Source organism: Numenius arquata, chromosome Z (genome assembly GCF_964106895.1).
Source record: "Numenius arquata chromosome Z, bNumArq3.hap1.1, whole genome shotgun sequence".
Lineage (NCBI taxonomy): Eukaryota > Metazoa > Chordata > Aves > Charadriiformes > Scolopacidae > Numenius > Numenius arquata.
The window spans coordinates 27,409,599-27,697,956 of NC_133616.1; the positions used below are offsets into that span (position 1 = coordinate 27,409,599).

A 288,358-nucleotide genomic window follows, 5' to 3' on the forward strand; every position below is an offset into this window, starting at 1 on the left:
GGTGAATTTGCCAGGACCTACACTCAGCAAATCCACTCTCCACTTTAGTTTCTTTCATTATTGATCTCTTTGAAATCCCAGGAGGAGCGCTGACAGGAGAACCCTGGACTGGGATTGTCCAGGATGAAATTGCCTGCAGAGTGAAACTGCCCCCATGCTGTTCCTGGCTAGGTGGTGGAAAAGGATGAGCTCTGCTAGTGCCCATGATAGAGGAGAGTACACTCAGGTATCCAAGGCTGGCCCTCGACCACACCATGATATTTTTCTGATTTGTTTGGTGCTCCCTAAGAGGGTAGCTGGAAAAGTAGCAGCGTCCCTCCTCTGCTGTGGTGCACAGGCAGCTCCTCAGATACCACAGGACTGCATGCCACATCACCAGTGAAGGGGCAGTCAGCTGCACCATGCCTCATTTGCCTCCTTGGGTTAATAGCACTTTCCTTCCTCTTCATCGTTTTTTGGCAGCTAAAAGCTAAAAGGGACTCAGACATGCCCAAATTTCCCAGATTAGGACACAGCACACTGGGTGTTTTCTTAAAGAAGCCTGTTGCCCCTTCCCAGGCTCTGCCCTGTCCCTATCTTTAGCATTTTTTAGAGTAAGTCCAGTTTATTCGTGAGACTGCCTTTGTGCTTATACTAGTGCAATATTATTGTTACCACAATTTTTCTGCCTCTTGCTTTCTAATGCTGCAGTGTGGTGTGGGGCTGAGCTCTGATTCTCTGTGCGCATACATTTTACAAAATCAAATTAGAATGATTTCCCAAAAGCTGCTCCTCTCTGCCACATGTAATATCAACTGTGGCAGAACTGTGGCTCTGATTAAGTAGTCTTGCTGTTGAGCAACTGTTCAAGCTCTTTCTGGCTTGAAACGTATATGCACTTGGATTCAGTCTAAAGAAGACAGTCCCAACCCTATGGGTTCGGCTGCCTTCTCCTGCTTGACTTCTGCAATTAGATCGCAGCTAGAATTTGTGTCCTTGCATAATACAGCAACAGCTGCTGCTGGCCGACAGCACCTTGTCCCACTGCCCATCATGGAGACTGTGTTCCTACTGGCCAAACCTTGCTGCGCAGGGTCAAGCATGGCCTCTCTGGTGTGTCGTTGGTAGAGGGAAGAGTAGGGACTGCTGCTGCCTCATCTGTGGATTCTGGAAGGAGAAGCTGATACATATGAGACAAAGGGCAGGAGAGTGAACACAGGTACGTTTTGGGACAAAGTCCATCTCTTTCTGTGAGCTGGATGGCACTCTCACTCCTGTTACTGGTTATCAGCAGTGGCATGCGTTTCTTCAGAATTGTATGCTAATGTGAGATTTTAAGTCATCAGCAGCTCAAGTTTATTATAGCTAGGCATGGGCACCAAACTGACTGACTCTGCAAGACGTTCCCAGCCGAGATGACTCGGCATATCAAGGACTAAAATGTGGTTGCAGCTAAAAACTCTTTGCTGGTTTTGTTGCGGTTTTTTTGTTTGTTTGTTTTGGTTTGGTTTTTTTTTTTTCATTCTCGTTTAAATGAGTTAGGGCTGAGGCGACACGTCTCTGAATCAGTTTCCTTTAAAGCCAGATCCTGATGCTGCTACTTCTGTTGAATTGACCTGGAGTCAGAGGGGCGACACAGGGAGTAAAGAGTGACAAAGCTTCAATCAGATTAATCACAGATTATTAATTGCTCAGGGATTGATAGTCTCATATCATTTACTTGTGAAGTGTCGTGGTGCTGTATAAACAAGAAATAATTTTTCCTTTCTAATTTTTATTGTCTTACAGACTCGGATAAAGCAGGATTTCCCTGTGTTGTAAGCAGACTCTCTAGGAGTTACACAGACAATACTATGCACCTCATTTAGCTAATTAACAAAGGAGAAGCCAGATTGTGAATGCAGTGCTTGCTTCCCACTGACTTCTTACATGCTGTGCCTATCAGAAAAGAAAAGCAGACATGCAGAAAAACAGAAGCAGCCTCTTTGATTGTGTAGAATTTCTAATAAGTGGCACTATGCATTTTGTATATTAAGGTCTGGAAATAGCACTGGCAGTAATTACACACACGCGGCATGTCACCTTGGTGCACTGGTATGGAATTGAAGGGGAGAACAAATTCACATAACTAATCACTGGCAAGCAAGATAAAGTGATTGCCATTAGCAAATTAACTTTTCTCTACAATTACCACCCTGTGCTATCTGAGATACCCCACACTATCTGTGTGAAGAACAAGGAGGGCCTCCCAGGCTTCAGATATCACCACACTGCATTTTTATGGCAAGTCATAGAAAATCCTGTTAATTTAGTTGTTATCCTTGGCTGTGAAACTTGGAATCACCCGTGGGAAGAAGCAGAGAGAACAAGGCTCTCTCCCTCTGGCATACGTGGGCATGGACATTATGCACAAATATACATTGCAAGTCTTGGTGGATGGGAGTAAAAACCGGGACCATTCAGAACACAATACAGGGGGGGCCCAAACCAACAAATTTTATGTTCGTTTTGAAACTAGATTATTTCATTCTTTTCAGGTTTCAAGGGGATACATTTCCATGCTTCCCTCTGCAGCTACTAACCCTGGAAACACTGTGTCTTTAGCACTGGGATTTTCCACTTGGTGACTGGGATCCTAGCTGTTGCGGTGTTGGCATTAAATACGGTGAATGACAGCACGAAACAAGGTATTCCTTGCAGGATGAGCTGCTTCTCTTTGTCAGCTGGATGGCTCCTGGCTCTGTAAAACACACACTTCTTGAGAAGAAAGGGACATAAATCACAGGGCCCGGAACCTGATGTGCGCGTCTCCTTAGATCACAGATGGGATTGCTGAGCTCACGCTGTTGTTCTGTCAGTAGTGACCTCCATATCCCCCTCTGGATACTACTTTACGTGCCTGGCTTTTCATAGTTATACTGTGAAGGGTAGTGCTTTCTGCCCACATACCACCTTCTACACCTAATAGCACCCTGCTTATATATTCCAGTGGTTCTCCTCTTTGATTTTGGAGTCGGGACCCAGATCTGGCTATTCAGATGACCAAGAGCTCACAGAAGTTTAGACTCAGGTAAGGGAGACCCTGTACTCTGCTTAACAGAGGATCAACAAAGCCACTCTCTGGAGGGAGACAGCTGGAAATAAGGCAAGGTGTTGCAGAAGTCACTGAGATGCATGGCAAGATTTGTTAGCCACGGAGAAAATTTCTCTGGAGAAGTTGGCTGCCCACCAGGACCTCATAATCTGGAACAACACTGAGAGGCTGCCAAGCCAGCTGAACCCCACAGGTGACCATCCAGTCCCACTATGCCATGTAGGGTCTAATGATACTGTGATGAGACAACGTAGAACCATCAAAGGAGACCATTATGTTCCTCAGAGCAAAGTTCAAAGGATGAGGAGCCCAGGTGGTGGACAAGGTTGCTAAGCCCCTTTCCATTGTATTTGAGAAGTTGTGGCAATCTGGTGAAGTTCCCACTGACTGCAAAAGGGGAAACATAACCCCTATCTTCAAAACAGGAAAAAAGGAAGACCTGGGGAATAACACGCCCGTCAGTCTCACCTCTGTGCCTGGCAAGATCACGGAGCACATCCTCCTGGAATCTCTGCTAAGGCATGCGGAAAATAGGGAGGTGATTGGTGATAGCCAACACGGCTTCACCAGGGGCAAATTGTGCCTGACAAATTTGGTGGCCTTTTGCGATATGGCACAGCATTGGTAAACAAGGGCAGAGCAACAGACATCATCTACCTGGACTTATGCAAAATGTTCAACACCATCCTACATGACATCCTCGTCTCAAAATTGGAAAGTAATGGATTCGATGGATGGACTCCTCGGTGGATAAGGAACTGGCTGGATGGCCGCACTCAAAGGGTTGCGGTCAACAGCTCAATGTTCAAGTGGCGGCCAGTGATGAGTGGTGTTCCTCAGGGGTCGGTACTGGGACCAGTGCTGTTCAACATCTTTGCCTGAGACATGGACCGTGGGACAGAGCAGAGTTCCACTGCTAAAGACTGAGGCAAAGTAGGTGTTGAGCACCTCAGCCTTTTCCTCGTCCTTGGTGACTATGTTTCCCTCTGCATCCGATAAAGGAGGGAGATTTTCCCGAATCCTCCTTTTGTTGTTAATGAGTTTATAGAAACATTTTTTATTATCCTTAACAGCTGCAGCTAGGTTGAGCTCTAGCTGTGCTTTGGCTCTCCTAATTTTCTCCCTGCATAGCTTCACTACCTCTTTATAGTTTTCGTGAGAGGCCTGCCCCCTCTTCCAAAGGTTGTAGACTCTCCTTTTGTTTCTGAGATCCAGCAAAAGGTCCCTATTTAGCCAGGCTAAATTTTCGGCACACAGGGACAGCCTGCTCCTGTGCCTTTAAGACTTTTTTCTTGAGGTATGTCCATCCTTCCTGGACTCCTGTATCCTTCAGGGCAGCCTCCCAAGGGATTTTGTCTAGCAGTCTTCTGAACAGGTCAAAGTTAGCCCTCCGGAAATCTAAGGTGGCAGTTTTAGTAACCCCTCTCCTTGTTTCTCCAAGGATCGAGAACTCAATCATCTCATGATCACTGTGCCCTAGACAGCCTCCAACGTTTACTTCCCCCACAAGTTCTTCCCTGTTCACAAGGAGCAGGTCCAGGAGTGCACTTCCCCTGATCGACCCACTTACCAGCTGCGTGAGGAAGTTATCCTACACACACTCTAGGAACCTCTGGGATTGTTCCCTCTCTGCCGTGTTGTATTCCCAGGAGATATCTGGGAAGTTGAAGTCCCCCGTGAGAACAAGGGCAGGTGATTGCGAGAGCTCTGCCAGTTGCTGATAGAATATTTCATTGATTTCTACGTCCTGGTTTGGGGGTCTGTAATAAACTCCCACCATGATGTCTGCCTTGTTGGCCTTCCCCTTGATTCTGAGCCATAAACACTCTACACTGTCATTATTAACTTCTAGGCATTCAAATGTGTCTTTAACACAGAAGACCACCCCACCACCTCTCCTTCCTTGTCTATCCCTTCTGAAGAGTTGGTAGCCATTGATTGCAGTGCTCCAGTTGTGTAAATCTTCCCACCACATTTCTGTGATGGCAACTGTATCGTAGTTTTCCTGGCGTACAGTGGCCTCCAGCTCCTCCTGTTTGTTGCCCGTACTGTGTGCATTTGTGTAGATGCACTTTAGCTGGGCTAATTGTCCTGCCACTTTTATGGGGGGCTGAGCCCCAATACCCCCCTGACCATGCTCAGACCCTTCTGTGGTTGCCAGCCTATCACTATCCCTGATGTCATCACCACACGGGTCACCATCCCCGACCTCTACTGAGACAACAAGATCTTGCTAGCGCTTTTACCCACCAGCACTGGTAATCTGCTCCCAGGCTCCTCTTCAGTAATTCTGGTTTCATCCCCATCCCCCTTCAAACCTAGTTTAAAGCCCTTTCAATGAGCCCTGCTAATTCTTGCCCCAGTATTCTTCTTCCCCTTTGGGTAAGGCTTGCCCCCCCGGTTGCCAGCAGGCCTGGTGTCCTGTAGATCATCCCATGATCAAGGAAACCAAAGTTGTGCCGGTTACACCAGCCTCGGAGCCAGGAGTTCATCTGCTGGCTCTTCCCGTTTATCCCCTCATCAATTCCTGCAAGTGGTGGGATAGAGGAGAACACAACTTGTGCTCCTGATCCCTCAACCAGCCATCCAGGGGCCCTAAAGTCTCTCTTCATTGCCCTTGGACTACTGGTAGCTACCTCATCGCCGCCTACTTGAAATACTATTAATGGATAGTAATCTGAGGGCCGGACCAGGGTAGGGAGATTTTTCTGTATATCCTTAATCCTGGCCCCAGGGAGGCAGCAGGCTTCTCTGTGGGATGGATCCGGTCTGCAAATGGGGCCTTCTGTTCCCCGCAGAAGGGAGTCACCCACCACAATTACCTTCCTCTTTTTTTTCTTTATTTGTTGCGGAAGTCCTAAGGCGTGGGGGTGGGTGGCTGGCTCTGGGCAGCTCACTGCATAGATCTTCCTCTCCATCCTCATATGCCTGGCCCTCGATTTCCAAAGCCCCGTACCTATTTTGTAAGTGCAACTGGGAACATGAGGGGGGCCAGGAGGCGTTTTGCTTGCCCCTCCAAGGAGGGACCTGCCTCCATTCTCCATTGTCCTTTAAGTCCCTCTCTTCTGCCTGGTGACAGGCGGAAGGGAAATCATCCATTTCCTGTAGAGCTTCTGCCCGATGCCTTTGCCTCAGGGTACGTCTCCACCGATCTATTTCCCTTTCACTGTCTCTGATGCCTCTTAAGTCTTTCTGCCTCTTCCTTCAGTCCCACCACCTGCCTGAGCAGGCAGTTTATTTGATCACAGCGCGCACAGGTGGTTTCTCTGGCTCCCTTGGGAACAAGTGCCAGGCTCAGGCATTCGCTGCAGCCGGAGACCTGCGCAGCCACGGGTTTTTGCGGGGGCTCGGTCCGAGTTCCCACATTCCTCCTTGTGGTGCATTTTGCAGGTGTCGGGGCCGTGTTCCTGCCTGGCGCCGGGAGGGGACCGGCCACCGATGGCTGCTTCCCTCACGCTCTGCGCACGTGCGCCTGCGCGCTGATACTCCTGCCCTTGCGCCCACGCGCGCCCGGCACGCGCTCTGCCCCTGCTGCGGCCGTAGCCGCTTTTAAATTTGCCGCGGCTCGCCCGCCCCGCCCCGCCCCGCCCCCAGTCACGTCAGCCTCTCGGCTCCCGCGCGAGATTCCCGACTCCTTTCGGGTCTCTCCGCTCCCCCTCGGCTTCTCCGTCTGCGGGAAGCACCCCCCCCCCTCCGTCTCCGTCTAGTTCAAATTTACAGCCGCAGCGCTCACCGCTGCCGCTGATCGCTCTCCGCGTGGTCAAAATGCAAGGTGTCAAGCAGCGTCTCCAAACGTAGCATAGGTCACTTAAAAAAACTACAAAAAAGGCAGTTCTCTCTGACTACAAAAGGACTTTGGAAATCCTCTTAATTGATCTTAGAAACTTTCACGTAGCCAGCGCTGAGAAATGAACTCACTGGCAGAGCACACATGGTTCAGGAAGAATATTGGTTACTCATAAAACTGTTACATCAATATTTCATCTCGAAGCTGCATTTTTAAAAGTGACGAAAAGTTAAAACCAAGAAACTGGTTTACATGCGAGCAACCACCATAAACCAAATCCTTGTTTAAACCAAGCAAAGGAAATATGCAGGGAAAGCGGAAATATCAAGTGTTACCAACGGTGTCACTGGCTCACATGAATTTTACGTAACAATGAACTAGTTTGGAGGGTTGCTTGGAACATGCGGCATAACGCTTCTCCACTTCAGCCTGCTTGCTGTAAACAAATCTGTTTAATTCTAAACTGTGTTTCTTTCAGAAAAGACTTAAACAAAACAAAACAACAAAACAAAAAACCCAGCCTAGGAAAGTGAACACAATGGACATAATGACTAACTCAACGTTGAAAGAAACAACTTCAGGTCAAGGTTGAACAACTTCTTCAACTCAAATTTGAAGAACCCAGTAGGAAAGAAGCTGGTACTGCATATTGTCTTACATCAGAGAAGGAAGTGATGAACTTCTTTGTCCATGAATTTAGGGACATATAACAATGTTATATGGTTAGTCCAATAACAATGTTACACCCTTTGTCTTTCTATATCACCAGCAGGCTAGCAATAGAGTTGTTGAGACAATAACCATGCACATCCCAAACCCCTTTGACTTTCAACTAGTAAAGTAACGGTGATCAGCAAATGAGCTCACAAAGACCTCTTTGTTGGCATTTTCCCATCAAAGTAGTGGTTCTGAGCAAGTACCCACACAGCTTTGCTAGTTGAGATCAGACCAGTCATCTAGAAATGCTGAGTCAATGAATTTACAAGGTCCCATGATGTGACCTTTTTCTAGCTACCTTGAGTCCTGAGAAATGAACTGCTACAGATATCTAGACAGAGAAAAGCAGAACAACAGGTCTGATGAGACTGTGCGTACCCCTCTTCCATGACACACGAGGTAGAGAAATCCATCAACTTTAAAAATCTGCAAATTGGCAATGGTGACTGGTGAGCTCTTAGAACTTTTAGAAAAAATATCCAGTGATTCTTGGCACTGACTTGGAGAATTTTAATTGCTTCTTCCTCTGCAAGAACGAGCAAAATTTCTCATTCTGTCCTTTATACAAGCTCAATTTCTGAGTAGCTGGATTTCACAGTCCTCTGCCATCTTTCTTCTTCCTTCAGGAAAATCAGTGATACTACTGCAGAACCTACTCTTTTAACAAATAACAGCTGGGGACTATCTTTAGTCGACGCTGATAAAAAACAGCACAGAATCTGCAAGTCCTTCTTTCTTCTTTGAGATTTGTTGTGCAGTGTGTGGATGGGATTTTCTTTTTCTTTTTTTCCCAGGTATATGTTAATGTTGCATCTAGTTCTTGAATTTCTGGTACCTTGGCCTCATATTTCCGTTATTTCCTTCCAGTATCCTTTCCTCTGTGCTCTCTCCCACTGTAGATTATAGTGCATTAACATTTTAGCTTCTGAGGTCAGAAGCTAGAGGAAAGACTGGGCACAGAATGAGACTGATGTACCTCCTTTCTGATAAGTAAATGCTACTGAGAAGGTGTTTACCTTACCAAATCTCCATTTGGCCGCTCCACCATGTGAATAAGAATGTTGGAAGAAATCTCTGAAATCTCACCCTTAGCTTCGTCCTAAAAAAGCAATATAGAACTTTAAATACTGCTATTTAATACATTAGTAAATCCTGTTGACAGAATAAATTCAGAATCCAGTATGACACAAATAAAAAGACTTCTCTTATGTGTCACTTCTATATGTTTATTTAAAGTTTTATCTGCGGAAAAGGGAGAATATTTCTGCCTATGTGTATTCATCCAAGCAGCTTGCAGATTGTTTCAAGCAGAAGAAGACTCCCTTTTAGGTAAAAAGAAAAGACAGAGAGAGAGATTGGCAACTGCTTAAGCCAATGCCAAGAATTGTTTAGGTAATAGATTGTGGAGATTGGATCCGAGAGTTACACAGTGAAGAGAACATTTCTACCTGAAGTTGGAGGCAGATGGCAATCTGTTTTCCCTCTTAGCTTACAAAGACTTTTCATGTGCCTGAATCTCTTGAACTTCCATTTCTAGTGTTTTCCTAGTTTGTTCTAGTGTCATTCCCAGCAATACTATCATTGATACACCGTGCACGTACCCAGCAGGAGGCATAAATAACAAACGCCACGTTTATAATCATTTTGGCCTAGTAAACATGTAACAGCAATAGATGAGATTTTAGAAAAACTATGCCGGTGCCACCGGTCACTTGTATGTATTACAAAAATTCTTGCTTTAACGGGCCAAATTTTTACAAGAGTGATGATTTTGACAGGCTGTGCTTCTTGTAAATCAGCTTTGCAAATACAGTTCCTGAATAACAAGCCTATGAAGGTTTTTTGTACTTTCTTATATCTGACTCTGGTGACATCTTGTGGAAAGTTAGCTCATGGTAAATAGGACCTGTTGCTTTTGCTGTCCTTGCTCTGCAGAGACACGCTTATTGCTGTGTGACGAAGTTCTGCAGTTCATAGAAGTGTAGCGTGCAACTTCACACTGGCAATGTACTACGTATTTTAACAAAATTAAACTAGAGTAAAAGTAGTTTAGGTCACTGGCAAGAAAAAGACCCAGCAAAGTGTCTCAGTATGCTTTTTTTGTTACATATGTCAAGTTTCAGCTCTTCCTATTGTCTGTGAATCCTCATAGCTAATTTCAGGTGTCTCTATTACCTAGCACCCTACAGTCTTCTCCGTGGTGGTTTGTTTGTTTGTTTGTTTAATTCCAGAACAAACAACATGGGAAAGAAATTTTAGTGGAAAGTAATCAAAACAGGAACCTCAGATTTTTCTCTTCCATAGTTTGGGATTTATTCAGCCTCCAGTCCAGATTGTCTAGACACAGTATACAAGCTGTGGAAGAGAAAAGCAACAGCAATGTGAAAACTGCTAAGATCTTATACTTGTGATGTTCCTGGACAGAAAACTTATCAGCATTTTGGTATAAGCATATTAACACGGCCTATGTGATTGCTGGTAGACTTGCGTAGATCTCTGTGTTTCGGAAGATAATGAAAAGATTATTTTCTTTTGGTTATTAGCTGACCACGGATGGCATCACTTCAGTGCCACCTTCCTTCAGCTCCCATCTAAGTCAATAGGAACTGCATTTGCTTTGGAAGGCAGCCGAGTCACTCAGCAGTCTGGCAGTCTGTGGCATTTCAAATGCTTGTAGACACCCAAAATTGCCACTGCTGTTCTGCTAGAATTCCTGCTTTTCAGATCGCTAGGAAATGCTACCAAAATAACTTGAAGGGACAGATCACTTGAGGCAGGGGATGATTAAATGAGTTTTTCATCTTTATGTCCTCGGTCTAGGCAAAACTTTTCATCCTTCTGGCTCCTAGTTAATTATTAAGTAGACAGCAGCTACTGGGAAAATATATTTTTTCTCTGCCTGTTATGCGGCTAGATTTCCTTTGGCTTGCCATAGCTCTGTGTAAGTTAAGTGCCAAAAGAAATCTCATACTCCAGCCACAGAAAGAAAGAAGAAAAAAAAAAAAAATCAAACGAGTTATAGCTCTAAGTAGTGCGTACCGGAAAGTTCATGATTTACATCTGGAAAGCTAAATACTTCTTGCTGAGGAGGACTAATTAATAAAGATATGGGATGGATGGAGAAGTATTTCTGTAACTCCCAGACCAAGGGGACTGCAAATGTCACAGTCCTAAGCCTCCTCTCTTGGGTGTGACCTGGCTACAATAAAAGGACTTGGATATTTTGTCCTCCCCAAAGGACAGTGTGAGTCCAATGTTAAACCAGAACTATCGGCATTAGTACAATACAAAGAAATCAGCTGATGAAGCCTGTAAAAATCTAACAGTTTTGTTTGCCCTTTTAAACCAAAATATATTATCCTGATCACTAACAAGGAAGGAAGTGTCACTATAAGGTAAGCAAGTGAGTAGGCCAGATTGCCAAGTGAATTTTGTGATTGCCAAATGATTGCCAAGTACTTTGTGGCTGTCTAGCATGGTCATAGTGACATGGATAGCTTTATCTGATCCTTTCAGGAAATGTAGTTGAGGTTTTTTTGTTGTTGTTCTAGACAATTTTCCCTGCCATTCCATAAGTTCTGTTTAAAGAGAGAAGTATGTGGCAGGGCTAGGAATGGAAACTGGTAGCAAGGCACAGCTTCAAGGAATGCTGGCCAAGGAAACCTGACCCTGTCAGTTGCTTAATGAGGGCAAAAAATGTGTTTTTCAGAAGTGTTTTTAAGAGCCCCACAGATGTGTTACGCTTAGCAAATGTAATGTCTGCAGCACCAGTGTAGTCTTCCATTTCAGTTAGGTGCTGAAATTTTAGTAAGGAAAACTCTGGAGATCCCCCTAGCCAGTCACAGCCCAAGTCACACCCAGGGCAGAATGAATGCAAGTGATCAGTGTTGGTGGGAAGAGCAGTCTGCACTGGTACCAGCAGCATCATAACGTTAAAGAAAGCATCAGTGTATCTAGGGCTGAAACACTCTAGTCTTACTGGTGAGAGAACACACAATATACAGAAACAATACGATGACCAAGCACCTCACTGTACTCTAGGAACACCAAAAGGATTAAGATAGACAGTTACACAAAAGCTTTTGCGTGATCACAAGGAAAAACACGTTAGAAAAGTCAGAGACTCCATATCTTAGAGTTTGTGCGCAGAATACCAAACGTAGGAACTGCCCACGTTTTGAACAACCTGATCCAGGTCTGATAGCAGAAGTAAATTACAAAAAAACCTCTCAGAGGCTCTTATCTAAAATACTAGCCCTCTTGAAAGCAATGGCAGAATTATCTGATAAGGATTTCTCAATGGCCTAATTCTTCTCCCACATATAGCACTGTAAATTTGTTAAAAAGCTTTACCCTGGTTACTACTGGTACTTCACCACTCTAGAGACATTTTCAGCAGGAGCATTAGGCAATTTGTCACCATGTGACGCCTAAGTTTGAAAAAGAAATTGAAGTTATTTTTCATGTCTGTTATCAAGATATATAACTGATTTGCCCTGTGAATCACACAGAATTACTGAGGTTGGATGGGACCTCTGCAGGTCAGCTGGGACAACGCTCCTGCTCCAGCAGGGACATCTAGAACTAGTTGCCCAGGACTATGTCCAGATGGCTTTTGAATATCTCCAATGTGGGAGACTCCACAATCTCTCTGGGCAAGCCATTTCAAAGAACCACAACTGGCTGAAGCTGGTCAGCACCTCTAGAGATCCTTCTGTCCACCCGCCATGGTCAACTACAGCAGGTTGTACAGCAACTACAGCCTTGTACAGGTAGACAGACTCCAGAGCCTCTCTGTTCCAGAGTCTTTAACCACATTCACGGTGAAAAACATTTTACTTATTTCTAATCTGAACTTTACATGTTCCAGCTTGTGTCTCTTGCTTTTCATCCATTGATGTGCACTTCTGAAAAAAGTTTTGCTCTACCTTCTCTGTATCCTCCCATGAGAAAGCTGAAGGTCAAGGAAAGCATATGCTCTGATGAACATGACTGGCAAAGTGGTAACAATGGACAAGGAGAATTCTGAGGTACTTGGTAGCTTTTTTGCCTCGGTCTTCACTGGCTTCCTCTCTTCCCACACCTCTCAAGGGACTGGGGGAGCAAAATCCCTCCCACTGTAAGAGAAGATCAGGTTCATGACCACCTGAGGAAAAACGAGCATATATAAGTCTATCAGACCTGACAAGACACATCCCAGAGTACTGAAGGAATTGTCTGATGTAGCTGCCAAGCCACTCTCCATGATACTTGAAATGTCATGGCAGCCAGGTAAAGTTCCCAGGAAAAAGGGAAACGTTGCACCCATTTTTAAAAACGGTAGAAAGGAGACAGGGTAGAAACGGTAGAAAGGACATCCTCACCACTCTGCCTAGAAAGACCATGGAACAGATCCTCCTAGAAGCTATGCTAAGGCACAGGGAGGACAGGGAGGTGATTTGAGACAGCCAGCATGACTTCACAAGCCTTACCTAACCAGCCTAGTGGCCTTCTGTGATGGAGTGACTACATCAGTGGACAAGGGAAGAGCTACGGATGCCATCTCTCTGGACTTCTGTAAAGCCTTTGACGTGGTCCCCGACAACAGCCTTCTCTCTAAACTGGAAAGATATGGATTTGATGGGTGGACCATTCAGTGGATTAGGAATTATTAGGGATTAGCTGAAGATGACCCTGCTCCTTGCAGGGGAGGTTGGGCTAGGTGATCTTTAAAGGTCCCTTCCAACCCAGATAATTCCATGATTCTATGCAGTTGAAGAAGCAACAGATCTTCTCAAATCTCCCATCCCTTTTCCAGGCTGACAGAGGGCTGGGGGCCTCTGCTGAACTTGCTCCAGTGTATTAATGTCTTCCCTATGACGTTGGGGATCCAAAATTGGACCCAGAAATCCAGAGCCACCTCACAAGTGCAGGGCAGGATAACTTCCTTCAGCCAAGGATGCAGCTGGCCTTCTTTGCTGCAATGCTGTTCTCCCCCATGATCAGCCCTAAGGCTGTACTGCTGCATCGGGTAGTCATGAAAAATAACCATTCACTGCAGCCTGTCTGGATCAGCGAGGAGTACAAATTCTGAAGTAGTCAAAGATACTATGCCTCAGAACACACATGGGAATTAATTTTGTCTCTGGTTTAGAAACTGGGACTGGGACGTGAAGTCTGTGGAGTCATAACTCAATGTTTTCACCTTTGCTTTCTCCCTGCTGACGTTTACGTGAAGGAACAGGTAGACACTTCTGGTCTATTAAAAACGCTCAAGAGGCGCTCAAGAGATCAAAATATTCTTTATCCCACACAAACTCTCTCTGTCTTGCAGGACAGTTACTAAAGAAATAATCCAAATAGGCAGACTGAAGTGAATGTTGTGTGGTTGGTGGTTGTATCGTCCTGTGACAGCTGAGCCAGAACCTGGTTACCAGGGAATCTCTGCTTGCTGTAAACCTTGAAACCTAACAAAACAGGTGGTTTCACAGAAATTATTCTCCAGAAATCTTAGTGTAGTTGCAACTGGTATTTACACATCTGAAGGCTCTTGGGACCAGTAGGGAGGTCTCTACCACACTGCCACAGCAGAGTTGTCAGGCACTTGGGCTATCATGGGCTGAAGGTCAGCAGTGTCTTATCCTGGTATGGGTAGGCAGAAGATTGGCACTGTGATTAAGCTGGAGAAGCTGCAGCTGTGTCCAGCGTGATTATGACTTCCCAAAAGTGAGTCTGGAGCGTGAATGGACCCTGTCTCGCGTCTGTCCTACAGAGGTCACTGCAAACCCACTTCTGAGATAACTGCAAAATGCTGTTTTGCAATACCATCACACTGACACTGAATGCAGGCTGAAGGCTCTTTTTCTGTAAACAGTACTTATACCTCATGCCTGTTTGCACAGTGACAAACAAAAATGTCATATTCTTCATAGACAGATTCCATGTGAGAAAGTGAGAGCAAGACATCAGCAAGCATTGTGTTTTAACTTAACTCCTCTGAGCCAGGAAAAAAAAACAACAAGGACTCCAGGTCATTCTGCTTTTTAAAGATGGACCCTGAACTCTTCAGTTAGAATAAAACTCGCACAATCTCCAGTTTCTGATTTTCTCCTGTCTTAAACTGATCTGCAGTTTCAAAGATGTCTGTGACATTTTGGTGACATTTCTGTGATTTTTGGTAAAAGATTTTTATTGTTTGGTGATACTTAAGAGTGGTGAAATAAAGTGCTTCAGACAAGGAAAAAATGCTGATACTCCCTTTGAAAAACCAGTTTCAACATTTGGATCATTGCATTTTAACAAAAACTTTTGTCAATTGTTAGCCCTCACTGAACAGCGGTGTGGTTATATTTAATAATGGGTTTATTTTTCAGATTAGTGTTTTAAGTGTTTATCTGCGGTGTTGGAGTGCAGTGGTGCTTCTTTTCCCATGACACTGTTTTAGGAACAGTGTTTGAAAACCCCTGAAATAAGCTTTAGGATAAAAGCCCAGTTCATGTTTCTGTCTACAGAAGTCCTGCATCTACAGAAGATATCCTACATTAGTCTTTTAAAAATATATACTACAGGAGCACATACAAGTTCACCAGATTAGGGCCTCGTGGTGTTTGATTTAGCACCTTCTTGATTCATGAGCTGATGAAGCCCCAGCTTTGGCTCTGGTGGGGCTCTGCAGCCAGCGCTTAGAGAGACTCTGTGAACTCTATTTTCCCATGCATAAGTCCTGGGATTAGAGCTTCACCACCTCTCAGAGTGTCCTTGGCCAAACTCTTGACATGTGGTAAAATGTATTCCTGACTTAAAGAGCCAACAGCCTAGGTAGACAAATTGAGCCACAGCAATGTGATTTCCCTGTGGGAATGTGAGGCACATAAATTTCAGAAGCCTGCTCAAGAATAGTCAGAAAATGTATAGCTGATCTCTTGGACGTTTGAGCTTCCTTCTCCATGTGACTTTTTTGGATTCTGGCCTTCTAAAACTGCCACAGACTTCAGTATGTGATGAAATCCAGGCCTTCTGTGATATAAGTTAAAATGGTGTCAAGGACCTGAGTCATGCAGTTGATCTGCTTGAGGGATGGGATGCTATCCAGAGGAACCTTGACAAGCTTGAGGAGTGGGGCCATGTGCGACTCATGAGGTTCAACAAGGCCAAGTACAAGCTCCTGCACCTGGGTCAGGGCAACCCCCAGCATCAATACAGGCTGAGGGATGAAGGGATTGAGAGCAGCCCTGAAGAGAAGGGCTTGGAGGTGCTGGTGGATGAGAAGCTCAGCATGAACTGTCAATGCATGCTTGCAGTCCAGAAAGCCAACCACATCCTGGGCTGCATCAAAAGAAGTGTGGCCAGCAGGTCAAAGGAGGTGATTCTACCCCTCTACTCTGCTCTGATGAGACCCCACCTGGAGTACTGTGTCCAGCTCTGAGGTCCCTAACATAATGACATGGACATGTGGCCTGTCCAGAGGAGGGCCACAAAAATTATCAGAGGGCTGGAGCACCCCTCCTATGAGGACCGGCTGAGAGAACTGGGGTTGTTCCACCTGGAGAAGAGAAGAGGGAGTCTGCAGGAGACTTTATTGTAGCCTTTCAACATATAAAGGAGTCTAATAAGAAAAATGGAGAGACATTTTCCCAAGGCCTGTAGAGACAAGACAAGGGGCAATGGTTTTAAACTGAAAGAGGGTAGATATAGATTGGACACGAGGAAGCAATTTTTTACAATGAGGGTGGTGCAACTCTGGAACAGGTTGCCCAGAGAAGCTGTGGATGCCCATCACTGGAAGTGTTCAAGGTCAAGTTTCACAATCTGATCTAGCTGAAGATGTCCCTGCTCATTGCAGGAGGGTTGGACAACACAATCTTCCAACCAAAACCATCTGATGATTCTGTGACTCTAATTAATAAAGCCCTCTGGTTGTTAATTTGCTGTAGAATATAGAAAAAAAATCTGAATGTATAGTGACATGCAGAATCTTGAAAAAAGATACTTGAATACAGCAACTTTATAACCACAAAAACTGATTCCAGAGTCTGTCATGCTTAGAGTGGGTCCAGAGGAGGGTGACAAAGATGATCAGAGGGCTGGAGCACATCTCCTATGAAGACAGGCTGAGAGAGTTGGCGGTTGTTCAGCCTGCAGAAGAGAAGGCTCTGGGGAGAGTCATAGCAGCTTTCCAGTATCTGAAGGGGGCCTACGAGAAAGTTGGAGAGGGACTTTTTACAAGGGCATGTAGTGGTAGGATGAGGGGTAATGGCTCCAAACTAGAAGAGGGAGATTTAGATTAGATATTAGGAAGAAATTCTCTCCTGGGAGGGTGGTGAGACACTGGAGCAGGTTGCCCAGAGAAGTTGTGGATGGAACATCCCTGGAGGTGTCCAAGGCCAGGCTGGATGGGGCTTTGAGCAATCTAGTCTAGTGGGAGGTGTCCCTGCCCATGGCAGGAGGGTTGGAACTAGATGATCTTTAAGGTCCCTTCCAACCTAAACAGTTCTATGATTCTATGAATATCAGCCAAAAATAAATCCACTGATTTTACCCTTGTTATTTGAGCTATCAGCATCTTCTGTTGTCCATACAGTAAGGGTGTACAGTAAAAACAGATTAATCTCAGAGTGAAGCTGTTGCAACAGCTGCTCTGTCTTGAGTTCAATAATTATAGGAACCTAAGAAAATACCTAATGCTCTTACTATTTCATGTAACAGAAATGATCTTAGGAGCTGTGATTACAATATGGCAATTGAAGACAGAGGTGGCTGGGGGAGGTGGGGTCCATGCCATTTATATTACTAATTTATTAGTTTAATCTGTAATTTTGCAAAGATTCACCACTGAACTTTAATAGTTGGCCAACTTCCAAATACTCATCCAAAGCAGAGAGAAAGGAGAGTAAAATTCCATTCTATTAAGTCCTGAGGTGGTAGGGTCTTTGAAGGTATGGATTTTCGGGAGCTCCAGTAAGACCTGAGTGAAAAAATGTTATGCCAAGCTTTCAGTAAATAAGGCCCAGTGCCTCATTCTCATGTTTGGGTGCCTTTTTCTTACTTTATTTCCTTCCCAATAATATTAAGGCCTGTAGGACAGTCCTGAGTGGGCAAATACATTCCATGGAGTGAGGAACCCAAACCAGCACAAATATACCTGGCAATGGAGAGAGGCTGGCTGAAGAGGCATGCACAAGTTTTTCCTCTCCCAACCACTATAACACTGAGTTGAGAAGCACCTATGAATATATTCATGACACTGAAATGAAAGTTAATGAGCATCTACTTGAGAGGTCAGGTTTTGATTTGTGCCAGTACACAAATACATATGCCCTGAAAAATCATTAACTTGAGGAAAGCCTTTCAGTTCACCCATGCTTTATAGCTAGATTGCATTTCTTTTTGTATTTTCCTTCTATTCTAGCATCTCTACCTTGTGAGGCACAGAAAATCATGGCTGCAGTCCAGCCAAACATTTAAAACTTGCTTAATTTTAAATATTTTTAAATTTTTCTGGTGAAATCCAAACCAATTAAATTACTTCTTTTGGTTTTAGAAACATTTCCCTGTAATAGTAACATGCAGTGCAGTGAAAATTCCAGAAAAAAAAAACCAAACAAAACAAAACAAATCAAAACATATGAGCAATGCAACGCGACAAAAATGTTCATAAGTATTGCCAGTTGTTACTGACATGCAATATTGTTTTATTTTAATGGGTATAGGCTTGCATTAGACATTGATATGATTACTTTTGATTGGATTCTTGAGTGTATATATGTGTGTATGTGTGTACATATATTGCTCTCTAGAGATATGGTACCTCTTCTTGAAAAAAATAGCTTGTGCCAAAGCTCTTGGATGCTAATAGAAAAGAACAAGGTGATACAACGGTTTTTAAAGATTGTTAGTATTTAATTTTCCAGTTTCTCTGTGGTCAAGTTTTTCCACAACACTTTAAGTATCCCTAGGCTATGCAATATTATGTGTTGTCACACTTGCCAGAAAGAAAAGAACCATTTTAGCACATACTACACTTTGTATCTAACCCAGCAACAACAGGCAGTCTGAATTCAGCTGCACAAGAAATAATTTACGTGAGTTTCTGAAGGTCAGGACTCTGCCTCTATTACAGGTGTAACTAGGAACCTAGAAAAGGAAAGGTAGGAGGTGTCATTAAGTATCACAGCACTTCTCTGGAGAACTTGGAATATTTTTCTCCTAAAGCTGAAGTTCACCGATTAGTTTCTCTAATCTTTATATTGTAGAATTTTTCTGAAAATGTCATTTTTCCAAGTTGGCTCCATCTTAAATCTATGAATGCCAGAGGTTTTTGTGGAAATGCAAGCCCCTTCAGTTACAGAGCACTTATGCTTTGAATTAAGAAATTTTTAATGGGATCTTTAAGTCTCCTTACAGAATGAATTAAACACATAAAAAAGCAGCGTATCAGGATGAGAAGAGTATGTTTTTAGCAATGCAGAGAAAATGAATAGATATGTACCTAGATCACTTATGCTTATGAATTTATGGTGCCAGGCTCACAGAAGTTAGTGAAGTGCGTAGGCATATCATAGAGTAGAATTTTGTGTAGTGTAAGAAATAATAAGTAAAAATGCAGCAGAAAGCATTCAAAAGCTGAAGTGACTAAGATATATTTTCAAGTTTGCTGCATGAGCATTTGGTTTCATGCTGTTGCCTGGAAGTCTTGGTATTTTCCACTATGGCCTTTCAGGGTTACAGTCTGAACATAGGTGTAGAAATTTGAAAACAGAAACTAAAATAGTGGGATCTAATCTGCAACATTTGCTGTAACGCGAACGTGCTGAACCACAGTCAAGCTATAAGCCTTTGGGGTTGGAAAGAATACAGAATCTTGCGATAATGGTTTTCTTAAAGTTTCTTGTAGCTTTGAAATTATCATGAAAAAAGACACTTGGCTAATTTCAAGGCTTTTACAGAAACTCTGATTCTGCAGTTGTGCAGTGCAGAATACTACAGTGTTACATTAAAAATACACCAAATTTACTGATGTCACACTAAATAAGCCATAGCTTACTAATAAATTTAGGTGTATTTGTGGATTTTTGGTCACTTCTGAGACACACCATATCTGTAGTAAGAGTGGAGCATGTGACCCTTTTTTTTAATCTTTTCTGTTTAGGGTCCTTTGAACAAGTACAAGTTAGTATAATAGGAAATTAGCAACAGCTACATGTTGTTTGTGTAACGTACACTATTGCAGCTTAGAATACAAAACAAATCAAATTAAGACTGTAGTACTAGATCACCGTGACTGGTTTTGTATCCATTTTACAAATGGATAAAAAGAGAGAAGTTGTTAGCGTTGCTTTACACAAAATCAAGGCAAGACTCAGGGTCTGAGTTTCTAATCCATTATATCCCTGTACTTATAAAGGTAATGGAACATCAAGATACATGTATACAGTTATATGCACAGGGATGAGAATATGAGTGTGTACTGTTGTGGGAATGAAGTCAGGAAAGTCAGTATTTTGATGCTTGGTTAGCATGGAGACATCTTTCTTTTTTCTAACATATGTCTAAACAAAAAATTTGGAGAATACTGTGTGACCAGTCCTGTATATGGAACTTGATTTAACATCACTAAAGACTACAGGAGTCTTTAGCTGACCTCAAGTAGGGAAATACTCTTTTAGGAAGTATATTCAACTGTGCAGAACCAGAAGACATGAGAGAAACAAATTCTGACAGTGAAATACATGATCCTAGGAAAAAGTTAGTCTTCTAATCCATCAGAATGAATTGCATGTGAAATTGAACAACAAAAAAAAAAAGGTAGCATCAAATTATTCCCATGTTATTTTTAAATTGCACGTTTTCCCATGGTGGACACATACTAAACAATGGGAGTTGGGTGATTTTCTTAAAGACATGGTAGAAAGTAAATAGTCAAGACGCCTTTTACTTGGGTTTTGGAATTGATTGGACAAGACTAAGAAATATTTATTTATAATGAGGATAACCTCTCCCTGCCCCTAAACCACCAATTTTTAAATTTGTCATCTACCAGATTGGATGATACAGCATCATGAATTGTAGTGACCCACATGGTGCACACATCTTCCTCTCCTATTGTATTTAAACACAGGAAAGGTGACCAGTCGTCTCAAATCAGTTTACTGAAGTGACAGCCCACCCTTGTTCTCCCTTTTGTGGCTTGGAACAAACCCCATGCTACATGGGCACAGTCAGACTGGACACTGTGTGAAAGGAGCATAAGAACTTTCTTCTGCTGTCAGCAGGCAGACTTCTGAAAATCTGGGGCTACCTCCAGCAGTCAGTGTGCTTCTTCCCAAAGATGACACGGAATTTAGAAAACGGTTTGGGGGAGGCACAGCCATGAAACTGTTGCTGTTGCATGTAGAGTATTGCCACGGGAAGCCCATCACATGGAAGGAGGAAACAGATCTCTCCATGAATAGCCATGCATGTGGGTGTTGCAGGTTTGGGGTCTGATTGATTAAGGACCTACTTTTTAATGTGCTTTCCACCAGTGTTTTCTAAACTACATTAGTTCCTTGGGTGGAAATCCTAAGGTACCATAGTGATGAAGGATAACTACATACATGTTCATTCAAAATCAGTGTTGAAGTGAGTAGGCATGAAACAAGAGTAGCATAAAAATTGCAGTGATATGTGCATACCACAGAAGTGATTAATAAAATACTTGCTCTCCCAAACAAGAAAAGTCAGTTTCAACATTGCATTTATCAGCTGTTCAATCTTAAATTGCTGGGGCCTACAAAAGAAATCATTATTAATATCACAAGGTCTTACTGTAGGACAAACAGTAGTTCCACTTTATCGCAGCATTTTCTTCTAAGGTTTCTGGGTGGACTGTGGGAAATTTCCTTCTTTGTTTCTTACTTCACTCTCAATTAGCACCCTACATATAACGCTACTTCTAGCAGTGCCAGTCATCGGTAGATACAAGGGAGTGGAATGGATGTCATGCCAGCTCTCATTCCTGTAATCTCTTATAGTCTCTGAATGGAAATTAGGCATGCTTGGTCTACTATATTTTGGTCCAGATCAAACTTATTTTGACTTCAAATTCTGTTCAGGCATGAAGACTGAGGTTCCTAGGCAAATGTGGTCCCTCTGTTCACCTATTTGTTGATGTATGTGATGTTCACACCTTGTGCTCTGAACCCCAGTGTATGAAACACCTAGTGAGAAGTGTCAGTTAACTATTGATATGGGACTATATTAGCTAACCTGTATTGCTGCTATTAAGTCTTCTCCCTGATTAAATTTTTATGAGAGTTGGAGAATTTATTCCGATCACCAGTCCCAGTTCCAGCATCTTCAGGTGCGTTGTAGGAACCTAGAACTCCCCTGCAATTAATTTTCACTCAATAATTTTAGTTTCTGACCTTAAATAGTTACATGGTTTCACCACATGTTGTTATACAAAGTGACTGCATTCTTCTGAAACAATTCTACACTTATGTTCTTACCATATATAATTGGTCTACATTTTAGCTAAATGAATCTTTTTTACCAGCACCAGTTTTGTCTGTATAAGAATACTGGAGATTTAAACTCTGTTTCTTTGAGGACGTAAGTAGAATGCATATATTTTAAAATATTTATTCCACGGACAGCTTTGTGTTCACCTGCCAGCTTGCATTTTAAAATCTTCTCTTCATGCAGTTTCTCTCCCACCATTGAATAAGCTCTTTGCAGACATCTTTAGCCGTTCACCATCTCCTTTCAAGGCTCACCCAGAAAGATGGTTTTTCTCTAGGACAAAGGAGAGAAGGATTTATGTGAGCAGGTGTGTCTTTTCCAGCATGTCTGGTAGTAACACTCTTGGACAACAAACCCAATGGCATGATGCAATCAGAATCAAACTAGAAAAAGACTGGAACGGAACTGTTAGAGGCTGTTATTCCAACAGCCTACGAGGGGTAGAAGGATAGAGAAATAGAAGACAGAACAATTTTTCTCAAAAAAATGTTTGGAAAAATGCTTTTGTGTTCGACTATTTGTTAACTGAAGGCTTAATTTAAAGGCTCACTGTACTCTCATGTAGCATGTAACTATACATTTCCTTGAGAGGTAACTAAAAGATTTTACTGAACTAAGAAAATTTAACTGGGACTGAAGTGACAAAACTTCAGTCTTGGCTGGGTGACTAAGTTCACAGATGTTGCTGTGGATTCTGACACAGTGAGCTTCAATGTATCTTTTTCTGAATCCACTATCCCCATTAGATAGATGCTATTAGCTACCGAGGAGAAAAATTGCAATAGAGAAAACCAAGTTTAATGTAATAGAGTAGCAGTTTTCTGTAGGACTAAGGCATAGCCATTTCATCGTCAAGATGGATACTTTGTGTTTGGAATGAGCATGGGCTCATACTGATGGCTATGAACATGCAATGGCGTTACCCACTAAGAAAACTTTGAAGGTACTCACTTTTAATATACTTATTAGTCTTATCTGGTTTATTTTGCATAAAATTCATTTGCTTCTTCAGCACACCAAAAATTAGGGATGATCTTTAGATGTGAGTTGCAGTGTCTTTATGTTAACTTTGGTAATACGAGATCTTCATTCTCCTCTTTGCTCCCTGCTCAAGATAGAATCATAGAATGGTTCAGGTTGGAAAAGACCCTAAAGATCATAGAGTTCCAACCCTGCTGCCATAGGCAGGGACACCTCCCACTACACCAGGTTGCTCAAAGCCCCATCCATCCCAGCCTTGAACACCTCAGGCAGGGATGGGGCATCCGCAGCTTCCCTTGGCAACCTGTTCCAGTGTCTTACCACCCTCCCAGGAAAGAATTTCTTCCTAATATCTAGCCTAAATCTCCCCTCTTTCAATTTAAAACCATGACCCCTCGTCCTATCACTACATCCACAGAATCACGGAATTGTTGGAGTTGGAAGGGACCTTCTAGAGATCATCTAGTCCAACTCCCCTGCTAAAGCAGGATTGCCTAGAGCACATTACTCAGGACTGCATCCAGGTGGGTCTTGAAAATCTCCAGAAAAGGGGACTCCACAACCTCCCTGGGCAGCCTGTTCCAGAGCTCTGTCACCCTCACCATAAAGAAGTTTTTCCTCATATTTGAGTGGAACTTCCTATGTTCCAGCTTGTGCCCGTTGCTCCTCATCCTGTCACTGGCAACCACTGAAAAGAGTCCGGCTCCATCCTCCTTCAACCCACCCTTTAGATACTTATAAGCATTAATAAGGTCTCCCCTCAGCCTTCTCTTCTCCAGGCTAAAGAGTCCCAGCTCTCTTAGCCTTTCTTCATAAGGGAGATGCTCTAATCTTGTAATCATCTTTGTTACCCTTCGCTGGACTCTTTCCAGTAGTTCCCTGTCCCTCTTGAATTGGGGAGCCCAGAACTGGACGCAGTATTCCAGTTGTGGCCTCACCACTGCAGAGTAGAGGGGGAGAATGACCTCCCTCGACCTACTGGCCACACTCTTCCCTATGCAGCCCAGGATCCCATTGGCCCTCTTGGTGACAAGGGCACATTGCAGGTTCAGGGATAGTTTACTATCTGCCAGGACCCCCAGATCCTTCTCCTCAGAAGTGCCTTCCAGCAGGTCCACCCCTAACCTATATTGGTGCCTGGGGTTCTTCCTCCCCAGGTGCAGGACCCTACACTTGCCCTTATTGAACCTCATTAGGTTCTTCTCTGCCCAGCTCTCCAGCCTGTCCAGGTCATGCTGGATGGCAGCATAGTCCTCTGGAGTGTCAGCCAGTCCTCCCAGTTCGGTATCATTAGCGAACTTGCTGAGAATACAATCTGTCCCCTCATCCAGGTCATTGATAAATATGTTGAACAAAACCGGACCAAGTATTGACCCCTGGGGGACACCACTGGTTACAGGCCTCCAACTCAATCCTGCTCCATTAATTACAACTCTGTGAGTCCTGTCACACAACCAGCTCTCAACCCACCTCACTGCCCCCTCATCTAACCTACACTTCCTCAGTTTCCTAATGAGGACGTAATGGGAGACAGTGTCAAAAGCCTTGCCGAAGTCAAGGTAGATAACATCTGCTGTTCTCCCCTCATCCAGCCATCTAGTTATAACGTCACAGAAGGCTATTAGATTGGTCAAGCACGATTTACCCTTGGTAAATCCATGCTGACCACTTCCAATTCCCTGACAAAGAGTCCCTCCCCGTATTTCCTGTAGGCCCCCTTCAGGTACTGGAAGACTACTAGAAGGTCTCCCCAGAGCCTTCTCTTCTCCAGGCTGAACAACCCCAACTCTCTCACCGTGTCTTCATAGGAGAGGTGCTCCAGCCCTCTGAGCATCATCGTGGCCCTCCGCTGGACCCGTTCCAACAGGTCCATGTCCTTCCTGTGTTGAGGACTGCAAGGCTGGATGCAGTACTCCAGGTGGGGTCTCACCAGAGCGGAGTAGAGCAGCAGAATCACCTCCCTTGACCTGCTGTCCACACTTCTTTTGATGCAGCCCAGGATGCGGTTGGCTTTCTGGGCTGCCAGCATGCACTGCCAGCTCATGTTGAGCTTCTCATCCACCGAGACACCCAAGTCCTTCTCCTCAGGGTTTCTCTCCAGCCATTCTCCACCCAACCTGTATTTGATCCTGGGACTGCTATGTCCTAGGTGCATTTGGTTTCTGACATCATCAGTGTTTAAATAAACCAACCTATTTAAAGCAAATTCATTGTTTATTTAGTTGTATTAGTAGATTTGAATTACAATGAGTATTTTGACCGTTTCCTTGTTTTAATAAGCCTTTTTTGTTGGCTAAACCCGTGTTACTCATTTGCAGTGTGAGTCTACCACTATCATTACAGTAGCTACCGTGTCAGTCCAGGGATAATCCTTGAAATTTTTAGTGATGAATTCCAATTAAAATATATTTGCATAAAAAATTCTGGCATATGGTACCAATAAAGAGGCAGTAAACAAAAAGGATAATTTCACTCATTGCGCTCACCAGTAAATTCTGTGCTGTCACATGGTAAAGACCCCTTCTTCGGTTGTCAGTTCTTTTAATATGCTTTTTGAAGTGAGGCACAGCTTACAAATACTTTTGTTTTAAATATGCTATATATAGTAATTTTATCTAGAAGTGACTCACTGCCTAAGCATCCATACACTTAGAAAGAAAAAGACTGGAAAGCAATCCAACCTTACAGGAATATCTGAAGCCTCAACATCTCCATTATGTTTTCTGGGTATGTGAAGAACATGCAACGTTGTCTTCTCATCAACTTCACAGTCACATTAATTTCATGTAGTATGAGTGCATGGTAAAGGAGCTTTAGCTCAAAAGAGCTTATTCAGCTAAGGAGATCAAGACTGGCCTTGAGGATCCCAGTGATCTAGGCACACCATTATGGGTCCCCCTTCCTCAGCCCTCCACCTAACAGCTCTTGCAGCACAGGGATACAGGCTCCCCTTCTCCTGCAGAGAAGAAGCGATCAGGACGGCCACAGTGTCACTCCCATTCTTGGAGAACTGGAATTAACACCTTTTCTAAGTGCCAGGCTGATCTTGCTTTGCGTGAAGGGCCCGAGCCTGCTGCACTCTTCCATTACCCACTTAGGCAGGTGGGCTCCCCTGCTTGGAGACTTCTCTGCTGACAGGGTGCCATGCCATGACATCTGCGTGTTCATCCCCCTTAGAGTCATAGGGTAATTTGCTGCTCTCTGGCTTTTCAGCTGCTAATGTTCACCTTATTTATGCTCTCAATTCCCAAGTTACAGCAGAGAGGAATGAAGACAACCCAAACTGAAACAACCAACACGCTTCAGTTCCTGGGCCATGCCCTCCATGTGCAGAAGACTCCTCCTGAGCAGTGAGTACTAATTGTGGCACATACCTCCGGGCTGCAACTGTTTCTGCAAGAGGCTAATCGTTAGCCTGGGAGCTTAATATCCCGGGGCCTTTCTGGGTGAGGGGATGGAGGCAGCAGGGCTGCCTGAATATTTTCCTTCCATCTTTTCCTTGTCCCGTTTCTACTCCTCGAGTGTTTGCAAGTAGGATCCCCACCTTATAGTAGAGAAGAGCTCCTGCCTTCACACCGCATTTCTGAGACGTGCACGGGAAAGTGCCACCAGGCATCAAGTCCCTCCATCCTCTTTCTCACCCATTAGTTACTGTGCCCCTTGTTTACCCGCTCCTCTGCCCTACCATACAGTTTCCCCTGCGCCCCACGGACAGGCCCCATGCAGGCCCCTTACAGTCCCTGTAACGCCAGCGTGCATCCCCAGGCTCCCCTCCAGCAAGCCTGCAGCTCCTGGAGAGCTCCTGAACATCCCCCCCACAGCCCTCGTGCAGCCCCGCAGCGCCCCCCGGCCGCCCCAGCAGGGTCCCCCACGAAACCACCTCCAGCCTCTGGGCAACCCCCCCCCCCCCCCATCCGCTACAGCGCCGATGCAGCCCCCCCAGGCACCTTCCAGCCCCTACAGAGCCACTCCATCAAGCCCCATCCCTCGCCCCCGCAACCCCCGGCCTCTGTAGAGCCGCCCTCCCACGCGAGCCCCCTCCCAGCCCCACGGAGCCAGCCGGCCCGATGGGGCACGCTGGCGGCGGCGCCTCCCCGCTCCCCCCGACCGCCGTGGTTAAGCGTCGCTCGGCGGGGAGCCCGGCGCGGCTGCCGGGCCGTGCCGGCCGCCCCGGGCCGACCGCGACAAGCAAGGGTTAAACGGCGTGGCCGGCGGGCACATGACAGCCGCGGGGCACGGGCCGGCCCGGCGGGGCTCTGCGCGGGGCTGCGCGCTGCCGGCGGTGCGGCGCTGGCCCGGAGGCGGCGGGAGGTGACCCAGTGCCGCGCAGCGTGTGCGGCGGCTTCGCGCCCCGTCCCGCCTGCCCGTGTGTGCGGAGTCGGGGGAGGTGGTGGTGGTGGCACGTCCCCTCCGCCGCTCCGCTCGCCGTGACCCCCGCCGCCGGCCCCGGGCGGGGAGAGGGTGAGTCGGCGGCTACCGGGCTCCGTGTCACAGCGGGGAGGGGCTGCGGGGTGGGGGGGGGGTGGGGGAAAGGCAAAACAAACCCTCTTGCGGTGAAGTCACTTCGCAGTTACTCACCTCGCCGAGGAGCCTGCCGCGGGGATGGGGGCGCAGCGCTGTCTGGGACGACGGGACGCGCACCCGCCCGGGAGATTTGTCATCTCGCTGATGAATAAGCGGAGATAGGTACCCGCCGGAGGAGGCTGCGGAGGGGACCGCCTGCCCGCCGGCCGCCCCGCCGGCGGCTGGAGCGCGGAGGGCAGCGTGAGCGGTGGGGCCGGCAGTGCGGGCGGGGCGGGGGGGCAGGCAGGGCGGGGAGCCTGGGTCGGCCGAGGGTGCCGGCCGGAGCGATGCGCGGCCCGCGGGGCAGTCCCGCGGAGGCCCGCGGCCGCGATGCCGAGTGGTGTCTTGCCCGGGTCTGGCCGTCATCCGGGCAGCGTCCCCGCGGGCAACACAACCCAGGTATGTCGTGCCCAGTGAGGTGACAGCTCTGCCTCGTCTGCGGGCCTGTGTGTTGCTAGTAACTCCAGCCTCTTAAACTTAACGCGCTTGAAATTAATGGCTTTCAGGTGTGTCCTCAGCTTCTGACACCCTGGTTAGCTTTTGGTCCTGGCTGAAGCTGCTGATGCTGTGAGGTCTGGGATGAGCCATGGCTATGACAAGGGTGGCGGCGGGTATCTCTTGGATCGTCTGCCTGGTAGCATGTGGTGGCTGCTGGCACTGCCCCACGAGTGGCAGTCACAGGGAGGGCAGTGGAGCAGGGCAGGTGCCAGTGGCCCTGTGCCTCTGCCTCTGCGTTGCCACCGGCTCACATGGGGACGCTGTTGGTGGTTTCCCATGTCCTGCTGGCACTGAAGCTCTCAGGGTTGCTGACGCTGCACCATTAGCAATTGTGACTGCACTCCTCGAAAGTCCAAAGTCATTGTAGGCAAAGCTAGCAAGGCAGCAGCATGAGTAAAAGGTGCACAAGACGGGGTTTGCAGGACCCTTTGGTTACTCGCTAAGGATGCTGCAGCAGCTATTGACCACATGTCAGAAAACGTGCCTCTGACTCTAGTACTTGGTGCTGCTAGATTTGTATTGTTTTTTTCAAGCAGCTTGTCCCCGGTTTGTAGCTAGCTCTAATGAGAATAGCATTGCTCCTGGAAAGCTCATGCTGTTCTGTTACAGCAACCACTTGGAGTAGCACAGCTCTGACACGGTCCTAACAGAGAAAAAGCTTAGGAGATCTTAATTACCATAATAAAACCCTGAGGATTTTCTGGCAGAATGGTAAAAATGCTGGGTCCCAACTACACTAGGATATACATCATCCTGTCCACTGATAACGGCTGCCCTTTTGATGGCAGTTGCACCAGTATCGGTGATTGTGTCTTTGCTCTGTGTTTGTACAGCCCCTTGCACAAAGGCATTCCTTTCTGTGACTAATCTCCCTAGGAATTATAGCGATGCAAGTAATAAGTAATTAGTATATTTCGTTGCACTAGCTCCGAGAAACTCAATCACGTTTGGGGGCTGGTTGTCTCATGGTGCTGTAGGGGACCTCCTTTAACTTACATTTGCCTTGCTTGTTATGTTGTATCAAGAAAGCATTCTGCCGATGTTTGAGAACTAGAAGCTCTCAGATTGTGTGACCCTTTTCTAGTTTTCCTTGGCTGACCACCTGGGCCTGAGAAAAATGTGGTATTATCAGAGTACCGCTGTCTGGAATGAAGCCCCTGGTGGTAGTCCAAGACTACAGTTGTCAAGATATGGATTCAAATGACCAAAACAGTGGATGATAATGTGAGGTATTTATTATTCTCAGTAGCACATGACTTCTGAGATGCTGGCTGGCATGTAGGGTGGGGAAGAGATTCTCTACAGACTGAGTGGAAAGCTTATTTTGTAGTTTCAGTTTTGAAGCCACATTGTCTTCCTTTATTGCAGCTGTGATTCTTAATGTACGTGTTGTTCCAAGCCTAATTTCAAGATCTCAGCTATTATTTTTGTTCCTAGTTAAATCTGTGTGGTTTTCCTTTCCAAGAGGAATTTATTACCATGCTTTGGTCTGTGAGCTATAGCCAGATAACTGTACAAAAGCTGTAATACCAGCACTTCCCATGTGTGTGTGCGCTTTTTAGAAAACGAGTTATTAAATTGGTGACTTACATCTACGTTAGGGTGTGTCCTTGTCGCAAGCAGTTGTGAGACACAGAAACCTCAGGAGCCTCCAAGTCCCTGTTTCTGCAGACACTCAGTGGTCAGTGAGACTGAGGTGAGGCATCCCTATAGCTTTTGGTGGCTGTCCTTTCTTCCACTCTGTCCCAGTCTTCGTGTTCACCCAGATTGACTTATCAGGGGTGTGATGTCAGGGGAGGCAGTGACTTGTGAGTATTTCACCATGGTGCCACTGGCAGATGATGCTCCAAATACCCTGGCCACACAAGGAGGGAAGAGCTGGCAGAGGAGAGCAGGGCTTAAGGGGGGAGGTAGCCCCTTTGAGTGGCCTCAGCGTCGCTCAGCCCTGGTAGGAAGTTAATGTTTTCCTTGACTTGTGCCAAGGAGATCGTGGAGGGGAAGGTGGAGGGAGGCTTGGCTGTCCCTGCTTGTGATGGGGATGAGGGAAGGCACTCGCAGCCTTAAAGTGCACAGTCCCAAGGGAGGAGGTTACGGCTCACGTTTGCTTTCTGTGGTGTATGGTAGCTGTTGTAGAAGTGAGGTGTCTGCAAGTGGAAGAATAGAAAGGAGGGACTGTTCGATACATTGTCTTTCAGCCTTCTCCTTTTGTTTGGCATAGTGCTTCCTACGCTGTGCGCAAAGTGCCAGTGCCTGATAACTACTTCTGTAAAAGTGTCCATTGAGCTGGATTTATTACAATTCCTTAAACTGATCTCTGCAGTGGAGTAATTCAGCTTTTATTGAAGTTGAAATGTATCTTACCTCTTATTTCAGTGGGTGAAGCAGTAAGCCAACTCTGATTACTTTGCAAAACTGCATTGTGCAAGTAGACTATATGGCATACTGTGCTGCAGCCACACATTTGTGAATTCTGCTTTTGTTTCACTTTCTGAAGGATTAGTGTTCGGATTTTCCAGGGCTTCAGCTTGAATTTAAATTTTACTACATGGCTTTCTGAAAGTGAATTTATGAATCATTGTTATGGATTTTGAGTAATTATGTTGTCATGATGTTATTGGTAGATGCAGAGTCATAGAGGTTTGAGTAATGTCATCTTAAAAAAAAAGAAACTTCTGAAGCAATGGACATAATTGCATTTCCTTTAACATCCATGGGAGCATGAAAAGGTCACTACACTATCTCACTGATGGGCAGAAATATTTCATCAAACGGTGGCAAGTGCTTGTGTTCCTTTGGTAGAACAAAATAATTTGTCAGCACAGCCATTCACATGCTCTGGGCAATCCTGGTTCAGCAGGGGAGTTGGACTAGATGATCTTTATGGTCCCTTCCAACTCTAAAAATTCAGTGAAATTCAGTGAAAATTCAGTCTCAGGATGGTATTCTTTTCGGAATTTTTCAGTTGTTTGCACTTAGTACATTAAGCTTCACCCTATTCAGGATTTCTAAGTTTATTTCTAAATAAGTCGTTGTAATTGGTGCTGTATTCCTACAACTTCCAAGATCACTTCAGTTAGAAATTTATCATGCCTTCTTACTATTACAGGTAACTAATCAGGAGCTATTTGTGGATCTGATGCAAAAGTCAGTTAGACTCTTAGAATATAATTCATGTCCAATTGACATTTAGTTAGTTATATATACTTTAATGCAGTTCTAGGTAATGCATTGTTTTGGTTTAAATCAGCCTGGCTACTCTGACTTTGATATGAGAAGGTCCTGACATCATGATGGAAGCTGACGCTAAACAAATCTAATTAGTGAAAAGGCACTCATGAACGACTAAGTAATATTGAAAATACCACATAATAATAATTTTTAAAAAAAATGGGAAAAAATACGCTCTCCAAGGTGCTTTAATATTTTAAAGAAAGGAAGTGCTGATTTGCATGTTAATGTAATGTTATACATTTTCACAACAGAATCAGGAAGAAGACTAGAGGAAGAAAATGTAGAGGAATTACCTAACTTGTTTCTGCTTTCTTAAAAGAGGTTTTTTTTGATTGTACTTTCAGATCATTCGGTTCCAAATATAGCTTACTAGCATGAGGAAAGAAGTTACAGGCTCAGAGGCCTTTTTTCAAGTGTAAAAAACCCAGGAATAGTCAGTGATAAAATTGAGACAATGATAGCATAGAACACTGTTACTTATTGTAATATATAATATTACCAGAGGAGAATAGCAAAGGAGACCAACCTACTAACAACATAAGCTATATCTTGGCCTAGATTTTATAGGGCTGGTAGGTCTCTGTGAGCTACGTGGAAATATTCTGTTGATTAAACTAAAGGTGCTTTTGTGGAGTAAAGCTAATGCAGTTGTCATGTGCAATGTTTTCTGGATTACATTAGTACTTTTCTAATGTAGTTAAAATTGCAGACAAGAATTACAGGCAAGAATGATGCTTATTTGTAGCCAATTCATAGTGACATGATGTGTAGCCTTGCCAGCAGAACAACTGCCTTTGTTTCTATGTCCTTTCCTGAGGATCTAGTCCCCTCTGTTAGGTCAAGGTACATTCTGCTTTTAAAACAAACGCTGAGAATTTAAGAACATTCAGCTCTCTCTGTCCTTGGTTGAATCACAGAGAGTGATTTACGCTTCAGCCAGGCATGAAAATAAATAATATTGCTTTTTATTGCTATGCTTTACAGTTTTTATTCCCATAATATAAAAACATAACAATGAAAAATATCACGTAGAATAAATCTGTTATGACCATTTAAGTGTGGTTAAGCATATCTCTCATTAATGTCAGTAGGGATTTTGCTCCTGCCTTTGAAGATAATATGCTTAGGCCTTTCATAATTAGGGAGTTTTAACTGAAGAGTGTGTGTGAATATCTATGCATATATGTCTATGCAGACACTGAGATGGCTTTTACTCTACTCTGGGAGTGTGCTATGAATGCAATTTTGCAAAGTAAATAGGGATGTTTTGGGTTTTTTTAACAGTTCACAGATGGACAAAATTGAGACATTGCAGAATCATAGTAAGCAAAGGGTTAAGTATGAAGGCTTTACATGAAATTCAATCATGAATATACTGGTTATAATCCTATTGGCTTCAGTGTTGAAAATCTCATGAGCTGAAGGTACAAGTTACGGCTCAGTGTTTTGCCGCAGCAAGATCATAATACTTAATTAAAACCTTAGTGTATACACGCACAAAAACCGTAATTGAAGCTGTACTTCAGTTTTATTTCTGTCAACTTAATTTGTTTGTCTGAACAAGTTAATTAGGCACTGAGTCTATGATGGAACAAACTACTTAAACATGTGCTTAATGTTAAACATATGAACCTAGTGATGAAAGTTGGGCATGTGCTGTTCATCTGAGTTAGAGCTGAAATCACCCCATCTGTGTGACATCTTAGCCCTGTGATTTACACTGACAAGTGTGACTTTTGCCTACAAATCATTTTTATGTCAGGAAATGTTTAGATCCAGTCAATTCTGCCTTGGGGTAGGTTGTGGCTGAAAGGATCTCTCAGACCCCTCCCCTTACTATTCTCCTCTTCAAAGATATAAATAACAGGAAAACATAGAACCATAGAATCATAGAATGATTAGAGTTGGAAGGGACCTTAAAGATCATCGAGTTCCAACCCCCCTGCCATGGGCAGGGACACCTCCACTAGACCAGGTTGCGCAAAGCTCCATCCAGCCTGGCCTTAAACACTGCCAGGGATGGGGCATCCACAACTTCCCTGGGCAACCTGTTCCAGTGCCTCACCACCCTAAGTGGCTAGTCACTTATGACCCTAGTCACATAAGTAACTAAAAATCAGAGTTCAAAAAATATTGCTATAATTTGAAAGATACCCTTGAAAATTTGCTACTGTATGATTACATTTAAATTATAGCCTATCTGTAGGCTTACAATAAGCATCCACTTTTGATGTGATTGCAGTAACGTTTATGAATACTTCTGTGCTGTGTTTTCTTGCAATACTTTTCTGTTCTGAAGTGCCACAGAGTTTGAAGAGGCATTTCTATGGTTTTGCTGGTCCGTCTTCATCCTTTATCTGGTATGTCCTTCCTGTTTTGACTATATCTGCATAGTACTGACCTACTGTGTGTACTTTTCAGCACCATTTTAATTAATTAGACTGAGGAGGTGGCAGAAAAATGGGCGATAGCTGTGTTCATCCTAATGGCAACCCCCTGTCAGAGAGTCTTTTTGTTCCTGGCTGCCGCCTTGTACTTGGTCAGCATTCACTTAATTTCATGGCTGGTTTAGCTAATGTGAAGGCAGCTGACCTTATTGCAAACTTCAGCTTTTGAAGGGGCAGGTTTTCTCCGTGTTAGAGCTCTTAAGTCATTGCTTGTCTTTGTTCTTTCTCCCTGACAGACCCTGCAGCGCTTACACTTTGTTTCTTAGAACAAGTAATGTCACAAAGTTAACAGTCAAGTGCAGTCCTCTTTCATGTATTATTTACTGCAATGTCAATTATATTTATTTATATATTTTTTTAAACAGGCGTAAAGCACAATGGATTACTTACTGACTTTGGATTGATATCAGTCATAGCTGTGGGTCTGTAAAAACACACTTTGATTGCATTAACTTCTTAAAAATGAATGGGAGGTCATGCAGTATGAGCCATCGGACAACAGGTATTCCTCATGGACCTAGGATGATCAGTGGACAACAGATCCCACCTATCAGAGTTCATGCAGGAACGCCCTGCCCATCTTCAAATAGCAGCACCCCAGGCCCAGCTATTGGAAACTTGTCTGCCAGCCTACACTTAAAGATGCCCCTTGGAGGAGGGGTAGCTCCTCAGAGCAACACCACTGACAGTACTATTCACCTTCTTGCTCTAAGTCCCAGGAAACAAGTGTTTACAAATGAGAAGCCTTTATTACAAGTCCCACAGCCCCCAGGACTGCCAACCCCACAGTCTTTAAAGCCAAAACAGCAAGATTTTGGAAATTTTTTCTCCCCAGGCACAGGTGAAGGTAAGATTCCTTTTTCTGTTGCTATTAGTAATAGCATTTCTTCTACAATATCACATACCCAGATGGTATTGGTTTTAGTAGATGGAATCAAGTCTCTTCTTTACCACTTTTTTGCTACAATGGAAGAGATACTGAAACAAAATGTTTTGCTATTTTCCACAAAAGCCATTCATTGTTCGATTATTCCCGGGGGCTTTGTACTACATGGCAGTTGCTCAGAATCCCTGAGTTGTCCTAAGATTCTCTATAAACAGCGTAGTTTGACTTTGCTTTGCTAACCTAACCTCTTGACTCAACAAATCCAGATAGTCATTTCATGTTCTGTGGCACCAGAATTTTGTGAGTGCTATCAGAAATACTCCTTCCTGGATGCATGAACACAGCTTTCCACTGTGACTAACAGCTGCTTGCTGATGAAAGCAGCAACGTAGTCATGCTTTTTGGAGTGCTTCGGCTGGACAAGCTCTAAAGTGCTTTTGGAGCATAGATTTGTAATCCATTTTTTGGAACCACTGTTTATGCTGAAGGAAGTGATGATGCATAGCCCTCACAAAATTTGGAGGCTGGTCCTCTCTGAGTAAGTGCTTGTGCATCAGAGATTTACCTGCCTATGAGAAAGTACTTACCTGTCTGCTCTTGGGCCTTTGAAGTCAAAACAGAAGTTTTCAGTACTTCTCTACTCTGCTTATGATGGAGATGGGGATGTTCTTTAGGCATTGTTCTGGTATCATACTTTTGAAACTGAATGTGCATAGACATCAGAATTTAATGTATAGAAAAGAATTAAATGGTTTAAAATACCAAGAAAAGTTGATATCTGAGTGAAAGTGCAGAAAAGGAGACAGAGATTTCCCATTTTATTCCAATTCCCATTTTATGTTGCTTCTCTCCATTTCCTGTTTTTCTCCAGTACTTCCTTTTGAAACCTGAGGAGGTCCATCCCTCTTGAGCAAGGCTTGCGAGCTTGAAACAAATACAATTTCAGAACAAGCTAAAAGTTAACTGCATGCTTGAGTGCTCTGCTGAGTCAGACCAGTGGTAATGCATATACATATTCATTGGGTGACCTCTGAGTCACAGGTCTGGTGTTCGCTTTGCTTTGGTGGTGGTGGTGGGTGTAATTCACAGCATAGCATATAGCTTTAAACTTCTGCTACAGCAAAGAGAGGTGGACTTCTCACATGGTCTTTGGAAGAACTCTTCTCTCTTTCACGACAGGTAGAGCCTGATTCCTGCTGTCTTCAAAATTACATGTCTAAAACCAGGGAGTCCATGATGGGATCTCTAAAATAGCCCTACACAGCAGCTAATGCACCTGCAGTATGTGTTGCAGAGCAGCATCACGGGGTGAAGAGCGCATCACCACTTTTAATGTCCTTGGTTTGGGGATTTTGATCTGCTGTGCCTGACTGCCCTGTTCCTAGCTGCTGTCATTTCCATCTTTCTTTCTGATTAGCTCTCACATGTGCAAAGTAGTCTGCTATTTTGTGGGATTGCGAGTAGAGAATCCAGCTGAAGAGCTGGTGTTAGGGAAGTTCGTGTATAAACAGTGCAAGTTAGACAACGTACGGTGGATTTCAGGTACAATGGACTTCAGATTATATGTTTCTATGGATTGGGACTAGTAATTCCACTTTCTTTAAAGTTCTTTTTATTAGAAGCACCACTTACAGAGTTGAAGATTATGTGTGCTGGGAGTGCACCCACTATGGAAGAGCTAAGTCTCATTCACTTTGTCATGTCCAGATAATTTTCTTAGACTTCGAACATTGCTATGCTGTATAAAGCATAGCATGTATGTATATAAGACTGTAAACCTTATAAAACTATTCATGTAATTTATGCTTGTGCAGCTCTTTCATATTTTGTCCTTTTCTAGTGGCAGGAACATGGAGGGAAATGTCTTTTATTAGGTACTTATTTTAGTTAAACCTTCGCCTCAAGACAACAGTTTTCCTTTCACAGTTGTCTCAGTATCAGTTATCAAGGTTTACACTATTAAAAGTTGGGGTTTGATGGTTTTTTTTGTTTGTTTGTTTTTATTTGTTTTGTTTTGTTTTGTTTTCCTTTAAAACACACGGGATAGTAAAAGCAGCAAGATGCACAATGAAAAGACTTGTTGGTGGTTTGGGAATAATTCCCCTGCATTCTTTCAATAATGGATAAAACAGTTTATAAAAAACCCGTGAGCTTCAGTTTGGAATGGAGGAAAGAACAGAATATTTTTGGGAAATCCAATTGTGTGCCTTTTTTTTACGGAGGGTTGCTTTTTTGACAGGAGGTGGTGCTCAGTGCACAAAAAGAGAATAGTAATAATCTACAGTAACCACGGCAGAGTCTTTCCTTTGCAGGAAGGCTTTCTTTATCTTGTATAATGTTACAAAACTTTGAAAGGAGATTATTTTTAGAAAGGATGCCACCTAAGTCACATCAAGAGAAACTGTTAAGCTTTTGTGTATGATGAGAAGCTGAAGCACATTTTGCTGTTTCACTGTATGGAGAAAAAAAGAAAGTCTGAACATGTGCTGGTGTACATCTCTGACTTCAGTTACTTTACTTGCTATGTGGTACTGATGCTATAATATACTGTCTAGCGCTATGTTGTGCATATGAAAAAGAAAATAGTACAATGGTGGATTTTTTTTCAGTACAGAAAAATGTACTAGTACAGTGATTTTTAGGTTTTTTCTTGCTGGGAGTGTACACTTTTGTGTACCCATATTAGATATTTTCACATAGAAATTAAGTGCAAAATGCAGGCATAACAGTACATGTATTTGGCATTGGAAATCTAGTCTCTCATTTTGTTTGGTAAAAGTTATTTGACCACTTCTTGTGAATAATTGGTTTCGCACCTTTTAGATTTACTCAGGCCTAGAAAGAGATGTTTACTGACAGTATCTGCTAAGTTGAAAGTGAGATAGAGAAACATCAAGCAAGAACAAGCAGAAAGGGGAAAAGGGTGAGAATGGTGAAGGAAGACACAAGACTATAACCAGGACAGCGCTGGTCTTCAACTTCTCTCATCAATGCAGATCTTTTGACAGAAGTCTTGTAAGGAAAAATAATATAATTTTAAAAATCCAGATTTCTACCAAATGTTCTATTGAGAAGGTATTTTTTTTTTGAAGTGTGTAAATTTCAAATACTTCAAATTACAACTGTGTTCTAAATGTAGTGACTCATAAGTTATGTATTCAAAGATTTATTACCAGCGTATCTGCACTTTATACATATCTGAATAGTATTTTGTTTTCTAGAAAACCTAGTAGCTGTTCTTATTGCTTGTCACTCCTCTTTGTAGGCAATGGACTTGCATGAGTTGGATTATGTTGAGGCATATCCTGAGTGTTCTCACGTCTCATGTACTAATAAAAATTCCAAATCTTTCTGAAAACAACATATGTTTTCTGGGAGGACCAGTATGCTCAACACCTATACTGGTTTCTCTTACTCAGTGAATGACAAGTTTTTTAAGTCCATCAAGAAGTATTAAAGATAAACATATCCTTGCTGGTGTAAGTAGTTGTGGAAGGTGGCTGTGGGAGTTCAGGAGGACACCCTGTATTTTCCCCTCAGCATTATTTGTGAGCATCACTGGGATGAGCGTCCTGCTGGGGGAGTTGGATCCTTGGTCTGAATCGCTGTGATCATACTTAACGTGCTTCTGGCAGTACATTCAAAATTTAGGAACAGATCTTCCTGTCCTGCATGACAATATACTGTAGTCTTAAAGCAGCTTGGGTTTGGCTGATGGAAAATTTCCACTGTGACTGAAATTCTGTGCTGAGGGGCTGTTGGTAGAGGTGGTGCAGCTGCTGCACTTCCAGTCACCATGCCCATAAGCTGGTGGAGAGGTCCAACGTGGACCTGCGGAAGGGAAAGACAGCCTTTCAGCCTGGCTTCTGGTCTTCTTTATTATGATTGCCATTTGAGCTGCTATGCCTGGCAAGACTTTCTAGAAGTTGTGAGCAGCTCTCAGTTATGAGAGCCATAGCCATCTCCTCGCATCCTCCATTCTCCCTGGCAGCAGGTGACACTGCACATGTGGGGAGTTCAAGCCTTGGAAACCAGTCTGGCTTTTAATTCACCCTGGCTGCTCAACATGTGGGTATGTGGCTACACTATGTTATAGTTGTCATGAGTTGACATGAAAATACTTTAGATGGGACTTGAAGAAGGAAATCTGGACATTATCAGTAAGAAATGCAGAAACTTGTGCAGATAGGCGTGGACCCCTTTTGTTCTTGTTTCCAGGCCCATTGAAAAGACAGCAGTCATCTTCCATTTCTGTGGTTCTTGCAGTGTTAGGATTGTATCTTGACATGAAAAATCATTGTGTATTTTATTTTCTTTTTTTTTTGCAAATGTTGCTGTAAATTTTATGCTTAAATGAGTCATTTAGCTAATGTTCTTGTGTCAGATGAGTGTATTTCCTGTTGGAGATCAAGGAAGCTCTTCCCTATCCTGGGAATAGTTGTCAGGCATTAAGTCTTGGGGTTGGGACTTATTTTTTTTTTTCCCAGAGGCTTTGGAAGAAGCAGCAGCTCCGATGCCGCTAAGCTGTGTGAGAACTGTGAACTTGGTCAGGGTCATTTGTCTTCAGTTGCCAAGAGAGCCTTGTTTCACTTTTGAACAATAACTGCACAGGTCTGTGAGGAGTGTTATATGCAGAAGTGTTAATCAGTAAGCAGCTTGAGCCACACTTGAAAACTCTTTAACATACTTATTTTGCTCTCTAGTACTGTTGTTTTTATGTGTCACTTGGCACAGTCTGAAAAAAGATGTTCATCAGTATTCCGTGCAGTTCTTTACGCAGAAAACTTGACTCAAGCCTTATTTTCTTTTTCAGTTGTTTTCTATAATCAATTGTCAGCAGTTTTAAAGCCTGGTTATTGATGATGTTTAGGTACAGCGAAGTGATTAAGTGATAATGATCTTAGTTTTATCCAGCATAACACATTTTCCAGCTTTGTATAAGCTTCTGTGGCCTTGATGTACTTGAAAAACACCACAGGATCCATCAAGGCATGGAAATCATTACTTGCAGCTCTGGCAATTGTTGGGGAAATCCATTCTCAAGACAGATAGGTCTCAGTGGATGCTTTTGTCTGATCTAGGACTTTCCAAAAGGGCACAGCTGAGAACGTGAGACTCCCTGAGTTTAATTCAGCAATCTGTTTTAGGGCTGGATGACCAGCAATCCTGGTTGGGTTTGAGAAGGTTCACAGTGGCTCTTGGTATACCTCTCATAGAATGTACAAGAGGTTTACTTCATTTTTATGTAAAAGGTGCTGCACAGATTCCTGTTGCAAGATACTCCTTTGGAGTGCTTATTTCAGGTTAATTTTTTTTTTCCTATCTGTCATGTTTCAGGCATGGTTCAGCTCCTGAACTTCAATGATGTTCAGGCATTTCTTGAACACAAATGATGGAAGGCAATGATTTACATTGACTTTGACTCTGTACTTTTACAGTCTTTATCTTAAGCATTCAGAATTTTGTTTAAGAACAAAATGTTTAAGAAAATAAAAACAGCTGGTGATACCAGAATGCATGTTGGACTATGTGTTATAAAGGCCCCAGGCAACTTACAAAAATTCCCTGAAGAGTGTTGGGGTTAACACCAAAAAGGATCTACTTTACACAGGAGCTGTAAAAATCCCTCAAGAGTATTATGCATATTGCCAACACTTACCCATTCTGTGTTAAGAATGTAATTTAACTTCTCTCATACACAGCCTTATACCTTTATCCTCTGCTTTGTGGGCCTGGACAGTGAGCTTTAAGATGAATTGCAGCTATCCAAATACTGTATAGTGAAGGGGCAGATTTAAGCAAAGCTCGTATCTTATACTTTTCTTAGACCAAATATTATTCTTTCATGCTGGGGCAAATCTGTTGAAGGTGATGGGGTGTATTTATCAATAGCTTTATGACACCTGTTTTCACTAGAATGACAGCTTGCTGTTGTCAATAGCATCCAAAGGGTACCACCATCTGGAAGGCTGCAAAGAAAGCACTGGCAAGCTGGATGAAGGAGGCTACGCCAACCTCACGACCCCATGGGCTACCTCCAGCGGAGATCTCACTATGCTTTTGAATGTCCTCCCCTGCGAAATTCTCAAAGGATAAAATCAAGGCAGATGTATCTTCCTGAAAGGGTAGCACTTCCAGAAATGTAGCTTTTCCTTTTTTTTCTCCATTGTCATTGAGTAAAGAATGCTTATGCATCTGCACTTACAGCATTCTAAAAACGGCTAATGAGTTTCATATCCCCCTTCAAGTTTGCAGAGAGGAAAATTTGATGCCTCAGGCCAAGCCTCCATAAACAAGCAGCCCAAAACAGGCCAAACGATTATTTTCACTTAACTTTGTTTGGGAATCTTCAGCTTAGCGCAGGATTTTTCATTTTTGTTTTACCACCAGGAGGTGGCACTAACAAAATCTGTTTTCATACAGAGAGATGCATGTTTCAGCCACCTTTTAATAGGGGAAATTTGGAATAAAAAGTCAGTTTAAATTTGAAAGTTCTGGAAGTTTGGTACCTGAAAATTCATGAAAATTGCATTGAGGCCACCTCTCCCTCTGAGTGAAGTAAGATTTGAGTATTTTGATGTGAATATGGATAAGTCACTTAAATGCACTGTGCTTTTCATTGGCAACTTTTGGATAAGTTATTTTTACAATTATAGAGTCCTTTGAGATCTCCACCTGAAGTGCAATTTACTGATGTCAAACACAAAATTGATTTCAGCGTGTGCAGCTACAGAGAAAGAACAGGTCGTTTGTGCCTTTACATGGAGGAGGTGGGGGCCAAAAAATAGCCTGGTGCACAGTTAAGCACAGATGTGTGTAAGTACCGAATTTTGCAGATGGATTTTGCTTTTTTGCAGATTACCATTGTGTACTCTTGAATTACACTGCCTTTCCTAGCAGTGCAATAACATGGTCTTCAGCATGGTAATGTGTTCCTTCATTTGGTTGCCACTGCTGCAGATCTGTTTGATGGTGGCAATCAGAAAGCACACCCGCTGCTTGCTTTGGTTTAGCTGCTCTCTCTCCTACCCCTCGCCCACAGAAAACAATGAGAAGAGGAGCTGCTCTTCTGACATTTGTTCTGTACATAAAATACAAAAATGGTCTTTCATTTACTTTTGGGGTTCACACATAGTTGTAAATACCTGCAGTAGTCCTGCAAGGAGAAGGGAGTTGGACTCAGTGATCTTTATGGCTCCCTTCCAACTTGACTATGATTCTATTAACTCCTCTGTGAATAAAAGCAGGAATTGTCTGCATCAATGAGATTTTTTTCTTTTCTATTTTACTTACGGCTGGTCTTTATGAAGCTGAGTTTGACAATTAGTTCTGCCTTAGAGTTCAAGGGAGCTTGGGGAATCAGTATGATTTTTTTAAAGGGCTACGCTTACATGCTTGAACTTTGGCTTAGCTTGGACAATAAGCTCTCTTAAAATGTGTATATCTGACCTGTTTCTAACTGGGTTATAAATAGCCTGTGTGTGCTCCTTTGTCTGTATTTCTGTACCACTTATCCCTCTCAGGGTAAATTTCATCTCGGTACAGTGAGGTGTTTGCAGGCGTTGCATGTCACCTTATACTTGGCATCTCCTTCACTGGTAGTTGTAAGAGTGTAGATCCTCTTTTCAGCAGACTTGAGATACCGGATCAATATGTGTTGGGCAGCAGATGGGGCACTGGCAGGGAATGCAGAGATATGGATGTAAAAACACGGCTTGGTTGGTGGTGGTGTCAAAGCCGAGTATTCGCGTGTGGCAGAATTTCATTTTGGTCTCTGCTGTGGTATTCGCTGCTGGAGCTTCTTGAACTATTGTGTCCCATTTTAGCTCTGTGTCCCCCTGTTCTCACTCTTCCTGTTTGTCTCTCTTTTCTGTTTGGATTCATGGTGCAGAATTTGTTTATTTTATGTTTGCCCAGTAACAGACACAACCGCTACTGCAGCCTCTGGGCATTACTGCAATGCAAGTCTTAATGACAGTGATGAAAATACAATACATAGTGATGGGTGTGATCTGAATGTCTACAGTGAATAAGTAAATGGGGAGATTATTCTCTCTTGAACAAAAAAACAAATTTTAAATGTGGTTTTAACTGTAAGGTACCAACCCAAATATACTGCCATTAAATACTTACTGTAGTCTTTGCAACTGTAATAATATGAACTGCAACAGCCAAGTGTGTTTTTTATCTTATAACTCCCATGGTAAACTTGTTCGGTCAACAGAATTGTGGCAAAACAGTCTTTATTGACTGCTGTGATTTTACCAGTGAAACTTTTCGATGGTGAAGTGGTACTACTGTGTTTTAGCAAAGAAGTATCTTCAGTTCTGGTGGCTCTAGAAAGGTTTTTGACCTCCTAATTTATCTTTGGTAGTTGATCTTGCAAACCCAATAAACACTTTGTGTTCATTGTCTTAAAATAAAAAACTAGATTATTCATAAAGGGGGAAAATTTTTGAGACTGGGTGGACAGCTAGGTAACTTGTCTCCATTTAACCATCATATTTATGGGGCTAAGTCAACTATTGCCATTTCATACCAATGTTTGTGAAATTCTGCAGGTGGGAAGCATGTTTTGTGGCTGGTGGTTCTAGAGAGATTTGGGAGGCAGGTCTAGTAGTGTTTGGGTGTCACAGGGCTACATTTGCGGCTGAAGCTGGTTAACTGTTGAATTGTTTCTAGAAGTTGGAAGTCAGGTCCATAGTCTCCTCAGAATGGAAAGGGGATATAGGGAACGCATCTCACATCATGAAAGGCAGGAGGGCCTGTGGCAGAAGCAGGGAATGAACTCTTTTGTTCTCTGAGCCCTTTCCCTCAGTCTCTTGATACAGGATACAGCTGATACATAGGCCCTTGTGAAAACAAAACAAAACAAAACAAAATGCCTCACCAGGCAGTATTCTCCAGCTGTGTCTCTAAACAGATGAAATGGAACTTTTTCTTGTGATAAAAATCTCATTTCATTGGGGTTTTATATGGTCAAATCTACAGATACCATGCACTTGATAAAATCAGTGGTTCAAGCGGTTTTCCCTGGGCTGTATAGAGACATCTATCTCCATGTAGTCTAGCCATTTGATGCATAAATAGGCTAAAAAGGAATACAGATCTCTTTTGCTACTGCGGTCTTCTCATGAAAAAAAGGCATTTTAAAAGCCTTCATGACAAGATGTTCAGAAAGAGGAATTCCTTCCTGGAGCAATTACCCTGTTCTGTGGTGGAAGTTGTTCCATTCAACGCCTATAATGAATTTTATTGTCTGCTCAGGCAGACATTTGGACACATTTGGACAGCTAGGACATTAGCAAATGTTTTGTTAGTTGAGTATCTTAGACTTTTTTTTTTCTGTTGTGGATATATATCATTCAGTTTTCAATGAATAAATGAATGAACGAGAGCACTGCGGTACATTTCTTCTGACAGGATATTTTAAATTGCATAAATTGGCAATCATTGCAGTTGATTATCCTACTGTTTTATGACAAGGTTGTACGTTTGTGCACATGACATTTCTAGAGACTGACTTTCAGGACTAAACAGTTACTGAGAAGCTGCTGAAATAATGAAAAATGTTTGCATCTTTGATTGTTTACTCTTACAACTGTGTTCACTGATTTAGTCCTGTGTTTTTGAACTTATGGTCTTCCTACATCTGTACCCAGAGATATCCCTAAACTGTTGCAGTAATTTTTTTTTAAGTTGGAGCTAGGTTTCAGATGAAAACTACTCTTGTGCAAACTTACAGCTGTTTGCTTGCAAACTACACTCAGATGATGTGTGTGCCAGCATGTGATTGATTCAAATTTCATATATGGATGCAAGTTCAGCATGGCACGTGTGTTTTTTCATGTGCAGGTATTGTTTCACAATACAAACACACAGTTTGGATACTTGAGCATTTGCTTGTTCTGTTTTTGGAAGCACGTGTCTAGAGTTCTGTAAAATTGCACCTTAAAATTGGACATCTTTGGGCCTTTTTATGGGCATCTGAAAGTAGAAGAGGGCTGGTATGTGTGAGAAATGTACCATCAGTCAGTCACTGTAGCTCTGGCTCTCATGACAGTAACACACATTTGTCATGAAAAAGCATACAAGCATGTGTAATACTAATACTGGTACTGGTTTAAGTGACTCACTGCATCTGTCTCTGGTACAGACCTGCCAACTTTATCTTCCCGTATAAGAGGTTTCAAATGGTAATGAGAAGAGAGTCTGTCTACGGTGTATTATTATGCTTTCATGAGCAGAGACCACCATCTCTTCAGGTTTGCCAGCTTAACTGTGAGCCTGACGTTTTGTCTGAGGACAGCGTGGGCCTGAGAGGTCAGCGGAAGAGATGTGCCTTCCCCAGCTTTAGTTATTATAACAAAGCAGCTGCTGTGTAACGTTTCCCTTGTAAAAGCTCTGGAAAGAATTTTGGCATGACAGGTTGCCCTGCAGGTGTTCCCATGCCCAGCGAATTGTGTCCAAGGAGACATTTCCAAGGCATGAGTCTCCTCTTGGTGCCTGGAGTGGCCAAAGTTCAGCCAGTGGGAAGAACTGGTGTCCTGGCTAATCCATGGTAGCTGTGTGCAATGATGAGGAAACTTCTGTTTTCCTACTACACTTTCCCCTTGCATATGTGTCCAAAAGCCTCATGAATTTGGTTCCCTGAAATGACACCAATTTTGTGCTGGCCAAATTCCAAATGAAATCAGTGGTGTACTCAGAACTTCAGATTTGGGTTCTAATAAACGATTACTTTTCGCATTGATGTAACTCTTGGCTGCATGGTCAGAATTATTTTGCAGAGCTTCCCACTTTTTGGGGGCAGAACAATAGGGTAAAATGTTATTTTCATTCAGGAGGCATTCCTTTGTGTTCAGGAAAGGCTGCTTTGACTGACTTTGCCTTAGTGCTATTTATTTTTTAATGAAATGAAGCCTTAAAAAATTAAGATTTTTATTGGAGATGAACATGAAGAAGAAAAGATATTTAAACAATGGTGAGTAGATGCAATCTCATGGAACTGGTATTGTTTCATCTGCAGGAGAATCCAGGCTCTTCTGCTTTTACAAAAAAAATTTGGGGTGATTCCTACTTTGTAGGAGAGATTTGAAGAATTAATTACTAAAATATTTAACAGTAGAATAAAACTAGTAGATTAAAAAAACCCAGTAGATTAAAATTTGCAGTGTGGCTAAAAAAAACACTGACAAGTATTAAGAGCTTGCAAATCGGAAGTGGCAGCTTTAAGGTCACTTTTACCCCAAAATGTTCCTCGCTCTTCTTACTGGTCAAATATAAAACTAAAAATGTAAGTGATTAAGTTTGGCAGATGTGATTTCTGAACTGGTGGTCCATAAGTGGTACAGCTCTGCTGACTAGTTCCAAGAAGGTTTCAGGAATGCTAATGTTATCAACATTATAAAGTATTCAGGTTTTGTTGGTTATGAACACCAGGAGTGATGGTCTTGTATGAGCAGCAATGAAATTTTACAAGTTCCTCTGTTTAGATGATATTTATTATTGACTGGACTGGAGATGGAGGTGCAGAGATAAAAAAGTTCTGCCCCCTTTTCAGTATCCTCAAATCTTGGGGTTTTGAATAATATTTCTCTTTATTTCACCTGAATGGCTCTTTTCTTTATTTTGATTCTTTTCTTTATTCTTACTTGAATAAGGGGTCTAAGGCTAGACAGAGTGCTTTTAACTGATGTTATATCTTGCCTTTTACACAAAAAATTTAGCTTTACTGTACAGTTTAGGAATACAGTTTGTCTCAGTCTCTCTGTTTCTGAGACTTGAATGAGTCACTTTCGGTCACTGAAAAAGCTTTAGAGTTACTTAGAATTTTACCATGAATGTTTTGGAAACATCCTAAGTAAGTGTTTTCAGAACAGAAGTTTAAAAAAAAAATAAACTATGTACAGTTTAATAATTTTTTCTTAAAAAGGTAAAAAGAAAATAGATACTTTTACTAAAAAGGCATTTGAGAAAACCCAGAATAAATTTTAATATTTGCCTGAATCTATAATTCATGCATTATTCAAATATCAGTATAGTATGACAAGCAGTTGTCTTCGTTGCTGACTTTGGTGGCTAAATATAGTTCTTAATTGCATAACATACACTTTAACATCCTTGTTCTGTCCTACTGAGATGTTCTCAATGGGTTGCTTCAGAGGATAAGTCAAGAGTTCAGCAGTAGCATGTCTGATCTAGATTGAACTTACATTTATTGTATTCTACTGTTTGAACATCTGCAGTTGGCTTTCACATTCCAGCTAACTAAACTGTAATTCGTCCATCAATCAGCATTCCCAAATAAATGCTCTTCTAAAAAACTACTGACCCAGCATTGGTGTCAATTAATTAGTGAAATGTATCTTCTAACACAATCCGCACTGTTTCTTGTGAGTATTTTGATGCTTTTGGCAGTAAGAGAGGGCTGCTTGGATATTTATTTGCTTAAGCGTGTCGCAGAAAATGAGTTGGCTTTCAAGTAAGATGAAATGTTTGAAAAATGTAAGAGAAATGCTGTTCATTTTGGGACCTTGAGGCCTGCTGGAAGACCACTTTTGGTATCCTGTGTACCCTTCCTGGCCAAATCTTGAGCAGTGACTCTTCTTTGCCCATAGAGGTATAAGGCTGGTAGTTTTTGACCACTTAATCTCTACTCAGATTCTTGCTAGCTTTGCTGCACCACCTAAAGAGACTTTCTGTCTTGACTTACTGCTGCGTCGGCATGTTTCCTGTCTTGTATATACTTTCTCAACTACTTTCTTAGTTGGTGTGAAATACAGTTACACGTCTTATTTCCATGTGAAAAGCCACTTATTTTTGAATGCATCATGTGTGTTCAGAAGAGAATGGGGAAATTTCTGCCCTGAGCAATGAGCATTTATCTCTGAAATTACTGGGGTTCATGTAATGGGAATATTGTTCCTGCGCATCTCAATTGGTTGCAGTGGAATTGATTGTTGTTTAACTGCACTTATTTTGGTGTGAAGGTGCGAGAAGGATCAGAGAAGTCATAATGAAAGATTTTTGGATCATTGCATTCACTTCAGAAATGCATGGAGAGGGAAAAGGAATGAGGAAGTTAATTTTACATGAATTTGTATATTCACATCTATTCATTCATTTCTGATCACACAAACTCTCAAAACCCAGTGAAACTGTCAATTTTTTGTCATTCTGTTTATTACCATTAACTTGGATGGAGAAGAGAAGCATTTCTTACTTGAGAGCTGGGCTTATACAAACTGCATGAAGTTCAGCCAGGCCAAGTGCAGGGTCCTGCACCTGGGACGTGGCAATCCCAGGCACAAATACAGGTTGGGCGGAGAAAGTCTAGAGAGCAGTCCTGAGGTGAAGGACTTGGGGGTGTTGGTGGATGAGAAGCTCAACATGAGCCGGCAATGTGCACTGGCAGCCCAGAAAGCCAACCGCATCCTGGGCTGCATCAAGAGAAGTGTGGCCAGCAGGTCGCGGGAGGTGATTCTACCCCTCTACTCTGTGCTCGTGAGACCCCACCTGGAATACTGTGTCCAGCTTTGGAGTCCTCAACACAGGAAGGACATGGACCTGTTGGAACGGTTCCAGTGGAGGGCCACGAAGATGATCAGAGGGATGGAGCACCTCCCCTATGAAGACAGGCTGAGAGAGTTGGGGTTGTTCAGCCTGGAGAAGAGAAGGCTCCGGGGAGACCCTATAGCAGCCTTCCAATATCTGAAGGGAGCCTACAGGAGAGCCGGAGAGGGACTCTTTGTCAGGAGATGTAGTGACAGGACAAGGGGTAATGGTTTTAAATTGGAAGAGGGGAGATTTAGATTAGATATTAGGAAGAAATTCTTTACTGTGAGAGTGGTAAGGCACTGGAACAGGTTTCCCAGGGAAGTTGTGGATGCCCCATCCCTGGAAGTGTTTAAGGCCAGGCTGGATGGGGCTTTGAGCAACCTGGTCTAGTGGGAGGTGTCCCTGCCCATGGCAGGGGGATTGGAACTCGATGATCTGTAAGGTCCCTTCCAACTCTAACCATTCTATGATTCTATAAAATGGCTTTGTGTAGTTAACAGCCAAACTGCTAACTCTGCCTGGAATCTTGTGGAAGATCAACACGATTAATTTTTTACATTTTTTCCTATGGCTGTTTTGAATTCCTTTCTCACAAAAGAAAAATAATTTTCTTGCTAAATATGAAAGCCTCTGAAGGCTTTGAAACTTTTATTGACCTAATGACAAGTCCTGTGCAGAAATTAAGTAGGGTTGGTATCTCAGTGGGCCGTTTAACTTACTGGGTGTTTCAAAGGTGGAACAGCTTTGAGTCTACCCCAGGAAATACTTGAAAAACAAATGAGACAGACCATGTGTCTAGTTAGCTTCTGGAAAACTTTTCAACCGTGCCTTTTCCACATAGCCCTCTGACTGGTGTTTTCCAAAGGCCACTGGTCCCCACCAGCTGGGATGGTGGGTAAGCCCTGGTGACCCCAGCATCACAATTCTGTCTTCTTTCCCTCTACATCTACTCTGTCAGCAAGCCTTTCTAGAAACCAGCACGCGTGTGCAAGGTGTGCCTCGGGAGCTTCATTCTGTACCTCAGGTAACTATGTCTTCCTTCTTTTTCATATCTCCTCAGTACTCCTCTTACCTTCCTGCAGCTCAGCCTCTACCAGTTATGTTGAACAGCAAGGATGGAAAAGGAAAATTTGCTTATGTAAAGACCAAGTACAGTAAATTGTCATTTTGTGAGGTGGAGAAACTGAAATTTGGGACTTGCAAGAATTCTCTCTCTTTCCCTTGTGTGGAAGAAGACCAAATCGCCAACTCCAGTGATGCATCTAATATGAAAGATAAGACTAAATAGATCTTGATTTTAAATTTTGCCTTTGACAGATGTAATTAGTATTTGATATACAGAAAGTGGTGACAGATTCTGAACCCCTTTTCACCTACTAAATACTACACTGTGTAAAGTTAAGGGCTAATGGGAGTAAAGGATCATAGTCTGGACCACATAAGATGAAAATGTCAGTGTATGTAGGGCAACTGGGATTGAAATTTAAAAGTGTAAGTCAAATACAGGATGATTCTGTTATGAGCACTGCTTTGATTCAATTATAGCAAATGCATGTGTACTTTTGTTGATTACAAGTACACATTCAGATTGGCTTCAGTTCTTGTGTGGGCTTGTAAATATATTTTCACAGAATTGGGTCTTAATATTCTGTAGATTGAAGGACCTATTTAGACTTGTGGATTTTCTTATCATGCACTGATTTATAAGGGTAAAAATTAAGATCTTTTTTTCTTTTGGAAGGAAAATGGCTGAAGTATTCTCAGCCTTCAAACCTAAAACACCATGCACAAGTCTTCCTCCCGTAAGAAGGAAAAGGACATTCTTTTGTGTGCATTTTTGAGAAGACGGCCACAATCACTGATAACTATGGTACTAGGAAAGGGGACCGAGGAGAAAACATGGACCTTCTTGGGTTGGTGACTCTGCATAAAGCCTTGTGATTGGAAAGATCAGCCTCAGTGCTGTCTGAGAGAGTTCTGAAAATTTGAGCTGGAAAGTTCTTTCTACATGTCTGTGTCCCCTGTTGGTCATGAAAACAGGACTTTGTACATTCTTATTAACAGAAAATGCTGCGTGAACATTCCCTGACTCCAACATGAGTTCCTTCTTTAATCTGGAGATCTTTTAAATTAACTTCTTCAATTGAGAGAGGTGGTAGGGTCTGTGCAGCTGGAAGGACATTTCTTTTAGATGGTAACAACTAATGGTAAAGTTGAAACTCAGATTGAAAGGTTGCTGGAGCTGTCTATTTTTTAACCTTTAGGGACAAGTCATAGAAGTTTCATGAGAAAATGCTAGAATTTTATAGAATCTAATGGAAAACTACATATCTGTACTGGATAGTTCTGCAGAAGTGTTGAAAGTGTAGGAAAAGCTCTATGTTAGATTCTAGAGGTTTAGACTGATTTATTTATTTCACTCCAATTAAATTCCATAATGTGGTGTTCTTCATAGGGGAGATTGTGTTGAAATTAATGTGGTAAAAATAGTGTTGAAAGAAAGTTAATTGAGTTTGGATTGCAAACTGCCAAAGATACGTCACTTACTAAGGAACAATAATAGCTTTGACACATAGGAGAAAAAGATTATATAATTGTTTGGGGTTTTTTGTTTAAGAGTCTTCTCTCTAAACATTTTGAAGCCCTGGATTATTTTAGAACAGAAAAAAACATACTATTAAAGAAAAAATAAGGTTTAAAAGACTGGCAAAGCATCTGATTTTCTAACTGCAAAAAACTTTTAAATACAGTTTTCAATTATTGAAAGAAAAAACTAAGCATCAGTATTTTCAGTTGTTCATACCTAACACTTGGTTGCAAAGGATGCAACCTGAATTTCAGATGACTTCATGAAAAGAAGTGAATTGCTGCTCCTAATGCAGTATGGTAAGATTTAGGGTTTGATTCTTAGCATCTATTTTCATCTATTTTCATCCATTTTTCTGGTAAATTATTCTGGTAAATATTGTAATTGTTTACAGTATTTCTGCTTACTATCTGTTTACACAGTAATTTATGCACCTGTCCTAAATCTATATGCTCATGACTAATGCAACACAAATTCAAAATTCAAGATGCAAACATACTTTATTTCTATGTACAAGTTAATCAAATAGTGTAGCTATTTCACTTGTGACCAGAAAAATATCAGGCACTGATTACTGCTGTGTATTAGTGATAATACTCTCATTGCCAAAGAGAAAAAACACAAGCTGCTTGTTTTTCTATTGCAGTAGGACATGCCAGATTTTCCCACTTATATTGAAAAAGAAACCCGAACCCACACATGAAGTGACATATCTGTATTGTGTTTCATGTCTGTTAGCTTTTGTGGAAATCTGCCATTTCTTTCCCTGATCTCCAGTTTTGCTGCTTTCTCGTTAGCAGTGCCTCTTCTAGGTACTCTGAGTCATTGCTGATATGGTATTTGCCAGTCTGCTGCTGTTACTGTACAAAAAATGTACAACAGCAAATTATAGAAGTGTCTTAATGTCTGAACAGTGCCTGTGGCCATACCTCTCAGTTACCTGTTGTATGCCTTCAATATGATTCTTTTTGTCTGAAATGTACTTGGGCTATGAATATTAATAAACACTTTCCAGATGCTGCTGAGTTCTATTCAAAATTTCACAACAAGATTCTTTGTATTAGGCTTGTAGTTGTATGTGGAGGGTGAATTCCTGGCAAGGATGAGTAATAGCACCTCTAAACTAGTGCCCATGGCAGGCGTGATAACTTGGTAAAGACACAGGTTGGTAGTTGTCGTTTCCCCAAACCGGTAGTACATGTCAGAAGCTCCTTTGGGGAAGTGGGCCTTTAACAGATGCAATGAAATCAGATAAGATGGAGAGCAGTGGTAAGTGCAACTCTTGCTTTTAATCTCTCAGTGATGGTGTTTTTGCTTCCAGTCTGTTTTCTTCCATCCTCAGTGTGCTCTGGTTATTTCCCCATCACTGCTACCTTTTATTTTTGGACTTTTCAAAGCACTGTTCAAATTCCTCTCAGTCTCCAGCTGCTTTATAGAGTAATGAAGAGCTACTGTGACAGCATTCATGATAAGCAGCAACATTCTAGTGTTAAAAATACATACTTTACAAACAGTGACAGAAGACATAGATACAGAGCAGGTATAGCTACAGTGTGAAACATCTGCCCTGTAAATAATTTATGTCTTCTTGCACAAGAAGGTAATGGGTTTCTTTCTTGGAGATTTCATTTATTATTTTGCCTTTTATTTCTGGTAAGACCGATACTGATTGAAATTCATTTGGGTGTTAGAGCTGAAAGTGTGTGAAGGGATACCTGTGGGAGAAAGAGGGAGAACAAAGTGTACGTGCTCCATGTTTATTTAACCACAATATAATTCTGCCAGCTTGACAAAGGGAATACGCTGCTAATTGCCCTGCTGCAAGCCAAGGGGAACACCAAGGACCAAATCTGTGTAAATGACATTCAGGTTACTTGAGAAGTTTTGCAAAGCTGTACTTTCTGAGTGAGAGACCTGGGGAGCATTGTGCCTCAAAGTTCACAGGTTTCACCAGGAAGATGCAGTTTTGTTTTGCTATCTTTTCTATGCTTTGCTCTCTTTACTTTTACTTCATTATTGTCTGCCTTTGTCTAGACCAAACACTGTAGGGTCAGTCTTGTTGGACTGTTTGTTGTCCTGTTGTTGGACATTGAGAAGAGCATAGCTTTGTTAGTCTGGTACTGCTTGTTGCATCTTATCTTTGCTCCTCTGAAATACAAATTGTGATTGTCTCATATACGAAAGGGTAAGACAGGCCACTGAAAACAACATTTCCAGACCCAGCTTACCGCACTCTGATCCTCTGTAGCCTTCCAAAAAAAAAGGATGACAATTTCTATATGGAAGCCAAGAGTAAAGGAAAGACAATGACATGAGCTAGAATCTCTGCATTACAAGAAAACAAAACAAAACAAAACAAAACAAACAAACAACAAAAAAACAACCCTGCACTTGATTTATTCCTTTTAAACAGCATAAAGCACGACATACCCTGCAGAAAAAAATCAGAGTGTTATCACACATCGTACAATTCTTACTTTTATAGTGTATGGGGTGTAAAAGCAGCTAGAAAGTATTTGAATTTTTCTTGTTTCTTGTGTTTTCACAAAAGCCTGTCAGAAAAATGAAGTCTTAAAACACTGACCGTGGGATAATGAGCTTGAATTTGCTATAGCTGCTTGCACATTTCACTGATGAACTTTTTAAAAACCTTCAGCAGTGGTCTCACTTTGACTGATCCTGAGTTCTGAGTGCTCAAAAAGAGGCACTTTTTGAAAATTTCATTTTACATTTGCAGAATTAGTGGTGGGGACTGAGCGCAGTGCAGGTGTGAGACAAGTTCATACACAAGTGCTGCTGAGAGCCGCTGTAGGTAGGGACCTCGACTGAGCAAGCTCCCTGCTGTTGTAGGCAACACGTGTGTCCTGATTTCAGTCAGGATCATTATCTTTCTAGTAGCTGCTGTGTTTTGGATTTAGTATGAAAATAATGTCAATAACAGATACTGTTTTAGTTGTTGCTAAGTAATGTTTACTGTAAGTCAAGGACTTCTTCAGCTTCCCCTAGAAGCTGAGAGGGGGTATAGACAGGCCAAAGGAATATTCCATATTGTAGAGGTCATGTTCAGCATATAAATGGGGGCTGGCTGGCAGGCAAGGATCCACAATCGCTGATCAGGACGGGCTGGGTAATCATCGGATGGTGAGAGCAATTTGTGTTGCATCACTTTCTTTTGTACAGTCTTTTATCATTCTTATGATTTTTCTCTTCCATTACTGTTCTATTAAACTGTCTTTATCTCAACTCACGAGTTGCTTTTTCCTTTTTCCCCTCCTTTTTCTTCTTCTTCTCCCTGCCCTACTTGGGGAGAAGGTGTGAGTGAACAGCTGCATGGTCCTAGCCACTGGCTGGGGTTAAACCACAGAAGCATGTCTCCAGTGGTCACATTTAGTTGGATTCTTGCACTGCAGAGTGCAGCTGAGACACCCTGATCTTGGCTCTCTGACATTGCCAGCTGATGAACATGAGCAACTCTTGAAAAAGAATAATTGTATACATTAAAGCACTGTGAAAACATCAGCTAATTATATAATTAGTTTGTATAATTGTGTATACAAACAAATGGTCTGTTTTGCTACTGTTGGCACCATGCAAAGCTGTGTAAAGGTACTGCACAGACTTTTCGAGTTTTAAATATGTGATCATCAATTAATTATGAGCTACCATGGAAAGAGGATTTTGTGAATGAGGGTTTGTGAATGAGGTTTGTGAAAGAGGGTTTTTGTTGAAACCCTCAGCTTTTGAGGGTTTAGGTAAAGAAATTAGGAGTAAATTCATCAAAATAAGGTTTGCAGCTGCCATAGTTTTTTAGGAGGCTTCAGATTTTTTCCATGTCTACAGATGGGAAGAACAGTGCTGACATTTGCTTGCAAGAGCTAGAACCAAAGAAATTTTTTTGTTTGTTTGTTTAACTTAAGGAGCCTGTTTTGTCCAGTGGCTTGTCCATATTGAGCACCTGCAGATTTGCAGTGTGCTCCAGGGCTGCATGTGCCTGGTGAGTCTAGACCCTCCCTGTTCACACAAGTGGCTCACCATGTAAGACCCCTTTCAGGGTCCCCTTCTGTTTTGCCTCCTGATGGCAGGTAGGGGACAAGCATGAGTAAGCTGGCGAATACCAAGTGGCAGTTCAAAATGTATAGGACTGGGTGCCTCGTTTTGAGGGTGGAGGGCACAAAGGGTCTTCTCAGTACCCTCACCAGTCCCTCTTCACTTGACTATGGAAAGAAAATGTACATGAGTACGTTTACAGGCAGCTCTGTGGTTGAGAAATGTTGATAAATATCGAGTCAATACTATTTGAGGCATACTGTACCTTCTATCACTCCTTCTATGTGTAATGAGTAACTCAGCAGAATCATCAAGAAAAAGGTGTGTGTGAAACTGTGTATGTATTTTTAGCAAAAGGGCATGCTTCTGACCTAATGTTTTACTGCAGGGAACTGTGCAGTGACTGTGATCTTTAGCTTTTTTTTCCCCATTCGTGTTTATAAACATTGACTTTTATTGAGAGGTATTGATTTATAAATAGAATTGGGAGGGTTTGAGAATACAAGAAAATGCATTCCAATTCTTGATTAATAAAAATGCTTTCTTAAATGCTACAGCAATTAGTCTAATTTTGTACAGTCTTACATCAAACATTAGGACATGGATTCCTGGCAAACAATAAAAAAAAAAATCACTGTTAATCTTTTCATTCTCCATTTCTTCATATAATCAGTTTGGGGGATTCCGGTTCAAGAAAGATTCCGAATTCTAATCTCTGGGGAGACTTAAGAAACTTTGTAGTATGTTAAACCAGAAAGAACCAATCCGTGTTGATTGGATTAAAAAAAAAAACAGTTCTGCAAAACAAGAACAAATAGTCATGAGCAGATTCTTTCCACATGATTGCTCTTGTCATGAATTCCTTCACCATATACTAACCTATACGTTCATTAATGGTCAAACTGAATGATTTGAATAGTTCTTTACCCACAGATCACTAGAATGAGTCTTTTAAATTAGATGCTGGAATCATTTGCAAGGGGTTTGTTAAAACCAGACTTGAATGTAATGATAATAATCTTTTTTTTCCTTTGTGACTACCTAGCATGTTCTAGCTGGACTAAGATTTTTGTTCTTTTAAAAAATTCATGGAGAAAGAAATAATTTTGTTAGAGTTGCAAACAAGAAACCAGGGGCTGAGTTACAATCATAACACACTCCCAATAAAGCATCTTTCATTATTTCTTTAAAGTAGAAAACTTGGGTGTGGCTATTGAGATTTATATGATTTAGTTGTTTAGGTTAATAAAATGTGTAGGTTTACTCTGATCACAGCTATGATCCAGTCCCAGAAATACTTAAGGGTTTACACACCTTTATGATGTGAGATACCCTGCTCCAGAGGATTTACTTCAGTGCAAGTGGTCAAGCTGTTGGGTTGTTTATCCGTTTGGCTGATCACATTGTACCTTTTCAAACTAATATCACAAAGATTGCATAGTGGGTTCAGTGAAGCAGCCTACCTTGGCCCATTGATAACCTTAGAAATTTATTATTTTTTTTTGGCCCCTCAGCTGCAGCCCTTTAAAAAACATGATGACAATCTACTTAAAAGTTTTGTAATGATCGTAACAGGATTAGAAGAGTAAAAAAGATCTAAGTATAGTCAGTGCTGACCTCGTCCTAGCTTTTACCCCTCTTGGTAAATTGTGTGAGATAGGCTGTCACCTTACAGTCTGTGCCTGTGTCTGTGGTACTGAGCTGAAGCCCTCCTGGAGCAACCAAGAGGACAGGCTGTGGTTGGGGTCTTCCTCTTAGTCCTGGGGGAAGACCAATTTATGTCACAGGTTTTCATCCCAGCACTACATTTGTCCCAGTTCCCTGATTCTGCAGAAGGGAGCTACTGTCCCGCTACCTAACTGTTTCAACACATCTTGGGTAAGTAACTCTTCCTATGTATCCAAGTCATACCTGCCTGAGAAGAGCAGGGGAAGGAATTGTGGTGGTTTAGTCAATATAATTTCTGGAAAGGATGTGCATGAGGAAACAGGACCACTTCTGTGGTGCCTGCAACACTTAGCTGACTTTGCTCTTTTGCTTGGGCCTTCAGGATTCCTCTTTGCTTGGGTTTCTCAGGCAGAAACATCCTTTTGAAAAAAAATGCCTGCTGATTAAAAAAGCAACAACTTTTGTATAATGATGATTTAAAAGCAGAAATTGGCTTTCAAAGAATTATTCAGAGTGAATAGGAAAGTATTCATATTCAAAGTTCTTGCTGTTGTCTGAAACCAATGAGACATCTCTGGTTATGAAACTAGAGACTTTCTTTCCTGAAAATGCAAGTCTTGTGAAATCCTACAACTAAATTACTTGCATAGAAAAACGAATGTTTAATACCTATTTGGTGTTTGATTTTCCTTTTTCTCACATATTTTAAAATAAAATCATTATGGGAAAGTATTCCTCTTTTCAAAATGGACTATGATAATGTGTTTTATAAGTAAATTTGAAGCCTGGAGTGATGCCTGAAGTTGAAGTGCTTCCCTACCCTGCTGAGCTGGTTCCCCACATGTTTACCTCTCCCAGAGACATTTCTTTGAGTTTCTTCCATATCTAGTATACTGGGTCTGGCTGGCTGGAGTTTGCTTTCCTCATAGCAGCCCATATGGTGCTGTGCTTTGCATTTGTGACTAGGCAGTGTTGATAACACACCAATGATAACACACCAATAATAACACACAAGTGATAACACACCTGTGTTTTGGCTCTTGGTGAGCAGTGCTTGCAGTGTCAAGGCTTTCTCTCCACCACCCCACCACTGAACAAAAGAGAGGCCACTAGGTTGGGGGTGAGCAAGAGTTTGGGAGGGGACACAGCCGAGACAGCTGACCCAAACTGACCACCAAAGGGATATTCCATATTGTATGACATTGTCCTCAGCAATAAAAGCTGAGGGAAAAGACGAGGCTGCAGGGACACTTGTGGTGATGGCATTTGTCTTTCTGGGCAATTGCTTCATGTACTGAGGCCCTGCTGCCCGTGAAGTGACTGAACACCTGCCTGATGATGGGAAGTAGTGAATACATTCCTTATTTTGCTTTGCCTCTGCACATAGCTTTTGCTTTTCTTATTGAACTGACCTTATCTTGACCCAGGACCTTTTCCATCTTACTTTCTTCCTCTGTGCTATTAAAAGCAGGGTGGGTGGGCATCTGTCAGCTAGCCAAGGTCAATCTGCCACATCTAGGCATTGAAAACTCTCCTCAAACCAGACTGCAAATCCACACTCTTTCTTCATTCAGCCTGCCTGTGCAGACTTGTTTCTTGAACGTTGGATGAAGAAGAGCTAAGTCATATAAAAGGAAAAATAGTATAAGCATTATTCTGGTTATTGTGTTTTCTTCAATGACAAGGACTTTAACTCTTCTCAGTTGGCCTGATTTAGTCTTCTGGAGTCTGTTGGAAGTGGAATGGGCTTTGTTTTGCACCTTTAGCATGCAGTGCACATCAGAAGGACTTCAAAAGCAAATATTTTTTTTTAACAAAGTTTTACAAAATGCAGAATAGACCTTGGATTTCAGTAATAGTGAAACACAACTACAGCTGACTGTAAGAGGTGCTGATTTATATTTATAACTTCAGGGAATTGCAATGACTAAATTGCAGGGAATCAAATCCCCAAAGTTTAATGAAAATCACACCAGAATACTAAAAAAACACACAATAAATTTTATGAAGAGGAATATGTGAACAACTGCATATGACATAAGTTTGAAAGATTACTTAAGCAGCTCATAAGACGAGGTTCTGTTTGTAAAAATGACTTACGTACTTGGGAGTTTAACTTCCCTGAAAGTCAATAGGATGAAGTCCTCAAAACTCACATAATCAGTTTTGAACATTTTGCTCTTACCTGTATGGCACCTTTGCTCTAAGTAAGTAATGTAAAGATGGTTATTGCTTGATTTTTTTAGAGGTATGGAGGAGGGACACACAGTTGGGATGACCAGCTTCTTAAAAAGGTTGCAGACTCCATCAGGACATTTGTGTGGGTTCCCACCCTTTAACAAGGGTGCTCAGCTCAGCAGAGCACGCATACATTTGCCTTTTTTGTGCCTTTGTCCGTGAACACATCTTTCCGCCCTTCAGACGGCCCTTGCAGACACGCACACACACCATTGCGTTGGTATGCCAGTGTGGTTTCCTGTGTCTTCGCATCAGACCTTACTCAGTAGCCAACTTTGGATGCCAAACCCTGCCAACACCGCAGCCTCCTCTTCACAAAGTAATAGCTGTGGTTAAGATGTCATTCTCCGTAAATCAATTTTGGCAAGGATGACGGCTAAGGGCAGGAGCTGAAGTTGTCTTTACAGGGCCTAAGCCATTCAAGTGGCCTTAATCCTCCCTGTACTACCCTGGCTTTGTGGAAGGTAGATGGACTCACTTTAACAAGATGGAATGAGCTTTTTATTTGGTCTTTTCTTTTTGGTTACAGCAACAAAAAACCTTGGAAATTCCAATTAATTAGCACGTCTTGGGCTAATGAAAGACTAAAATTGAAAGAAAAATGTCTAAAGCTTTAGAGAGGAGTGGAAGCATGTAGTGACAATACATATTTTAAATACTTGTGGCTGTTTGTATAATTTTCCCAGGGTTTGCCTCTCATTGACTTGAAGAGATAAGAGTGGAAAGACAAGTGGAAGGTTTTGTTTGGACCATGATGTGATAGCATTTCACTTTTAAGGAATCTAAATAGGTGATAACATGAAGGATGCTGATAGTGGCCTCCTCTAAAAATCAGTTTAGATAATAAGAACCGCTGTTATTTTATTATTGCAATGCACTTTTGCTGACCATATATTTCATAGAACAAGATTGCATATGAAGATAGCAGTAGATTTCTTAGTCTGGAAAATGTTCTTCCAAACTGCTCTGAGGTTATCTTATATCCTGAATTGAGAAAATGCATACTCAGCATAAGTAAGTAAACCTTTATAGTAGAAAAAAATGTATGCTTAACCACAGAAGTTTCTCTTTATGAGTCGCACTTGGCTTTTGGCCTCTGTATCTTTGCAACTATTAGTTTCATCTTTATGCTTCCTTAGGGACATGACTTTCTGACTTTCTGAACTTGAGGACTTCTGACAAAACAGCTACAACTACTGAATCCAAGGTATGTTTGAGCTGAGTTGTGAAGCTGGAACAACCAGAGCTCAGTGGAGAAACTTTTTTAATGGTGAAAATAATGTGTCAAAAACATTTTCTTTTTCTCAACAAAGTACTTTTGTTCCAGGCAAAAAAAAATCTTTCCATTGTGTGTGGAATGAGATTCACATAATGCTTTGAGATACTGCTCCTGTAGCAATTCAGACTTTGATAGTGTCTGATAGACATGCTTGAAATGTATATATCAGTTAACAAGATTATCACTTAAAAAGACAATTGTATTTTTACTGAAAAGTTTTTTGAGGTGATGAAATATATTGATATTTAATGAAGCATGAAACTTTTAAATGAACCATGAAAGCAGTAGTTAAACTAATTAACTGAGTATAAAGCCTCTTAGAATACATATGTTATGTGGGCTGTATCCTTGTTATTTCTGCCTGGTTAAACTGACAACTAGGATAATGTTCTCATATTATCTTTTAAGGGAAACAACATTAAACAGTACCTTGTTTTCAATGCAAGGAAAAACAGAAAATTGTTTGTTTGTACTAGTCAGAAACTCAGGGACAATCAGTTTAAAAAATACCTTTCAGTATCCTTGAACAATGGACTTTATCTGGGAAACAAAAACATACTGAATGTGATTGAAAGTTACTTACATTCCTGCTTGCGTACTGCAAAAGCCAGTTTCTGCAGTTCTTTCCATGTTAACATTTGTCACCTGTTCTTAATTAGTATTAAACAGGTTGGCACTTACTATTGTTTTATCCTGCTTGTGCATTTTGGTCTCTAAAGGAGGAAAGATGCCTTTCTGAGAAGTGGTGGTCAAATACCTTGGGTTACCTGTAAAGGTTTAGAAAGAGAGCCTCGCATGGGATTACAGTTTAACATTGAACAAAGCCTAATTTATTGCATGCTTTTTGCTGAACATATGTCTCCTGCTGGACTACGGCATGCAATGCAGTCTGGCACTGATGTGTTGCGGTGCAAAGACTGAAACTTGGCCCATGCTAGAAGTAGAAAGTAACCTGCTTTCTCTTCTATCCTCTGCTCAGAACTTCTGCACAGCTGGCGGCAGGTTTCACTAGGGGGGAGTTGTCATTCGAGTTAAAGCAGCCTAAAGCTGCTGAGAGTTTGTCCCCTTACTCTTGGTGCTCCGCTGGATGGAGCTAGCATCCCTGTGTCTACGTGGGTAAAGGAGACAAAAGATAATAGAAGAATCATAGACAGGTTAGAGTGAAAAGGGACCTTAAAATTCATCTAGTTCAAAACCCCTGCCATGGCAGGGGCACCTCCCACTAGACCAGGTTGCTCTATGCCCCATACAGCTTGGCATTGATCACTACCAAGGATGAGGCATCCACAACTTCCCCGGGCAACCTGCTCTAGTGTCCCACCACCCTCACAGTAAAGAATTTCCTTGTAACATTTAGTTAACTCTTTCAGTTTAAAACCATTACCCCTCGTCCTATCACTACACTCCCTGATAAAGAGTCCCTCCCCATCTTTCCTGTAGGCCCCCTTTAGGTACTGGAAGACTACTAGAAGGTCTCCCCAGAGCCTTCTCTTCTCCAGGCTGAACAACCCCAATTCTCTCAGCCTGTCTTCATAGGAGAGGTGCTCCAGCCCTCTGATTGTATTTGTGGCCCTCCTCTGGACTTGCTCCAACAGGTCCATGGCCTTGTTATGTTGAGGGCCCCAGGGCTGTATGCAGTAGTCCAGGTGAGGTCTCACCAGAGCAAAGTAAAGGGGCAGAATCACCTGCCTTGATGTGCTGGTCACGCTTCTTTTGATGCAGCCGAGGATGCAGTTGGCTTTCTGGGCTGCAAGCACACATTGCTGGCTAATGTTGAGCTTCTTGTCCACCAACACTCCCCCCTCCTCAGGGCTGCTCTCAATTCATTCTCCACCCAGCCTGTATTTGTGCTTGGGATTGCCGTGACCCAGGTGCAGGAGCTTGCACTTGGCCTGGTTAAACTTCATGAGGTTCATACTGGCCCACCTCTCAAGCCTGTCCAGGTCCCTCTGGGTGGCATCCCTTCCCTCCAGTGTGTCAACCATGCCACACAGCTTGGTGTCATCTGCAAACTTGCTGAGGGTGCACTCTGTCCCACTGTCCGTGTTGCTGATGAAGCTGTTAAACAGCACTGGTCCCAGTACTGACCTCTGAGGAACACCACCTGTCACTGGTTGCCACTTGGACATGAAGTCGTTGACCACAACCCTTTGAGTGCTGCCATCCAGCCAGTTCCTTATCCACCGTGTGGTCCATCCATCAAATCCATGTCTCTCCAGTTTAGAGACCAGGATGTCATGCGGGACAGTGTCAAATGCCTTGCACAAGATCTTCCCTTTTCCTGGGGCCTGGAGGAAGGAAGTTGTCTGCTTCTTTCTTCCCAACGTTACTTCATTGCCTATACAACCAAGCTGGCAGGAGAAGCAAGTATCGGGTGTGCACAAAGAAGTCTTCCTATGTGTTAGATAGTAGTTAAATGAAGACAGCAAGAAATTAGAAATTACCATGTGAACAGGGTGGTACATTGCTATGCTGCCTTGCTTTGGTACATAGACTGATATAGTCATTTCAGTAATGGATCTGCACGTGCCCATGGTTACAGACAGCAAAGTTCCTACATGGCATTTTCTAAAACACTAAGGATATTGAGATAAGATAAATTGTCTGATCTGAGCATCTTTTAATTAAAATTGAGGAAAAAAACTTCAGGTATTACTGGAAAAAATGCTGACTGTGTATCTAATGTGAAGAAAAGAACAAATGTGCAGTTGAACGTTACTGGAAGTTGTTGTGGGACATTAAGTGTTACAGAGTCCAGATAATTATTTTTCTAAAGTGTTTTCTTACCGCCCTTCTGCCAGAATAGTTGGCTGTTCTGCATTGCAGTCAGGTGGTAACAGCAAGGAAGTATTCCGACAGCACTGCTGGGATCGATCCGCTTATTTTGCAGTTGAGTGTAGCACTGTTTAATGGGCAAAGTGTTTCCCTATAGATTTCATTTGAGTCCTACCATTCATAATGTATGAGGAAGTTTCAACAATATTATTTTTTGCTTTGCCCCTCAAGTAATACCACTTGCAAGTCAGTTGAAATAACAGTCTGTGCTCTCACACATATATAGATGTGTGCTCTGTGTTCATTTAGGACAGATTCAGACAGTAATTTCGCAGTGGCACTGGAAGTAAAAGGTATTCTTTCTAATTCCAATACAATTATATTTTGTTCTTTCAAATATCTGTGTATTTCCATTTTGATTATAAGAGTAATTTTCTCTCTGTCTGTATTGTGATGGTATTTTAAGGGGCTGGCCAGTATTGTGATGGTATTTTAAGGGGCTGGCCAATACTGAAATTTAAAACGTGAAACTTGTTTTTTTTCACCTGGTATTATTCAGCATTAGATTAATTTACCAGTACAGTAATATATTACATTACTTGTAGAGTTTCTCTTGATTCGTACAAGTTATTTGGGAAGAATGTAATGCTTGCACAATGTATTGATTTTTCAAAAATACAAACTAAATGGTTAGGCTAAGTTTTGAGTTTTGTAGATAGAAACTTACCAGAAGCTGGTGTGAGTGACTAATACTATAGAGAAGTGGTAGCATAAACCAAAGATGTAAAGCTGCATGTTTTCTGCAATAGAAGAGCACATACCATATATTATCCTAACAAGGACAAAAGCAGAAGTCATCTAATGTCACTGATAACAAATAAGAAGTTACCCATTGCAGCTAAAACATTTATATTTTAATTCAGTTAAACATTTACTGGTCTGTGCAGTAGTTAACTGATAACTTCTTAGTTTTTATGCAAAGTAAGAAAACAAAGCAGCTTTCAAAATAGCTTTTTAATAAGTGGGAGGCCTTCCTGATATAAATAAAACATTCAAAATTAACGTGGGATATTATAAATGTCTGTAGGTCTAATTGAAAATCCTTATTTTACAGTATGCGCTTTCTCCTGGAAGTTTCCTCAACCTGACCGTTTCATAATATATTCCTAGTTTAGTCATTAAAAGACCACTGTTTTCATTTGTTTAAATTCAGTGGTTAAAGTGTTCCATAGAAATAGGTGATCTCATTGCTGTCTGCTTTAAACCAGCTAAGTTAATCACCTGTGAGGTATTGTTTTCACTGGTCAGTTCTGGATAATTTTTTACCTTGGTTCCACTTGAGGGGAGACATTGTTTTTCATTGTGCTTTGTCAGTCTCTTTTGTCTCACAGTAGAGTTGCTGAAAGTACATGCTTGATTACTTCATACAATGAACAGCAAATAGCATTAGAAATTAGTGCGAGCTAATTTACCAAGTGGACTCTTATAGTGAGGAAACTGCCTTTCCAAGATTCAAAGCATTGAGAGCTTTTAAAGTGCATTTATAATGTTTTCTCATAATACAATGTGGTCATATAATTCTGTTTAGTGTATTTCCTCCAGATTATTTTTCTTGATTGTAAAGATTACGTCTCTGCAAACAGTCAAGAACATGGGAATTGCCAATACTAGTCAGTTAATGGTCTGTCTAACTCACTGTTCAGAGTGGACACAGCCAGAGGCTTTGGAGGAAATTTCTTACTAGCAAGGCATTGCTATTTGTAAGTGTTAAGAAAATCATGAGCTAAGATCATAACCATGAGGTTAAAAACAGTGAGGTTTTAGGATCACAGAATCATAGAATGCTTTGGGTTGGAAGGGAACATAAAGATCATCTAGTTCCAACCCCCCTGCCGTGGGGTTCCAACCCCCCATGCCAACCTCCCTCTAGAGCTGGTTGCTTAAAGCCCCATCCAGCCTGGCCTTAAACACTTCCAGGGATGGGGCATCCACAACTTCCCTGGGCAACCTGTTCCAGTGCCTCACCACCCTAATTTTATTTCATAAAACTTGCAATAAAAATCATAATTTGGCAACTTTTTGAGACATAGGTTAGTAATTTTCTTTTACTCTGAAAAATTTCTGATTGCAGGCCATACAAAAATTGCTCATACCTAATGTAATCTTGAATGAATTTTTTGTTTAGTTCACCTACAAGCCTCAAGGTGTCCCAAAAAAGACTTGGGCTCCGAGAATGATACCAGTATGAAGAAGCCCAGATTCCCAAACAGAAAAAGATTTTGGCTGATCCTATGCTAGTAGAGGCAAGTGGCAATCTCTCCCCTATTCTGTCTTTTTTTTTTTCTGCTTTTGAATCTCCAGTTTAACACACTTAAAGAGGGCTTCAGGGGGTCTGATATCCACTGCCCTTTGGCTGGTGTCTCTGTATACGCAGTTGCTGTGCAATAGTGTGTCTTAGCTGGCTATAGAAACAATAGAAAAGTGGCCGTTGTGTTTAAGGACAAAGGGATAAGTGCTAGCTCTCTAGTAGTGATTAATAATACGGCTAAAATTGGTGGAGGGAAAACCTGAAAGGTTTGGCAGCCCCAAGGTGAAAGGAACTGGGATAATATTTCCAAGTAAACCTTTGAGTTTGTGCAGTCAGTAGCTGCTGCGAAGCCTGTCCAACTAGGGTGCCAACAAGCCCACAGATACGGTGACGCACAGCAAAGATGTACATGGCCGCTGGGGACTGTGTCATCCAAAAGGTTCATCGTGTTGCAGGAAAAGACCAAATTTCGTTTGAAATGGTCTTGGTGGCTAATGTCTAATCTACATGAAGAATACACTAAGACATTCTTATTGCTTTGGACTCTGTCCTTGTTAATATTCATTGTCTTACAATACACTTCTTTGGGTATGCCCTTTTGTCCCCATTTTGCTGAATATAGAATCCACAGGAACAAGACTGGAAGCCAGTTACAAGGGAAACATTAAAACTGACAGTTTCCAAAACTCTTAATTACTGTATGTGAACAGACAGAAAATCCCCTAGGGAAATTACCCTTTGCTCTTTTGTTGCAGTTCTTTTATTTCTAGCTGTTATTCTAACAGTAACTAAAGGACACATTTTCCAGTAATTTTAATAGCTTTCTGTCATGCTGATTAATTCAGTTATTGCAAAATGTATTGATTGAAGAGATGATTGAATTTATCTGGTGTCATGTGTTTGGTACGTTGTGTGCTTCAGAACATCAAACAATTAAGACTGGTTTAGCTGTTACATGTTTTTGTTGTATTATCATTTATAAATGGAAAGTATAGTTTTCAATTTCAAAGGTTTGATGAAGCAGTTTCATTTCATAACCTGAGTTACTTGGCAGAATTAAAAAGTTGCTACTCTTGACTTGGAGAGGTAGGCAAATAAATTGGTTGGTTTTCAATCAATATCTGATAAAAGAAAATGTGTTTAAATGGACTCTATTGGACTCTGCCTCCAAAAAGTATGAGAGTGATCTGAATTAAGAGAATCTTATCTGAAATTCGGTGCATCTAAATTAAAGTAATTGTATTTTTCTGTATTCTTTGAATGTTCTTCAGATGGCAGTGAAATATTTTTGCCTGTCAAGGATGAGTGAAGCTTAGCTATTAACCAACTATAGAGAATAAACAGGGAAAATAGGCAAGCTAACGAATGAGGAAGTAAATGCATTAAAATATTTCCATAAAATATTTTTACTGTTTATACTTATTAACTGTTACTGGTAGTTATTGAGAAAGAGCAGTTTTGATTAATCTGTAATGTGTTTATTTGGAAGAAATTACATGCTAATCAACTGTAGCTCTTCCTGTGAGCCATCTCAGGACTGATGCTACCTCTTCAACTATCATTGCCTTTATTGTACTATCTCCTGATAGACATCTTCTCTCCTGATGAAATTCTTCTCTTAGTATGTAAGAAAATAAATTGCTTCTCTTGCTGATTTAAAATATTAGGTCCACGTATTTTTCTTAGAATCTACAGCCTCATTCAAAACCCACTGATGTCCTCCAAAGAGGCTCCCATTTAGTGTGGCTGATGTGGATTCAAGACATTAAGGAATCCCTGGTTGTCCTTTCACTGTGCCAAAATTTTCGGGCTTTGGGTCAATGTTACAGCAAACCTGGACTGAGGGCTCGTCTTGCACTGTGGGTATAAGATGCCAAATGCTGTTGTGGGCCATGGTCATTCTTCCAGTTCACATTTATTCACTGCTTTTAAATGCATTTTCTGACAGCTTGCCTTTTAGCGGCAGGCTCCTGCCCAGTCAGATGTCCATGTTGCATCCATTCAACCTTTTGCTAGATCAGATGTAGTCTGTACTCCTGCAGCTGGCCCAAAGTTGGCATAAACTTCCCATCTTGTGCTCTGACTTAGCTCAACAGACATGCGATTGTACACTCACATCTGATTCAGATCAAATGAATACTGCTCAGTGACCTGCAAGATCACAGATGAGGTATTAATGATGATCTTTTGATGCATTGGCACCTGTATGAAGCAGTGGATAAAATGTTGTGACTTAGCCTTTCATAGTAGTAGTCTTTTACTTTGCAGCCTCTTTGAATAGGGGGAACTGATGATAGCTTCTTTCTTGATAATTCATCTCACACCTTTTAAGTGGAAGAATTGTCATTGCTCTTTCCATAGCAGCAAACGTCTATCAATGATAAAAAGAACAAAACCTTTTCCTTCCACTTCTGCATCAGAGAAACACCCAGGCAAATGTTTATTAAGACCAGAGTCTCGCATTACTTCTGTCTGTCATCCCAGTAATACAATCGCTCCAAAGCACTCCTTTTCTTATTTTTTCCTTTCAGTGACCACAATACCTTTGGCCTTCATCCTCATACAACAAATTCTCTTAGCTGTTCTCGGCATCACTGAGGTGCTGTTTATGCACAGAGAATAAGAGCAGACCCTATAATTGCAAAGGAAACCAGGATCTTTTGAGGAGGCAACATTCTATATTTAATAGTACTGGTTTGACAGTACTCCCTTTTCTGGTTCTGCTTTTGGCATATTTTTTTTCTGGCATATAAGTTCCAAGCAGCTCTGGTCTAGTCATGTATAAATAGCATTTTCACTGTATGGTTGCAGATTATTATTTGAACTGACTAGGTGACATATGGCCCATCCCTAAACGAAAATCTTGATTTCCTGGATATGATAATATAGATGTGATCGTTACCATTGAAATTTGTTGAAAGTGGCTTATAAGTGAAGGGCATTATGGTGTCATCCACAGAACAATCAGTATATATTTGGTACATTTTTGTGGTAGAGCTGCTCTTCTCAATGCTAAATATTAGGTTTATATCTTACTAAGTAGTCAGTACATATAGGCTCTACAAGCATTACAACTGTGTCAAAATCAGTTGGATTTCTCATGTTATTATAGCACACTTCCGTGTCTTTTATATTCTTTGGTGCAGAAAGCCTTTGGTTCTATGTACTAAAGACACTTTTAAAAAAAATATCTGACTGAATATACGTAATACACACACACACACATAGGCATATTAGGTAGTATTATGTATATTATATGATATGAATGTGTTGTGTCAGTTTTTAACTTCAACCCATCCAGCCTTTTGGTAAGAGTAGTAGCATTCATATTAATACCAGGGGTAACTTATGCTTTTTTCACTTAATTTTTGCTTGCTGGTTCCATTTTAGCACTCTGTAACATTATAAAAGCAATTAATTCAGCTGCAGTAAGTTCAAAATACAAACTCCTTCAGAGGAAAGAAAATAAAATGCCTTCTCTTATTCTTTTGATTTAATTGGATGTCTTCAGTGAGAGCAGACAGTAATTCTACAAAGCTTAAAAGCTTTTTTTCTGGTACCCACAATGGAGTTGAGTGCAGTACAAGGAATTCTCCTGACATGTTTGTCCTCTGAAATTTCCAGCCTTTCTAGCTAAATTTCAGTGAGGGTTATTAAATGTTTTCTTCTTTCCTTGCCCTTGAGTTTTCAGCCAGATCTATGTTCTTCAGTTACATTTCAAAGTAGTAGCAGTGAGTAAGTTGTTTTTCTTAAAAGGCTACTGTATTTCATCCTAAAGAGTACATTTTGGTGGTGGATTGTGCAATCAACTTGTAGCATCTGTACATGAATTTACAAAGCACTTAGGATCCCAGTGGACTGAGAATCATGCATGTGCTCCTCACATATGTGAGATATTACTAATTAGCCAGAGAAAAGAAGAATAATTTGAAAAGAAGGCAGAGACCTCTGAAACAGGAATAAGCATATCTATTTGTTCTCTCTTTATTTAAAAAAAAAACCAAAAAACCAAAAAGCTATAATTTGAAATTTCTAGGGTGAATTGCAAATTTTTGAGATAATCCTATTTGATCTGGAGGAGACTGCAGGATCTGGATTTTCATCCTATGACTGTGAGGGCCATATATGCCTTGATGTACTTCTTTGTGAAATTCACAACCCATTTGAACATCCTTGAGAAAAACAAGTATAGAATTGTACAGTCAAAAGTAGATTTAATTTAAAAATGGTTTAAATTGAAGTAATTTTCACTATTTGTCCTGATGTTGCTGTCTTGCTTTGGGGAGTAGTTTGAACACAGGGAAGCAGCTAGAAATGTGAATAGTACAATTATTAATTTCCAGCTGTGATGAGAATTCTCCAGATACCCAACAACTTCCATACCATGACCTACATTTTAACCTTTTCATCTTGATATGTTTTAATGTAGGGAATCTTGTAAACCACCATCTGTGATCTAAATCAGAACACAAAGTACACAGAGCATTTTGCAGATATAACCCACTTGCCAGCTACCTCTGGAATCGTCTCGTGCTACTGTGTAACAGCCATCAGTTTTGAGTCATGGCAGCAGTGATTAAGAGCAGATTGTGGCCTTTTAAAGAAAGTCCAGAATGCTTCTCTGCTTGATCCAGCTTGAATTCCTCTCCCCAGGCCTTTGAGGAATGCTGGGTTCCAGCTGTAGCTCTCTGCTGCTGAGAAAACTATGCAGCCTGTGTCTGCACTTCGCCACACCAGAACTATTGCAGGCGTTGCAATTTGCATGTGTGCCTGCAGTCCCCTTGCTTTTTGGTTGTCTCATGGTAGGAATGATGAAGCGGCTTGCAGTGGCTCGGAACTGTGGGGTTTGGTGGGATTCAAGGCATGGTGGTGTTCCTGCAGACTCCTTGGGTTCTCTCTTCCCTCTTTCTTCAGAGAAGGGTGTGCTTACGACTTGGCTGTCCCTCAGTGGAGGGCTGGTCTTTTGTTCGCACTCTTCCAGTGGTGTTTTTTTCTGATGTTTATCTATGGTGCCTGGTCTTTAGTTTATGTACTTCATCACATGTTTTAAATGTACAAAATTGTTAATTCCCCTTTAGAATATTGCTTTTTGTGTTTGGAGAAGTTTGCAAATTGTTGTATTGGTCCCATGTTTCATCCTCATCTGAAGATACTCAGTTCCAGTTGCATCTCCTACTTTGCAAAGTGATGTGAGTTCTGTGGCCTCATCATGGGTTCATGGGAGATGAATGCTAACCTGCCTTGTTTATTTTTAGGAAGTCTTGGTTATGGACCCCAGTGCAAGTCCATTGGAAAAGGCAGCTGCAACAATGTAAGAGTCACCAGCAGTCCCATGACAGTTCAACAGCTGGGACCTGTTTCACCTCTTGCTAATCAGGTGTCAACAGCATGCAACCAGATCAGCCCTAGCTTACAGAGGTCTATGGATGCTTCCAGCCTGAGGGCTTCTCCATCAGATACAAGGTCCTGAGTTACTTTTTTATATTCAGTACCTTAGAAAGAAGGTATTTTAATTCTCCTGTAATTTAAATGCAACCTTTCTGATCATTAAAATGGCCTAAATGATGCTCTGTTATGCCATGGGAAATTTAATTCAATGTAATTTAATTCACATCAACTATAATCATATTGCTTGGATCATTCAAGCCATGGGTGAAATTTGGCCATGCATTTTCTATGTCTGATAGCGCTTTTTTGTTAGATAAAGATTTTTTATAGTCACTTAACTATATTTTTGTAGTAAGGACAGGAAATGTTATGGAGGATGAAAGCACAAATAGTCCACGTTACACCTACAGGGCCAGTGACCTGTTTTAAGCTTACCGTAGTGCTGAGTGTTATGTTGGTGCCTGTAATACTAAAGTCAGAAAAAATAAACTTAAATGTCCTGCTAATGTTCCTCTCTCCTCAAGAGATACCTTTGCTTTCAAATTGTTTAATCTTTTACATAATTAAGTTAATCAGACCAATTGTTCCCAGTCTGCGCTGAGCCAGCAGTTAACTTTATCTGTTAGACTTGTGTCCCTGAAAACTTGTCCATTTTCCTAGCTCTGATGGGTAGTTTAATAAAAACTGTGGCCTCTTCCTGTAAATGTTGCCTTTTTATATCACTACACCACAGATAAATATTTATTAATTATTTTTTAGTTACTTAAATAACTTTTGAGACTGTGGCTATTAGTATTGTCAACAAACATGAATGAAAGGAAAAGAGGGTGCCAGAGCACTGGAACAGGCTTCCCAGAGAGGTTGTTGAGTCTCCTTCTCTGGAGATATTTGAAACCTGCCTGGATGGGTTCCTGTCCAGCCTGCTCTAGGTGATCCTGCTTTGGCTTGGGGGTTGGACTAGATGATCTCCAAAGGTCCTTTTCAACCCCTACCATTCTGTGAAAATAGTTATTTGACAACCTCCATACAAATACATTAAGCGCATCCCTGGATATTGGTTAAACATACTGTGAGAAAACATTCTGGTGTGTTATTTCAGAAGCTATGTTCCCACTTTTGTAGGTGGGACTCGTGCAGCAGTTGCCTACTGAGTTGAAATGTAACTGTTCTTATTTACGAAAGGCCACAAGAGTCTTTATTCTCAAAACAGTTTACATTTTACTATATTGCTTCATTACAAGCCAAGGAACATTCTTGAAATAAATAAAATTGGTATTATTTAACTGGAAGAAAGCCTTGCTTTACTCTACTATAAGAGAGTTTGTGACATTTATGTCATTTCAGTTGTGGAGACTGAGTCCCCTGGAGAATTTACAAAATTAAATGCGTCAGGGACAGTTGTTCAGTGCTAAGTTGATGACAAATCCAGAGATGTGCCTTTGAAACAGAACAAAACTGATGATATGAAAATATCAATAGGTAGTTATTACTTAGTAAGTTTTAGGTGTGCCTGTATGGTTCCAAACACTCTTATTTTTATCTGAATGTGTGTTTGGGTGTACTATGCCAGTACTGAGTTATACATTTTTGGTTTTATTTTAAAGAAACATTTACTAAGGGCAAACTGAAGTTGAAACTCTGGCAGAGTCAAGGCTCTAGTGTCCCTAGAGTATCTTTTAATGATTTATCAATGAATATGTTATAAAATCAGTTGTCACACAAGGAATGTCCATTTCAGCAATTGACTCAATTGAATATTTGATAGGGCAAAAGGAGTTTAAAGCCAGATTTTAATTTACAGATTATTGAAACAATTTTTTTTTTTTTTTAATTACTTAAGCAATAAAATGTAGTTGCCTAAATTGGTTGCCTAAACTGACTCTATAATCCTTCTTGGGCTGAGTGCCTTCACTGGATTGTATCTCTCAGGCATCATGACTGTGCTCTGGCAGCTCAATCCAGTCCAGAATATTTGCTGAATTGACCCAAACCAAAATGACTTGTCTATTTTTACTGATGGAAGAAAGGAAAAAGTTGGCAAAATTGGAGTTTTCCTACAGATAACATCAGATTTTGATATGTAGACTGTGAGGGATAAAACCTTCCCCATCTTTTTTGAGAGTTTCCCAAAAACTTTTTCAGTGTTCAGTTACACTGCTTGACACCAGAGGTAATACTGCCTTTTACTTCGATTTAAGTCAGAAAAGGAAAGCGTAAGGGATTCTTGGCTACTAAAACAGAAGACCATGCAAAAAGATGGCAAAAACATAGTTTTCACTCTTCACGTTTAAGGTTCTGGGTTATACTTGACACTGTGGCCTCTGCACACAGAGGGAGAATAGAAAGTAATTGCAAGAATCTCTTGTAAATGTTCATAGAAGATCTGGTCCAAGCTTAAGCTGGTTTAGATTGCAATACACAGATGTGCCAATTAATACCATCTGAGAACCTGGCTCAGTGGTATAGCTGGCTCTTGATTTTCATATTAGGTATTTTTTTTTCCCTAGAAAACTACTTAGTCACAGTGTGGGCTGGCTTAAAAGAAATGTTCTTTGTTTTGGAAGCTGGAATCTTTGTTACTTTTGAATTTAGAGGCTTAAGTGAGAACCAAACTTCTTTGGATTATCTAGCTCTTACTGTGTACTTTAAATTCTCATCCAACTTTCTATTTTTGCCTAGTTATGAGACTTTTAAAATGCAGGTTTTCTTCATCTTCACTGATGGGTATGTTGCTTTATGTCAGGCATTAGTAGCTTTTTGAATGACACTGGTCTTACTATGCATCTGAGTAAAATTATTGACATTGCAAGAATAACTTGTTATATTGATACATGATTTTTCCCCCCCTACTTATAAAAGAGAAAATAAAAATTTAAGTAATCAAACTAGAAAAAAAACCCCTTATTTATATTTTCCAGATATAAATATATATAGGCTAGCATGAAAAATCAAACCTTACTTACTTTTCTCGCTCTGTTGAAGAGTGTGGATCTGTATTTGAGGTCACAGGATACTAACAGGATTTAATTACCTTACTTTTACTACCTTACCTTATCAATGTGCTTTAACAAAGCCCATTGATAACAGACCCAGCAGCCTGAATCCATTTTTTTCACAAATAATTTTCCCTTTAGATCTAAATCCTACACAAGATTGACCTGATAGAGCAATCCCTTTTTTCTCATTTCTCTCAATGCAGATTGTAGTCAGGACATTAATTGTGCTTTTCCTCAGCGCTCTGTTTTGAAAGTACCATTTAAACCCTGATGGAGTAATATAACCTCCATAACAGTACCCTATACTGACATTCAGTCTGAACAGGATGTTTCTTATTCTGATAGAGCAAATCAACCATCCGTTACAAAGCGAGTATCTTGAGCAAAGGAGCATTTATCCATCTATCCCATAGGTCACCACTGGAAGGCTGGGTGATATTTAACGCTACATTTCTGCTGTTCGTTAGCTATCTCATTGCACAGACATAGCCATTGCAAACTGCTTCCTCTCTCCCTGAGCCTGTGCCAAGCTTCCCCTCTAGACAGAAAGGGTCTGAGGGGGCAGCCACAGTGCCCGGAGCACAAGTTCCCCTCCTCCAGCTCTTTGACAACAACTAGGCTGTGTTCTTCCAGCACGATCCAGCCCTTAAACCAAAGGCACTGCACAACAGCTTTTCTTTCTTCATGTTGGTTGACTCTTAAGTGCTGGAAAATCCTGTAATATTAAGTAGTGGGAAAAAAAAACATCACTCATTAAATGCTCATGTGGTGGGCACGATAAGATAACAAAGACACTGTGATTTTTCATCTTTAATCTCCAGAATTGAATGTGGAAACCTATATACATTTCATAGAATCATAGAATGGTTAGAGTTGGAAGGGACCTTAAAGATCATCGAGTTCCAACCCCCCTGCCACAGGCAGGGACACCTCCACTAGAGCAGGTTGCTCAAAGCCCCATCCAGCCTGGCCTTGAACACTTCCAGGGATGGGGCATCCACAACTTCCCCGGGTAACCTGTTCCAGTGCTTCACCACCCTCACAGTAAAGAATTTCCTCCTGATATTTAATCTAAATCTCCCCTCTTCCAATTTAAAACCATTACCCCTTGTCCTGTCACTACATTTTCTGACAAATTTCTCTTGCCTGAATGGCTTTACCTAGTATTTTCATATATTCTTTCAACCACGCTGATCTAGTTGAAAGATAATCCCCAGACCTTAGAGAGGAAAAGTTGATTTACCAAGAAAAATCATGGAAATTTGGTAAATGTTGCCATACTCACTGCAAATGTCTCCAGAGCCATTGTTTAGGATCTGGTCTGGCTCTGTGTTGACTGATGTTGTTTTAAATGGGATTCAGATCCCCAGTTTTAGCCTACCAGCAACTCTTAAAGTAAGTAGGTTCATGTATCTCCATCAAAGCTGCAGTCACTGCAGTAAGGCTGTGGTGCAGACATACAATGCAACTATGAGCCTTAACAGATCTGTCCCATGGATCCTTGTTTCCTGAAGCAGTGTCTACAAGAAAATCTTGCAGAACTCAGAAGGAGCTGTGATATTGCTTTCTCTGAGTAAACTTCAAAACTGCTTCCCTATTAAAAAACAAAAGAAGCAAGTAAAATAGACAGAAGTGCCTCCTCAGAGGTGCTTGCTGTGACTGTGTCTGTATCAAGATGAGATTTGTTTTTGTTAATTTTCTTTATGGTGCATACTTTCTCTTTTAGAAATCTGAAGTTTGTAGCAATTTAAAACCATGAAGTAAAATAATTATAAATAACTGACTATAGGAATATACCTTTGTAAATAAGAAAACCTTATTCCTTGCCTACATGACAGTTCCTTTGGATTACTGCATGCAAATATTTAATATATTGTTTACTTAGAGCCTTAAGAAGTATTTTTCAACACCTGTTATTTAAGGTACTTATTAGCACTTATTACCTGTCTTTTTTAAGTTAATTTGACCTCCTGAAATCTTTGTGGTGCAGACTAGGAGGAACTATTATGTGTCTTGTTTTTCATGTGAGAAGCTGAGATGCAGTGATGGACATGACCAGCTTAAAAAATGCATTTTAGATTTAGAAGAAAAACCATATTTCCTACGTACTTGATCCACCATTGAAATTCTGTGCTTCTTTGAAAGTATATTGTGGAAGTAATGAACCCAGGAATTAACCCCCAAAGCATAAGATGCAGAGGCTTCGGTGTCTATGAGATCTCCAGGTTTTACCTAGATACATACCTGGTTCTTCCTACTGTTAGAGCCTCTTAAAAATAGAAATTAATATACTGATAGCACCACTGGCTGGCAGGAAATCCAAGACTGCCCAGATGTGAACTGGAAACATAAAGACATAAATCCACTTGACCTCTACCCAGCACTTGCAGCCATGAATCAGGGACCCTGATGTCCTTATATTTCCTTCTAATACCTTTCTGTAGAAAACAATATTACTAAGAGCTTACGAGTTCTTTTCTTAAGCTACCTGTAGGACATCTGTAGCATAAACAAGGTTCATAGTATTTCTGTGAAAAACTAATGATAACAGCAAGATTATGCTTTCATGAAAAATTTTGATTGCTGACTTGGAGGCAGGTACATCATCAAATCAAAACTAAATAAACCCCTTCAACCAGTTCTTCTACATTATTCATTTATTTTGTTTGTTTTGTAAAGTTAGATGTTATCTCTATTTATAAACTTGAGCTCTTTCTGTAGATAATACTATTTGTATGCATTAAAAATGGCAAAGTCATTCAGGTTAAATATTTATTCTTTATTAATCATTTTTCTTCCCGTTCTTTGACAGCAAAAATAATAGTCAAATCAATGTGGGTTTCATGCAAGACAGAAGCACAATGCTTTGTCTTCAGAAGCCCAAACATATTTATACCACAGCTGATGAAAAAATCTGCACTGATTTCTACAGTGATGTATTGAGAACCTTTACAGCAACTTTTCTTCAAAATCTTGAAGTTTTAAAGTTGGTTTCCTAAGTGACCTTTTTACATATTTATCACCCGTGTATGCCTACTGGTACATTAACTCAGAGTGCTGAAGTTGAGTAACTAAGATTAGGAAGAACTTTTCTCAGATGTAGCGTTTCTTTAATTTTATGTGTGTCTGAAGACAGAAGAACCACTGCTGAATTGTCTAACTGCCCACTTACTTTATTGTGCCTTTGTTCCAGGTCGCTCTTGTCACGTGAGTCTTTGACCTCTACAACATTAAGCTTGTCAGAAAGTGAGTCCACTTTGAGTGTAAAGCAAGAGTGGTTGCATGGGTTTAGGACACATCCTTCTGTTCCTCCTGACCAAGGTTTACAAAACAGCAGTGAGCTGGGGGACTTATTAAATTTTTTGCCTGGAACATCTGTGTCCAGTAACTGCGTCTCTAACTCGTTACCATCCTACTTACATGGCATGGAAAATAAGCATTCCCCTTACTCTAGTCCTCACTGTTCCTCAGCCTGGTCCCAATCAACCCGCTCCAAAAAGAGAGCACACTCTTTGTCTCCTCTGTCTGACGGCATTGGGATTGACTTCAATACGATCATCCGTACGTCCCCAACCTCTCTGGTGGCCTATATCAACAGCTCCAGGACATCACCAGCAAACGTCTCCCCACAGCCTGAGGTCTATGGACATTTTCTGGGAGTGAGAGGAAGCTGTATACCCCCAAATTGCTCTATTCCAACTGCCCAGAAAGGCCTTCTCATGGCTAATGGCAACGTCACCTTCCCAGGGTATGCTGAGAATGGGGCTGCTGAGTACCAGCAGATGCAACAGCTGGAGCAAGCCAGCTTGGAGATGGCCACCACAAGCAACATGGTGATCCAGCAGGGTGTGCCGCACATGGACAATCAGGTGGTGGCTGTCCTGAAAAATGAACGGCTGGATGACTTCTCAGACCATGCGGTTGATATGCCTCCTCCACCCCTGTTGCCACTGCCTCTTCCACAAGGCCCACCCCCACCATACCACGCTCACCAGCAAAGGCATCCACACAGCCTCCCCACTCACATTCAGCCACTGCCTGTACCTCCTTCTGCTCCAGGCTCCCTGCTTGATGAAGATGGTGAGATAGATGATTTCAATGGCAAGCATGGCTGTCGCTGGGTTGACTGCGGTGCGCTGTATGACCAGCAAGAGGAACTTGTGCGGCACATAGAGAAGATCCATATAGACCAGAGAAAGGGAGAGGACTTCACTTGCTTCTGGGCAGGGTGTCCACGAAGGTACAAGCCATTTAATGCCCGTTATAAACTGCTGATTCACATGAGAGTCCACTCAGGAGAGAAGCCGAACAAATGCACAGTAAGTCTGAATAAGTCTGTCTCTCTTAGCAATAAAAGCCTGTTACTTATGGAGATATAGAGAAGTTGTAATTCTGCCTTTGTTTTTTCTCGTTAATGGTGTGCTTTTGTAACTAGTCTGTGTGAATGAATGACTGCTCCATCTTTCTGTTTTGACAGAAAGGAAAGGTATTCTTTAATTTGATATGTACTGACAGATAGGGTTAGACAACATTTTATTTTCTAAATTTATAAACTTTTACTGTAGACTGCAAAAGTGACATGGTAGACCTTCATATATAAAACAAAACTTAAGTACCATGAGTACTTAAGTCCCTGTGTGAATGATACATGTGGGAAAAGTGCTGTAGAATATATGGCACACTTTATCCTGAAATATTTGTGCATCGTGTTACTCTTTTTTGACTTGAGAAATTTTCAGGATCTTGCATAATGTTACCACGAGAAACTGAGAATAGCTGGGTATTTTTTAAAGCAGTTGTTTGTTTCATTACTAACAAAAAACAGACCCACAGCCCTGTTTCAGTGAATACAGTAGGAATAAAACACATAAAAATTTCTCTGTTCACAGATTCTAGCAGTGAGCATTCAACCCCTAAAGTCATGTTTTTCTTACGGTTTTTCTTAGGGGCACTTTAAGTCAGTCTCACGCATGTGTAATCACATGGGGTAATGATCTAGCCAGTAAACTTTAGAGTCAGTTTATGTTTAGTCTCCAGTGAACCATCTGTAATCTCCATAATTCAGATTCTTTATTGGCCTTACATATAGTCCATATTTTGGATGACAATTAGCTTACCCTTACTAAGCACTTATTTAGTGTCAACAGACAGCAGCCTTTCCAGTGCTGTTTTCAGTCCTCAGCGTAATCTAACAAAACAATGAATATATAATTTCTAGGAATAAATGCTGATTATTATTCACTTGAAAAAAAAAACCACATCTGTTTATAGGCTGTGAAATATAAATTGGGGCTAGGAGTCTATTTCAGTGTGTGCCTAGTTGAATCATTTTTTTACCATGTTGTAGATGTTTGCTTGTACAGTAGATGGAGGAAATTTTTTTAGCTTTTTATAGAATCACATAATGGTTCAGGTTGGAAGAGAACATAAAGATCATCCACTTCCAACCCCCCTGCCATAGGCAGGGATGCCTCCTGCTAGACCAGCTTGCTCAAAGCCTCGTCCAACCTGGCCTTGAACACTTCCAGGGGTGGGGCCTTCACAGCTTCCCCGGGCAACCTGTTCCAGCGCATCACCACTCTCATAGTGAAAAATTTCTTCCTGATATCTAATCTAAATCTACTCTCTTCTAGTTTGAAGCCATTACCTCTTGTCCTATCACTACATGTCATTGTAAAAAGTCCTTCTCCGGCTTTCTTGTAAGCCCCCTTCAGATACTGGAAGGCTGATATAAGGTCTCCCTGGAGCCTTCTCTTCTGCAGGCTGAACAACCGCAACTCTCTCAGCCTGTCTTCATAGGAGAGGTGTTCCTGCCCTCTGATCATCTTTGTGGCACTCTTCTGGACCCTCTCCAACAGGTCCATGTCCTTCTTGTGCTGAGGACTCCAAAGGTGGACCCAGTAGTCCAGGTGTGGGTCTCAGAGTGAAGCAGAGGGGGAGAATCCCCTCCTTCGATGAGGACCAATCCCCTTTAAGGAGAGCAAATGTCTTCCCAGATTTCTCTCTTGAATTTAAGGGACCCAGTAGAGATTGTGTCACAACACTAGGAAGACTCTTTATCCTTCCCTTTTGTCACACCTGAGCATGAACTCAGGCTCTCATCTCTGAATATTTTTTAAAAATTCCCTAATATTCTCTTTTCTGCTCTCCAGATATATTGGATCAGAGTTTACCATCAATTTCAGTTCCTCCTCCTCTTTCAGTTTCAGTCCTCCTCAGGAATTTCATATCAGCTTTGTGGGGAAGGAGAGAAGGAGAAAAAAGAATTATTATGAGTCAAGAAAGTAATTTTTCAAGAGAATAGCAAATGGGAAAAAAGACGAAAAGAGACAGAGACAGGTATCAGCAGATGAGTGCAGACAGACAACAGTATGAAGACAGGGGGCAGGAATGGTGAAAAAGCACTGAAAAAAAGAGTAATGCAAGTACCCAGGGTCTTTCTAGTAGGATAATTATGATGAGGGATCCAGTAAGACTGGGGAAAAAATCATGTCAGTAGCACTCTGTACTCCCTGCCCTGCCTGTTCAGAAAGGAGGCTTACAGTTAACCTTCTCATGATTATGAGGCCTCCTTGAGGAGTCCTTAGCTTTGAAGGAATTATCATTCAGTAATGGTAGATATGTTAAAGTGGATAAACATATCATACTTCATATGATAATGTTTTTGAGATTACTAAACCTAAACTAAAGCATGTGCCAAGTCATGCTGTGTCACAAAAAAATGGGAGGAGTCTATACTAGCTTCTCAAAGCGCGATTGCTTTCATAAACATTTAAAAAGGGTGATTAATTTTACTGAACTTCAGGAAGTATTGCTGGGTAGTGCCAAGGAGTTTGTGTATCAGAAGCAGCAGCCACATGCTTATCTTGCTTTCATGTTTAGTAGTGTAGTGAAATGTAGAAATATTCAGGGTGATGTGATAACCCTCATAACATGGGGGTAAATCCCCTTTCTTGGGACAAGCATTCAGAAATGGCATCCTTTAGCAGAATTTGAGTCAAACAGCTTGCTGTTTCCTTCCTTTACTATTTCACAAATGGTGTGAACTTGGAAAAATGTATTTGGCTTTCTGATGCCAAGGGGCCATGGTCTGGAAATCTCTCAGTATCTTTAGGAAACTGTACTTCAGCCAGACTTCATACCTTTCTCACCAAGCAGTGAAATTTACAATCGTATCACTGCAATTTAAGGTTGTAAACTGAGGCCTAAGTGAGGTCTTAGGGAGAACACTTTGGGCAAGATGATAATGAAGTATGATTTCTGTAGTTAACAAAAAATTACACAAAAGAAATCTGAAACTTTTCACCAAATCTGTATGAATTTATGCATTTAAGTGATAAATCAAAAGAATCCATTCATAATCTTTGTTTTTCCACCTAGGGCTTTTCTATAATTTATTTTCTGGCTCTACATGTAGGATACCTCTTTGTCTGAAATCATTATAACATAAGACGCTATGTCCACTGCAGTTTGCAGACTAATAAGAGGTAGTCTAGTAGACCAAGCAGGGAACGAAAAATGCCAAATACACATCTATTATGTGAACCAACCAGATTTACTACTAAGACTATAGCAGAAATAATACGTCTTTGGGAGGAACTATCTTAATGTAATGTATCAAAGCACCCTATAATGAATGGTAGCCAGTTATACTAGTCACCTTAGTGACATCACACACTAGTCATTGTGTGAGCATTGTATGCGTTGATGGTTCCTAACTTTTTGCAAGAGACAGTCTTCTCATTAAGCACATAATGCAATGGGCCGTAGTTAGTTTATTTATCATGCAGCACTTGCTTCTGTGCAGCTGATTGTTGAAAGTGTATCATTATATACTGTGTTGTATATCCCAAAGGATTGCTGTGATACTTCAGCAAGTTCTGCAAGGTTTTAGTAATACAAGGTCAGGGTTACTTCTAAGTTGTATTATTGTAACTGATAATGCATTGGAGATAATATGGAATCTGATGCACAACTAATTATAAGCTGAACTTCATAAAATCATTTTATTCTTCTGCGCTATCACTCTGTGATAATGAAATTATATATTTGAGAAGAGACTTGAAGAACAGCAAGGACTGCAGTACTCGATGTGCTTATAGTTAAAATTAGAGCCAAGTGGAATATCCTTTTGACCTCAGCATTTGTCTTGCCACTTCTGAACTACTTTCCATTTATCTATGTAACAAAAATTTCATGTGATAAACTATAGCTACAAGCGATACTGTAGTCATTGGTTCCTTCTCGTTCTGGATGAGCAGTCTTCTCTGATTCTGGAAGATTAAAGTGTTGTAGGGTGAGGATTAATCAGATAGGAGCACATAAAAACATGTGACGATCACGATAATCAGATCCAAACTTCAAGTCAAGCATTCTTAAGGTCAAAAACTCAGAACATATTTGTCTCTCTGTACAAAGGTAACTAGGGTGGAGTGGAGAATAATTGCAGACTGGTCCTGATAGATTTGTTCCATATTGTTGTTTTTCCATGATTTGGGCTCTTTTTTTTCCAGCATTTCCCGAATTTGCTGCTGACGCTGCATGTTCAGATTAGGTCTTGGCAATTTAATCTAATATGCTTTCTCTGTGTCCCATTTTTAAAAGACTGGTTCTTGTTCTAGAAAAATTTGTTAATTTTAAAATGCTTGAATTTCATGAAGTCCTGCATTTTATTTTACATGGGAAGCCAAAGTAGGTGACTGTGCTCGGCCGTGCTTTATTACATGGAAATTTGTGAAGTTGAAGAGTACCTGAATGTAGGAGGCCTCACCTGAAGTTGACTTGTTTGGAATAGGAGTTCATTAAATAGGTGTTAAAATGTATTGGGCTCCTTTGCTATCCATTAAAACATTTTTCAGGTTCTATTCCAACTTACTGCATCTGGAGTGCATTCTTCTTTTCAGTAACCTGGTTTAAAGACTAAAAACAATTATTCATGACATGGTAATATATTTTTAGTGTCTATTCCTAAACTTCATTTTATAAAGTAGGTATGGCAGTTCAAATATGTTGTGTTTATTTATTAATCTATGCGTTAGTTTGTACTTCATAGGAATAAGTTAAAGAAGAAAAAGTTGAATGAAAAATTGATGTTGAAATGCAAGCTGTTAGTATGCCAGTGGCAGAGATAAGATCTGTAATGTTTGCCAGCAGTTACCACACAATGGTATCTGAGGTTCCCTCAGATTTCCTCTGGATTAGAAAAAAAGAGAATTCCTGGTAGCTGTGGAAACTCCACAGTAGCAATTGGCAAATGCTGACCTTTTGCTCTTTTTGGCTGCACCTGTGAGCTTATTTTCTGCTTAGTGTTCCTTCTTGTGTAGTGCGTATTTTGGTATTTTACAAGTTCAGCTGCAATAAGAGGTACTTGATTAGCTTTATTGTCATGCTATGCAAACAATAAGCGTAATATATTTATTCTAGTGTAAATAGCAACAACATGTTGTTAGAGATAAATTTTAGGCTCTCTCTTTGTAGTTTCATTCAGGTACACTAGGAATGCTTCCCCTTTTGAAACTGAACTAAATCTTTTTGCTTTCTGTAAGTTCTGAGCTATGCTTCAGCACAATGCCATTAGTATTTTAAAGTACGGGATAGTAATACATATACTGCTTGATGTGATTTAAACTAATAAAATTGCTAGTATTCCTGTCAGATTTGAAGCAACATCCATTTAACATCTGCTAAATATCTGAAATTATCCCACAACACATCAGTCTACAAAGCACATAAGACAGAAGGTATGGTTAAAAAAAAAAGAACATAAATCTTAAACCACTTGTATAATGCTTTTTTGAGACAAAAGTGAACATCTTTGGGTGAGCATGAGTATTCAGATAGATGAATGTGTGTGCTATTTGAAGAACATTCATCTTGGAAGATGGTGTCTGAGATGAAATTTTTATTAAAACCCAGAAGTGCATTCTGTAAAAATGAATGGGAATGTTTTTTCCATCTTCAGGCTTTAGCAGTGTGTCTTCATATGGTGTCTTATATATGGCATATACTATGTATTTTATGTATAGCACATGCCACTGTTTCTTGATGATAAAGAAAGATGATACCAAATCCTACATTGCACTGAAGTCTTGACAAAATAGAAACCATAAACATTTTTGAATTTGTTTTTGCTTACATGCTTGCAGAAGAATTTTCCACTATGCTAAAATAGCAATTGAGCACCTAGTCTTAAACAATGTTAAAAGAACAGTAATTTAATTGTGGAGTCAAGTTGCTGAAGTTAGAAAACTCCAAGTTTATAGTTGCCTGTTGCCTGTTTTTTTTTTCACTAATTCAGTAAACTAACTGAAACAGAAATACCACAGAAAAGGCAAAGATGTATGAGTAATTAGACTATATCATGATGTAGAGACACAGATAAGCTGAGTTTTAATTTGCAGCCATAAAGCTAAGTCTTCCTAACTCACAAGTTTGTGTAATCTTAGTAACCTGATGGTTTTGGTTATGATATTTTAGCTGTTTAAAGGAAAAACAAATTATGAATTGTGGGTGTGCCTCCACAAATAGCTCAAATGCATGTGATCACATCAGATGGCATTGAGCCCAAGCTAATAAATCTTACCTCTCAGCAATGGTACTAATGCTCTTTTAATATTATTCTTTTAGTACGAAATACATAATGCATCCATAGTTCAAAATGTAATGATACGTGCTCTTCCTGCGGCTGCTTAAGATGCACAACTTCCACTTGAGTTCAGTGAGCAACTGAAGGCTTATGATATCCAAAGTACTGACCTTTAATATCAAAATATCTCTTTATGCATTCAAAAATGCAAAGCAAACTCTTTCTACATGCAGATGTAGAATCAATGATAGTGGTAGCCAGAAAACCATATTTTATGTTACAGAATAAAGCTTATGAAACCTTTAATTTTATTCTTTTTCTTCTAATGAATAATTTGATTTTCCTGTTAAGTATTTGAACCAGCTTTTCTTTCCTTTTGGCTTAGATATTTGAAAAATGTAAGACAGATTTTTAATGAACTTTTTCAAACAGGCATCTTCTAGTTTCACTGTAATTCAGAACGTGACTGTGAAGTATCCAAAAATAACATTGAACATTCCTAATTGAAGGAACACTTCTGTTTGTGTGGAAAGGTTTCTAGTTTATTACCTCTTTGTGCTGGGGATAGGCACAAAGATTATATTTTATTTATTTTTATTTCCCTGTAGCAGGATTTGAATGGAACATTTTTGAGATTTTTTTCATTGCTGCACCAAACTATAAGTAAATGGTAAACTAAAAACATGAAGCACTCTTAAAAATTTCACCTATTTGAAATGTGGAATCCCAAATCAAACTTTGTTTCTGCCAGAATTTCAACTGCAGAAAATTTAGAGGTTGAGTTTATGTTGGGGGGGGGTTTACGTTTTGTTTGGTTTGGGTTTTGTTTGTTTGTTTGTATTTTGGTTTTTTTGAATACTAGAGTTTTAAACTAGAAAATTAATTGAATTTAAATCTGGGGGGATAATGCTAAATTTGGTGGTTTGGAGCACATCTGTGTGAAGTATTTGGAAATTGGATTATTCTCCAAGCTGTAAAATCTTTCTAGATAACTTCTACTCTTTTCTGCCAATTTTAATTTGCGTTTTCATGATCCCTATTTGGTTGATGGCTGGACCTGTATCAGGAGCAGAGTAAGTAAATTATGAAGCTGTCCATTCACTGGTGGAAAAGCCTAACACTATCTAAAAACAGAAAATACAAGTTATGATACAGTCACACCAGAAACAGACAGCAACCATTCCCAGGACACATGATTCTGTCTTAAAGAAAGAAAGAGAGTACAGGGAACTAGTTAATAGATTATGCTGTGCATTGCAATGTTACTTCTTCAGAAAGGAAATATGGTTTTAAGCAAAGGTGAACACACTTCCGGCTTTTATTCAGGTAATTGACACTGAGTATTTCCTGAGTATTAGAGGTTTAATTAATGCTTCTGGTGCTCTGTAGAGAACTTCCCAGACATCTAAGTCTGATGGTTTATTTGTGAACATAGCTTTAAAAATAAATGTTGATAATCAAGTATCATAGAACAGTCATTGGATCATTTGTACAGAGCAATTAAGAAATGGAAAAATGCCATATATCTTTTTGTGCACATATGATTGCACTACTTAAATACATTGCAAACCAAATGCAAATATGTACGGAAGCATTTGGACATGCTAAAGTGTTCTTTGACATTTTTTTCAGCATTCAGATTTAGTTTTAGATAATTTTACTGACTTAATGTTTAATGGAATCAATAGAAGGGACTAGTCCTGTGAATTTTTAAAGGGTAAGTTGCACAGCAATAGTCTCGTAGACTTTAGTGAGATTTTTCCAGGCAGGATCCTGAAGTCAGTGACACACAACTTGGTGATTCCATTTATTTCAATGACATGTCTTGAATGCAGGTTTATACACATATTTACCTAGAAGCATAGAATCGTTTAGGTTGGAAAAGACCCTTAAGATCATCAAGTCCAACCACTAACCTAACACTGCCAAGTTACCACTAAACCATGTCCCTAAGCACCACATCATCTTTTAAATGCCTCCAGGGATGGTGACTCAACCACTTTCCTGGGCAGCCTGTTCCAATGCTTGAAGACATTTTTCCTAATATCCAATCTAAACCTCCCCTTGCACAACCTGAGGCCATATTCTCTTGTCCTGTCTTCTGTTAGTTGGGAGAAGAGACCAACACCTGCCTCGCTACAACCTCCTTTCAGGTAGTTGTAGAGAGCAGTTAAGGTCTCCCCTCAGCCTCAGGCACAGTAGCCCAAACACCGAGGACGACAAGAATCGGCTCGATTCACTCTGATCCCTGAAGCAATTCTGTTTTACTGCCATTGGAGTCCCAATTAGCTGAGGTGGCATTTAGCAGATGCTATAAGCTTATGTACTTCTACAGATAGGTACTTGCAGGGTAGGTTTCCAAAGGGCTTAGACAATATAAGGATTAAGGACTGTTCAGAACATGATTATAGTGGACTTGCCCTGTAAATGGTTGAAATAGGCTTCTTGGACAAGGATATTACCAATACAGCCAGTGCAGTGAAGTCCTCTGTTACAGAAATGCAGTTGCTGTCAATCTTATGTTAACAGGGCTTGAATAACTGCTGAACAAACCTTTCTGAACAAGGCTGCATGGAAACAGGGAGGTCTTTTTAGAGAGGTCTTTTTAGTAGTCACTGTCTGTCTGTGTAGAGTGCAGAACTAGCTGAGAAAAGGAAATTCATAAAGAGGAACTTGTCTAGAACTGCTGTGGGACTCGGGTAGCTGTGTTTTTCAATGCATCTGGGTTTGCTGAACGTTGGTAAAAAACACATGGTGATTGTTTTCTGACATCATCTTTATCTACTCAAAGTACTTGCTTTTCCTGTCTATTAAAGACTGGTTTGATTTAGGTTTGACACTTTCTTACCATTATTTTTAAGCATATATAGCAACTTTATTCCATGAGTACTTGGCCCTTGAGAATTAACACATATTAACATCATTACAAAGTTCAAGATCACAAGTGAATCATTTCAGAGAGATGTCACTGTGGTAAGAAATTCTTTTTTAAGAGCTGTTTCTGCATGAAATGTTGAAATTTAATATTCCTCATCTGTCCATGAAGCAGTGTGCTTGATACAAAGAGTTGTTATAAATAATTTCCCTCCCTTTCTTTTCCCCCTCTTTGAATGCTTTCTATTGGTCATCAACTGGCACAAGCTCAAGGAAAAGATGACAGCGTGCCTTTATGGGTACTCTTGGTACATTTCTATAAATACATTCAAACAAAATGAAATTGTTTTGGCTCTTCACTATATTATTTACTGTTTAACATTAGCAGAATTGCCTCCAAGGTTAATCAGATGTAAACATCAAGCAATGCCACTGTTCTTCTTCAAGGTCTGTTGTACTGCTGATGGATGTATTTTCCTAGTAACGTTCAGATTTCTGTTTTAAGAAATCGCAGCTATGCAAACAAGCTTATCTGGGCCGACAATAAAAAATCATTGATTCTAATTAGGAGTCGTCACATAATAGAAAAAGACAAGGCCTCTTTTGTTCCATGAAAAGCCTGCTTTGCCTGCTTGCAAAAACGCGTGGATTTCTTTCCAGTGGCTTTACATAACTGGTATGACAAAGTTTCAGTCCTGTGATCTTACAGTTTCCAAGTGATTCAGACACACTAGTCGAACCTTGTCTAGGTATTTGAAGGTAATCTGTTACAGAGGTTGATAGAAGGCATGAATGTAAGGTCTGCTTTGTTTGTTAAAAGGAGTGGGCTATACATAAACTGAATTAAGGAATATTTATGTTGAGAGTGCTGAGGTTACTGAGAGTCCTTTTTTAAAAATGAGCCACTGTAAGAAACAAGGTTGGTAAGCTCTGACTGACTCACAAGGACTCTTGGTTTTTTGATGCCTGGACAAATGTGGTCTGCATCCATTGTGTAAATTAACAATGTGAGCTGCTAAGTTGTGACACTGATTTTATGTCTGCACCAGTGAACTTGTCAAGTTTTTTTTTCTTGTTATCTGAAAGAGATACAGATTGAGCAAATACTGTGGAAATCATTATAACTGATAGCTCTACAGGGAGAGTGAGTGAAAATATACAACATATCACTAGTTAAAATCAGTTAAATGAATCTCTGAATGAATGCCTGGGTTGGGAACATGACATTTCAGTGAATCAGTGGAAGGTTTGGTTCCAAATTTAAAGGAAGCCATCTGTAAGGTTGTTGATCTGCTTTAGGTGTGTTAAGGTCCTCAAAAGTCTGTCATGTATATTTCTGAGAGCTGACATTTCCTCTGAAGGCAGAGGTCGTCTACTTCAGCTTTTGGTTGTCAAGAGTTGCTGAATGGTCACCAAATTCAACACTGATCTCAAATACTTAGTCTGAAACATCACACATCTTGAAAAATAGTGATGGCCTCTTTGGAAACTCATCTTCTCCCCTTATCTTTCAGTCACCCACAGTGAAAAGCTTTGGAGTTAATTTTTTCATTTCTTTTATGTGTATCAGCGCAAGATGCATAGTGGTCATATGTTGCAGATAGTGTTTGCAAGGTTTAGAAGACAGAAAAAATCAGCTCATCATCGCATGTTCTGTTCATAAACTTTAGTTCTTATACTTCTGTCATTATACTGGTATCTGGGTACTTTATTTTTTTTCCATTGTGTAGGAAGAGATGCGTCACTGAATCTATCACCGTGGGTTTTGCAGATGAAGTGAAGCTAAAATATTAGTGTCCTTCTAGTTTATGCTGTATTTTGCTGGTGGGACAGACCCTTCGTCACCATCAGGCAAAAATGGTATCTGATCAGCAAGGAAACAGTGTACCTGACTGCTCTCTGAACCTGAGGGAGACTGAGAAGACTAAAGTGAGCTGAATAGGGAGAATTCTTGATTGCTTATAGGAGGGAGGACTGTGTTCATCCAGTCTCTGGAGACTTCCATGACTGTGAAGTTCTGATACAATTTTAGCTTAAAGATGTTAGCAGTTTTTGAAGGGGAACAAAAGATGGCAATGAACTGCTTTGGAAAGGAAGAATAACTATCAAAAGTTGTTGCATAAAAATACAGTCTTTGTAAAGGAAGGAGAGTGAGACAAGGCTTTGCTCTATTTATATTTCCAGAAAATGAGAAAAGCTAGTAGGTTATCTGTCTCTCAGGCCTTACCTTGAGATAATATTTTTCCCTTCAATAGTATGTAATAAAACTGAGAACCCTGAGGCCTTTCATGGCTCAGAGCACACGAGGCAAGGTAGCAGCAGAGTGAGGGAGCTGCACGTTCCCTTTTAGATGTAATGGGGGAATCATGTCTCAGGTGTGGATACAGAGAGCATGTGTATGGACGTAGCATATGCTATGTGCATGGACATTTCTGTAACAGATTATGCGGATGGCAGAGACTGGAAACAGACGCTGTGGTGTGTCTTTTTAGATAACCTGCTGCCTGTGTGGGGTGTTTCTTGCTGCTGCTGCTGCTTGTTCTTCTGGAGGATGGGGAGGAAGGACATGGGGCTGTAATATGACTTTGACATGCTGTCACAAAGCAGAAAATAAAATTAGGCTAGCAGGCTTAACATCATATGTGATGAGGACAATAAACCAGTTTTGGCTATTCTTGTTTTGTGCATACTTGCAACTTGCTTTTTTTTTTTTTTTTTTTCCAATTGTCAACCTTTATAGACAGGACTAAATCAATTTTGTATTAGATGTGAAGATTTCTCTTCACGGTCCTTGTGAAAATCTGTGCAGTGGTAGCAGTCCACCACACTAATCATGGATATGTGGTATTTGGTTCTATTCTGGCCTGTACTCAACAATCTCGTTCAGGCAGAGTCAGCTCTGTCTATGTAAGACTATACAGGTGCAATCTTAGTGATCCTGAGAGCCTCCCTCAGTGGACTAGTGACATAAGCCATACAAACAACAAGGACATCTTTATTAAGGTCTGAAGGAAATCACAAATTCTGTTATTCTGTGACAGTGGGAAAGATACAAGAAACCTTCTGTCTATGGTGCTATGTATTCCATGAGTTTTCATCTTTATTGGAAGGCGTTTTAATTTTTAAAAACCCTAGTTTTTAAAAATTCCTTTATAAGGTAAGAGTAGAGGAAAATTAAATAGCTTGAACTCTTCCAATTTTTGAATGGTATTTGGAGTTCTTTGCATTAACTAATTCAGTATTTTGGCTTGCTTGAAAGTCAGTAGACTTTCCAGAAACTGCATGTTTTTCCTTCAGAAGTTAAAAGTTTAGGCAAAATTCAATTTCTCTGAATAAACCATGGACCTAATTTATTAACAGATAGGCTTTTCTTTTTAAGTTGATTAAAATCTTTATGAAGTCAAATGTTTTGACTTAAGTCCCAGAAAAATAATTGTCCATTCTGTAAATTTGCAGTAATTTAATTTTTTCAAGGCTATGATCTGATAAAAAGTTGTAGTTGTTATTGCCATAACACCCTTGTCCCCAAACAGTCATCACTTCAAAAACAAATGCAGACAAAGAAAATAATTAAAATGTGTTACCTAAAAGTTACACAGGAAGTTGTGAAGTATTTGACTTGTGTAGAAAAGACAGGTATGTTTTGGGAAAGTTAAAACAATAAATGAAACACATCTGTCCCATGTAAGGAGCAGGCTCAGTGTGTTGGGTTTATTTATTTATTTATCTAGCTATCTACTTTATCTATCTATCTATCTATCCATCTATCTATCTATCTATCATTTTCTTTGCATATTTTTCTTTATATTAGCCTGTGGGATAAGATAAAATGCTCAGTTCTGAGGTTCTGTCTTCTGGTTCTGATCATACCAGAGTTGGTAGCAGTGTTTGGCCATCTAAGCTTCTTTGAGTTTTTGATATGAAGAGCTGATGAACAACTTCTCAAGTTAGGAAAAAATAGTGTGGTTTTCTTCATTTGCTCATATAATTATATACAAGATTTTGTATTGTCAGAAGACAAGCTAGTCTACGGATATGAGCACTCAGTTTCAAATTATTGCATTTCCAGAGCTTTGCATGTTACTGGCCACCTGCAAAGCCATGGTAAATCATATTTTCTGAACACTACATCTCCTGAGGTCAGACATGCATTTTATTTTGCATTTGGAATAGACTGGTTACCTGCATATGGTATACTACAACTGAACTCACTTCGCAACTGATTTGCAAAGTGTTAGTATCATGATGGCTTGCAAGTATACCTGTTGACTGCATATGAGAAGGAACTGTCAGAATCATAAAACATCCTTGGTGGTTTTCAATAAGCCTGATTTTTAAAATGCTTGGCAATTTTTGTAGATTAGCCCCATTTTTTGTCTGGAAATTCTGGAGCATATTGTAATTGCTAGAAAAAAAATCTGTTAAAAAATGAAAGTTTTTTTTTTCTAGTTAACCATTACCTTGTAAAATGCCCTTGAATCTATTATATTTATAAATTGGTTCCCATGGTGCAAAAACTGAACCTTGCTATAAATCAACTGTTGATCATGGGTAAGGTCTTTGCAGCTGAAGTGAGAAATGAGATGGAAGGGTGGATAAGGGAAACAGTAAGGAGCTTGATCACTGTCCTTACAATGAAGATACCCAGGGTGTTTCTGCTGCATTTTCTGTAGGTTGTTGAGTACTTCACAGTGAAATATATGACCATCCTCAAACGTGGCCTCCTGGGGAAAATATCATTAGCACTTGCAACAACTTATTGGTGGTATTCACAAAGTCAGTTGGATTTTAACATGCCATTGTTTCATTATTCAAGAAAAGTTAATGAGATGCATCCTGACAAGCACGTAGGTGTGTCTGTAGTAGATGGCCCATACACCTATCTCACAGGGTATCCAGTCCAGGAAATGTGAAGTTTGGCCTTGTTGACTTTCCACACAAGTGCACGTGTTAGAATTTGGAGCTAGTTATGAACACACTCTCAGGTAAAGAAGCTGTTTAAAACCCGTTTTGCTTAGTTTTGATTCATAAGATGTGTGTAAACAGACATTTTTATTTTTAAGAACTGCAATTTCTGAAAGTTCAATTTTTGTTTCTTATAAATATCTCTTCATAAAATATCTCTTGGGTAAAATGCACTGGCTCCGTTTGCTGCCTGTTAGAACAGCAAACAAAATATCTCAGTCTTGGCTACTCAACACGTATATGGTCTTCATGGTTTGAGGTTATAAAAATATGCCTTAGCAAGGATGCCCTTTGGTTGAAGTGGTGATGTTTCAGAATACCCATGTTGGGGAGTATCACAAGTTTTTCTGTCATCTATTTGAGGAATTATACCATCTGGTGTATGGATGTCAGAACATTAATTAGATCGCTAGAGGTGTATGGAAAAGTAATGCAGGTTTAGCCCACTACAAATAACTAAGTTTCAAGACACTAATTATCTCACAGAAATGACAGTTTTCTTTTGAGAAACTCGGGTGATTCAGAAATATTTGAAATGAAGTCCCGAGTATCACCATACCCTCTAAGAATAACTAAAGCTGACTGTGCTACAGCTGTGAACAAGACTCTCATCTTGCTAAACTTGCGTTGCAATTCCAGTTGCCAGCTGGATTTGTACATTTTGAATAAGGCCAAAATAACAGAAGAGCATATGCTGTCCTGTCATTTGACTTTTTCTAATAGAAATGGCTGTTATTGCTTAACAAAATCATTAGTTTTTTATACTAATCTCAGTGTCTGCTTAAAACCTCTTTGTTCTATTAAGATATCAAACATATATTTTTCTTTTTTTAATATAAGACCTGCCCTCAGTGATACAAAAGCATTCTTTAACGTGGAAGCTCTTTCAGTGCTGTACAAGCCCATCAAATGGTAACCTTCTTTTAAAATGCATTTTTCAATTAGTTGTAAGTAGAAGAAAATACTTCTGTGTTTTAAGATCAGATAACCTCAGAGAACAAAACTGTCTTCTCACTTGGGGCAGGAGACCATCAATGGGAAGGACAGCAGCATGGATAAGTGGCTTTTCCTCACCTGCCAGTATACAACAGTAACCACAAAACTCAACTTACTCTGGAGTAGTATTGATTGCTGAGATTTTTAAAAGGCATGCCTACATTGTGCTCTGTCTCTTGAAAGAAGTGCTGTAAAGGCCTTAGTCAATTAATCTCCTAGAGTAATTTGTTTGCCTGATTCTGTTGCCAGATGTACTATCCAGGTACAAGCCACTTTTTGTGGCAGATAAAGAGACTTAGCTGATAAAGCAGTTTATTATGTTTCTCTGCTGTAAAATACATTGATCTTGCTCATGGAAAATGTTAGTACCTTCTCCTTTGTTTGAACCGTACCTCTATTTTTCCAGTAATTGTTGTCTGTGACTTAGATCTCATTAGGATTATGCCAAGGTCACTGAATGGCATGTCAGCTTAATTACAGCGGCTTTCAAGCTGAACAGTTCTGACTCACAAATAGGAATTCACAGTTAGGTAAATGAACAATCTGAAGTCTCTGAGCTGCATACCATGCGATGCTTAGCTCTTTGCAGTAAGATGCTGAGCAAAGACAGTGTTCCTTGACTCCAGTGAACTGAAGCTGAAGTTCAAAAGCCCTTGACTTCAACAGGACTGAACCACCTGAAGGGTAGGCCATAAAGTGTAATTTTTATCTGTCTAATTTTAAACAGTTAAGAAATGAACAGGCCTCTGTTATCCCAGCTGAAAGTTTGTATAACAGTGGTGGGAGTGTGGACATCTGGTACCCTAAAGGAAAGGCAGCTGTTAACAACAGAGTGACTTGCCCATTGCAAGCAACTAAAGTTGCTTTTAGTTCTAAGCCCTCCACAGGAAAAAAAAAACCAACAAGATGATGTGCAGCCATCAGGTTAAAAGTCCAATTCTTAAGGAAAGGCATAAGCAGCCTGCACTCTTTTGCCCCAGAAGTTTCCATGTGTTGAAAACAACCTTATAATTATGTCAGGGCATGTGTCATTGCATGTGTTGTTGCTCCAAAATCTTAGATCTTTCTGCAGCTGGATGATGTGACCCACATAAGAATTCTGTTTGCAGTGAGAGGCAGCTCCCATTTTTAGTGGTCTCTGTTTCTTTTTAAACTCTGTGTTTTACCAAACTGACATCCACATATCTTATAGATCAGACTGCCATGTGCTTCTATAATATAATTGGCTTTATTTTGCACTTCAAAGGTCTTTTGCAGTGGTGCTTATCTACACAAACATCAGGTGGATCTAATAAAAAATGTCAGAATACAGAGGAAAGCAGAATACAGCAAGAAACAGAATCTTTTTTCATGCATTCCTGAGTAGACACATCAACAACATTTATCATTTATGCTTATAATCTTAGTGTTTATTCAGATTTGAGCAGAATTAATCAAGGTGTTTTTGAGTACTGGGAAGGCAAGAGAAAAGTGCATTTTTCCCTAAAAAAAAAAAAAAAAAGAAAAAAAGAAAAAGGAACTTCCATATTGTCCCTAAAGTTAAAATAACTGAAGTGCCTAGGAAATCTCTGTTGGCAATAAACATAGTCAGTTCTAGTGGTCAGACCGAGGCAACGGTCAACAGTAGAGTTTGGGTATCATGATCAGGCTAAATTATGGTCCAGATCAAAGAAGCCAAGAAATGCACTATTTGAAGAACTTTGTCGAGAGCCTCTGGCATCTGTGAAACCAGGAATCTGGGGGGCCTGTGCTGCAAATTTGGATTTGGGCTAGAAAGGAAACTTATGCAGACCATGAACAAATGGTTAAAAACCAATAACTAGAACAGAGCAGTAAGGACAGGCAATTCCTCTCCAGTACAGGACAAAGACTAGTGCAGGGGAAGCAGGGATTAGGACTGAGCAGTGAAGGAGGATCTCTGCTGTATCCTAGGGGCTGTATCCTATGAGCTGTGTCCTGGTTGTTCCAGGCTACTCTTCTCAGCTTCACAGTCTTGCTCTTCATCTCCTGGAATATTGATTTATGGGAGCACAGCTGTGGCTAGCTGTATCTTGGTTATTTTATTTAGGTTGGACTGTTCTTAATTGAAAAAGAGACATTGTCATGTGGCATCATGTAACTGATTGCCTGGCTGGGACAGATAAAACACTGACAGAGAAAAGAACTTCTTGAGAGGATCTTAAGTTTTCTGAAAAACATAGCTTTCACCTTGGCCTCAGTTTCTCAGGATGACAGAGAACTGTGCTTTGCTGCAGTGGTTTGCAATCTCTTAAGTGCCTAGTCCAGGGAGAGGGAAGATATGCTACAGGACTCGTGCCTTACCCATTTCTCAAGACTGTTTGCACGGGTTTGTGTATTCTCAATGTGAGGTATACAGTAACACGTTGTAGGTACTAGACCGAATATAATAAAAATACTGGACCATTTTAATGGAGGGAGAAGAAGGAGATTGGTAGATGCAGGGTTTTTTTTTTAATATTTCATCTGTTTAATTCATTCTCAGTAATTAAACTCATAGGCTGACTATGGAATGGAAAAGAAAGATCACAAAATAGAAGTATTGTGTCTTCTAATTTAAAAGGCACATGGCTGTTGACTCAGATTTTTAAAATACAAAAATTTTCCAGCTGGTTTCAGATAGGAGTTCGGAGCTTCTGTTATGAAACCAGCAACAAAATGAACTCTCAACATACAAGTCATTATGGTCTCTTTTGTCAAGGTACTATGCCTTGATTTCATTTTCTGTGGAATTAGATTGATCAATGAAAAGTCTCACAACTACTTCAGTACAAGTAGCTAAACTCCTAGTTATCTCATCAGATATGAATGGTTATTACTGAATATATTTTGCTATGGTTGACTTGACAATCAACAGCAGCAGTGCTTACACGAAGACTGATGATGGTCGACCCTAATCAGCTTGTACAGTTCATTGTGACCTGATGGTTCCTGGGGCACTGATCAAATTCCTGTGAATCTTTCTAATGCAAAGAGTTATTCATTATACTTTTCAGCATATTCTTTGAGAGGATTGTCAGAAGATTTGGGGTTTCTATAGTAAATCTGATGCACGTAGAATAATCCCTGCTCAGAGGTGGTAACCTGGTATTTCTGCACGATGGTTTCCAGGACTGTAGTGGCTAGTGTTCCACAGAGATATGGAACATTTTCATTACTGTATATAGCAATCTAGATTTAAAAAAATTCTTTTCAAAACTTTCAAAATCTCTTAGGAGTATCTTTCTGAGTAGTCCACTATGCAAAGGTTTAAGAGGCAAAGAGAAGTAGCCAAGTGCACTTGCAGGATATTCGTTGATGTTTTCCTCTTCAGTGTTTCTGGCTCAGGGTTATGAAATATTAAAACAGGAGCAACATGGCTTAAGACAAAAATCTGAGTTCTCTGAAATATTTTCATCACACGTGTCCAGTTTAGCTCTATGATTTTTGATCTCCATAAACAGAATAATTTAGGACTCACAATGCAAGTGATGCAACGAACAGGATATATAATTTTCAGAATATGTCCCAAATTTTTAAAGTACATGAATGTCCTGTACACTGAATGGCAGCACCAGGTTATGTCACTTTAAGGAAAAGTTTGCTGTACACCTCACATCACTGCAAAAGTTGGGTAAAATTAGGTAAGTTTCTAGCATATACCTTCTTTGTCACTGTTAGAATTTTATATTCAGAGAGAAAAGAATATGTTCTCTCCAAGGAAGCAGGGGAAAGGAAAGTCTGTGTGTACTTAATTTGAGGTTTTATTCTTATGGGCAAAAGTGATGACATTACAGCTGCATTGGTGTATGCGGTAGTCCCACCCTGCTGTCACAGCTGCTCCTTGACAACAGACCATGCCTCTGAGGACAGCAGTCTTCCCTGTGGAAAGACTCAGAAAAGAGGTCTGTAGTCCTCAGTGAGCTCAGGGAAGCCTCACAAGCACGACTCCCTTGAATGAGTTGTAAACAGTATAAGATTTGCACCCAGAAGTCATAGTCTGTCTCTTTCGTACTGCTTAGTTCTCTGGGAGGCTCTGACAAGAGTCTGCTGTCTGCAGTTACTTCTTCTGTGTACCTCACAACTGAAAACAACAACACCACCAAAAGCTATGCTTTAAGGCAAAATCCTACTCTCGTGCTTAAAAGAACTTGAAGACTATGTTTATAGTGCCATCTGGTGACATTTCATGTAACCCTATGCTATTTCTGAGGCAATGCTATAATTTAACGTTAATTTTTTACCTATGTATAAGAGAGTGTCTTCTGCCATGTTAATAAAATAGCTAATGGACTAGATCCTCAAGCATCTTTTGCTCTTTGATCTCATGAAGTGCTTTTGAGGCCGTTTTTTTAGCTCGAAGGCTGTTCTTTAGACATGCTGAATGGAGGAAAGGCCTGCAATTTTCCCTTGGCTGGGGATTCCCCACTGTAGAAGTGATCTTGGATGCTATTGAATTGACAGCTATTATTAAAAACAAAACAACAACAACAAAACCACCAAAAAAGCAGCTTCTTGTAACTATTGGCAATAGTATTCTTCACTTCTACAAACACCTGGTTAAGTAATGTATCAGCTGTGTGAGGAGGAAGCCTACTTTAGTGGGATACATCAGTAGAGATGCATATGTAATCACACACTCCCAAGAAGATCATACACAGCACTGGAAAATTTTCAATGCAAATTAAGCTGCAACATCAAATTAGAAACACATAAACTGAGAACCTGGGTGCTTTTAGCACATTTTTGCTAATGTGGCTAATGTGCTTCTAAAGGTCTCACTTAAAGCCGCAGCAGCATTAAAATTAATGTCTGCAATAGTACATTAAAGTAGGGAGAAACCAGAAATGCCTGAACTCAGCAAAACAGGAGATGACTGTTGAATTGCATTCCTTAATGCCTAACGCGTTTGTTTTTAAAAGGGAACACACCAAGTTAGATTTCCAGAATGCTTAGTGCGTAGTATACTTCAGCGGTCTAAAAAAAAAATACTTCATCAGGCAGCATAAAAGCATAACAATCTGAAAGTGTGGAGGGGGTTGGAAATTAAACCCTATGTTTATATGTCCCCAATACTTAAAATTCTTACTCTCCTTAAGTCTATAAGGAAGAGTATAAATCTTTACCATGTCATGAACAGACCCATTCCTGTTAACAGTCAGTGAAACCTGGAAACAGTCAACAAATGAGGATTTTTAGTGAGATTAAGAGTTCAGCTGATGTGCAGCAGATGTGTTGAATAGGTGCTGTCTCTATGATAGAGTCACAATTCACAGGTGCAAAGCAATACAGCAGACTCTCAATGAATGAGTAAATATTTAAAGACCATAGGACAATAGGGACATAACTCTGTTTTTGGTGAGAGGAACTTTATTTTATAGTGTTAGTGGGACAGGGGTGAAAAAAGCCAGTCTGTTACACAATCTGGACAAACCATCTACTGGGGATTTTTATATAGTTAAACTTTGACCAGTAATTTATGGATAATTGAAATAGCCCTTCCAGAAAGACATTTAATCTTGAAAACCTCAGGAAGGAGGAATCAGTAGTTGTGCTGGTAACTCGCTTGCATGGTTAATTACATTTACTGTTTAAAATGTGCCCTTTTTCTAATTCTTTTCATACAGTTTCAACTGTTGGACATTAGATTAATGCTTTTCTACTAAGTCAATCAAATGAAGTACTAAATTAAGTGTACTTTAAATAGCAAGTAAATACTTCCAAGAACATAAGACCAAACTGTAAGCATTGTATTGTGTTACTAGTCCTGTATAATGTAGCTGAAGAAAAATATTATTCAGTCTTGCTCAAATAGAGACATAAAATAAATTTTCCTGAAGAAATTAAAATTTCAAGCAGTTAAAAAGCTTCAATCAAATAAAATATGTGGGCTACAGCTGTTATTAAAAAGAGTGTTTCAGTCATTCAGGAGGTATAACAGCTTTCTGTAATCTGTCACTGCAGATATTCATGCCTGATTCTTTTTATTTACAGTAGTATTCTTCTGAAAATATTCTAACACCTGTGTAAATATCTTCTTAAGCACAGTTTAATGAAGTTTTATCATTACCTAAAAGGTGAAGTGGCAGTCTGATAATTTTAAAAAGCTCTGACTTCTGAAACAATGTTTAAAATAGATTCTAAATGTTCAAGGAAAAGCTAAATGATCCTGAGGTATATGTGTGAACTGTGTCAAAGATACCACAGGCTGTGTTACGAAGGCCTATTGCGAGTTATTTTTCTTCAGTCATATAATTGACTGTTTAGCTTTTTAACAGCATGGAACCAAACTCTAAATGCTCCTGGTAAACCCATTGACTTCAATTATGGTTACACAGGTTTGAGTGATATATGGCTCTGATGTGACATTCTTATTTTGAGTGGTTAAATTTACATTAAAAATACCACACTATTTAAATCGTTTGAGGTAAATGGTGGTGAAGCAGCAAATCCAAGGCAAGAATTTGGCTGTATGTTTACCATGCAAACAAACTAAAATCATGTGCTGTTACATCAGGGTTTTTTTTAATTGTTTTCATGTTTGCCTTGTATTAGGTTATGTTCAGTTGTTTGAATCACATGGTTTCTGTTAAGGATGCATGATGACGATGTAGAGGGGTATAAAATCTTCAACTGATGTATACTCTGTTGTCATTTGATAGAACTTTATATAGACACCATGACCTTCCTTATTTGCTGACAGACTGGACAGAAGGTTTGCATATCAAGAGCTTTTTTGTAGGTGTAATCACTAGATATATCTCTAACTGAAATTATAACACATCATCATGTATTATTCTGTTTAATTTAACTGGTTGTGTTGCTGCAAAGTCCGGACATACTGAGTAAATATAATTCAGCTGAAGGATATGTTGCTTATTTGTTCTGCTTCTTGGCAGTAGATGGAAAATCTTGCATTGTTTTTGTTGGAAAAAGAGTTTTCTCCTAAGAGGGTATGTAGCTTAGTGAGATTTGTCACTAATTTAGGAATGGGTGATTACAAAATCTGACTTAAGAGGCTAAATATGTTGATTCTCTTAGTCAAAACTCTAATATGATGTTAATTGTTCTTGTAGAAGGTTGGTGCTGTACTATGAGAGGAGATGGGATTTATCTGACTGAGGACAAAGAGTCTTATTCTGCTTTGCTTTAGCATCCTGTACATGGTGTTAGTTTGGTTTATGGAAGGTCTTTCCAGGGCAGGCTGCCTATAGGATGGCTGGATCAGTACAGGCCCTAATTGCCTGTACTTTGCTTAATGGTTTCCTGATAATGTTCTCTGTATCAGTCCGTTTCTAAGGGTGTATGTTGTATCCATTGAGCATCTTCCCTGAAACGTGTTGTGGTGTTCCAGTTGTATTCTCCTTCACTGCCATTTCACTTGACAACTAATTCACCCACAGCTTCCATGATACTTGCATCCATAAGCCCCACAAATGTGTTTGGCCCAGTAATGTGACTGATTATGCATTTCAAACTCCTTCTGTACAAATGGCATCATGAAGCAGAGTGTAGGTGCATAGTTCTGTCCCTTTTTATGTCCTCTTGGATTGTGAGTGCAGAACTCAAAGGCACCTTCTTCGTGTACCATCTGCAACATTTTTCAGTGCCTACCTGTAATGATGGCAAAAGTACCATCAACAAACCCTGCTGTGGGAAAGTGGGCTCTGACACTTTCACATCTTTGCTGTGGCACATATCCAATGCTTTAAGTCAATACTAGATAGCAAATAAATAACAAAAACATATGCCATGAGGAATCCTTCCTTTTTTGAAGTAAAATTTATGCTTCTACTTCTAAAGTGAATTAATTTGGAAATCGAAGGGGGAAATTGTTTATTTATATGATTATTTAGGTTCATTTTCCCTTGCTTTCCAACATCAATACGGACATTGGATGTCTTTTAAAAACATATTTTCTACTTGAATCATAAGTTAAAATTTGACTTAAAATGTGAGCACAAATAATTTCCTATATTCAAGAAATTACTGGTTGTGGAGTGTGTTATTCAGAATGCCAGCCTAGAGACAGGTGATGGTCCCATCATGCTTTAAAAGCTAGGAATTGCTCAACTGATATTGAAGTAGTGCTGTGAACTTTATAAACATTAGTCTTTGCTTACGTCTATTCATGCACCCATGAAAGAAGTTGGCTGGGTCGGAAAATGAACATTAAGAATACTAATATTTGAAAGTTTATCCCCATGTGAATTATGAAAACATGCATATAAAATATATAAACCTCAGCCCTATTTTGGATACTCTAAAATGTTTATACTGAACACCAAAGTGTTTTGTAACTGTACATCTTCGGTTTGTTTCCTCATATGTGATGGAATGTACTGGCAGCACAAGGAAAGGAGAGTTTTAACATTACTGCATATTAAAGTATTTGGTAAGAATAAATGAGACCACTGCCTGACAACATATTAACAAACTGAGAAGTAAAATTACAAATGAATGGACAGTAAATTTTGCAGAGCAGCTCAAGCTCCCAAATCAGTTATATATTTCGCCATTGACTCCAGAGAACTGAGATTTCAGCTTGGACCGCTGCTTGGTATTTCTACCCTGTGCAATGGGGAGCAGTAAACTGCCACATCTCCAGCCAGTTTTGCCACATCAGTTCAGAAATAAGATCATGCTAATAAACCCTGGTTCTTAAATTTGAGAAATTTGATGTTATTGCTGTTGTTGTTACAGGTAAACTGGGAGATGTTTTAGCTTTTTCCCATTTAGAGAACTTTCCAGGCTCTCCTCAACTGAAATTACTATTCTGTGTAAAAGAACCTCACTCCTAACAGTGTTACCTCGTTGAATGGGAAAGTAATGTTAATAGAACTAATCAATATATGTCAGAGACCTGCTGATATTGCACACAGTTGAACAAATATTTTTTAAAAAATTAAACATTATTTATACTGTCATACCAGAAAAGGCTAACAAGTTTCCAAGCCAGTTTGTCCCTGACCCCTGTGTGGTGTGTGCTTTTGTACGGGAAGATCGTGCTTTTCTTTTGTGTGCCCTGTTTAAGGGGCCAGAACCACTGTAATCCCAGAACAACACAGGCCTAGTGAATGCAGAAAGAACATTTAAAAGGATGGAGCAACAGCTGTATATTCTCTTTCTGCCCAAAAATGTGGTGGACAACAGGATGCTCTGAGAGACGGTTCTCCTTTCAAAGTTGTCCAGGCCACAGCTGTCTGTTCTTCCTATCCAGAGCTGACTCCTGTGTGCATAACACTTCCCATCTCCTTCTAGCTGATCCTGGTGAGCTATACTGTAGGAGAGCAGGATTCAACTGGAAATAAGGTTTGAGGACATTTTGACTTAATTTGTGCAGTTTCAGAACAATAAATGGGTCTTTGAAAGTATATCCTGTCATTATTATCTCAGAATATCTGGCTCTGCTAGAACAAGGAAGCGATAATGGCTCATGCTTAAAAATTACTTTTCATTTAGAAAAGTCTTAAGATTAGTTTACCAGTATTACATATAGGAATGGTTTGCTACATACCATACAAATCACATCTTCATGATGCACAATCATAGAGAAAAACTTTTTCTGGGTTTGCTTATTTTCCAGACATCCCTGATAACACATTAGGCAAGAATTATAATTTTACTTCTGTTGTGGGACTGTTGTGTTATTTTTAGCAGTGTGGTGAATCATGTCTTTATTACTCTTTTTCAACTTTCTATTACTAATTAAACTTCTATTTCTAATTAAACCTACTGCCACAGACCCTATTCAGATATTATATTTCTCTGTTATATTTTGCTTATATTATCTTAGAAGGTGTCTTCTTTTTTATCAGTACCAGGGAGACAAAGTATAACCATTGCAGTGAGTCAGAAAGTTAGAAATAGTAATAATTATGTGCTTGCTCATGTGCAAATAGATAAGTATTTTTCTATGGTTCGGATTCAGGGAAGAAGCCCTGTTCAGAAAGGATGCTGAGGCATGTGAGTAAAGCACATGCTTAAGTGTTTGTTGCACCAGTATCAATAAGCTGTGAGGGAAAAGTACTTGTTTTCAAGCTATTTGTACACCTGCAGCTCTGTGGAATTGAATAAATTGTTCAGGTGCAAGAAGAGCAGGCCATTCTAGCCTTATGTCACCATCTCTATTTAGTGGCTTGGGTTTTTTCTCTATTTAGTTTTCCCTTCTACTTTGGGGGTGGGATGAGATTAGCCCTATCCTGCTGAAAACCAGAAGTGCAGCTGGCTCCTTGCAGTCCTGTGTGTCCATAATGCACAGTACAAATATGATTGTCTTCTAAAAAATAGATTTACTGCAAATAAGTGTTGGTGCAGACATCAGGATCCCTGGAAAATATTTAGCCATTCAGCCCCACCTTTTCTCACCTTTCTGGTGCAGTATTGCTGCTACTGCTTGGTACTGGCCATAAATACTCAGATTAGTCTGAAAACTACTGTAGGAGCTGCTGACTCACATCTCCCTATCTTCAGTTAAGTCTATGTGTGCAGAATTACAAACACATTGTGGTGTCTGTCTTTGTTACGTTGATTTCTTCAGTCGCTCCAGTGCCTGTTGTGCTAACAGCTATGGAAATAAAGAATAATTCTGGCAGAGTTATTATGCTGTTTTAAGCAGAAGAGAATTTTATTACTCTTTACTATATCTAGAAGAACTTTACTCCTTTTGCATGCATGCAAACAGAAGCAGGAGGAGCTGAAAAGGAGGAGTGAACATGATTTAATCAATAACAAGACAAGGTTTTTCTGAAGGTAGCTGAACTTCCCTGACTTCAAGCCCTCTAGGAAACCAGTGTAGTCTTTTGGTTGATCAGATGGAAGCTTTACAGTCAGGGCTGATAGAAATGAATATGTCAGAGAAGAGGTGACCCTCATGGCTTTTCCTCCTAAAGGAAGCTAGTTCAAATATGAGGAGACAGTAAAATAATCACGATAAAGATCATCAGTGATCAGAATATACCGAGTCTTGTGAAAAATACAGTCTTTTAAGTGTCTCGGTTTCTAATTTTCTATAATGGGATTTCTGTTTTCTGTGAGGATTTTTTTAGCATAAAGAAATTTTTTTTTTATTCCTTGAGCGAGGAAAAAGATCCTGGTACTTCACAATATAACACCAAATAGAGGTCAAGAGATATTTCTTCAGTTATTTCTGCCATTAACACAAACACCATATCTGGTCCTTAAGGCCAAGACTAGAAATATGAAGAAATAGTGATTCAGCATAACAGTAAAAGCAACAGCTCACAAAGTAGCAAAACGCAGATTTCTGTGTGCAAAAGGGGGCTTGCTTTCTGATCAGAATATGTCATTCATTTTTGTAAAACCTCAAAGGATGCTTTTGTTTTTTTAAACCCCCTTTTTTTTAAAGATTGTTCAATACAATGCTATTGATGGATGTACCCAAACAATGCATTATTGGGTAGGATCTTCGCACTTTTACGTTCCACCATTATTTCCTTTGTAAATAAATGCTTCATGTAAGACATGAGTAAATGGCCAGGCACCAAACTTTTCATCAGAAGTTATCTCTTCTGTAACAAATTTTTCCAGTTTTCTTAACTATTTCTTCAGTTGTAAACCTCCACTGACTCATGTAATAAGAGGTTTCCATGAGTGTCAACAAAAGTAATTTTTATTGCTTGGTAACAAGCTGCGTAACTCTTTTGAACTTCAAGAGAAACAATCACTGAAGGAATAATATTTATGGAATGTCAAAACTGGAAGATGACTGCATGTTAATCACCTCAAAAGAAAATACTCTTGCTCATAATTACATTATGAGGGATCTCTTTATCTATATGATTTATTAAGTCTCATTTCCAGATTTGGAAAGCCTGGAACACTTCTCAAGGCTCTTCTTGAGTCCAGCAGTCCTATAGCTACTGTGATGCTCCAGCTGCCCTTGCTTTCAGCTAGGGATCTGAGCACCAGCAATTAGGCTTGAGCTTCTCCAGTCTCTATAAAACATGGTTAGCATCGCTGGGAAGCAGACTGGATTTACCAGGAAACTGGACTCAATTGTGTGGTAACCAGTCTGAGTGAGTGCTGTGCCTGGCCAGGCTCCTGCTAAGTTACTGTGTCTTTCCATTTAAAGTGAAGCAGAACTTGTTCAGTTCTCAAGTGCATGCAGAAGTGTACCAGCATGTCAGCAATGACTGCAACAATAAAGTTTGTAAAATCAACTACCTATATGGGTAGGGATGTAAAAGCCCAAAAGCTGGATTTCTCTTTCATTTTCTCAGGAGTAAGTGAAGAATATCTGCACTAAATTTGGGTTCTCAGCAGGGCCACTCAGCTGTTATAAAAGGAAAGTATGTCTATATACCTTTATTCTTGCCTAAAGTATATTTGAAGCTATGAATAATAAAGAAAACAGGATTGCTTTCTGAAATTTTCACCAAAGTCTAGAGTATCAAAATTATATTACATTTTAAAAAATGAAGAGAGGGTTCAGAAGGTACTAAACATTAGTGGGCCGTAGCAGTTTTTTCACAGTGTGACTTGAAATTAATACACAGGTTCTACCATATTAGGCTTTTCCTGTTAGGTAATTTAAGTTTTAAACACTTTTTCAAATTTGAGTATATTTGTGATGTATCAGGCAACTTAAAATAATACTTCTCAAAATACCTTCTGAATAGCAACATCATGTGCAAATAGAAGCAATACGGATATTCTTCCTAAACTACAGAAATATGTGCACTTTGGCCTTTCTCCAAAGCAAGTAAAAAAGTATGGCGACTGATTTTTGAAACCCCATTTGGATCACTGTTAGTAGATGAACCTTTCCTAGAAACAGCGTGTGTAGCTCAAAAATCTGTGGTTGTTAGCAACCAGAGCCCTTGTATTACACAGATGCTGAAAAAAGCCACTGCAAGGATGTGGACTGTGTCATACAGCTCTTCGCATTTGTTCTTGCCGTGTTGTAATTTCTGCGCTCCAGAGGTGGGATTTGTTTCTACTCAGCAAGTTGTCTAGGCTCTCCAAATTTGATGGAGGGAGACACATGGGCAGATGTGGACATTTCTGAAGGGGCGATTTGTCTGATCCTCAAACACATATTGTTCGGTACATCTTGAGCTTTCTGCAATGTCTCTGCTAACTTTTTGCAGTGAATAAGCGGGCAGAGGAGATGTTGGCTGCTGTAAACTTTTTGAGGTCACCTGTTGCTATAGTTTTTTGTTTTGTGCACAGTTTTGTTTACAAAAATAACTATCCACAGGATGCTGCTCCTGCACGGTCCACAGGACTGTCCAGGCTCTTGTGACTATTTAATCTGGCTACTGATCCTCCAGTGTTTTAGCAGAGAAACTGAACAACTAAGGGGAAAAGAGTCCTTAACGTGCTTTTTCTATTCTAGATTCTTCTTCTTCTGACAAAATTCTCATCCAAGATGGGATAAAAATACTCAGCCATAGGTTTTTCTCTGCATCTTTTCTTGTTCCTTGTTTGCTGCTGCTGTGATGCAGCCATTATTAATTTGCTGGTACTGCCAACTTGTGAAACTAGTTTCATACTAATTAGAACAACAGATTTAAAGTGCTGGAAGGCTCAGGCTGGCATTTATGCTTTTCTGAGGGCTGCCATCACTTGCAACAAGGGCGGATTTGGGGAACGCTGCAGCACAATGTGAGTCTTTACAGCTTGTCACAAAGCTCAGTTCTTTAATTCCGAATCACTCTGTAGAGGGAGGCACAAAGGGAACATGCAACCCATACTGACCAGTTGGTTACTTCTTCGTGATAACTGAATGGGGGCCCTCCCTCATTAAAAGGCATGAGCTCCCACAGAACTGGGTAAACATCCAGTTCCTCAAAGTAAAGGCTTGATGGTCCTATGTCCTTTCTACTGCAGAAAAAGGATCTGTAACTGCAATGAGGCACAAAACACTTATTTTGGCTTGTTTTACAAGCATGTTTCTGACTTAAATTGTAGTTTGTGTCTCAGAAATGTGGAAAAAGAGAAACATATCTATAAATAGTAAGTTAAATGAAATTAGATGATATATTCATTTGAAAAGGGAAAGTAACTTACAGTAATGAAGCTAAAAGGTTGAGATAAAGATTTTGAAAAAAAGAAAGTTAAGTTTTTTGCACTCAAGACAGATTAATATAATTAAATAAATTAAATTAATGCTGAAACCAAATAGCTATATGGGTTTTTTAGAACGTTAAATCATTTAGAAAAAAAATAATCTGTTTTTAATAGTTTCCAGTTGTCCAAACAGTATTTTATAAATAATTGTCCCCTCTTGAAAAATTTCTGATAGGTTGGTTGTATATTGTCACTTTTTATGTTATCTTGTTTAATGTGTATGCCTTTTGCAAGTGTTTGTGTACATTTGGGAAGGGTTATGGTTTCCCAAAGGATTTGTTCAGGTTTTTTCAGGGGCATTTCTGATAAGTTAGCTGTTACAGAATTTTTACTCATTGTACTCAGTTCAGAAGTAAAAGGTTTTATCTAGGTAAGAACACCAAAACCTTTGTTAAAAACTATGTGTAATCTCTTTTGTCCAATTGCTGCTTCACTTCTAAGTTTAGGGAGATGATTTTTATTTTGAACAGCTTCTGTAGTCCCCCATCTTCATGTACATTTTGGTATCCACCTGCATTTTCGATAGCTCAGGTGAAAGGACAGATTGGCATGGAAGGATAGATTTGGAAGATAATTTGTTGTAGAAGTTGGAATTTTTTCTTCAGGTAGAAGTAGCTGAGAGTTCTGTTGCTTTTTATTAGGGAAACAGTGCAGTTTTGCTATTCTTGGTATCACATTGTGTAAACATAATTGAGTCTTTTACTGTTTGTCAATGTAAAGTAGCCAACATATGAAAGTTTTGGGTTTTTTGTGTGCCTCTTGCCATTTCTTTTCTATGTGTGGAAAAAGTTTCCTGTTTTCTTTATGCATGACTTCTTCAGTTCTAATGCAGTGATAATACCTCATTCACGGGACTGGGTTTGTCTTCTGCCTGTCACCGTGTTATTAGATAACTGGAGAGTTAACTCCTAAGCCTGACTCCTGAAATGTCAACTTTAAGCACTGGAATGGAGGAAAAGGCAGGAAGGAAGCTGCTTGTCTTTATGGGTTGGAAATGCCATGTGACCCTTCAGTGCAGCTGTGAAGCATTTACTCGGTGGCACAGAGCATTATTAGAGGGCAAGTCTTTATCTGTTACAGAGGGAGGGGTGGTCACAAGTGGCCCAGACCCGGGAGAAGAAACACAGTGTCCCTGTTGGCATCAGAGTCCTGAAAGCCCTTGGTAAACTATTGCATAGCTTTGGGCAGGTCCATAGGCATACAAATTCTTGACCTTGAAGTCCCATGGGTACCTGCATTTCTGGTTTAGGATGTGTTGCAGGTACTTGGTGTTGACAGAGCTGAGTGACTCAGCCCTGCTTCCATTCTTGACTCCTGGTAAAGTCCAGAAAAGAGATGTTTTTCTGTCTGTTACTTGAGGGCTCAACCGAGCTGGCATTTTTGGGAATACCAGTCATATCTGTGTAGGAGACTGACAGAAAATGCAATGGTAGCTGCTGCTTTGTCTCCCTTCTTTTCCCTGTGCATTGCATGCAACACAAGTCCAACACTTAGCATTGAAATTGTTAAGGTGTTTATGTGCCTGGCTGGATTTAGTACTAAGTGACTTGCTCAGTGTCCAATAACATTCTATTTGCAAGGCTAGGATTGATGACATTTTGACTTTTGGCGTGTGCTTTCAATATCTGATCATGTTGTCTCTGACTAACTGTTCAGATTCAGCTAATAACTATTTCTGCTAAGGAAGAAAATGCTACAGAAGATCTGAGATCTGATTAGTTTTAACGTATTAAAAGTGCTGGTGTATCTTATTTATAATCTTTATGGCAAATGGTCATATTATTGAAAAATAGTAATCGTTCAAAGATAGCATGATTCTTTATTGTCCAGGCTAATGTATTGCTCTCAGGCACACATAGTCTTAGTAAGAGAGTATGTGACTGAAACACTCAAAGAAACGCTGTTTGAATGGCACAGTGTTCCCTGAAGAGAGAGAAAAAGCTGTGGTCTGTGTCCCTCTTAGCACTCAAGACTAGATAACATGACCGTAAGAGCAAGCTCATGTGTGCTATTTCTTCAACAACAGAAGTGTTGCTTGTTGAGAATTGTAGCTGCAGGTGATATACCAGAAAATTTCCTGAGCTACATTGACCACCACGGAGACCTCAATCAATCCAGTGTTTAAGTGTTTCTGTGTGGCGGTGGTATTATGTGACCGTCTGCCATCTGGTGATGGGATTGTAATGGCTTTGTACAACAGCATAATCATCAAAAACCTCAAGAAACATGACAAATAATGAGTGGCAATATTCTTCAATGTGTCACTTAGTAAGGAGAGAGTGATTTAGCACAGCCTTGTGTGGGAGTTTTAAAGTATGTACAGAACCGCATAACTTTCAGGAAGGACAGTCTGTGCTTAAACTGAGGGCTGCAATATAATGCTGCAAGCCCACATTGTAATCTTTTACAGCCTGGATTTTGCTGTCTCTTTGCGGAATACATAAGCACTGATTTCTTTAGAAAGGCTTAACTTTGTCATCCAGCTCCCCTGTGTTTTATTCCTTGAGCACAGGAAAAAAAAAAAAAGCAGTAACAAGAGATCTTTATTTCATTTATTTTGTACCAAAAGGTAAAATGACCAGCTAATTAGAAGATTGTTTCCCTGACTCTCAGGGTGAACCTGCAGATCTGCTAACAGAGCACCTTCTGTGTGAGGACTTAATGTATAAACTGAGTATGATCCCAGAACATTCCTCCCAACTGCACCTTGGGTTTCCCATAGGGAAGGAAGGAGTGGCTGAAAGCAAGACCTAGATAGCACACAACTCTTGAGCTGAGGCCCTTATTCAGCTAGCTTTGGGGTGGGGTTTTATTTTGTATTTTAGTTAGCTTTGATTCAGAGAATGAATGGTTGAAGGTTGTTAGTGTGGATTTAGTACAGCCTGGCAAAGAACAGAGCTCGGAGCCCAGCACTCCAAGATAAAGAAATGGCCTTGTGTATAAGATAGCGGGAACAGCCTGCATGCTAAGGAGGAACCTAACTGTCTGGGTAAAGTGTCCATCTGGTCGGGACCAGTTTCGCGGTTTGGGGTCCAGCCAACCCAGCATTCTAGGACAAAGGTAAAGGTACACGGTGAAGAAGACTGCGAGTCTTCCTCCAGAAGACCCCGGCCCACGACCACCAGGCAACAGTACGCATGCGGCAAGGGGAGGAGACTTATGATAATGAGTTCCTAGAAATAATTAGAATAGTAACACCTTTTCTTAGAATCAATTATAATAACCCAGCCCACATTAATGAATATGTATGCTTTTCATCATAAATAGACGCTTGTTTTACAAACCGGTGTGCAAGTTTGGAGGAGCAATCCCCCTTGCACCCGGTGCCGCAATAAACATACCTGCTTTATAACTCTCTGCGAGTTGTAAGGTTTGTTTCCGCGTGTCAGCTTTACAAACACATACTGTTTGACTTAATTTCATATTTTATATATGGTGAACTGTAAGGCTTAACAACAAATAAAAATCAGTAATTTACTACATACATGCATGCATGGAGTTGAACATTAGATATTTAATAACAGATGTTCATTAAAATGAAGATAAATTGGTGAAGACTGGTTAAAAAGTCTGACTTACTGGATGCTGTTGAAATTTAAATCTAAAATAAAACTTGACATCTTCTACACATGTATAAATTGTAAGTACAGTGCATTAATTTTATCTCTTGTGCCCTATCCAGGATTCTGGAAAATCACTCTTAACTTTATGTTAGAACTATAGGTTCTAGAGGTTGAGTGTTTCTTTATGTCTATCAGGAACCTAACAAGTCTTTGTGTGTCATGAGCCTGGTAAGCACATCTCTGGCCCCCAAAGTAAATAGAGTAATGAGATTTGCAGGCTCAGACTTATTTGCCAGAATTGAAGAAAGCTGCAGTGTAACAGTAACATGCAGCAGTGCATTCCTTTTTTATGTGGAATTTCTTTCCTCATCAGGACAGCACTTTCTTAAGATTTTTCTAAGAGGTTTTTAGTGGTGTTCTTTTCGTGTAGGATGAAGCAGCATCGTGCAAACTTAGTGAAGGCTTACTTTTCAATCCATGCTTGCAATTTATGTAGCTCCTATTGTTTAATCTGTTTTGCAATCCAGTAAGTCATGACAGTGCTGCCAAGCTAGGGGAGCCTGGCATTTGCTTTTCCTCAGCAAAGTTTGCACAGGTGGAAAAAATGCTGTGAGTCTGGGCACAGCAGAGCAGCCCAACCTCTTCAGATGCACTCCTCCTGGAAACTAGATTTGAGCAGAGAGATCTGGCTCAGGGTGGGGTTCTTACGTCCACATCTTTGCCAAATATAGTTAGTGGTTAAGCTAGTGTTTTGGTCCACACCTACGTCGGGGTAGTGGCCTGTACTTAAGTCAGGGATGGGGGCTGTCTGTCTGCTCTTTGATCCCTCCTGTTGACTTTCCAGGCCAGAACTGGCTTCTTAGTCATGTTCTCTGCCAGACATAACCTACAGCAGCACAAACACTATGATTAGCCTACTCACAATTTGTGGCTGAGATGACAGATCTTACACAGTTTAGCCAATATTATGTATGACTCGGAAATGTAGCTTAGAAGCCAAAAGTGTATATTCTTTACACAAACAGTTCAGTACAAAACCCATTATGGTCTATATCTGACCACGGTGGATTATATGGTTTTGCCGTGCAGCTGCATCTAGAGCTTAGGTGGAACATTTAAAATTCAGTAAATTGAAGTGTTCTTAAACTTTTAAATATTTCTTCTGGTATTCCAATTTACATGTATAATAATTTAATAATAAATAGATTCAAACCAAAAATGGAAGAATGCTGCATGAGGCTATAGAAACAGTATACATACAACTGGAAAACAAGGTTTTCCACATAAGCATATAGTCAGACCTGCTTATTCTTGTGAGAATTTTTTATTTTGGCTAGTTTGTGTTGTCTGACTGATTTTTTGTTGGTAACGTTCCTGACCAGCCTGGTTGAAGCATGAGATACAGCAGCAATGTTCAAAACTTGCATCTCAGCATGCAAGGCTGAAACACAGAAGGGAGAACACCTTTGCTGAAATAGCCTTTTCGACTATCCCATCAGTGACTGTTTTAAACCAAAATGTAACTGACTATAGTGAGTCCATATTTTAGAGTCCACTACCTGAATGAAAAGGTCATGCATCCACCCACCCACGCAGTAGAAATTTTGCCCACCCTAGACGTGAAGGCTGTATTCGGATTCCTGCCTGAGGAGGCTGAGAGAGGCAGCTATCCCACCACAGCTGGGGCAAGCTGTGCTGCTTCATGAGGTGCCCCCATGGGCTTTCCATCCTTTCAGAGGATCCAGGTATGCTTTTGTCCTTCCCTCACAGTCTCATTTGAGATTTCATTGAAAAAAAAGACAAAAAAAAAAAAAAAAAGAAGACAAAACCACCCAAACAACAGAAATAGAAGTTGGGTATTTTGAACGTCTGATTCACTTCAGGGAAACCAGCGCTCCTCTGTGTTGCTGGCCGGGTTGCTGCGGTTGCTGTAATCACAGGCTATGGCATCGCCCCAGGGACCGCAGATCCCGGGGCCCCTCCCGCAGTCACCACATCCCCATGCCTGGGTGGTAGCTCTGGGGACGGCTGGCATGTCCCTCAGGCTCTCCAGACACTGCAGAGGGTCAGTCGCTGTGACATATGCCGCCTGCTTGAAAACGCCCACCTTGTTCTGTACCTCTGTATTATGGTATAACCTGTGGGTGCTTAGGGCAAAATTTTGCAGGATTGAGTATGGGTAACAGGTGCATTACTCCTTGCTGGGCTCACGGGCCGTGTGGTAATGTAACAAGTATAAATGTATAAGTTTCTCAAAATTATCAGGACAGATCCATCAGTGAGAACAAATTACAGTGCAGATTTCAGGAAAGTAACTAGAAAGTGGTTAACTTGTTTGTTAAGCAGTGTGAAGAACTCACAGAGTTTACATAATGTGGTCAGGAAAACTCTGAAGATTGCAAAGGCACAGTTAAGCAGCCTGCACGTGTGTAGTACTGTTTGTAGGATTTCAATCCTTTCCTTGAACTGCATTTTCAATGCTCAGAATTTATAGACAATTGTTATGGTTAGCAGTCTGTGCATTGTGCCATCTGGTACCTTTGCTAGGCATTTTTGCCCGTTTAAGATTTTTGGTTATTTTTTTCCCCTTTGGTTGTTCATGTTAAATGTGTTCAACGTCTCTTGCCCTAGTAATAATTACAGCTCAATGACTGCTTCAGTCATTCTTAAACATTATTTTATTTTTGTTATGAACTTCCTTCTACCCCTGTCAGTTTTTTAAACTAACTTTATTAGCATTTGCTATAAGCTCTTTCTCTTTTATGCCTTTAGATCTGGACTTGTCCAATAAGATCATCTTGAACATATGCAGTTCTCTGCAATTGCTATTCCTTAATCCATGGTCTACTATGATTCTGATTTCCGCTAGCAGTTTTCTTTAACCTTTGAGAAATCTTGTATCTGAGCTTGGGCTTTCTTCTTACGTTAACGTTGAGGCGAATAATTATTTAATTCTCTAGAAATCTACAGCCTAACTTCTTGGTCATCGAATTACCCTTTTACTGTTAAATATACAGGCCTCTTGATCTTTGAATACGTAAAAATAATGGTGTATTTGAACCTCACAGGCAGATACAGATTTCTAGCTGTTATACAGGGTCTCCTGAGCTTTGTGTGTGCATGGTTGGTAGAAGATCCTGTTTAGGTCTGTTGAATATATGGCTCCTTACTTCACTGAATCAGGATGTACTGACTTCAGCTGTAAGCTGTCTGCCGTAAATGACAGGTGCTGCTCAGCAGTAGTCAACTGCAGGTTCAGTATCTCTTCACTTCTCATGGTGTGATTCACAATACATCGTAACATGTGAAAAGTGCCTGGATCAAACCCCTAATACCACAGTTTTAGCCACAGTCTTAAAGTAGACAGGAACAAGAGGTTACTTCGTGCGAGGACTGCAGTGTACAAAATGGGGCTTTAAGCCTTGCAGTCAATTCTGGACAGTGTCAGTGCTGGACTTCAGGTGCGGTCAGTTTTCATATGAGGCAGGGCTTGCTGGCGGCACCAGTGTTTGACCAGGGAGCACCAAAACTAAGGAAGATGAAAAACAGTTTTGTTTTTACACTTTCAGGCCACGTGCTTTTGAAGCTTCAGATTAAATTAATTAAATTAAATAAAAAAAAAACCAACCCAAACACCCACAAACCAAACCAAAAAAAATCCCTATGCGTCAATGAATGCAGGTTTAAAACTGTACATCATCACATTCACTTATGCTGAAACGTGACTAAAGACAACCATTCCAGTCTCATATACCATTGTAAGGTCCCATCAGAGGCAATAGACATGGACATACTTGCCACAGAAATCTTAGTTGGCCAATCGGATGACATTTTGCTGTCCACAGAAAGTTTTCTTTGACTGGTGTCCTCAGTACATAGTGTTTGGTATTTCGAGTAGGTGTTAAGCAGTTGAGTTTTTCATTAAAAAAATTCTTTCTTAAAAACAAAACCAAATTGACTGAACGTGTATGGGGTCCAAAAACAGGTAGTAATTTGACACTGGATAGGTATGCTTGACACCAAGTGAAAATAGGTTTGGGGAACTTGACTCATACACTTGGTCACTCTGTATTTACTCAGGCATTTGATGTTGAGGTAGGAAAAAATCCTGATGGCATGAATAATGTGGTAGCCGACTAGACAGACAAGGGGGCAGTAGAGGTTATCACTACAGACATGTAAATACAGTTGAGCTGAGACTTCAGGAAAATACAGTGAGTAGCTCCATGGATGATGCTGAGTCAGGCTGCATGATTCAAGTGATTCCTCCCTTCACAAATTCCTTTATCTGTGAGTCACTGTGTGCAAATAAGGACTGCAGTCAGACAACTGAAGAAATAATTTGAATTCTCTCAACTGAGCAAAAACTTGTCCATGACATCATCCTTGTTCTCAAATATCTGCTCTATTATTAAAGGCACAGCTTCATTCTAAAGAGCAATTTTTAGTTGTGCTAGTTTGCTTTTTTTTTCCTACGCCCAGTACCACCTGTGAGAGAACACTTAAGAGTTCATAGATGCTGTGACTGTTCTTTATGAAAGCTTTTGATCCTTCCATGTGATACATATTGTAAGCATTGGAGAAATGTAATCACAGAGCTGTTGAAGGGTGAATGCAAACAGACTGAGTAATCCTGCCAGAGGTACGCTGTCAGCAGACCCCAATGATTTGTGTCAGAGAGAGGGATGTATCTTGAGTGGGGTTTCACAGTGATCTGTCATGTCTAGTCAGTAGTTTACTTAGGAGTCTGACATGTTTATTCAGTTTGCAGATGAAGCTGGAAGACTGTGTGTATCTCGAAGGATTAGGATCAGAATACAAAGCTATCTTGATTTTTTTTTTTCAATTGGTATTCTGTAAGAATAAATATAGGGAATTGTAATTAGGCAGGAATAATGAACTGTATGGGTGTCTGCTAACATTTGGCCATGTAACAGATTTTCAGGAGAAAAAAAAATAAAAATACAATAATAGTCCTCAAACGGAATGTCATTAAATAATGCTATTCAGTTGCAAATGAGACTCTTAGGACACAGGGACTTGTAGGTAGAAGTACTGTCTGTGAGAAGTGGGACAACATGCTTAGCTTATTCTTGGTCCAGTGACATTTTTCCATTTTCATGCTTCATTTCAAGTAGACATGGACCAGCTGAAAAGTGTCACCCCTGGAGTCAGGAAGACCAGTGTGAATGGTCAGAGATTTAGAAGACACAACCTAGACTACATGCAAGGGCTGTGTTAGCTTTAGCTAAGGAGTGGAGAATGGAGGACTGAAGAAAAGTGGAAAGCAAGTATAAATTCTTTAAGTGCATAAAATGTTACTGAAAAGGATCAATCCGTTGTTCTGTCCCTCATGGATATAGAGACTTCTTTACACGAAAGGAGATTGTTAAACAAACCTAGTATCAGTAAGAACAGTATTGTGGTGGATTTCTGGACTAGATTGCCAGCGGAAGCTATGAAATAGTAGATCTGGAGGGCTTTGAGAGAAATAGCTAAATGCCAGTCAGCAAATACTTGCAGTGGAAGCTGCAAGTTCATGCTCTCTGGCGGGGTCATGAACTAAATGCTCTCTGTAGGCACCTTCCATATTTCTTCTGCCACCTGTTCTGTCATCCCCAGAAAAGGGCACATTCCTTGAAATAGCGTTTCCAGGCCAACCCTGGCTGAAGAAATCTAATGTGCCACTCGTTATAATGATACAGAGCTTGAACATGGGATGAAAGAAAATGCTTGTGAAATGCCATACACATTTCTGAAAAAACGCCTTGCAGTGGAGAGACTGAGGCAGAGCATGGGACTTCTTCACAGTGAGAAAGGAGACTGAAAGAACACAGCTGGAAATAATATTAAAATGTTGCAAAATCACTTCCTGCAGTTATCCATACAAATAAATATTTGGCATTACTCAGCAAGTAAAATTTAGCTGACAAAGTAAAAACCTCATTTAGGTAAGCTGAACCTATGGAAGCCAACCTTAAATGAGTCCCTTAATATGACTGTGAGGATATATAAGTAATGAAATATTTTGTCAATGATCATTGTAGCTTCCAAGAAATACAGAGATTTTAAACCACAGTTGGATAGCTCCATAAAAGAAATGCCTGTTTCAGTTTATAATTTTCTGGGCTTGATACAGAGGATAAAGATCTATAGACTGCAGGTAATCAAAGTGGTTTTAAGATGTATACAGCCTAAATATAGGAGGATAGATAGATCTGATACATATACAATGTGAAAATTCTGATACATATACAAAATGGAGTTTCCTGAATCTGAGACTGAACTTCTGATCTGCACTGTCTCTGAACTAACTTTCTTTCTTTTTCTTTCTTTCTTTCTTTCTTTCTTTCTTTCTTTCTTTCTTTCTTTCTTTCTTTCTTTCTTTCTTTCTCTTTCTTTCTTTCTTTCTTTCTTTCTTTCTTTCTTTCTTTCTTTCTTTCTTTTTCTTTTTCTTTCTTTCCTTCTTTCCTTCATTCTTTCCTTCTTTCCTTCTTTCCTTCATTCTTTCCTTCTTTCCTTCTTTCCTTCTCTCTTTCTCACTTTCTCTCTTTCTTTCTCCCTTTCCTTCTCCCTTTCCTTCTTTCTTTCCTTTCCTCCTTCCCTCCTTCTCTCTCTCCCTCTCTCCCTCCCTCTTCTTCAGTAGAAGAAAAGCTTCTCTATTGCAGTTTCTGCACATCCAGAGAAAGACCAGGGAGGGCAGGGGCTGTCCTGAGCATATCTGACATTCCTGTAGCTTGTGTGAAAATTGGTGACTGGACACATCAGGAGCCCAAACTGTTACTTCTGTCAAGGGAAAGGCAGTTATAAAGCATTCAATCAAAGTGGTGGAAACACCTTGTCCAGTCAGTGCACTTTATTCCAACCTTCCTGTGCCACAGGTTGCCATTTGTCCCACCAGTGGTGAGGGCCAGGTCATGGGAAGGACGTGAAGTGGTAGGAAGGCTGAAGGTGTGAGGCAGGGTAGAAGGTAGGTAGAAGGGGTGAGGCAGGTAGCACCTGAAGTGCTGAGAGGAGATGAGGAAAAGAAAAAAATAAAATCTGGGTGGAACATCTTGGTGAATAAGGATGCTTATTTACAAGGGCACTCTACTTACTGGTCTGCCTGTATGGGCAATAAATTTTTGTGCTGTGCTGTTCACTCCACATCCCGTACTCCTGTGGTCTAACTGGACACTTGACTTTAGCACTATAGCAATTCTAATGTCTCCTTCCTTGGATTTATCTAAATCCAAGCTATAGTGTTTAAAATCGAATGAGGACAAAATTGTGTAAAACGATAATTCTAAGCTGAGATATGACAGTGGATATTTAGCACTAAGCTAAACTATAGAAATTCATTGCATTATTTACTTCAGATTACAAATTATGCTGCTAATTGGAAAACTTCTTACTTCTAAGCAGAGTTATGTATTCATAACTCTTGCAGTTGACAACCTATTTATTTTTTTAACCAGAGACTAGACCTCACAACACCATTTTAGAAATATTATCTTTAGTTTTTCTCTTTACTTTTTTAAAATGTTGAGTTGTGTATTTGTAGCATGAACAAAATTAAGCTGAAGAATGCAGTTGTTTTTTTTCATTTTATAGACATTAAAAATATGAAACAGAAGGGCACCCTCAGCATAGAAGTGAGAAGAAGGTGATGGCACTGAAGCAGATTAGAGTTTGGACTAAAGCATTCTTAGCTATGGGTAGTGACTGGAGAAATTCTTCATATGCTAACAGTATTGTGAATCCAAACCTGATGCCTTCAGTACTTCAAACTTAGACATATTATGTTCCGTCAGCAAAGTCTGTCCAAAAAGGAATTCCTCAGCTGCTTGGAGCTTTTGTATGATTTATGTTTTTATTATTTCCTGAATCAGTTTTGTAACATCAGTGGAACGTGAGGCCCACAGAGACAAAAGAAAAGATTATCTTTATTCTGTAGAGGGACACTGAAAAAAAAAAGAATGGAGTAAACCTATTAGTGTTAAAGACTATGTCAGCATGTAAAGGTTTAAACATCTCACTGCAAGAACAAACGGCAAATAGAGATGCTCCTGGAAGGGGGCTGTAATTTATATGCTTCTTTTTTTATCCATCTGGATACTATAGTAAACATTCTTATTTTGTTATTTATGCAGTTGTATTAAAATTCAGAGTAGTCTTACCACATGCTGTTAGAGGCAGAACAAATCATGGGAAAGAATGCATTTTGGAATGTCATGTTCTTTTCTGTCTGCATTAGCAAGTGAATACAATAGCTCTGCAACAAAACAAAGGAATTAAAGTGTGCTATTCTGTAAAGTAGTAATGAACTCACAGAAGACAACTCAGAATAACTTTTAAAAAACCACCAAACCAGTTGTATTGCAGTTGAAATAAAGATTCAGGCTTTTACATGAGCCTAGTATCACTGATTTAGAACAGCAGGGTACTGGAACAAAACTCCTGAATGTTTAAAGGCTGATCCGTGCTGGATACCAAGTGGAAAGCTGTTCTCACACATGGTATTTTGAGAATGACTAAATGTAGAGTCTGTTCTTGTAATCATTCCAGGTCTGATTCTGCTAAATCACAGTGTCCAAATGTAGGATGTTTGTACCAAAGTTAGACCTGTATCACTGACTTTTTCCATCCATGAAGACAGTACTCCATTCATGTGGACTGTTTGCACCCTAAGTTGGGTTTATATTGACCCTCTTTTTCCATGAATGTTTCATAAATATGCCAAAAATAAAACCACAGTGTTTCTCTTTCACTCTGTCTCAGCTATACTCTGAATTCTGTTAAAATGAAGAAGCATCCATGATGTATGATCTCATTATCCTATTAGGATAATGACACGGGAAATACACTGCAAGTCTGTAAAGATTATTTTACTGAACATGACTGCAGAAGCTAGATGTATTTAGCCTCTCAAGGAGTCTATATATCCAGACCAAAGAGTAACTAAACTCTTTTCCTCAAAGAACTCAGTACTGAGTTACAAATAACAATAATAATTATCTTTTTATCAGGTTTATCCAAAACATCATTTGCAGTGAAAACATTACTATGAATTGATAAGGTCTGCATGATAAATTGCTTTTGCTAGCAGTCATATACTTTGGGCAGCCCAATGTTAATAAACCTGTTGCTTTCATGTGCAATACGTTAAAGAAAGAAAGACTGCAACTTTGCAAGTTGGTTTAAAAATTATGAGAATTACAATAAGGAACATGAGTGAGTGTTTCATGGCAGCAATACCGTTAAAGTCACTAATTTTGTCTGTTCGGGAGCATGGGAGCTCTTTTTAAACAGCAAGGGTGATAGAGTATCTGCATAACAAAATGCTCACAAGCAGAGCATGTGCAAAAATTCATTCTGTAACTCAGGTATTTATTTAGAGAAGCTGTTTAAAGTTATATTTCCATTCCAAGGAACATATCAGAGGAACATTGTTTAGTTGTATTGCGAAGAAGAAAGAATTTAGGCATTAAGATCTCATTTGCTCAGTTCCAAAATGACTTGTATCTAGACCTTAGTCAGAAATGTTAAAATTGGAGCCCTGGAAATGGCAATATGTACTTTCTGACTGAGAGGATTCTTGTTTGTGAATTTTAAAGTTGTGGTTATTCCCTACTTGTACATATGCCCCTGCTGATGCCATACAGAGCGTCTAAGTGTTATGCTTTTGTAGTATAATAACATACATGGAATTTCAGCATTGATTATTTGGAAGAACCATGTATCAATTTATTAGAAACTTGAGAATAATTTAACTGTAGAGTGTTTTGTTTGTGTTTTTAAGCTTCATAAATATGCCCAGGAATCTGACCAAGAAGTTGAGAGTGGGATGTGGTTTTTTGTCTTGATTATCTTATCTCCTTAAATTCCTGTTTTCCTGCTGTTTTAAAGATTTACAGAGGTGCTCTCAAATGGTACTGTTGAACACCCAAGTCACACCTAAAAACTGTAGGCAGCCTGTCTGGTTGGGTGTATCTGTGATGCTACTTTATAAATGGCATTGGGTATGAACACCTCCCAGGGTTTGAAACTTAGAAATCTGATATCAGAGGGCTGCAGGGTTGCCAGGTAAATCTTATCTAGGTCTTCCACCTCCTTGTTGACTGTGGGAATAAACCACGGCTCAGACAGGGTGGTTTTGCCTCAGTTTTGTCATCTAAACCCAAGTTCTGCAGTAGACATACATCACCACTTTGGCGACACAAAGCTGGGTAACAGTTTTTGTCCAAACCCAGTATAGAAAACAATTTAAACAAATCTAGTTCAGGAAGAAGTTACATTCAGGTACTCAACCTGTTAGAAGCATCTGCTGAAAGCTAAAAGAGAGAATCTTCTCATGGATAATTTTCCCTGCGTTTTCTCTGCCCTGCATAAATCGAGTTTCTTCCAGTCTTCCCTTTTTTACCTCCATTGTTCCTTTACATTCTTTGCCTCCTCCCTTCACTTTTCATTCTCTTGGGCTTATCCCCTCACTGAAGCGGTTTCATTAAATGGAAATCGTGACATGGACATCTTTGCAACAGTGTTATTTTTCATTCCATGTGCAATATTTCATTCATTCTTTACATTTTCCTTTATTGCTTATTTTCTTTATTGCAAGTATGTGCAGGGACAATTAGCTACCCTGTTCATACTGTGTGTAGTATAATGCCAACCCATCTTTTACTGGGTCAGTAGGCAGTATATGCAGAAACACGACGAACTTGCTTCAGCTGAACAGCGAGAACTTGACTGTTGGCTGAGCTAGGAGGCTGGCGAGAGTCCATGGAGTAATCACGTAGTACTCATTGAAATTCACTGTCACCACTGTGGTATTTAATTAGCTGATTTGCTGGAAGTGGGTTACAGGGAAGCAAGAATAAAATTCTGAAAGAAAGCAAGGAAGAAACAGAAGAACAACAGAGCCAGACAGTCTGTACCGATTCAGACAGAAGATAGGGTCAGTAGTACTTTTTCCATGAGTCCATTTTCAATAGACTTGATTACAGTACATGAATTAAGAAGAAGTATTTCTTCTTGAACTGACACACACCCCAGTCTTTTACAGAACCTTTCTATTTTCTGATACCAAGTACAATCATGTTATGATCACAGGTCTAAATAGCACAGATACTATATCCTGTTAAAACAATTGACCCTCATTTTTCACTGGTGGCTGAGGTGAGAGTTAAACTGCTGTTGAATAAGATGTCCCTATGCTAGAAGTCAAAAACATACTGTGCTGGAAGCAATTTGTTGTACACTTCAAGCATTTAGCTTGCAAGAGCACAAGAGGGCCAAGATTATGTTCTCTTATATAACTGATACTTTGAAGAAACTTTGCATAGTGATGTTCTTGAGGAATAGGCTAGACTGAGTTCACTTTAGCTCCATGCATTCAAAGGTCACAGAGAGTTATCTCACAGACTCATACATCTGTGAAGCTTCTGGAAGATCCTAGAAAATGAGAGAGGGTCTCTTATCATTCATTGTTATTCCCCAGAGAAGTCTATGACATCTTATGTGTTTCCTAAATGTTTATTTTTCATTTGAATGGGAGAATGTGCCTCTCAGCACATTTGCATGTTTTATAATTTTCTGAGATACTTAGTTATGTGAGCTCATGATCAGTAAATTTTGCTCTTATTTGTATCTGATTCAAGTTATTTTGTTGGTTGTAACCTTAACTCTGAATTTACTAGGTTTTTAGTATATATTTTGTGAATAACACTGTTAATCATTTAGAACTTCACTTATTCGCATGTATCGTTTACATTTGACTGATGATAACTATCTAGGAATTTCATCTTCAACTCTGTGATATAGTATGGGTAGTTATTGTTCAGCTACTGTACCAAAGTATCAAATTCTTCATAGCGAGGGTAATTTTGATAATTTCAAAAATAACAACTGTTAGTATGAATTTACTGAGATTTCTGTGTCCTTAGGTTTTCACGAGTTTGAATGAAACAAACAAGCAGGCCATAATTTCTGAGAAAGGGAGATTTCTCTGAGCAATGAAACAGTGAGATAACTGAATGTAGTACACACAGCAAGGAGCAGGGGTGTTAGCACCTCCTTCTCTTTCTGTGAGACTCTCCAAAAGCTGAGCTGTTTACAAAAGCATCCTTTGCTGCCAGTGGTAGGCAGCAGCATCACAATGCAGAGCACAACAGATACAGGTTAGTCATGGGCATCCTGATGTTGTGCACCATTTTTCCCTACCAAAGGTGGTGGGGGGGGAGGGGACTGTTTCAGCTCCTGATTCCTGTAGCTGCAAGAAAGGAGGCTTAAAACCTACAGAAAGCTGTAGGCTTGTTTGTTTCCTACAGCATCCACCGATGCTGTAAACTTTCTTGAAATGTGTGCTCAATGTATGTTTTCTACAATGCCAAGCTTATACTCATTCATGTGGAAAATGCAAAGCATGCAGATCATGAAGTTTTTTATTGCTAAAAAATATTGTTAATGTGGCTGCAAGCACACTGTCTGCCCTGGGAGGAGGTTTCCTGCCTCATGGTGGGCTTTTTCTGCAACAGGTAGGAAAATGGTGATGTTATCAGCCTCCTTTCATTCTGGTTTATGATCATGGTCGCCCTCTTTACCAGATGATGAGTTGTTGTCCCTCCTCATTCTGGGGTATTTACTCTTTGTCCTTTGAAGGCTTAGAGAGTTCACCTCAATTCTTTTTGTCATAAGAAATAAGGTGTTGCAGTAATTAAAAAACAACAAAAAAAACCCCACCAAGAAATAAGTATAAAATCAAAAGCTTGTAAACTTTTTGTAAGAAGTAAGTTAAAACAATATAAAATAGTCTTTAGTAGCAGAAATACACTTTTGGATTGTTGCTTTCATCACATTCAAGCTTGAGAATAACATTTGTGGTGTTTTAGCAAAATATGAAACACATGTTCATACTTTTCTTCCCATCAGTGAGGAGAATTTTTTAAATCAAGACAACAATCATGGGGTTTGATCCAGTCTGAACCAGTGTCTGACACGGCCCTGGAACTAAGCATATCATGTTCTTTGAGAGTGTCTTTGTTTGAATTTAAGTGCAATAGAAGTTTCTTTAGTGTTTGCTTTACCTTTCCCAAAAAAATACCAGCACTCTTTACAATTAGGAATTGTCGTACAAATCCATCTCTGCTTGGAAAAACATGGCAACCAAGTTTAACAAACCACGTGAAATCTTACCATAGGCTATGCCACCGTGGAAAAATTTAAGGAGAAATTGTTGCCTCCAAAGGTGGTGAATAGGTGTTTAGAAAGGTGAATAAATTTTGTGTTGATACGAGCTATGCTGTTATGTGTTTCACTGAACTTCCAAGAGGAAACTGGAGAGGAGACCTTTTTCTGTCCTGTGTGTTGCACTCCATACTGCTGCATTAAGTCCGAAAGAATTACAGGACATTGTAACATCTATCCTACTCTCTGACTGGCTCTACCTGTCACTATAAGTATTGATTATAAATTATTGTTCCCATTTTTTATTTCTAAATACCTTTCTTCACACAGGATATTTTGCAGTAACTAACAGGAATGCTGTTTGTTGTTCCTTCCAGCAGTGCCATATAAATGTAATTAAAGATTTCTCAGTTCACTTTTAAAGAAAAGTGGTCTTTTCTAGAGATACTGTCCAGCCAAATCAGGCCATAAACTGAGGCAGGTCTTACAAAATTCAGCCATCTGTTAATGACCTCTGTATCCACAGTCATAGACCTTGGAAGAAGCTTGAAATAAGCTTTTTTTTCAGGAGCAAACTCTTCAAGTATGTCTATGGAGGGTCAGTAAAGTAGTGGCGAACAAGGAAAAATTTAAAGACAAGATTACATGTCTTTTCATCACCAGCACTAGCTTGTTGAGGTATACCCCTGTTTTGTCTGTGAAGTGCTGTATTTTTTCCCATACAGATTCATCCTTAAGGTAGTGATTTTATTTGTTGAAATACACCTCATCAACAGTGCATAACCCTGTCTGTTAGTGGGAGCCTTGCTTCAACTAAATACTCCGTTGCCTCCTCGTAAGAGTGAGAAAACAGTGATTTACAATCCAGCTCTGTGGTCTAAATAGCCATAATTAGAAAATTCTCCTAAGTCTTTATTCTCTCATTTCTTACACAATATAACTGGAGGAAAATAAAATATTTTTAAGTTATTATAACCCTGTTTTTGAAAAGTTAATATTGTTGTTTTAGTCTTAATTTTCCAGCTGTCTTTTGATATTGAAAAGACTGGAAAAATACACACTTTATTTAGCAAGTAAAGAGGCTGCAATTAATTTACCCTAGGGAAGTTGTTTTAGTAAATTAGATTCTTTTGCTATTATGTTCTTGGAGTTTTTTACGTCAGACATATTAAAATCCTGTAAACTGAGATTCCAAGAACTCATTCACCTCCAGTCTGCACTCTAACTTTCCATATACAAAAAAAATTCTGACTTGTTCTTTTAAGCCTTAGAACAATCTTGTTCTAAATTACCTGTGAACTTTCTGACCTCCTCACTGATGAAAAAAAATGTTTTTAACAATGATGTGAATAATGGTGATTGAGTATAAGCCAAATCTGTCTGCTAGTAATAAAATACTATTTTTCACCAAATGCATCAGCTGCATCAACAGTAGCTATTAAATAGTTTTCACTAGAATAACATTCCTTTGAAATTCCCTGTGTGTCAAAGGCAGCCCTTGTTAATGGTAAAAGGTGAATCAAAGAAAACCTAGCAATTTCTTTTGAGTAGAACAGCAACATTTTTTGTTATTTACGTAATGAGGAGGACTGAATTCCTAAATAATAAAGATTAACAAAAAAAACCCTCGTATTTTTGTAGACTAAATAAGCACTAGTAATCCATTTTGCAAATCTGTTCTTGACTTGGAGTGAAACTCGTAAAATGCTATGCTTTCAAATAAGCTGTGGAGAAGATTAGGACATACATTTCAAAAAAAATGCAATTCCAATTAGAGACAATCACAATTTTAACATGAGGCTTTCAGTTTCATGAAATTACGTAATCTTTAGAGCAAGCATAATCTTTTATTACTAATAAATATTTGAAGACCGAAGGTGGAAAACGTCAATGGTTTTCTTTCTAGTTTTGGAATAGAAAGAAGAACTGCTCCTGAAATTACAAAGTTCCAGGGAAGTCAGCAATGCTTGCATCTTTTCTCTCTTCCTCATTGTTTTGTTATTGGAACGCTTGTAGTTGTGCATCGTCTTCATTTCAAAAGAGTAAGCTGTTTGAAGAAATTTTTATTACTGGCTCGTATGTACTTAAATATACCAACCTGCCAAAGCTTTAAAAGATACCAGTCAGGGAGCTCAGGAGCTCTCATTTGGTTGTGTTCACCTCAGAATTTTGCATATTATGTTTGACATAACATTGACATAACAGCATTGCAATCTGGTGTTTGTACATTCAGCAGGCATGAATGATTTCAGTTGGAGACAGGTCTTAATTACAGAGCTGAGGTAATTTTTTTTTTTCTTTTTTTCTCCTGCAAGTAGTGTTAAACAGCAATAACAAAAAAGTTATTTATTAAGGAATGATGCTTAGCTATGGTGTAATCACACATTTGTGGAAATATAATTGACACTTACATTACTACAATATTCAATATACAAGTGACGGTGACCTTAACTTACATCAACCTACTAATACCTTTATAGAGAACACATATACCAAGCTGATGAGAATAATGATTATCAAGTACAAGTTGCTTCATGGAGAAGAGTAACTTGAAGACAGCAGAAATATGAAATTATAATTTTTCCTTATAAACTTGCAGTATATCCCACTTAATAAGGAAATAAAGTGATAAAAATGAAGGATTTAGAAAGGCATGTGCCTTACATAAACTTTTCTCGAATCACATAATTTAGTCTATCATCCAAGTCTCAGGCTATGGAAGATAAAAAAATCAACACAAGGCCCCAGATATCAGTCTCTTGAATATCACTGTTTATGTTGCATTATCAATTTGTTTCACAGGCATGATATTTAACTCAGCTGTGATAATCAGTTAATGGTTAATGGCCCACTTTAAAAACATTACAGAATACTTTTAATTTTACAGAATTGAGTAAGAAAACAAAATTACATTGTTCTGATACGTGTCCTGCATGTTTTTCATGAGAAACAATGGTTTTGTATTTCATCACAGGTGGATAAAATAGATGTTAGGAAGCCCTAACGTGATTCAAATCACAGTAGCACATTTGTTTCTTTTTCTCCCTTTCTTCCAAGGAACCTCCTTTAGGATATTGTTTGCTTGTTTATTTCCTGAGCTTTAGTGCCCAAGCAATGGTTGTATTTAACCTCTTACTGAAAGCCTAAATTATAAATGTTTTCAAGTTACCTCAACAGCATTCTCCTTGTACTTAAAGTAGAAGGAAGCCAAAATTAAAGTTGACTTGATGGATGCTGAAGAAAGAAAGAGAGGGAACGGCTAATTATCAAGCACAAAACCTAAGGTAAAAGCATAGAATTTCAATAGGTAGAGGCAATCTGGTAAATTTTAATCATGTTAATCACTATCAAAACAATTTTAAAAATGAATGTGGAAATTTATACAATTAAAGTGGAAAATAGTGATGAGATGTGGATACTGTAAGACACAATTGGAAAACCAATAAAAGTAATGTTAGCAAATTAATTTCCGTTTACACAGGTTAAAAGTGTATTAGTCTACCACATGCACTGTTATCTTTAGGAAGGGAGGAGTACTGGAACAGCAGAGGTCAGCGGGCATGGTGACTATTGGGCTGAAGGAGGACACTGGGGTTGAATCCTGACCCTACAGAAGTCACAGGCAGTGCTCCTTCACTGTGGCCTGGATTCTTCCACTGCTGTGTGGAGAAATTACATTGTGAAACTAGTACGCAGAAACTAGTAACCAGAAATATTCAAAGAACTCCTAAATCAGACTACTTCACTCTTGTTTGTGCTCAACTTCAAATGCTGAAGACCTGCTTTTCAAAACTCCACGGTGCTCATGTCTGAGGGGTGACGGGCCATAAGTATCTCTGAAAAACTGTCTGGGAGATTTTTCAAGTTGTGTAGTCAAAATGGTAAGCAATGTCTGGTAACTATGCTATGCCACACCTCATTTTGCTACTTTCAAAATTGATGATAACGCTCTTGTTGTCAAGTGCTCAAAATTTACAGCTGGCAGGCACCAGCTAAGTTGTTCCCATACATTACTTGTATAACTCAATACAGCATTTTTTCCTAAGATAGCAAAGCATAGGGCACAACCAAGGCAATAATAAGTCAAAAGTTTACCTTAGCTTTGACACAAAACATTGTTAAGTCATGCAAACTTACATACAGGTGAACTATCACTGTTTACACAGCAGAAACAACACACAAACCTAGAACCATCACTGTCTGTGCCTAGCTGGAGATCCTCTAGATCTCCTAGAGGAGAGGATCCTTGCAGACTGCATTGCTGATGCCCGTTTCCCGCCTTGAGTGAAGTTTCTCTGCTGACATCTTTTTAAAGAAATTCCACTTTGTATTTGGAAGAGTGAAAGCTTAATATCTTGCATTGGAATCTGAGGATGAATTTTACAGTTTTCCTAGAAGTGACATTGGCAGATTTCTCGTCTTCCCTCATTTTTCCTCCTTCTCTTTTTCACTCTATGTGGAAAGATACCTGTCAATGGTCAGACTAATTCCTGTGAATGAAGCTGAAAATTCACACCTGCCAAAAAGTTTATGAATAGCTCTTCTGACTGTGTCATTTGCTTGAGACAGCTCCACTGAGGTTGTTACCACTACTAAATGATTTGATAGTTCTAGAAAATGTAGATTTGGATATAGTTTTTCTTATATAGCTAGAACTAAGTATAGAATATCTTTTAAGTACGTCTATTTTTTTTATATTTGTAGAACAGCACATTCCTATAGCACGTTGTAGTCTCAGATGTGTTTTGTAATATGGGATTATTATGTAATATTCCTTATGTATTTTTCAGATCTGATTCTCAGTGTTCCTGCACTTGTGTAGATATTTATATTTAATTACAGTTAATGCAAAATGACACTTCTTTTATTGGTATTTTTTTATCTTATTCACCTTAATTTCTCACTGCTGACATTCTCTACATAAAAGAGCAGTAGTGACTTACAACTCTTAACTCATGTCTGCATTCTGATCCTAAACTTATTGATTGGGCCCCTTTCTCTACATCTTTTAGTTATGATTCTAAGTGGGTACACAAGCTGTGTTTTATTACTTAAAATTGTCTGTGTTCTTGTATGACTAGCATGAATATGAATATGAATATGAAATATTCAGATGAAAGTTTGGTTTCCTTGCATCTCATGCATGTCACTTTGAAATCAGCTTTTTATAAATCTTTGTGCTAAGGTATATTGACTACTGGAATGTTCAGATTAAATAGAAATGTGATTTAAACTTGACTAGAAATAATACTTTAATACCTAACTCCCCGTGTTTATGTGTAGCTCTACTGTGCTGTCCTTCACAGCTTTGCAGTTTTAGTCAGCTTCTGTCCATTCTGACATTCATGAAGCGGGGATGTCCTATAGTAGTCATATCAAGTAAGGGGATGAATTTCTAGGAATCTGTAAGTTTAAAACTGAAAAATGTTTTTTATCCCCATACAAACAGAAAGCATTGTTTCTGTATTGGAGAATGTTAAGTAGGTAATGGTGACTTAAATTGATAAGTCTAGTTCTGGGACGAATGTCAGGTCTGAAAAGCTACTATCAAGATGCAGTATTTTCGTTACTGCTGATCTGATCAGCTCTGATTCCTTCCTGCTGGATCCTGAAGCTGTTACGTGTTTTGGGCATGTCAGGGGAGTTGCGAGAAGGTGACTGAGGATTGTAGGTGGTTTATTGTGCATTTTTTCCTCTTCTTTCTCTCTGACAGTCACTGACACCTATCGATGACATAAGGTAAATTGTGCTCAGTATGGTAGGAATCTGCATTTAGTGGGTATAGTTCTTTATTTTACAGTGAATAAAAAATATACCAATTTTTTTCTTTTTCTATTCCTTTCTATGGGAATCCTTAACAAAAAAAAAATATCTGCTTTACAGCTTAAGGAGCTGCTTTCCTGACTTGGAACTTTTGTGGAATAGTTCATATGAGCTTAGCCATTATTTTGCACTGGACTTCATCTGCTTTAGGCTGCTGGTGGACAATCATAAGAAATGCAGAATTAAGCTTCACTGATGTAAACTAGGAATACTTGTTTGGGGTATTTATTGGGCCCATCCAAAAACACTGAGTCCGTAAAATTCTGATGTACATCACATGAGAGCAACAGTACATCCAGCTGCTGGTGGATGCTAACCAAATAATGCAATTTGTTTTAAATGAGGAGCGTGTCCCTCTAGAAGTGATTAGTAGCTATGGAATATGAAGGCTGTTGTATCCGTTTCTTTCTCTACTCTTACTTCCCTACCCCCTCTTCTGTTTGGTTCAACCATGCCTGATTTTAACAACAAAACATGCTAGTCAAAGAATGTGCGTATTTTTAAAAGCTTTTGTTTGTGATGCTTGGCAAGTTGCAGTATTTGGCAGTTCCCCAATTATTCATACCACAATGACCATTGCCATTATTTATTTTTTCTGCCAATGAACGTAATAGCCTTTTCAGCCTTTTTTGTAAGATTCTACCCCAAATATAAATTAAAACCAAAATAATTATGTGTATATGTCTTTTTGTAAGACCCTATCCCAAATATAAATTAAAACCAAGCTCAAAATAATTATGTGGCTTTTTAAGCATATTTTTTTAGTTGTGGCTACTCTCTATATCTGGGGGAAGGGATAGAGAGGGCTAGGAACAACTTAAGATTCACATCCAATCTTGGCTTCAAATACAGTGCTTTGTTAATGTTGAATTTGCTTTCTTGCTGAAAGGAGGGAAAAAAAACCCTTCTTGTCACCAGAGATTAAATACTGAATGACATCATTAGGACTCAACAAAATCCTGGGGTCTTGTGCAGCGCTACTCTCCATTTCTTTCTTCTTTGTCTCTTTTCCTCTTCCTTCTTTAGTTTTCCTTTCTTAAATGGGAACAGTGGTGTTCAAAGTCATTACATTGTTGAAGAATCACAAGTCACTCAGTCTTGTTTAAATAAGTGTAATTCACATAGCCAAGAAAACCCAATAGCAGTCATTGTGTCTTCCAACTGGATCCTGTTTGCTGAGGTATATTGCATCTGCCTGTTTTCATTAAAGACGTATCTTTCCAGAGGCTTAGAAGAATACTGCTTTAGAAAAGGTACAGAGAAAAATGATGGCATTTGAAGACTTCTAGGGAGAAAACTGAACACCTCTTTCTATCACTGTATCTACAGAACTTTCTTGTACTGCAGAGTAGTGTACGAGTGAAGGTCCTCACACTGTAAAGATTTATTCATGGGCTGAGCTTATGGCAGTACAAGCCATCTTAACTGAACCAAGTAGGACCTCTCAGAGGTCCAAGTTATGAATTACTTGCTACCAAAATAATTTAGTGATACAGGTAATTAGAAAGGATTAATTCCGTTATAAGACTTTTGTATCCTTCACTGTACCTTCAGTGAAACAAATTCTAGGTGCATGCAGAAAACATCTGCAGGGGACAAATTATACCTCACTGTAGGAAGTGTGGACTGATACTAAGTATTTTGTGGCTCGTATTACATCAGATGAAGAACCTGCCACAGGCCTGATTCAGATGTCTCTCGGGTGGTCAAGAAATCACAGAGGATTATGTGCTAACGATCTGCTGGATTGGGCTCAAAGTGCTCCACTGCCAGCTGCTGCATCTGAGCAGCCTTCCAAAAATGTAGTCTGAGGCAACTGGAAATCTCACAGAATTTTGTTTCAGAGTAAGTGACTTTCATCATTCACTTTTAATTAAAAAGAAAACAACCCAAAACTTTATTATCATCATTGCAGGTCACATACCACCTTTGAGTGTTCTTTCACTTTAGCTGTATGAAGCTTTTTTTACTTATTCTACAAAATGATTAGTAGTGTTGTTTGGTGACCCCATGTCATTTAGCTGATACTGTTTCCACCTCTCGTGGGGTCAGAAGGCCAGACTGTGGCATACGGTTAGGACGCTTGGTGGGCTCTGATCAGTCATTTACTTTCTTGTAATGCAAAGGCCTGTTTAGTTTGACACTTGTGCTGCTGTCAGAGGCAATGAGGGTCAGCAGTTGTGGTGACAAATTAGTTTTGACAAGCTTAATGACCCCAATGAAGAAAAGTCTGCAGCCTTGATAGCAACTGCAGAATAATTGGTTAGCTCAGCCAAACAGGGAATGTGTTTAAATCCTAAATCCTCTCTGGCAGGCCAATTACGCCATTCAGCAAAAGAGGTGGAAGGTTGCCATCAGCTTCTATAGCAATACAAAAGCATCAACGGGCTGTATTTCAATCAATTCAGTTTTGTTCGGTAAGACATCAGGACACTGGAGGAAACAATTGAGCCTTTCAATCAGTGTTCATACTATAAATCGAAGCAGAAATCAAAGGGAAATCTTCATAAGAGCCCTTTAGACCTTTATTGACAATAGTGGCTTGCAATGTTTCAGGTAAGTGTGTGTATATATATATATGTATGTTGAATTAGCTAAATGCAAAAGGCTTATTAAGTTTTCCTCAGATTTTCAGACTGTAGGACAAAGCAAACAAAATCAAGTAATAAAGTAATGTAAGTAACAGAGTAACAGCTGGCATACACTTAAAGGAGAGTGTTTAATGTTTGATCTATACATAGTCTTCTTAAAGAGAATATAATCACTATAGGGGCGTAGTCTTAACATCAGGATCTCATAATGTATGTTGGTTTTGGAGTTACAGTGTATGCTGTTAATAAGCATCAAAAGGTCACTGCTAGCAGGGCTAGCAAAGGTGATTAGATGTGGGGCCTTCTTATGAGCAAACGCTAACAAAGGAAAAAAAAAAATCTGTTGCACTGTTTTCATACCAGCAATGTCATTACCATCATCCTTCTTCATTGCTGTGCTCTGACTAACTATAAAAATAAATAAATGAAACCCTCACTTTTTCTGAAAATGGTCAGTTTCTAGAGGAAGTAAGAAGTTGTCAGTGCAGTACACCCAAAACTTCCACTGAACCCTCCGTGAGTCATTGCTGAGATCTGAAATTCGGGTGATCTTCAAAGATAACTCATGCTGGTTTGAATGCTTTATAGGTACATAGGATGCAAAGGGAGGAACAGAATACAGAGTCACAGATGTTTTTCACAGTGCTGCTGGTGTGACTGAAGTTAGTAAGTGCTTAGTCCAGCAGGATCCATCCTGAGATCGCCCATTCACTTCAGTTTCTTGATTCTTCCAGGTGTCTGAAACCATGCCAATTTTCCTCTCCCTCATCATTCCCTCCTTCCCACACACTCTAACAGAGAAGCTGTTATCTGAAGATAATCAGGGCTCTGTACAAAGCTGTCGATAACAAGTGCCTATCAGATTTACCAATCTGCCTTAAAATATAACACAATACAGATTTGCTCACCCTGCATTTGGACATCTCTCCAGCCAGACATTGACCTTTTCAACAGCAGTGTAAACATAAAATTATTTTGAAACAGAAACTGCAGGTAGATAAAATGCTGTGTTTTCAACTGGTTTTGTGGTGCACATCAACACACTTTTAGCATTGCACTTGATTAGGAGGTGGGCATAAATCCAGGCTCAGAGTTAGTCTTCTGTTTCTATTAGCTCATGTAACTTTCATCTGCCGTTCATTTTCATTTAGTCTTTGTGTTGTGCACTTATCTGTACTTTTTATCATCTGGCTTTGTTTTAATGGTGCAAGCCATTAAAATAGAACATAATTTTTATTGTCAGTTTGAAAAAAAACAAGCACCATGATTTTGGCCAAACATGCAAAAATAGCTCCAATATCTTTTGTAGCTTCTCTAAGACATCCTTTCACAGTGGGAAAAGATTCGTTTCAATCACTATTCAATGCTGTAATGATTCACAGTGAATGAGGTAAATGTTAGGTTGCCAAGAGGAAATACATACTAAGAAGAATGCAATGTCCACGAAGAAGAGGAGAAAAATACCCTTAGCTTCATGCACTGGTGGTATGTTCTAAGGATAGTTATTTACTGAGTCATCCTTATATTTTTCTTCAGTGAAATTCAGAGCTTCTTATCCTTGCCCTCAGAAAATTGCACAGCTCATCCCCTACTCATGCCTCTGAATCTGCAGGTATTTTGGCTTTTGTTCTTTTTTGGCTGTACTCATAAGCAGTAAAAATTAGACACAGTCATTAATCTATTATTATCTAAAATATCCTCTAGGTATTCCACAAACAGTTGTAGTGCCAGACATGCCACATAAATAAATAAAAGTCTTGCAACTCACTCATTGAACAAACACTTCACTTGAGGAATGGGCATATGTATGTATCTTTAGTAATATGCCATGCTTACTAATCTTCTTTTTCTTCCTGTCCTTATTTTATGCATCTCATTCTTTTGCCTGGCTTTGCATGCTCTGGCTTCTGTCATCCTAGCCTTGGATTTATTCCCAAAGTGTTCTGCTTCTGTGAAGTCTGTAAACCCTTGAAGACTTACCTCAAAAATGACACCTGTTGCATGACTGGAAGAAAATTATTAGATTAATCAAGGCTTGTGATTATTCTGTTAACACCCTTCTGAATTCCTCTATTTATTATTTCTTGCCCTTGCTCTATAATGATCACTTAAGGTTAACCATAGCTTAAGCCCAGTTGTGTGGTGAGAACTACTTGTGTGTAAGCTCGATAAGAGACTCATCTGCTTACACATTCAGGGGAAAGAAATCCATTGGTAGATGTATTGGAGGGTCTGTACTATAGAGCAGAGAAACTGGTTTATTCCTAAATTCCATAGTAATTCTCTTCCTGCATCGCTGCCATGCTACTTTTCTTAGGAGCCTCAGGGAGAGAAAAGGGTTCAGCACACCTCTAAGCTGTGCCTGACATGAAATGAGTAGGTGCTTGTTTTATTAAGCTATGTAGATGTCTTTAGTATTTTAAAGGTTGGTTTTGAGATGTAAATGTTGTATGAATTATTTAAGTTTATTAGAGAGATAGAGAATAAAAATAATCAACACCACAGTATCTTTATTAGCATATTCATCAACAACAAGGCTGCTTCCTTAGTATGTCTTTTTTGATGTTAAGAGGGAGGAGGAAGGGAAGGAACAGCAGCCTTGTTTTATTTCCTTTTCTATGCATTTGTACGTATTGATTCTTTACACTTGGGTACATCACACCAAATGGAGGAAAATAACTTCCAGAGTTTTCTCTTGCTGCTGTTTTTACTCTCATGGGATCACATCAAAAATCTTTCACAATTTGATGTGGCACATGCAGGCAACGTGATTTTCTATACTGAAAAGAAGAAGGTCCTTGTTTCTGCTTTTAGCATTCTCTTTTGACTTCTGGGTTTTTTTCATCAAATTTTCTCCATTTTAAATTCAAAGCATAATCATTAGACTTCAGTTAATTCTACTGCAAAGAAGTAGTAGATGGTAACCAACACTTCACCTTTTCCAACCTCTGGCCTCTTCCATTGCCTTTCTCATCCCTGGCAAACTCATACCCATCAGTCAGATCTGTTGGTAATTTTGAAAATTGTTTTCCTTCTGAGGGCACACCTCACCGAACAACTGCATTACCAGCACCTAAACTCTTGTCACCATCTTCTCCCAGTCATGGCTTGCTTGCTTCACATCCATATGGCCTTCTGTCTTGCCCTTTTGAATCTGGAGAGCTTGCTCACCAGGTGGGTTTCTATAAGCTTTCCCAGCTCTCTTTTTAACTCACAGGCTTATAACATGTGGGAGTGTTGTCTGAGTTGTCATGAATTGTGAGATTTAGTTTCAGATAGTCAAAAGCATGTTTTCAGCTGAACAAATCAAACGAAGCAAAAAAGCTTCTTTCTGCCTTTATTCTTATTACATTTCCCAGCAGGGCGAAAGATTAAAGAATGCATACTCCAGATTCAAAAAGAATTTCTAATTTATGTTCTTTCTCCATAAGATACAGGGCTTAATCCTTTCTTTAGAGCTTTTTGTCTTTTTTTTTTTTTTTTTTTTTTTTTTTTTTGTTAAACTAAACAAACAGGACCTAATTGAAAAAAGCTGAGGGTGCTAAGCAGCCAAGAATAGAAAACATGTACTGAGCTGGGAAGTGGGTTTTGAATGTTGCTGGAAATTTGCATATGGTTTACTCCTGGGGTAAGAAGGAAACATCCCCTGGCTGTTTGCTATTGTGATGGACTCCCACTGATTACAATGCAAGCACTTTTGCCTTATTTTCCACAACTGTTCTTTTCTGCAATCCATCTCTCTTAAACTGTGAGGGGAATATTCCCCTGTGCTGCTGTGAAAGGAGAGGTGCCTAAGTGGCTCTGCCCAGAAGAGGGGAAAGCTAGGATTTTACGTGCTGAGTTGTATTACTGATTTCCCTTTTAGCAGGGAACAAATGAGGAAGAAGAGGTAAGGCTATGTTGCTAAACAGCTCAAAATACATTTAACTCTAAACTTTTAATTGCTTAGTTTAATTTACTTATTACAGATGAGAGTGGAGACCCAAGGTCTTGGTATGATTTTTAGACTAAATCAGCAGAATCCTACTGGTAATGCCTTAAAAGAGCTGTTCAGCCAGCAGTATTATGAGTTGAGGCACTATAATTATCATGGATTGTGGCTTGAGGATTAAGAAACTAATTCTACTTTCTTTGCATATCCAAAATTCCCACCGATTCCAGTGGAAGTGGTGCATATTCAAGGAATGCGAAATTGTGACCTGGTTATTATGACAAAACTATTATAGTATGGGCTGGCAGTAATACATCCATGTTAAGATTGTTTAGGCATTCACATTTGCTTAAATTTTTGCTAAATAGTAACTTTTGTGGAGTTTTCTATTCCATATATTTTCAGTAGCTATACAGATGCTAATCTGAACACTTTTTAATAAAGCATCAATTAATCTGATTTAAAACTAGTGTGTTTATTTCTCATTTTTTATTTGGAGGAAGACTATCAGCCTGGAGAAGAGAAGGCTCTGGGGAGACCTCATAGCAGCCTTCCAATATCTGAAGGGAGCCTACAGGAGAGCCGGAGAGGGACTCTTTGTCAGGAAGTGTAGTGACAGGACAAGGGGTAATGGTTTTAAATTGGAAGAGGGGAGATTTAGATTAGATATCAGGAGGAAATTCTTTACTGTGAGGGTGGTGAGGCACTGGAACAGGTTGCCCAGGGAGGTTGTGGATGCCCCATCCCTGGAAGTGTTTAAGGCCAGGCTGGATGGGGCTTTGAGCAACCTGCTCTAGTGGGAGGTGTCCCTGCCCATGGCAGGGGGGTTGGAACTCGATGATCCTTAAGGTCCCTTCCAACTCTAACCATTCTATGATTCTATTTGGCCCACTTCGGTGTCTTTAAGAATTGTTCCTGCTATTTCTGAGCTAGTAATTTTGATTAATATTTTATTTATTGGGAAATTCAGCTCAGGGCTAGCAAAAGCAATAAGCAGATTGATGTTAAAATCAGCAAATTGCCTCAGCTGAATCTGGAAGAAGGCAATGGGAAAAGTCTAAACATGATTTTCAGTATAAAACACTTTCTGTATAAAACTCTCAATTTTTATTTTGCAGTAGTATATTTATTTTGAAAATTGCCAAATTTCAATGGAGTAGTTTTTTAAAGTTCTGAAATTCATAAAATGAATATTATAATAGACTATTTTCTTTTTTTATTTTCTAGTTATGTAGTTTTGGGGTATGTGGTGTGGATTTTAAATACAGAATGTATTCTGGATGCCCCAGACAATTCAGGTGAAACAACTGTAAACTCAAATTAACTACTTGAAATATTAGAAAATGCTGAATGTTTGTTGATGAATATAGCATGAGTGTAACTTCTGTATACTTCACATGCCTCCCAATAGTTAGAAATATCACAAGGTAACATGCTCTTGTTTGCTTTTTATGTAAAACTGTTAGGATTGAAATTTCCTGTAAAAAATCACTGACATTATCATGGTACAAAGTGAGTGTTACGAAACAGAGGTAGAAAAAACTAGTATGTGTTATTTCTGTTCCTCAAACAGATGGAAATTTGAAGTTAATAGTACAGTTAGAGGATAGCCAAGTAATCCTTGTAGTCAAGTATGCAAGTATAGTGGATAGCCATAGCTATGAAGATACACAGATTATGTATCACAAAAAATTCTACTAAAAGGCAGCGCAAGGAATAAAACTTTGGAATAATTTATTTAAAAGGAGATTTATCTCAGAAACACAACCCCCATAATATTTTAGTCACCACTGCACATTTATTATAAAATATTATTACTGGCAGAGGTAAGACTTCTCAGCTTAATTATCATATTCATTCCCACTAGATGACCATATCCATTCCACTATATGTTTGGCCTCAGGTCCGTTGTGTAGGACAAGAGTAATGTTTTCCTTATTTTCTCATATAGACATTGGAGGGATTCATTGATAAAGTAACATTCAAAATGTTGTTTAAAAGGCAAATGCTAAGTACATTGCAAAAGGAAACTATACATTTCATTTAATTAGACATCTGAAGTTCCTGTGCTGGAGCTGGTTACATGCCATTCTCAATTTTGAAAGAGTACTGTTGACAATACAGGTGTAATTTCTTCCGTTTTATGATTTGACAATCAATCTTTGGGGGAAAAAAATAATGTGTGTGTGAACAGATCATTTTAAAAGAAAGCTCTTCCCTCCAGCACACTCACTTTAACTGTGCAAAAGTACTATCTTCTATGAAATGAAATGTTACAACTGCATAGTGATAGACTTTTCCTTCAAACAGCACTGTGGCTATGACATTGCAGCTAAATTCCTTTTTCTGTTTCATACATGAAACACCTGAATTACTCAATGAATAAAAAGAACTAAATCCTCTAACAAAAGCAGAGGAGTTGCGTGCAATGAAAAGGATGTATTTTTCAAGTTTCCCTCATCCTGAAGAAATGAGCTGAAAAAGGTTGGGATGGCTGTTCTTTGGACTTAATGCTATGATAACATATTTGCTTTAAATACAGAAAAAATATATTCTTCTTATCAAAATACAGACTAAAAAGTGAAAAAAATCCAATTTTTAGCCTTAATTTTTTCATAGACTTATGATTCTAATTTTCTTATTTTTTCTTCACCAGTTAAGTGAAATTGGTTAGTTCATAGGCATGCTTTTATTAATAATACAGAGGAAAAATTAAAAATAAATACTCTCCAAAAGTAGGCTCTTCCATCTTTTTGAATATTTCTTGGTTCTGCCAGAGTGTAACAGAAACAGTCCTTTCTAGAGTATAAACTGAGTGGACCACAAATAGACCATGGATTGAGTGGCTTGAACTTCTCATTAATTCAACAAGATGCATTCAAGAAACATTATGTCCCAGATGGAAAAATGTTAAATAAATTCCATCATATAAAATTTGCAAAAAATTCTGTCACCTGATGAGGTTGTTGTTGCATAATGGAGAATCTAAGACTTCTTGGTTCTTGAAAACAAACAGTATGCTTCTCTGTATCCCTGTCAGCTTACTTGGAAGAAGGTACTCCTCACCATACAAATTGGAACAGCAGCACAGTTTAATCCTCTGTTATTTTAACAGTAAAATATTCTGTTCATAGAATTAAATTAAAATTGTTTTTATGCAAGAAGTTACATATGATTGAGCCAATTTGGCAGGAAAAATAAAAGTGCAACAGGTATGTAAATATTTTACTAAAATTAAGATAGTTGCCTTTTCCAGTATAGTGTTAGGTGCATTTTTCCAGTGAACCTTGAACTTCTAAATGCAAGTTAAGGTTTGGCCAAGCATATTTTTTTCTTCTAATGATGCCTCCTCCTGTATGCATTGCGCTTGTCTGTCTCAGGCACTTTAAGTTGAACAGCACTTTACAAGAACAAGCAACTAATTAAATTATGCCTTATGCTTTTGCTTTAATAAAACCTCTTTAACCAGGCCCTTTGATTAACATCAGTGTTGCTTTGTCAATATTGGAGCCATTCAAACTTTTTTTTTTTTGTCCAGGATAACTAAAGTACTTAATTTCTTTGGATACAAAGTTAGTGTTTATGGGCATGTTATACTGTATGTTAGCGTATTTCCTCAAGGCACATGCTGCACCCATAAAAGATCAAATGGCTCTCTCACTGCCTATTTTGCTCTTGGCAGTGATCTATATGGCTTTTTTTTTCAATTAAAAGAAAAATCTTTAAGAAAAATGAATTTTGGCGCTGTAAATAGTACATGAAGTTTACTAAGAGAGCCTATGCCAGATAGCAGCTGGCTTTTTGTATATATGCTGGGGGTAGAAAGAACCTAATACCCAGGTCTGTAAAAAGCTGTGCTAAAAGTTCTGCAGTGTCAGCTGTGTGCTATGTACCATAAGTATGAGAGTTTACCAATACTCTAGGCTGGAGGATCATCCTAGTGCTTTTCTGACTCTAATATCATTGTATCCCTGAAAAATGGCAATCAGGTGATATATTTTCAAATAACTGTAAGAAGAAATAACTTCGGTAGTATTTGTATCTTTCACGTTTGTTTGAATTTTTCAGTCCCAGTTTCCATGTTTATAGGTAGGATAGGATGGGACAGGATTTAATATTCCTATTTGTGTATATAGATTTCTGTTCTATTTCTGTTTATAGAAAATTGAATGAATTGTGAATAAGCTGAATTTAGATACAGAGTTTGGTGAGGAAGAACCCTCTAGACTCATGTTTCTTTCCCATTTGGTCTGTGGTTTCAGAGGTTCCCTGATCTTTTACTCCATTTTTTCCCCTAGTGTAATACAGATCAAAATTTAGTCCTGTGTGAAATTCACAAAGAGCAAAATGCTGTAAAACATCATAATCTTCCCAGTGAGAATGTGATTTACACTCTCTCATCTCCATGTTTGAAAGCCTATGGTCTGTATCATATGTCTGCCATGAGATTCTGTAGAGATCTGAACTATGGAAATGAGATGTATCTACGTGTTTGAATTTGTGTTGGAGGGGAAGCTACTGTTCCTGCATGTATTTTTTAAAATACCTGCAAGGAAATAGCTGGTTTTTTAATATGATGGAAGGTTATTTAGTTCTTGCAAGTTTACTAGAAGGAAGAAGTATTTAAATCTAGATTACTTTTCTGGGGTTTAGCAATAATAATAGCTGCTTTAATAGTGAACAATTTTAGAACCGTGTCGACTTTTAGTAGAGAAAGCTGCATGAATGCAGATGAATGAATACAGATACTTCAGTTACTAGAAGATCAAAAGCAACCTTTGAGAAAAGCCAAGGAGAAAGAGAAAGAAAGGAGAAAAAACAGAAAAAGTCAGGAGCGCTTCTTCCAAAAGGAAGCAAGGAAAGAATTCCCAAATTGTTCATTTTTCCTCTAATGGTTTCTGTACCATATGGTTTTTGAATCAGTAGCAGCTGATGAGTTCAGTAATAGTTTCTTTTGAAGGGACTTGTCATAATATTTACCTTCTCTACAGCAACAGAAATAGCTTCCAAGGCCAAAATGGCCATGCTTACTAAAACTAATGAAAACAAGAGACATTTCCATGGTGAATGAAGCTCTTAACACCATTATTTCAGGGGATAAATAACATTCAATGTACTGTGCTTCGTTTCATCTGAGGCATTTGTGTCTTTAGGCATGGTGTTACCTAGAAAGTAAGAGTGTACGGTGTGGTGTGGATCTTTAAAATGTGAGAAGTGTGAGGACCTCCAGAGTACTGAAATGAAAAGGAGAAATAAGCAGGCTACATTTATCAGGAACACATAAATAATAAGAACCACCTGGAGACCTCTCACAATAAGAGAGTATTGTGGGTGGGGACAGTTCCTTACCTGTTTTCCTACCACCTTTACTGCAATTTGATGTCATCCTTAATCAACTGTTCCTGTTTCTCCTGTCAGAACACCACCAGGCTGTTCTCTGTGAATACTGATCTCCTTGGAAAGGAGATTCAAATATTGAGTTTTATTGATAAACTCAAGTAATCTGTCTACATATGGAAACACTCAGCCAAGCATGAACAGTGTGACTGATAAAGTGAAATGAGATTTTGTTCAAAGAGAATGCAAGAGACCAACCCCTCGTGTGTCTGTCTGAAAAAGTAGCCCAGTTCGATTTCCCATACATTGACCAATGTGTAAATTTTTGCTTTGCGTGAATATCTCCTTTTTTTTTTCCGTTTATTTCATTGCATTTTTCTCTTACAGTAGCAGTATGTAGCTCATAATGAATATGAGCTTAAAATATACCCAAAGAGATGGATGTATTGGAAAACTGAAATTGGGTTAGGATATAGTTTATTAATCCTATTCTATCCACACATACACACAAAAAGCATTATGTGTTCCTTAGTTCCTTAGTCTTAAAATATGAGCTTATAGCCATAAGCACTGAGTAGTCCCCTAAATCTTACATCTGACTCATCTGAACTTTCTTACACATCTATTGAGTATAATAAACCTTTTGGCTTAAAGTAGAAAGTACAAAGAAATAACAATTTTTACTTTAGGCTTTGTCATAGTCTGTAATTATCTTTTGTTTGCATTTATACTTATGCAATACTGAATTGTGAACTTTTAATGCAATCTACCAGAAATACCTGAAGTAAGGATATTGCAATGGAGGGAATCTTCTTTTTTTTAGAGGAGAAATAGGGATTAATTACCTATTGACTTTAATAAGCTTTGGACCACATTGTCATTGAATGATTAGGCCAAAAGTCATCTACTTTAATCACATCCAACACATATAAACATAATCTGTCATTATTTACTGAAGCAAAGAATTCCAGGACATTGTATCATTTCATAAGCTTAACTATAAAAGCAGAAAATAAGTCCCAGCCTTTGCATAGCTTTGAGGAAAATATAGCCTTATATAAGCATCCATTAAGGCATTCAGTCACCATGTCACAAAACTTATTCTGTTCAGATAGAAATGGTTGCACTATAATGAATTGCTGCCCTGAACACTATATTTTTCCCCATTTAAACACTTTAAGGGTTAAAAGCAAAGCACTTATTTCACATGAAATGAACCTGGGCTTTTAAATCTCAGCTGTGGCATGCAGCCTCCTTGTTGGTGAGCACCTGATGTCAGCAGTTTGAATGATGTCTGACACTAATTATGTGGTGTTCACAAGATTGCCAGGCAGGAGAGGCTGGAGGAATAAAAAGCTATTTAAAAGGTTTTCATATGAGGTCTTAGCCTCAATTTTTTGAAAGCCCTTACATCTCTTGCAGAGCTGCTGCTAATGCTAATGCTGTTGAGGAAGGGAAATGCTTTTTAAAAGACTATTAATTAAAGCTTGAAATGCATCATTCCTGTTTGAAAGCCATGTAAAGAACAGCTTTTACATCTGTGCGTGTGATAAATGCAAAGCTGAGGAAAGATACTTTGTCCTTGTCATACAACCTGCCTTGGGGCTTACACAGAAGAACCTACCTGGTCAGCATATCAGAGCATTCAAAATTATTTGAGAGATAGACATAAACTTTTTTAAGTAATTAATTTGCCCTTTAAGTGCAAATAAATCTTTCTAAAATGCTACATGACTACCAAACAATTCCAAGATTTGGTTTGGGGCCTATATGTACACTGGATTTATTTTTTCCTCCATATTTTTTAGGGATACCATTCCCTCCATTTGCATGTATGCATTCATGTATGACAGCATTTCCTAAAAATTCAGAAATGGCTTATATTTTCATTCAGATAATGTTCTCCAAAGTCTAGTATTTAAAACTTTAATTTGTCATGCTTATGGTCAGCTTATGAATATTACCAAAGTAAGCAGGTCAAGCAGCTTGTCAAAGCAATCCCAGACAGTAACTTGCTGTGGTGAATGGGATCATGTCAAAGTCCAAACAGTCTATCTGCATGAGGTAGAGGCAACATTCTATACTATCTTCAAGCAGGCAGGCTCGTACCAGTTTGGATTTTTCAGCACATGCTATAACAAGTTATCTCACTCTGTTTCCGAAGACTCAGAAGGCTATGTGAAACACCTTGGGGTCCTTTTTTGCCTTTGTAGAGTCTCACTTGTTTCATTTTCTTCTCCCATATCCATCAGCTCTTTGAGGGAGCATGTGTTATCAACCTATTACTTCTACAGTCTGGAATGGAAGAACGAAAAAGTAGAAAATTAGTGCTATGCTTGTGTATTGATGTTTTCCTGAAAAAAACCTAAATAAAATTGTTGATTATAAGCACAGGATATTTAAAAATAGTCCAATATTATTCAATAATAATTTACTAATTAAAAGACCTTAAATGGAATTCAAATGTGGAATCATAGGCATATAATACTGTTTCCAAAGAATGTCTTGCACTGAATTTTGTCCCAGTGCTGATGGGGATCAGTGTGAAATGGAATATAAAATACTACTAGTGGAATGCCTGCAGTTCTCTTTTTACAAAAGATAGTATACAGTATAATTGTCTTTCTCTAGGGCTTTTCATGTTTGAACCACACAACATTTTTGAACCTTATGTGGAGATCTCTACAGCTACCTGAAAGCAGGTTGTAGAGAGGTGGGTGTCAGTCTCTTCTCCCAAGGAACAAGTGATGGGACAAGAGGAAAGCCTCAAGTTGCACCAGGGGATGTTTAGATTGGATATTAGGAAAAAATGTCTTCACTGAAAGAGTTATCAAACATTGGAACAGGCTGCCCAGGTAAGTGGTGGAATTGCCATGCCTGCAGATATTTAAAAGACAATGTGGTGCTTAGGGTCGTGGTTTAGTGGTGGACTGGGCAGTGCTCGGTTAACGGTCAGTCGATGATCTTAAGCGTCTGTTCCAACCAAAATGATTCTATGCTTCTGTGAGTTTTTTGTATTAAATTCCATTAGCAGGGCACACACTAGATAAAGAATGCTTCACTTGTTCTCAAAATAGTGGTGCTAAGTAGGTGAACTTTGTACATTTAACAGGGACTAGTAAAGCCACAAATACAGAGGATATCACACTGTTAACAGATGATCTGATTAACTTTGCTGAATTATTGTGTTATAAAAAGGTGCACTGTAAATCAGCCAAATGTAAAGCAGCACAAGCAAGAACGGAGATACATAGCTTTTATGTACAAGATGTGAAATTCTGCCTAGCAAAAAGTGAGTCTGAGTGGGAATTTAATATTACCAACTGTGATGAAAACTCTGTAAAATGCTATGACTTAAGCAAGGCTGACACAGTCCTCGAATGAGTGAAATGAGGGGTTGGCCTCTTCTCCCAAGGGAATAACGACAGGACCAGAGGAAATGGTCTGAAGTTGCGGCAGGGGAGGTTTAGATTAGATATTAGGAAGAATTACTTTACTGAGAGAGTAGTCAAGCACTGGAACAGCCTGCCCAGGGAGGTGGTGGAGTCACCATCCCTGGAGGTATTTAAGAAACGTGTAGACGTGGCTCTTCAGGGCATGCTCTAGTGCCCGGGATTGTTGGTTTGTGGTGGGGTGTTGTGTGTGGGGTTTAGTTGATGGATGCTTTTTTTTTTTTTTTTTTTTTTTTTTTTTTTTTGGGGGGGGTGTTGTTGTTTGTTTGGTTTTGTGTTGTGTTTTTTTGTTTGTTTGTGTGGTTTTTTTTTTTTTTTTTTTTTTAATGTGGTTGGACTCGATGATCTCAAAGGTCCCTTCCAACCACTAAGATTCTGTGATTCTGTGAAAAAGCTTGATTCAGAAAAGTAATGTTACCTGAATGCCTAGCACTGGTGAGACTACTACTGAAATATTGATCCTATATTTCATATCCCAGGTGACTGCAGAAGTAGTTAGAAGGGGACCACAGAAATTATCAATGGAAAACCAAACTGTATTGTGTGAAGAGTTTTTAGAGTATGCATCTATGTGGTCATGTGCAATCAGTCATGGACTTATGTGGGTTAGCCATGGGTTAACTAGCAAAGGAGCACTAGGTCTGATCTGAACTGTACATCTAGAAAATTGCTGGTTTTCCTACCTGTGTGGATGTTGTGGGGAGAGCCCAGTCCCACACTGTTATGGTGCCAGGTGTCCTTGGATCAGAAGTTGCATCCATTGTGCTTAATGAAGAAGAGGTGTGGAAGGTAGAGATGTTGCTTCTTTCAATACTTTTTCATGGAAAGCAAGTTTGCTAGGGTGAAACTTCTTATCTTGTTGACCTTGTAAGATCAGGGAGGAATTTCTCACCTCTGATATGTATCTTAGTTTGTGAATGCACTTTTTTCTTCTCTTTTTGCATCATCAAAGTTTCATCACGGCTGACCAGGTTACTAAGCCAAACAAACTGGTATTCTGCACCTGTATAGGAAAGTATTGGAAGCATCTGGTTAGTACATCCTGGGTGTGTGTGTGGAGTTGAGTTGATTTCCTTCAAGTTCATCTGGCAGAATTTGGACAGTTCTTCACCTTTCCACCAAGCATAGGTCACAGCTAACTTTCTGTGGTCATTTGGATGCATCTCATCCAATCATTTCCCTATATCACAGAGTTTTGGGGGCCTCTTAGTCTCTTCTGCTTGTTGCACAAGGCATGTATTTTGTTTTACTGAAGAATAAAGTGTTTTCTGTCACTGAAGTATCTAGGTTTGTTATTGAGACTCTGCATAGACACTGGCTAGCTCCTGATACACAGAAAGACAGCAGTTGCAATTTAATGTTTATAGGGAAGCTGATGTTTAGCAAAGTCAAATTTAAAAAGGAAAAACACCCTTCCCCCCATAACATTAGAGGGAGACCAGATTGGTTAATGAAATGTATTCATCATAATATCCCATAAATATTTCCCCACACATGGCAACAGACTAGAGAAATGCATATCCTTCACACTTAAAAAATAAAAGATGATCCCCCCTAAATGCAGTGTTGCTGAAAAATATTGGAGGATCGCTATATAAAACTGATTGAAATTATAAAAAAAAAAGATGTAATAAAAAGCTAAATGTGAGAGTATCAGAATAAGACAGTAACATGTATATTGGAGGAAACTACTGTAGAATCAAATACTTCTCAGGTGTCAATACTTCTAAGCGTATTTAATTTTATTTCTTTTGGTTTTAGAGTCAATTTCAAAGTGGGTTTGAGAAAGTGTTGTTTACAATAAGAGAGCAAAGAATTTATATATATATATAAGTTATTTGGGAGAAAGTTAAGTGACTTGATAACAGAAATACCTAGAATCATAAGTTACTTACCAAGTTAATATAGCAGAAAAAGACGAAAGAAAATGGACAGTTTGGATGCTAAAGCAAAACAAATTCAGATAGGAAAAAGTGATGATTTTTAATACCAGATAATATTAGGGAACAGTTGCATTAAGAGGAAGCTGGGCTGTCTGTCATTGACTTTTAAACTCAAGACTAGATACTTTTCTGTGAATGGATCACATCGCAGACAGATGTTGTTTGCCAGAGCAAGGTCTTCAGTCTTTGTTACACTGGTGATCAGCTGAGATAATCAGAGCAGTTCCTTTTACAGTGAAAACTAACTAATTTCTTAAACACTTGGCCACTGAATATCTGCTCCTAATGTTAAAGTATTCACACAGGTATTACTATGCTGTTCCTACAGTCTAAGTGTCTAAGTGTATTTCATAATGAAGGTTGCTGTCTATTTCCAGACAGGGCTCAAAAGTGCATGGTGCATCCAGCAGGGCTTTACATGCTGCAGAGATTATTTTATATAAATCTATGTAATTATAGTGTAATTTTATGGGATTGTTACCTAGTATGCTGAACACCATCTCTGTGTATACAAAGATGAACAGCACACTCATGAGAACACAAGTGTTTTAAAGTCATAGCACTGCTTTTGATTTTTGTTGACGTTTCACTGTAAATATATTATTTATTGCTTTTGACAATTATCCTCATAAAAAGATAAAGTAACCATGGATATGGACATTCCAATGAATACGTTTTAAAAATAACTCCCAAGGTTAGGAAGTACAGAGGGGAAATTTTCTTTACGAGCTACTTAACGGTTTCAATTTTCATGCAACAGTAAAAATAAAAGCTCGGTAACTATGATTTCTGTATTGCAGTTTAGGAAAACATTACACAATTAATTCCACATAATATTTAAAAAAAACTGGTTTAATCAGGAGTATGTTTAGGAGTGTTAAACACCTTCAGAATGCCAAATGCATTCCATGTACTTAAGTGACTTGTTGTAATGAAGGTATTACATCCTCCTTTTCTACAGTTAATAACTTAGAAACTACAAATTGCTCCATTTCAAAATAAAACTACCATCTACCTGACTTTTTCCACCATAGGTAAGCGTGTCTTCTCTGGAATACTTTCACTGAAATCTGGTTATCAGGAAAGAATGTATGTTCTGCATTGTTGGAAAGACTTTCTTTTCTTTCCTTTCATCTTAAGCATCAGAGATTCACAAGGCTTCAAAAAGTCTGGTTTTTAGAGTAAACATTCATTAACTGTTGTGTAAAGATGGTCTTTCTAATGATACAGGCTTGTAGTTCGTGGGTTTTTGTGTCTTGCTAGAAAGACCTTTTCTGCAATACACAACTACATATAGCCTTGTGAATATGACACACAGTAATTTAGGGCTGTGGAGGGGAGAGAGAACTTCAGACTGTCTTCTCTCCATCCAAGTTATGAACAGCAGGGCAGGAGTCTTCAGAAATCACAATTTTTAAATAACATTCCCCAGTTCTTTAAAATATTTTTGCCAAGTTAAATTCAATGGTAATTGTACAATCACATAAACAATTATTTACATATTTTTAATTTTGTCAGTTGCTAGTATCCAAACAAGCCCAGAGCTGACATAACAGTGACCATTTTGCTTTCTGTGTGCTATTGGGAGAATCAGCTGGGTTTCCCAGACAGGCTGAGTGCCATGCTCTGATGGGTCTCCGTGTCCCATGCGTAAAATGGGAGTAGGACATATTTTCCTAACTCAGCCATGTGCACTAAGGGTAAATACATTCTTATGGTGTTAATGGTTCAAACCCTGCAGCAACGCCCACACTGAGAAGCCAGGCTTTCCTCAGCTCCAGAGAGGCATCCAGCCATAGCAGGCTGGAGGTCTCTGCTGGGCCTTTCACCCTCCTGCCCAGTGTTTGCCCTTGCAGTTTGCTGTGTGTGCTTTCCTTTCAAATCATTTCTTTCTCTTTTCTAGTTTGAGGGTTGCAAGAAAGCCTTTTCCAGACTAGAAAATCTCAAGATTCACTTAAGGAGCCATACGGGTGAAAAGCCGTACCTTTGTCAACACCCTGGCTGCCAGAAAGCATTCAGCAACTCCAGCGACCGCGCCAAGCACCAGAGGACACACTTGGACACTGTAAGGAAGCAGAAGTCCCATTGCAGTCCCCTGTACATTAGATGTGCTCCTTTCCTCCAGCTTGATGGCAGCAGGTAGCCCATAACCTTAGAGAAAGGAGGGATAAGTGTCTGATGAGGCTGGCTAAGCTGTTTGAGAAGTGACCCAATACAGTTAGCATGGATGAAGATGGGCCAAACTACTTGATAAAAAGGCCACAGCTCCATGGACTTCGCTGCAGGCGGAGGCAGTAACTTTCTCCCACTTACATGATCTTTAGGGAACCTGCAGTCATTATGCACAGACACAGAAGCCATCTGCGATAATAACTGCTATTCTTTGACAGAAACTTAGTTAAACTTAAGGTTGGGGCATGTACCAGAAAGACAATAGAGGAAGAATAATTTTTTTAGATTGAAAAATTTTCATGCCAACAAATTGTTGCTTGTGAATTTGAGTCACAGCTGAGATTTGTTTAAAAACTTTTGTTTCATAACAAAAGATCATATTTTGTCAGAGACAAGCAGTTTCCAAAGGGCAAAAGTCCAGAAAGAAAATGAGAACAATGCCATTTGAATTAAATGGCTGTCACAAAATTTAAATTATCTATTTCGAACAGTCGATAGTATGGGTGGTAAATTAATCATGTGTACAAGGTGTTTCAGAAATGCTTTGTGAAATGTAAATGGCTAAACTGCAAAATATCTGATTTCGGCAAACAGTTGGACCTCCTACTCATTTAATACTCTGTCTTGTGGAACTACAAGGCTTCAGGGAAGACAGACAGGTTAGAACAGGCAGAAGGAAATATTTATAAAGATTTTTATTTATTTGGTGAGTTCTAAAGTTGGGCTTTCTTCTAAGAAAACTATAAAGGTGTTACAGAACTGGTATCTTTCTAATATGACGTGTTATTAGAAAGTGTGAGCTGAAGGAATTTGTCTTGTACTTCACATTAAAATGTGTATTTTTGTGTGTAATATTTTTGAAATTTCAGTATTCAATGCTTGCTTTGGTTTTTGCTTGTTCTCTTTGTAATGTAGTAAACTAACACTTCTTCTTGTTCTCTTTTTCTGAAGCAGATTCTTCTATAATCCTAACAGTCTATCTGGGCCTTTACTTCAGTTTCTTTACCTGATTCACTAAAGAATGTAATTTCTGATTAAGTCAAAGATTGCTCTGAGGGTGGAAGAATTGTGAGTATAACTAGCAATATTCATTGTACTGATTACAAAAAAAAAAAAAAAGGTAACAATGAAAGGTGCCATAAAGAAAGCTTTCCTTTGGTTTGTCTTCCTTATAAGCCGTACTTTCCTCCTTTCCCTTTCTAATAAATTACCAAGCATTCTGCTTGTTATAACGTATAACATTTGTGTTCTGCAGTATTGTGGTTTGCAGCATCCCAAGGCTCAAAAGGGATTCTCTTGAGTTAAAATACTGTGTGATATAACAGCTGCTTTATCCTTTTTCTTTTTGACTCAGAAACCTTATGCATGTCAGATTCCAGGATGTACTAAACGATACACAGATCCGAGTTCCCTGAGAAAGCATGTGAAAGCCCATTCTTCCAAAGACCAACAAGTCAGGAAAAAGGTAAATTTTCTACCATGTTGACTGGCATAAAGCTTATGTGGAAAAGACAGTGTTCTAATATTAGGTGTTTCAATGCATCTTCAAGTACTTGTTCTGATTTCAGACCAGAAAAACCATTAGTGGGAAATAGTACATATGGTTCTTACATAGATGATAGTTTCAGCTTTGACTTAATGAGACTGCCTGCTTTAATGCTTTCATTTTTTGATGTGATGATTAATCACTAAACATACATAACAAGGCAAATAAAAAAGAATTTTTGAAAACAGAAAGTTCTGGCACTTGGTAAATACATAGTAATACAAAATTCAGTTTACACGGCTAGTCTCAGGTGGAAGGATGGATTTTGAGGGCAGATGAGATTAAGCTCTAAAATATATTTCCATATGCCAGACACTTCCAAATACCAAGAAATTTCACACCACCAGTTCCCTGTGGATGTCAAATCCATGAATCAACAGTTTTTTATATGTATAAGCACATTTGAAGAGCTGAGGTGTGACCTAAGGGAATGATTCTTTTTTTCTGAGCATTTTTCATCGTATCTCCTATTAATCACTGGCACTATTTCATTATATTGTTTAGATAATTGAGAATAAAAATCTAAGCTTTCATTTTAAAGGAAACTGATCCTGATGAAAGGGGAACATGCATGAACTGGTGTATGGATAGATAAACCTTTGAGATGTGAGCCTCATGTAAAACGAGTTATAGTTTAGAAGTTTTAAATGCACAGCCATTCATAGAAAGTGGCAAAAAATTCGCTTCGTACAGCATTGGAAGCACTGTCGGTCTTTAAAGCTGCAGTATACAAATATGAAGAGTAAGTTTTGATTCAATGGTTTGTTGAAGCGGGACGTGGCAGCAGAGACCTGCACGTCAGCTTCTGAGGAACTGGCCTGTAGTATTCTTGAGGAATTTCCTTTAAATTCACGAGTGCCCACTCCTGTATCAGTCACTGAGCATTCATTTTCACCTTAATAAGCAGTGCTTTGGTTCCCTTTCTCCCATGCGTGCTTCCCACAGGCAGGACTGCCAAAGGTCTGTGAGCCCTGTCCTGCCTGTCCTGGGGGCAACTCAGCCACCCAGACACTGTCTTTTCCAAGCATGTAAAGTAAATGCTGGGCAAGACATTGCAGCTGGAGAAATTTGTGTGTGATGCCTCAACTAAAACTGGCATAATGGACCTGAATACAGGAATTAAACTGCACTGTAGCATTACTGTCATTGAAAGTGAAATAATGTGTTATCTCCTACTTCTCGTTTTGACAGATTGCAATTCTCTGTGGGATTTTCCTTCCTGCACTTCATTCACTATTTGATTTTGCTAATTTTTCATTCCTTTTTTGTGCCAAAGTTTAAACCTGGCCCTTTTCCCTCCTTGCTTCACTGTCTAAGGGCAAATTCTAGACTTAAAATGGCTTATTTTTTCATCCCGGTTTGACAGGGATTTATTTATGCCCATTGGCCACCTGAGATACATTGATATATGGAAGGGGAAATAAGCCAAACCTCCAGAAAAAGAAAAGAAAAATTGTGGCATCTATCAAGCCAGATACCTAAAGCATGGATAAAGTTTGCAATGTATAATGTTTACAAGGTACAGCATAGTTACTGGACCTTTGAGAATTTATAATTGCTAACTAACATCATGCTTTGGTATTTGAAATATTTCCTGGCAGTAATAATAATAAAAAGTAAGAAACAATAAACCTTTTAATGCAGAATTAAGGTTATTTATGGCTTTAATTAAAAGTGAAAATTGGCTTAATGTCAAAAAAGTCTTTACAAAAATGTGAATTCATCAAAAATAACCATAAAAATTCCAAGGTGATAAAGGCACAGTGGAGTAATACTTCCAGCCCTAGGGATCTATTCTGTTGAAAAGAACGAAACCCTTTGCTGTCACACCCCGTTAGTCATGGATTCATTTAATATATCCTGCCTGACTGCTTTTAATCCTCCTTTTAACCTCCCTCTACACACCAAGTGACATTATTGTGGTGTCTTAAATTGTTGGCTCTCCAAGGCTGTACCTGCGAATGTGTCTTTGATGTTGAGACTTAAAATAGTAGGATGAAATATATTCATACCAGCAGAATCAACTACCTGCTGTGCTAAACATTACATTGAGTCTTCAGCCCAGATTTTCTAGATCTGTCTTCAAAGCATTGACCCTTTCCTTGGCCCTCTAAGATGGGGCCAGATTATGCAATGTGATACAGATAATTTTCCATCTCTGAATTATCTTAAGCAACTTTTGTTGATACATATTTATGACTTACCATGTAAGGCAAAAATGCTTTTTCTGCAAATCTTGTAAGGCAGCTACTGTTCCCCTTCTCCTCCCAACCCCCAGCCTACGGCTATCCACCAAATATATTTAACTGGGAATCTGTGCAGGTAATGAGATGAAATCCTATAGACCAAGGTGATCCCAGCACAGATACATTTAACGCAAGCAAGTTACTGGATAATACAATAAACTTTCATTTACTTTTCGAAAGAAAGCAGAAGAGTAAAGAGAGCCATGCCTGCTTTAATCACCTTCATGTAATTTGTAAAATTCTTCATAAAGACGAGGGCAAACATGTACACAAATACCATGCAATATCTGGGAACAGATGCTGAAAATGTCTAGCAATTATTTTAGGTATAATCTCTATGCATTGTATTATTCAGTTTGTACTTTATAATATTTTGGTGGGGTAAAAGAGCAGTGCTTCCTATCTTATTTTAAAAAGTAAAAATTGCTGACAGTGCCTGAATTTCATCTTCCCTTGGAGAAGATGGATGAAGCTCCTTCTAAGCAGGGAAGTTAGTGACAGAAAACTAGACAGCACCCAAAATGAGAGCATGAAGTGACACTGAGAGGAATGCTAATGCACAACATGCCCCTGGATGACAATCACTTTTAAAACCTGGCATCTTCTTAGTTGTCTCCTCCTTTCAACTTTGACAGAACAACAAACTTAAAACATATTTTTCTAAATTGAACAGTTCCCATGCAGTGTTTATTACCACAACTTGTAATGGAAACTAAGATCCATGTGGGATTCAAAGGGAACTGGATATTTCTGTGGATAATGAAACAGGGTTAAAAAATACACGAGATCTGCAAGGGATATCAGTGCTTCAAGATCATGCTTCAGGATAGAAGTCAGCATCTAGCTAAACAGATTAGGTAAAAGCATGGTTATTCTGTGCTGCTTATTTACAGTTTCTCACTCTTTCTCCTGAAATGCCAGCCACTAGTGAACACAGTGTACATAAAGCAGTCTGGATGGATCTTGGGCCTGATCTGGAAGAATCATCTGCTTCTAAATTACTTTAAAATAACTTTCAGGCTGCTTATCCTTAACTTATGTATTCTCCTGCTTTTTTCCTTCTCTCATTTCATTTTTATAATCCTTTTCTCTTTCAACTTCCTTTCTTATTCTATCTTCCACCTTTGTAGATTTGTGTCTTAAGGATATGCAACCCAAACTGAACCTCTGTAGGCAGCTGAGATGTATATGCCATGGTAAGACCAGCCCCAGGACTTTCTTCCACCCCAATTACTCTTATATTCTCCTGTCTTTCACCCTGTTTCTCTCCTTCACTTTTTCCGTAGGTAGAGTTCAACTACATTGTCAATTTAGAAAGCGTATTGGTACATACAGGCAAATGACACTTAAACGTTACACATGCTCTGTGTTTGCTAATCTTTATCTAGCTTAGACCCCATATTAATTTAGGATCCCATGAACCATTTACCTTTTCTTTTCACCTCACATCAATAATTACCTAACAAGTGTTCAGATTTTTCAGTCTTCCATGCACTTTCAAGGCAGATTGGAACCAGAAAGGTAAATTAGTGCATATTTTTTTTTCCCTTTTGGGAAACTCTACAAAGAAGAGAAATCTAGTTTTTAGCTGAGTCACTTCCTGAACTAGCAGCTTCTATATGAAGAGGGGCTGTAACCACCTAAACTGATTGATTCCCAGAATCAACGGTAAACATGCAGGATTTTTGAAAGGAAATGACAAGAAAGAAAAATTCATGGGCTGAAATTGCTATTTCATTTCTTCTTTCACTCTTTTATCTGAAAATGCCCAGAAAATTTTCAAATGCCCAGTAAAAACAATATAGTTACTTGGCTTGCTTTGTGTAACTGCAGAGAATCAGAAGAAAAGGTTAGGAAAACAGAAGGATGAGTGAGGCAGCTATTTGCTTGAGCTAATCTTTGTATTATTTATTGTTCTTATGAAACACTAACACTGTTTTCTGACTTCATAATATCTGAAAACCATTTATGCATTGATACTTTTTGTTCTGAGTATAGACTACCTTTCAAAATTGCCAGTCAGGTGCAGCTGCTAACGGTAGAAATATTGTCTATGTGAAGTGAGGGTGAATCATTATGCCTATAGATCCTATAGTTCTCATTTGTAGAACAGTTATAATAAGGAAGGCTGCAGTTGAGCACTTTGCTTTGGTACCTTACCTCAACAGAGCCAAGTAATTTTGTTTCTTGAGTCATCCTGTGGGGTCTCTGGCTAGTCAAAAAATAGGGCACTACGTGACACAAGTAAGCTTATTTTCAGTTGGTTACAGTTTGTGTTTTCACACAGCGAACACAGTAAATGGCAAATTTCTTTCATCTGCAAATTGATGATACTGCATTTGAAAATATGAATCCATAGCTTTTTTAGTTTGTAAGTCTTTTTATTGAAGTTAGTGAAAATGAATATATCATTAACGAAATATAGAGCCTGCACTATTACGTGTCCGGTGATTTGAAAGAAGGTGAATACTACCATACTTCATGAAGATCTATTTCTTGTGCGAGCTAGCACTTAGCCATGTAGAAGTATAAGAACACTATCTTTTTCATACAAGTATATAATGAAAAACAATTTTGTATTTCTGCAGGAGTGTTGCTGAGGAAATCTGTAATTGTAAATCTAAAGAAAATATTTAACTTTTAAGTAATACAGTCCAAGTCCTACACTGAATGAAATGGGCCTTCCAATGGCTTTGTGTAGATCTTGTCATGAACATCTGCAATGTGTACTGCCTTTTTTAAAGGTTTTCTCTTTTTGTTTGAAAAGTGCATTTTCAAACAGATAAGACATAATAAAAAAGAACAAAAGATTGCTTTGATTTCATGCAGCTGTTTGGCAAGGACAAAATCAGTTTGGTAACATGTATCTTATCATCTGAACAATGCAGTGGCTATGTTTTTAGATACAGTTTTAATTTTATCCATAATTATACCAGTGAACAACTGTTGTCATGTGTAATAGTTCTTTTAGCCAGTGTATCCTGCCAAAAAAAAAAAAAAATATTTAAAAAATTATTTCCATTTAATTAAAGGAAAGTGTAGTAGATAAGGATACAACTAATGAACTCCATCTTTGTGGAAAAAAAGGAAAAGATAATTTGAGCAGTTCAGATAACCAAGACCAGCTAAAGGGAGTGTAAAAGTCTTAGTCTGCGCCTTGAACAGAAAGGTAATTTATACCAAATAATACCATCTTTCAGCTGATCATTCTTTGATTCTTTGGGCAGTGTTAACAGCGCCCAGACCATGTCTTTGATCTTGTGTAAATTAGTTATGGATCAGATACATTATACAGACAAGCTGTGAGGTATTGAATGCTTACCTGACAATTGCCTCCAAAAGCTGTCTGTCTCCTGGAAACCTGCATCATCTTAGCTCATTCAAATGGGTCTTGAGGAAACCATGCCCAGATTCAGCTGACCTGATAGCTTAACACTTCAGTAGATGCATAACATAGTACGAGGTCTCTACTAGATTTTTCAATACTTATGCAAAGGAGCATAGATCAGCTAAAGCATGCAGTCTTTAGGCTTAAATGTATTTTACTTATTATTTGATTTGTACTTAGTCTTGTACAGCAATTGTACTTGTGTCTATTTTCCTGGCTTTTTCCAGGACAGAATTTTTGTACTGTCTCTGGCAGAAAGCAAATATCATGGAGGCCTAGCTTTGGGAAAGGCAGTCCAAAGGACATTTCTGAAAATTGTCTACACTTAGTGGAGGATTTTTATAGTGTATATGGTACATCTACCAAACCACTAAGGAATAAAGGGGGTGGTGAGACCTCAGGAGATAAGGTATATGTGGGAGGTGTCCCTGCCCATGGCAAGGGGGTTGGGACTCAATGATCTTTAAGGTCTCCAACTCTAACCATTCTATGATTCTATGTGCACAGACTTCCAGCTTTCATCTTCCTTTTTGGTACAGGTTGGTCCATTCTAAAATGGTGGCTGAACAGTGGCTTTTGGGGAGCTGTCAAAACATTCTCCGAATGAAGATGAACTCTTCCAAGATTTGTTCCTATGGTATCTGGTTGGAAGGAGATATTTTCAGGCGTTGTTGTGCTGAGGAGAAATAAAGGACAGGCAATCAGCGTTACTCTAATACTGCTATTGCTTGTGCATTATTTCCTCTGTGTTGCATTTATTGCTCTTTCAAAAACCAATCAGCTAGCAATGGCTAGAAGTTTTCAGAATACTTTTCCTCATTACAATAAAGAAAAAAATTGCTATACTGCACCGCTGAGATGAAGCAGGCTTTATGGCACCTCAGCCATATCCACTCCTGCTTCAGACTGTAGTAAAGTCTAGTAGAGCAGAGCAGTCCACACTAGGTGTGGAGCATATTTGAGATGATAAAATAAGGATATGGATCATCTGGCCAAAGCAGTTCCTGGAATTACCTTGCAGAGTGGCCTGTGCTGACTTTGACCAGGGTTCCCATCTGAGCCAAGGGGGCTTTACAGAAGCCACCTTGCACATCTAATAATGATCCTGCAGATATTGCTCTTCTGCCACTGTGATCCCCCATATTAGCAAAAAGGTAGTATAAAATCTCCACCTTTAGAGACAGATCTCAATAACTGAATTCTTCTGAAGCCTAGTCATTTTATATACATTTTCTAACAGTTCACCTCTTCCCTCTTAGAGCCCTGTTATGTGTAATCTATATAAACCTGCCTGTCTTACAATGAAAATGTTAAGAGAAATGGGAAAAACTCAAAGTGCTTAAAGACGTGATATCCCCCTGTTGAACACTATTTCTCTGGAAATCAGACATACCGGTGTTTTCATTACAGGTTAATGTGGAGTTTTCTATAAAGATTTGAGAGGTTGTCTACCTTTGTATTTTGTGGGTCATGTCAGCAAATACATTATTCCCTCAGCAAAATAATACAGAGCTCTGGCTTTTTACAGGACTGCACACTTCCTGATTGTTCATTGTTTACTTTGTTTTACAGTAGAAACAGGCTTTTTTGTTGTAAATTTATGTTGATTTTACTGCACAATCGTTGAAGCTACTGGTTTGTTTAAAGCTTTTGGAATAAACAAATTTTTACACCAGCATTGAGATTTAGTGGAGAACACGAGTAGAAAACAATGTCTGGTGACTTTCTTTAGCTAGTATCTTTGGTTTATTTAATTTCGCAATACTTATTTCCCATTTTTTCTTTCATTTCTTAGTATTCGAACCAGGCTTTTTTGTGACTCAAGAAACACAATGCTTACTGTGTTTCTTAGGAGAAATAACTTCACTTTTTTTTTATTTTTTTCTAACTCAGAATGTTTAATTGATGAGGAAGGAGGGAGCCAAGGAGGGTTAGAGCATTACATCATTGGTATTTCAGCAGGTTATTCAGGCACTAAGCTAATTACCAGTCTCATTGTTCATTATGTGACTATATTAATCTGGAGAAACTGCTCTGTTTGTGAACACTTGCCTCATAGGGAGAAAGCAGCCAAATCCTACAGTATGAGCCTAGATTGCTTCTGCGTCTTTCAGGCTTCACTTGCCCTTGTTCAAACTCTTAGTTCAGATTTCACTGTTAAAACTGCAAAAGGGAGAGATTAGATTGAAAGGGAAGCAAATCTATTTTCTTGCTTTGAGAGCAGTTGAACATAAGGATATTTTCTCTCATTTGTTCTCTATGGAGTCCATTTAAAAGATGTCACTAATGCAAAAAGCAGAGCATTCAGGGGCTAAGGGTCAGTAAGCAGTGGCCATGGCAACAAAGAAACTATTCTGCAGAAAAAATGCAGTAAAGAGTAAGTGTTTTAATCCCCAACTTTAATCCCTTTACTTCCTGTTTTCAAAATGAAATATAAATCAGGCACCATGGCGAGCAGCAATTTTTCCTGAAAGGGATATTGGCAAAAAGGGATTAAGGACAGGCAGCGGTGTTTAAGGAATTTAGTCATACAATTTGTTGGAAAACTTTTGAGATTACGAATGACCAGTTCTTTTGAGTATGGTCAGTGAGAAACAGGAAAACAGACCCTGAAAGCAATGGAGGACTGGCTGTGGCTGTCCCCCCTGCCCAGCCCCAGGTGCAGCAGCAGCAATGTGCACTGTGGTGGGATGCACGAGACGTGCCTCACAAGGAAGCTCCAACAGGGGGGACATGCTTTGCCACCGGTGCATGTGGAGCTCTGCTCTCCAGGGAGGAAGAAACATCAAAACCCCTCTATGCTTTTCGTAGAGCTGCGGCAGCTGTGGCAGTTGTTAAGACCAGGGAATTGGTTCACTCTGATGTTAACATTTGCTATTTCACATCATGATTCCTCCTTGCACTTGGTTTCTGCTCTGAGCAGGTACTCCTGTAAACTTCAGCAGCATGGTGTGTTGAAAAGTCCATCAGAAGAAATAAGTGCTGTCACCCTTGTTACTTTTACACACATAACAAAAACAATTCAAATTGTCCCAAGACCTGTAAACAGCTGTCAGTGCATGCCCATAGCATTTTGTATTCTTCAGGTTCATTTTTGGTAGCAAACAATATCCTTTTCTGCGTTTGTGTGTCTTCATTTCCCTGCCACAGCACATGCATGAAGGTGGGCTTGAGAGAGAAAGAACCCTTCTTTCTTTAGGGACCTGGTTGACTGAGTCCCTTGGGAGGCAGTTTTGAAGGGCAAAGGGGTCCAGGAAGGCTGAATATTCTTCAAGAAGATCTTAAAGGTGAAGAAGCAGGCTGTACCCCTGTGCTGGAAGATATGCTGGTGAGGAAGAAAACAGCTTTGGCTGCAACTCAGGAAAAAAGGGGAGTTTCCAACCTTTGGAAGAAGGAGCAGGCAACTTAAGAGGGCTAAAAGGGTGTTGTGAGGTTATGCAGGGAGAAAATTAGAAGGGCCAAAGCCCAACTAGAAGTTAATCTGGCTGCTGCTGGAAAAAGAAATTAAAAATATTTCTATAAATATATTAGCAACAAAATGAGTTCTAAGGAGAAACTCCATCCTTTATTGGATGTGGTGGGAAACATAGTCACAAAGGATGAGGAAAAGGCTGAGGTAGTTTACGCCTTCCATTGCCTCAGTCTGTAATAGTAAGACCAGTCGTTCCCTGGGTGCCCAGCCCCCTGAGTGGGAAGACAGGGATGGGGAGCAGAATGAAGCCCCCATAATCTAGGGGAAATGGTTAGTAATATGCAGCACCACTTAGACACACACAAGTCTATGGGACCTGATGGGATCCACCCAAGGGTACTGAGGCAGCTGGCAGAAGGGCTCACCAAGCCACTTTCCATCATTTATCAGCAGTCCTGGCTAACTGGGAGGTCCTAGTTCACTGGAATTTAGCAAATGTGACACCCATCCACAAGAAGGGCTGGAAGGAGGATCCATGGTACTACAGGACTGTCAGTTTGACCTCATTGTTGGGGAAGGTTATGGAGCAGATCATCTTGAGTGCCATTACATGGCATCTAGAGGACAAGCAGGTGATCGGCCCCAGTCAGCATGGGTGTATGAAAGGCAGGTCCCACTTGACTAATTTGATCTCCTTCTAATGACAAGATGACTGGCTTAGTAGATGAGGGAAAGGCTGTGGAAGTTGTCTATCTGGGCTTTAGTAAAGCCTTCAACACCATTTCCAATGGCATCCTCCTGGAGAAACTGGCTGTTCATGGCTTAGATGGATGTACTCCTTGTTGATTAAAAAGCTGGCTGCAGGTCTGGGCCCCAGGAGTGGTGGTGAATGGAGTTAAATCCAGTTGGTGGCCGGTCATGAGTGGTGTTTCCCAGGGCTCAGTATTGGGGCCAGTTCTGTATAATATCTTTATCGATGATCTGGATGAGGGAATTGAGTGCACCCTCAGTAAATGTGCAGGCGACACCAAATTGAGTGGGAGTGTTTATCTGCTTGAGGGTAGGATGGCTCTACAGAGGGGTCTGGACAGGCTGGATCAATGGGCTGAGGCCAATGGTATGTGGTTCAACAAGTCCAATTCCGGGTCCTGCTCTTCTCTCACAACAACCCCATGCAGCGCTACAGGCTTGGGGAAGAGTGGCTGGAAAGCTGCCTGAAGGAAAAGGACCCGGGAGTGTTGGTGGACAGCAGGCTGAATATGAGCCAGCAGTGTGCCCAGATGGCCAAGAAGGCCAACAGCATCCTGGCTTGTATCAAAAATATTGTGATCAGCCAGACTAGGGATATGATTGTCCCTTTGTACTCGGCACTGGGGAACCCCCATGTTGAGTACTGTGTTCAGGTTTGGGCCCCTCACTACAAGAAAGACAGTGAGGTGCTGGAGCACGTCCAAAGAAGAGCAAAAAGCTGAAGAGCCTAGAGCACAAGCCTTATGAGAAGCAGCTGAGGAATCTTGGGTTGTTTAGTCTGGAGAGAAGACAACTCGGGGAGACTTTATTGCTCTCTACAACTACCTGAAAGGAGGTTGTAAGCGAGGTGGGGGGTTGGTCTCTTCTCCCAAGTAGCAATTGAAAGGATGAGAGGAAATGGCCTCAAGTTGCAACAGGGGAGGTTTAACTTGGATATTAGGAAGAATTTTTACACTGAAAGGGTTATCAAGCATTGGAAAAGGCTGCCCAGGGAAGTGTTTGAGTCACCAACCCTGAGTTATTTAAAAGATGTGTAGACACAGCACTTAACGACATGGTTTAGTGGTGGGCAGGGCAGTGCTAAGTTAACGGTTGGACTTGCTGATCTTAGAGATCTTTTCCAACCTAAATGATTCTATCATTCTGTAATTGTATGATTCTCATTACCCAGTCACACTTCAGTCTGGGCTTTAAATGACATCACCAGTATATGAGCAAGCAAGACTGAAGCTGTGTAAAGGTTGTATGAGAGGGGCAGATGACTGCCTGGACAGCAGCTCAAACACCTTTCAAGTCCTTAAGACTGTCCTCATTGAGTACCCTGTTTCAAGCTGGGACCTCCTCCATGTCAATCATTGACATGCAGATTTCATACTGTTGGAGGTGGGTATTGGCATCTAGTCTGCATTGCCAGGTACGGATTTCAGAATCCTTAGCACTACTCCTGAAGCAATGATATACAGGCTTCACTGGCAGTCCCCGTATGAGGAGGGCCTTCTTCTGCCCAGTTATTTCCTCCTTGTGCTTCAGAGCTCTGCCCTTTCTACTGACACAATTGTTTCTGAGACTGCATTGTAAGCTGAATTAGGGCTTTAGCAGCAACAAAAAAACCAACCTGAAACAGAAGTGTCCACAGGGTTTTTTTACAAATTTTACAATTTCTAAAATTTTTACAAATGGCAGTCTGTGGGAACTCTGAAAGTTAGCAGTGCCAGCCCAGCCCAGCCAGCACATCACATCATCATCTAGGAAACACACTAAACAGATAACTCAAAGACAGTGGATGAAACTCTACGTGGATGTCCAAAGGAATCTTTGCAAGAGTAAAAATCATACGCCTGGAGGCTAATAATTTAGATCTGCTACTAGTAAAGCTGCCAAAACTCTAGTTTTAGGCTCTAATCAAAGTATTATTTTCAACAGTTAAGTGTTTCCTTATAGGAACTGGTACATGCATGAACTTAAGTTCCAGTGGAGTTTAACACAAAATCAAGTATTTAACATGAAGGCCAGTGTTAAAGAAAGGATGCTGCTGAGTTTAAAAAAGGAATGTGAAATCTGAAATTCTTTGTTTCTGCATACTAGCATTTGGTGAAGTTATCTACTTATTTTCATGGCAATTTTTGGTCACCTGTGACAGTAAGAAAAATATGTTTGTGGTAAATGAAGCATGAGGTATACGAGATCCACATTTTTCCACTCATGATGTGAAAATTTGCCAAACAGATGTGTTTTCAGAAAGAGAAGGCAAATCATTCTGCAGTACAAGTGATTTCTTTGTCAGACTGCATTTACTTGGAAAAGATGATGTGTAGCAATATCATATATGATGTGTAGCAATGTCATATACTAGCTATATCTCCAAATCTGTCTGGCACAAAAGAATGATTTTTTCCTGCTTTTTGAGTAGCACAGCTCAGCTCTTACATTGCTGTTCATAAAAAAAAACCCAGCTACAAGCCTCTTGGAACTATGAGAAAAAGAGGATGAAGTGGGAAGAGTCCTAGGTATAATGTAGGTAGCATTTTTTATAAGATAGTTGTGTTTTCAGATTTGATATAATCTGATATAGGGCAGGAAGGAGCTAATGTGTTTGTGTGTGTGTGTGTGCACGCGCATGCATGTGTATGGGTGCTTTCCAGTTCTATGACTAGAGTGAGAAAGAAACAAAGGCAAGATTTGTGAAAGTGTGGACTTCTCCAAGACAGTGGATGTCACAATAAGGATCATCCTTGGGAGCCTTCTACATTAAAACACAGTACTTCCAAATATGTAGAGCAAAATAATAATCAGTTTTCAACAGAAGTACAATGAAACACACTCTTTTGTTTATTTCAGAAAATGGCAACTTACAATACATCTCACTCAAACCATATTCCCTTCTTTAAAGTAAGATTCTCAGTTTGATTTTTTTATTCAAAGTTTCCTTTCAGATCAGTCCCAACTGCAGTTTTTCCCCTTTAAATGGTGCTCTTGGTGTTCTGTATCATTTTAATAAGGAGATAACCCAAACTATTCCTCATATTAGAATGATACCAATCCAAAGAAAACTTTCTGTTCTTTATATAATAAAGGTAGGATTCATTTCTTGTAGTATTGCTTCAAAAGCAGAATTTCTTCTTGACTTGAAACTTGCCAAAGTTAGTTGATTGTGTACGTTCCAGGTCCTTTTGATTTTTAATGAGAGAGGCTGAAAAACACTTTTGGTATGTAAAACTGATTTACACTAGGTCACAAAGATGGAAACCATTTTTGTATTTGAACTCGAAGTTTGTAGTCACACTGTGGGAGGAGGAAAAGTAACTATTTCTTGTACAGAACCTAACATCACTACTGCAAATAGGCTAGTTTAACTTGATTTTTATTGTGTTTTCCTGGCCGAACATGTAATTGAAACAGAATGTAAGTGCAGGTGAAAATAGCATGCATGAATATCTGAAAGATGTGGTAAACAATTAGCAGAATAATGAATGCCATGGCACTCTAAAAATCCTGTCCAGGTGACGCTGGAAAAAAGGTTGTTGAGGAAACCCTTCTGTCTGCATTGTCTCTTTGCCCCGAGATGTCTGTAGCCTCCAGAGGGAAGAATTAGAGCATTTAGCAAGTGTAAACTTTTAGCAAGCATAAACTTCTATTGTCTGTTATCAAAAAAGTTTAGTACTATGCAAGAAAGCACTGGACCTTGAAGCTGATCTGCGGGAGTAAAGGGATGATCTAGCAAGCAAACCTATAACATGAGTAAACACTGTCACATAGCAAGGCTTCATATTGAACTCGTAATTTTCTAGTGGTCACACCTGTGTACTGTCAATGTTGTGATGGTAACAGGACATAATTTTTCTCTAGCTGTACAAGCAAATATTAAATTCTGGCTACTCTTCCAGAAAAACTATTACAATATGTACCTTTATGTAGACAGGTGATACTTTCCTCTCCCAGTGCCAACTTAACAGACAATAAAAATGAGTGGAAGACTACTGGCTTATTCACTTCTTGACAAATAGCACTTAGCAATTAATACACAGACTATGTGAGTAACAGAAATTTCTCCTTAGCTGTATAATGAAAAGAAAAACACATTTGTAAAGCTATTACAGTTCATGTAAAACAATTCCTCACAATGAAACATAGAAGAATTTAGGGGGTTTTTTTTGGCATGGCAGACACAGATCTAACCTTCATAAAAATAAATAGGCTCTAGCCAATGTCTTCCTTACATACGGAAATACTCTACTAGGTGCACAGCGTGCATACAGTCCATTAAATCTGCTTTCACAAAAGCAAGATTTAAAATGCTGTGATTTGATGACATAACTGAAATGTTTGAATAACTTTCCTGATTAACTAGAGTTAATGTGAGAACATTTAGGAAGGTTTTGAAGTTACTGAGATCTAATTTTATGTGGTTTGGAAACAAACTAATAATGTTTGAGAAATCCTAAACTACTTCTGTTCTGACTAAGTGTATTCATAAGCACACATTTCCTATGTTTTCCTTGGTGGTGTCTGATTTCTGTTGAACAGGAATAACGCTGAAGAAACTAGCCTGGTTGTATAAAATCATGCAGATCTCAGATAAAACACGCATTGGTTAGAGAAATACAAAGCAAATTATCTTTTCTTTTAAGGAGACATTTTCCCTGGAATTGTCATGCACGAAATCAACAGCACATCTCTGCTCTTGGACTCAAATATAATGAAATTGAAAATTGAAGAATGTAGATTCTTACTCCCTTCTAATTACTTCTGCTTGTGTCATTTAATCTTGGGTAATTATTTAATCATATCTAAATGTACAGGAGTAGAACTTCCATCCATTGTTCTGAAAGCTGATAAGCATTAATTGATTGTCACAGAAATAAAACAATTGTAAATCATGACTGACAGTCATTTGTTTTGTGTATATAGAAAAAACTGCTACATTGTGATAATGGGAATGTCTCAGATTTCCAGATCCAAAACTTCACAAGTCTACCATGCAACTGAGCTATTAAAACTGAAAATCTATTATTTATAACAAATATTTCATGCAGGGAAGTTATAAGTGAGCCGAGCAGTTGATTGTTAACTTGCACCTTGGTCAGTCATAAATTTAGGCTACATTACACCACACACAAAATTTCTCTGCTCAGCATGGCAAAATTGTCAGTTACTGATTTCATTCTTCAGCAAGGTAACTTTCTAACCTTGTAGTTTTCAAAAATACATTGTCAAGTTTTCAGTCCCAGTGTGTTTCTATTGGTGCTCAGTGGAGTGATCATGAGGGAAGCGAGTTATTGCAGCCAGGATGCTGGGAGATCTGTGCTGGGATATGATTTATACAGAAGTCAGAGAGAGTGTCAACTGTCTTTTACAGATGGTTGATAAATCTACAGTCTAGGCTGGAAAAGGAATGCACTGTCTTTAGAGCAAAGCAAGAAACGGGCTGCATTATTATTATTTCTACTGATTTCCTTATAAAAGTCAGATTTTTTTCAAATTTATTTTCATATTAGATTCCATAGAAATTTAAAGTCACACGATGCTTATTAATAATCTAAATGGTAAGAATTTGTATCTGGATATATCTGGCATTTAATTTCACATGCACTTACTTTCATGAAAAATCCAAGTTACTAGTGATAGCAGTAAAACCAGAATAATTAGCGGATAATAGCAGACAACCATACCTGCTACACTGGAAGAAACATTTGTACTTATAATAGATTAGGATATATTATACTTATAATAGGATAAGAAATTAAAAACATTCGTCAGGGTATTTCTCCCCTTTTTTTTTCCCTTTCCCCCTTTTCTCCGCCTCCCCTCTTCCTCCTCTTTCCCCCCTTCCCCTCCCCCCCAGTCCCATACAATTGCAGAATAACAAGTTCTGGAATAACAAATATACTCACAAAGGTAGTGTACCTTCAGGCGTAATAATGACACTCTAAATTTTTAAGAGAAGGAATAATCTACAGCATGCACAGTCTGTATCATAGGCTGCCTTATATCTCTTTGTTACAGTCACCCTACCTCAGGTGCTTATGATGTGTAAGATCAACTCTTCACTCTGTCACAACAGTTTTATACTAATGCATATAATCAGAAGTCATTTGAATGACTATCAGCATCTTTTGGCACAGCAATGGGTCTTTCTACACTTTTAATTTAAGAGGGAGTGATTAAGAATCACTCCCTCTTCTTTCTTCATTTCTGAGTATAGGATGGACAGAAATTTCTCATTATTCTTCTTCCCATTAGGAGTTTGTTAGAGGTGCTAGGTTACGTTTTAGTTACTGTTACCTGCTCACCTTTCATGGCATCAGAGAGAAGGCAGCTGTGAGATTTCCTTCTTGGGATTCTGATGCATGAGTGCAGCAAATCCTGCTGCAGTAGGTCAGGTTTCTGTCCATGATGCTGCATGAACTGTCTCTTCATCAGCATGGGTGACAGGACAGGATATATATCTGCATCTCAGCCACTGCAGTGGCCCACATGCATATAAGCACAGACCCTCCTTTTTCATGATTTTGGATGAGTACATAAGCCTCTGAGTTGAGCTGGCCATAGGGAACAGGCAAATTTTTCTTATGTATAAAAGTAGCCTCATGCAGGGGGGTGGGACAGGCATCAGTCCCAGCAGTCTGCAGCAGCATCCATCTGCCAGAAACCTCAGGGTGCAGTTTTGTATTACAGCTAGGACAGCCATGTGTCAGGGTGCTGCAGCAGGCTTTCTCCCTTTTCTTTATTTTAGTTTTGGGATTTTTTTTTTCAAGTGTATTTTTTTTATTATATTGTATTGTAGTCTCAGGATGAGACTGTTCATCCAATTTCATCCAAAGGAAAGCTCTTCTTATGAATTCATTTATTAATTGTTTCCAGAGTGAATTTTATGCTGGATCAGCCAGATAGACAGACTCGCTGTTGATGGATCAGGTACCAGGCAGGTGGTCATGCACGCAGCTGGGATTAGTGGCAATGACAGAGCACCCACTTTCAGATCAGTTCAGCCGTAACATGAAACAAATGCAATCCTAGTCACTTTAACAACGTGGTTGCAAGACAACTTTGGACCATATAAAGTGGTACCACTTCCATGCTGGCCATCTTGAATGATACTATGCATGGCTGCTCACTCTCAGTCCCTCATTTCCACTGCCATGAGCTTATGCTTTTCTGGTCCTCCAGTGAGCCAGTTCAGGGCAATAAACCAGGAGGAAAATACATTTTTTATGGTATCCCTCTGCTCATATAAGAGATGTCAGACATTTGATAAGTCTCCACTATTCATGAATTGGGATGCTCTTCTCTCTTTTGCAGTGTATAACAAGAGAACACACCTAAGTCCATCTGTCCAAGGTCCTATCTGTAAAAGTAGCCCTTTTCCTGAGTATCGTCTTGCTAAGCATCTGGAAGAGCTTCCTTCCTCAGATTTGAAAAATACCTGCTATAATGGAAGGATATTAACCAGGATTTAAGAGAGAAGAATTCTTCTTGTGTTCCATTTCTTTCTCTAACCCCTCAACATTTTTTCTTTATAATTTTTCAGTGTCTTAAGGATTTTTATTATTTTTTTCCTTTTCATTGTCCATGTTAAAATCATTTCTCCATTTTTATCTTTTATGTTTCAGTTGCGATCGAGCTCAGAGCTTGGCCAGGACATCTTGAATGACTGCCTCACAATCCAACCCCTCCAGCCAGCCCCATCACCACATGATGCTGCAGATAATACCATGGGACACTCCCCAGGGCCTGCTCATGATATTTACCCAGGTATAGAAAAAGACAGATAAACAGCCTGCTTTATTATTGCTCACTTAAGATTAGGGATGATTTTGCAGAAAGATGTACTCTAAAATCCATATCTATCTCATAAGAAGGATAGAATCTGCAAAGTAATATAAAAATATAGGTTTTGAACAGATTTTTACACGTTTTTTGAAGGGAGGCAGGACAAATTGTATTTTATCCATGAAAAGACCTGCAACAAAGAGCAATATTTTTGCTCTCTAGGCATTTGACTTCTGCTAGCAATTCTCTTCTACCATTCCTTGTAGACATCTGGAATTCATTAAGCTTCATTTAAAATCAAAAGAATATTTTTCCTCTTCCTTATTCATGGATCATATAGCAGTTTTCCAATAGATCTGCATTAATGAAATTAAATGCTGCATTATGAGCTCTCATATTATGACTATAAATACACCAATAAACACATTTATGCTATAAATGTGATAATGCTATTTTATTGTTTCAGTTAAGTATCTGAGATTTTTGTATTAAAATACCTAACTGTCATATCTGGTTAAATGTACAATTGTTGTTCACATTTCAGCTAAATTAAAACATTTCTTAAGTTATGAGTGATAATACATCTCAAAGCTCAAGACAATGATGAGCAGGATGCTAACATTTTTTAAAGCAGTATTTTAGTAGTTTTAAAAACATCTTTTTTTAACTTTCAGGCAGAATGCATTACATCTTCTAGCAGTTCAACTTTTAATTGAGAACCAGATGTAGGAAGTGAAAGAATTGACTGAATGTTATGTGCAGTGCTGAAAATGACATTATATGAAGTGGCCACTTCAATAAGTGGTTTTATTTTACTGAGAGGCTTGTAAATCTATCAGTTCTATGATATGTCAAGGCTGTTGCAAGCTACAGACTAGTTGGTGATTATGTAGGTTTATATGACAAAGATCAGGAAATTTAAAGGTTGACTGTATGCTAATTTATACAGTAGTTGGTATTACTTTTATCCCATTAACTTTTAATTGTCTTACTCTGAGTATAGACTGAGTGTAGCGTCTGTTATTTGAAAGCTAAAGGAAATTTCAGAGTTTAAAGATCTGATTTCGGCCAGGGAACCTCTAGTGATATGGCGTTGGTTACAGTTGCTTATTTTATATTGTACTTTGAGAGGGAGTTTGATAGTGAGGAACGCTGAGATTTAAAAAATGGTTTACTGGCATTATCCAGTGTAATGTGCAAAAAAGGCTTGGCTTTTCCTTTTGCTTTCAAGTCCCTGGATAGGATAGAAGCTAGGTGGGGACAATATGTCAGATGAGTTGAGACAAGGTTTTCAGAAACTGAGGACATTCTCACAGAGATTTCCATTGGAATCTGTTGGGTGAATTTAAACCTAGGCTGTTAGCAGCTTTCATGAGCTGCTGCCCCATGACTTGTCAGGATCCTAAGCCAAGTAAAGCTCTTGCCTCCTGCCAGCCCTTAGCTCGCAATTGCCCACAGTCATGGTGTCCCATAGACAGCTTCTGAGACTCTGGCATTACTTTTTGTAATCTCATTCATGCCTTATCTTTCTGTACTTGGGATTTACAGCACTAGTGACTATGGACATTCTTTGATATAATAATTTATTTTGTTTTTTTTTCTTACTTGGCACTGCTTCCTGTTGTGCAGCAAAGTACTAAGCAACATACTTTTATCAGCATTAATTTCTCTGTATGTAATAAACTGCTTTCCCTTACATGTGTTCACAGCTATCTATAACTTGGCAAATCTCTCATAGTTTTATTTGCTTGTGTTGTTTCACATCAATTAACTGAGGGTATTATGTTAGGTATAGATGAATCCATGTCATTTCATTTTGACAACCACCCAATGCAGTTGAAATGGATTGTTTCATTAACTACTCATCAGGGCTGCTAATTAATGATATACTATGTGAATAAGTGAGATAACTCCAATAGAGAGGGAATTGTTTTGTTGAAATGGCAACATGAAAATTATTCATGCACCAAGGAGAGAAAAACAAAACATAGAAAAGCTTAAGTGTCCTGCCTTAGAGAAGCTACCTTTCAAACTTCTCTGAAAACAACATTGTATCTAAGTGTAAAGAAAAACTTGGAGACTTCTGAAAAATAAAATCTTTAACTTTTTCTGGGAACTGTTAGAGACAGCATATTAACTGAAATGTGCCTGTGCTACTTCTCAAGTAGAAATAGGAGCAGATTGCCATTCTTCCAGTGCTGTTAAGTCAAACTTTTCTCACTTGAACGTTACTTTTCTTATCGTTGATGCACATTTAGAGAAAAGGTAGGTTTTATCCTTTCCTAAGAGATCTACAGAATAAATGTTTGAAAGCAAACTATTAGAAATATGTAAGAGATGGCAAAAGTAGACATTTAGATGCTAGTCCATTTCCACTTACCAAAGCACAACAATGCCTGTAAAGATCACCGTTTCTCTGTCCTGTTAAAGTACAGAATCTACAAACAGGTATATTTAAATGAAGTGCAATAATCACCTGTTTCACTACATATCTATTACTTAAAGTTAAGACTGCATAAATGTTTCCTCTTGTAGCCTTTGTGACTTTATTAAAGAAATCTGAGCTGAGTATAATCTTATTAATACAGTGAGGTAACATGACAAATCCTTTGCTTAAAACTAACACAAAGTAACACTTAAAAGGCTAATGTTAAGCAAGTGTACATACTCTTCTAGGGCTAAGCATAGTTATATTTTGTAAAACAGAAATTCAAAGTCTGTCTCTACTGAAGCACAAAATTTCTGTTAGCATCTAGGTTTTAATTTTTAAAAATACATAGGCTTTTGCATTTATTCAGTTCATAGAATGAAGATGTGAGCAATTAATTCATAACAAGAACATATGAATGATGTTTTTACATATGAAATCATATCAGCTTGCTTTGTTGATATGTTGATATGTTGATATGATTGCTTTGCAATCTAGAACCCCTAAAGCTGAGAATCATAAATAAAACAATACAAAAAAATTATTTTTACTGTGCTGTTTGGTTAAAACTTGACCATTTCATATTTAAGAATAAAGCAGAATGTGTCATTAATTTATAAATAGTTACTGAATGTCACACTCTGCTCTGCTCCAGAGTAAGCGAACAATATTACTAAAACTTGGCAAGTGCATGATTTTCTTTGCAAGTTGGAAATGAAAAATTTCATCAGGAAAGTTACAGAATTTTTTGCAATTCTGTGTATTTTAAACAATGTCTTATGCTCCAGTGCTGTGAAACTTTGACCCAACTACTTTTGTGCCAATGATCTAAGATGTGCCTTAGTCAAGTAACATTTTTCCTGTGTTGGGTTTTTTTTCTGTGGTTTGGTTTGTTTTCCCCGATGAAATAGGACTGAGCTAGGTGCTCTACACACATAATAAGAAATAATTCATTCCCAAAGGAATTATATCTAAGATAGTGTTAGGGCAGTACATAGATACAACAGGCAGGTAGAGGATAGAGGGCATACAGGAAAAACGAAAGAATTTTATTAAAACAATGTCCAGTGAGTGATCTCCCTAACCATTAAGTACCATGGGCAATGTGGGAGATTTCTGAGGAAAAAACAGTCTGTTTGTTAAAGCTGACAGCCTTGGGAAGTAGTTATGGCTTATTACTGGAAGAAAAAAAGAATGAGAAGGAAGAACTGAGAGATATGAATGAGATACGAGTGGCCGTTGCAGTGAAAACCGGAGTTGTATTTGATGCTTAGGGAATGGATGCAAAAGAGGAGGTGGTGTAGGGTAACCAACCATTAAGAGGATCTCTGTTCTCACCTTCTTGGCTGAATTTAAGTATGGCATACATATGCAGAACTCCTACTAAATGTGATGTATTACCATCTTAGTAGATGGCGTGGTGTCTTAGAACAATTTTTACTTGTGGAAGATCTTTACCACAAAACCACTTTATGTCTAAGCATTTAGATTTCTAAATATTTGTGGTAAGGGATCTCCAGAGACAGAGATTGATTGAACAGGTTTCCAAATATCAAGGTTGGATTACTGTACAAAGTGCTTTCCTAGATGTGATTTCTTCTTCTATCTAAATATCTTGAGTGGGTGGACTTCATAAACTCTCCAGCTTTCTAGGTACCTCCAGTACTTGGATGCCTCCAGTATCTCTGAGCTGCCTGCAGAACATCTGAAGAAAGATACAGAGACCATTGATGCAGATGGTCCATGTGCCAGACCCACTTTGGAGAGAGGCTTATTATCTTCATAGTGTGCTTTTGACTTTTTTATGCATGATGGCTTCTTAAGTTCCATGCATACTGGAGTCTTCAGATTTACAGATGAGCTGGGCAGGAGCAAGGAAACGCAGGCAGCATGTTTTACATTTGCTGGGCTTACCACTTACAGCTCAACACAGTACATACCCACATATTTCTGGCCACAAAATCTTATAGGATAGTATCCTGTATGGGCTCCCTAGGGAATGTGAGAGGGGAGAATATATGGACGTGATGCTCCCAAGTACAAAAAGCATTTCAGATTTTTCCATCTGTGCACTAGCAAATCCCTTGTTCACAAGGACTACATAAATATTCCTTATAGAAATAGAAGGTTAAATATAGGAATTTTTTAAAAAAAACAAGCACTCGTGCGAATTTATATATGTAATTTTAATTGTCTGAGTTACACAATAAAATATTCACAATGTCTTATTCTATATGGAAAGAATTCTCAGCCCTACTCCAAATTCATGCTGGCAGTGGTAAGAAGAGAGGTATTTTGGGGGCAGAAATAGATTGACAGAATGCTGATTTGACAGTAAAAAATCCAAGATGGTAAGTTATACCATTGTTGGTAATTTGCAAAGGGGATGGTGATTCTTTCGCATTTAAAAAATATTCTGTGAAATTACAGGTTTCTGACTTCATTAAAAAAAAATATATTTTTTTTTAGGCTTTGGATTCTAACTTCTAACTTTTTAAATTCTACTTTTCTGTCCTTTTTTTCCAAGGGAATCTTATTCAGAATCAGTTTGTTCTCTTCCAACCACCTAATTTGTTCCTATGTGTTATAAGAATGCATGTGAATTTAGCTTCTCACAGAGAAGCCTTTGCAGAGGTATTCTCATGGAAATCGTATGTGTTGATAAATTAATTTGTGATGAGACTCCAGAAATGAAGGCATGTCTCATTCCTCTCTGTGGGTGTAACCCAGTCCAAGGTTCACATTCAGGACTAACAGGTTATATCCATCTTGTAAATTGTGGTGTAGGTTGGGCTTTTTAAGGGACACAGAGGAACAGCATCAATAATTCTTTCGTTTGGTTTGGTTTTTTTTTTTTGCAATATCTGAATCTTTTAAGAATTACTTTAAGTGTGTTAGTTTATCTTGTGTTGATAAGAGAAGTTTATCTTGTTGTAGGATGTCTTTTTGTTAAGTAGTGCTTGCACTTAATTCTACATCTTTCTGTGTGGACCTACCTGCTGGTGGTATATTGGAGTCAGTGAGTGTGCTGGTTGCTATGAACGTTTGGTCAGTTTCATACCATTCAAATCAGGTGTTTAATGGTATCAGGCACTGAAAAGACATTCCTTTGTGTAGATATTTCCTGCCAACACTTTAAGCAAGCAGCTCACATTTAACAGCTAAACTACTAGAAAAGCTTGCCAAACACACGGCTCCCAACAAAAGGTGGTCAAGTTATCTAGCCATTTCTTAAATAATGTCCAAAGTTTTCCGTCAGTCTAAGACTAGCTCTACTAGGGAAATGACCTGTCACTGACAATATTTGTTGACTTCAGTAAGTCTGTAGCCTGCCAATGGCAGACTGTGTTTCCCTTCAGCTGGTATTTACAAGATTCAGGAGGCAGGTTGGACCAATACCATGTCTACACTAGGAGGTTTTAATAGTAGCATTTCCACTGGGAAGCAGCTACCAGCATTGTGATTTCACTTCGTTAGATGCCCATGGAGGTGCTTTTGTCAGCACAGTACCTCTATGCAGAAAGAAGCTGCACAGACAAAAGATGTGTTGCCATGCCTGTGGGTGTTACGTGGTCTCCCACACCATCATTTGCGGTGCTGCTCTTGGAGGCTTCATTCCAAGGCACCATGGGAGCCCAGGTATGCTCTCTGTCATGCTGTGATTGTGTAGTGTACCCTGTGGACAGAAATATGTTTTTGCAGCTAATATGTATGGGTTTTCTTCCTTAAATACCCTACCTGCCCCTCTTGTCCCCGCCATAGTTAGCTCTTACTTTACACTGTATACTGTCTCTTCATCAGAAACAGAAAAAAAGTACAGAGAAATTTCTGGGAAACCTAGCCAAAAGGTACTACCATAGCAGATGGTGAATATGGTGGTGGATATTGCAGTGGGCTTTAGGTTGCTGCAGTTCAGAGAAAGGACAGATGGTTGCCCCTGCCTGCCTGCAGATAACCTTTTCCTGCAGACAGGGTCACCAGATCTTGGTTAGTGCTGTGGGAACCTGTGCTACCCCTGCAGACTGGACCAGCTAGAAATGTGCAAGTACAACTTAGAAAATACATGCCTGAAATCCTTATCATAGTTGTGGCAGAGAACAGCTATGACAAGGAAGAACAACTCTTGCTACCTTATGCTGGAAACCCAGTCATAGTCCAGCCTTTTTACTCCTAATCAACCACAGCCTTGAAAAAATTTGTTTTAAACTCAAAGATCACAGTATTGGGAAACTAAGTCATTATATTTTCTTACACATTTTAATGTTTTTCACATGGAAAAATGCAAGTTACCCTATTTTTGCAAGTAATATTTTATATAGTGTCTGTTTTAATTTAGATAATCAGGGTTTTCCTTTGCAATGTACTAATTTGTTAAATGTTTTCTCTGCTAATTCTGCCAGAATGTGCATTTGGTTGTTTTTCAGTATTTTCTTCTGCACTGCAGGGAAGCCTAAGATAAAAAATTCAAAAGGTCATTCCTTTGTTTTCCCCTCTGCATTTGTCTTGATGCTACTCTAAGAGATGGGTGTGGACAGAGTGGTTTTTGGGGTGTATGAGCAAAGTGAAAAAACAACAAAACCTACCTTCCCCTGTCTTAGGGGAGGTTCTTCCTCATCCTTTTCTTAGCGAGTCACTCTGCTGGCTTAAGTGATGTCTTGTCTCCCTGTTGGATCTGCATCGTCTGTACCTCACTTAAGGTTTCGGCTGCCTTCTACTATCAGATGCCTGTTGTCACTTGGTTTGTCATTAGGAGGCTCTGGTGCATATAAGAATTAGCAAACAGGAGAGGCTAATGCCAAGAGCAGCTGCAGGCATTTTTGTTGGTCCTCCTGACCATGTGGTTGGGCAGCCTCCACTCCTCCAGCTTTGTCCACCAGTGTGGCTCATGACAACTTTCCCTAAACTTTGACGTTACCTCTGCAGCACCTATATTAGTTGTTTTTATTCACAAAGTTGTTTCCTATCTGTCATCTTGCACTCTCTGTCATCTCCACTAGCTGAAAGATTCCAGGGCTGCTCTGTAATGAGGCTGCAGCACAATTAAAAACTCCTGAGCCTTTCCTTAACTCTGCATTTTTCTGGTGAATATCTAGTGTGTCACAAAGGATGAATAGAGGCTTTCCAGAAAAAGATTGAGGACTTAGGAGATGAAATGGGCTTTTCACCCATTTGATCTTGGATAGCAACATTCGAAATTGTGACCTGTGAAATCATTTTCTGTAAGACGGATCAACAGTGGAGTTACTCCTAAAGCAGTGTTCTGCTAGGACTGCAGCATCCATGCAGATATTTTAGCCTAGAAGGATCTTTAACCAGTGGCAATGCCCTTTGGGGATCTGGTTTAAATTTTAGGGTTTTATCAATAAATTTGAATCATTAGCTCCAACATATTCACTAACATAACATTAGTTTTATAGGTAGAATTTTATTCTGTAAACTAGGCATAAAGAAAACTTTTTTTTTTTTTTTAAGAGACTGAAACATATGACAACCAAACAGTGAGAGATCATTTTTATGTTGTAGACAACCTACCTAATTTGTTCTCGGGGTTCATAAAATATTTAAAAGCATGTATTTGGCTGCCATTCAACATTGATATAAGATACCTGACACAGATGTCAGTAAAAATAATTGAGTAACTGGATTTTCAGATGTATTTAGTAATCAGTGTCTTATCTTCTGACTGGCTGATTTAAAGAACTTCTGAAAATGAGGTTACAGGATTTGAGGTCAACTAATTAGGACATTCAGAGGGAGTCCTGGATTGCTTTTTGTTTAATCATCCAGAACGTTTCCTTATTTGAAATGTATACAGGAGTAATGTCATAGAAAATTATGAAACTGTTAGTGCTAGTTTAAAATTACTGGGTAATGTGGGGAAAATAATAGCAATATTTGTGTTTGGGTTGACTTCTTCAAGAAATTTGGTATTTTTACAGCTGAGGGGAAAATGTTGAAAGTATTTCAATATTTATGAACCTGTGTTTTCTGCTCACTGGCTTTAAAAATATATATCTTAGGCAGTATTTACCACCTCTCTAGAACAGGAAGCTATAGAAAATTTGCAGCCTTATTCAGACAAAATTCCCCAAACAGGGGGCACAGCTATGTCATGCCTGGTTTTATGAAAGTGTCATTCGGGAGCAGCAAAGGTTATTTAGTTGGGTTTTTTAATGTGGAAATTTTTCTTCCCTTTAGACAGAAAACACCACTTGAAAAAAAACAGTTCGTTGCTAAGAATTGGCACTACAGCTTTAGGGGAGCTGTTACCCATTAGTATTTGGTCAGTTATCAATGCTATCACCTGCCTGATGGGATTGTTTCTCTCCTTTTGCTTTCAGTGGCCGTGTTCCCCAGCACACAGACAAGTCGAAGTGGAACAGCAGTTGTGTCCTTGTCCCACCCCACCAGCCGCCCCTCCCCAGGACGTAACATACAGGGTAGTCCTCTCCACCCTTCCCCCCAGTTACCTCTTCTCTCAGCTGCAGACTCAGAGAGGTAAGACCAGCCCCTGCTTTTCCCATGCTGAGCCTGGGGCAGGACTGCCTTCAGAGCTGCCAGGGTGGGTGGAAACTGAATTGTCATTGAGCAGAACGTTGCTGGTGGCAGCCCCTGGGTAACAGTTGCTCTGTGTATGGGTTTACCAGGGGAAGGAGAGGTGAAAGGGGCTCTGTTATCCCAGCCTAGACAGGGACACTTTCCATGCATCTCCATTTCAGGAACTTCCTCTAACCTCCCCTTGAACTCCACCAATGTCCTGAGCAAGAAACGTCATACTGTCTGGGACACTAAACTTTGGAGGCCCCCAGCCATACCTTACAGAATGAGATTCATGTTTCTGTTTACTTGTGGTAGGAGAGTCATATTCTGTCAGTATTCTCTCAATACTAAGTATTTCTGCAGGAACTTGGCTTTTTTTTTTTGTTTTCTTGGCATTTTATTAATACCAATAGATAACTACAGAATTTTTAATTCACTGGTTTGAGTGCTTATTTTATAGTCAGGATTTATTTTATGCTGGGACAAACTCCTTGACCTTTACCATTTCAGTGATTTTAGATATTTCAGCGATGTGACAGCAAATCCTTAGAAGTGGTTTGATTTTCATGTTTAGACATCCCCAATTTTTTTTCAGCAATCTTTCCAATTATTTGTATAGCGTATTACAGATTTCCACTTAGTCCTTAAACCAAAAGTCTACTAGATCGCCAGACTGAAGAAGCCTGGCTTTTCAGTGGGAAAGCTTTTCAGTGGAAAAGTCAGGAAGACACAGCATCACACAAAATACTGATTTTTTACTATATGTATATAGATACTTAAACATTATTTTGTTAATCTCCCTGTTTTTCAGTGCTCTAAATGATAAATTGCTGTATTTCATTAATGTATTTCAAAGTGTTTAATTTCCTTGAGTGACAGAAATGGCAGTAATTTGGAGAGCACAAAGTATCCAATTATAAACCTGAAAAGAACATTCATGAGATTTCAATTACTGGTAAATGGGGATAATTTCTTTGGAGGAAAGCAGTACTCACTCTGCCTTGTATCAGGAAGATGGAAGAACATGGTGGCTCATGGAATTGACATCAGGTGGAAGTACTTTTTGATTTCAGATTGCATGTGTGAATTCAGCCAGTGGTATGAAGCCACTGGAAGTTGTTGAGCTTTTGTACACCAATCTGAGATGAAACTTGCCATTTCATGATCATTGGAGCTTGTCTTACTGGTTCAGTTTATTCCTTCCCACTCCTGGCCACACAGTCCTGACCTTTTTTCTGGGCTCTGGCCTTCTGTGCAAACTCTGGGGCTGCCCATGCTACCTTGCCTGACCCAGAGGGTTTTCTTATCTTCCCAGTATAGTTTTCTCTCTGCATCCACAGAACTGACCAACATCCATATCCAACAATTGCCAGAGCATGAGGTGACAGGCAGGGACAGATCAATGGTTATTACAGGTATGAATTTCATGATGAAGGACAATAATCTTCTCATTTGCTCATTTCTGAGGCAGTGACTGGTGTAGGACTGTAGCAGGTATGTTTAGAGTATGACTGAACTCAGTAAGTCCTTGAATGCATTACAGACCTCAGGATATTTCGCTACTCTTCAGAATAAGAGTAATAAAAAGCTAGTTAACTCATACGTTAACTGTATACACTCTCTAAAAAGGCTTTAAGTGCTAATTCCCATACATGGACTAGTTTGGATTAAAAAAAAAAAAAAAAAAGTGCCAGTTTCTTCATTTAGGTAGTATGACAAACAGCAGTTTAAATTCAGAAAACAAAAAAAGTATTACAGCAGTGTTGGTTTAATTACAGAACATATAGTACAAATTAAGGGAAATGTTTAAAAGAAAAACTAATGCAGAATCTGCATCTTGGTTCTAATACAGTCCACTCACCTAAGGGCCCTGTGAGTAGGCTGTCATTTACATCACTTCATGGATGTGTTGATAGCAGTGAAAATGTGAACTGAACAAACCAAGACAGCGTCTTCAAAAGATGTGAATCACCTTGTTTATCCCAATCTTGTCGTTGAGAGGACTGCAGGATTTAAGGGTGCAAGCAGGGGATTTGTTCCCTGCATGCTGTGTGGCTCCTGGCGCACTGTGCTTGCCTGGAGTCATTCCAGAGCTAGGAGTGGCCGACCAGCACTGGCCCCTGTGATAGCCTGCATTTGTTGGACTGAAGCCAATCCAAGCTGGCCTGGCCGCTTTGGCCACTCTGGAGCCAGTCATGTGCCCCCTGCATTTTGGAGAGCAGACTCAAGTTTGTGAGTGACAGAAGCAGAAGGAAATAAGCACTGTCCCTACATCTCCAGGTACCACGGCGGGTGGAGAAATAATGGGAGGGCTTCTTTTGCATCTTTCTCCACTTAGGTGATGGGAGGGAGACTGTGGACCTCGTTATGCCTTATTACTGTGAGAAAATGAACCAAATATGGGACACATCTTACACTATTTCATTCTGTGTACAAAACTCAATGTACGCAGAGTGCGAGTCAGAGAGTTTGGATCCAAGAAGCAACTTCATTTATCAAAGGCGAGAATGTGTGTAATAAAAATACAGATTTACATTTTGTTTGTTCCAATTCTTTGATACTAACTTTCAGTGCTCCCCTAATACAAAATATTACAACTGTTCAGTGATGGTACCACATGATAGTGGTACCCGAAAGTGTGTATATATAAAAGGCAATATGTAGTTTTCACTTTTTTTTTTTAATAAAAGAAGATACGGACATTCAAGAAAGCTGAAAAAACCAATTAATTAAAACCCAGATTAAAAATTTTGGTTTTATATGACATAGTTAACATGTGCAGTTCAGTGCCCCAAAATTGATGGTGCCAAATGCTTGAAATTATTTTTTAAAATTATTTACTGAAATATCCAACATATACATTTTGCTTTTTAAGTTTTGCTTTTATGCATGAAGTATCTTGTTAACTGATGCAAGACCAGAACAGATTTTTTCATTTGGACTTGGTGTTCCAGATGATTTTTCACCTTCCTCTGAACAAGAGATAGTGGTATGTCCCTGAAGCATGGTGCATCCTGGCTTGACAGGAATTTTTGGAGACTGTAAAGCTGGAAAGAAGGACTCATTGCTGAATTTTTCAGTTTAGCATTAATGCAATGCTATAATAAGTTCTGCAACAGTGCTTCTTTTTTGTGTCTGGTTATATTCCTTTTATGCTTTTGCTGTAAAACAGTAAGTAGCTCCAAGCCAGACTTCCAGAAGCAAAAACCTCTGAGTAGTTCTAACCAAGGAGTTGAGACATCCAATCTTCACATATTACAAAACCCTTTGTGTGACATACAAAGGGCTGCCTCGAAGAAAGTCTTTGGTTAAAGACTGTAACAGTGTGGTTTTGAAATCAGTACAGTAATTTCTTTCCAGGCATGGGGCACTTCAGAGGATTGTCCGCTAAGTCATTATCACTTTTTTTGTTAGTGAGCAAATGGCACATATAAATGACAGACACTAAAGACTGGTGGTGGCAGAAAGTCTAAGCCTGAACTTAAGCCATAGAATCATTTAGGTTGGAAAGGACCTCTAAGATCATCAAGTCCAACCGTTAACATAGCATAACCAAGCCCATCCCTAAACCATGCCCCTAAGTATCACATCTACATGTCTTTTAAATACCTCCAGGGATGGCAACTCAACCACTTCCCTGGGAAGCCTGTTCCGATGCTTGACAGCACTTTCGGTGAAAAAATCCTTCCTAATATCCAATCTAAACCTCCCCTGGCACAACTTGAGGCCATTTCCTCTTGTCCTATTGCTTGTTACTTGGGAGAAGAGACTGACACCCACCTCGCTACAACCTCCTTTCAGAGCCAACCTAGCAAAGCTTGGGATTTTTCTCCAGACTGTTTCCACACTTCTTTTTACAAACGCACTTTTCTCCTTTCTTTGCATTTGCAAAAAACTCAGTTCTCTAGTATGATACAGGCACAGGAAATGCTAAGAGAGAATTTAAAGTTATATATCTCAGTCTCCAGGGAATATGTATATTGAGCTGGCCACCTACAGCTTCTTTGATTAAATTCCACTTTCAGTTCCACTGAAATTCTTCTTTCTTCTCACCAAAGAGCATGTGGTCCTGGTCAGAGGGGCTCTTCTTTTTTCCTACCATCTCTTCTTTTGACTAGATGGAGCACTGGTTTGAGCTGAAGTAGCAGTTCCTGTGTTCCTAAAGCTTGAGCATGAAAGTGAATTTTAGACACTTATGAACAACTGAAAAGAAGGATCTAAATTTAAAGTCAACTGGCACATGCAGTCTACTCCCCCAAGACACCATGAGGATAGAAATCTGCTGTGGGATCATTGCTGTCCAGGGTGTGAGGCAGAGCTTGACGAGTGCAAATTTGGTGGCTGAACAAAACTATGGACAAAATTTTTTGTGTGTGTGTTGGCCAAAATATTTCTGTTATGGGAGAAGAATCATTTGCAACAGAAAAATCATTGCAGAGAAACATGTTATATCATACGTTGGTAAAAAAATTGAGGTTTTGTTGTTTTGGTCAAATGAATGTGTTCATGACATTCGAGGAAAATATTTGATTTTTCAAAATTGAGCTTGGCAAAAGCTATGCTTTCCTTACAAGTGTTATCAAACCATGTTTATTTGATTGTCATTGATAGCTAGCTGGACTAACTTACAGTGCAATATTTTGTGTTACAGAATACTGTATTACAACAGATTGCTTCCCTCACTGACAGTGGACTGTGGAGTTGCAAAGTCACTAGCACAGAGCATAAAGTGTGAAGCCAAACCAAAAAGTGAGATCAAAGCAGAATGACATGGATGTTTAAAGCAGAAAAGGGAGACATCACTCCAGATTTTCTGGATTTGTCTAGAAATACAAAGGCAATCAAGAGGGAGCAAGCACAGATTGTTCCTCACAACATTGCCTGAAAGTGCAGCACTGTACAGGACATTGTTGGTGACAGCAACCTGCTACAGGCAGCTGATGGTTTTGTCCTCTGTCCAGCCAAAACCTCAACTGTAATAAGATAACAGCCTGATCTTCTGCCTGTGTCAACTGCATAACATCTGGATGTGTAAACCCAATAAAAAGGATTAGAACTCCACTGTCTTTGACTGCAATGGCAGTTCAGCTTGGTGGGAAGTTTAACAAAAAAAAGGATTTCTCTGCCATCCAGTTTTTGGTATTTTCTCCACCTACAAAAATAACCCCTTCAGCCCTTTGACACTCAGACAATTCAGCACAGCCAGTTCTTTAATTGAGGGGTCTCAAAGCACTTGAGATTCTAGGTGAAGAAACACCCTGTGCATATCCTTGCTAAAGAGACCTGAAAGGTTGCTTTCCCAGCACACCAAAGACTCATTTACATGTGGCCAACCGTGCTAAAATAAACTATATGAATAGTTACAAATACTATACAAATGCACTATTTATACTATATAAATATAGTATACTATTAGCTTTCCTCTTCCCTTCCTTTTCCACATATTGCTTACACTGCGCATGTAGTTTACATTTGGGCCAGCTCCAGCCACCAAGTGCTAGAGTAAAATCTTGTTTCCATTAGCTGTTACCAGTACTGGTCATTAACAAAACCCCTATATACGTGCAATTTTAATTAATTTGATCAAAACAGGTAAGCTTTGGTAACTTTGTCATCTATCTTGCTTACACGCAAATCTAGTCATTCCCCAGTAGGACACTTTTTCCTAGCTGCTATTGGAGAGAGGTACTTGATGACTCCAGAAATGTTCCTGCTCTAATTTTGCATTCAGCAGGCATAGGGAAGGGCATCTTTCTGCAAATCTGGCTGGTTCCTGATTACATCAGCTCCAGGGCTTGGCCACAATTCTTGATGGCAGTTTCCAAGTAGTTACAAGCTGGTCCTGATTGTTTCAGGAACAAAATTAAATTTGCAGTTCCCCCAGTAACACGCTGTGATTTGCTCAGGGACAAATCTGGACTGAGACAAGTCCAAGTTTCTCTTTTGTTAGGCAGAAGGGAAGTAAAAGCAGATAACTGTAGTCATACATATGAGTAAGCCAGGAATTTGTGAAGTGATTAATAAATCATTATAAAGACCAGTAAAGTCTACTAAAAAGGACTACTGTCTGGCTACATAAAGTAGTGCATTATTATTGAGAGAGGTTTTTGGATGTTAAATCAAATGTGAAATCTGTAAAACTGTGCTTTTCACTTCGATTTTTGAAAAGGATTTTTCCCCTGCTGTTGGCTACTGGTTAAAACCATTTTTCAGAGATTAATTTTCACAAATGAATTTTGAAAACAGAGAGGATGATATCCCATGATTTTTAAAATAATAGTAGTAATAACAGACTGTCTGTGCATTGCTCTTAAACTCTGGCAGCAAAAGCAGTCTTTCTGTGTGAGCACTATACAAAAACTAGCTCCAGTCCTTACTCAGGACATATAACCAGGTAGTTGTAGCACTTTTAAAAACACTCTGATTTTTTTATTACAATGTAGCTACTAATTTATCTTTTTTAAAAAAGTATTCTCTAGTATTATTGTGAAATGCATGCTTTATTCTCTTCCTCCCTGTATGTCTTTAAATCTACACTGCATCAGTTGTCTGGAACAATGAAATATTTGACACATTAAGGACTCAATGACTCAGTAGTGACATCTTTATTTCCTCCATCTATATAGCACAGTTGAAGTAATATATGTGTTTATGAAGTTAATATCACATTGGCACAAAGACCATCCAAACCCTATCTAATATGCCTAAAAATGTGATTCTCAAAGAAAACTGAATAGGCAGTAAGTAAATCATCCAAAGTTCATCTTGACACTTGCTAGACTCCAAATGTAAATTATGGATCTACCAGAACTGTAGTGAATAGATTTCAAATTAAATCAAAATCACATGGATAATGTGTGGCAGATACTGTTCTGAGCTGCAACATGAAAGATCTCAGGTGTCTTGCCTTTAAATGCAGTTATAAGCTGCATAATGACCCTGTCTAGAGGTGTTTTGTAGTGCCACTACCACAGTTGCACTTTCTATTGTATTCAGGGTGAAACTGCAGCTTCCTTACGTTTCTGCAGGAAAAACATTCTTTATTGGTAGGTTAAAAAAAAGTCATCTAGTGTACTGAGGTCCAGTCTCAGGAGAACAGCAACCAGATCCATGCTTTAGGATCCTGGCAGACTGTGTTAACTCCAAGCACTAATCCCTCCTAGCAGCAGCTAGTGAGCACAGTAGGTGAGAGAGAGGTGGGTGCTCTTGCTCAGCACAGACTTGCAGCTTGCTTTTAGGGGTGGAGAGAGAGGCTGATCCATGAGAGGAATATCACATCAGTTTTCACTCACCCTTTTGCAGAAGCATCCTGGCTTTTTTTGTTGGCCTTCCTGGTTCTCCTCTCATGGATGAGAAAGTGGCCCTGAGCCATTCCTGAACACAGGCTGATCTTTCATTTACTAAATAATTCATTTACTAATTCTTTACATTGGTCTAGTGGGTAGTTTGGTCATCGGGCACACAGACAAGAGCTCTTATAACCTTAGCTTTCCATCTGCAAAAATGACTGTAGCACCTATTTGTAATGTACTTTGGGGCATGCAATTTTAAGGAAATGTAGAAAAAAGTTAAACTTACAAAGTCTGTAAAATTCTCAAAGTATTGTGTATCCTTGTAGTGCCAGCAGTGACAGAGCTGTGCAAAACATACCACTGAAGCGATGAGCCTCTGTGGCAGCTGCACTACCAGGTTCAGTCTGAATGGTTCTTCTCCTTTGCCAGGCTTCTAATTTTATACTTTGAGTCCGGATCAACATTTTGATGTGGTCAGACTCTGCTCAACTGGAAGTGATTTAACACTTGCTTTTATACACATTATGTTGACTTCAGATTGTTAATTTTCAAATAGCTCTACGTAACATACAAAGATTTCTACAGCCTGAACCTGAACATAATATCTAACTCTGAGCTCAGTGTCCAATGACCAGAACTGACCGTTCACTTCCGGTGAGAAAGGACAGCTATTTATTGACAGATACAGCTGATACAAGGCCTTACAATAAGACAGCTGTCAATGCCTCAGAAATTGGGTCCCCCATGAGGTGTCTCCTCCCATTAAGACTTAAACCCACCCACAGAAGTTAAAAGGAGTTTTCCATGATAAGGGTGGAATTCAACCTTTTAATTTCCCAGTTGTCAAATTCATAGATTCATAGATTCATAGATTGGTCCAGGCCGGAAGGGACCTCCAAAGGTCATCTAGTCCGACCTCCCCGCAGTCAGCAGGGACATCCCCAACTAGACCAGGTTGCCCAGGGCCTCATCGAGCTTCACCTTGAATATCTCAAGGGAAGGGGCCTCTACCACCTCCCTGGGCAACCTGTTCCAGTGTTCCACCACCCTCATGGTAAAGAATTTTTTCCTAATATCCAATCTAAATCTCCCCTTCTCCAGCTTAAAACCATTGCCCCTCGTCCTGTCGCTGCAGGCCTTTGTAAACAGACCCTCCCCAGCCTTCCTGTAGGCCCCCCTCAGGTACTGGAAGGCTGATATGAGGTCTCCCCGGAGCCTCCTTTTCTCCAAGCTAAACAACCCCAGCTCCCTCAGTCTGTCCTCATAGGAGAGGTGCTCCAGCCCCCTGATCATTTTGGTGGCCCTCCTCTGGACCCGCTCCATCAGGTCCATGTCCTTTCTATATTGAGGGCTCCAGACCTGCACACAGTACTCCAGGTGAGGTCTCACCAGAGCAGAGTAAAGTGGCAGAATCACCTCTCTGGATCTGCTGGCAACACTTATCTTGATGCAGCCCAGGATGTGATTAGCCTTTTGGGCTGCGAGAGCACATTGCCTGCTCATGTCCAGCTTCTCGTCAATCAGCACCCCCAAGTCCCTTTCCTTAGGGCTGCTTTCTAATACCTCATCCCCCAGTCTGTATTTATACTGAGGATTGTTTCTTCCCAGGTGCAGAATCCTGCACTTGCTTTTGTTGAACCTCATGAGGTTCATCTGGGCCCACCTCTCCAGCCTGTCCAGGTCCCTCTGAATGACATCCTGTCCCTCTGGTGTATCGACAACACCACACAGCTTGGTGTCATCTGCAAACTTGCTGATGGTGCTCTCAATCCCTCTGTCTATGTCTTTGATAAAAATGTTAAACATTACTGGTCCCAGGACGGACCCTTGAGGGACACCACTAGTCACTGCTCTCCATCTGGACTTAAAGCCATTGAGTACCACCCTCTGGGTGCGACCATTCAGCCAATTCCTTATCCACCGAACTGTCCACCCATCAAATCCGTATCCCCCCAATTTGGCAAGTAGAATGTTGTGAGGAACTGTGTCAAAGGCCTTACAGAAGTCCAGATAGATTACATCCATAGGTCGCCCTTTGTCTACTGACCTAGTCACTTCATCATAGAAGGCCACTAGGTTAGTCAGGCAGGACTTGCCCCTAGTAAAGCCATGTTGGCTGTCCTGAATCATCCCCCTGTCCTCCATGTGCCCAAGCATGGCATCCAGAAGGATCTGTTCCATGATCTTCCCAGGCACAGAGGTGAGGCTGACAGGTCGGTAGTTCCCAGGGTCCTCCTTTCTTCCCTTTTTAAAAATGGGTGTGATGTTTCCTTTCTTCCAGTCTGCAGGGACTTCACCTGACTGCCATGACTTTTCAAATATCACGGAAAGTGGTTTTGCAACTTCATCAGCCAGTTCCTTCAGGACTCTGGGATGGATTTCATCAGGTCCCATGGACTTGTATATCTTTAGATTTCTTAGGTGATCACGTACCATGCCTTCAGTTATAGTGGGATGGACTTTGTCACCTGGATCCTCAACTTGTGGGCCATCAATACAAGAGCTAGGAGGAGAGGGGTTGCCAGTGAAGACTGAGGCAAAAAAATTATTGAGAACTTCTGCCTTCTCTTCCTCCATTGATACAAGTTCCCCACTGCTGCTCATTAGGGGGGGTACATTTTCTTTAACCTTCCTTTTCTGGTTAATGTACCTGTAGAAGCCTTTCTTGTTTTTCTTTATGTCCCTTGCCAAGTCCAATTCTAGCTGTGCCTTGGCCTCCCTGACCTCATCCCTACACAGCCGGGCAACATCCCTATATTCTTCCCAGGTTGCCTGTCCCTTCTTCCATTTCCTGTGTAGCCCCATCTTACCCCTTAGTTTGACCAGCAGGTCCCAGCTCAACCATGGTGGTTTCTTGCCTTCCTTACCCAATTTCCTACATGTTGGGATTGAGATCTTTTGTGGTCTATGGAGAGCATCCTTAAAGATCTGCCAGCTTTGTTCTGCTCCCTTGTCCCTAAGGGCAGTTTCCCATGGGGTCCTATTTACTAACTCCTTGAAGAGTTGGAAGTTCGCTTTCTTAAAATTTAGCGTCCTGATGGTGTTCCTCTTGGGCTTCAAACTTCTTAAGAGAGTGAACTGCACTAGAGCATGATCACTGCAGCCCAGACTGCCTTCAACTTTGATATCCCTGATGGCCTCACTTGCATTTGTGACCAACAAGTCCAACAATGCATCTCCTCGAGTAGGGCTGGTGATTTCTTGTCTCAAGAAGTTGTTGTCTAGGCACTCTAGAAGTTTCCTGGAGTGCCTGCAGCCAGCCGTGTTGCTTTTCCAACAGATGTCAGGGTGGTTAAAGTCACCCAGCAGGATGAGAGCCTGTGATCGTGATGCCTCTTCCAGCTGGAGTAAGAAGGCATCGTCGACAGGCTCTGCCTGGTCAGGAGGCCTGTAGTAGACTCCTACCACAAGGTTCCCTTTGTTGTCCCGATCTCTAATTCCTACCCACATGCTTTCTACCTGCTCATGGCTATTCTTTAGCAACAACTCTTCACACTCTAGCCATTTCTTCACATAGAGGGCAACACCTCCACCCCTTCTTCCTCTCCTGTCCCTTCGGAATAGTTTGTAGCCATCAATGGCCACACTCCAGTCGTAGGACTCGTCCCACCAAGTTTCCGTAATTGCTATTATGTCGTAGCTTTCCTGTAGCAGGATGGCTTCCAACTCATCCTGTTTGTTTCCCATGCTGCGTGCGTTGGTGTAGAGACACTTTAGTCGGTCTGCTGGCTGTGTCTCCTTCTTAGAGGGGCACTCCACTGATCTCCCGACATGTTTTGTGCCAAATACACTTCTGTCCCCTATTGTCTCAGGGGATCTCGGTCCCTCTCTGCAAGACCATGCCTTTGTTACAGTATTTACAGCATCTCCCACTTCAAGTGAGATGGCAGGCTGAAGGCTCTCTTTAGGCTTATTTCTGCTGGACTTGTGTTTAACCCCTTCCCCCTTCGAGCCTAGTTTAAAGCCCTTTCAACAAGCCCTGCCAACTCACATGCCAGTATCTTTTTCCCCCTCTGAGAAAGATGTATTCCATCCGTTGCTAGGAGACCTGGTGCTGTATAAAGTTCCCCAAGATTAAAAAACCCAAAATTTTGTTGGTGGCACCAGTTTCTGAGCCACTTGTTAATCATGCATATTTTGATATGTGATTAATGATATGTTGCCGTTTGAAAGTATATCCTCCCTGTATCTGGGCTGCACGCTGTTCTTTCAGAAGTCTGTACCTATGCAAACTGCTAAACATTATAGTGATCTAAGTAATGTAGAAGCATTCTTTAGCTCTTATCTATTGGGGATTGTACAGCTTTGTGTTTCTGAACTCCTAGGTTTGTGGCTCCGGCTCCTTCTCCTCACTACATCAGCCCTCAGAGAATTTCAGTTCCACATCACATGATGCAGAGACAGACTCCACAACCTCCCCACCTTCAGCAGCCTGCAGGAATGCCTCTAAAGACATACCAGCCCACAACAAACCCATCTTTTCAACCAAATAGCCTCCACATCCAAGGTAAGGAGGAAGATTCTTAATCACTCTTGTTAGTTGTTTGTCAGTGCTGCTTGGCTTCAAATTATGTGCTTCAAGAGTATTTTTAAGGCACCTTTCCTTTTGAAAGATTCTGGGAAATAGCCTTCAGATCCCTCCCTTCAGAATTCCTTAAAATTCTTAGCTTAGCTAATTGTTATTCATCATACTATGGAGTTATGTGTTTTTCTTCAGACCAATTTTCAGAGCTGTTGTTGAAATAGAACTGCAAATAATTATGTGATGGCCTCTTCTCGGAATTTTCTAATGTTAATCTTCTAATGCCTCCTCACTTTACACATAAAGTCATACCAGGTTTTCAAGAGGTGAACTATTTTTCTCCCTTGTACTCATGGGGTGGTGGAGACCTCTTCTTTCGTTAGCATACATGTCTGTTACAGCTGTATTCCCACTCATGCTGTGTAAAAGAGCTTCTACAAGATTTCCGTCTCCCTCTTTGTTCAATCAAATGTAAGCTTCTGTAGCCAAGAAGAAAATTAGAGCAGCTGAAAAGAATGTTGGGTTGTTTGTTTGTTTTTTTCTAGCTGGTATGGAGTCTGGATGGTATTTACCTTAGCATTTCAGAAATGTGTTGACAGCACTAATGCTGTTACCTCTCAATGGTTTAAGTATATAGTTTGCCATATTTATGTACACAAGGTACATAGCACACTGGACTTTTATAGGCCTTGGGATTCTGCTTTTTGACTAGGCTTCCTGAGAATTATCACAGTAGATATCATAGGAAACATCTTGAGAAAAACAAGGTTTCTTTTATTTTCTTCCACTGATGGAAGCAGTCTCTCTAGGCAGAGGGATGAGACAGGACAGTGAGGCATCTCCCAGAGTTCATGAGTGTGAAGGGGAGAAAGGAAGGTTCCAGTCCTGTTTTCTTCTTCTTATGGTACTAGACTGCACACGAGCAGGATCTGAACCAGGTGCTTTTCTTCAAGGAACTGGTAATCCTGTACAGCACTGATTGGTACTAGAAGACCATGAAATTTACCAATGGATGTTATTGTTGGCTTTTTCTATTCTCTGATCAAAGTTTCACTAATAATCTAGGGCCAACTGAGCACAGGATGAAATTTATTAATATACTGTTCATTGTTATATGACGTATGCGAAGACATGCCAGAGCAGGCCAAATAAACTCTTAGCATATGGGGCATGAACGTATCAGATTAGCCTTCCTATTTCCACAGTACAATACATTTTATTCCGTTCCCTTTTTTGCTGAATATTTGGCAAGAACTCATCTTCCAGAAAGATTGGAAGAAAAGGAAGAAAAATTGTCTCTGAGTGCATAGATGGTTTTATCACCCTCTTCCTCCCATGGTCATGGGAGCTTCAGTAATTGTAGAAGCCAGGATCACAACTAGTTGCTCAAAAGTTAAACAGTTTCCAAAGAATCCTGCTTCCTAGAAGCTCACAGATCATCTCAAATTAGGTGCTGCTCCACACAGGACTTGCACTGGCTGGTGCAGCTAGCTCTGTTATCTGCTTGGGCATCTTCTCTCTGGGGCATGCCAGAGCGATACTACTGTGTTCCCATCTCCTCTTCCTACAGTCCAAAAAGGATTTAAAAGGACAAAAGACATGGGTCATTAAAACCATTATAAGAAGAAGGCCCAGTACAGACCCTTATCGGGGTGAATGTCACATACAGGCTGAAGCCCCATTCCACATCCAAATTTAAGATAGAGCTTCATACTACCTTCTGAGTGGGTCAAAAAATGGATAACCTCAAGGGCTTGGAGCTTAAACCTATATCTTACTTAGTCCCACCTTATCATTACTGTGTTTGCTTCCCAGTCCTAGGAAAACCTATGTTGAAAATAGACATTACTGACAGGAATTATATATGCATAGATAGCAACTCAAACTTGCAATTTTAAAGATCTCTGCACTTAAAACCGGTAGGAAGACAATGTGGACTGAACTCTAATCTATTATTTTATATTTTTTTTTTAGTATTGAAAGATATAATACATTTCAATACAATAGCCACATTTGGGTATTAAATGTTCTTTCAAAGATTAAGTAACCTATTGTCACTATAAGAGGTGTTTTGTCAGAATGTATTCCCTCCAACTTAAGCACAGCTATCTCACTCCTATGTGCCACACTGAAAGCTTTGTTTGTGCTGTGTGCCTCAAAGGCTTGCCTAAACTCTCCCTCTCAAAAGCAAATGTTTCAAGAGTTCATGGTCATGTTTTCCCAGTAGCAATATGAAGATGGCCGTCTTTCTTGGTCACATCATTATAATGTAGAAAAACACCATGGAGTTATATCACCAGCCTGGACTATATGGTATATATAAGAAGCTCTGTTAGTTTCTGTCTTCTGTAGTTCATAACCTGCCTTTTCATGATTTAAAGTACTGTAGCTGTAGCCACTTCAGCTCAGTCCGCTACCAAACAATGGTGACATTTTTGTTTCAATGTGTGGTTTTAAACTTGTCAACTCCATTTAAACTGGCTGCACTGAGGAAGAGAGTTTCATTGCCTGTAAGCTTTTTGAAGAAAACAGGTTCTAAACAGACTCTCTTACTGAAAGCTCGAGCATCTTAAAAGCTCATGGAGATCTCAGAGCACTATCCTTTAGAAAGAAATTATGTAGGAGATCCAAGGCTGACAAGCCTCTTATATTTAATAGCCACTTGTATTGTGAAACTGCTTTTTCTTGGAAGAACGTTATCTACAGTTCAGATTTCATTATTTTTTCTGAGTGATTTTCAGCATCAGATACACAGGAATGACAAAGATGCCTTGGTTAGTATTAGATAGTAAATATTCCCTTTTATTCCTCTTGTGAAATTCACAATTTCCTTTGCTGCATGGGATGTTTGGAAGCACTGATGTTAGAGGACTCACTCAGCTACAGAAGTGAAGCTCTTCTTTTCCTTTCATTGGACTGTAGTATCTTTTATTGGATTACCACGGGTAGTAAATCTGAAATTATCCTGTACTGGAAACTGGAGTGATGACTTCCCATTGTCTCAACACCATTGTATGCCATTGTACTATGTCTTTGTAGACAGAGTAGAAGACAGTACACATCCTGGAAATCTGCAGCAATTAGCCCAGGACCAATATTGTACTGGTGAGTCTTTTGAGCCAAGAACAACTACAGGGATCTCAGCAGAGGTACCTGAAGACACAGGCATTTGCAGCATGCAGGCTGCTGCAAGAATAAGGTATTACTCTGAGACGTCAGAAAAGATGCATGAGGTGGGAAAGAAAATAACAGCAATAGAAACTCCTCCTTCACAGTGAGCAAGCTTCTCACTTGCATAGTGAGGTAAAGATCCTTTGGGCATGGACATAGCTGACATGATTTCGAATGCTTCTGATACTGTGAACTTCTTCGCACTAAAAATCTGGCTGTTCTTTAAAATTGTGCCTGTAGCTCATGTCATTTGTGTTTGTGTGTTAATCTGATGACCAATGCTGGCTGAGTAATGGAAGAAGTAAAAAAGTAATGCAAAATGTTCAGTAAAAAAAAAAATTGTCATTTATTTAAAAAAATTGTTAGCTGATGTGAGTTAGCTATACTAATGTATCTATAAAGGCAACTCTACCAGTAACAGTTATCTTTTATTTAAAAATAATCAGATTTAAATAAACAGAAACATTTTGGGTTTTTCACATGTGCAAGTCCATCTGGCAGTAATTCATATCTCTGTCTTACTCTTTCTTTTCCTTTTGTTCTTCACACTCAGATGGTACCAAATGATTACTTGATGTTCATGAAATTCACCAGGGGACACTGTAGAAATAAACTGCAGAGGAACATTATTTTGAAGTAGTTCAGGCCAAAGACAGCTGAAATTTTTACATACCCTAGCAGTAAAGACTACTCACCCATGATGTTTATTTCTTAATGGCAGTTACAACGATTTTCTTGGGAAAATATTCTCTCTTTGTGGTGCCAGGGAGAGAGCTGAACAAGGAGGAAAAAACTGTCTATCAGAAACCTCCTACCTATGGAAATGATAACTGTGGCAGTCATTTATTACATAACTGTAATGAAATCTCTGTCCACATTAGTTCAATGGGATCTGTCACAAACTTATGTGGACCACGATTTCAGCTGTGAATTTGAGATGGGCTGTGTACCTGGGATTTTCAGATGCTCAGCATCTCTCAGGATGAGACTCTGTATGTGATAAAGAATGAGAGCTTCTTTCTTTCAGAAGAGATCCTTGCACTATTCAGCTGTTTAGTTGTATATAAAAATATTTCACTTTCTTTAGAAAATAATGCTATCATACCAGAAAAATAACTGTTTATTCTGTATCTTGACGTCACGGATCTTGTCTATAGTGTACTGATTCAAAGACAATTGAAATAACCTTGTGGGTGGCTGTGTTTTAAATAGTTTAATAAGAGAGCAACTGATGCAATCCAGAGTTACAGTCCTGAGAAGAGATGTTCAGTTGCCTTTTTTATTTTTCTAGTGCTGCATGAAAACACAGAAAACTGATGCTACCGACAGTTCTCTAACAGATAATCTCAAACGAGGGGCCAGCTATGGTCAGGGTCTAGGGCCTGAACTGCATATAGTTTCATGTTGTCCTACGTTCAGCAGTAGTGCGGACCATCTTGGGCACGGCACCATGTGAATAAAGAGATGAACTCCTGATACCAAGTTAGGAGATTTTGCTGTATCGTGTTTGGGCTCCAGTTCAAAGACCTCTACATGGGGACCTAATTCATTGTAGCTGTGGACAGAGACATTTAGAATAGTGCTAAATAACTGAGGGGCAAGAACAATGTATGCTCTGGTCTGTTCTTTCCTGTGTATGGCTCTCCATTTTATAAGATGGGTATTTAAGACACTGAATTATGAAAAGAACATGTATCTGGTAAAGTTGAATTATTTTTTTGTGCTCATTTCCATCTTAAAAAATTATTTGGAAGTTTATCGGTTAATGAAAGTGCTTTGTGCACTTCCCTGGTTCTTTCTGCAGTATGTTAATGTACCAATGGGTCAAAGCTTGTAAGACTTTGCTAGACAATATTCTTTTGCTTAAGAAGGGAATGAGCAAACACAGAGGATGTGACTCACAATAGCTCAACCTCAAGGTAAGTAGTTTTTCTGCCAGACTTCAGCTAGCAATAGTCAAACTTACTGCCAGATTGTTCTGCATCAGGAACAGAATGCTGTGAGAAAGGCACAAATAGAGAATGAGCACAGAGCAATATGAAAGGACATTTCAGAGAGTGTCTTGAAGGGTCTTGCCAGCTGGCTCAGACCACTATAGATTGAAATGGTTGTTTCTGGTACTCAACAGTAAATTTGCACAGTGTGTCCTGTTGCTGGTTGAGAGAAAAATTGATTTTAAAAGCATTTTTAAAGGAGGCAAAAACTGTCAGTAGCTATGCAGCTTCTAAGTAAGTTTTGCATAGCTATTGTTTTTTCTTTCATTTTATTTTATTTTACTACAGTTGATTCTTAAATGTCAGGACTGAACATTTAAGGACTGATGGGTTGTAAATTCCTAACATGCTTTGCAGCATGACTCAGCTTTGTTGCAGTTAAACTTTAAAAGAAAAAAAAGATTGAAACCATCAACTTACAGCTAGGTCTGCAAACTGCCTGCGGCCCCTGCGAAAGACAATGAAATCTATGATTCACCAGCCTCTCTAGAGTGAGCACAGAGTCTGCAAGTTGTGCCTCTGTGGAAGAGGAACCATACTTTTTATTTTTCTTTCTTTTATTTTTTCTTCCCCCCCCCCCCCCCCCCCTTCTTTTATATCAAGTCTAAATACTCTTTTTTTCATGCAGGTTTTCAGACATAACAGTGACAATTGTTTCAGTGTTCTTTCATGTAACTATTTGATTGATCTAAACTCTTGTTGTGTATACGTAAGTTAGGCATTTATTTCGTGTGTACACACAAGTGTCTTGCAAGACTACTAAATAAAATGCAAAACCTATGTTCCACTCATCGTTGTTACCTAGTCCTCCCCCCATAAGGTCTTTTCTGAGTTTCCAGGTGAGTTTCCTGTCTTTTCCTGTCCATAGTCCTGGCCAATTCTGAAGCTTTTAAATATTGAGATTTCTGTTTCAATTCCAGCATATCTTATGCATGCCAACATTTGTATGTTTCCCCATGGAGACCACAGAAATGAGTCTCAAAAGAAAAATAATTAGAATCGTAAAACTCCTAAATCATGCAACCTTTTTCCCACTTGGCAGAAAATCAGCTATATCACATGAAGTGATACAGCATGTTTTCCACTGCATCCTTCTTTCTCCATCACTATTATTTATGAAATGCATTAACTGTATGTAAACAGTGCAGATGTAGCAAACAGCAGTCCCATGTGCACACTTCCATAGGAAATTAAATGGAAATACGCCTTGCTCCTAGGCATGATCCAGAAAAAGCTTGCCAAGTGCCTTTTGTTCATAATATGTTTCTAAGCATAGACTATCCCTGTTAAGGGATTGAAGGCTGAAGGGTTTGTCTGGGTTGGGGTGTGGAACTACACCAATATAAAATTTTTATTTTTAAAATACTTTTTATTCATAAGTCAAAACTAGATGCCCCATGCGAGGCATTTCTAATTACTAGTAATGAATTAATAGGCCAAGAGTTATGGCCAGGTGTTATATAATAGCCAAGATATTTAGACATATCCCTGTGAGATATCGATAGGCCGTGATTCCATGTTTCATGCTTCCCATAAAAGGGTCTTCTCTGCTTATAATCTCCTATCCTCTGGGATATCTTCTTGATCCTTCCTGAACTGTTAAATGGCACCCAAAGGCCTTTTGTCATATGTTGCTCACCTGAACATCCCATTACTTTTAGGGAGGTATATGAGCTTTTAATCCTGATTTGCTTACTGCTCATGGTTTGTTATTGCTCATGGACATTAGTAGATCCCAGGCATGAAAGCTGAATGTCTGGTATAAATGTGTTTTCCTGACTACACAGCGTGGGTGCATTGAGGCTAATTCCTGAACACAGGGAAGGATGAACTTGAGCTGGCTGTCCCTGCAACTACCCAGATTAGGATTCCTTATTCCCTGATCTTTGAATTCAAATCTGTGAACATTTATGATCACTGCAGGTAATAAGGTTTCCTCCTTTTTATAGTATCTAAAAGGCAATAAACAGATGCCTAAGGAGAGGGGAGTCATTTACATTCTTGAATTGTAAGGCAGCGTCTGCAGTACACAGTTTGTATACGGAAGATGCACTAAAAGCTGTTTTTCAATCCCTCTTTTCCCCTTTTTTCCTGATGTTGATGTTTTAAGGGTTTAGGGAAGATTTTGTTGTTGTTTCTTTTTATTGATCTTTCTAAAATAAAAGGAAATTCAGCTGGAAGGACTTTGTCATATGGATGTTGATTGACTAGACTGTCCAGAGGGGACAGCCCTGTGCATCGGCTACTTCTATTGACAGTACTGTCTCTGGAATAAATTTGAGACACAGGAAATTCCTTAAGATGCTTTCTGAGGTAGGGGGTCATTTTTCTGACAGTGGCTTTTTGGTATGACTTACCACAACATATTCTTCATCAAGAGAATAACACACCAGCCCTTAGGCAATAAACTGTTTGCTAACAAAATCTTCAGAGACTGTATTCACTCCTGGGCCTATTTTTGGACAGTCAAGGCCTAAAATTTCTATGTAACACCTCAGAGGTAATGCACTTTCTTTTTCCTTTTTCCTTTACACATGGAAAGAGAGTGGTGTGAGCAAGGAGCCACAGCACTGACAGAGAGGAGCTTGATTCTTTCTTAAAAGAAAAATATGTATATGTTGTAATACTGAATTTATGATGGTTTAATTTCTGACATATACTCTAAAAACATATTATAGAAAACAGAAATAAATGCATACCAATCTTTTACCTAGAAAAGCCATCCTTCAGACTGAGAAAAGCCTTCAAAACTTAGACTTAGCAGCAATTTTTTAAGGAGAGAAGACCTTGCTTCCATGAGAAGAATCTTCACGCCAAACTACTGAAGAACATCTGTCTGTGCCTCTTAGATTGCATACACATCTCTGTTCTACCAAGAAGCGTGGGTGCGATTACATAAATATATATTTTAGCGTGGACTTCATTGTGAATTTACCTAGTGCTTATATGCCTCTCTCAAATATCACTAAGGAACAGAAAGCAACTAAAAGAAGAAAAACCCTGGAGGGGATCTTTTATGTCATGTCACACAATAGTCTCGGTTCTCTTCCATGTGGACTCATTGCTACCAATGAGCAGGCCCCATGGATTATCAGCTCACAGCCCTTCTGAGTCTCTTATGCATGTCCCCAGTATCAGTCAACTGTCTTGGCATCAGTGACAGACCCTCAGATTTTATTCAGGCCTTGCTTGGGTAATCTTCCTTTATTTTGAATTAAGCATTTTCTTAGATTTTTCAGGCAGCGGCCCAGTGTGAAATCTGGAGAGTGCCAGTTCAGAGCACAGGACTGCAAAGTAAAAGGCAAAATTTCCTGAAAAATTTCAGCTTCTGGCCAATCAGTGCCTCTCACAAGTCATGCTGGAATCAGGATGTCCATGAAGCAAATTGTGTGTGGAATTAGTAGCAACAGGAGAAAGTCTTAGGGACCTTCATATCAAAGTTGCTTTACTGGTAGAAAATAATTTAAATCCTGGTGCTACTGCAGTCACAGTTTTTATTGTTCTCCCAGCCATGGGTCCACATGATATCCCTCGTGTCTCTTGTCCAGGTGTTTTACTGACCGCTTTCTTCTCCTTGTTGTAGGATTTTATGGGCAGCTTCAGACTTTCTGCCCTCCACATTATGGTGACACTCAGAAGAATGTACAACATGGTGTTTCTTGCAATATGGTTCCTCCTTTTGAAGACTGCCTGGTTCCCACATCAGCAGGCCAGGCAGGGCTTGGTATTTTCCATCGAACTTTTTCAGCTCATTCTGGTATAACAGGTAAATGACAGATGGGGACTTTGTGGACGGTTGTGTACAGTTTGTGGGCTTTGACATATCTTCTCGAGCTCTGTACGTGACCGGGACCTGTCATGACAAACTTGACTCTTCACAAAGAGGAGATGGTTTTCAGACCTTTGTGGAGTGTTGGCATTGGGACCCAGTCACCATGGGTCACAGTAACAACTGGCCTGTGTGCAGACTGCAGACTGTTGAGGACTTCTCAAGGTTCTAACCTCTGAGGGTCAGAGAGTCACTAGCTCATGTATTTGCTTTGAAATACAGCCCATTGAGCCCCGTGTGATAACTGCATAGCCACTCCACTCTGCTGTAAGTATTGTAGCAGGGACCTGAAGTTATTCAAAACACTGATTTTGCTTTATGCATGTTTGATTTTTCTCAGTCTTTAATTTCATTTATTTTATTTATTTCATTTCCATGACAAGAACTGTCTGGGTGCACACTTTCCTGTTCATGCATGATTTAGTCTCTGCCTAGCTGAGAAGTACATAAGGGGCCTGCAGGCTGCTCTGGGGGTGTGAAAGTTACCTCTGTTTAGAGGATCAGCACAAGACAGTGGGCCTAATCCTAGGGTCTAAGCACAATTGATGCCCAAGTCTTTTGTTGTCCTTCCACACAGGATGATTTCACTTAACATTTATTGTGCTTTGAAATCTCTTTTATGTCTTGGTCCCTCAGTAGGGCGTTAAAAAGCCAGTGCACCTGTAACTTCAAAGAGCCATCTCACAGCATGTAAAGATGTAATCCAAAAGTTTTTGGGAGTTTTTCTGCAAACAGCTACTATCATTCTTACTGCTATTGCTTGTAGAAGTTAGTAATTTCTGTGCCAGTGTTTGCTTTACAGCAAATGAGCTCTACAATATTTGATTGCCTCTTATCATGTGTTGGGTATGATGAAATTCGATAAGCAAGCATGAAGCTTATTTTTTAAATTATCACAATATTAGCACCCATTAAATGGGCAACTGCTAGTTGTGATGAAATCTGCTGCACTTCAGACTTGATTCTAACAGAACTGAAATTCCTCCCTTGGTAAGCACTAAGTTATGTTATTATTCATTTCTTACGTATGTTGGCTTGTTTTGTTTGTGTTTTTGATTTAAAGCCATTTCCAGTAATCTGTATAAGTATTAGGACATTATCCATTATATAGTTATCCTAATTAATTAAGTAATTTTGTATTTTTTTCCAGTTTATGACTTTCCAGCAGCATCCACAAGTATCTTTGGTGATCCAGCTCGCAGCATGCCAGAGGATAGCAGTTTCCTACAAGTAAATGCAGTGGAACGTTGTCCTAGCCAGCTTTCTTCTGTCTACACTGAGAGCTAAAGTAATATAAATCTAGTTACAAGAACTTGATTCCATTTCATCTTGCCCTTCTGATATTTCTCTACAAAACTTTTCTCTCCATGAAACTGCCACGTATGTATGGGGATATGGGTTGATATACATACATAATGGAGAGGAAAAAAGCAATCACTAAGCATTCATCAAGCAGTCAACTGAGAAGCAGAATGTTTGGAGCAAGCAAACTTTGCCAAAACTTTAGCAATTGTTTCGTTTCTTTTCATCTGTGGCACAGCAACTTTGCTTTTTTTGTTCTCTCTTTTTAATTTCTCAAAGGGAATTCACAGACTAAGACAAGTACTTGTTGGCTGTAATCCTTTCAAGCCGAATGGGTGGACTTACTGAAGACACAGCTTTAGAAAATTCCTTTATTTTTAAAAAAAGAAAAGGAATAGAAGTAAAACCAGAGTATACTACAAACATTTCAAAGGCGCACAGCTCTTTGCACAACCTGTTCGCATATGATGCTTCCAAAGTTAAACACACACCAGCATCAAAAAGGGAGAGAAATTAGACATAAGTCCTACCCCTACCCACTGGAGACATTGGTGCGGCTTCATTTTGGAGCCAAAGATCATTGGTACTGGATTTCTTACAGGCCTTGGTTTAGCTGTCTTTTCCTTCCCTCTGTATTTTAAGCCATACAATATGGCCATTGCTGTTTTTCCAATATTCCTTCTGACCCAGTGCTTTATGCAATGAATAAGAAGGGTTGAATGCACTACATGAGAAAGTACATGGACTTCATCTATATTAAGCACAGCTGCTAGATAAGAATAAGTATGTTTTAATTTTCTGTTGATTTTTAATTATATTTTAGAGCTTTATTGCTGTATGTGCTATGGTACTCTGTAGGAAGGTTTAGAATACCCTGTAGAAAAGATTCTTTCTTAAATTCTACAGATTTCTTTAAAAGCAATCTGTACTGATTCAATTAAATTTTTGTTGGCCTAACAGTTTTCATTTCCATGCCACATTTTCAGGAAGAAGAGCTACTCTTAAGTTTGCCTTGTTCCCTCTGGTTATTTAGTGATGTAAAACTGAACTGGTTTGATGGTCTTGATTTTTTTACTCAATGTCAGGCTTTGGTCCCTGAATTTAGTCCAGGGTGCAAGCAAATCTGGTTACCCTTTGTGGAAGCTACGAGGGTATGAGTTAAAGACAGTATTTTGCAGTGGGAATGTGTTGTCACTGTGATCCTATATATCTTGGGAGCAACTCTTACATTATGTAAGACTGAATTTTTAGGTTATTGATCCTTGTTCATCTGTTTTGTGGACTTCTTACTGTGTAGTGTGCATCTCAATATTCTCATGACCTGACAATATTCTCAGAGACAATATTCTCATCTAATAACAAGGACTTAATAAGGACAAAAATATAAGGTTCATTCTTACAGGCTAGGCCACAACTATGCTTCTGAAATCAGTCCTCTAGAAAGATGAATTTAAAAAATATTTATACAAACATTTTCTTATCCTGAGACACTTTTGAGAGTTGTTGAGTGCAGTCTGAGACAAATTCATAATTTTATTTGCCATTATGTTGCATAGATGAATTTATGTCCAGATGTTTATAAACACTGGCAATCTTTTAAGGTTTATATTCATGAAGTATATGCTTATATACAGGCATATGTGCTTACATATTTGATGGAGAGATTTTCATCCAATAAATACAAAGAATATATGGATAAAGCATGCCCATAAATGATGCACAATAAGAGGTAATATGGCTTAGATACAGATAATTCTGTACTAAATTCTCCCCCTTTTTATTCTGCTTTCACATCACAAGTGAATGTGTCCCTCTGTTTCAGCTTCCAAAAGTAGGTCTAGTTGTTACTATATGTGGGGTTTACTGGGATAAATTACACCAGGCTTCCCTACACAGCTATGCAGACCCAGGCAAAAAGACAGTCCTTCTGCATTAATGTATGATCTGGCCCAGTGCGTTGACAGCGAGTTTCGCTTTTTAATAAAGCTTTAATTTTGTGTTATCTTAAAGCCCATTCTGTGGTCACTGCACATGCATAACTTGGTTCAGCAGGAGTAATTAGACATGCTGCACTCTTCAGTTTCAAATGTGTAGGACTATGTTTTGTTCCACCGAAATCAATTAGAGCAGGATCAGGCCCAGTGTTTACCTATGCATGTAGATGTACATACATAGTTTTGTGTATATAAATCCTTCAAGGTTCTTTTAACCAGTTGATTGTCCGGAATTTGTCAGTTGCTACGTACAAAACTGAAATATTGCTGCTGACTTCAGATCTGCATCACCTTGACTTTTAAATCTTTTGAAATATTTTTTCTGGTATCTGAATGTTCAGGCTATCCTGTAGAGAGGCAGCTTTACACATTATGAAAGATCCTGACCAAAGGGAGAGTGGGAAGACCGAATTCAAAAAGGGTATTCGTAATTTGGGGATTCAGCAGTTACATTTAAAAAAGGAAACTTTTGCAAGTCATTCATTCATTCTTTCATTCATATATATATATAAAATATAATATATATATTTACAACTTTCTATGAGCCTTAATCTTAAAAAGAAGGAGCTAGAGTACAATCAAATCAAGCACATGAGAGTGGGCTACAAGTCTGTATAATAGTACACCTTTGTTTACTTCTGTATCAGAGAAAGAGGATTCTTCATGATTATTTCATTATTCTCTTTCGAGTCAGACTGACTTCGGGGGATCAGCTTATATCACTGAGGAAAACTTTATAAAAAAGAACCATTTTGTCTCGTGTATTTTGGATATTTAAATAGGGAATCGTGTTCATCACATATTACAATGAAAAAATGGTGCTTGTGAAAATACATAGCGTAATGCCAGTTACTGACTTATATGCAAATACTTGTGCCTCAGTGATTTTTGTGTTGTTATTCTACTTGCTGGATTGTTAACTTTCTAAAGGGATTCATATCTAAGCAATGAAGTTATTTTACACTATGGACATTAAACAATATTCTAATATTCATTCTTTTATACAATTCTCTTGTTTTCAGACTCGAATGGTCTATTTATATCTGCATTAGAAATGGGTCTACACTGGAGTTTAAAGTACAGTTTCAAAGCACGTGTACATGTGTGAGTGTATGCGAGTGCATGTGTGTATTTGGATCTGCCTTTCTGTGTGTATGTATGCATGTATACACATACATATAGGCATTATTGTTTGCTAATACTGGATGCTGAAGTAATGCAGTGCTAAGGCCATCTGTCACATTGTATTTTGTTTTCAACTTTCTTTGAAGAGGTGTGAATAAGTATAAAAATTACATTTTAACTGTTTATTCCCTGTTTTCCCTGTGTAATTTTATAGCAGATTTTTTAAACAGCACTTTTTTGTGGTTTGTGTGAAATTTTGTTGTTGTTTTTTGTTTTGTTTTGTTTTTTATATTTCCTAGGAACAGATAAAGCAAAAGAAAAAGACCACAATTTAAAATTAGCTGAGTGAGGTTTTATTTGAGAAGAAAATCTCTTTATTTGGTACAGGAAGCAGTTTGTTGTGTAATATTTTTTACACAAAGCACTTTGAGGAGGAGAAAAAGTGGGAGTATGTTTTTCCTAAGCCTTACAGAGTATTCTTCGTATTTATACATGCTTACATATACACATATGAACTCAGTTTGCCATTCAGTATATCTGGCTGATATTTGCTCTAAAGATATATCTGTTGCATACCATGAAAAATAATTTTTCAAAAGAATTAGCTACACTTTTTTCTCTACTAGTATGTATAATTTTGTGATTTGTTACAGCTATTTTTCATATAATCATAAGTTATTTTTTTCCTGTCTCATAAAATTCTTTTTTATGTAAAAGGTGAAATTGAAAGATGTATGTGCATGGTACAAAATAAAACTGGAAAATTATAACTAAATTACATGACCAGTAGAATGTCTTATTGTGAGATGCCTTTAAAGAAGACTACTCCAGTCATTGTCCTTCAACATAAAACTACTAGTATTTGTATGGATTAGTATAATTAGAAACAGAAATAGAAAAAAAATCTCAAAGATTTCTTCTAAAAAACACTTGGGTCAGAGTATTAAGTCTGGATTTAATTATTGTTATAGTGAGGCTAGAGATTTGTAAAGATAAATGAATGCCTCAGTGTGTGTTTACACCCTGGGTGGAGACACAAATAAAAGAACATTTCATTACATTTTTGTGCTGTGATAATTTTTATTGCTTTCTTTGTTCGTGTGGTTCTACAATGCAACACATAAAGGGATTTTGCTTTTCTGGTTATCGTTTCTAACTCAAGCAATTAAGAAGTTATTTCAGAGCATTTAATGTAAGGCAAAGAACACCATTTTTGGTGTGCATTAGGCAAAATGCTAACAAAAGATAGAGACAGAAATTGATGCATGCTAATGTCCATGTTGTCCAAAACACATCCTAAGAAACTAGCATGCTTAGGAAATAAGAGATTACCGTTTACCACACCCATAAATTAGACTAGAAAGCTAAGGACAAAATACAAACTAATAAATTAATTAAGGGGAAAAAATTCCTGTTATGTGTTTGCAAAGAGACCTTTGAAAATAATGGCCCAACCTGATTTTACTATGAAATTATTAGCAAGGTTGGCTCTGAGTCAACCACGAGCAGAACAAAAAACAGAAAGCCCAAATCCGCTGACTGGTATATACGTGAGCTTTACTAAAAATGAACTTTGCCCAGTGCATTCCTATTTACACTGCGTCTTAATTTAATGTAGGAAACTTACCTCATGGTTTAGCAAATATTGTTAGTGAATCCTCCAAGCTACCATGAAGAACTGAGGGTTTCTGAATTCGATTCTTCTTTTTGATGTAGGCAGAACCCTTAAAATGAGAAGTATACAAGTTCCGTACACAATGGGGACAAACATGGCTTAAAATTCCTCAAAGCCAAGTGCTTTTCTCTGGGTGCCTGAGCTAGATCATGTTCTCATTATGTCTGGCAAACCCTCATATAGCAAAATAATGAAGTGTAGTAAGGAAATTTGGTGACAGCTATATTCCTCCAGAGAGCATCATTTCTGAATGAAAGTTGCCTGAAGTTCTTATTCTATAAAGTGTTGGTGTTTGTTTTTTTCCTATTTCAGGACAAAGCCCCATTTTGAAACATCAGAATTTCTCACAAGGTCGAAAATCGGGGGTGAATGTTGGTGTGGTTCTTATTCCATTGCTTGTCTGTAGTTATAGGAGTTCTCCGATGCACCTGTGCCAAAGCCACAGTGTATTCCTGAATTTATACCATCTCTGCCCTACTGGAAAATAGTTCAATAAAGGTCTGTTTGCTATACAGCTATCTCCTTCAATTTGAGGGGGAAAAAACCAAACCATATTCTTTCATTCTGAATATGATTCTAATCATATTTACAGCACCTAATTACAAAATATGTTGTATTTGGAGTTGGAGTGACTATGTCCATATGAAAACACAACTGTCCATTTTTCTAGGCCATGATCCTCAGGAACACACTTCTTCATGTTCAGACTTCCTGTTTCCTACCTTGGATCACTTTATCACCCCAAATAACATTAAACACATTTTGAATTACCTGATTTTTAAACTCTCTGTAAACCACTGTAAATAAGCTTCCTCAAAAAGCAGCTTTAAAAAGCTTCTTCCATAGTGGACAGTCTTAAAGTGGAAAACGTTTGCATGACTGTATACTCACTCACTGCAATAGCTAGCTACAGGAAATAGAATGATAGAGTTAGTATTATAGGATTGCTGTGTTTCCTTCCGAAACATTAATTTATATTTTTTCTTTACCTTCCTTGAAACTATAATGTTCTCATTTAGAAGCTAAGTATGAAAAATCGTTCTACCACATCTTCCCATGCCATTTATAGATTTACAACCAAAGTAAATTTACCCAGCAGTCAGTATCATTAATGATTCACAAATGAGATGGGCTAATTCGCTGAACTGTAACAAAGAATGCCTTTCTATGTGTCTAGTTAAAAGTTCTAACATACCTTTGTTATAACTACAAAATGCAAATCTCATGCATGGTTGCAACTAGGTACACAGGATAAAGCATTGCAAGTACATCTAGGTAGACAGAAGAAAATAAAACCATTTCCTCAATATCACTTGTTTCCCTTTTGTACTTGAACCTGCCAAACAGTGGTCACGCTGCAGGCTTGGTTGCACATGTAAATCATCCAACTTCAGCTATTCCAGGAATGGACACAAGGAGATTGATTAAGCTCATGAAAGCCAGGATGACTTGGCCTCCTCATTCCCTGGAAATTCACTGAAAATTCCAGCATAAATCTGTTGGAAAAACACAAACTCTCTCTAGAACAGTGGCTGACATATTTACAATCACAAAAAAAAGACTGGCAGCATTATGATTTCAGCCGTTAACACAACACTTTGCATAGCACACAGTTGTAATTATGCTGTGTCTACCTTTGGTTGGAGGAAGAGGAAGGATACTTTGTTGTAATGGAAGTTAAATTAGTAGGGCCTGAGTGATGATCCTAGGCAAAAGTTACAGCAATAATACTGGGACAGCTTATCCATCAAGGAAGTGGGAATAGTGTCAGATGGCTCCATTATTGCACTAAACCTTTATTCATGATCAATTTGACTTTTACCCAAGGAGGAGTCAAGACATTTCTGCAAAATGGAAGCTTAAAATCTGTGGAAGCTGCATTCTATCACACACTTTTTTTTTTTCAATCCCTCTTTAAAAGCCAAAGAACCTTGGGTAAAAGTTGTCTAGTTTCAATGCCAATTTTCTCTTTTATGACTTTGTTAAGACAGTCCACAAAAGCATTAAATATGGTAGCAATTTTGTGATCTAGATATGTATTGAATAGAAACTGTATTAAAATGATTAATTTTAGGGAACCTGCTGAAACAGAATCTGCACAATACCAGTGATTTCTATCGTAATTACCCAAACCAAACCTGAACTAACATTTGCAATAAAGTGAGATTACATAACTGATGGAAATGCTGCTTATAGGTTGAACCAGAAAGAAAACAGTGGCATTCAGGTCCACTGTGGTACTCTGACTTGTTGCTACACTTTTTCTACTACTTAAAGTTGTGTGTCTCAATTACTCAAGAGCCCTGTTTCACTATAGGGACTGGTAGATGCAGAATTGGTGCTGGCAATTGGGCTTTTCAGCTTGGTGGGGCTTCTTCATGGAAACAGCATTCTATATACATTGCTGAGCAAATCTACTTTGAATAAAGGTGTGGGTAGTTTTTTGTTTTTATCTAAAAGGGACTCACGTAATAGTGGCTTCATTGCATTTACTTTATACTTTCTTTTTTGAGCCCTAACCCCAAAATGACAGTCAACAAGGCTATGCTCAATGGCTCAAAGGACAAAAAGAATTGAGTTTGCCAACCCCATCATTCCTCATTTAACTTTCACATCACTATGAAAGTTAACAGGACAACAGGATGTTTAACATACAGGAACAAGTTGAAGCTGAACTGCTTGGTCTGATCATTTTTTCATGCCTTATTGATGGAGTTGTTCCTTTCACTGTATGAATTATGTCTGTTCGCAAGGCTATTGTTCAGGTCATCACACACGATGAAGGCAGTTGGCAGAGAAACAAGGGTCTTAAGGAAAATTATGACTAAAAGTGATCTTCATGCTCCTGTGGACCAAGGGATTGATGGTGTTGGACCTAGTGGTCATGCAAACTGGAGCACTCTGATGGCAACAGGTTTGCTGAAGCAACTGGAGACTAGTGTGGCCGAGGGCTGGCTGTAGCCTGCATCTCTCCCGAACATGCTCTCTGCAGAGATTAATGGCTTTGGTGACTCTGTGCCACCTGAGAATCCCACCAATGAAAGGATCTGCAGGAAGCTGACCAGCTGGGTTTTACACTGGTCTTGAGAGGATCATGGTTATTGAGCAAAGCCGAAGCTGCTGGATGTAATTCTGTCCCCCTGTACTAGGGAAAAATTAAAGGAGAAGCCTAGTATCTGTTTTTTGCCCAATGAATGCAACAGATTCCATCAAATTAATTCCCACTGGACAGTCTAATGTTTATTATTATTACTGCTGTTTCTTTGTGTTTAATGGCTTTAGGATACTCTTTTATGCTAAAATCAATGCCATGAAAGGAGAGGAGAAAGGCTTTTCCTATAGTATCTTTTCTTTTTGTTGTTCAGAAAATCTTCCTGACAAAGCACACTAAAAATTTTACTCATTTTGGGGCTGCAAAAATGTGAATGAGGGTAAATTAACCCCTCTCTGCTTGCAGAAAAAGATAAGTAGGATAACTGATGTTGCCCTGAGCTGTATGTCCTGCTTGAGAATCATATTCAAGTCTAAAGAAGCAAAAAGAAGCGACTGACATGTTCTTGTGCTTTTTTCCAGTTTGCTCAAAACATACCACAACTAAATCACCTGAAGACTTCTATCCAGTTGCTTTATACAGTTCAAGCTAATTGTGGAATCAAGCTGAGAGTGCTGTTAGAAAATCCCAAACACTACTAGTGTTACACTGCTCTTCCCAAGATCCACTGAGAAACAGTGGTACTGTGGGTGGAAAAACTATCCTTGGTTGCTTAGTGCGTGAAGTGTGGCCTGCTGTGTCATGGGAGGCATCATTGCTCTGGTGAGGATGAAGTGGGTTGTAAAAACATAGATCTTTAAAGAATCACAGGGCAAAGGAGGTGATAGATATCTAACCTTGTTCTCCACTTCAAAAACAGTAGCAAACATTTAGCCTGCAATAAAAGGGTCCTAATAATTTGGTTTCGGTTGCAAACGGAACTATCATTATAGCAAGCTACTGCTAGCAGGGAACTGTTCACAGGCAATTAAAACCAATTTTAGATGTTGATTCAAGAGGTTTATGAGTTTTTCAGAAAAAAATGATGACGGAAAGAATAAAAACAACCACAGCATAATATACCTATAAACCATATATGTACAGAGACACAGGAAGGACATGCAGGAATTGATAAAAGCTTTTTCCTTTCTGAGCAGTCAAGGCTCTCTCCTAAAACATGAGAATACATTATTAACCTTAATTTGGAGTTGTAGTTGCCAGTAACATTTGTAAGGCTATCAATTATATAGTTTCAGTCCAGGTCAAGTCATTGCAAACATCACCAAACCCAGAAACTACTACTTATTGGAAGATACAGGTTGCTCATAGGAAGACCTTCCAGTGGTGGTTTGTTGCCTTCTAAATTTGTCTTACTCACCTTGATTTTATGCTCACAGCACTTGAGAGCCTTGTTCTGATTTTGCATAAATCCTTGAGCAGCTTCCCAGTGGTGCTGTACCATATGCACCCATTAATAGCAAGTTGCCATGGTCACACAGTACTACCATTTTGGCATGGCAGAGTTGCACATCCACTCTTCTCCGACATAACTGACTGCACAAACTATACCACAAAAGAGAATTTTGGATTTCCTGATTCCTACTCTTTTATTCCTCTGTATCCTTTATCTCCTGTTTTTTGAGAGAGAACAGATACCAGCTACTCAGTCTTTCTTGGTATTGCCGTGGCAGTTACTGAGTATCGTGAGATTCACTGTCAGGCTCACTCTACACAGAAAGTAGGGAAAATCTCACCCCAAAGTTAGGAAGAACCTCTGGCATCCCCTCTTCTGTTTTTTTGCTGGAGTGGGGGATAATAGAAAAGTCTATAAAAGAGTAATGTAGAAATGTTAACTTTAATTCAGATCCCATTTGCATTGAAGTGAATGATTAGTGATTCTGCTAAAATCTATAGAGAGAGCACGTCATGAGCATGAATACCAAATCAGGCCTAGTAAGTGCGACAGTAAAAGCTCATCTAAATTTCATGTACTTAAGTTTGGGTGGAAAGGAGAGAAAAAGTGAATAATATGCTTTTTGCCTCTCAAGGCTGCTCCCTGCTAGCCTATGTGTGAAACTGTAAAATGTTGGAATTAATCCTATAGCCTTACCTCATCCTCCAGGCATTTAACAAAGGCAGTATTCTCGAACGCCGAGTTTCAACTAATTATCAGAAGTGAGTGAGAGAAAAGGGGACAAGGAGCACCTGACATGACGCCATGTTAATAATTCACCCAGAGGTCTAGGATAACATAAGCTTTCTGTGCAAAAACATTTTGTGAGCTCCTGAAATAGGCTCTTATTTTTCAGCAAAGGAGATGAAGCACTTGATGAAAAATGGCAGATACTGTATTAGAAGTGTGTCACTTGCTTGTTCATCATTTCACCTGCCTGTGTAAAGTCCTGTTGCTGCAGAGTTGTATTTTACATGCAAGAATCAGGAGGTTCTTTGCTTTGCTGAGTCTCCTTACAGCCTCCAGTAATTAATCCTGGAAATTGTACTCGCGAATTCCAAATGTGCATCTTAGCACAGTGACAAAATGTAGTGCGGTGCAAGGGCACTCCAGAAACAACAGGGTGAAAAAGGATGCCAGACCACACTTCTACAAGAGGTCACATTCTTAATGAATTCTTAGCATAGCATAAATGTGGTGGCCCCCGAAAATATATGCATGCCATAGTTTGTAAAAAAACCCATAAAGTTGTAAAGCTCCAGACCTGATTCAGAGCAAAGATGACTCCCATTTGTGAGTCTGCATTTACTAAATGAGGATACATTGGAAACACTGATTGCCCAGATCATGCTCTGGACTCAGTGCCTTTATACAAGGTCATCACCATCAAGCAGCTCTAAAAATAACAAAGCCATCCTTTATGAGCTATTCATGTTACTACAAGGTTAGAAGCTGGGGAAAACTCAGGGATGTTGGTGAAGCATATTAACTACTCTTCAGTGAAGGTAAATAAATTCTGCTATGGAATAATACATTGAAACAGTAAGACCTGCTGTCTAAAATGCTCACTGAATGAGTGAAACAACCTTGTGGCTTTATCCCCTCCATCCGGCTGCAGCAAGAGACCACTGAAAAAAGTAACAGCAGCAAGTTCTGCTTAGGCTTTGCATTTGCTGAGGCAGGATCCAGGCCCCATACCTGCCTGTTCGTTTGGGGCTGTGGGTTTCTAGAATATTCTTGGGAATGTCAGGAAGAGTCTCCTCACACCTTTTTGAGCTCCAGGGGCTCTTACTCTTTGTTCTGTAAAACAACTTAAAAAGCATCCACAACAAAGAGAAAAAAAAAAACCCTCTGAGCTGATGTTGGCCACTGAGTTACTTCAATACCGTACTAAAAACAAAAACTGAAATTAGCAACAGGCACGTTTCCAGCAGCAGATCAACTGCAAGTGTTTGTTTGTTTGTACCATTCAAGGGATTTTATTGCTTTACATTAAAAAAAAAAAAAAAAAAAAAAACAAAAAACACCAAGAAAAAAGATGTACACATCAACAAAACAGAGGATAAGGCCCCTATCTGTTTCAGAGCAACAGCCCTGGTAACACATGTGGCAGTTGCACAAGACATGCAAAAATATACAAATTCTTAAAAAACTCCAATCTCATGCCAACCCAAATAACCTTTCTGAGTCATAAGATTCCAAGAAACTGTGCCATCACTCCTGAAACAGTTATGTGCCTCATCTAATTGGTATGTGATCTTTCTAAATTTGCTGACCCTCTCAGTCCTCAGTACTGCTTGACAATGTTGACAAAATATGTTTGGTGACTTCCTCTCTTTATATTTGATGGTCCTGGTTTTCAGCTAAGTTACCCTACTTTTGAAATAGTGTCACTCAATCTGTTTCCATGGAATTAATTCTGTGCTTACACTGGGAAGATATAGACTGCTTGTGTTTAGCAGAAACATGCTGGGTACCTTATTGATGTTTGAAAGGTTGCACTGATAAAAAGATTTGGAAAATTAATAAGGTACCCATGTGTACTGGTAGACCGAAAGATCAGTTTTCTTTTTTGCAGAAATTAAAATAGATTGGAGCAGTAAAAGGAAAAGTATAGTCAAACTTATATAGAGCTTAAAATGAGCTCACAGAATATTTTTTTTCCTTTCCATGTTAAACTGGTACTGATCATGTATGTACTTGCTTAATGAGGGCCGTTATCATCCCATACACACAAGTTTCTTAGAAGTCCCTGGAACTAGGTTGACATAAACCAGTATTAGGAGAGTCAGAATCAGGCATTCAGTCTCGGATGGTGACTGTGCTGGAAGGTGTATACAGATCAACTCCCTTGGAGCACTGGCTTTAAGGACTCAAAAGAACACTCTTTCTACTGTAAAAATATTGGATTAATTTTGGTCTTTAAGATGGCTGGTAGCACTTGCACTTTGCTCTGAGAATCTTCTCTGTGATGTTATGGATAACAAGATAGAGAGGGTATAAATAAACTTCCAGCTATCTGCAAGCAGATGCATACAAATTTGTCACCAATGTCATGTTCTTTACTTTCCAGAAGAAAACCTGCCACAGGAACACCTGGCAGTGTAAAGTGACCTAAAAGAGAATGAAGTGAGAAATTTATTGCTTAGCAGTCTTAAAAAGCAAGATGAAGTGAGGATAAAATGGCCTCCTTTCCACAGTGAAACTACAATGAAGTCTGGACTGACATGATTATGTGTTCCTAAATTCAGTTGAAAAGAGAATGCATAGCAAAACTGTTAGTAATTTCTTCTCAAAGACAAAGGCCTCTCTTACTGGTCCTTTGGTTTTTTTTAACTAGGTCCTTAGATAGAGATCCCTTACTTTATATTTCTTTTCGTATGTCACACTGACAGAAAATAACTTCTGAAGTAGGCACCAGAAGAAAGATTCATGACTCATACATTTCATGTCTAACCATTAATCCCATTTTTGTGATCACTGTATGATAATAATGCTATGTCTAAGTAATTCTCTTGGAAATGCTCAGAGAAACTATTTGCACTGGGCATCTTTCATCTTTGTCTACTATCCATTAACTGCAAACTAAAAGGATTTGAAAATGCAAAATGTCAAATCTGATGAGTTCTCATTGTGCCAAAATCTCAGTTAAAGAGATTTAGAAAGAGCCATAGATGCTGATGAGTATTCGAGTCATGCATCTTGGAGCACAATTTAACACAATTATTTTTTTCTAAGAGCTGTTTAGATTTAATTCCAGGCATATTCTTGTACAGTTTGTACTGTAAAACAGTGCAAACTGGTTGTATGCATTTGTAGGATGGCTGCAATTGCAAGAGAATGCAAAGATAGAAATCTCTAATATGAAAAGTGATAGGAAAATTATCATTTTTTCTTGAAATTTCTGACTGTTTTGAGTCATGATCAGCTGTAGTAAAACCGGGTCCAGATTTCACAGTTCTTTTATTATACATTCTGACCCCATTCCAAAACTTCTAAGAAATGCTGGATATTTATCCTATTATCTCAAAACAATAAAGCCTATTATTTTTCTTATCTGTTTTAGTTTTTGAACAGTTGTAACTATTCATGACCACATTTTTGCAAATGTTGACCAAGCACACTTAAAATATTTTTCTCAGCCATGGAGGATACAATTCAAATTGCAATGAAAGATTTCTATTTTTCATTGGCAAAAGCCTCAGAAAATTCTGAGGTACTTTACTACCATTGGTCTGCAAGCATAACTCATGCTGACTAAGCCCCAACACTGAATCCTACCCTAACCTTGGTCTAGTTTAATTGCAATGGCATTCCCCAAATGATAGTTGCTTTCTACACTGTTTCCTACACTATATATGATTTTTTAATGTTTAGTCATTTAAACCACTTGAATGTCATTACATCAATTCACTATTTTTTGTAACTGATTTTTTTTGGTGCAAAACCCAAGAATTTTTGGGATTAATTCCTTCTCATATTTACAGTTTCCAGCAGAAGAACAATACTACTGAAATCACAGAGAGTTTGTGTAATAATGGATCTTTGGATCAAGCTTTTATACTCTGTTCTTTCATTCTTCTCTTAAACCTTTTAACAGCTGTTCTTTGTGATCTGTCCTTACTATATCAGACTGCTCAATTTCCTTGTGAGAAGAAGACAACAATTTTATTTGGGAAAGAAAAGGAAGAGATTCAAAAAGCAACAAACTCCCCTACTTTTGAGGAAACATCACAAAGAAGAAAAAAATCAAAATAACCCCAAAATTGTTAATGCTGAGATGTAAAATCCCTGAACAATTTAGTACTAGAATACATCTAAATATTAAATAAAAATTCTCTCCAGTCTTTGATTTGCAGAATCTTTTACCTCATGCCAGAAGATTACAGCACATCAATGGTTACTCAAGAAGCTTTTTACTAATCCACATACTGGCATTTTTTGGTGGTGGTTGACTTTACAGAAAGAAGAAAAACATGAGAAGACAATAAAATACCATCTTTTCATGTAAGACTTATTTCTTTATAGTTTTTTCAAAGAGTTCTTCTGGTATGATTTTATGCCTTGCAGAGTGGCAACATCCTAGGGTTTGCTCTATAGGTAAGATGCTAAAATGCACTGGTACAGATCACAGTTTTGTGTGTGAAGACCTTCAGAAGGAATGGAAGATGCCTTAAAGCTATGTAGGCTGGAGGTGTTTCTAGCATTTTGTTTTAAGTGGAAAATGTCTGTTTTTTCCTTTAAAAATAAAACAAAACATCAGCTCACTTGGTATAGCTCTGCTCTAATATTGTTATAAATACAACAGGCCCAAACAGCCTTCCAAACATGCTGATTCCTGCTAATGTGCTCTTCCAGCTGCTGTAGAGCACCTCAGAGAGTGGCCCTGAACAGCTCTAGGAGAGTCCAAGGTGGCCTTACTTGCTATGACCGAAACTCTGTGTTTGGCCCTCTTGTCAGCCCCAAGATATCAAGTGACCAGGGGCAGGCACATACCACATCTCAAGGTTTTCCCTGGACAATCCCTGAAATGAACAACCCATGGAAGAAAGGTGTTGTCAGGATCCCCAGGTCAGACTTGAGTATCAAGCTGCATCAATGTTCACAATTAATAATTACAATTCCATATCCTAAAAATATATTGTTATTAAAATATGGAATAAAATCTTTACCGGATTTAAGAAGTGCCCTGGGCTTCAGGAAACTCTCAAAAGAAGGCAGGATAGATCCAGTGCAATCAGAAACAGATGTACAAGCAGGGACTTTTCTTGTTGTGTAAAATGGAAGCAGGCAGCAGCGACAGGAAACAGAAGTACGAATTCTTCTGGATGGAGAAGCAAGCACTGTGGCTAGCATACTCTGATAGAGGTATCAAGACCAGATTTTTCTGTGAATTATAACTCAGTGTGCTGTGATACTCCTTCCCCTTCCATGAAAGAAAACTGGATGACAATTTTCAGACAAGCAGGAAGCTTCCTCCCACTGAGCAACTTTACAAGCTTGGCTCCTGGTTGTGAGCTAGTGACTCCAGCTAAAAAGTCTTCATCTTTACTCTTATTCTCCATAAGCTCAAGTTTATTGAATTTTTCCTCCATTTTACCGATGGGGAAAACTTTTTTTTATTTTTTCTTAACTTCAGGTTTCTCTTCTCTTTGTTCTCTGAATGGAACATCTCCTGGAGGCACATTTGTGTATCAGAGACCTATGAATCATATTCCTAGGGTGTTGAAGAGGTTACTGAAAGTTTTGGCTGTGAAGTTGTAAAATCTTGCTTAGCAAGTTTTAATGGGAAAGCTTGCATTATCTACCATAACAGGGAGATCTGGAAAGACCTTAAACAAGAAAGCAACAAACAGATTTTGTACGTAATAGAAAATGCCCAATGTGAAAAACAAACCCCAACACCCTGTGAATTTCCTGTAAAAGAATTTAAACATCCAGAACAAACGAGTGCATTGTCTCAAGCCACCAGGAAGTAAAAACAGAAATAGAAAGTTGAAAATAGAAATAGAAAGTTAAACTCTTGGAAAGCTGAAGGTGAAGATCAGATAAAGATTAGGGAAGAATTGAGAGCTTTTGACCATAAGAAGTACAGGAAAATCACTCATTTCTTATAAGTAAGAAAGCCAGGAAAGCTCTTTAAAGCAGAATAAAGGAAGTAGCTGAGGTGTAGAGCAGGCTAGATTTTTGACCTAGGACATCTTCATCCTAGCCATATTAATAACAGAGACCATTGAAGAGCAAAAATCTTTCACTATAGACATTTGGGTTTGAAGAAAGCATTTGATAGCCTCTATCAAATTTCTGAATATGATATCCCTGGAAAAACTTGAAATGTTATTACATGCTATCAAAACCAATTAACAATGTCAAGGCTTTACATACAGGTACAGCAAGTACTTTTGAAGTTAACACAACAAGCTTCAATGTAGCATTTGGTATCAAGTTTCCAGTCTCTTACTTCTCACTTTTGCTATTGGATTTATTATGAAAAACTTGCTTAGGCAGAGTTAACACAGTGTTTGGCATAATAACAGCAAATTAAGAAAGACATTCTAAGTTTCCTGATTAACAGTTTTTTAAAATCCAGACTCCATCAGCTTGTAAGCAAATAACAAGGGACCCTGCAGTGCTGCAAACAGCAGAATTAAAATTTTTTTATGAAAAAAACCCCACAAACAAATCTAATAGAAACTCCAGCAGATTCTACCTAACTGAAACACTACTTAAAAGCAAAGAAACACAATTGCCATACCTTAAAAGTAAACTATCAGTCAAAGACAAGATTTGGGAGGGAACAAAAGCACAAGCTGGAAAGGTATCAGCTGCACTGACTATCTTAAATTACAAATTAATGAATGAACTCCTAATCTTCAATTCTAAATGCATTTCTGCCTTGGAAGTCAACTCAAGAAGCAGATAGGTGCCTAAATGTTTTTGAAAGCAAATGCCTCAGAAAATTATTTTTAAAGATCTAATGAAAACGCAAGATTTGTCAGAGTTCAACACCACCTTATATTCAAAGTTATCTGGAAAGGAAGGTAAGGATGTATGATGCACATTTGCCAGGTATTAACCGTCAGCTGAAGGAGTTCCAGTACTGTATAGCACTTAATGAGGAGAATTATACAGCACTTTAAGTAAAGGACATGAAAAAGATAGATGGCAGAATCCAGATTTACAGCACTGAAAGTCTTCTCAGCTTTCCTCTTTCTTTAAAACTTGAGTAGAAACTTTCAAACCAAAGTTATGAGTTCTTAATGCATAAAATGAATAGATTTCACAAATACTTCAGGGAACATTACAAATTTTTCTACAAATAATATAGGGGGGAAAACACAAACACTGAAAACCTAGAGGGATTTTCTGCAAGGGTCAGCAAAGATTGTGAATGGGAAGTGGTACTATGACTACTCACTGTGTTGTGCTATCATGTTGGCTAGTGCTGTTGATTGATTGCTTCTGACAAGAAATTTTATGTTTTGCCCTTCTATAAACTTCAAAAGTTTTGGCTTTGGTGTATTTACCCATTCCTTATATAATCCATCCATTTACAGGGAATAATAGTCTACTGAGTTGCTTACTTTTAAAAAGTAAATTTACTATTTTGCTTAATTTGGCTTCCACATTTGTCCAAAGAAAACCCTCCAAATCTTTTTCTACTTGTTTGCATAGAATTGCAGCAATGAATTTAGAGACTGCTTTTAGCCTGATTCTTTGCACTTCTGGTTATGTTGTCTTCCCCAGTTTAAAAAAAAAAAAAAAAAAAAGTGTATGAAAGGTAAAGTTGAATAATTTTAAGCCAGCAGTTTTCTAAAGGCCATCAAGAAAAATAGCCATCTTAAAAACAATATACTAATTGCTTTGTAAATGGAGCTTCAACTAAGAAGACTGTAACATCTCTATAAAACAGAACAAATAAATAAAAGCATCTAAACAAGTGCTGGTCTTACAGCATTGTTCTTTCTGCAGAGAAGTTTCAGTTGTAGTATTGCTCTTCTGCAAGGCATGGCACGGAATTGTGAAACATTTGCTTAATCGAGGAGGGTAATTTTATCATAGCAGGTATTATTCTGTGTTACTATCATAGCTTTCTTTCCACTTTTTTTCCTGCTCCAACACTGAAACATTTTGTACTCTGGGGAGTGCAGAGAGAATTACATACTAGTATACACATTTGTGAAAGGATGTAAATGTTACTCAGCTCTCATAACAGTTTTCAAAATAGATTAAAGAAAGACATGAATACTGAATCACTTACATCTATTCCAAAGATAGCAAGGGATGGGAAAGCCCCAAACTGAAGCATCTTCATGCCCCAAATTGACAACTTCAGTATTATTGCCCTCGAGATTTAACGGGTAATTCCAAACGTAGGACATACCATCTGGAACATATTCCATTGTGACAATGAAACAGTAAGCAAACTGATAACACTGATAGTGAATCAGTGTTTTACTTCTGACTTTTTTACATTTTCATAAATGAAAGACAAGTAAAGACAAACAGCCTGCCTGTCAGGAAACAAACAAACTGCAACAAAAAAGGCAAACATCCCCTTACCCCAACCCAAACCCCAGATTACGTGGGAGTTTGTAAATTCAGAACGTTAGGTAAATGTCTATACAGGTTAATGATGTGTTGTCTTAAGTCCCTCCTAGGTCAGAGATCAAATTTGTTGTTCCAAATTAGCTGCCTCAGAGATGGTTCCAAAGAGTAATATGAAATTCTCATTTTGCTTAAAGAAATTTCTTTCTTCACTGAATTTGAATATAAGTATAACATTATTATAATTTTAGCCCGTGCAAACCTCATGAAGTTCAACAAGGCCAAGTGCAAGGTATTGCACTTGGATTGGGACAATTCTCATTACCAATACATGCTGGGGGATGATGTGATAGAGAGCAGCCCTGCAGAAAAGGACTTGGGGGTACTGGTGGATGGTGGCTGGACAAGAGCCAACAATGGTCACTCGCAATCCAGAAGGCCAATTGCGTCCTGGAGAAGAGAAGGCTCTGGGGAGACCTTATAGTGGCCTTCCAGTACCTGAAGGGTGCCTACAAGAAAGCTGGGCAGCGACTGTTTGCAAGGGCATGTAGCGATAGGATGAGGGGCAATGGTTTTAAACTAGAGCAGGGAAGGTTTAGATTAGACATTAGGAAGAAGTTGTTTTAAATGAATGTGGTGAGACACTGGAGCAGGTTGCCCAGAGAGGTGGTGGAGGCCCCATTCCTGGAGACATTCAAGGTCAGGCTTGACGAGGCTCTGAACAATCTGATCTAGTTAAAGATATCCCTGCTTACTGCAGGGGGGTTGGACTAGATGACCTTTAAAGGTCCCTTCCAACCCAACACATTCTATGATTCTATAAAAGGAGGTGAGAAGGGAATATTTCATTGAAAATGACTGTCAAGAATATTATGCAGCTAGACTCAAGGAAACAGGATTTTTTGGTGATTCATTGTATTTCTGATTCTGGGAAATGTTTTTCTACAACATGTATATAAAATAATTCAGATTAAGCTTTGTTAGGTCCAACATAAGGAGCCAGACAGCATAACCCAAGTTTGACAGATGTTATCTGTTAAATAATGCAACACAGCTTTGGTTTTGCTATAGACTGACTCTATGGTAAACTCGGTGAGCCTGATTCTACACCTTGGCATGCATGTACATCTGCTCCTTGTCTGTAGTAGTTCTTCAGGTATAAAATTAGGCAGACTAAGATCTGAGCAGAGTGCAGATACACTAATAGCTTGTGGCCTTCTCTCTATCCCCAATTTTCACAACTCAAAGTTGCAAAAAATTAGATTTATAAACAGTGACTTTTCATACGTGAGTTGAGCAAGGCCTGCTTACAAAAGATTCGAATAGCAGTCTTCAGATATCTAATTGCTGCCATTATTCCTCAAGAGTATGAGGAGTATTAACACCACTTGAATTTTTTCCTTAGTGTTGCCAAATAACTATTCTGAGATCTGTGAGATAAAAACAGGTAAGAAACTGCAAGTAAAACAATTTTTCCTAGGCGCAGTTTTGGAGTATTCCAGTGGTCTTCTCTCAAGGTTACTGTGGAAAACATTTAAGCTTACAAAGATGCCAGTGTCTACCAACAGCATCAAGGAAGGTAACACCAACTCCGGATCATTAAAGGCATTAAAAGTACATTAATTAGTGTTTTCCTGTTTGGGAGCAAGAGACAGTATTTCAACCTTTTGTAGATATATATATATATGAAGCATAAGGGGAATTATGAGCAAGTGAAGATCAGGGCAGATGGGAAAAACTGATGGGAAATTCTTAGGGTTTTGTTATACACATTCAGTGTATTTCATGGCAGGTACTCAGTCACAGAGACTGCATTTGCTGAACACTTTCTTGCTTAAGTCTCTGATGACATACTTATTTCATACTAAGACAAATGAAATTAGAATCAGGCAATGTCTAAATTTTTATTTCAATTATCTTTCATTATCTTTCCAACACAGTGGATTGTCTGTTGGAAAACATGTTGAAATTAGTCTCAAAAGAGAGTTCTAACAGTATCAGTGCTGGTATTTCAGTCAGTCCTGTATCCAGCCTTGGTTCTCTTACTCGTGGTCTAGCCCGTTAAATAGATGCTTTTCTCTTGAAAACTGCTTAGCACACTGTCCAGAAATAAGCAGCTAATAATATTTATTAAACAGACCTAAGAATCTTTTATTGAATTAGGAGTGGTTAATCAGCTGGTCTAAATCAATACTGTTGCATTGGTCTCAGCTGAAGTATGTAAAGTTTTCTGTCTGGTTGGCTTAAGCCTGTTGTATTCATCTTGGTAAATCAAATATAGCAGGATGTCATATTTTTGAGACTTTAAAAAAGGCCACAAGGCAACTTATGGAACATACCAAACACACAGAAACTGTGTTCAAAAGGCAGATTTTAGTTGTTTTTTCCATAATGTAAATATTCCTTTACACATGGCTCTCTTGTAGAATCATAGAATTGTTTAGGTTGTTAAAAAACCTTTAAGATCAGCAAGTCCAATCATAAAACTAACATTGCCTAGTCCTGCTGCCTACCTGAAAAATCAATAATGGGTAATAATCCGAGGGCAGTACAAGAGTGGGAAGTTTTCTCTTCACATCTTTAGCCTGGGCCTCAGGGAGGCAGCAGACTTCTCTAAGAAGTGAGTCCAGTCCACATATTGGGTCTTCTGTTCCCATCAGAAGGGAGTCTCCTACAGCAATGACACATCTTTTTTTTTTCTTTATGGAAGAAGTTTTGATGCAACCATAGGCCAACTATCTTACTCTTTAAATATTTTTTTTCCTATCAAGTTTCTCATCATAAAAGCATTTGAAGATTTTAGTGATATATGTAGACAAAAAAATATATAGCTAGATAGGGACAGAAGCCTAAAGTGGTGGCAAATATTTATATGTAATTAATTTAAATGCCTTTATATGTAATTATATGTAATTTGTTAATTTATATTTATTTATTGATTTATATTTATTAATCTATATATAATTAAGTAATTGTCATGAATGCGTTACAAATGAGAGCACAAAAGCACAAAAAAGATGATTGTAAAAATTCGCTTTCATGCAATGATGTAGCTGTGTTAAATGTCTCTTTCTTGAGGCATCTTTCTGGGTGAAATGGCAACGCTAAGTTTTACTTTTCTAATTTAGTCAATCAGTTTCAAACAAATGTGACATAGGTACCAAGGGTAAAAGCCCTTGCAGATGCACTTAAGATAGGGCAAAGGAGAGAAAACATATCAGTGCTCTAGTGACCCACTGTTGTCTTTAGAAACCAAAAGTCTACAAAGGAGAAATTGCCCTTATAGGATAAGGTTTAATATGAGTGCATCTCTTTCAAGATGCATGATAATGCAAGCATGAAACAGAAACTTACCTCTCACTTCAAGTAAATCCTGAAGTGCCTGGCAGCGTGGGGTAACCTGTTCTCAGTCATGTCCAAAAGTCTTTGAAACTGATGGAGAGCACACTTGACCTGATATTTCAGCATCAACAAATTTTGTCCAGGACAATAAGCACTTCTTACAGTGTTTTAGTGACTCAAGCCTATAGACAACATGAGTTATGCGCATGTTATACTGCAGCTTTTATTCCCAACAGTATGCAGTTTACCCATTACTAGAAGTGCATCATTAGGAAAATTCATACCTGCTTTCTTCATTGTTGCTGCCTTTCTTAGAGGCTATAATGTAGGCAGGTCTGAAAAGTTTGATTTCTCTGATGTTTAAACAGTCCAGAACTGAGAGGAAAACCAGATTTGTACCTAGTGCAAGTTTTTCCATTGTACCCCATATTTCCTTTTACAAATATCTGCAAAAAACAAATAGCTGTTACTGCTCCTTCATTTGCTAATACTTTAATTTGAATATTATACAATGGAAATTTAAACTGACTAACAGAAAAATACTAGTGTGTAAAATATTACTCTCAGACTAAGTTGTCTGCCAAAATAAGCACTGTGGTCTGAAATATTTGAAAGAAGTGTTCAGAGTGCATTGTATAGTTATCACAGACCACGCAATAGGGCTGTTAGAGGGTACACGAACATTTCCAAATGCCAAGTCCTGAAGAAAGCTGTGAAATGTCATCAGTCAGTTCACCTCAGTAGACAAAGAAAATCCAGACCTTTGATGACCCCTGGTGAATAAACTAAGCACTGCATTGAAATAATAACTGAAGATGTACTTGGAAGAATAGTCCAGTCAGTTCTCACTATAATCAAAAAAAACCAAAGAAAAGTTTTTCCTGTAAAAAGCAGAAAGAAAGGGACGAAACCCTTTTATGGCATTCCAAAGAAAAGAGCACTTCTGCAGCTGGATTAGCACCAGACCTGAGCGATGTACAAGATATTAAGCTGTCTAAAGCAGATCTAAAGACAGTGAACTATGTTCCTCCATCCCTATTAAAAAAAACCAACACAACAGGTCAATTTATCAGATGAAAACTATTTTACTGTACAAAAAACCCTGTTTCTTTTATGACCCACAGAAGGGGAGACTTTAAATGGCACAGCAATCACAAGGAGCTTTGTGAGTCCAGACACTTCCTGCACCATCAGACATTGCTTAAGACACTGAGAAGACTCCCACTGTCCCTGTCCATCCAGGCTCTTTCTGCGTCCGCTCTGTGCTAAGCCTGTGGTGGGAAGTCCTTCATCAAACAGACTCAGTGACTGTAAATAAGGCTATGCATTGCTCTGCAGAATAGTTGAGTGAACTGTAGAGTTATTTATCTCTGACTTTTTCCTTAAATATACCAATTCCTACAATGACTAAAATAACAGAGCTTAAACTCTTTAAAAGGACAGCATCATGTAGGTTGTAGCCTCACAAACTGCTCTGCATAGGTGATAGTAAACAAAGGCATACCCATTTGGAATTCTTAACATTATAAATGAAAAGTTAAATTAATTTTTTTTTTTTTTTTTTTTAAGAAAGAAGCTGAAATGTGAGAATTAATCACATACAGATGTAATTTTATCATGGAAATGCATATGAAATAGCAGGTGTTTAACCTAGACCTATCCATAAAAATCGAAATTATGGCTGTCTTATATCTAAGATAAATAATTTATTAGGCAATATATTTCATTTCTGACAAGTCCCAAACACAAGTACTTGATGTACAATACAGACCAGACATAGACATTTCTCAACCATTCATGGTCCTTTGGCAATGAATGTGGCTGAAGTGAAGGCCTCTTTTTGCACCAGAATAAAAAGGGAAGAACTAAAGCACCAAACTTTATAACACTTCTAGAAGTGTTATATTATAGAAGTTTAACATAACACTTTTATTTACCAGTTGTATAATTTATCAATAGCATCCAAACTAGTAAACGGACTGAAAAATTTCTTTATGTGTCAATAACACCTTTGCAAGCAATTCTGAGTTTTACACATGGTTTTAAATTTCCCCTGACTATCTTCTCTATAGTCTTAGACTCCAGTCTAACAAAGCCAGACAAATTTGTTTCTGACCAGGACTTTCAGAAATCTTGAAGAAATCTGAGGAACAAGCCATGGAATTAATCAATTTGTTTAGGAAGGCAGGAACTGGGAAAGGTGAAGGATCACTTGCAGCTCCAGCAGATGCTACAAAAAGCATGGAAGATGCTGTTACCTGCTGCCCAGCAGCTCCTTTCAGGAGAAGGTACGCAGGCGGAGCTGGGTAAGAGGGCATCCCTGAAATGGCAGAGCAAAAGCATAGTCTCTTCCAGCTCTGCTGAACTGTGGAGAGGGGTGTTGGGGCATAAGTTTCCCATGTTTCTTAAGGAAGCTAGGCTTGCTTTGCACCTTTCTTCTAGGTGAGCACCAACTCAAAGATGGCAGCTCTAGCAAACACAAAAATCTCATATTTCTGTCAAAACTTCATTAAAACACAATATTTTTGTCTCTATCCTAGAGACAAAGGGGTTCATATTCAGAAAACCATGACTGCAAAACTTAACGCTGAAGCAAATCTCACACATAAAAGAAACCTTCCTCCATCAGGCTCATCTGTCTAACTTTGATTAACCACTGGGTGTCCTTCAGCTGTGAGGGACAATTCACAGACAGCTTGTGATGATGTATATACATTGTTTGTCGTTATTGTCCTGGGCTGTCACTTGAGATTTTAGGTTATAGTTACACATGGTCCAACCCTATGTGTAAAAGTGTTATAAGAAACCCCTGCCAATGTTCCAAAGAACAGATCGGTAACATTATATGAGTGATAAACTTTTTCTCATTATATTTAAAGATTGTTTTTTCAACTTGAATTGCTTACATTATGTGACTTAAAGCACTGACCTACTAGCAGTAGTACTGACATAACTAAAGGGTGAAAATAAGGGCCTTGGAAAAGTACCTCTTCAGTCAAAACAGTGGAACCGCATTGTTATCTGGCCAGAGGTTTAGGATACAGATGTCTCACTGAGAACATGTTCTCCACATAATTAATTTAGATTAATAGGTATTGGGTCACCTGAGGACGACAGCAAAATCAGTGAAGATACAGGTCTCCACAGTTTTTCTATACCAATAGGACAAAGGTAAAAGACTTCTAGATACATACATAAGAAAAGGCAGAGGGATCCCAACCAGATCTCATTGCTGGCCTCACCAAAATATCTCACCGCATTTAAATTAGATAAGCATTGCAGCCCAGTTCCTTGAAATAAGGCCCTAGAGACTGGGTAATAATCACAAATAAAAAATTACATATTTTTTAGGTTTGTATCTGTCCACAAATAAAATGTCTTTCATGCACCACACGCACTGGGACTTGATATTTATACACACTGTTTGATATTTATAAATACCAAACACTGTTTTCAATTACTCTGAGAAACAATTTGATGCTTCTAGCAACAGGAATTATTAATATTATCTGATTGCTCAATAAAGCAGCCATTACTCTGAATAGATGTTAGGCCTTTCTAACAGCTAGCAAGAGCTTTTCTGTTGTAATTTAACAGTAGGTTTATTGAATTACGCATGTCTAAGATACAAGCTCATTGTATTTGACTTGTGTAGATCAGTTTTAGTTTTTGCCTTTGTAGCCCACTATGAAAAGAAAATAGTGTTCTTTCAGTTTCTTTTATAGTGTGCTATACTTGGTGGAAAAAAGTAAAATATAATATTTCAATCATATAGACAATTCTTCTCTCTGAAACTTCTGGAGAATCAAAAGCGGAAAAACCATTATTTTTGCAAATGGAAATTTACTTATCTTACCAATTGCCATCCTTCAGGGCAGTGTAATTTGTGCTGATACTTATAAGGATGTGTAGGTGTAAGAAGTTTTTTGCCTGATCTCACAAACTGAAAGGGACACTGTCAGACTGGAAAATGTATTTTTAAAATTCCTTTGTAAAAACTTCCATAATAAAAATACCTTTTATATGCACCACTTTTTCTGGCTCTCGCTTTTTGTTTTTCATTCAATTTGAACAATAAAAGCAGACCAGGCAGCCTCATTTTAACATGCTGTATCACATGTGGTAATACAATATTGTGGCATTTGAGCTGAAATCCCTTGCAGCAATATGTTTACTTTCAATACACTTGACTGTTACAAGCAGTTTTTCAAACATTTTAAAACTTTGAATACAAATTATAATTAATCCCCAAATGTTAATGTATTTTTGTTGCATGTATCATTGAACATAGTTTAAACTAGCAAAGTGAGAAAGAATATTTTTCATTATTGTGATATATTTTATCCTATTTGATTACCTTGTTTCCCTCATTACTTATGTCGGTTTCCCCTATTGATTGTATGGCACTTGTACAGAGTACTTTAAAAGGGCAAGAAATGGTTATTGCAAAACTACAAGAATTAGTGGTTTCAGTAACTACTTGTAGTACCCAAAAATACTTCATTTTTTTTCCTCCTTATTTTCCTCTTTTTAAAGCTAGCTCTCTCTCATGCCTTTCTTAACTTATTTGGAATTTTTTTACAGACCACCTAAGTGACAAGAAGTTTTTGACAAGATGGACAATCAATGCAACTCAACAAATTTTGTGATACTGTGATAAAGTGATGATAAAATTTTTATTTGGTTGTCAGCTGCAACATTCTGCTTGCAGCTCCAGGACAAAAGGAAAAGTCATCTGTAAGTCATTCCAAAGTGATTGGTGCATTTGTGCGTGCCAAGCAACATGGTTTCCTATTATAAGGCCATTGTTCATGCATAAGGCACCTTACTATTCAATTTCAATATTCTTAGAATACAGATAATAAATGGTCTTGTAGCTCTCTGGCACATTGTTACTATATACCCTCAGGGAGAGAATATCAAATATGTGTTTTCATGTGATGCATGCCAAATTCTAAACCAGGAATTCTATACATTATCAAAATGCTTTTCAGAAATCAACTTCAAAATTTGAAGGTATTTTTTTCTGAAGCAAAAACATTCCAGAGATGCAGAACAGTGTTCCAGATATATGTTTATTGTTTAGAAAGAGAGCTGGGTTCAACCTTAAGCCTGCATAAACCTTTCAGTGTTTATAACAATACCGTAAAAAGGTTTGCTTTTTCCCTGTCAGTAGCTATCACTCAGGTTTATTTTCATGGAGTTTAAACCTCAAAATATACGGTAGACTGTAAGCCTCATTCAAGAATCCACTGTAGGCTACAGGCTGCAAAATGACTCAGGTGCTATAGGTATAATCTAACACTGTCACTGATGTACACTGTATTTAATCAGTAATTTGCATAAATTATAACTGTAAAAGGATCATGCTGTGATAATAGAATGGGAGGATCTGAAAACTGAAGGTACATCCGATGGGTGGAGCTAAACCAATTATTTTAACTAGTGGGAATTCTGCCCCCCATCAAAAACCTTTATTAAGGAAAAATTAACATATCTTAGCTTTTAGAAATAAAAAAAAAAGCCAAGCCAAAAAATAACATCCACCCCCCAAAAAACCCAACCAAAGCCTGAAAACAGCCCCAAACCCCAGATTTCAAGATTTTGATGAAAAATTTATATTTCTCTAGGGAAAAAGATCCTTCCCTTCCCTTCCCTTCCCTTCCCTTCCCTTCCCTTCCCTTCCCTTCCCTTCCCTTCCCTTCCCTTCCCTTCCCTTCCCTTCCCTTCCCTTCCCTTCCCTTCCCTTCCCTTCCCTTCCCTTCCCTTCCCTTCCCTTCCCTTCCCTTCCCTTCCCTTCCCTTCCCTTCCCTTCCCTTCCCTTCCCTTCCCTTCCCTTCCCTTCCCTTCCCTTCCCTTCCCTTCCCTTCCCTTCCCTTCCCTTCCCTTCCCTTCCCTTCCCTTCCCTTCCCTTCCCATCAAATCTCTTTTTCTTTTTTCATCATTTTTGTTGGAATTCCCTCATCTTGAGTTCTATCATAATGCTTTTATTAAAAAAAATTAAAATCATCCTAATTATTAACTGTCATCAAGCTACAGCTCTGCTGTGTGCTACCTGGAGTTCTATCGTCTTTAACATTAGATTTTTATTGTGAAAAGTGTGCTTTAATTTTAAGAGAGCTAAGACAAATAAGCTACCTAAATGTAAAGTGCCACAGGAGACCTGATAGAGGCTGCCTTTATCAGAGTTTAGGTAGTTGGTTAAAAATGCCTTGTCTCTAGTAGGATTTACATTTAGATGGTCAACTTGTGGTTCTTCCTTTTAACACAAAATGCACCCTTTTTCTTGGTGAAGACAGTTCCACTCATCAAAGATTGTGCTATAAAGCTTATATATATGTTACATGTATTTCTTTTAGTATAAAACATCAGTTGATAATTTACCATTATGAGACATGGCAGACCGTACTCTGAAAGCTGAAAGGTTTCTGTCTTCATTCATAATAACTTTCCTACACACAGCCCTTCTTGTGTGTGTCAGCCCTGACTTGGAGGGCATGATCCTCACTGCAGAACGTCTTAACTGTTGTCTTAACTGCTAGCTCTTAGGTATAGGACCCAGATCAAAACTATGCTTTGGTTGCTGAAAAGATTGGTACAACTGGATTTAAAACAAGTGTCACCCAAACTGTAGGTGTTAGATTTAGGAGCAGCAGCTGGCATAATGCATGTGTTGCAGTGTGTTTTCTTTTAACAGTTCAAATGGCTGGAGAAATGGGCCAACAGGAACGTTCTGCAGTTTAGCAAAGGGAAATGCCCAACCCTGCACCGAGGGAGGAACAACCCCATGCACCAGTATCTGGGCCAACTGGACAGACAGCAGCTTGGCAGACAAGGCCTTGGGCCTTCTGGGGAACAGCAGGTTGGACATGAGCCAGCAGTGTGCCAATGTGACAAAGAAATTCAACAGTCTCCTGGGCTGCATTAGGTGGAGTTCTGCCAGCAGGAGGAGGGAGGTGATCCTTGCCCTCTCCTCAGTACTAGTGTACTCCACACCAGCTGTGTCCAGCTCTGGGCTCCTAAGTACAAGACAGACATGAAGCTACTGGATAGAGTCCAGAGAAGGACCACGAATATGTTGAAGGAACTGGAGTATCTCTCCTATGAGGACAGGCTGAGAGAACTGGGGCTGTTCAGCCTGAACAAGAGAAGGCTCAGGGGAATTTCACCACTGCTTGTAACTACCAGATACAGGGAGTGAAGAAGAGGGAGCTGGACTCTTCTCGATGGTGCCCAGTGACAGAACAGGAGGCAATGGCCATGCAGTGAAATGCACAAAATTCCATTTAAGCATAAGATGATCTTTTTTTTACTGTTAGGGTGGTCTTAAACTGGGAAATTGTTGAATAAACTGTCTGAACATTTAATCATCATTTCTAGCCTTCATTATCATGAAGAAAATGGCAAGCAGAAGGTAATCATCTTCTCTCTACCATCTCACTAGATACACATTTGTAAAAAGCCTGTCAAAATAAGCTAGGAGTCAAGTACTGGGTCCCTTCCACTTCTAACAACTGCTTTGATGAAGTTATCTCTGATTAGAGGTTACCTATTATAAAATATGAGTTAAAAATGCACTGAAACATAGAATGAAGTCAAATTAAGGTTCTTGGGTGGCACGTTGGCTCTAAGCCAATGTTGCTGAACCAATGCATCTAATCCTTTGTGGAACTCAGCACCAACTCATGTCTTCAATCCTCAGATAAATGTAGAAATTCACCCCTGAGAAAGTACCTTCCAGAGTCAGTTTAATGCTGCTATGTCTTGGCAGAAAAACTATGTTTACAACTTAACACAGGAAAGTAATGGAATTACCATTTTGTGCTTTAGGCAAGTTGAAAAATATTTTTGCCTTAAATTCAGGAACTCTTATGCAATAACATAATTAGGTACTATTTTCAAGTTTAAAATAGCCAGTGATCTTCTCTGTATGAAGATTCAAAACTAATTTCCTTCAGGTGAATTTTGTAAAACTTCAGAAAAGAAAGAATACTTCAAAAATGCCCAGAATTTATTTGAAGAGGTATGTTTTTTTTAAAAATGGCACAACTCTCCATATAGTTAAAAGATCAGGAGAAAGCATGAAAGATTAAGTGGCAGATGAGATAACAGACAGGATAATTACGGAGCATTAAAGCCTCGGATTTATTTTTAAGACATTCAAGCTCTATTTAGAAAAGTCCTTTGTTAACTTTTGTGAATCTAAAAAGAATTATCCTCACATATTGAACAATAATGTGACTAATAGTGTTAAAGCTTCATCATTCCCTATCCTAAACCAGTCTATACAATAACTGGCCACAGAGTGCTGCAGCAGAAACAGAAGATAACAAGACTAGAGGGGTCACAGTGCAGCAAAACCTCAATATGCCACAAAAAGAGATTTGTTGTGCTCTGTGCTCTCAGAGTGGGAAGTGACAAGGGAGTGGTGAATTTTCTCAATGAGCTAACATGCACAAGGAAATTAACCACACTTCCCCTCGCAGGCTGCTCACAAGCTACCATTTTGCTGCTGTGGCTCAGAAGAGGTCATGCCAATCCAGGGTGAGAGCTGAGGATGTGAAAGCCAAGCAGACAGTTCTCTGAAATGGAGCCGCACCAGTCTGATACCGATAAGGAGAAAAGCAAACATAAATCCGTGTTGATGGGTTAGGAGGTAAGCAAAGTCTGTAGATTAGCAAAGAGACAGAGATACTGGTTTGGTTTTGAGTCTGTGGAGCTGTGTCAAGAATCCCCTGGTTTTGTTTCTCCTTTCTGAGACAATGAATAAAGAAAAAAGTGCTGCCTATTGCCAAAGCCATGTGCACACCTTTTGGTGCTATTTCCTCCCCTTATATAAAAAAATGTAAATGTATACTTAAATTAGAACTTTAAAAAATTAAAATAGATATATCAAGATATATTTTGGATATATACTTACATGCACATTTATTAGTAGATATAATTATATACATGTGTGTGCGCGTATACATTACACAAAGCTAGAATGCTAGACCTTGACTAGCCACAATAGATTGCAAGTGTGGACAGCATCACAATACACAAGATGTCCTGTTTCCCTTTTGTTATTTGATGTCTGAAATATTACCAAAATAAAGATATTCATGTTCAATTGCGTTTTTAAAACCTGAATGACAAAGGACAATCCTACAGAGGTTTTTGAAAATGCCCTTAGTTTTATCACTAAATCTATAATGAAGATTAACCTTAGATGTTCACTGAAAGTTCTTCCTGAGCATAAAGAAGAATGTCAAAATGTTTATTTGTATGTATAAGTAACAGACAATAAAGGCTGCTACTTCTATGTGCAGATTAGATGAAGGAGCTGAACTCCTGAGGGAGAAGTAAAACACCAGGGATAAGACTGGAAGAAGCCATAAAAATGAAAATCAATATTTATGGTTGGTGAAAGAGAGAGAAATTTCCAGAGTGTGTCAGGACACAGGTATGTGATTAAGCTGCAAGTTAGCAAAAGTGTGTTTACATTAGCATGCTGAAGAGATATTAGTGGAAACAACATTTGCTTTTTTGCTTTGCTCAGAGAGAAAAAGTGTTGACATAATTACAGTTGAAAATGGGGATGGCTCTGAGCCCCAGAAGAAGACATTTCCTACCTGCATGGATAGATAAGAAAGGCCTTACCTCAGATATTATTCAGGAATTATATGCAAGAGTTAGTTGTAACAAGAATTTGGGGATCCAGACGAAAGACTACTTTGACGATGGTGCCACATTATAGACCTGAACAGCAGTTGGTATTATCATTTTTTCTACAGTAATTAAAATGGGAATAAAGAAGGGCCTCTCTTCTGAAAGACTGCAAAAACAGTAAAAAGGAATCAATTAGAATTACCATGGCAACAACCAACAATCTTATGTGCAAAAATGGAAAAAAAAAAAATAAAACAGGGAAACAAAATAGAAAATCAAATAAGAATTTAAACAATGATAGAGTACACTCTTCAGAGTGTGTACACATTTTAGAGTGTGTTTCTATGTCACCTATTTCAAATATGATTTCAGATTAAACAAACTGTTTTCATGTTGTTGGTAGTTTAAAGATTCTCAAGAAACTGAGGCCTAGCAAAGTAGGAGTATAAAATAAACCCGCAAAATTTTATGTCTTTTTTGGCAATGAGAGAAGGAGAGAACAGAAAAAAATGGATTTTTACAAACTTATGCAGAAATAATTTTTACACACTCATTTTCTTGACTTATCATAAAATAACTCATAGAAGGTAAACTTACATAAGAGTTTTAGTCTTCATTACAGTGTAACGTAACAGAAGTTGCTAAATCAAACTGCTGTGGACAATAGACTACTGTCCTCATTTTTATTACAGTCCCAAGCAATGGGTCCACACTTCCTTCTGGAGCAGTATCTTCTGGGGCTCAGTGAACCTACAGTAACTTAAGCTATGTCACACTGTCACTTAATAATAACAGAACATAAGCCAACAGCAAAATTCAAGTTCTTAACTCTCTTACTAATACAGAAGAGGAAATAGTAACATTGCACAAGAGAGGAAGGGGATAAAGAACTGGAAGAGACATGAGAGGCAGAAACTGAATGAGAAAGAAATATAAGTGAATTTATTACATCTGATTTTTCTAAAATTAGTGTGTCTCAGAAACCATTTGCTAATATTCATATCCTTTATTCACATAACAAGAAATTTTTAGAGATCTGCCAGGTGAGTTTTCTGTCTCGGTCAAAAATTAGTGACACAATTTGGTAAGCCTTGGTGAAAAATATTAATAAAACATACAAAACCCCTATTTTGTTGAACAGTGATATTAGCAGACTTAACACAAATGATTCCTCTGGGGAGGAGTAAATTTTTTTTTACCTCTAACTCTATGGTTTTATATAATTTTGCATAATCTGCCTGTCTATCATCAAGATCTGTTTTCCTTTCTAGAACCTGCATTTAATCCCTTGTTTCTTGACTTGGATCCATTCTGAAATTGTTCTGTATATCAGCCTGCTTCTGTGAAACTGCTTTAAAAAAATGGAAAAAAGCCAATGTTGCCTTATCCCTCTGAAAATGACAACTTTGACTCAGTTAATCAATTGGATACATTTATTGCACAGTGACACAAATTCATTACAAAGGAGTTTCAACATGGTTGCATTTAATCACCGGACAAACAGTGGACAAAATTGTTTTTCCTTTCAGAGCAGCCATACATGTCTCCCAAAGCTTTACACTTACAGCATGTGTAATTTGCATCCTCAGAATAGAGATGGAATTATCCTTAATTTTGTATTGTCATAACACTTCTAACCTTGGGCCATCATGAGCTCCTCGTGTGCTGAGCACTCAGTAAGTTGTATTCCAGCATGATGATGAACTAATACGCATAAAGCCACTCAGCAAACAAACATTCAGCCTTGGTGAATGGGAGTCCTGTGTCTCTGAGGCACAGAAACAGGAGGTCTTCTCCAAACCTTGCTCTCAACAGCAGCATAGTTGGACCATTTGCACAGTAGCCTGACAGCAGTTGTGATACCTCTCTTGTAAAAATGCTGGCATGTTCACCTCTTTAGTGTGAAAATCAGCACTTCTTCAACCGCCACTGGAATGCTAAATGGAGCCAGAACAGGCAGTGGCAGCGGCTCAAGTAGGAGCTGTGCACAGCTAGTTATCCCTCAGTGCTACCCTGGCAGGGCTGGGTCCCTATGACCCTGTTACCAGGAGGGTGAGACAGCCAGAAACAGCCTCCCAGATCTTGCCTGCTCACCCAGCCATCTGCCTTGCTCTTCCACTGTTGCCATTCTCTTCCTCTCTCCTTCTCCCACAGTGGGAGCAGCCAGAGCCTTGTCATCCCATCCTTGGGATGACAAAATTCAGTTGTGCAGGTGGTAGTGCCAGTCTTGTGCGAGTTCTGTGTCAGGTGGCATTCCCTCTGCTCACTAGTTCAGGTCACAGCAGCACTTTCAGTGAAAATGAAGGAAGAGCCCCTTCCTCCCTCCAGTGGGTTTTTTACTCAGCATAGAGTACCCACTGGATTACTGATTGTCTGATGTAATCTGCTCTCTTAAACAATTTTATTTCTGTTTAGTGAGTTATTACCTTTAACCTGAACTCACTGACAGTTGCTCTAAATCTGCAAAGGCTAGATTAGTTCCCTAAATCTAGCCTCCAATTATTTTACTTCTCTTTATCCCTTCTTTTTCCCCAAACTCTCCTCACATCTAACTGGCAGCACCATTTTCTTCCTCCCTCTGAAAATTCTGCAACTTTCAGTAACTGCAAACTTCAGACATCTCCAGCTAGAGATGTGCTGGTCTGTCATTTCTCAATATTGGCTGAAGGCACTCCTGTGGTAAGATCTCCCACTACTAGGGAAGCTCTCAGGCATCTGCCCTCAATCTATAGGACAGTTTGCAATTTTAATCTTTATATATAGATTCAGTCTGAGAATTTTGTTTCTGCATGGAACTGGGCATCATCCTAGTGGAAAACACACTCACAGCTCCAAAGTATTTTTCACGGTCTGTTAGGCACTATTGTTTTTCCAGCTAATACTTATACCATCATTCTGGCACTAGGATAATCTCTTGTTTCTGCCTTTACAGTTCTTCATCGTAGCAAGCAAGTTTCTAACTCTTGCAAGTTGTGATCAATATGGCACTACTAATTGCCTCCTTTAGCTAAATAGCCATCTACTGGTTATTTTATGACCAGTGTAGATAATGCTGGATAAACTAATTTTCACCTATGTAAGTGTGAATCTGAAAAAAAGACAACAAAAATAAGCAAGGCAAACTCGTTTTCACTTAGAAGTTAACTTTTTCAAAGTGAGTTATTTATGCCAAACTATTCAAAATCCTGTCAAATATGGGGGCATATAGAATTTTTAAAATTAATTTCTGGGGTTTTTTAAGAATGAGAAGTGTGTGTATGTTTGATATTGATATCAGTATCCCTCTTCCCTACCCTCCCCCAGTAAAAGCAGACTAAAGGTTGCATAAGTGCATTTCCTATCCACTCAGTCAGTAGAAATCAGGTCAACCCTACTTACGGCTACATTAGCATTCCAATCAAGCTCAGTTAACTTTCATTCCCACCCAAACATCTTATTACGGCAGTCAGTCTAGGCTTTTCACGGCACAACAGATTTTCTCATCCTCTCCACATTTGGCCACTTGAAAGGTGTGCTTTCAGTTCCTCTTACATGCACTACAGCAGCCAGAAGCAGTCCTCGTGAGGTCGTGGACCAAGTTGTGCTCAGAAGTTGTGAGTTGTCCACATCCAAATCCTGTTTCCATCCAAGTAGAGTGTTATTCACCTCAATGGGGTTGATGCATTAGGTATTGTGCCAAAAAAAACCTTGACGGATCAAGTGCAGTAACATTGCATTGGAAACAAATGTTACAAATTTTGCAGTTACTGGAAAAATCCCTTAAAAGACACAATATGTTCTAGGTTACAAAGATAAATTTTTGAGCACCTGCAACACAGAAAAATATGACTTGATCAAAAGTCAACACATAGACTTATGCTATTATAGGACAAAGCATGGTTAATATCAAATCAGTATCTCATTTTAAATCTACAAAGGTACTACTTTTGGTAGATCTCCTAGTATCAGAAAGTCATGTTTAAAGAAATTGTGAATCTACAGAATTACTGAGAAATCCTAAGAAAATATACCCTAATGCAGACCTTGAGCTTTAAAGCTTAGAAATACCTTCTCAATGTATCTGGGAACAGCATTTCCACTGGGAAATGAGATTAGATGCCACTTCTGAGTAATTCCTCCACCCTTTAAAGAGCAGACAGGCAGAAATGTCAGTAGATGGAGCTGCCTTTCCCACAGCCAAGAAAAGTTTCTCTGCAGAAGGAAGTTGCACTTGCAGGCACTCACTCAGCTCTTCCCGGCCCCTGGCAGATGGTCCTCAAACAAAACATGAACATGCAAGAATACAGCTTTTACATCATGTGACCAAAGTGCACAAGGCAGAAGAAGACAGAACACAGAATTGACAGTGTTTGTCAGCACAAGCTGTTTGTTTCTTCTTTTTTTTTCTTTCCCCTCCCCTCCCCCCAAGTCGTGAGGAATGTTATAATTTTAAAGTGATATGATTAGCTCCAGAGCATCTTGTATGCAACTGTAAAGCACCCTATTATTCATGCTTGGACTGAAGGTGGTGCTAATATAAATATGTCTATTTTCATCTTCTTCAGTGCTGAGATACTTGAAGTACATCTTTGCAGATGACAATCAGGCTGACAGTTTTTTCTTTCATTATTGTTCTGGTGAAATAAATATGCAGATCATCTATTTATTACTAAAGAGTACTTCAGCTTCATCTTTCAACTTGAAGTTGTGCAGCATATATGAGAGCTGTGATCAATCTATTGTCCTCATTTTAAAAGTGAGATTCATGAATCTGATTAATTGAAAGAATGCATGTGGTATGAAAAATTCTGAGAATTGCTCATATATGGTGAAGAATAATCATGGCAAGAATTTATGACATGTCTGAACACAGTTTATTTCGTATGAAGAATTTCATATCTGCTTTATTTCTGAGGCCTTGAATAAGTATCCCAAGGGAGCTTCTTTGACTGCCATCTTCAAGTTTGACTCTGGCTGAGTGACTACAGTTCAGTATTTTTCAAAAGCCAGGTGACACACCAAACCTTTAATATTAAAATGAGTAATTTTGACTAGGAGTGAAGACTGATCCTGCCCTGGGAATCACGGATATCACAGTAAAATCAGCTTATCTGAGTGTTTACAAGGCACATAGAACACACGTCATCTTCTGATTTTATACATCTCCATATGGCCTTCTCCAGCATACTAATTTCTAATCTTTTCTCCAACATGCCTAAAAAACTCAGAGAGGCTGATTACCACATATATGTCCATCTGATATGCTATACAAAGTTAGCCTGTCAGAATTTTTGAAGATTTTTTATCATTCCATGGAAAGGGCAAAATGCAGAGAGGTATTTAATTTATGGCTATGGTGAGCAAAAATATGCACAGAATGCTACTTGATTTCACTGTGCTGGTTACATGTGCGGTTCCTTTGCGCTCAAGTCTTCTGATACTTTTCTCATTCTATCATTTCTAAAATAACCAAGCAAGACACTTTTAATGAGGACCTGGTGTACACATCCATGTGACAACAGGTGGTGCTTGAAAGCATCTCTGAGCAGGAAGGCACTGCAGTTTGCAATAGACTGTGGACATGCAGGGTTGATATCTCTGTCCTCGGAGTGCCATTCAGCCATTCGTCTGCTTGAGCCTGGGAAACATAGTAAGCCACCTTCCATTTGTTTTGCTGCAATGAACATTAATGTGTAGCACTCCACAGAGGACAGGAAATAGGAGGTGCCTGTGCCAGTCACTGCAGGACAAAACTGAAAAGCACAACAGACAGTGGGAGCCTATAGGTCCCCCATAGGTCCAGCAATGCAGTGCATGATTGCAAGACCTTCAGATATACACCCCCAGTCCCCAAATTCTGGCCTTGTTGAGATCAGAAGGTAGGGACAATAATGAATAATATGCAGCTTTGTTAATTTTTCCTGTAGTTAGCTTCAGTGAAAGGAAAATTCGTGCTCCTGAGCTACAGTTACATGTACATTGTCACAGCTACTGAGCACTGGTTTTAGATTGACTTTGCTAGCTCTTTAAATCATACCAAGTTTTGGCTTCTTTTATGAATGCCTCAGAGCTGGGACACCTGCTTCTTTCAGCGAAGAGTCTCTCGCCAGCACTGATTTCACTAAACATCAAGATCAGTAATTATACAGCTGATCGTTCCTTCCATTCCAGGAGATAAAACTTTATTTTTGTTTTGGTGGATACACCAAGAGTTGCACACTTTAAAGAAGTAACTTTTTTTTCACGTTTAACCTCAATCCTATTAGTAGTTACTATAAAATTATCAAGAGACCAAGGTCAAGGCTACTCTTTGAGGCTACTTGCTTACCACCTTCAATTCGTCTAGTTGGTTATTTAATTTACATGGATAGCCTGTAAGTAAGACTTATTTTTAGTTCCAGATATTGCTTGGCTATTGGTTAAGTGTATTCCTGCGTACAGAGTATCCTGCAGTAATGTCCTTGCAGCTATGAATTCAAACATTGGCAGAAATTTAGGAGAAAAACACAGAGGATATTTTTCTGCATCTCTCTGTTTTTTCTGCCAGGAAGAAGCTGGACCTGACACCACAGCTTACCAGCTGACATAGGATTGTTGGGGGACATGGTCCAATCACCTCTGTTATGTTGTGGTAATACAAAGGCATAGGCCTTATTTAAGGTTCTGTCAAATATCACCTCTATTATTCAAGACCAATCTCAAGAAAATAAAGCTTGCAGGATGGGATCAGCACTGAGGGAAGTTTCAGATAAAGAAATTTTACCTTAACAATTACAAAAACATTTGTTGCAAAGACTAATGTTGTATAAAATAACATTTTCATTCCCATTCAGATTTGTTATTTTTATTGTAACAATTGGAAAAGCAGATGGGGAAATGTGTGGAGCTCTTTATTCATTATTGTTCGATAGCCAAGTCTCCTTTGTAGAACTGCTGCCTCGCCAAAAGTCAATTTTAAATGTGTAAATGAAATGCATCTGTTTCATAATGATAAATATCTGAAACAAGGGTGATGTTCCTTAATACCATGATTGACCTGCCTTCCTTTTGTGAGAGTTTTAGGTATGATAGCAATGTAAGATCAAAACAAATATACCATCATAATGGTAAATTTCAGAGAAATTCTATGTTGAGATCACATATTTTTAAGCAGCAAGGATGGGCAGAAGGCAATAGTCCCATGAGGTTTCCATTTTAGTTGGCTATGTTAGCTGCATTAATATAGAAGCCTTATTCTTAACTTACTGTTATCTGTTGATATCCCACTTTATAAAAAAAGCTCTACTGCTACTACTACTTCTTAAGGTAAAGTGAACAGTTTCCAGCTCTACTGAATGCTCCCCGTTGGGGTTTCTTACGTTTTCTTTAACATCGTCATGAGTGGAGATCGTGATATAAAATGAAAAAAAAAAAAAAAAAAGAAAAAGAAAAGAAAGAAAAAAAAGAAAGAGATATGGGAGATAAATAGAAAAAATAATGTTTACTCTTAATGAAAAATCCTTTAGCTTGAAGTCCTAGAAAGCACTGTGTATTCCAACCTTAGTCATACTTTCCTTCCCCCCCCCCCCCCCCCCCCAATTAATTCATTAACTTCTGTCAGGAATTTACTTCAGTCTAATTGGTTCTGCCTTCAGTTTCTAAATTTTAATGTCCCATGCAAAAGATAGATAAAAATGTGCATTTCCTCCACTCAGTGTGAACATGATCTGTGAAATGTTTGAATGATTTCAGTTGGTATGTGTGATACAGTAATTTTCATGAAGGCCTAAGCAGATTTCATCTAACCCTTTTTGTGTGGTTAAGGAATAATTTGCACAAATGACAAAGCTACTAGTTAATTTCTCAGAATGGTTTTAGAGTAAAATTTGGTATGTATACATCCTACAAAATGCTAAGGAACTTATTTAAAGTCCTATTATCTATGAATATGTTCTAAGATGGCTTCTTTATTTACTGCACAGTACCTTTGGTAACTTAATGATGAGAAAAGTGTAAAATGTTTCAACGTCCTCGTTATCGTTCTTCAAAGAGGTGAGGATAAAGCATGATAAACAGAAATGACAGAAGAGATTTTACCTAAACAGCCAGATTCCAAGTAGAGTCAGATTTAATTATTCCTTGTTCCACAGACTATGCTTTAGAAATTATACCTGCCTCAGTATATCAAAAACGCACAAGAGACTATCATTTTACCTTTAGGTCTTTCATAATAAAGCTCAGAAGTATTATAATGTCTTACGCATGAACTTAATCCACATGAATTTGCTTTGGTTTTAAATATCGATTGTCTAGATAACTGCAGAGGATTTTTTCACTTCATAATACTATCTTTTTTTCAGAAAAGCCTGTGTCTATCGTGGGTTACAGTAACAAATAACTCTTTCCCATATTTAGTCTTGTTTGGGGTTCGTTGCATGAAGTAGGAATAACAGCTCTAATGGTGTGCCGTGCTTCGAACACTTTTGATGAATAGGGTACTATGCATTTAGAGTAGAATTGAAGATGACTATAAATACTTGGAGGATAATTCTAGAATCAATTACAGATGTCCAGCAATGAAAGGAGTTGTATTAAGTATACTTAATGACTGAGACTAAAATAAAATATAATTTAGCTTTTTTACACAGGAGGGATGGATCTTGCTCTGTTACAAATAAATCAGCAATCCCAGGAGAAGGTGACAGTACTATCAGGCCAAACAAGAAGGTTAATAAAGGTTAAAGGAGATACTCCTTCACTTAAACTGGTGAAGGTCCCAGTGACTGGAAAAGAGGAAACATAACCACTATTTTTAAAAAGCAAAAAAAAGGAAGAGCCTTGTAACTACAGGCCAGTCGCTCTCACTGCTGTGCCTGACAAGATCATGGAGCAGATCCTCCTGGAAACTCTGCTAAGGCAAATGGAAAATAAGGAGGTGATTGGTGACAGCAAACACGGCTTCAGCAAGGGCAAGTCACGCCTGATATATTTGGTGGCCTTCTATGATGGGGTTACACCATTGGTGGATAAAGGAAGAGCAAATGACATCATCTACTTGGACTTGTACAGGTAGATGTACCTGTACACCTGTACATTTGATGCTGTCCCACACACAACATGCTTGTCTCTAAAGAGGAGAGACATGGATTTGATGGGTGGATCACTTGGGGGACAAGGAATTGGTTGGATGGTCACACTCAGACTAGCTGTAAAAACCTCAATGTCCAAGTGGCAACCAATGATGAGAGGGATCCCTCAGGGGTCCGTATTTGGGCCAGTAGCCTTTAACATCTTTGTCAGGGACGTGGACAGTGGGATTGAGTGCACCCTCAGCAAGTTTGCTGATGACACCAAGCTGTGTGGTGCAATTGACATGCTGGAGGGAAGGGTTGCTATCCACAAGGACCTGGACAGTCTTGAGAGGTAGGCCCGTGTGAACCTCATGAAGTTCAACAAGGCCAAATGTAAGGTCCTGTACCCGTACCTGGGTTGGAGCACTCCCAAACATGGAGACAGGCCAAGTGGAGAATGTATTGAGAGCAGCCCTAAGGAGAAGGACTTGGGGGATTCTGGTGGTTGAGAAGCTCAGCATGAGCTGGCAATGTGTGCCTGCAGCCCAGAAAGCCAACTGTATCCTGGGTTGTATCAAAAGAAGCGTGGCCAGCAGGTCAAGAGAGGTGATTCTGCCCTTCTACTTGGCTCCCACGAGACCACACCTGGAGTACTGTCTTCAGCTCAGGGGCCCCCAGCATAAGAAAGACATGGACCTGCTCAAGTGGGTACAGAGGAGGGCCATGAAGATGATCAAAGAGGTGGAGCACCTCTCCTATGAAGACAGGCTGAGAGGGTTGGGGTTGTTCAGCCTGGAGAAGAGAAGGCTCCAGGGAGACCTTACAGCAGTCCTCCAGTACCTAAAAGGGGCCTACAGGAGAGATGGGGAGGAACTTTTTACAAGGGCATGTAGTGATAGGACAGGGGGCAATGGCTTCAAACTGGAAGTGGGTATCCTAATTCCTAATATCTACATGAGATATTGGGAAGAAATCATTTACTGTGAGGGTGGTGAGACAATGGAACAGGTTGCTCAGAGAAGTTGTGGATGTCCCATCCCTGGAGGTGTTCAAGGCCAGGCTGGATGATGCTTTGAGCAACGTGGTCTAGTGGGAGGTGTCCCTGCCCATGGCAGGGGGGTTGGAACTAGATGATCTTTAAGGTCCCTTCCAACCTGAGCCATTCTATAATTCTGTAAGTGTGGAAAGAAAATCAATTAATTTTTGGATCAGTCATAACTAAACATTTGTCTAATTTTCATTAAAAAGAAGACTCAGTCAAACAGTTGAAAAGATTTGCAGGGTTAGTTCTGCAGCTGTGATTTGATTTGATTTTTTAATATCTTAGTTTTCACTTTAAACACAACAGTCTTTCCTCTGGGTTTAGTTGAACTATTCTTGTTCTTTAAAATATGCATGTCTGAGTTTTTGCAGGATTAATGACAGTTTTGCCGTGAAGCTCTTGTGCCATGTGAGCTCAACAGGTGTGATGCCAGGTAGCTCACAGGTCTCCGTACAAGACTGCAGAGGTCAGGCTCTCTTATGACAACTAGTGCTTAGTTCAACTAGTTTGCCATGCTCCATTTTAATATTAAATTTTCGCCTTTACTCTCAAATACTGAACTGACATTCATTTTAATACTGTGAAGGAAATGAAATCACGTCTCTGCTAATTATTTCATTATTAATTTCACATCTGTGGCCAAACAGTTTCCTAGCACAATAAATTCAATATTAACTGTAACACAGAAGTAATTGGAAAAGACAAGACTCAGGCTGCAGGGACTACCCAAGAGCACAGGGGCTCAAGGCCTCCTGTTTCACAGCCCCCATGGGAAACAGTGGGATTCCCTTGAAGGAGGGGTTTTGTCTGCCCCTTGGAAGATTCTCCGCTCTTTCTGCACACTCAGAGCCAGCACGGACAGACCACAAAGGCTATAAATTATAGCTTCATCTTCCCCCTCCTCCCTGCTCTCCCAAGCGTCCACCAGAGTCCCTTGCTATACAAAATGGAAAGACTCATGACAAACCTCATCATTTAACTTGGACACACTGAGTTTTGCTGGTTGTGCTAAGATCTATTCTACCTCTCTCCACCCTTCTTCACCCCTTCAGATATTGCTATCTCCTCTATTGCCACAGAAGGAGAAAAATAAACCTGCTTAATTTAAAATCTAAGCAGAACAAATATCTGCATAAACTTATGTGTCGGAAAGGTAATAAAATGACAGTATTCCAACTGTTATCTGATTTTGCTTTGTCTACCCTGCTCTCACCTTTTGGTAGTGACTTGGCTTTTTTAGATCTTTGTGCCAAAGGGACAAAGTGCTATGAAAGTGCTATGAAAGAACTATGGCTGAGTGTTACTGCAGTAACTGCAATAATCACAGTAGCAGGTTTTATTCTGGTGACTCCAAATATTCTTACTGATTTTTTGGGTACTAATGGCATTTAAACTAGTTAGGATTGAACAGCAGGCTCCAAAGCAGCCTATCGGGCCTCAAGTCAGGCTTAGCTGATGAGCCATTCCCTTTACACATTACAGCTGGTAATAGATGATAGAAATCAACTGCTACGGTAACCACTTAAACCTTAGTGAGCCCTAGTAGGACTTCCTCCAACTCAAATTTATATAGTATTTTAGTATGTAGAAAACTCTTTATATTTTTTTTCTGTTCTGAACTATTTTAACTATTTCAGTGCTGCCCTTAGGCCTACATAAATGTTCTCATTTTTCTCATCTCTGAGACAATTTACATAGTCATCTTTGAAGAGAAATGATTAAATGCTTCTTAGTTCCACCTTGGCTTGAATTTAAAGTTCTTTTATTATTATTATTATAATGCACATGGTTTGCACCTGGATAGGCTTCATCTTTTTCCAGGGCATCCTAGGTGTTTAGCTCCGTTTGTTCATTTATTTATTTTAACACTAATGACAAACCTTGGTGTGTGCGTTTTGGAATGTAACAGGTAATGCTCGGTAGTCTCCATTTTCCCCCCAAATGTCCACGCATTTCCTTTACTCTCTGCAGGGCTGAAGTCAACTGGAAGGACACTTTTTCTACATATTCCTTTAAAATGGGTGCTTGTTTTCTGATTAAGTCATGTAAGCTAGTACAGTTCAGCTGAAACTTCAGACTGCAAAAAACCATGCAGGTTATATACGAAATGAACTGAAAGCTATCCCAAGTCCAGTTGCTGTATTACATCAGCAGCCTTTGAGCTTCAATGTCCCAATATTGCTCTGCTGGCTTAAAAGCAAAGCATTGCTTGCCAGAGAATTTTCATGCAGACACTTACATGTGCTAAATTAGTACAGTGTTGAATTTGCAGTAAACAGGCATTCTTAGCAGTTAAGTTGATACTAAGATGCTTGCTACAGGTTTTTGTTTTTAATGAAATTAGGACCATAATCACCAGCACTGGGTGTCATTTTGTGCATTGGGGAGGATAGGGGATATGAGCAGGGCACTGTGAAATGATGCTAAAAGATAGGAAGTGTGAGGGGCAAAAGAGATGTTGGAAAATGTACAGTGGGAGCCTAAACTGCGAAGAGGAGGTAAGTAAATGAGATACAGGAGCACAAAGAAGGAAAGACTGCAAAGTTATTAGAGGCAAGACCAAGTGAAATACTGCAAGAGGCTAATCATGTTTAGGAGGAAGGAAAGGCAGCTCCTTTATCTTGAAATGACAGGGGATTGAAAGAGTTGTCCTTCAACAACAGTACAAAATATCTCACATGTATTTAAGGCTGTATTTTGACCTTTAAAAGTTGCTCTATTTTAGACAACATGTGGTTCAGGAAGAATATTTCCAAAGGTAAACTGAAGCTGCACAAGCAGCGTTGCTTTAAAAATCTTGACAATTTCGAACCCAGTCTTTCTTGGGGGTGCTGACTAGTTATTTTCACTTAGCTAGGTTGGAAATATTATTTTTTTAAATCAGCACCCATGAATGTCATTATAGGGACAAGCAGCATGTAAGAGATCTGAAAAAGCATTTTCTTATCATTTGTTTCTTTCAATGCACTTCTCTGCAGTTTGTGACATGCTGTTACTCCTGTGAAAGTAGAAATATTACTACTAAATTAACTTTCTGCTATAACAAACATCTTCTGGCTTGTTAACCTGTTAAGAAAAACATGATGATACCCTGTCATGCTGCTAAATATTTCTTCCTACATTACCTTCCCAAAGGTAAAAATAGATAAAATTGTTCTAGCAGCATCAGGACCACTGGAGTTTAGTTTCCTATGTAGTTTTACTGGAAGTCTTTTAAACATTCTGCCACTAGTTATTTTCATCTCATAAGGCTGGTATATAATTTTTTTACTCTAGTTCCTGTAGGTGCTGCTATTAGGGACAAACAGGGTTTTTTTTAATAGTTGTTTTTTAAAAGAAAACAAAACAGGTTTGTTTTTTTTTTTTAAATACCAGAAAATGAGATGCATTATCTCCTTCTTAACCTGCACAGAGAAGTTACAATACAACTTTTCAGGGGAAAAAAGTTTTTTCAATGTTTTACAAACAGCAGAGGCAGGACTGGCAGAAAACACCTGCGTCCTTAAGGGCAGTTTTCCATTATTAAGGCTTCACATGCTATGGAAGCCTGGTACAGAAGGCTTGACAGTTTTATGCTTAGTTTGTTTTGGACTGATCTAAGACCTCCAATTTTCTCATATTTGACAATCCACTCCCAGATCACAGAATTACTTCAAGACAATATTAGAGTCACCTGGGGAGGCTTCCTGAAAGTGCTGAGATGGCTTCCCTGTTCTCCCTTTATTATTCCAACAACTACTGATTAGAAAAGGACCTGTGTGCCAAGTTGCAGTCACTGTCTGCAGACATTCACTCACACTTAGAGAAAAAGAACATTCAGGCTACTTGTAGCATTATGCATTCAAATTTTCAGTGCAAATTTTTTTTATTCTCAGGCACTGCTGGGCAGACTGACTGGGGCAATGGAGGGGGCTAAGAAAATAGTGCCTTCCCCAGTACAGTAGTCTGCAATGGTAGCAGCATGCTATCATCCACAATGCAGCTGCTCAGCCTTGCAGTATCACACAGGTACTTTCCTCTTCTGCTTTTAATTATTTCTGATAGCTTTTCAATGGTACTCCGCCTCTGCCTTCCGACTGCTGTAGTCACTTGTGCCTTAGTTGCCATTGTCAAAATGTTTCCTAAGAAGGCATAAACACATGCCAGTAAGGACAGAACGCCAAGGAGCACTGGAGAAAGCAAATGCCTGGCATGCTACCTTCTGCAATGGCTAAATGTACCCAGAGCTGGCCCCAAGCCATTTGCTTCCTCTTGAAGCATAAAAACAAGCAAACACTGCAAAACCTCAAGCTCTCCCTTTAATCATTTTCTCTTTCGGGGCAACAATCGCTGGGATCTCCTCTCAGTAAAAGGACAGGAACTCTGACAGTGCTTACTTACACCTATGAAGGCTGGTTATCTCTCTCGCTGAGTTTTTCCCCCAGTCTCTTATACCTCTTACCAAATCTCCAGGGTTCATGCCACATCTGTGTCTTGTCTGTACACACAGAGTCCTTGTCTAATAAAAAAGGTACCATGTTATGTAGTCACTTTTCAGATAAGGTTTTACTTTAATTATTAATATAAACTGGAATTTTATTTGGTGTACGGTGAAAAGATCATACTTTGAAATTGACTATGGTGCTAAGTAAACTAATAACTTCACAGATTTCCTAAGAATGAAGCCTAGAGACTTAATCAAAATGGCCAATACCAGAGAAATTACTTTTTACTTTTTGATTAAACCCATTTGAACCTAGACTAGGAAAATGTAATATATATTGAGGGAAGAACCCAATAGAATAACATTGATTTTGCATCATATATTAAAATTTAAAAAAAAAAAAAAAGAAAATGTGGAAAAATTTATTTTCCACTGAAGTTGTTTGAGGAGAAATAATCCTGAGATCTCCAAGGAATTCATTCCCTCCCCACCCCCCCCACCCCCCCCAAAAAAAAAGGGGGGAGGGGGGGAATGCAAAGTAATTACAAAGGAAGCATTATTTTGTGAGAACTTACAGAAAGAAAATGTTCTAGTATTGAAAATGTGATACCTTATAATAAAGTACATCACAGATTTAATGTATATTTTTACAATAGTTTTGTTCTAGAATCCCATTAATAAGTATTTCCTTCAGCTACTGATAAAGTACATAAAAATGTAAACTAAATCTTTCTGAAAGCATCCTCCTGGCGCTTTCAGTTTGCAGACAGACAGAGAAGTACATATAATCACATGTGAATATTCTAAAATTCAAAGAAAGCTTAATTGCCTATAAATATATGTAACAACAGAATTACCTCTAATGCTTTTTCTTCTGACATTCCCTACAAATACAGGTTGAAAGAATATTAAATTTGTGAAGTTATGCTTAGAATTCCAGAAATGCCAGAATCAAACTTTAATTTTAAACTTAGACCTGCCTCAGCAGCTCAGCTGTCATGCCAAATATTTACATATAAAAGGTGGAGTTAGGGATAGAGGGACACTCCCACACCCCATCATTTATATAATGTCTTTGGTGTTGACATCAACAGCAGCATGCAAGGTTGGCATCCTGCAACTAGGGGTAACACACAGCAAAACAGTACTATGTAGCAAAAGAGGCAAAGAGTAACAAGATACAACAGATAAAATACTTGTTACATGTAACAAAGTTTTATATTTTATTTCTTTCTTGTACTATCCTTGAGGTTACACCTGCTACAAAATCGTCTGACAAGATCCTCGCCATTAAAAAGCATTAGAACTACTGATGATGAGACAATTTATTTCTTCTTGTCTGCTTTTAGGCTTTGTTTAGGACATATTATCTCCCTCCTCATATAGGCCTCTTCATTCTGATTTGCAGAAACTGGGATCTTCATGCTGCTTTTTCTCCCCTTCACAGGATTTTTCACTCAAATACTCAGTGAGTAACGGTGAGCAGGGGGAATCATTCAAGTGCCTCATGGCTCTGCTGGTCTACATTGTTGCTTTACCAGGAGGAAAGGCTTAAGCGCCCAACACTGAAATGTGAGTAGGCTGAGAGCTGCACAGCTTTCAGCCTTCAGGAGGGACAGTGAATCCCTCCTGTGGCAAGTAAATCTTCTGTGAGATGCATGGGCACCCCACAATTATGCAAGCCAGGACTTAGCTGCTGCTTTTGGTAGACATTGCATACTCGCTTTTGCAACATTTATGTTCCTGCGTGGATCTAGCTGAAAATGTTTTTCCTTCCACCTCAACTCCCTTTACATTGCCCGGGCAAGAACTACCCAGAGTTTCAGCCAAATTCCTTCCCTTCTGTCCACAGTGAGACTATGAATGTATGCACTTGTAGAAGCTGAGGTTTTTTGGACTGCATGCTAAAACTGCTTCTTGTCTCTCTGCAGCCGTTGAACACAACTTGCAGGTTGCACTCTGTGAATGGGCATAGAGATAACAACAGTGTCTGATCCTTGATAACACGAAGCCCATAGAAGAACTTTGCCATGAAATTTCTGCTTTTAAGTAGTGCCTTATAAACTTATGTAAGTTAGAGATAAGTTAAATATTCTTACCCAGTGCAGAATATGAGGATACAAATTTCTGATCTTCTGTTGGCTCAGTGTGTGATCCTGGAAAAATCTTTACACTTCCTCATGCTTCTGTTCTCCTGTCTTTAAAAACTGTGTTTGTTCTCCTGTGGATGATAATTTAGTATTTGAATAGACAGTGAAGTTGGCAGTGAGCAACTTGCACAATCTAGATCTTACTGTTCCCCCTACATCTTGCCAAAAATAAATGATAAAACATGCTACAGTTACTTGAAATAACTTCTAATTTGTGATACATCCACTTAATCATGGTCATTTCAAAATGCATTCATCTAAAACCTTACATGAAATTCTGTAGAAAGGATGTCTAAAATCAGAAATGCTACCCTTGTTTTTCTTGAAAGCGATGGAAAGTAAGACTGCATTCTTGTCATATATATTGCATTTAATACCTTGTGAAATGTCATCCAAGTACTGAAGTGCAATAGGATTTTGGTGATTCACAAAGATTAAGAAAATACCTCAGCCATCATGAGAGTGCCACTTACTTAATGCTCAAAACCACCAATAAGCAACAAATATAAGGCCTGAAACAAGAACTGGTAATCAGAGAGAATGCTGGAATAACTCACATAGCTGGAGTGCTACAATGGGCAGATGCAGGGTCTGTAGGAAGGACAGGCTGGGAAGGTGAGGAGGGGACATCATCTTTTATGTGAGAGAGCAGTGGGGATGCAAGGATATCTGCCTTGGGATGGATGATGAGGTGTCTGGAAGCTAATGGGTAAGGATTAGTGGGCAGACCCTAATGTTAGGAAAAGTGTTTATGAAGATTTAGGAAAGTTGACTCTGATGAGGGACATGGGGAGAAAAAGAAAGCTTTCTACAGGTACATTGGCAGGAGAAAGAAGAATAGGGAAAATGTGGGTCCACTGCTGAATGGGTCAGGGATCTAGAAGTAAGGGACATGGTAAGGCCAAGTTAGTCAATACCTTCTTCACCTCAGTCCTTAGGGGTAAGCAATCCTAGGTCACTATGACTAGTGGGAAAGACCAGGGCAAGGAATACTTATCGTTGGCGGAGGAGGATCAGACTAGATCATAGAATCATAGAATGGTTAGAGTTGGAAGGGACCTTAAAGATCACCTAGTTCCAACCCCCCTGCCATGGGCAGGGACACCTCCCACTAGAGGAGGCTGCTCAAAGCCCCATCCAGCCTGGCCTTAAACACTTCCAGGAATGGGGCATCCACAACTTCTCTGGGCAACCTGTTCCAGTGCCTCACCACCCTCACAGTAAAGAATTTCTTTCTGGTATCTGATCGAAATGTCCCCTCTTCCAATTTAAAACCATTACCCCTTGTCCTGTCACTACACTTCCTGACAAAGAGTTCCTCGCCAGCTCTCCTGTAGGCTCCCTTCAGATATTGGTAGGCTGCTATGGGGTCTTCCCAGAGCCTTCTCTTCTCCAGGCTGAACAACCCCAACTCTCTCATCGTATCTTCATAGACAGATATTCATACATCCACAAGAGCTGACAGGCTGCACCCACGAGTGCTGAGGGACCTGGCCCATGTCATTGTGAGGCCACTCTCAAGTATTTTTAAAAAGTCACTGCAACTGGGAGAGGTTCCTGAAGATTGAGAAAAAGCAAATGTCATCCCTATCTTCAAGAAGAGCCTGAAGGAGTACACAGAAAACTACAGACTAATCACTCTCACCTCAATTCCAGAGAAAGTGCCTGGGAGCAAGCAATCTGGGACACCATTTCCAGATATTTTGAGGAAGAAAAGGTGAATGGGAGTATGGATTTATGAAGGGTAAATCATGTGTGACCGACCTGATAACCTTCTATAATGAAATGACTGGCCTGCTAGATGAGTGGAAAGTAGTGGTTGTTGTTTATCTCAACTTCAACAAGGGTTTTGATGCTGTCACTTGTAACATCCCCAGACAAACTGATAAAACATGGACTACAAAAATGGAGGTGGCTTGAAACCTGCTTGAACTGCCAGGCCCAAAGGATTGTGATCACTGGCATGACGTCCAGCTGGTGTGGGGTGGTCACTGCTGATATGCTACAGGGGCTGAGACTGAATCCAGTACTGTTTAACAATTTCATTAATGGCCTAGAGATGGTGAGACAAGAGCACAGCCTTAGCAAATTTGCACATGATACGGAACTGAGATGAGCGCTGCTATTCAGAAGGACCTGGACAGGCTGGAGAAATGGGCCAACAGGAACATCATGATGCTCAAGAAAAGAAAATGCCAAGTCCTGCACTTGGGGAGAAATAACCTCCCACACCAGCACAGGCTGAAGACTGACCAGCTGGGAAGTAGCTTTGACAAAAAAGGCCTCGAAGTCCTGGAGGATGAGTAGACCATGAGACAGCAAATGTGCCCTTGCAGCAAAGGCCAATAGCCTCCTGGGCTGAATTAGGAAGAGTGTTGCCAGGAAGAGTGTTGCCAGCAAGTGGGGGGATGTCATCCTTCCTCTCTTCTTAGCCCTAGTGAGAGACACCTGGAATACTGTGTGCGGTCCTGGGCCCTCCAGTACAAGGGAGACATGGACATCGTTACGAGACTGAAGCATCTCTCATGCAAGGAAAGGCTGAGAGAGGTGGAAGTCTTTAGCCTGGAGAAGAGAAGGCTCATGAGATCTTATAACTATATACAAATACATGATGGGCAGAGTAAAGAAGATGGTCCCAGACTCTCCTCAGTAGTCCCCAGCAGTAGGAGAAGCAGCAATGGGCACAAATGCAAATACACGAAATTCCATTTAAACACCAGAAAAAACTTCATTTCCTGTAAGGGTGGTTGAACAATGAAATAGATTTCTCAGAGAAGCTGTGAAGTCTTCATCCCTGGAAATACTCAAACTTAACTGGGCACAGCCCTGAGCAATGTACTGTGGCTGACCTATTCTGGGCAGGGGTGGGACTGGGTGGTCTCTAGAGGTGCCAGCCAGCCTTGATGCTTCTACAGTTCTGTGGTTGGAACCTTAGTGAGACCTGATGGTAGCACAGTGCAGTCACAGGAACAAGAACTGGCCATGCTGTGCTGCTGCCAACAAGGCCTCAGCAAGAAGGAACAGGATCTGAAATTTGTATTTAGGAAATATCAGGATCACGTTGAACAGAGATCTGTAGTCTTTCATTTTACATATCATGTGCTTTAAGCAGACTCAGATAGCACTTGGGGAAAAAAAACCAAGGGGTCAGTGTGTAGAGGGATGAGATGAAAATTTCTTTCTGTCTCTATCTTCTGATGGCAATATGGGCCATTTTTCTGCACATTTTACTTTTTGCCATGAGTTTTGGCCTTTGCCTTTCCTAGTTGCTGTGGTAGGGGACATGGTGCCCAGGCTCCCCTGTGCTAGCTTGCCTGCTGTGATGCCACCCCCATATTTCCTGCCCAGCATTCCCATGGCCAGCAGCCTTGTGAGGGGGCTCTGCACACCCAGGATGTCCCTGCTTACCCTGGCCCACAGGTACAAACATGGCTGGTCCCCCACTGCCAGGGTCCTTTGCTGAGGAAGCTCATGAGATGCTCGCAGCAGGGAAGGAGTTCACACCCACATTTGTCAAAGCACTGGAGCCTTCTTCACCCCTAGGGTGATGAGCCAAGATTATGGAGCAGGCTGCTGGCAGAACCTGCACTTGCCTTGATTATCAAGCTCTTGGAAATATGACTTCTGCTCTTCCTGCCCCCTCCTGCTTTAAACAAGCACCAGGTTTGTTGCAGTCCAGCAGCCTAAATACCCCAGTCAACCTTCTGGGACAGCTGGTCACAGACCACCTTGCTTGACCACTGTTGCCGGGGCAGACATGCCTGCCTCCGTTTCATAGCCCTGCAGCCACCACCAATGGGCACAGACAGCGTCTTCACCTGCTTCCCGCCTCCACAAACAAACCCATGTCTGGCTTGCTGGGGTGCAGCTCAGAGCCAGCAAGAGCAGCAAGGGCTCCTGCAAAGACTGATGTCCCCAAAGCCACCCCTATGTTAGGCAGGGTGTTGTAATCCAGGTATTTGCAAGGCAGACTACGAGCTTGTGGTTTGGACACAAAGTAGTCGTGCTCACTCTGAGGACCACTTAGGATTAGCCTCCAGGAGAGGTATCACAGGACAGTGAAAAAGAGCTGAAGATCCCCACAGAGCCTCAGTCAAGCAAAAGGAGCTCTGCATGTGTGGAACAGGCCATGCACTTTTGAGTCTTTTCACATGATTGTAATTTTGGATGCTACCAAAAAGAAAAAATAAATCCCCAAATAGTAACAGATTTTAAGCTTTAGTATGTAACAGGTTTTGAATTTGACAGATTTGATTGTACAAATTAGGAAAGAAATGAAAATACACATAAGAGGCTTGAATAAATGTTTTCTCTAGGCTCACTTCAATGGGGTAAAAAAGTGTCAAGCAAAACTGTACATATTTATACCAAAAGCAGGCCATAATGCCCTTCATTATATAGCACAACTCCCACAGCAAATTTGGTTCTTCATAACGTTGTATGCGTTTGGCTAACTGACTCAATGTACAAAGCATTATATCACAAACAAAGCCGCTTGTTTACCAGAAGTCCCTAGACTGGTCTACTCTAGCCCAGCCTAGTGATAAAGTATCCCTATTTGACTTCAACAAACAAGCCAAATCCCTGTAAACAAGTGGATGATTTGGTTTATAATTGTATGCTGGATTTAAATTAAGATCTACTAGGCATATGTTCTTGAGGGTGGATAGTTGTATTAGAGAAGCTCACTGTTAGATTTCTAAAATTCTTCTGCAAAATTACCCACTCATGGAGTAGGTAGTACAGTTCTCACAAAGAGTGCTGTGTGTTGCATTCTCAAAAAACATTCATTTACTACTTCAGTAGTCTGAACTCTTTTTTCTAGAAAGGGCAATGCTCACTTGGTCTTCACAGCAGTTACAAAGTCCAGCCATAGCCTGGTGGAGGCAAGGACTTTCACTAAAACCACAGGACACCAGAGTGTAGAAAGTGACAATTAATTACTTTATCCTTTGTCACTGTCTGGAGTGGATTGATTTAATCAGAACAGATCAAGGTGATAATTCCATCCCACCCACAGACTCTTCTGCCATGGTGTTTAAGCATAAGGGATAAATTTTAAAGCCTCATGTGTGGCCAGCTGAACACCTTCTCTGGCGGCTGTACAAAAGCCACTGCTTAGACTCAGGAACCTCAGGCGTTGCCACACCTACAAAGGTCATCAATTTGGCACTGTTCCCTGACATTAGGAAATTGGAGCAAAATTATTTTTGTAGAAATTGTTTAAATGACTTGTCCTAGGTCTGGTTAAACAACCACAAACCCTGAATTCGGTAATCAAAGGAATTTCTTCCAGGATTAGGGATGGAGATTTTAGTCATTTTCCTGAAGAAAAGTGGATTCTCAATGGCTGGTATAATCTCAGATTTCACACGGCAACCAAACAAATCTGTATTTGTTTATTTAAGATACAATGTGGCTCAACATATGCCTACTCAGTGTTTTTCACATTTGTTACATCAGATACTGAAGAATGATGAAATTTTTTTTATACTGGATTATTTTTACTCATTATATAGGTAAAGCTGCTCTAGGAATATATCTCAATATAACTTTAAAAATAATTACTGAGACTTCTGTGTATGATACTGGACAAACTCAGTGTAACCAAACTGTACGAGACTTCAAGCTTCTAAATTGACTATGGATTAGCCTACTACAGCATTTTAGTTTATATCAACAGTGCATTGTCAAGGCAAATATCACCCCTACTTACCGTGCTTTGATTCTCTTAATGATGCAATCTCCGTGCATGCAAACTTCAGGTTCCTCTTCAAGGCACCTTTCCAATGCAACCAAACTGGAAGATGTATTCCATGAGTGCACATATGTTTCAGTTGCTAATGTGGAGGCAAGAGCATCAACTCAGTGGGTGGGCTGTACCCCCTTAAGTCCTCCAGTGTATAGCAAGCACAGAGGTAGCAGCAGAAAGCTCTCAGTATGCACAGCTTATGCCACATCCTGCAGTGCTTTTTATGCACATAAAATGCCAGCTGTCATCAGTTTTACATTTCCTCTTTATGGTCAGCCTTTACCATCAGTTCTTGTCATCTTGTTCTTTCCTCATCCCTGCAAATGACGGTACTACCTATGTCTTCTCTCTTGGAATTGTCAACTGGATGACCTGTGGGAAACAACAGGGAAACAAGGAAAGTGCAAGTCTTGTAAAACTGTGTGGAGAGAAAACTCACACTACCAGGAGGATACCAAACTGATGGTCTGTCAATGACCCTCTCCTCAACCACTGATGAGAGGACCAGCAGCTAGGGTAAAATGTAGTTTAAGAAGATAAAGTAATTTTTATGAGGAGAAGATATAAACTTATCTTCATCAGAACACAGGACTTCCAGAGCAGCATGGCAATACTGTCCACATAACAGAGGGCCCAGGTAACCACAAAATGGGTGCACTACTGAGCTTCCTGCCCAGCAAAGCAGTGTGGCCGTCTGTTCCCACCCCATGGTCAAGCATGCAGGCTGCACTGGTAACTGAGTCAGTAGAGAAAAAGGAGTCTCAGTTCCTCAGCCATCTGGTACAGATTCATAGAGGAATCCTGGTATTTCTGAATGGACATAAAGGACATGTGGCCAGCAGGTTGAGGGAGGTGATTCTGCCCCTCTACTCCACTCTGATAAGACCCCACCTGGAGTATTGTGTCCAACCCTGGAGCCCTCAGTAGAGGGAAGACATGGACCTGTTGGACCAGGTCCAGAGGAGAGCCATAAAGTTGATCAGAGGGCTGGAGCACCTCTCCCATGAGGACAGGTTGAGAGAGTTGGGGTAACTCAACTTAGATTAACATAGAGTATGTTACAATTAACCGTAGTTCCACCTGGAGAAGAGAAGGCTCCTGGGAGATCTTATTGCAGCCTTTCAATACTTAAAAGGGGCTTATAAAAAAGTCAGGGACAGACTTTTTAGTAGGACGTTTTCTGACAGGACAAGGGGTAATGGTTTTAAACTGAAGGAGGGTAGATTCAAACTAGATACAAAGAAGAAGTTTTTTATGATGAGGGTGGTGAAAGTTTGGAACAGGATGACCAGAGGTCAAGTTGAAGATTCCCTTCAACCCAAACTATTCTATGATTCTGTGACTCTGTGACACTCCAGGATGCTAACTGAAGGAGAAAAGTCATCATAAAAAAGCACATATTGTTCATGCAAACAGCATGAACTTGGACCCCATGGTCCAAGTCAACTTCACCTAACTCAATAAAACCCCACCATATTAGTAGACATTCAGAAAATGTGTACCACACATAGGTGGACTACAGATATGCAGGTCATCAAGCAAGAGGGCACATCCACATCATGAGGGAGGGAGATAGGTAGAAAATGCTCAATAGACTGGGGAATGACTTGTTATGGCTACAAGGTAGCATAAGATCAGTGTAAGATTGTTATGTGTACTAGTATTTACCAATTAGGTAAGTAATAAATAATTAAATTACTTAAGCAGAATTGTGTGGTGGTCTCTGTATTTACTATGGTATCCAAAAGAACTGTGACAAGCAGCCAGCCAGAGACTGGCACTAAGTTGCCTATCCGTTGACATCAACATCTACACATATCTCCTTTGCTTTCTCCCCTTCATCATGAGCACTCACATGAATAGAAAAGACAGAAACCAGTGGGACTGGGCTTCAGAGAAAGCAAAAGGGCTTGTTTCTTCATGTAATAGTTGCCAGACAGCTGGCTCTTCATGACAAAAGACATTGTGAATGCAAAGCTTATACATGAGTTTAAGGGGAGACTGGACAAATTCTTGGAAAAAGATTCTCAGAAGGTTATAAAAAGGTCAAATCCTGCAGGGTTCAGAAATCCCTGAGCTGAAAACGGTCACAGGATGGCAAAGTTAACAAGTGAAATGCACAGATACACTTGTTCTTGCAGTTCTCTAGGCATTGACTTATACTAGCTGGGCCAGTAAATATACTGGCTTAGAAGTACCCATAGTCTGACTCAGTTGATTGCTCGTACACACTTTAGTATTTTGCATTGTATTTACACTGTTTCATAAGATATGTAGATATTATGTTCTGCACAACATGGCTCATAGGAATGCCTTATGGTATCCTTCAGATATGCTACAAATGACAGACTGTATCTGAAAACCATTTGGAAATGCAAATAACCTATGAAGTAGACTCAACAAAAAATGGGCGATACTGTATGACATTACTAGACTGGCTAATTATGACCTTATAAGAAATATGGAAACTCTGTAAGATTCTGTATTTTGCAAAAGTCCTGAGGGATGGCAATGTAATTCTGTTGAAGATCAAAACCTGAAAACATTACAAATCTAGTATCAGAAAAAAAAGTAGTTCATAGGAATTGACTTTCCTACATTATCATTCTCAACATAAGAAACGGCAGTACAAATTCCTACATATGAAACCACACCTTTTTCAGAGGTGTTAAAGTTTTGATTCTGACAACAAAAAGTGATACATTTCAAAGTACGTGAACAACTTATGTTCAACCCTGTTTTAGTTCACAGATAAAAAACTTTGATTATATTCTGATTATTCCTTATCCATATAAGAAGGCATACAATTATTTTGAGGTATACAGTATATCCTGCAACTAAATATAAAATACAAGGCCTTTAATAACACAACCACTTTAATCGATAGCACTTTCATATTTCAATTTAGCAAGTTAATACTGTCATTAGTTACAGAAGTTCTATGAAGTGATTGAATGCTTTTATCAATTATCTTGCAATGAGTAACTGTTAAGTTAAAAAAAAAGAGTTTATCTCTTCAAAAGTCAAGATGAGACGTGTTCTTTGATAAAATTTTGAGATAAAATAGAAATGTATTTGGAATTATTTGAAACAGAACTTCAGTTTCTATTAAGCCCTGTCTGATCTAAGTGGGTACCTCTGCAAATTAATTTCATAGATGGAAGCATCAAAATATCTACGTGATTAAATAATTTCCCTGTAACAAAAGTAGCTACTACCCTCTTTCTGACACAGCAAGTGATCATGTATTTATAGATTGAAATGCTGGTATAGACTAAAATATTCTGCAAATATACTGACTCAAGGAAAGAAGCATAGTGATACTTATATGTATACACTTTTGATTTCTCCTAAGGTCTGAATAAGGTTTGATTTATTCTTTCCACACAGACATACACATGAAGTTCCATGATTTGAGAATGCAAATTAACAGCCCAGTGCTTTTATCCTTCAACTTTATGACATTTACCACAGCTCACCCTGTTCATCTTGCCAGGGAAATATGCATGCAAGTGACAATTGACAGAACAGAAAACACAGTACGGTATCAAGAAGTAAAAAACTTAAGGTTAACATTTTAGCAACATGGATGAGATGAATATTGCTAAAGCTTTCCCATGGAATTGAGTCACATTGTTCTGGCAATAATTTTCTGGTAAAATGACTTCAACACCCCTTTTTGTCCTTTACATTGTTCACGTTAAATTTAAAATGTAACGAAAACACAAATCCTCAAACTTTTCAATGTACTACTAGGTAAAGAAAATTCTGTGTTTGCTGGCCAGATAGAATGAAAGATGCTTATCAAAGTATCTTCTACCTTTAAATGAACTGAATGCTTAAATGCATTGTTATGTGTTGTTATTAAATTACTTATGTTTGTGTCTCATCTTAGCCTTTCTGATTGACAAGGCTTCTGTTGCAAGTGAGTGTGAACTCTTAAAACACCCAGCCATCCCCGGAGGTTGAAGATCCCAGCAGAGCAGTTAGTTACTGGTTTAGCATCTATTCACGTTTTCGTAACACTTCTGTAGAATGCAAGAGCAATTTCAACCTGTTCGTGTATGGACACGTGCAGTGGAGTGGTTGTAGGGTACATGAGGCAAAAGTCAGGTGCTTATAGTGACAGGTATGATAAAAGATGGCAAGATTGTTCAACCATATGTTGGTAACAGAACGTGTTAGGATACAGACCGGTACACAGGAAATGGTCATGAAAGAATTATGAGGTTTACACAGATTACAGCCAAGCATTACTGGCTACACAGTCCGCTGCAGCTATGTATGGAGCCGCAGACATACTCTGCAGTGGAGTTGGTGGAGAGCTGCAGATGCGAATGCCCGGGGACTAGAGCCAGACTGTAGTGACCGTTAGATGTGCGGGCATTGTACGTAGCCAGAAAACCACCTCCACCTCCAGGTCACCTGTCCCCCAGGTACACCCCTAGCACGAACAGAGACACAGACTGGCAGAAGAAGAGCAGCTGGTTCTCACCGCTGCCTGTCACCACTGCATCCACGGCCTCACCGCCTGCACAGGGGTCAAGGCCCTTCAGTGAAGCCAGGCCAAACGGACCCAGGGCGGCCACCGGGCACCCTAGGGCCTTGGCTCGGCCACAGCATGGCCTTGCGCTTCCCCGCCGCAGCAGCCCAAGGTGGGCAGGTCCCCCGCGGGCCCACAGTGCTGCGGGCCCGGCCGCCACCGTCCCTCCCGCCTTAAAATGGCGGCAGCCGGGCAGCTCCCCCACCGCCAGCGGCTCCCCGCTGCCATTTTCCTAGAGAAGGAGGCGTGGGGGCGCCTGTGACAGGCGGCGATGGGAGGGGGAGACCAGCCGCCACCGAACCTAACTTCCTGCCCGCTCCGCCCGGCAGTGGCTTCCTCCCTCCCGCCGCCAGGCGCTGCGCGACCCCCGCGGCGGCCAGACCTCCCCCACCCCTCCATCCGTCCGTCCATCCATCCATCCATCCTTCTCCTCCCCGCCCGCCGGAAGTGGCGTCAGGCGGCGGCGGGCCCGACCCAAGCAGCATCGGCGCGGCCACGCCCCTCGCCGCGGGCCCCGCTGCCGCTACCCGCCGCTGCCGTCGCTGCCTCCTGCCGCCCCGGCCTGCGCCCGCCGCCCCGGCTCCTCTCCCGCACCGGGGAGGTGCCCGGGACGGTTGAGGAGGCCTTGTCCGCCTCCCCCTCCCCGCCCCGACGCCGTCCGTTAGGACAGGCCCCGCCTCTTCCGGGCCTCTCCGGCTGGGCCGCCGCCTCCTCCTCCCTCGCTCGCTCTCCCTTTTGTGAGTTATAGCAACCGTTGCCTTGTGAATCAAGCGCCATAGTCACCGTAGTCCTGGCGACTGTTACCCATCAACAACAACCGCTCCGCTCCTGCTCCTCCTCCTCCTCCTCCTGCTGCTGCTCCTCACCCCCTTCCTCATCGTCACCCACAACAACAACAACAACAACAACAACAACCGCCACCTCCAGCAGCAACGACAGCGGGAACACCACCACAGCCCGCCTCAGCCCAGGTGAATACGCTTGCCGGGCGCACGCCGGCCCTCCCTCCGCTCTCCCTCCCACAGCCGCTGCCTGCCTCTTCCCCCCCTCCCCCCCAACCTCTCCCCCCTCCTCCTCCTCCTCCTCTTCCTCGCAGCATCCGGGCCGGGGCTGCTCCCTTGGGCTGCGCGGTGGGTCGCGGTGCAGCCCGGGGGACTCGGGTGGCCCTACCGCCTCCTCCTCTCCGTCCCTCTCCCCCCTTCTTCCATCTCCTCGCCTCGGCCCCCCAGCCCCTGGGTGCACTTCGCGGTTGGGTGGGGAGCGGGTTGCTGAGGGGGGCGGTTGGGATGGGGGTGCCTGTTGGGCGGGGAGGGGAGCTGGCGGCGGTGCGAGGTGAGGAGGGAGAGAGAGGCTCGGCGATGGTGGGGACGGCGGCAGGCGTCCGGGACCTCCAGGACAATCGCTGGGATGCGGTGGGTATGCAGCTTACTCGGTCTCTCGTTTGCACGGGTAGCGGGAACTGACAAATCGGAGAACGAGGCTCCGGCCTCAGTCTAAGGTCACTTACTTTAAACCCGAAAAAAACCCCGGGGGTAGGAGGAAAGATGCAGCCAGTGACGGATCCTGTAGCACATCAAGAGAAGGTGTTTTTCCCCCTTTCACTTACAGCGGCCTTGTTCTGATTTGATGTGACTGCTAAATGTTGCAGATTTTTGTGAACTTGCTATATCTTTTATGCTATCGATCATATCAATCACTTTTCTGTGCTTTGTGTATCTCTTTTTTTCTTTTATTCATAATTAATGTCATTGCTTATTTTCGTGCAGGCTGTATTTTCTTTGTATTGTGAAGTGGGGTTTTTTTGTTGTTTATTCTATACCCCCACCCATAAACACACAGAGTAGCAGGTTTTGTTTTTGGTTTTTTTTCCCTTGTACTCTTTCTACAGGGAATTATTTTTTAAATGGTGCTTTCATACTGCCAGTGTAGTATGGACCGGTTCATGTGTAAAGTGAGTTATGTTCATGTGGAGAGAATCCATTTCAGTTTCCTTAAACTCTCCATAATGAAGGAAATTCAAGATACTGACTGCGAGTTTGTGTGCTGAGCTGCAAAGAAAGGAGAAAACAAGAAATAATATTTAAAAAAAGTCTTTGTGGTTTTTTGTACTGCTGTATTTCAAGAGTACATTTGGGAAAGAGGGAAGAGGCAGCTTTTTACCTCTCAAGGAGATGTAGTAAAATTGTGTTATTAATGAGGATATCTCGCATTATTTTTTTTCAATCCAAAATATTTGTTTTCTTTATCCTTTTGTGGTTACTTATTAAGGTCTAAAGATTTGTGTTGTTAGTGGCGTCAAATCATACTCTCTATACTTTTAAAATTGTTCTAGTTGAAGTGAATTTTTGGCATCTATTATGGCAATGAAATTCTCTTTTAACGTCTTCATATCCAGTTGCACTCTCCCCTTTGGCTTCTCAAATCATGTGTTGTTTTGGCAAGCTTTTTTCTTTTTGAAGCAATGACTGATTGATTTCCTTATTGCTTCATTTAGTAACATAGTTAGGAAAATGCATGCTCTTAGTTTTAGTCTAAAACCTATATTTTAATTGTGTATACACTTTTTCTGCTTTTATATCTGTAGAACCATGTGTAAAATGCAGGGTTTCTTGTTATAATTTCAACAACAATATATTGTTTGTCTCATATTGAAGCTACCAGTGACTGTGACAAGCAGCTATCAACTACAAAATGTGCTAAGTAGTTATTGCATTGTTGATATTAATATTTCTTGAGCTAAGGCATATTGGATCTTTTTTTTTTTAATGTACATTTTATGGGCCAACAAGAACTTAGAAAATACATTACTTTTAATAACGACCAAAGGTCTCTAACGGTCCATCTTTTTATGATTTTACTCAATATGAAACCACTGAGAGCTAATTTTCCAGGTCCTGCTGTCAAGTAAGTTCTAAAGACATTAAGAATTTTCAGTATCAGTTACTGTACTGTATCAGTTATATGGCACATTTAAATCTTAATGTATTGGTTATTACTTTTATCGGGTAGTTTATGCAATTCATTGGTTGTGAAATCATCCCTGGCATCTACTATTGCTGAAAAGAGAAGATGTCAGTTCTCCACCATGCCATTCTTGCATAGCCTTCTTAGAGTGGGACAGAGTACTAAGGGGGATAGAATCCTTCCCGGGTGTTGAAATCTCTGCAGAACATGTGTCCAGACTCTGGTAGCAAAGGAAGGTGTGTGCATAGGCTATAAGGCAAACTGACTGTTTTAACTGTGAGGAGACGTACAGATGTTTCTTAAAAATCACATTAAAAGAACATATTTTCTTTCTAAAAACAAAAACCTTTTTAGTAGTATTAGCCACTTTTTCTTTAGGCAGTGACTGCAATTTGGAAAATAATAGTGCAGCTGTGGTGACCTCTTTTAATATTATGGACTTTACTGAAAAAAGTATTGACTCTTTATTCTCTCTGAAATACTGTAATGATCACAGATGAGATCTGCATTATGTATTCTGATTCCCAAATGCCCACAGCTATCAAAATAGTTGGTGTTTGTGATGCTAACCAGTGTTTGAAAATGAGGTGGCTTGTGATTTATTTTTTTTTTATTCGTTGGTTTTCAGGACTTAGACTATATAACTATCTAATTGTATTTCAGCATATCCTAATGAGCCTGTCTGGATCATATGCTCTGTTGTGTTGTCAGTGAGCTAATCTACATTGTGCTACCCTTTCAGTAATGTAGTGTAGGTAAATGCAATGGGAATCGAAAGTACAATGCTGTTAAGAGTTTGAAGTCAGGGTGCTTTATTTGATAATTAGGTTCAGCTTTGTTAGTGCTATTCCATTTCTTGTTCCCACCTGATACAGTAGTTTGTTATTCACAAAACTGTTGACAGAAATAAGTGTTGCTGTTTCTTTTCATTTACTAAACTTTACATTGAGAGGGAAGGCTGTTAGTTTCCCTCTCTTCTTACTTGAAATGTAAGCAAGTGTCTAAAATGCAATAATCTTTTATCATTGCTGTTCCTTTCGGTGTTCTAGCTAGTGTTTCTGGTTTCCTTGCTTTATTTGGTCCTCATATGAAGGGCTTCATTCCCTCTAAAATATTCCATATTAGTTGTATTTTTAAGTGCTCCAAAAGCTTATCAGCTGCATGTAGTGTCGTGTGGAATACTTAAAAAATTAATTGGCTTTTAAAAACATAAGATGTATGACTCTTAAAGTCCCTTTTAAAAACTGTTTTCAGTTGAAACGATGTGTTGTGAATGCATCACAAATACAGACAGAATAGAAAAGAAGCTTTCAGTGGTACTGTAGTGTCCTTGTATGGAATTCCATTACAAAATCAAACTCTTTGTCAAATGAGTGTATGAGAATACCAAAAGTAGTATGTTTTTAAATTATGAATGAAACGACTTTTTTTTTTTTTTTACTAAGAATGAGGGCTGAAAAATTAATGACACTTAAAATGAATAGGCCAATGTTTAAGAATATATTTTTCTGTTAGCCACCAGTTTATTATTTACCTATTTCAAGTAAAGTTGGTTGCCATTCATAACAATACTTCTCTTTTCTCACACCTGCTATGTATACCTGTATTTTGGAAATTTAAGCAGCAGTACGTATACTGATTTGGCTGAATCTAGTTTGTTAAGGACAGATGGCTGATTTAAACAGGTGTCACTTTCATTTCTTGTGCATTGTGTTGAGGCTTCCAGAAGTTTACAAAAGAGCTGCCTAAAGCAGGTGGTGAGCTGTCCTTTTGTGATAAGCAAAATGTACTTTTGTAAGAAATTATTTTCCCAGTGACTAAGTGTGTTTTAATAGTTGACATGTCATATCAGAGTTTGAAGTGTTCCATATAGTAAAATCATGTTATTTTTTAATTCCTTTCTTGTTGGACTTTAAAAGGAGGTGTGACTATTTGGGTGTGAAATTTGGCAGTTTATGACTGCGCGGATAGCTGTAGTCCTAATAGTTTTCATTCTTGCAAGACCAAGAGCAAATTTATTGATTGATGTAACATTTTGTTGCACTAAATTACTTAACTTCACTTTTTTTCTTAAAGAATACTTCACTGAAGAATATTTTTTAATATTTTTTAATATTATTGAGGAAACAGGATTAGTTTCAGACTTCTGTCTTTTTTTCTATAGTAGCACACCTGAAGTTTTCTTTCTTTTTTTTTGGTTTATTTTTTCTTTAATAGTTATAATTTTCAATTAGAAAAGATTTTAATAAAAAAGAAGGAAATTGAAATTTCTAAGGGTTCCTTTTTTTTTTTTATGTTGTCTTTTTTCATAACAATGACAGCTGTTTTTCTTAGCTATTTTCTTTCTAGTAGATGCACCAGAGGGTGCTATGCTATTTGAAATACAAAAAGGAAAAGAAATCCTAAAAATTCTTTCATTGAAGTACAGTGATAGGGTATATGGGATTTGAATAAATCTTACTGAAACTTTTCTACCTTTTTTCTGTGCATTACAATATAGCACACAGTATTTTGGTAATTTTATGCTAAAAATCATGGAACAAATTGGCTATTCCATATCTGAATATGTCTATGTGTGTATATATACACAGACACTTTTAAAATACAATCTCTGTTCATTGAAAGAGACCAAACAGTTATATGTAAATTATGTCTGGATAGCATATAGCTGAAAGAGTTTATCCTTAGTGAAGTAAATTATTGCTCATCTAAGAAGCTAGATGAACTTACATGAGACATGCATGCATTTTGAAGTGACGTTTATTGTATGTTTCATTTTTCGTTTGTAAGTCTACATTACCGTTTTATGTAAACTGTTAATTTATAGTGAATTCTTTTTAAAAAATGCATTGCTCTATATAGAATTTTTTTTTTCTTGTTGAAACTCTTCCTGGATGAAACTTACCTCTTTACTTGTGAATTGCAAGAGACAGGAGCTTTAGTTGATTAGGATAGATACTTTTTTCTGTCAATCATTAGTTTTGAGAAGGACACCTTTGCCACCCCCTCCCCTGGCAAAAAAAAAAAAAAAAAAAAGAATCCCACCCCCCCCCCAAATAAAAAAAAAAAACTGGTGTAAAAGTAGTATCCTCTATATATTTATGAGTACCACTATTCTTCGTTTCAAGGTTTCTCTGGATTAGAATCCCACAGATTAGACTTTTATTGTTGTTAACTTCTGTAGTTTAATGATATCTATTGTTTTTCTGTACACTGTAAAATTAATAAGGCAATGCTTTTTTGTGATAATGGTGTCTACTTCAGTGTAATTTCCCGTTGAAAGCATGTAAAAAGATGCAGACCAGAGCTGGGGTAGGATACCTTAAATTGCTTGGTTTTGTACACTACCTTTAGTTGTTTATCCTGTTCCACCGTGGTAAGTTGTTTGTCTTTGGTCCCCTAACTTCAGATTTAGTGGCCCAAAATAAAGAGGTGGTGGATGGTATATATTGTAAATTGTATTTAATAAAGGAACTTCTTGTTTCACAATATAAATTTTAATGATGACTGGAAGTTTAAATTCTAGCGATTCATACCTCCTCTGTAAATTTCTAGGTTATTTTTAACCTTGGTTCAAGTCTTGCATGACATCCGTAACCATGCTATGGGAACACCAAAGGTTGTGTAATAATAACTAAACTTGAGTGTATTTGCAACATTTGGGACTTTTCTTTAATGAAAGGAAAGAAATATCTAGCACAATTTTTAAAGTTCACTTCATCCACGCATGGACCCAGTTCATTGAGTGTACCTCAGCTTCTTAGACCTTCTCTGAGTAAACAGTTTTAGTTCTTTCATTTTCTTCGTATTGAAACTTATTTGAAATTAGTTTATAAGGTCTTTAAGGCAAGAGTCATGTCTTTAGATTTTATTCAGGCTTTGGATGCTGCCGCTACAGCTAATGACTCAAAGCTGTGTTTACTGTTTATCTACCACGTAAATGGCTTCTCTTTTCTGTTTTATTGCCTCATAATAATTAATCTAACTGTTTTCTCTTACATACCACCTCAGGGATGTTTTCTAAACAATTAAACTTGATGTAGTTAAATCACACAAAGTTGCAAAGTAGAAATAGAAAAAAGCAAGCCTGTTAAAAGGTACAGTGTGCCAGTCTGCAGGTGCCATTGAGTCAGTTTATTCTGCTTCAGTTAAGATGTTCTGTTTTCTTGTCTGATAACTTCTTTTTCTGTGTTGTTAAATACACTTCCCTTGCAAAGAATTGAAAAGTGTAGTAGGGTTCTGAGCCAGAACTATTTACAACACAGTTATGTAAGATTATAGAAAGCTATTTATTGTGCTTCTGTGGAGCTAAAATTCGAAAATACATAAGTACATTTTTAGCTCTAATGAGCTAGTTCATGTCTGGTGAATTTTCAGGTGATGCATTGTATATTGTTTCTGAAGTACCTTTGGACCTTTGGTCTGATTCCCTTCTCCCCTCTCGCAAATGTACCTAGTCCAGGAGGGGAACAAGGGGAGAAGGGGAGAGCAGTCCAACAACGATACTGGATGTTTATAGGCTATCTGAAGGGTATACTTGCTGGTGGATTAGATGACCAGGATTGTGAATTTGAGCTGATGTCTTTCGGTGTCACCTGTTGCACGTTCAGTGTCACCTGTTGCACGTTATCCAGAAAGCTATTAGTCTGTGTAGCCTCATCCAAACAAAATGAGTTGCTGTCACCTGAGCTTTTTCTTCCTTGTCTCTTGGTAGTTTGCAAACAGCTGAGACTGCAATTTGACGGTGCAAGTCTTAGATCAGTTGAACTATAAAAAGTAACTAGTATTTACTAAGGAGGACTAACTCATTATAGGTAAATGAAAGCACAAATAAGTGAATAATTGTAGTTTCTTGCTGTTGGAAGGAGTGGTGAATGTCAGGATCTCTCTCTTAGGTTAAGTTTGAAGGTTCACCTATTTAGCTGCTGAAAAAAGTTTTCAGAGTTCTCCATCTAGAGCCCTAACTGCTTTTTTTCCAATAAGATGTGTGCTGCATTCTTACCTCTTTATTATTCTGTAGCTTGACCTAAGCAGGAGAGACAACAGAGTTACAGATTTAGTGAAGGGAGGATGTTTCCTACTCTACGTTCTTGTTGAGAAGAGGTGTTGTGGTACTTCCATTAGGAAGGACATGTGGTTGTACGCAAAGGATTGTTAAATTGTATTTGTAGTTAAGTTTTTACATACTGTGTTTATTATTTGGATTCAATGTTAATTGCTTTGGATCTCTTGAGAATTTGGAAAGATACAGTAAGGAAAAAACCCAACTTGCCTTAAATCTACTTGCCTTAATTAAAAACTAATGCTTGCTTTTCAAAGTGGTTTTTTTAGGAAAAGAGTTCTTCTATAATCACCATTTTAAAATTAAATTTACTCGAATTTTATGATTAAAAAATCTAAAATAATTTAATGATCAGATCATACACATTTTCTGGTTAATTAAGTTACAGAAAGTCAATATTTAACTAAGTATCTATAACTCCACAGACTATTACGCCATTTATAAAATTAATATATGATTTATGAACACTATTTAGATTACTTCTGCAGAAATGTATTCAAAGTTACATTAGCCTTTGCTAGTGAGGAGCAGTTGAACTACCAGCATAGTAGCAGATTTATCAAATTAACCCTTAGCCATGAGGTGAAATTGACATGCTCATTTGTTGACCATGTGGTAGCTAAGGTCATGGCAACATGCAGGTTTCTGTTTAGTACGTAGTTCACTCCTATTTTATTTGTTCCACTCTGTGTTAAACCACGTCAGCTGAGTTGCAATTGCATGAGGTGATAAATAACTCTTCTATATTCATTTTATTGTTTTCTGTCAGATTTAGTAAATGGAAAAATGTAGAATCCAGTATGTTTTTAACACCTCAAGGGTTGATTCTGTGTAGAAGTAATAGCAATTCCTGCAAACTCCTAGGAAGATTATTCTTTGGACTTTCTGCAAGGCATGAAAGCTCCTTTGTGAGCTGTACCATCCTTACAGTTGTTTTAGGCAGTAAAACTTGCTTAGCTTTAGAATGGAGGTATGTAACAAGAAGTATGACTCCATTCCATTGTTTTGTGGAAATCTTTTTGTGCTCTGGGTTTTGAAGTGAGGCAAGCGTGAATAAGCTAAGATGAAACCACAACTCTCCATGGTACTGTCTCTTTCCAGGTGCTTTCTGACTGAAGTTTGTCCTGAGTTGCTCTGTTTTTCTCCAGCTCTCTGAAACTCCTTTCTACTACTGTAAGGAGCATAGTGCTGACAAGGTATTTCACAGAACAATAGCGGGCAGGTAAATTTGTAGAGGTTTTGGTGCACTGCATCTCTAGTTATGTGGAGGTGAGAGAGAGGCTTAGGGTTTTCCAAACCTCAGGGTGGTTCACAGAATTTGCATTTTGCGACTGAAGTACACTTCAGTAGCAAACATGTCAAACCAAGGGAAGGTTTACTTGCAATAGACTGAGAATTAGAAGTGGTCCTACAAAACAGTGGTGTAATTTATCATGCAAGTAGCGATTGTAATTTATGGAACAGAGCTTCTCCTAGTATTCTGAAGGTTGTGTTTTTATGCTACTTCATTTGCAGCTATTTGGTGTGGGTTTTTTAATGCTGTTGTTTCAGCTTATCCAGATGGTCAGTAGCCAAACAATATAAGCTTATGATCTTGTGCAGTCTAGGATATGCGGATTTCAGTTACCATCTTATATCAGTAGTTGTTTGGGGAGGCAGGTAGGTCTTATTAAGATTTAAATTTCAGATATTAAAACTACCTGCCATGATCCTGATATGAGCCACTAAGTCAAGTTTCTTGTCTTTAATGGGTCTTGAAGGTGCTCAGTGTCTTCATTGTTCTTACTTTAGTATATACATCTCTCCTAATTAAATTCTAAAGAAACGGATGTTTCTTGACTTGAGCGAAGAGCTAGACACGGGATCATGACTTCAGTGCAGTGAACAACTTTCATGACCTAATGAAGATACAGAACTTGTGATGAGGCCACATGAAGAATGGATCACAAACATATTTCAGGCAACTGAGACAAAGGGGAGTTTTAGGATTACTTTGAATGTGGAAGACTGCCTTTTAAGGTTTGCTGCTGCTTGATTTCAGGATGACATACTAGGTTATATGGTTGGAACTTGGAACAGCTCAGTTCTGTAAATCTCAGCAGCTCTTAATGGCTTGGGTGACTCAGCACAGTCATAAGTTTCGGATACTCAAAAGTTCTTGTGTCAGCATAGTTGTGGTGTTGGTTACATGCTATGATCCAAGGATGGTAACTCTTCAGACACAGCTGAATTTCTTGAAAGCTCAACATCAACAGGCTGACCATCTGTAGCGTACCGAAACAAGGGTAACCTGGAGCCAGCAGTTGTTGTGTTGGTTTTTTTTTTTCCTGTACTGAAAAAAAACTAATGTGTTTAATAAAGGATAAGATTTTCTTCCTACATTTTATTGTATGGGAAAAGGTATAATATCCAACGCGGAAAAACAGATGTATCTGGTGGATAGGAAATTGGAAGTTATGTTTTGGTCGTCTATGACAAGGGAAGGTCTGTGTGTGGGGAAAATTTTGACCACAAGTGCTAAAGTACTTGTTCCAAAGTGGAAGGGCATCATAGTAGAGTTTGGCCATTAAAAATGGCTTGAAGGTGTAATTGCTCGTTAATAGGGAGGATTGAGATGTTGATTGATAATATGTTAAGTCCCCTAATAAAATTAGCTGTGTCATCTCCATAAACCAAGCTGCCTAGTCACAAGTGTAACTTTGTTTTGTAGCTGTGTTTCTGAACTCCCAATGATCTGCTCTCATTGGCTAATATTTGTATTTTGTTTTTTAAAAATATGTTTATTCTACATGAAGTACTTCTCTCTTTCATGTACTGTTTCAAAAGCTTTTTACATACATACTCTACTTGCAACATTTAAGCTGCTAGTATGGAAATAGTTAAGTTTGCCATAAAACCAAAGGAACAAAAGGTGCTTAGGGCACCCAGTACTATACAGTGTCATGTTTTTGATTTTTTTTTTTTTTTTTTCTCAAAGAACAAAAGAAATATGGCAGATAATTTCATGGGAATAAGAATCAACAAGCAGGTCATCACTTTTTAATCTAGGTGGTCTAACCTTGTCAAATGTAGTACTTGCCTTATGACAGTGGGTAAAACTGGTGGTTTTCACATCACTGACTGTTATCATGCAGTTACTCTAATAAGTATATTTTCTCAGTCTGTTAACTGTCCTTCAGAGTGTTAGAAATTGCATCTTTTATTACAACAAATATAGATTATCTGTTACAAACATGGTACTTTTGTGCTACTTAGTGAAACCTAGTACAAAAATGATCACTGAAAAAAATACTCTCTTTTAATCTACTTCTACAGTATTATACTGGCCAAAAGGGAGAGGAATACCAGTCCCATGTAGCTATCTAGGTCTTCACAGACCCTACGGGCTGGGGACAGAGTGGCTGGGAAGCTGCGCTGTGGAGAAGGCCCTGCAGTCCCTGCTTGGCAACAAGCTGAACATGGGCCGGCAGTGTGCCTTGGCAGTATAGAAGATTAACTATCTCTTGGGCTGTACGGGGTAAGGGTATTGGCACAAAATTGAGGGAAGTGGTTATCCCACCCCTCTCTTAGACAACAGCTACATCCATGCCTAGTTTTGCCCTCAGCCTCCTGCCATTATGGGAAAGACATTGGTAAAGTGGACTAAGTTCAGCAGAAGGCCACAAAGACAGCAGATAGAACTGCTTGTTAATAGGGAGGACATCTATAAGGAGACAATGAGAGACCTAGCCTTGCTCAGTCTGGAGAAGAGATAGTTTTAGGGGCCCTAACAGCAGCCTTTCTTAATACCTATAAGGAGGTCATCAAGAAGATGGAGCCAGGCTTTTCACAGCAGTGCGTGGTGGAAGAATGAGAGGCAGTGTTCATAAGTTGAAACAAGAGAGGTTTAGACTGGAGATGTGGAAAATCTTTTTCCCCATGAGGACAGCCCAGAGATGCAGCTGAGTCCAGGAGAGGTTTTGCCATCTCTGTCCTTGGAGATTTTCAAGCCCTGAGGAGCTGGTCTGATGCCAAGTCTACACCTGCTTTGGGAAGGAAGTTGGACTTGAGAGCTCCTGAAATCCCTGGCAGCTGGGTCTATACTATGGTTTTACTTGTGATTCTTGCTTTACAGCAGAAGTTCCTAGACTGTGATCTCGTTTGTCATCTTTTTCTTGTTGACCACTTCCATTTCTTAGGACTGCAATTGAATTTTCATCTCTGGAAGTAAAAGAGGAGGGTTAGTGTCTAGAGCTAAAATCACAAAATAGTTGTGTTGAGATATATCATGAAGACATAGTTTGGGTGCCCAAGAGGTGACCTCCCTAACAACACAGAACTCTTGTGTTCCTTTTTCCTTCAGTGCATTATTACAGTTATGTAATATGTTACTTTGGTCTCTGGATTTCACAGAGTTTGGACTGGACATAGACTGGATTTTGTGCACTTATTTATGAAATATTTTACAATGGAACCTTGAGAATTTTCACTGGAGCCCTGCAGAGGCAAAAGTAATAGCAGTAGAGAAAACTGCAATAGAAGGAAAACGAATTTGTTAGGTCTCTTCAGGAGAAGGTAACTATGACCAAAGGGATCTAAAAAATGAGAAGGAAAGACTTTAGTTGAATATGTGGCAAACCCAAATGCCAGTTGTGGATTTCTGTGTAGTTTTATTTGTGTGTATTTATTAGGGTCTTAATTTGAAGTTCGTAATCGTCTTATTGCAGAAAAGAGGAAAATAAAGAAAAAGAGGAAAAACAGAAAACTTAATTGCAAGTCAGTAATTCAAATGAATACCAAGAAAATTAAAGTGATGTAAATCTTGCTGAGCAAAACAAAGAGCTTCAATAAAAAACAAATCGAATTATCTGTAGCATATCTCAAAAGTTAGATGCGTAATTTTCAGTGTTGGTGTTGTATGTGTCAGTTTAAATTTTTATGTTTCCATGTTATACATGAAATAGCTGATAGTATCTACTTTATAATGTTATTTTACTATACCTTCGCAATTACGAGTAACAATGAAGTGGTGTAAGTTACATGTCTTTATTATAAGACTTAGAAATCAAATTCAGTTTTTCCTGATCATGACATATACAGAATATTCAGTGACAATATTTCTTAAATGTATATTTGGATTGTTTTCTGATTCTCCCTACGTGTAGTAGGATGAAGCCTAATAAAATAAATCTTACTACACACTTACAAAAGTTAACATTACCTTTCATAAAATTAACTTTTGAAAAGTAGTAGTATTTACATTACCTAAGCATCAAGCTTTTTGTCAGATAATGTTTCTGTTAGGAATGTTCTGTAACCTTAGAAGCCAGAAAACAAACATGCTTTGGATCCAATTGTGGAATTCTCAATATTCCATTTGTGTTATAAGTACAATCACAGTAAACAGAGATTTGATCACTTTTCACTGTTGTACAGTACTAGCTTGATTAATGACGTTCTTTTGGTTTTCATAATTAATGGATTTCGATCTCAAAGGTCCCATCCAACCAAAAATATTCTGTGATTCTGTAATGTAGGTTTTTTTTTTATTTCTGTGTGCCACTCTATTGTTCAGCACTCATTACTTCATTTAGGTTTTATATTCTGCTTCTTACTTTTTCTATCTCAGTGTTTTTTCTTTTGAGTGAAAAAAGCCGTGCTAGGTAATCCTAGCTAATAAGAACCATTATGAATGTTTTCTCCGCAATTTCATGTTTTCAAATGCTTTCTAGAGTCAATCTTAGCGAAGAGCTTAGAGAACTGTTTCTCTGAGAAAAGTGCAGCGATAAGTAAGGAAGATTTAATAATTTTAGAATGTTGTTTATAAGTATATGCCTGTAATCTAAAGCAAATGTTGAAGTGGTTGGTTTTAAGTCACACATGGAAGAAAAATAAAAATACTGGTGTCTATCCAGAAAATATAAACGGAGACTTGTTCAAATCACTATCTTTTGAGGTGCTGAGTACTGTTACTGAACAAAACACAGTGTTTGGAACTGAGTGTCTTTTACTGCAAGGTGGACAAAAAGCCATGTGGGAGTTTTTTTGGCATGTTTGGCTTATGGAGTTTTTTGGTTTATTTCTGTGTGTTTGAATTTGTGTATATTTTTACATTAAAAATATTCATCATTTCATGAGACACCAAAATCAAGATTTATTTTTGAAACATTTATGGTAATAGTGTCTTGTGAATAAATATGTGCTAGTGAAAGCTAACATACTGGGAAAAGTTAAAGGAAAACGCACATAAGGTTAAAATTAATATCTCAAATGTTGTTGTCCAGTGTAATACTAAATTTCAAGCATGTTTGGTAAAATAATATTTTTACAGTGACAGTATTTTTTTGTCATTGCTTCCAACATAAAACATTTTTTGTCTATTTTCTGTAGAATTGCTGTCACTGGATTTGATCTTAACTTAAATTTGTCTTTTTTTTTAAGAAATACAACACATGATAAACACAGTGAAATATTAGTTGCCTCGTACAAGTATACTCAAATGGCAAAGGACACGAATACTTTTGTCACCAGTTACCATCTGTCTTTGTTTTTTTTTTTCATATTCTTTTTCCAAAGCAGAATGAGATTGTTTGTTTTCCTTTTGAGCAAACTTTAATACAGTATTAGGAAAACAGTAATTTAATTTTATAACTACTGTACTTTAAATATATGGATACAAAGCAAAGCAGTAGATTTTTAAAGAGATGCTCAATCCTCAGATTGTGAGGCAGGGTGAAGGATATATTTAGGACATAAAATAATATTTTAAAATGTGGTAGCTTTTTCTAAATGTGTACCCAATTTTGTAATTTCTCTGTGAATACTTGTTTGAAAGTGTTCTTTGTACACGTACTTTAAGATTGATTGTTCATTTTCTTTTGTTTCTTTTTTTCCTATACAGGACATTAAAGTATACACTGATCTTTAAATCTTCCTTCATGTCAACATTTTTTTTCTTTCGTTGCAGGTTATGATTTAGTCCGTTTTTGATGCCTTATTCTATTACCATTGATTGCAGTGATACCTGTTTGTGTATAATTTGTCATTACAATTATGTTTTCAGTATTTTTGTACTCATTTTTAGTTACTAAGCTCTGCAGTTCAGTATCCACTGTTTTTTTTTCGTGTTCCTTGTTGGATGCCTGGCTTGCATATGGTTTAATATTTAACAGTTTACCCGAGATAGTGGGGTGTGACAATGCTGCTAAGCATCACCCATTGCTGACATATATTTGGCTGGGTTGTAGGGATAGCCTGCAGATACTGAGCTCTGCTTCCACGAACTGCATGATTCTTTCTTTGCCAGCAGCGACTTTGCTTTCTTATTTGCTAATCACTAGTTTTCTCTCAGGGTGCTTTAGCCTGCTTCGTGTCAACGTATGCAAAATTGACACTTAAAAAATACATTCTGAGGAACATTGTTTTAGCCAGTATTATGTAATTGAAAAGGACATATACTGAGTAGTTCAGAATCTGTTTCTTTTACCAGCTACCTGAGAAAAGGTAAATTTCCACACTTCCGGGGAAAAAAAAAACAAACATATTGATGAATGGGGAGCCCTGATGATATCTTAAAGTAAGATCTTGAATTATTTGTTTTGGGGTTTTTTTTGTAGTCTTTTTTAAAATCACTTTTAGCTTATAGAAGTGTGCTCACTTGACACCTACTAAGATTTTCTGCAGAGCCTATTGATACCTGCCACCTTTGTAGAATGACAAAGTCAAGCTCCACACCTGGAAGGGTTGACTGAGGAGCTGCTGGTGCTTGCTTGGATTTGTCAGAATCTGTCCTGGAAAGCACATGTACAATCCTCCAAGGCTAACTTTTGAAAAAATTGTGTGACTAATTCCAAGGTATCATTGTTTACTATACTGTTTACAGCCATAATTATCTAAACTTCTTTCCACACGTAGTTGTTCCTTGGTCAAAGTTTTGAGCAGTTCATTCACAGTAGTTTTTAAATATTTAAGTAAGGTGACCATGTTGATCTGCTGTAAGATACTAGCTCAGTGTTGCTAAACTCAGGAAAAAATGAGCTGTAGGATTTGAAATGTTCAGGTTGGGTAATTGTGTTTCAGTTTGGAACTCTTCTATAGTGGGATGAGAAGTTATGTGTGTTTAGAGATCCAGGTTTCTTTAAGAGTTGTTCTATATTCTCCCAATCCTTTTTATTCATATAGTCATATACATGCTCAGAATCCTTTATATCCTTTGTATGTGATACATTTTAATCTATGCTTTCATATTTGAGTGCATTATTCATACACAGAGGTATAAAGATTTTTTTCTTGTCATTTACAGTCATTTTTGTTTCATGTCAGAGTATGTTATTTTGAGAATGTTATTATGTTGATAATTTAAACTATGACTTACTGTAATGACAAATTCAAGTTTTCAGTGGAACTATTAACAAATTAAAATTAGCTTTCTTTGTTATTGTTTATAGAATATACAAGTCCTATTCAAGGCCATCCTTTTATGTTTGGACATGTGAAAAGAAAACCATCTCCTTTCTAATAATTGATTATAATATTGAAAAACCTTTGTAACTTAAATTTTGCCAAAATTTTTAGTAACAGATATCAATACATTATTTTTACAGCCCCATATATGTACAAATTGAAAAGAGCATAGATTTTATTTTGCTGTGGTCACTGTTGCACTTACTCTTATGTTCTCCCAAGTACATTATTTCTGAATATGCATTTCTATGCATGCTCTAGTGGCTGAGATTGTTGGTTTGTGTCTGTTTGTGGGTGGTGTGGTGTGTGGTTGTGGGTGTTTGTTTTGGTTTGGTTTTGGTGTTTGGTGTTCTGGGATTTTTTGGTGTGGTTTTTTTTTGCTTTTGGTGTGTGGGGTTTTTTTGTTGTTGTTGGTTGGACTCGATGATCTCAAAGGTCCCATCCAACCAAAAATATTCTGTGATTCTGTAATATGAAATTTTTAGCTCTCATGGTTCTGAAAATTTTAATACCTATTGCAAATGGTAAAAGATATGATTGAATAAAATAAAGTAGTTTTGATAAATGAAGACATTAAGAATGTATTATGTTTCATTAAGAATTATAAACAATTTACTGAAACTTATCTAGTCTTGTTTATTTTTAAGTGAAATGTAAGTGGTTTTTTGGTAAATTTTGTACACTTCTGACCTCTATATGGTCATTACATCAGGGGTAATCAAACTTGTGTTTGGAATGTGTCTGCTTTTTTTTTCTTGTGTACAGTGCAACAATTTTAAAATTGTTCTGAGGGTATACAGACAGTGTCTTTAAAAGTTTTTGCTTCTTTTTAGCTTTAAAGCAGGAAAAGTGAGATTTTCAGAAAGCTGAGAACCGTAAATTTATATGCATTAATTCCAGCTGTCTTCCCTGCTTTTCACTACTGATTTTCATTTGTGTCTCAGCTAATGGCTGTTCCTCTACGTGTACTTTACATCTCTTCTCCTGATCACTCTTTTAGGTGCTTGGCCTTCTACAGCTACTCATCCTGCCTTTGCTCTTTTCTTTGTCTTCCAAGTCTCCTTCATGCTGCTTCTGTATTAGCTGTGGGAGTGTTGGGAATAGAGGAACAACAGTTTCTCAGTTATTGACTTTAGGGCTAAACACCTTAATAAATTTGTAGGAAAGCAGCCTGGGAGAAAATCATAGCTTCAGCTAGTTGTCTGTTTACTGATCTGAGGGTATGGTGTCAGTAGTCTGAATGTGGAAGATGATTATGTGAGCAATGTATACATTGTTAAACAGTATCTCCAGAGAAATTTAGCAGTTTAGTTGAGTCACAGCTAAAAGCCTGATATTGCCAGTTTCTGGTAATGAAGTTTCACGGCTATGCCACATTTAAATTACTATTGGAATTTGTACATTTACTAAAACTTAGTGTTGAAGTAGCTGGATTTTAAGTATCATAAAATATGTATAACTTTTTCCCCCTGTGTCTTATTCTCAGCATTGCTGAGAACTTTAATCTTCTGAAACTACTTATGGGTCAGAGGAACTATGTATGAAAATTTTTAATTTTTTTTTAAAGATACACTGAAGTGAAAACAATAGTATAATGGAGAATGTTCAAAAATGTGAAATGGCTACTGACATGCATCCAGCTATCCAAACCAAGTGGCATATGTGTATTATATACGCATGAAACAGCTGTTATGTATGCATAGATATGTGTATGTTTATGTATTTGCATATACAGTATATGTGTATGCAGAGTGACTGTGTATGTGTATACATACATAGTATGTATACATACATATATAACATACCTGTTATGTATGTATGTAGAGAGTATTTAGAACCAAATATAGTCCATCTACATTGAGTGATTTGACATCTTGAAGAAACTAGTGGAAAAAACTTTCTGCAGCATTCCTATCCTCATGCATTGTTCCTGAAGGCAGAAACTAGCTTTCATAGCAGTTCAGTGTGCATTTTCTTGGTAGAATTGTGGTGGTGGTGAATTATATCCAAGGAACAGAGCTTCTAGAGTTATAGGAGACAACATTAACTTCTTAAATCAGCTTGGTAATGTTGAACTGTCTCCTAGAGATAATTTGCTACTTGCTGAGGGAACATTCAGCTTGCACAGCTTTCTTAAATGGCTAGTCCTACAAGTGAGATACATCTTCTACAATAAAGGATAAGAGGAATGCTAGATTAGGCCTTAAGCTCGTTATGGCCAGGTTCTGGTCAAATTTATTTTATTGAGCTGTCAATGAAGACAACCAGGGTGTCTCACTAGATTTAGTAAATCAAGGCCCTGTTCTTTTGTGTAAACAAAACATTGATGTCTGCAAGCTTCATTTGCTTCATTGACATTGAAGGGAATGTTGTACTTATGAAAGGTAATTTAAGGAAAAATGGAAGATGGAGATAGCTTTGGATTTCTGTTCCCTTTGTCAAAGTTCTTCCTGTCTCTAATAAATTCCTGGGCAACATAAAAACACTTAACAAGCTCTAACAAAGCGTCAACTGTAAAAATTAGTTCAGATCATCAGTATCTAGTTTCTAATTGCAAACCAATAAGTAGTTTTACAGTATAACTTGTTTAGATTGCTCTAGCTATGCCTTTGTTGATGTTTTCCAAGCTGCCTGTCGTCTTTGAGGTCATGACCACTAGGGTAACTTAACATTACAGTGATATTTTCTTTATAAAATTATAAAAAGTAAACTAGCAATGGTGATCATACTCATTAAGTCTTCAGATTTGTGGTTTTGGCTGTAGAGGTTGATGGAATGTGTTTGATCCTGATACTTGGTTGTGGACTGTACTAGAGTGGTGACTGTCAACTTTACTAGGCTAAATTTGCCAAGTATAGGGGTTAAAATAACTTCTTTGTGGTCTGAGTCTTATCCTAACATAGGTGAGAAGTTTGGCTTTGCCTTTAGAAAAAGATTCTGCAAGCTTACAAATCCTGGACAAGCAGCAAAGTTCTAGTTAGAAGAGCTGGTATTTATGAATGCATTCTGAGATTTTTTTTTGTCTTCAGAACAGTCTTCATATTTGCTGTTGTTTTCAAGGTTTCTCTAGAAAACCTCAACCACTAACTAGTGTGAAGCATTTTGGGAAAGACAAACCCTAGCGTTTCCTTGTCCGACTTCTGGAATCCCTTTTGTGGTACTGGCTGTTACAGTTATTTTATAGACAATTTACCTTACCATTTCCAATAAGTTTTGGGGCTGTGTTTCTCTCATAGCTGTGTTCTCTTAAGGAAACAATTTTTTTCTGATATGGCTATCCATCTTATTCAAAAGAGGGATAGAATTTTCAGAGAAACAGATACCAAAAAAATAATTAGCTTGGGAAGGTGAGCGAAAATGCATACTACCACTGAAGAAAAGACAGTTGCAATTCATTTTACACTCCCAGCACCCGGTTGAGTCAATCAGCAAACACTCACAACCTGTCCTAGTGCATTGTAGTATGGATCCATTTAAAGGACCAAGCTGGAGGAAACACGGCTTTCTTCGTTCTGGTGCTGTATAACAAGTCGTTCTTTGGTGCAGGCTGGAACAGCCTCAGATTATTAGAAAGAGTGGAGAAAAACCATAATATTCAGCTCTTCTTCATGTCATTTCTTAGCCATTCTTCAGCAGATTTGCAGAAGTATTGCCAAAAGAAATGAATCTGCAGAGATGTATGTAGATGTCTAATGTGGTTTGCATAGTCTGTAAAGGTGACAAAGACACGCAAAGGTAGAGCTCAGTTTGTCAGCCAAGTCTTAACACCAACTTACAGGCCTGTTGGACTCCTGTTGATGTAAAGAATAAGTATGAAAAATTATTCTGCCACGGTAAAGTTATTTTTAGGGCTTTTTTTTTTTTTTTTTTTTGAAGTCACACGTTATGGTGCAGAGTATGAAACTTAATGTATTGTTTTGTCAAAGTTTATTATAAAATATCTGTGTGGAGCATGTTGTGCAATTCCAACAGCTAGTATAATGAAAGTTAAAATTTGAAGGATTTTGAAGTTTACAGATTTTAACTTTCCTGACTTAAATGATGAATTAGAGGAAACATTGCTGTTTACTTTGCTGTTGCATGCAGTACAGAGCAGGTATATTGCTTTTGTGTAATTTTTCTGTTTGTTTACATTGTCCAAATCTGTCATTGTAACTGTTTTTAAGGGTATGCCTGGAGTTGGGGGTTGACTGAGGAAAGTGTTAATCTATTTAAATAAACTGGTTAGAGCCATAGGAGGAGGCGTGTGGTGTTTTCAATGCTTCTCAGCCTGAAAGCACTGCATAACCCTTTTAGGTTGCATAGCAACGGGCTCCTAGCAACGATGATAGATTGAATTTCCAATAGTGACCAGGCCGGATGTAATAATAAAGCAAGAGTACAAACAGTTGTCATGGTTCTCTTTTCATAATAAAACAATCTGAACTTAAGGAGATTCTGTTTGTGAAAGTGGTGAACTTCCTTGCAAAATTAAGATACTTTTGAGAAGTTGTGGTACTGAAACCCTGACAAAGCTGCTTAGAATGAATGATTTTGAAGTCTAGTAGTTTGAAAAGTATGCAAAAACAAAGAAACATTGAATGAGTTAACAAGTAAAGAGAGTATTTAACACCCACTTTAAATGTCCTGTAAATCTCAACTTTTTTTTTAAATTGATCTGTACTGGAACTTCATAGAAGTCCCTAGCTATACAGGTAGATTCATAATGTGGAAGGAATATGGTCAGTCACAATTGAATTAATGAAGTTGAAAAGAGACTACCCCGAAGGAGGTTATTCTGTAACTGCCTACCGTTTGGATTCGCAGTGTCTGTCTTTGAAACATCTGTGGTATCAGCTACTGCTGGAGAGTGGTTGCTAGTTGTAGTCAGGCTTTTCTAGTTAGTGCTTGCTCTGTTATCTTCTCTTGATTCAGCTATCAGTTACTGTGTAGCAGTTGTCATATTTTGGAGACACATGTTGACATAAAAAGAAGAAAAAAAGAAAATTATAAAACGTAAACAATGGGATGTTACAGGCTCGACTTTGGATGTTTCACTGGATTCTGCTGTTTCAGTAGATTCAGGTGTTGATCAATAGTGTTTTATCATAGGAATTTCAAAAACTGAATTCTGAAAAAAGCTTTTCTTTTAAATGGACCTCTTAGGTCTGTCTATGTAGATAGTATCCTCCAGCTTAACGGTTCATGTCAGAAAGTTTTTCCTCCACATAATTTAGCACTGGAGTCCTCACTGCAAAGGCTTTTAATATGGAGACAGAGGACATATATTTTGGATATAGTCAGTGAAACAAGATGGTTTTATATGTTTGTATTTGAAAATTATATTAAAATGGGGCATATATAAATCCAAATATAGAAAAATACCTTAAAAAGGCAGTTTGGTTCACCTGAGCAGTCTGTAGGCAAACTGCTCAGCTGATGCTGTTTCAGGTATGTGACTTACGTTAGTTTAAATGTGAGTTAAGCGCTAGTCTGAAAAGCATGATGAATTCATATGATGTTCGTAATTTAGAGTATCAACATATTTAAACTCTGGAATTTTAAAAAACTGATTTAGCAGTGTGATCTAGTCCGAGTATGGTATCTACTCAAAAACGTTTGCTTAGCATTTCTGGATTGCTAACTAATTTTGTTCATTACAGAGATATTTATGTGGTAAGGTAGGTACTTTTACCACAGCTTGAGAATTAGGAGAGTTTGAAAGATTTAGGAAAACTGGACATTTATAATTTAGAAAGAGGTTAAAATCTGATAATGAAATTTGAGCTGGTATATGGAAAGCAGAAATTCAAAAAAACAAGAACATACCTTTTTCAGTGTTAATATCTGTAGATAATACCCCTTTAAAGGTGTTTTTACTAAGAGTTGTTTTATATAGTACAGTTGTGACGTTTTCAGAGGAGCCTGAATCATTTTAACCTTACATTATAAGAAATAATATCCAGTATGTGTTATGGCAAATATATTTCCCAAATCACGTACATTACTTTCAGAATTTCTGTAAGGATCTAATTTACTTTCCAGAACTGCAGTTATTGTCTTTATTCAACTCCCTGTGTCCCTTATGCCAAATAGCTGATTTTCTATATAGTGTATTGGTGCTTATCTTTATTGCTAGACCAGAAGATGTTGCTTAGAATAGGTACTTCCTAATATTTTTCCTATTGGACAAACCTGAATAACTGGATTTGTAGGTTAATGCTTCCATTGCATCCAGACCTAACCTAATGGACTGCTTGCTTCGTGATTTAAAAAAAAAACAACAACAAACCACAACCCAAATAAAACAAAACTAAAATCCACCTTCACATTCAAAACAAAAAAAGAGGTTAGATAATGTGCTGTGTCAAATATGATAGTTTCATTGCTTCCTATGTTTGCAGTGGAGCTCAAGTGAAAATTGGAATGAATGGATACTTTGCATTTCTTTGAACTTCACCATTTTTATTAAAGCGAAATAAAAAAAATCAGTGTTATTTAAGACAATAACTAAATAAAACCTGAGAGGTCAGAAAAACAGTTGTGTGTAAAGTGTTGTAGAACATAGCAATGGAAAATCTTGGGGACTGAGGAACAAAAAGGAAGGTAAGCAAAAGAGAAAATAAAATATGCTTATTCCTGATTTTATTTACTTTTTTTAATTTAACAATATGTAAGTATAGGAAACGAATTTAAGTGTTTGGCAATGTAGAAAAATAAGCTGGGAAGAAATAGACCAGTAAAGTTTGAAGGACAATAGAAACCAGGAAGTTTGACCAAAAAAAGATCTATGTAGTCTGTTTGCCAATGCATCTATTTCTTCAACTGAATTTCCATGCAGCTTAGTGTGTTGTGGCATTGCATTATGTACTTACTCCTAATTTCTTTTTTAATTACTTCTGTTGATATGCAAATCTATTTCCAGAATTTTCCATTTCATGTAAACATGTTTTATTATCAATTTACTGAAAGAACAGTTGTACTGAAGTTGAAATTATTATTTATCTTTTTAAATTTAATGTCTGTATATTTAAAAGCGTAGCTTGAAATAATTGGGCAGACACCAATTCTGAAACAAACTTTTCATCTACGTTCTGTGTAATTTTTGTAGCAGTCTTCCTTTCTTCAATGCACTATGACTAAAATAACAAATACAAACAATAATGTTAGCTTTTGTAGTGTTAGTGAAATGCTGTATAAAATTACAATATGTTTAATAATGCAGGGGTTTTTTATGGGTAAAGGAAGTTTTAAGTAGTGAACGTTTTAAAGCAAAAACCTATATTGGCATTAAATATACTTGTGTGAATGACTACAAGATGTAATTAATTTTCTGGGACCCAGCTGCTATTTATATGCTACTAGAGCATGTATGATATTCTTCTTGAATGAATTTACCAGTATACAATATTCACTGTGGGATCATATACTGTATTTATGGCACAATTATCTGCCAACAAGAGTGAAGAACATAAATGAGATGTTTTTCTGCTTAATTAAATACTTAAGACCCAACTTAATGGGCCTACATCACATAAATATAGCATTTAATCAGATATAAGTACAGAATGATGTTTGTGCATTGAAGCTATATTTGTGTATATCAGTATCTCTCTTCTTGATATGCCCTTGATGATTTAAAGTGACTTGCATGGGAAAGGTAGGTGTAGTAACCTGCAGTGCATTATTTTTCTGAATCAGCCCTGCTTTTGTCCAGAGAGGACAAAGGTGTACAAACATAAAACATAATCTTTTCTGATGGCCTTTTGAAGATGTAGATGGAATTTTCAAGTTGGTATGTTTATGTCTGTTAGTTCAAAAATTATATATAATGTTTCAGGAAATGCGCAAACCTAAATGAGTTCCCTGGGACAAGTACAGAAAGGATGTACTATTTTCAGAACACCAGTGACATTTGTGCAACTAGAGAACTGTTAAAAAAAATTATTCCTGGAATTATTTTGGTTTTACTTTTTAAACTTCAAGGAAGAAAATTCCTTTCCATTCTGTGTCTATTGTCTCTAGACTTAACGAAATGTGAGCATTATGTAAGCACTTATGTTTTCTCTACTATGAGTGAAGCCAGGTCATTGTTAGGTTCAAGTCCAGGACAGCATTTTCTGATTAGAAAAGTAACTTGTATTTAATTGCAAGAACATGTAAGTGTGTTTGTGTGCCTGCTTTCCAATTGTCTGGAAAACAATCTTCTTAATGTCTCTAGCATCTCAGTTGCTAAGAGTTTATACCACATATTTCAAAGACTAATAAAGCCCCGAAGTTCTGTTGGATTATGATTTTCACATAAAAAAAACCCCACTATAAAGAATCTTCTTTGTAGTGACAGAACAAGGGGTAATGGTTTTAAATTGGAAGAGAGGAGATTTAGATTAGATACTAGAAAGAAATTCTTTACTGTGAGGGTGGTGAGGCACTGGAACAGGTTGCCCAGAGAAGCTGTGGATGCCCCATCCCTGGAAGTGTTCAAGGCCAGGCTGGATGGGGCTTTGAGCAACCTGGTCTAGTGGAGGTGTCCCTGCCCATGGCAGGGGGGTTGCAACTTGAGGATCTTTAAGGTCCCTTCCAACTCTAACCATTCTATGGTTCAAATACAATGTGGGTTAATTTTTAACATTGCGTGTTCATAGTACTTGCCTTGGAAGGGGATCTGACAGTTTTGCATGTCACTTGTATTATGGGAAAGAGAAATAATAATTGCAAGAAAGGCCTCGGAAGGATTGGACTGTGTTCACAAGTAGACGTCAGAGTAGAGATGGATAAGAGTTCAAAGCTGTAAGTGAAGATTGACACGTACCCCAAAGTTGTAGGCTTTCCTTTGACTTTCCTTTACGTTCAGGGACCTATTTTCAAGTTCGAGTAAGTGTTGTAAGGTTCAATTGTGAACAATGGTATTTATTCAGATATTTAATCTCATTTTGAAAACAGCGTGTATGTTGTACTGGAAGCCAACAAAAACATAACTTAATTCTTGACCAAGTTTCTCCTGAGCACCAGAAATTGTGTGGTCCATTGTGCAATGCCTGATGGATGTACTAGGGTATACCTCCCTGCTGTGCATTGCAGTTACAGGCTTCTGTGAGATGCATTGTCCTTGTTTGGGCCTTTGGTAGTCTAAGACTAAAGTAGACGAGAGCAACTGCTTTTTAAAAGGAGTAGTTGCCATCTTAATCCAATTGTTTTCTTGAGGTTTTGTGCTGAGGAAGGGTATCTGCCTTTATGTGCACATGTGCTCGTGCTGCTTCTTTCCTGCTCTCTGCTCACTCAACATTCAGGTACTTTTGGCAGTGCTTCCCAATGAGCTACTATATGATCTACTGCTCACATTAAATTATTGTTGTTGGATTCCCTTCCCTTAAATTCTTGTGTTTTTAAAGGCATCACTGTGGGATTTCTGGAAAATAGTTCTTAAAAATGTGCATATTTTACTTTATTGCAAGGGTTTTCAGTACTGGAAAATTCTGAGGTACCCAAGCTTTACAGATTTTCTGGCTGTTGAGAATCTCTTAGATTTCTTTAGGCTTCAGAGAAGGGAAATATTAAAGACATTTGGAAGGAAAATACCGAAATGTACTGTAATAAATAGGAGCATATCTAAATAATATAGATAAATATTTAATATAGCTAAATAATTCAAATAGCTTCACTTTCTTGTACTAATTCATTGCATTTCATTTTATTGATATTTTTAATAGACTTTTTGACAATTCTGAAAATTCTGACCATGATTATACAATGTTAAAATTAATTCTCAGGGTAATATAATTTTTGTTGTTGCCTATTTTGCATCAGTTCATTCATGAAAAAGTTGTCATTAAGGAGTTCTTTTCCAGGAATTTTCCAGATACAGGGTGTGAATTTTTGTCTCTGAGAACTTGGTTTTTGAAGCATACTAGAACAAAAAGTCTTGTGTTTGGAACTTGGGTAATTTGTAGATCTTTTTAGAAGCACGAAAATTTCCTGTTACAGTGATTGAAGGTGCTGACCTATAAGGCAAACTTAGCTTAATTTCCTCTTAGTTAATCATGGAGTGTAACTACTAAGCCAAAGTCACAGTCGGTAGCACGAGGTTATTCGTGCCTTGAGTAAACAAGCCTTTCAATTCTTTTATGTGTATGAGAATAGCAGTGATACCATCTTATGGTCATTTACATGGTTGTAATAAAAAAAACTTAAACCTTCAATCATTAGATAAATAATATTGTAATGAATTGAAATGTCAGTAGCTAGGGATGGTTTTTCTTTCTCTGTAGAAGACACAATCTCTTCCATGCTTGAAGTTTACATTGACATGACAAACGTGACATTAAGATCCCTTGAATAATAAGTTGGCAAGCCAGTGCTCTTAATAAAAAGTGGTGAACATAAGAAGTATCTGCTGCTATTGTTTCAAAATAAAGTTATAAAATAACTGCAGTAATGCTCAGTAAAAAATAAATAAAATTAGTGTTGTAGTTTCAGACATATAACTTTTAAACAACTTCTTGAATTGTTTGGCTAAGTTATTATATCAGAATTTATTAACATGTCAGTTGTGCCATGTGTTTGAATTTGAGGGTTTTTCCCAATGAGTTCCAGTACTAGTTCAGCTTTCTTTGTTATTGCTGTTTGTAATATCTGAAATGAAACCATTGTAGTGTTGAAAAAATACCTTTTATCAGGTAATGATGCCCTGAATGTTTACTGTTTGTCTCCCAAATGGTCCTGTTAGTCACTTCTGGCTGCCTGCTACAGTTCTTTCTTGCACTTCTCACTTTCTTTTTGTATTTCTTCTTCACTCTGTGAGACAAATGCATAATGGGTAAAGTGAGTTGTTTAGTTTTGACTTGAATAAGCAAAATATCATTCAAACACTAGCTGTATGACTAAAGCAATTATGATGTCACAGTTGTACATACGCTGCAATGAATTTGATCACAAGGGAACAGCATTATCATTGTAAGAAGTAAGCTGCTTCAAACACTCTCTTCAGGACTACTTAAATATTGAAACATGTGGAAGGGAGAAGGGGGAATGAAATGTCCAGACAGTAATTGAAGATAAAGTTCTGTGAGTGCAGTTTGAGGCAGATCTGGTGGAAAAGGCCAAGTTACCCAATGCATTCTTCAGCTTGGTCTATATTGGTAAGACCTGCCTCTAGGAACTGCAGATACATAAGGCCAGTGGGAAAGCCTGGATCAAGGAAGGCTTGTCCTTCAAACAGATAGGATGTACACAAGTCCATTGGACCTGGTACAGCGCACACAGGAACCCTGAGGGAGCTGGCCAGTGTCACTGGGAGGTCACTCTTGATTATGTTTGAAGGGTCATGGTGATCAGGGGAGGATCCTGAGGACTGGATGAAAGGAAAAGCCTCCTGTCTTCAAGATGAAAATCCAGGGAACTACAAGTAGAGCATCCTCACCTTAATTGCGGAGAAGGTGATAGAGCAAGTAATTCTGGAACCAATTTCCAAACTGTATAAAAGAAAAGAAGGTCACTAGGAAGTAATCATATCTGACCAACAAGATAGCCTTCTACAATGGGATTGCTGACTTGGTGGATTAGGAGAGAGCAGAGGATCTTGTTTGTTTTGACTTTAGCAAGGCTTTTGACACTGTCCCATGACATCCTCATAGACAAGCTGATGGAGTATGAGTTGGATAAGTGGACACTGAGGAGAATCAGAAACTGGCTGAACTGCTAGGCTCACAGGCTTCATTAGGCTTCTCTCTGCCTAACTCTCCAGCCTGTCCAGGATTCCCTGAATGGCAGCACAGCCTTCTGGTGTGTCAGCCACCCCTCCCAATTTTGTATCATCAACAAACTTGCTGAGGGTACACTCCATCCCTTCAGCCAGGTCATTGATGAATATATTGAGCAGACATTAGGAAAAACATTGCCAGTGGGTAGAGGAAGGTGATCCTTCCTTTCTCCTTAGCTCTGGTGAGAGACACATAGTGCTGAGTGCAGTCCTTGGCTCCCCAGTACAAGAGTCACATGGACATACTGGAGTGAGTTCAGCAAAGGGCCATGAAGATGGAGAAGGGACTGGAGCATCACTCCTACAGAAGGTCTACGCTGGGACTACTCAGCCTGGAGAAGAGAGGGCTCAGGAGCGTGTATAAATACCTGATGGGAGTGTGTAAAGAAGAGGGAGCCAGACTCTTTAGTGGTATCCAGTGACACAGAACTGGCCATGAAAACTTGAAATATAAGAAATCACATCTGAACATAAGAAAACACTTAGGTGATAGAACACTGAAACAGGTTGCACAGAGAGATTGTGGATCTCCATCCTTTGGTATGACCTGAAGACCAGAGAGTAGGCTGGGGGCTGAAGAAAAACGTGCAATCACAGTTGAATGCACCTTGGAAGTTGTTGAACTGGGTGCTAACATTTCAAATCTGTGTCAAACTCTGGATGTCATCTCTTTAATTAATTGGCTTAGGGACATGGTTTAGTGGTGGTTTTGGCAGTGTTAGGTTAACGGTTGGACTCAGTGATCTTAAAGGACCTCTCCAACCTAGATGATTCTACAAGTCCATGATTGCAAAGTTGCCTTCATAATGTTGAAACATAGGAGATATTTTTATAAATGCGAACTGTTGTTTTGGAGCATACTCTCTAGTGAATCTATGAGTCCTGCCTAAGTGATTGATTTAGGTATATAATGTGAAACAGCTGCAGTTGGTATAAAATAGTAACTTACCACCTTGCATCTTCGTGTTGGTCAGTTCACAAAACATATAATATGAGGATATGAATATGTGTCTTAACTGCATTTTTGATCCATGCTACTGTTTGTATTCAATTATCACGGAGACATAATTGCTTTGTGGGGGTTTTCATTTAAAATGTATCTTCTCCCACGTGTCTTCCTCCATTTTATTAAGCTTCTTTTTCTGATTAATAGATACCTATCTAGTGTTTGCATTTCTTAGGATCATATTTACTTTTCTGACTGAAGAGAGGTACTGGTATTCTTCATGGTTTCTCTGTTTAATTCTATTCCATGCTGTTCTAGCATTGCATAATTGAGCTATTCAGTTATCAGTGTTTCAGAAAATTGAGGTTCATTCTGGATGCAGCATGGTATGATTTAGTTAAAATGCTTTCAAAGCTGTTTTACTATTTGGTTCTGGTTTATTAAAACTGTTTTTGATAGTTTAGACTTGCTAGTAAAAAAACTAATATAAGGAGGTAAACAAAGCAATAGAATTGTCCACAGTGGGTTGGATTTCATGAATATAGTCAGTTAAATAACTTAATCAATTTTAAAACCTATTGAGCTAAATCTGGTTAAATGTCAAAGCAGAACACAGTGATAGTCTAGATAAAAGTTGTGTAGAGCTAGTCCTTGCTTTTCATTTGTGCTGTTTTGATGAAAAAGATTACTGAATTTGTCAACGTACTTGAGACTTTTTCACTGCATATCTTACTAAGTCATCTACTGTTCAGCTGTGAGTTTATTCCTCTTGCTGATTTGCTTTTAAATTGGAAATCTAAGTTCTACAGATTATATAATTGGTGTCAGTGTCTTATATCCATCTGTGGCTATTTGAATTTAAATGACAAGGTACTTGGGAATTGATTTATCGATCAGAAGCATTAACCAAAGCCTATTTCGATAGGAAGTATCTGTCAGGACTCAGTTGTTCCAATCAACAGCTTCAGACCTAGAAATCTGAGAATAATCTACTTTGTGCTGTATACTGCCGTTGCTTTACTACTGGATCTCAGTGGATCAGAGATGTCAGTGTATTTCCTCTGACAGCTCTCCCCATTTCAGAGGTGGGAAGGTTTAAACTCAGGCAAGCAAAGTAACATACTGAAGATCGTGAAGAGGAATGTGGGGAAGCAGGGTACTGAATTTAAAGATCCCAGCTCTTAGGCAAGGATCTTCACTGTGTGGACCAGGAATCTCCTGAGAGGTATTTTGTTACTTCTATCCTAGAGGCTACCTAGGGAATGAATCATGTTGTCTAGTGGGTATGTTTAGAATTCCTTGTCTACCCTTAAGTCAGTGAAATATAGAACATTATGTAAACCATTAAATCATTTATGGAGATAGATGGCCATTGTGCGTATTATTAGAGTTTAGAGCTGAAGGGACTCTCTTCTGTTAGTTCAGAATTCCACCCTCTGATAAAATGAATATAATCTCTTTTGTATCACCTATCAGAGGGCTGAATTCTAAACTTTGTAAAAAGCAATGAGAGAAGCAAGTGGGTTAGTACACCAGTTGCATTCTAAATAAATTGGTTAAAATAATCTAAATCTTTATTAATGATTTAGGTATTTATTTTTATCATATTGCACAGTGCACCCCTTCTGTAATGATCTTGCAGTTGTCTAAATCAGCAAATCTACTGAAACAGCAAAGTAAGCCACTACAGCTTGTCCTAAAATTAAGTCAGTAAGCAGCCGAAATACAGTTTCCATGGACTAGAACTTCCAGAATTAGCTGC

The 288,358-nt window shown here is 39.1% G+C and overlaps 1 protein-coding gene across 1 annotated transcript; it reads left to right on the top strand.

The window, feature by feature from the left end:
- Nucleotides 1–34,240: 34,240 nt before the first annotated feature.
- GLIS3 (GLIS family zinc finger 3) lies at nt 34,241–199,172 on the top strand. Its single transcript, XM_074166499.1, has 10 exons — nt 34,241–34,625; nt 70,382–70,589; nt 76,704–77,829; nt 148,729–148,890; nt 150,352–150,462; nt 167,950–168,091; nt 176,879–177,035; nt 188,695–188,876; nt 197,640–197,822; nt 199,036–199,172. Exons 1-10 carry the CDS (start codon nt 34,241–34,243, stop codon nt 199,170–199,172), a joined length of 2,793 nt encoding a protein of 930 aa, XP_074022600.1.
- Nucleotides 199,173–288,358: the final 89,186 nt, after the last annotated feature.

What these genes read in the sequence shown, in the direction of transcription:
- GLIS3 (XM_074166499.1), top strand. Translation starts at nt 34,241, where the DNA reads ATGAATGGGAGGTCATGCAGTATGAGCCATCGGACAACAGGTATTCCT. An exon ending in TGCTCATGATATTTACCCAG is followed by an intron (nt 168,092 to 176,878) that starts GTATAGAAAAAG and finishes TTTTGCTTTCAG; the next exon opens with TGGCCGTGTTCCCCAGCACA. An exon ending in AAATAGCCTCCACATCCAAG is followed by an intron (nt 188,877 to 197,639) that starts GTAAGGAGGAAG and finishes TCCTTGTTGTAG; the next exon opens with GATTTTATGGGCAGCTTCAG.